This window comes from Xyrauchen texanus, chromosome 6 (genome assembly GCF_025860055.1).
Source record: "Xyrauchen texanus isolate HMW12.3.18 chromosome 6, RBS_HiC_50CHRs, whole genome shotgun sequence".
Taxonomy (NCBI): Eukaryota; Metazoa; Chordata; class Actinopteri; order Cypriniformes; family Catostomidae; genus Xyrauchen; species Xyrauchen texanus.
Genome location: NC_068281.1, coordinates 51,083,973 through 51,372,330, shown reverse-complemented (window position 1 = coordinate 51,372,330; position 288,358 = coordinate 51,083,973). Strand labels below are relative to the sequence as shown.

General features: G+C 42.6%; 7 protein-coding genes and 1 long non-coding RNA gene across 11 annotated transcripts; 4 read left to right on the top strand and 4 right to left on the bottom strand.

Annotated features, from left to right (window-relative positions):
- The first annotated feature begins 50,927 nt into the window (after nt 1-50,927).
- LOC127644849 (gastrula zinc finger protein XlCGF8.2DB-like) lies at nt 50,928-59,439 on the top strand. Its single transcript, XM_052128254.1, has 2 exons — nt 50,928-50,998; nt 57,589-59,439. The coding sequence occupies exons 1-2, from the start codon at nt 50,974-50,976 to the stop codon at nt 58,740-58,742; spliced, it is 1,179 nt and encodes a 392-aa protein (XP_051984214.1). The 5' UTR covers nt 50,928-50,973; the 3' UTR covers nt 58,743-59,439.
- A 14,857-nt stretch (nt 59,440-74,296) lies between these two features.
- On the bottom strand, nt 74,297-168,931 carry LOC127644835 (cadherin-2-like). Its single transcript, XM_052128234.1, has 16 exons — nt 168,786-168,931; nt 167,744-167,843; nt 107,615-107,835; nt 103,439-103,591; nt 102,790-102,945; nt 102,526-102,670; nt 96,545-96,717; nt 95,238-95,375; nt 94,148-94,333; nt 93,028-93,281; nt 92,584-92,726; nt 92,058-92,291; nt 90,978-91,211; nt 89,264-89,403; nt 77,079-77,240; nt 74,297-76,572 (listed from the first exon to the last, which is right to left on the bottom strand). Exons 1-16 carry the CDS (start codon nt 168,822-168,824, stop codon nt 76,366-76,368), a joined length of 2,685 nt encoding a protein of 894 aa, XP_051984194.1. The 5' UTR covers nt 168,825-168,931; the 3' UTR covers nt 74,297-76,365.
- A 21,942-nt stretch (nt 168,932-190,873) lies between these two features.
- znf830 (zinc finger protein 830) lies at nt 190,874-194,107 on the top strand. Its single transcript, XM_052128256.1, has 2 exons — nt 190,874-191,402; nt 192,275-194,107. Exons 1-2 carry the CDS (start codon nt 191,024-191,026, stop codon nt 192,931-192,933), a joined length of 1,038 nt encoding a protein of 345 aa, XP_051984216.1. The 5' UTR covers nt 190,874-191,023; the 3' UTR covers nt 192,934-194,107.
- Nucleotides 194,108-194,249: 142 nt separating this feature from the next.
- Nucleotides 194,250-203,269, bottom strand: LOC127644843 (EF-hand calcium-binding domain-containing protein 14-like). 2 transcript variants are annotated; one of them, XM_052128244.1, is made up of 10 exons: nt 202,657-203,269; nt 202,404-202,537; nt 201,162-201,307; nt 200,437-200,535; nt 200,234-200,341; nt 199,990-200,052; nt 196,656-196,817; nt 196,535-196,568; nt 196,321-196,428; nt 194,250-195,577 (listed from the first exon to the last, which is right to left on the bottom strand). In XM_052128244.1, the coding sequence occupies exons 1-10, from the start codon at nt 202,845-202,847 to the stop codon at nt 195,396-195,398; spliced, it is 1,227 nt and encodes a 408-aa protein (XP_051984204.1). In that variant the 5' UTR covers nt 202,848-203,269; the 3' UTR covers nt 194,250-195,395. The 2 variants fall into 2 exon arrangements, with proteins under 2 accessions (XP_051984204.1, XP_051984205.1); XM_052128245.1 differs by having other exon boundaries at nt 202,404-202,534.
- A 904-nt stretch (nt 203,270-204,173) lies between these two features.
- LOC127644833 (SUN domain-containing ossification factor-like) lies at nt 204,174-237,109 on the bottom strand. 2 transcript variants are annotated; one of them, XM_052128232.1, is made up of 23 exons: nt 236,882-237,109; nt 236,268-236,358; nt 236,039-236,130; nt 234,736-234,837; nt 234,423-234,537; nt 233,729-233,840; nt 233,532-233,650; nt 231,517-231,584; nt 230,480-230,587; nt 230,052-230,157; nt 229,903-229,923; nt 224,608-224,663; nt 224,365-224,444; nt 224,217-224,282; nt 223,019-223,090; nt 222,843-222,903; nt 219,576-220,760; nt 217,912-217,999; nt 217,360-217,464; nt 215,966-216,096; nt 215,567-215,655; nt 208,005-208,060; nt 204,174-205,227 (listed from the first exon to the last, which is right to left on the bottom strand). In XM_052128232.1, exons 1-23 carry the CDS (start codon nt 236,932-236,934, stop codon nt 204,817-204,819), a joined length of 3,387 nt encoding a protein of 1,128 aa, XP_051984192.1. In that variant the 5' UTR covers nt 236,935-237,109; the 3' UTR covers nt 204,174-204,816. The 2 variants fall into 2 exon arrangements, with proteins under 2 accessions (XP_051984192.1, XP_051984193.1); XM_052128233.1 differs by lacking the exon at nt 229,903-229,923.
- A 316-nt stretch (nt 237,110-237,425) lies between these two features.
- On the top strand, nt 237,426-239,454 carry LOC127644863 (uncharacterized). The gene is made up of 4 exons (XM_052128271.1): nt 237,426-237,496; nt 237,798-238,105; nt 238,401-238,571; nt 238,802-239,454. Exons 3-4 carry the CDS (start codon nt 238,484-238,486, stop codon nt 239,446-239,448), a joined length of 735 nt encoding a protein of 244 aa, XP_051984231.1. The 5' UTR covers nt 237,426-237,496; nt 237,798-238,105; nt 238,401-238,483; the 3' UTR covers nt 239,449-239,454.
- A 634-nt stretch (nt 239,455-240,088) lies between these two features.
- LOC127644853 (uncharacterized) lies at nt 240,089-241,555 on the bottom strand. Of its 2 annotated transcripts, none has more exons than XM_052128257.1 (2): nt 241,453-241,555; nt 240,089-241,268 (listed from the first exon to the last, which is right to left on the bottom strand). In XM_052128257.1, exons 1-2 carry the CDS (start codon nt 241,532-241,534, stop codon nt 240,334-240,336), a joined length of 1,017 nt encoding a protein of 338 aa, XP_051984217.1. In that variant the 5' UTR covers nt 241,535-241,555; the 3' UTR covers nt 240,089-240,333. The 2 variants fall into 2 exon arrangements, with proteins under 2 accessions (XP_051984217.1, XP_051984218.1); XM_052128258.1 differs by having other exon boundaries at nt 241,486-241,555.
- A 14,792-nt stretch (nt 241,556-256,347) lies between these two features.
- LOC127644868 (uncharacterized) lies at nt 256,348-256,835 on the top strand. The gene is made up of 3 exons (XR_007970735.1): nt 256,348-256,511; nt 256,597-256,662; nt 256,739-256,835. It is a non-coding gene; the product is annotated as an uncharacterized LOC127644868 (long non-coding RNA).
- Nucleotides 256,836-288,358: the final 31,523 nt, after the last annotated feature.

The following is a 288,358-nucleotide window of genomic DNA, read 5'->3' as shown; positions in this document are numbered from 1 at the left end:
CCAATCGCCACCAAACTCGGTCGGCATGAAGTCAAGACATTGAGGATGCTACATTCGGACGGATTTTTGATATCTCGAACGGTTTGGCCGTGGCGAGGAAATTGATTTAGGACTAAAAAGGACACATGAAGTGTGTTATAACTTAGTTAGTTCTATCTACAGTTACAAAACTCGGCGTGTATATTGTTCTCGTCGAGCTGAACAACTTTCTAATTTACAGTCATTAGCTCCGACCAACAGAAAGTCAGATATTGTGGTTTGAATGTGGATTTCTTGAATTTTTCTCTCTGAGTGACCCTCCCGCTCAGTGTTTTTCTCTCTGTGTCTCTCTGACAGACAGAATGGCCCTGCCAAATTTTTGTGTGTGTGTGTGGGGGGAGGGGGAGGGAGGGGGGTTCTCTGTTGGGTGAGATTTGCTTTTAATTGTTTGATTGTTTTTCAAGGTTTCTGGGACTTTTGGGGCCCTTAACGTGCTCGAAAACTCTTGAAACTTTGCACAAGGGTCAGAACCCGCGGCCATCAGGGCCGGGCTGAAGCTGGTACCCGGGTGTGGCAGGGGGCTCGACAGCGACACCTGGAATGGGATTCGAACACTTGTCCATATATCAAACATGCTTGCATGTAATAATATGAAACTCGGTACACTTCTAGATCTCATCGGGCCGAACAACTTTCGTGCTCTAAGTTTTACGCCAGCCCAACAGGAAGTCGGCTATTATGGGTTGTTTGGAAACACATGCTCTGGATTTATATATATTCCTCATAGAGAATTAATCCAATCGCCACCAAACTCGGTCAGCATGAAGTCAAGACATTGAGGATGCTACATTGCGGACGGATGTTTGATATCTCTAACGTTTTGGCCGTGGCGAGGAAAAGAATTTATGACTAAAAGGACACAAAGTGTGTTATAACTTAGTTCTATCTATAGTTACAAAACTCGCGTGTATATTGTTCTCGCCAAGCTGAACAACTTTCTAATTTACAGTCATTAGCTCCGACCAACAGACAGTCAGATATTTTGGTTTGAATGTGGAACACATAGCAAATGAACTTTGAAGCTCCAAAAAGCACATAAAGGTAGCATTAAAGCAAGGAAGTGTGTTATAACTTCTGCATACATTAACTGATCTCGATGAAACTTCAGCAGTGTGTCACATGGATGTGACTATTGTGAGTCAAAGTTATAGCGCCACCAACTGGCAGAAGGAAGTGTGTCACTTTCAAAAGCTTTGAAATCACCTTCTTATGTCTCAAGTGAACAAACAGACCAACAGAAAGTCAGATATTTTGGTTTGAATGTGGAACACATTGCAAATGAACTTTGAAGCTCAAAAAGCACATAAAGGCAGCATAAAAGCAAGGAAGTGTGTTATAACTTCTGCATACATTAACTGATCTCGATGAAACTTCAGCAGTGCGTAAATTATAATTACATTAATAAACCTGTTCAGAGACCTCCAGATAAATACTGGCCTTCTGGATTAACACGTTTAAGTGCTGCAAAAGATATTGACCTATGACATCAAAAAAATTATTCTACATTTGAATTACCTCATAGATGTGACTATTGTGGTTCACGGTCATAGGCCCTGTCCCAAATGGCACACTTCATATGAATTTTCAGTCTTGTGTACTTATTTCGTGTGTCCATTAACTCCATGAGACCGGGTGTCTCATTTTTCATTTTAGGTATCGGAAGGGTGCTCACGCATACTTTGTGGTTGATATGTGCCCTCCATGCGCACTTTTGCAGAGCCCACGCTGATGCGAAGCTCTACAGCACACGTCTTCTCGACGGTCAAAGCGAGGTTACGTTATTGCCCATCGTGCACAGCAACCCTAAAGGCACGGGGTAGCGGTGCCAGCAGCGACCCTAAAGGCACGGGTGGCGGCGCCACCGCTTGGCCGCCATCGCTGCTTGCAGCTATATTTATTATTATTATTATTATTATTGGGCCCAAGCACAAAGTGCGAGGACCCTATTGTTTTCGTTAGGATTATTAGGGCCCAAGCACAAAGTGCGTAGGACCCTATTGTTTTCAAGTTAGGATTATTATTATTATTATTATTAATATTATTATTATTATTTTTTTACGACTTACGGGCACTTTTGGGGCTCTTAACATGCTCAAAAACTCTTGAAACTTTGCACACGGGTCAGAACCTGCGGTCATTAGGGCCGGGCTGAAGCTGGTACCCGGCGTGGCAGGGGGCTCGACAGCTCCCTGGAACAGGGTCCGAAAACTTGGTCTATAACTCAAACACGCTTGCATGTAATAATATGAAACTGGGTACACATATAGATCTCATCGTTTCATATATCCTTCATACTTTTACTTTTTACCCCAGACCAACAGGAAACCGTCTATTTAGGGTTGTTTGAAAACGCACGCAATGGAATTTGGAATACTCCTCCCAGAGAAGTCCACCAATCGCCACCAAACTCGGTCAGCATGATGTCAAGACATTGAGCATGAAAAATTGCCGGCAGATTTTTGATATCTCTAACGGTTTGGCCGTGGCGAGGAAACGAAATGATGGCTAGAAACGAGAAACAGTCAGAGTGTTATAACTTCTGCATACATTAATTGATCTCGATGAAACTTCAGCGGTGTGTTCGCTGTAAGAGGCCGATCGCATGGATGTGACTATTGTGAGTCAAAGTTATAGCCCCACCAACTGGCAGAAGGAAGTGTGTCACTTTCAAAATGCTTTAAAATCACCCACTTATTGTTACACGATTTACTTCAAACTTTATGTGTATAATGTAAACACCCGGCAGATGTAGACGTGTGAAAGGATTATTGATATCTTAAATACTGTTGTTGTGGCAGCTCTTCAAACTTGAATTTTCTTTTTTGATGCCTGGTGCAGGGGCTCAGTAGCGCCACCTTCAGACAAAAGTGGGGTATTGGTTTCATACTTTGACCTAGAGTCAGATATTTTGGTTTGAATGTGGAACACATTGCAAATGAACTTTGAAGCTCCAAAAAGCACACAAAGGAAGCATAAAAGCAAGGAAGTGTGTTATAACTTTTGCATATATTAACTGATCTCGATGAAACTTCAGCAGTGTGTCACATGGATGTGACTACTGTGAGTCAAAGTTATAGCGCCACCAACTGGCAGAAGGAAGTGTGTCACTTTCAAAATGCTTTGAAATCACCCCTTATGTCTCAATTGAACAAACAGTTGATAAAGAAATCGGGTATCAATATATTGAATTATGAATTATTGCAGTGATCAACTTTAATGTCCGGTTAAGATGAAAATAAACTATTGCTCTGTCTAAGCCATTATCTTTCTGAAACATGTCACAAAAACTTACAAAAACTGATAACACAAACATGATGTTGGAAATATACACTTATCAGAATAGTTATATTAAACTTTAGTCTATTTCAGTTAAAGCCATTTCAGTTATAAAGCTGTCTCATGTAATTTCTCCTTTAATTCTATAATATAACCACTAGGTGGAGTTCTAAGCCTATTTTCTGTATTCTTGTTGTTTTAACGTATGAAGAAGACTTGTACATGTTGTTGAGAACGCAGTAAAGTGTGACGCATATTTCGCTCTGTGAGTTTTATGAGTACTCCGAGTCTTTATTAAAACCAACACATGAAACATATGTCTAAAGAAAGTAGGGATGGGTTGATCGATCCGAACGTATCAAAACGTCCGAGAATGATGATCAAATTTCAAAATGCTTTGAAATCACACTCTTATTTTTATTGTAAACCTGTGATAAAACATATATGCTTGTGTTTTACATTTTTAAGAAAACAAAAAAATGGCAGCAAACAACCACTTTTATAATTATTGTTTTGCGATCTTTGCGATTGATTTTCTTTCTGATTAATTTTCTGATAAATCTACCATTTGTTGTTGAAATGACGTAGTTCCAACGGGAGTGCGAAGTGGAGGGCGGGTCCACCTTCTTCATGTAGCCAATCAGATGAGCTAATCGCTAACTCTCGATTTACTCTTATCTGATTGGTTTAAAAACACGCCAGTCACCAGAACACATCTTTAACATAATTTGGCTCAGACCCGTTCTCGTTGCTGCAATGGTACTTTTAATAATGCACACATGCATGTTAAATAATAAATAAATAAAAGAACAAATGAATAAATAAATGAATAAATAAACCATGATTACTTAAGGTTACAAATACACACACACACACACACTCCATCATTGCAATCTTGACATCGCAGCCTGTTCATTATATCCGCAATAAAATATAATAATAAAATAGTAAACCTAACATATAAAAATTACTCTGTTTAAATTAGGGCTGGGCGATAAAACGATCTCGATATGGCATCGCGATAATATTTATTTAGACTACTGATGATAAACTTTTGACATGTTTACTCGATATGGATAGACCTAACAGCCTATTACAAAGCAGAAATAAACGGACAACAGCCAGTCAGAACGCAGATTTTGGCTTGTGCGTCTAAGTACACGCCCATTTGCTAGCAGAGCACTGTTTGAGCTACCGGCAGTGAAGAAAGTGAGTGTAAAGAAAAAATGAGTGGAAACGACGTAACTCGAACTATCTTCCAAAGCTGAGGAAATTGTTGACAAAAAAGGTAACAAGACGCCAATTATATGGAAGTGGTTTGATATCTGAAAAGCGACGACGCGCAAATAAAGACGGTCTGCGAAATATGCCGTCGGTCGGTGATAACCAAGACGGAAACACAAATAAAACCTTTTCGGTCACCTGAAAAGGTACCATCCCAGCGACCACACCGAGAGTATGAAAATGCGGGCCCATGTTAATGTTACTCCGTCCAAAAGTTTTGCAGACTAGTCTTTCTGGCAAAAACCTATAATAGGGTAATTAGGGTTACATATGACGAGCACTACCTAAAAGGTGTAGCATAGTGACTGGTTTACAATGTTTACATTTTGCACTTTTTACTCAGATTGCTACCTCTAAAACATTTGAGATATTTAAAACCAGTACACAATTAATATTTTATTTATCTGACAGTTAAGTACTTAAATCTGCCAGGGACTTTGTGGTTCACTTGTTTACATTTGTTGTCTTGGTTGTACCTCTGCAAACATTTTGAAATGTTTGCTGCCCTGCCAAAGAAATTTGATGTGATAGTACTGTAGTCACAGCTTTTAGTTTGATATTTTATAATCAGTTACAAGGCAAGCTAACTTGCATTGTTTTGTCAAGACAGATAAAGCATGTTTGCTAAAAGTAAAATGTTAACATTTAGATTTAAAGTTTATCAATATTCTTTTATAACAAAATATATTCTCAACCAATCCATGTTTGCACAGTTAAATGTTTGCATTGTTATTTATTTATGTTAATAAACTATATAGTTCAACTATTGAACCTTCTGGTTTCTTCAGGCATCATTATCAGTATACTTTTCAAACGGGCAGCATTATTAAATTATATATCGTAACAAATATCGATATCGATCAATATGGAAAAAATATCGTGATAATATATTTTGCCATATCGCCCAGCCCTAGTTTAAATAGTCAGTAGTACAATTCAGTATCATTCACAGTAAGCACCGCTCCACTGTGATGTTTCCAAGCATATTTTTGCGCATGTAAAGCGGATGATTTTCTACGCCGGTATTGGAGCGTGAGTAAAGTACAAAGCCTATAATAAAGAATAGTTTAGCATCCAAATACATCGCAAATGTAAAAACATTTTGATTGTAAAGAGAGCGTTTTTTTATTCGTGTTCTGTTCTGAATATCATTCAATTTCAAGGATTTGTTGTGGAATGTTTTGAGAGTATCATCAAATAAGAATAATTCTCTCGTTTTAGTGATTCCCTAGTTATTTTTTTTATAATTCTAATCCGGTAAGGCAAGTAATATTCTCTGTGTCTTTATATAAATAAACCAAAACAAAAAAGTTTGAGCACCGCTGCTTTATGGCACGCTTTGGATTGTGGTCAGCACAGAAAACAGCGCATCGATTCTTAAATGGTTTGAAAGTTATATTGAAATGCTTACAAAGGAATGGATAAGAGGAATCGACATTTTTATTTAAAAACAAGTCATCTGAAACCTGACATCAAGTAAGGTGAGGAACAACGAATTTCACACACTTGGAAAATGCTTTTATTTGAATGAGTGAATGTGGCTCTTAAAAGAGCCATTGTTGCTGCCCTTAAAAGGACATTTGTTGCTTCATCTTCTGAGTTCCACCTGCAGAGCTTCTCGGAGGTTGCTCGGCAGAAGCTGGTTTCCCTCTGGTCTCAGGTGGACTCCGCCTCTGCACAGATGGAACAAGCCGATGTTTCTGTGGTGAATGCAGCGATCTGCCTCTCTGCCAAGAAGCCAGACATGGCGCCGTTGATCCACCGCCGCTTCGCTCAATGCCATAGCCAGTCCTGCCAGTCTGTCCTCTCCAATTTAGACGGGGTAAAATGCCAGAAAACACCAGCCTGGTTCTGGGAAACATTTGTAAGACTTCGGTCAGGTCACTCTTTATTTCCCGAAGAAAATCGAGGCGGTTGCGCCCACCCGACACAAACTGTTCCCTCCCAGGTGAATAATGAGAATATCTGGAGCTGTAGCTTTGGCCCTGAGAGAGCGCAGAGCTGGAAACAGCTGCTCCCAGAGTCTGCCTCCTCTGCCGCCCCAGGTGATCTCACACTGAAGACCGAGGTTTCCGGCCCAGGCGCTGCTCACAGAAGCGAGTATGCAGTGTGCGGATGATGGAACTGCCGACGCATCCAAACACGTGAAGCCATCTCAAAGACGGAGTGAGGGAATGTGATTTACAACCGGTATTTATGAGTGTTGCACGCTTGGTTCCTAAAGGTGTTACAGGCCCCACCCATTTCCAGATTCAATAATCGGCTCGTTCTTACATAGTAGAGCACGCTCAGCACATGCGCAGTCTTCAAAAACGGTGCTTTATTTATTTATGTACCGTACAAAAACGGTACATAAATAACATTTGTATGTGTTCTAAACAAAAGACACAGGTTGTACTGAATGTCAGCTTGTTTATTTGGCTCAAGATAAGGATTTATTAAGTCCACATGTCATGCAAACAAGAAATGCTTCTAACTAGGTCGAGAGCTGTCGTTGCGAATGTTCGTTGGAGCTCTACAGCACACATCTTCTTCTCGACAGTCAAAGCGAGGTTACGTTATTGCCCATCGTGCACAGCAACCCTAAAGGCACGGGGGTGGCGGTGCCACCGGCTTGGGCCCGTCATCGCTGCTCGCAGCTTTAATTCTTATTATTAGTGGTGCTTGCAAAGCATCACTATTGTAATCTCACATACTTATTATACTTTTTATTAGTGGTGCTTGCAAAGCATCACTATTGTAATCTCACATACTTATTATACTTTTTATTTTTATTTTTATTATATCTCTTAACAAAACTTCGGCACCTAACTCGTCCCAAGCACCGCTTGGCGTAGACCCACCGAATGAGGTATCAAATCGAACGGCCTATTGAGGACACGTGTGCTATGACTTTTATAAGCTATCGGGGTACGGTATTTGCCCCAGGGGCAAAAAAGCGGCCGAAAAATCCCATAGACTTAACATTGAGACAAACTTTGACGCGTCACAGCTCCAAGCTGAGGATTTCGTAGAAACGTGTGATTTGCCACATTTGAAGAGGCTGGCAGGCTCTGTAAGAGCATACCTCAATATGGGGTAAAAGTTGCACCCCTGGGGGGCAGGAGCTGCCCAAAAATGCCCCAATTGACTTATAATGGTGTAGGACGGCCCATGAAATGAAAAGGCATAGGGATTTGTATTGAACATAGCTCTGGATCACAGTGTCATAGAGACGAGGGGTGGGCTCATTTTACTCAGACAACCAATCAGTCTCTCTGGATCATTGTGAAGCTATCAAGCCACGCCCTAGCAACCATTAAGAGCACCTTAGCAACAAGTCCCATAGACTTCTATTGAAAAAGATCAAAGGGATATCTCCGGATAGAAGTGTCATAGAAACACAAGGGTGGTCTCGCTTGACTCGGGACAGCAAACAGCCAATCATGCATCACTTCAACACTTCCTAGCCCCTCCCTAGCAACCATTGTCGAGCACCTTAACAACCAAAATCCATAGAGGGATATCTTCCATTCTGAATGTCACAGAGGCATGGGAGTTGGTTTATATCATTCATACTGACAAGCAGCCTTTGGAGATTCATGATTGGCAGCTGCCAAGCCACTCCCTAGCAACTACACAGAGTACCCTAGCAACCGCTTAGCAGTAACTATATCTCTGCACCAGAAAATCAGAGAGACTTCTGGGTTGATTTATTTCAATCAGGATGGCAAGGAGACTTGATAAGTATCACTATGTTAACTGCCTAGCAACCAGATGGGGTTACCCTAGCAACCAAGTAACAAATCACATATCTCTGCATCAGAAAAACGTAGAGACTTCCGGGTTGACTTATTTCAATCAGGATGGCAAGGACACTTCATTAGTATCACTATGGTAACTGCCTAGCAACCAGATGGGCTTACCCTAGCAACCGAGTAACAAATCACATATCTCTGCATCACAAAAACATAGAGACTTCCGGGTTGACTTACTTCAATCAGGATGGCAAGGAGACTTCATTAGTATCACTATGGTAACTGCCTAGCAACCAGATGGGCTTACCCTAGCAACCGAGTAACAAATCACATATCTCTGCATCAGAAAAACGTAGAGACTTCCGGGTTGACTTATTTCAATAAGGATGGCAAGGACACTTGATTAGTATCACTATGGTATCTGCCTAGCAACCAGATGGGGTTACCCTAGCAACCGAGTAAAAAATCACATATCTCTGCATCACAAAAACATAGAGACTTCCGGGTTGACTTATTTCAATCAGGATGGCAAGGAGACTTCATTAGTATCACTATGGTAACTGCCTAGCAACCAGATGGGCTTACCCTAGCAACCGAGTAACAAATCACATATCTCTGCATCAGAAAAACGTAGAGACTTCCGGGTTGACTTATTTCAATAAGGATGGCAAGGACACTTGATTAGTATCACTATGGTATCTGCCTAGCAACCAGATGGGGTTACCCTAGCAACCGAGTAAAAAATCACATATCTCTGCATCACAAAAACATAGAGACTTCCGGGTTGATTTATTTTAATCAGGATGGCCAGGAGACTTGATTAGTATCACTATGGTAACTGCCTAGCAACCAGATGGAGTTACCCTAGCAACCGAGCAACATATCACATATCTCTGCACCAGAACACACTACAGACTTCCGGGTTGACTTATTTCACTCAGGATGGAAAGGAGCCATGTATTGTATTACCTTGGTAACTGCATAGCAACCACACGGGCTTACCCTAGCAACCGAGTAACAAATCACATATTTCTGCACCAGAAAATCGTACAGACTTCTGGGTTGATTTATTTATGACCATAATTTTTGTTCTTTTCCAGTTACAACATGCTGTTTGATCTAGTTTTGCCACGGCAAGCACCACTCACATTTTCTTCAGGAAATGTACCTATCTAGTTTTTATTTTTATTATATCTCTTAACAAAACTTCGGCACCTAACTCGTCCCAAGCACCGCTTGACGTAGACCCACGAATGAGGTATCAAATCGAACGGCCTATTGAGGACACGTGTGCTATGACTTTTATAAGCGTATCGGGTACGGTATTTGCCCCAGGGGCAAAAAAGCGGCCGAAAAATCCCATAGACTTAACATTGAGACAAACTTTGACGCGTCACAGCTCCAAGCGTAGGATTTCAGTAGAAACGTGTCATTTGCCACATTTGAAGAGGCTGGCAGGCTCTGTAAGAGCATACCTCAATATGGGGTAAAAGTTGCACCCCTGGGGGCAGGAGCTGCCCAAAAATGCCCCAATTGACTTATAATGGTGTACGACGGCCCATGAAATGAAAAGGCATAGGGATTTGTATTGAACATAGCTCTGGATTACAGTGTCATAGAGACGAGGGGTGGGCTCATTTTACTCAGACAACCAATCAGTCTCTCTGGATCATTGTGAAGCTATCAAGCCACGCCCTAGCAACCATTAAGAGCACCTTAGCAACAAGTCCCATAGACTTCTATTGAAAAAGATCAAAGGGATATCTCCGGATAGAAGTGTCATAGAAACACAAGGGTGGTCTCGCTTCACTCGGGACAGCAAACAGCCAATCATGCATCACTTCAACACTTCCTAGCCCCTCCCTAGCAACCATTGTCGAGCACCTTAACAACCAAAATCCATAGAGGGATATCTTCCATTCTGAATGTCACACAGGCATGGGAGTTGGTTTATATCATTCATACTGACAAGCAGCCTTTGGAGATTCATGATTGGCAGCTGCCAAGCCACTCCCTAGCAACTACACAGAGTACCCTAGCAACCGCTTAGCAGTAACTATATCTCTGCACCAGAAAATCAGAGAGACTTCTGGGTTGATTTATTTCAATCAGGATGGCAAGGAGACTTGATAAGTATCACTATGTTAACTGCCTAGCAACCAGATGGGGTTACCCTAGCAACCGAGTAACAAATCACATATCTCTGCATCAGAAAAACGTAGAGACTTCCGGGTTGACTTATTTCAATCAGGATGGCAAGGACACTTCATTAGTATCACTATGGTAACTGCCTAGCAACCAGATGGGCTTACCCTAGCAACCGAAGTAACAAATCACATATCTCTGCATCACAAAAACATAGAGACTTCCGGGTTGACTTACTTCAATCAGGATGGCAAGGAGACTTCATTAGAATCACTATGGTAACTGCCTAGCAACCAGATGGGCTTACCCTAGCAACCGAGTAACAAATCACATATCTCTGCATCAGAAAAACGTAGAGACTTCCGGGTTGACTTATTTCAATAAGGATGGCAAGGACACTTGATTAGTATCACTATGGTATCTGCCTAGCAACCAGATGGGGTTACCCTAGCAACCGAGTAAAAAATCACATATCTCTGCATCACAAAAACATAGAGACTTCCGGGTTGACTTATTTCAATCAGGATGGCAAGGAGACTTCATTAGTATCACTATGGTAACTGCCTAGCAACCAGATGGGCTTACCCTAGCAACCGAGTAACAAATCACATATCTCTGCATCAGAAAAACGTAGAGACTTCCGGGTTGACTTATTTCACTCAGGATGGAAAGGAGCCATGTATTGTATTACCTTGGTAACTGCATAGCAACCACACGGGCTTACCCTAGCAACCGAGTAACAAATCACATATTTCTGCACCAGAACATCGTACACATTTCTGGGTTGGTTTATTTATGACCATAATTTTTGTTATTTTCAAGTTACAACATGCTGTTTGACGAGTTTTGCCACGGCAAGCACCACTCACATTTTCTTCAGGAAATGTACCCATCTAGTTCTTCTTATTATTATCAACCTTGGCTGGGTTTCCCGAACACTAAGCAGGATGTTAGAAGCACTATAGCATTTATTCTCTAAAAGCATGTTTCCCAAAAGCATCGTTACCTAAGTAATTATTAAAAAAAGTTACAAGTTTACTAGTTTAATGAATGCTTTTGAACCGCTCTGAAGTCCATTAAGTGAGGGCAGTGGTGGTTCAGTGGTTGAGGCTCAGGGTTACTGACCAGAAGGTTGGGGGTTCAAGCCCCAGCACCACTAAGATTGCCACTGTTGGGCCCTTGAGCAAGGCACTTAACTCCAGGTTGCTCCGGGGGGGATTGTCCCTGTAATAAGTGCACTGTAAGTCACTTTGGATAAAAGCGTCTGCCAAAATGCATAAATGTTAAATGTTAAAGTGCAACTTTGTGCTGTGAATGTGCCAGAAATATATGTTTATCAAAGAAAAGGGGACATTTAATAAATGTTATTAATATATTTTGATTATTGGAAAGTCCATTGCAAACTATTTCAGAGGATAAAAAAAGTATTGAAAAAACTCACTATGAAATCTTTAAGCAGGCTCCGCAATCTGTGCATGCAACGTGATAGGTCTAAATTTACATGACACTTAATACAGTATAACGTTATATTAGCCTTCTTTGATAAGCATAATTGTAATGGCACTAGAAATACAACGTGTTCTTATTAAACAGATTATTTAAGAAGACATATGTGAGTAATGTGAGATAAATATGCCTTAATAAATAATTAAAATTTGGTTAACAGAGGAGATTGGAGCGAGAGCGTGCAATGAGAGATTCCTTCTCTGCCTCCTCCTCTTTCTTCCTCCAATGGCTTATTCAAATCGGTTTGTCTATAGTCTTTTTACAAGGCAGTAACAAATTGTATGATGACTGCATGTTTGTGAAGACAAACACATGGACATACTGGCCAAAGTGATCAGCACCTTTGGACTGGATAGCTCCTGTAACGGAATGGGCATTTTCCAAATGGCATTTTTGTGCCCTTGAAGTGCACTTCAGGAAGGGGGTGCCACTCGAAGAATCGTTCCAAACGAAAGTAAGATAGTTTATTTGTTCACAAATGGGCCCTTTTACAAGACTTTTAGTGAAGGTACATTCAAATTGTAATGCCATACTCCTTTTAGACAGCCCACATCAAGAGCTTTGTCCTTTTGTAGTGAGTATGGCATAGAGATGATCACTTTCAATTGGAATTCATCCAAAGTTCCCTCTGTGCTGTGCGCTCTATCACGCATCCGTGCTCAAGAGATGCAACCCATAATTTAATGAGCTGGATGCAAAAACAAGAGCAGGAGAATTTGAAAGGTGATCAAATAAATTGCTAAATATTGTTCTGCTTGCCCGACAAGTCATGCATTTGAGTCCTTTATCTAGAGGATAGATAAAGCTTAAAGATGTTGAACTTTGCCACAGTAACACTGAATTCTTGTAGAAACACCATGCCAGGTGTGCCTATAATAGACTATGCATATTTGTTAACCGATAATATAATAACATTATAATGAATATAATGTATAATGAATGTTAATAAAATATTGATTAAAATGGTTGTATTTATTCTTGTAATGTTTACTAAAAAGAAGGATGTAGGAATATGCATATTCTTTGGTGTGTTGGAGTTTCAGAAATGGCTTGAATTTATCTGAACGTGAATATTAATAGTAATATAAGTATAATGTTATTATATCAAATGTGGTATGTATATGGGTTAGATTTTTTGCACTCTCTATATTTTAGCTTTTGTACTTGTAAAACACTAAACAAGAATGTTTGAAGGTGAATTTAATTTGGTCAATGCTAAGGGTCAGTCTCAGTCTTGGCCACACAGCAAGCATGCTGTACATTGCTAGCGCTGTCAGAAAATCCATTCTGATTGGTTGTCAGCTATTATGAGGTGCACTGGTTTTATCACTTTATCAGATAATAAAGTGTTATTTAGAAGTTACTAGGCTGTCACACCTGAGACTTTTGCCTTAGCGGCCACCAGAGGTCGCTAAGAGTGTAGTAACTTTTATGTCTCTAATCCTGGTTCCTGCCCTGATTGTTCCCAGCAGTTTCTCATTTATCTTGTTTACCCCAATGTATTTAATATCCTTTTGTTTGCTTAGTCTTTGTCAGTTGTTGTATCCCGTTACCCCCATGGTTTTGACATTTGTTTTGTTTCTGTGTTTTCCAAGTTCCCCTTCTGTCGCTCTCTCCACATTGTGTCGGAGAAGCGACACTAGGGGTCTCTCTTGAGCGCCGATATCCACCTCTGATCTATGAAAAAAGGCCAATGAGAGTTGGCAGCCAGTATTTGCATGTCCTGCCCCCGGACATACGGGTATTTAAGCGGCGCAAATACGGGAGTTCATTCAGAAAATTTCTTCGGAGCCGATGGTCTGTCTGCAGTTTGCTGCGAGTTACACACCACTATTACGTTCCTGTTTCCTCTGACGATCTGCATGCTGTTGGATTTGACGCCGCACAACAGTGGCTTTCTCCTACTTTGCACGGCATGCATTGTTGCCCCTGAGCGCTTCGACAGCGCAGACACACACACATACTGTGTATTAAAAGAGTTATTTCCCTTAAAAGAGTGAATTTCTCTAAAAGAGCAAAACACAGCGGCGTTGAACGTCCTTTTCAGGACGCCGTCTTTTCAAGATGCCCTTCCGCCCCTGTGTTGTTCCTGGATGCGGTAGAGTGCTCTCCGCTTCAGACGGCCACAGGCGCTGTCTCGTGTGTTTGGGCCACGATCACACCGAGGCGGCGTTTGTGGATGGCTCATGTTCTCACTGCGAGAACATGACCATGACCACGTTGCGGTCGCGGCTTGCTTTCAACAGAGAACAAGCCACCCCAGCTGCACCCCGCATTGCTCCTTCTTCCCACGAGATTGAGGACGATGCGGTTGGCGCTGGGGCGATTTGGGGGCGGCAGCGGGTGCAGTTTCGCCGGGTAGCCCCACGCGAACCTCCCGTTCCCCGACACGCTCGCTGGTCCCCGTCTACGCTCGCGGCGATAGCGGCTCGCCTCATGGCCCGGCTGTCTATCCTCCTGAGCCCGAAGCAGATGAGCTCGCCGCTGCATCGGAGAGTGTGATGTCTGATGCCGAGGACTCCCCTGGACTGCCGCCTTCGGGCCAGCAGGCCCAGGCTGAGGCCGACGCTCAGATGTCTGACATGCTTTCCCGGGCTGCCGTGACCGTGGGGTTGTATTGGAACCCTCCATCCTCCCCACAGCCTTCACGGTTGGATGACTGGTTCCTGGGGGCAGCGCGCCGTTCGCGGCCACGCATCCCCCCGGTCCCGTTTTTCCCGGAGTTGCATGACGAGCTGACGTCTACCTGAAGAGCCCTGCTCTCCGCTCGTCTAGGTGCCACCCGCTCCACTCTCACCACCCTCGACGGCAGAGAGCGCCACGGATACGGGGCGATTCCCCAGGTCGATAGGGTAGTTGCGTACCATCTATGCCCCGGTAGCCCTACCTCCTGGCGTGGCCGCCCCGTACTCCCATCCAAGCCCTGTAGGACAACATCCTCGCTCAATGCGAAGGCCTACAGTGCGGATGGACGCGCTGCCTCCGCCCTGCATGCGATGGCCCTCCTGCAAGTCCACCAGGCCAAAGCACTCAGAAACATGCACGGGGTGGACCTGATCCTGATGTGCTGCAGGAACTGCGCTCAGCGACCGACCTCGCCCTGAGAGCGACGAAGGCCACAGCGCAGGCACTCGGACAGGCGATGGCCACCCTAGTGGTCCAGGAACGCCATCTCTGGCTCAATCTGGTAGAGATGCGTGAGGCCGACAAGAACCGCTTCCTAGACGCACCTGTCTCCCAGATTGGCCTTTTCGGCAACACCGTCGAGGACTTCGCCCAACAGTTCTCCGCGGTGAAGAAGCAGACGGAGGCCATCTCTCACATCATGCCCGCCAGCACACCTGCCGCTACGGGCCCTGCCCCGTCTGCTCGCCGAGGGCGCCCCCCTGTGGCGAAGAAACCAGCTCCTGCTCCGCCCCAACCCAGGCCCAGCTCTCAGCCCCAGCGTCGAGCACCCCGCAGGCGGCGTACGCCCCCTGTCTCACGAACCCCCTCTAGGACCCAGAAGGCTCCCAAGCGTTCCTGAGACAGTCGACCCAGAGCCGAAGACATTAGCTCCGGAGGTGGTAAGACCGCTCCGTCCCCCGGTGGAGGGCCGGGAGGAGAATCCTTTGTTTTTTCATTTGCCACACCCCCTGACGGGGGCTGTGGTACCCACATTCTCAATAAAAGAGCTATTTCCTTTGCCTCTGGGTCACCTGGCCCGCAAATGCCGTTCACACGGCAATCTGCTTTCAGATTATGACAGTCCCGGTACACCGGACGTGGCGATCCCACCTTCCGCCTGCCCACGACTGTCCCGCGGCCGGCCGGTTCAGACAAGTCCAGAGAACGGCAACATCAGACCTCCTCCTCAGTCACGAACCTGCCCCCTGCCGGGCGCGCGGAGCAAGGTAAGTGCTTTTATTTTATTCTCAGCACCTCAGCCTCAGGCCGCAACGAAGCCGCCCGATGCTGCATTACCTGTTCCGCCCTGCTGCGAGGCCCCGCCGGGTACGTCCAAAATACTCATCCCTTTGGTGCCCCAGCGCAGAGCTGGGAAGCGTGGTTTTCGCTTCCCGACGCATCACGCTGGCTGCACCGGACCATTCGACTTGGTTACGCAATTCAGTTTGCCCGGCTCCCGCCCCCCTTCAGGGGCGTCCACTTTTCTGCAGTACACGGCGAGCATGCCAGTTCCCTGTGCACGGAAATCGCAACCCTCTTAGCCAAGGGTGCGGTAGAGCCCGTCCCTCCAACCGAAATGAGGAAGGGTTTCTACAGCCCTTACTTCATTGTACCCAAGAAAGGCGGCGGCTTACGACCAATCCTGGACCTGCAAGTTTTCAATCGGGCCTTGTTAAAACTCCCGTTCAAAATGCTCACGCAGAGAACATCCGCATTCTCAACTACCTCGACGACTGGCTCATCCTAGCACACTCTCGAGAGTTACTATGCACACACAGAGACCAGGTGCTCCGGCACCTCAGCCGCTTGGGGCTTCAGGTCAACTGGGAAAAGAGCAAGCTCACTCCAGTTCAGAGCATCTCTTTTCTCGGGTTGGAGTTAGACTGAGTCTCAATGACAGCACGTCTCACAAGCGAGCGTGCTCAGTCGGTGCTGCACTGCCTCGCTTCCTTCAAGCCAGGCACAGTGGTCCCTCTAAAACTTTTCCAGAGGCTCCTGGGGCATATGGCGTCCTCCGCGGCGGTCGCGCCGCTGGGGTTGATGCATATGAGACCACTCCAGCACTGGCTCCAGACTCGAGTCCTGAGACAAGCATGGCACCACGGCACGCATCGGGTAAGGATCACCCCCGCCTGCCTCAAAACACTCCGACCCTGGACAGACCTCTGCTTTTTACGGGCAGGAGTGCCCCTGCAGCAGGTGTCCCGACGCGTTTTGGTCACAACCGATGCCTCCCGGTCCGGGTGGGGTGCCATGTGCAGCGGGCATGCAGCAGCAGGCCGTTGGAAAGGGGCCCCGCTGCGTTGGCACATCAACTGCCTGGAGTTGCTGACCGTCATTCTTGCTCTCAGGAAGTTCCTCCCGTTAGTTCGGGACAAACACGTCCTTGTGAGATCGGACAGCACCACGGTGGTGGCGTACATAAATCGCCAAGGCGGCGTACGCTCCCGCCACATGTCACAACTCGCCCGCCGTCTCCTCCTATGGAGCCAGCAGCAACTCAAGTCGCTGCGTGCCACTCACATCCCCGGCAAGCTCAACGTCGTAGCGGATGCGCTATCACGACAACGCCTGCCCGGCGGGGAGTGGAGGCTTCACCCCAGTCAGTCCAGCTGATTTGGGAACGGTTTGGCAAGGCCCAGGTAGACCTGTTTGCCTCCCAGGAAACCTCCCACTGCCCGCTCTGGTACGCCCTAACAGAGGCTCCCCTCGGGACAGACGCGCTGGCACACAGCTGCCCTCGGGGCTGCGCAAGTACGCATTTCCCCCAGTGAGCCTTATTGCACCGGTGCTGTGCAAGGTCAGGGAGGACGAGGAGCAAGTCACTTTAGTGGCCCCCTACTGGCCCACTCGGACTTGGTTCTCGGAACTCAGACTTCTCGCGACAGCTCCTCCCTGGCAAATTCCCCTGAGAAAGGACATCCTCTCTCAGGGACGGGGCACGTTCTGGCACCCTCGCCCAGACCTCTGGAACCTCCACGTCTGGTCCCTGGATGGGATGCGGAAGAGCTAGCCGGCTTACTGGCGACCGTTGTGAATACAATCAACCAAGCCAGAGCCCCCCCTACCAGGCACCTTTACGCCCTAAAATGGCGCTCGTTCGCAGATTGGTGTTCTTCCCGAACCGAAGACCCGCAGAGATACGTGATCAAGTCAGTGCTCCTGTTCCTACAGGAGAGGCTGGACAGGAGGCTGTCCCTGTCCACCCTCAACCTGATCCTCAGGTTCCTGAGAGGCGCCCGGAGGTTGAATCCCTCCCGGCTAGGCCTAGTTCCCTCCTGGGATCTCTCGGTAGTCTTGGCAGGACTCCAGAGACCCCCCTTCGAGCCGCTTGAATCAATTGGACTCAGGGCCCTCTCTCTTAAGACGGCCCTGCTGATCGCGCTCGCCTCTATCAAGAGGGTCGGGGACCTGCAAGCGTTCTCTGTCAGCGACACTTGCCTGGAGTTCGGTCCGGCGGATACGTCTGTGATCCTAAGGCCGCAACTGGGCTATGTGCCCAAGGTTCCTACTCAGGTAGTGAACCTGCAAGCGCTGCCCGGGAGGAGGCAGACCCAGCCCTTTCATTGCTATGTCCAGTGCGCGCCCTGCGCATTTACCTGGACCGCACACAGAGCACCAGACGCTCTGAGCAGCTCTTTGTCTGCTTTGGGGGACGGCAGAAAGGGAATGCCGTCTCCAAACAGAGGCTCGCCCACTGGGTTGTCGACGCCATCACACTGGCTTATCACACCCAGGCCGTGCCCCTACCCTTGCGGGTCCGAGCTCACTCAACAAGGGGTGTTGCGTCCTCATGGGCACTGGCCAAGGGCACCTCCCTAGCAGACATCTGTAGAGCCGTGGGTTGGGCAACACCCAACACCTTCGCGAGGTTTTACAACCTCCGTGTTGAGTCGGTTGCGTCTCGTGTTTTCTCAGGTCTGAGCCCGTAGAACTCGGTAACACGTAGACCGACCGGCCGGGTGGATTGCTTGCGCCCAGCGCCCTTTTCCTGACGTCAAGGTAAAGTAGTGCGCCTTCTTCCCAGGGTGCCCCACTCCGAGTCGGGACCCTGGTCGATTCCTCCCCAGCCCTCCAGATCTGCGGTTCAGTGGAGGAACTCGCCGACCCAAGCCACTGCGGGTACCCTGATGGCTACCCTGTACTGGTATAGGTGCTCCGCAGGTAAGGCCTCCTGCTCGGACTCCCCCTGTGTGTAATTCCACGGTTCTGTCCCCTTACGAGCGGACCCCGTGTCTCCCTTAGGCAGTTACAGCTGCCCGGTCGCCGTGCTGTAGCAACTCCCCCTTTCGAGGCTGGATCTACCACCGCACCATACTTTCCACACGAGCCCTAAGACGGCCGTGTGACGTGTCTACCACTTTTCCTCCCCAAGAAAAAGGGCAGGTGTGGTCTCCGCGAGGGTCTGGGTAAGACCCCTTCCCTATATGCGTGTAAGGGCCCCGGCCGTGATTGCTCTATGCGAGAAACATAGAGAGAAAAGAGGCCCAGCCAGGCTGGCCCGTTCCCATGTTGGCAAACATCGCCTTGTTCCCCTTCCAGGGTAATTAGAAGGATTCCGATGTTCTTATGGGGCATTGGGGAAGGGTACGTGCAGCCAGGTACAGACGATGCGCGGCACTGGATGAAATCCCTGCCTGCCTCTGTATCGGCGGTTCACGTACACGGTTTAGCGCATGGCAAGATTGGAATGGGTCCCCTAGTGTCGCTTCTCCGACACAACGTGGAGAGAGCGACAGAAGGGGAACATTTGGTTACGTATGTAACCTCCATTCCCCGAGGGAGGGAACGACACATTGTGTCTTTCCTCCGCCATGTCGCTGAACCGAGCCACTGTTGTGGCCGGACCATTTCCAGCTCCTCAGAAAAATCCTGAATGAACTCCCGTATTTGCGCCGCTTAAATACCCGTATGTCCGGGGGCGGGACATGCAAATACTGGCTGCCAAATCTCATTGGCCTTTTTTCATAGATCAGAGGTGGATATCGGCGCTCAAGAGAGACCCCTAGTGTCGCTTCTCCGACACAACGTGTCGTTCCCTCCCTCGGGGAACGGAGGTTACATACGTAACCAAACGTTTTGTATCTGGACTTGTTTTCATATTAAATTAAAGCTGCACTTAGATCTCTTCTCTTGACTCTTCCTGCATTCATTACAGAACAACTGACCCTGCAGCTATGAATGAGGCTTTGCAGCTGTTGCATCTCAAACAGAGAGATCTAACCATAGAGCAGTATACAGAGTGTTTCTGCAGTCTCACCTAGGATTTAGATTGGGGAGAGCTTTGTTTCAAGGACATCTATCGCCTTGGTCTCAATGAGCCGGTGAAGTCCTGCATACCTAGAGACAGGTGTGAACTCTCTTTAGTAGAATTAATTAACCTTGCTTTAAGGCTCACATTCTCCCCTTACACTGTGGGGTATGGCGGGAATCCTGTGCCGCTACCAATGCCCACGCCTGCCATGGCCAACAAGCCAATGGCCACACCTTCCACAGCCAATGAGCCAACGCTCATGCCTGAAACAGCCAACAAGCCTGTTCTTGAATCCTCGTCCGTCCCAGAGCCAGCAATGCTAGCCTCGTCCATCCCAGAACCAGCGTTTACACCTGCTTCAGCCCTAGTGGAATTTTTTTGGGGTGGGCACCATGGCTCTGCCTTCTGAGTCTCCCACAGCTTTGCTCATGGCAGTCTGGAAGAGGAAGGGAAGCAGGGCTCCTACTCCCCAGGCACTGCCCATACTCACAACCACGAAGGCTGTTCCCCTGTCATTGCCCATGCTCATGACCACTGAGGCCGCTCCCGTCACTGCCAGTGCCCACAACCACAAAGGCCATTTCCCAGTTGCTGCCAGCACACCTGACTACGGCAACTCCACCCTCAAAGTCTTCCATGACTCCTCCCACTCTCCCAGAGGCTCCTCCTCCAGCGGTTATGGTGTAGTAATGAGTCGTGCTTCGTATGCTTGTGTCTGTTGTTCTGTGCGCAAGTTAGACATGAGTCCAGGATTAATTTTACTGCATTTTGTACCCCATTTATGCAATAAGTTTGATTTCACTTTATTTGAGGCCCAATGTTGTCAGATTCAGATGGATTTGCCTCTAACAATTTAATGCCAGTGTCTTTTACCAGTGTTGATTGTATCATGGAAAAAGTCTCTTCAGCTTGATTTAGGTCTGGGATTACCATAACTTCCCTTGCAGCCCACTTTGCTACTTCATCAGCATACTTCGAGTCTGTGTATATATCAATTGATTTAACTTTAGCCAAATGGCATGCTCTGATCAATGCAAACAACTTAGCAGCTTGTGGAGATTTATATGGGAGGGAATAAGCTTCAATAATTATATTCGGGAGTTCCGTTACAGCATAAAACAAACCAGTATACAGAATCATTTGGCTTGGAACAGGACCCATCAATGTAGCAATGGTCCCCCTCCTCCAGGGCGGATGATAAAACATCCAGCCTGCATAATATGACACTTCACAGGAATTCTGTTAATTCCCACAGAGTTTAGAGTGCGCCCCATAATAGAGCCCTCATAGCAATGCGCTGTTAATTAACTTTTAGATTCGCCCGTATTGATGATAAAGGTATGCGGTTTATATATGGTAATTCTTTGCATATAGAACGTCTCTGACAATGTTAGTGAAATGATTTGATATCCGTCTGGGCACTTGATAAAAGGAAATTCAGATGTTGTACCTTCGCTCGTATCTTTCTTTGAATCTGAATCGAATACGTCCGCGGCTGCAGTGAATGAGTTGCCTTTAAATTGTGTTAAATCGGGATACAACAGTGCGCATGGTGTCTTTGGGAGGTTAGGGGTTAAAGCTTTGTTCACGACAATATCATATTTAGACAGCCCACGGGACCTCCAGTCCAGCCTCCTCAGGTGTGTATCCCATCTGAGGGCTTCCACCCTCGTTGTTGTGCCAGACTATCCTGGAATGCCTTGTGGACCGGCATTGTCCCAATATGTGAAAAAACAGGTTTGAGACTCCTCGAACAACCCCTAAAAGTGCCACCAGCCTTGCTAGAACCCAGCACCTTGCACTTGCAGGCCAGCCCACTTGAGGAATTCAACCTTTCTCCAGTCACATGGGACTGGGCACACAGAAGTCAACGAACCAGCATTTCTTCATTGTTCGACTCCCCGAAAACCAGGGAGGGGATCCCATCCCTTTATTCACTGGCCTTCATCCAAAGCCTCTTGAACATTGCTTCATTGTGCTCACCCTCCATTGCTGCCCTGACTACAGCATCTTTAGATTGAAAAAGATGGAAGATCTGCCTAGCGTGGATGGACGGGATTTGAATGGCATATCCCCCAGAAAGTTTACATATCCCCCAGACCACCAAGAGTCCATCACAAATTGACTGTGGAAGATGCAGCCACTTCTTCACCACCACACTGATTTTCCCATCGAGGTCTTTCAGTGCTACACCCCCTTGTAGAAGTAAACCCTTTGCCACATTCCCCACACATTACCGCACATACACGTTGGGGCGGATTCACCACCCTACCGCACTTGGGAATATGACATTTTATGAATCTACTATTCTCTGAGATTTTTCCACATAAGGACCACCTATACCACACAAGCACCTGGCTATACCACATAGTGAAATATTTTGCCAGTCACATCAGGGAACCCATGGATCTGCCATAGAGTTCACATCTCCCGCCACAAAGTGGAAGCTGGATGGTTGGCCGGGTTTGTTACGGCTGCGACAGGAGTGTCAGTTATAGTGGGACTGACTACAAGGGAAGCAGCAGGTTGAACTGCTCTCAGGGATTCTGTGGCAGAACTTCTCGCACATCGGGTATCGTGTCTGACATTGGTCTCGGGTGGCCCCACACCTACAACTGCACCCTCACTTAGGCGAGTAAAGACCACCAAACATTCTCTTAGTCCGTACAAATCATATTTACTTGAATTGACTTGACCTGTTGACCCGGGCGACCTACCAACCGGTATGAGTTTCGAGGAGGACTATTCATGATAAAGAGTGTGAAGATATTACCCCGTCTTGAGGGTTTGGGAAAATTAAGGGAAATGGAAAGGGGATTGATGTGGGAATACAGGAACTGACTACCTATAAGGTAGCTGCCTGTACAGACATTGTTAAAAACTCCACCAGTGAGCATTTCGTGGTCAAAGGAACCTGTCACCTCCTCTGCAACGCGCACCTCGTGCCAAGGGAGAGGACACCCTGCGTGGGCAGCAGGAGAGAGTACCCAACGGCAACTGCAGAGATGATACCCGTGACCTTCAGCGATCGGAGGTGCCGCGGAGAGCAGTGACGGACCAGACGAGTGCGCCATCTGTGTATAGGAGGATGAAGGTTCACAGGGGCGCCTGTGAGCCTCCAGCCGCAGTTGGGGCAACTCGTCCCAAATTAATGTTTATTAATTATTAATTAATAATTAAATTAAATAAGAGAATTTAATTTGTTAAATTCTATCCTCGGGGCACCACTCTTCGACAAGAGAAAAATTATAGTAAGTGACTGATCAAGTCTCATAAAATTCGACCCTGAAGATCAAAATAATCAAAAAGGGAAGAAGCTAGTCAAATTATTGCCATTCGAATTCAACAGCAATCTGGTTACAGTTGGCTTCTAACAACAACAATTTAACAATACTGAAGTAATACAGGAGTTCTTGACGTGGCAGAGGCTGGCTTCAAAACAATATTCAAACAAACATCCAGGAGTACTTGTTATAATATAACAAAATGTATTATAATCAAACAGCAATGAACACTGCCTATTCTAGATGAATATAACACAAAAACATAAAGTGGAAATCCTAACTAAATCGTGGAGCTATATGCTAGTGTATGTGTGTGAGTGTGTCTGTCTGGATTCGGTAACAAAGACACAAAATGGCGAACTAAACTCCACGTGTGGAACTAGTTAAAAATGGAGGACTAGGTCTGAAAGGGCGGAGCCAACGATTATTTGAATGTGTAGGGAAAGAAAGTTGGCTGGATCAGATCCAGCACAACGGAGCTAATACCACGTGTGGTTGATAATGAGCAGACACACAAAGGAACTGAACGAAACTGGTGGGAGAATTTGAAAAACACCAGCCTGATTTGTCCATAAACCGCGGTGCTGCTCGCTCCGTGAATTTCAGTGTGTGAGAGAGAGAGGGAGCGAACAAACAGGGGTTCATGCAATTTAACAGAGGAAACATGCTGGTAACAGCGCGATTAAATCGTCAGATCACTCAATAAAATACAATTTCCCCAAAAATGACGATCTCACAAATGTACAATTGTAATCAAAACAAAAAATCCTGTGTGATTTCAGCAGGGTTGTTCATTGAATTCCTGTTGCGTTGAGCGGTCAGGGGAAAACGATCTGGATTCGGTCCTTTGTCTTACGCTCGTCAGCGAGGAGACATGTCTCTGCGTTGTTTCTCGGGTCTGGTGATCAAGAGAAACGCAGGAGGTAGACAACGCTGATAGAAAACGATTGAGAAGGGAAGCTGGTCGCCTTTTCCGTTTTCTAAATAAATTGACTGTTGTCTCGCAGTGAAATTGAAATGAACCAGTTGTAGTAAGTACACTACATGACTGGAACAAAGCTAAGTTAATCTTACTCTACCGTGGCCAAATGGTGAGGTTTAGAAAAACGTGGTCTCTCTTTGTCCAGGAGGTGAATTCCTTTGTGTGTAGACATGTCTCTTTAAAGCGCAGCAAGGCTGTAAGCAGAGAGAGAGTGAAATCGAATCGGACCGCTAGTTTTGTTAAGAAGATGACGTCATCGGTCATAGGCCACTTTTGACCAATGACGTTTGAGATTGAGTCCATGGGCGGGACTTCCCATTCAGCTGTGAAGCATTCTGGGAAACTGAGATCCCTTTCGGTCATAGAACAAAGGGCCATGCTGTCTCTGCTGCCATTTTTATTGGGGCAAGGCCCTACACCCGCGAGGAGCCATGGCGGGGCCGATTGGAGGACCTCACTAAACCATGCAGGTAATTACCTTGTCAAACTCCTCCAAGGTTATCTCAGAATCAAGATATTTATTTTGCTCAGTTGTCAATTTAGGGAGATCTAATGGTTCCCCAAAGTTGCTAATACCTTCATCAGTAAACGAAGACATAGAACTATAAAGATCAAGATTTCTTTAAAAGCATTAATAATATTAATGGCTGAGGTAAAAAATTCACCACCAACAGATTTTACTGAGGAAATGATACAAAAAGACTCTCTCTGCTTTATATCTCGCTAAATGCTTCCCTGCTTTGTACCAGACTCAAAATATGACTTGCTCTGAATAACCAAAACTCCACCATCCATTACATAATAGTATTATATCTGCATTTCAATCGGGTCAATTCTCGGAGGCTATCAGATGACAATCTGTCACTTTTAATATTCCCTTCCAACTCCATGAGTTATCGTACTTTGGAATTTATGATGAATGAGGCATACTGTATGATCCGACCCCTAAGAACCGCCTTAAGTGCCTCACAAGCCATGCACACAGAAGATACGGAGGACCAGTTGGTCTCCATATAAACATTGATATCAGACTTTAACCCTCTGGGGTCGACGGACGCGCCGGCGTGTCCTGCTGGATATTTTTGTAATTACAGCGGAAACAACTTAAAATACTCTGTAATTTTTGGGTATACAGATAAGTGTAAGACATCATTAGAAACTATAAAGGGTCTACTTTTATTTGTGTACACTCACAATAACAACAAAACCTTGTGCTTTTGTAAAATAAATAAAATAAAAAGGGTGAGCTTTCAGCAGTCTCTGTGTTCACGAGCATATTTCAGAAACGCGTCACATAAATGAACTGAAACTCCGTGAATGCTTATCACACAAACATGAAACATATGTCTAAAGAAAGCTTAAAATGTCTACCTTTAAATAAAACAATTCAAATTTAAAACAAATATTCTCCTATAATGTAATCTGTATGAACCAAAGCGATGTACAATTTCTTCTGGCTCAACTCATTACCTCTAATGTGATCACACCCACCTGCAGAGCGTGCCATTCATACGCTAATGTGCTGAGTCGATCAAAGGAAATGATACACGCCCCCGACAGTGAGGTTGTAAACACAACACAGCTCAACTTTTCCGCGTATTTGTAACCATACACATGTGATCAAACTCCTGGATATTAAGGAAGAGTTCACATTTTCCACATTTGTATTTTGAAGAGAGACTTGATCCAGGCGAGGATACAATTTCAGACGAGTAAGTCATTTAGTTTTCATTAGCTGACATGATATTTTATATAAACATGTACATATTTTACTAGTGGGACTGTTTCCAGACTTTCCAGACAGGATTCAGAGTATTGACATTTGAAATATGTCCTAATAAGCACGTTTTAGTTACATTTAAATGCTGTTTCCTTTCAAAGGTATTTAAATTGTATGCTGTATGATATAAATATGATATGTAATATGATATATAAATAATATGAATGTTTAGATTATATTTTAAATAGTGTTTATGCTGCCTAATTATCATAAAGCTTGTGCTTGCAAATATGTGTTCAGGTTAAATTAGTAAAATACATTTTAAATATGCCCATATTAGAAAATCAGCATATTATAATGATTTCTGAAGGATCATGTGACACTGAAGACTGCAGTAATGATGCTGAAAATTCAGGTTTGATCACAAATTGCATTTTACAATATATTTAAATAGAAAACTGTTCTTTTAAATTGTAATTTTACTGTATTTTGGATCAAATAAATGCAGTCTTGGTGAGCAGAAGAGACTTCTTTTAAACGGTAGTATAGGTCTAAAATTAAGTAAAGTCTTTATGTAAAGAAAATGTATAGTCAGATTACTTCTTTTAACTTAAAACTTGATTTTGATCATTAAGTCTCCTCACATTCATTCTCTTACTGTCACATTCCTCATTGATAGGCCCAGGGGAGGCGTCTTTTGTCTCTTCATGTGTAAATGACCTTAATATTCATGATCGTTCACGCCTCCTCGCATATTACGGACCTGAGAAGACACGGGACGATACTGACTCAACCCTGAGATTGTAAAATTTTGCAACGGTATTAGGTGTTGCCCAACCCGCTGCTCTACATATGTCTGCTAGGGAGGTGCCCCTGGCCAGTGCCCACGAGGATGCAACACTCCTTGTTGAGTGAGGTCGGACCCGCAAGGGCAGGGGCACAGCCTGGGTGTGGTAGGCCAATGAAATGGCATTCACCACCCAGTGGGAGAGCCTCTGTTTGGAGACAGCGTTCCCTTTCCGCTGTCTGCCGAAGCAGACAAAGAGCTGCTCAGAACATCTAAAGCTCTGCGTGTGGTCCATGTAGGTATGCAAAGCACGTACCGGACACAGCAATGAAGGGGCTGGGTCTGCCTCCTCCCAGGACAGCGCTTGCAGTTTCACCACCTGGTCTCTGAATGGCATGGTAGGAACCTTGGGCACATAGCCCGGTCGCGGTCTTAGGATCACATGGGTGTCTGCCGGACCGAACTCCAGGCAGGTGTCACTAACAGAGAACGCTTGCAGGTCCCCGACCCTCTTGTTGGTGGTGAGCATGATCATCAGGACCGTTTTTACAGAGAGGGCCCTGAGTCCAGCTGATTCTAGCGGCTCGAAGGGGGGTCTCTGAAGGCCCGTGAGGACCACTGAGAGATCCCAGGAGGGGAACAGGCTCGGCCGGGAAGGATTTAACCTCCGGGCACCTCTTAGGAACCTGATGATCAGGTCGTGCTTACCCAAAGACTTGCCGGCTACTGCGTCGTGGTGGGCCGCGATAGCAGCTTAATACACCTTCAAGGTGGACGGGGACAGCCCCTCCAACCTCTCCTGCAGGAATAGGAGCACTGACCTAACTGCGCACCTCTGTGGGTCTTCAGCCCGGGAAGAACACCAATTCGTGAACAAGCGCCACTTCAGGGCGTAAAGTTGCCTGGTAGAGGGGGCTCTGGCTTGGCTGATTGTGTCTACGACGGCAGGTGGTAGACCAGCTAGATCTTCCATGTCCCGTCCAGGGGCCAGATGTGGAGGTTCCAGAGGTCTGGACGCGGGTGCCAAAGCTTGCCCCGTCCTTGAGAAAAAAGGTCCTTCCTTAGGGGAATTTGCCATGTTGCGAGGAGTACGAGGTCCGTGAACCAGGCCCGGGTGGGCCAGTAAGGAGTCACAGGGTGACTTGCTCCTCAACCTCCCTGACCTTGTTTCCCGTGACCAGGACGCATCGGGAAACCTGCTGCAGGAGCACTCCTGCCCGTAAAAAGCAGAGAAGCAGTTTTTAAAGAGCATAAGAACTTATTTGATAACAATATCTTTGAACTTATTGATACATCCTCATAGGTATCCCCCATAGTAGTAACTGAAAAGAAATGGGGGGGTATCCATATGTGTGTGGACCTTAGGGATCCCAACCTTAGGCAGATATAATAGACAGCCACCCCTTACCTCATATTGATAAACTGTTTGCCATAATTAGGGGGGCTTCCGGATTTTTCTAAATTGATTTGGCATCTGCCTACCACCAGGTTCCTTTGCATCCAGACAGCCTTTATAACATGAATGATTTTGCAGGTTAACGCGGGTTCCTGATGGCCTGGCATCAGTGGAGCCTGCATTTTAAAAAACTATGGCAATCATATTCCAAAGATTACCAGGTGTTCAAGCTCATTGGATAATCTGATAATATATGGGAATGTACAGACCCACAAGACTAATCTTGAAGCTGTACTACGACACCTTAATGAGGTTGGGCTAAAGCTTAATAAGTAGAAATGTAAATTCAATCAAACTAATTAAGTTTCTGGGATATGAAATTTCTAAAAATGAACTGTTTCCAGACACAGATTATGTAGATGCTGTATTGTATGCTCCCGCTCCACAGGACACAGCCGCATAACGTTCCTTTCTTGGCCTTACCTCCCGATATGGTAAATTCATTCCAGGCAATGCTCCCATTTCAGAGCCTTTGCAGGAAGTACTCAGACAGTCCACGGAATCAAAATTACAATGGACTGATCAGGTGGCATTAAAAGAATGAGAGGTGAAAAGCCTTGCTCTTGCCCTTTTTAACCCTCATTTGCCTACGTATGTTGCCACAGATGCTTTGGACTACGGTCTAGGTGCAATACTACCACAAGCACACTCTGACGGTAATTAATGGGTGGTGGCGTTTGCATCACATATGCTCTCCCCAGCCGAGAGGAAGTACGCAATGGTTGAAAAAGAAGCACTGGCTTGTGAATGGGGAGGAAATTTCTTTGAGGAAAGCACTTTGTACTCCGTACTGACCACCAAGCACTCACCATGCTCCTGACATCATGTGGCATGAGAATAGACAGATGGTCATCGCGCCTCCTTTGCTAATCTTATGAGGTATAGTATCACTATGGAAAGCAAAATTTTCTACAAATCTGACATGATTAATATGGTTTCAAACTTACCGGCTGTGTTCATAACTGAGTTTACATGCACTTCAGAAACCTGCCCTCAAATGGTTTAGATATGTGCTCAGATACAGAGAGGTTGGCCTAAAATAAGGAGTGAATTGGACTCTATACTGGCTGCTTGTTGTAATGTAAGGCAAGAACTGGCTTTCGAAAAGTCATTGGTGATGTGTTGTGACTACTGAATAGTTGTCCATATATCTCTTTGCCACAAGGTTGTGCAGTTAGCTCATGAAATCCATCAAGGGCTGGCTCGAACTAACAGAGACTTTTTGAGCTTTACTGGTGGCCTCAAATGGATGATTTGGTGGAAACAGTCATAAAGGCCCATATTAATTGCCAGCTCAACGAAAATCCCGCTAAACCTGCCCCAGCACCTCTCATCCCAGTAGAACGACCTAGAAGGCCTTGGGACAAGGTAGCCATTTATGCAGTTTGACCTTTTTCTCTCCAGAAAAAGAGAGAATTCACTAATACCCAAATCGCCCCCAGTGCTTGCTGCGCTGGCCTCATACCCATAGGTGGAAGGAGCAAGGGAGAGAACTGCTGGGGTGGCATGCTTTCTTACGTAAGCGTGCCGCGACCACAACTTTGCCTTGCTCATTGCCTCGCAAATGACGCATCCACTAAAGATGTCTTGGCGTGGGCTTTGCCAAGGCACGAAAGATAGCGATCATGGCCGTCAGAAGGCGAGAGGTATCGACCGCAACCAAGAATAACACACAACCAGAAAGGCATTTTTAAAATGACGTTCTGATGTGTGCCGCTCTTTTAGGAATATATTCTCTTTTGTTAGGGAAAATGCTCTTTCAGAATATACTCTTTTAGATCTGCTGGATCTCTGCAGTGCACCCATGCAGAGAGGGGAGAAAGCCGCTGTAATACGGCGTAAGGATCCAGCAGAGATGAGGGATGGAAATCGCTTGCTCAGCTTGAACCATCGTACGTTCGGCTCCAAAGAGAAAATCTAATGAACGGAATGCACGTCCCCTTCTTTTATACCTGTATGTCCATGGGAGCAGCATGCAAATACCACTCGCCAATTCCCACTGGCCTTTTATCAAAGATCAGAGGTGTCTCGGGCTCTCAAGAGTGACCCCTAGTGTCACTATATCAGCACAATGTCGAGTGTGTGACAGATAGGGAACCAACGTTCATAAAATCGCTCATAGAAAATGCTCTTAACAGCTAAGACCAATAGTTATTGGGATACGAGGCCCAGAACTCTATGAATGTGTGTGTCTTTGGAGAAGCGCTTTTATTGCACTAGTGAACAGTAGAGCTCACTGCGCACACATATAAAATCAGACAGGTACCAGCGGCTTTTCTATCATCTGTTAAAATATAATCCGTTTTAAATGTTTGTGTGGCGAGCCACTTGATTTTTAACAAAGAGCCACTTGTGCCTTGCGATCCATAGGTTCCCGACCCCTGTTATAATGGCTAATAAATGATTGTTTATAAGTGCAGGGCTGCTTTGTGTACAGGCATTACCAGGATAACAGCTATATTTCTGCTGCATAAGCGCCACCTATTGTCAGAGAGTGAATTTACATTTTCATTCAGCCTGTCTGCCGTTTTTTTTAGATCAATACACGCATACACACATGCGCGCGTTATACATTTTAACCAGTTAATTCTAAAAATCAAAACAATTCAGATAATAAGGTATCTAGAAGTATTCACAGTATTTATAAGTGTCCATGATAAAAATACTGTGCATGTTCATTAACGCAATTTACTAATATTATATTATATAACACATTACTGTTATACAATTCATATAAAAAATTAATGTAAGGATATATGTATATAAGAGAATTCGCACCAGCCCAGGAACCCACACCCGAACCATGTCAAACAAAGGGCTATTAGTCCTGGTCTCTGCTGAGAATGAAGACACTGAAACAGAGAGTGTCTGGGGTGTGAGGGATCTGACATGATTTTTACAGCCCTGTACTTTATTCTCGAAGAACAGAGATCTGAGATAGAAGAAAGTCAGCAGCCAATAATTCAGTTATAGTACTATAAAATTGGGTCAGAAGTTCGTGTCCCATTTCAAGTCTTCTTGGATGACTGCCAAGAAACTTAAATGACTCAACTCTTAACAGTGGAACCATGTAGAGGACTTCTTACTCAAATCAGTGATCTGGATCATGGTGGCCTGTACAGATAGTATAAGATTAGGTTAAGTAAGATAAGGTTAGATTGTGATTCATTGTGTGCAGGCCTAAAGCTTGAGCTAAAGGTGGTAATTCTGTTATAATGGGGAATAAGTAATAACAAGTGAGAGATCAGAAGAGAGAGAGAGAGAGAGAGAGATCAGCCACCCTAAAAATGAGCTCCTGAACAATTAAGAAAGATTAAACCAAAAATGTGAGACAGAGAGTAAACTTATAACAAGAAACAAGAAAAAACAATAGAATAACATTTGAAGATATATTTTTACTTAGAAAATATATATATTTATACTACAAAGAAGATAAAAACCTCAGGATTAGCATCTGGCTACTGGAACATCACTACATGAGCTACCTGCATTTTCCCTCCAAAACCTGAAAGGACTAATTAAATTGACTACAGCTAAAAAATCATCCTACAACAGAGATCTCCAAATGAAAAACAGACAGGTGAGCTTTAATTGGCATACAACAGCAACAAAACTGTACATTTGAACTATATCTATCAAAATATCCCACCGTTGCAAGCTAAGGCTAAAGCTAAAATAAACGGCAGTTTGGCAGTTCTGGCACAGTTGGAGTGATCACCATGATGACTAAAGGCCAGTCAGAGTGCAGGGAGGTGATCTACCCTGAGAAGTGTAAATGTGTGCAGGCAAGGAAAAAGCACAAAGAGAAAACACTGAAAGAAAATCCTGATACTCTTTATGCAGACTAAATTCAACTGAATGGTGATAATATGGTGAAATAATTTCATTTTTTACACTGCACTGATTACTGCATGGAAATCAGCCATCTGTGATAAATTGAAGCATGTTTTTAAAGAAGGAATTGGCAGAGGTGGGAGATTAACTGTATGTGAAGATGAAATGCTGGACACAGACAACCCCATTCTCACCATTACTTACTGCACTAAAGGCACTATTCTTCTGCAAGGCAAATGAGGAAATCTTTCATATGCTGAAAGCCAGAGTAGATAAGGAGAGAGACAAGACCCCTGCAAACTGCTCCGACTCTGAGGAGCAGAGTGAAGAAAACCCCCCACCATCACCGTCTGAGCGTCAGCTGAGAGACAGTCTGGCCCTGCTGGAACTGGACTTTATTGAGTTCAAAGAACACATTCAAAACAGACCATCAGACACACACAGGGCCGTTTCAAGATATTTGGGGGCCCTAGGCAAAAGAGTGAAGTGAGGTCCCAAGTCCTCCCTCAGGAAGAATTTTAAAATTCAGATGGGATTTCTTGTATTCTGGTGCATTTTAAGAGTCATGAATTACTCTGTAGTACGCTACACAAAGTGGCCACTAGAGTGTAGTAAAGGACACAGTGTCTTCAATGAGGCATTGTTGATGGGAATGACACAATTTGATTAATGTTTATTTTTGGCAACAAGGTTAAAAAAAAGTATAATTATTCATATTATTATTATCATTCTTAAGAACTGTCTTCTCTTTTTGCAGAGCAGTGTTTTAATCAGTGTTTAATCTATACAATTTAAGTTGAATTAAAAGAAAGGTATTAAAATGGTGTATAACAGAAACTATTTTGACAACTTTGTACAACAAGGATTTTTTTGTAAAACCATCCAAAATTAAGAGGTTTAGCAATGCTTGCGGACTTTAGCTCGCACAAAAGCAGTGACCAAATCTTCCATGTTCAATGACCTCCTTATGTTGCGCTCTATTGATATAAGTGCCAGTCCTCTCAGTCTTTCTTGGCTCATGGATGATCTGAGGTAGGACTTTATCAGTTTCAAAGCTGAAAAGCTTCGCTCTCCAGAAGCTACAGTGACAGGAAGTGTCAGAAGGAGACATAGTGCTATGCTGAGATTGCTGTACAAATCCAGCATGTCCTCACTGTAAATGTAATTCAGCATGTCTTGTGGGCATGTAGAGACATGATCAGGAAAGGTATGGATGGCTGATCTGACCTCCAAAACTAAATCCTCTGCCTCTATGTCATGAAGCATCTTCTCTAAGGTTTTGCATTTCACTTGCAGTTTATTCTCTTTTAGAGCTTGCCTCATGTTGTCTTTGGAAAATAGAAAACTGTACAGTGCATACACATCTTCCATTTTTGAGAAGCGGTCGTTGAGACTTCTAAGTGCAGAGTCTACTAAAGGGAGAAAGAATTCCCTTCTGAATGCCTCTTCTGGACTGTGTATAGTTTCTTCAGTTCTTCAAACTGTAGAGTCACAGTCAAAATGCTTTGGTGTTCTTTTCTGTCTTTGCAGGAAGTATTTTTTCAATCTTCAGTTCCTCTGCAATGTCCATTGCATCTGACTGACAGCAAGACAACCCACTTTCTCTAAACTGCATAAGATAACCTCTCACACCTTCTGTTTCTCTTCTGAGTGTTTCCAGAGAAACATTTGGACTCTGCAGAAGTTTACTCATGTGGTTTATCTGGTACAAAATATTGTACCAGATAATGGTGCATAAAAGGAAACGCCATGTGTTAATTTCACTGTGCAAACTTTTGGCAGTGGACAATGTTTCAGCATCCCTCTTTTCAACAGCAAAAGTCTGAAGTGCAGACAGTGCTTCCAAAACCTCAGGTAGGTGGTAACGCAACACTTTAACACTGTCTATTCGAGCTTCCCACCTGGTTGTTGACAACATTTTTAAAGTCAACTGCGTGACATGTTGCTTGAGAACAGCCCACCGTTGCACTGAAGAGCTGAACAGATTGTAGAGTCGTTGGAGCAAACCAAAAAAGGACATAGACATAACAGATGACTTTGCTGCATCTGAAACAACAAGATTTAGTGTGTGACTGCTGCAGGGCACACACAGAGCTTTGCTGTTCATTTGCAAAATTCTGGCCTGCACACCTTGTTTGTGGCCCATCATATTGCTACCATTGTCATATGATTGGCCACGACAGTCAGAAATGTTGAGCCCATGTTGCTGAAGGAAGCCTACTAGAGTCTCTGTTAGCCCTCTTCCGGTTGTGTCCTTAACATCAAAAAAGCCAACAAAATGCTCCGATATAGCTGCTCCAACAGATGTTTCACAGTTTACTATTCTAAGCACCAATGACAGCTGTTCCTTGTGTGACAGGTCTGGTGTGCAGTCCATTATAACAGAGTAGTACTTGGCCAGTTTAACTCTTCGCATTATTTCCTCAATGATTTTCTCTCCTACCAAATTTATAATCTCATTTTGAATAGTTGGACTTAGATAGTGTACTTTCATCTCTTTGTTTTTAATTCTTTTCAAATGTTCATTGAGCACAGAATCAAACTGACCCATGAGTTCAACCAGTGACAGAAAATTCCCATTGCGATCATCAAATGATACATTAGATGTACCCCTGAGAGCTTGGTTCTCTTACGAGAGGTTCTCTCGTATTGCGTAAGCTAGCTTACGCTATGGGAAAGATTAATCTTTTCTGAGATATTGAAGCCAAAAAATTATCCTTAATTTTGTATCCATTGTCAACGCAGTGCGGCAGCTGCAGACCTTGAGCGGGCTAGCTAGCGAGCTCATTGGTTGCTCTGCGGCAACTGCTGCAGCCTATAGACGAGCTTGGGCGAACTCGCATCCAATGAGAGGCGTCCACGCGCTCACTGCATCAAAGCCCGCCAAAAAGGGCGTGACTAGAGTGCATATAAGCGTAGTTCGTAGGCTGGAACCCTGATTTTCATCTCTTCAGCGAAGCTCTTCGCATCACTGAACCGGAAGCCGTGTCGCCATTCGAGGGGCATCAAGCAAGCGTGGACAGCGCTCCAAGAAGCCGGCCGTCTTCGCCACCTTCAGCCATCCTGCGAGCTACGCCATCCAGCGACGTATCCTTTTTAAAAGCAAGCTAGTTCTTAAAGAACTTCACAAAAGAGTATGAGCGTCTTTTTTAAGATGCCTCGCTCCACTTGCGCCTCATGCCGCGCTCCTCTCAGCACCGGAGACCGCCACATCATCTGCGCTCTCTGCCTGGGACTGGGGCATGCAGAGCTTGCCCTCGCCGAAGGCGGATGCAATCTCTGCGAGGAGTTGCCGATGTCGACCCTGCGGGCTCGACTCGAAGCGCTCAGGACCGAAGCCGCCGTGCCGCCTTCCATTCAGCCGCGCAGAAAAAAGCGCCACTCTCAAAGGCTGCCGGAAACAGTGGTAGAAGCGATTGCCTCGCCGGAGCCCATGCTGCGGCTGCTCTGCTGCCATCTCGGACGAAGAAGCGGAGGATAAGGGCTGTTCCATCATGGCTTCGGACAGCGAGGAGTAGTCAGGCTCACACGCCTCCTCCTCGGCCCAGGAATCCAGAAGGACCCGCGCCGGAGTCGAAGGGGAACTAACACGCCTCCTCACACAGGCCGTCGACCGCCTCGGCTCGAGTGGTCACCGCCCCTTGAGCAGGCACCCAACAGACTTGACGGCTGCTTTCTACAGAGCCGCCGCCACGCAGCACCCGCTACCCGGGCCGCTCCCTTCCTGCCGGAACGCCACGCCGAGCTTTCCAAATCATGGAACGCGCCTTTCTCGGCCAGGGTCCGATCCCACGTCTCCACCTCTCTTGCTTCGGTGGACGGCGCCACTGAGAAGGGCTACGCTTCCATCCCTCCGGTTGAGGATGCGGTAGCAGCACACCTTTGCCCGCCCTCCGCGAGATGGCGTCTAAACCAGTGCTCCCGTCTAAGTCCTGCAGAACAACTTCCGCCTGTGTTGGCTGCGCCTATTCCGCCGCCGGCCAAGCTGCATCTGCTCTGCACTCTATGGCCGTCCTACAGATCCTCCAAGCGGACCTTCTGCGGGAGTGGGATGAGGAAAGCAGGCATCCAGAGGCGGTTGCAGACATACGGAGTGCTACGGACCTCGCCCTCCACGCTACCAAAGCTGCAGCCCAAGCTATAGGGAAGTGCATGGCCGCTGACTGTGACCGAGAGACATCTGTGGCTAACGCTAGCCGACATGGGAGAAGCAGAGCGCTCTACGTTCCTCAACGCACCGCTCTCTCCATCGGGTCTCTTCGGCTCCGCGGTGAGTGGTATCATTGACCGTTTTTCAGAGGTCCAAAAAGCCACACAAGCCATGAATCTCGTCATGCTCGTCGCGCTAGCTCCTCTGCAGGCCGCCCACGTGAGCCTCCTGCACGAGCCTCTTCACAGCACCCAGCTCAACAAAGCCAGACTTCTCAGCGTCGACAGGGCGGCCGCCCTTGATCGCGCTCAGACAGCCGCCGCAGACCGCCGCCCCCCCGCGGGCCTTGGACTAGAATTGCGCTGAAACCTGAACAACCGAGGTCCTCCTAGCTTTGTTGACAAAACGACGGATCAGTCCCGCTGCGGACGGACCACCGTCAAAGCTTCGCCCCCTGTCAGTCCCCTTCCTTCAGGCTACTACAGTGGTAGATTCAGCAGCCAACAAGCCGGTGTCAATGCCCGCTTGCCTGCGCTCAAACGCCGTTTTCACGGCGACCCAAATAAATCTGGTAAAGAGCAAGCATGCCATATGTGTAGAAAATGTGCCCACAACCCAGTGTTCACCTCTACACACAAGCATTACACATCCCGTGTCCATACCAGAGAGCAAACATGTCTTATGTGTAGAAAATGTGCCCACAATCCAGTGTTCACCCCTACACACAAGCATTACACATCCCGTGGCCCTATCACGGCACACTCACATAAAGCGGTTACGAACCGCTCGAGTGTTAGTGTTAATAAATGCACCCACGAATCCGTGCGCGCGCCCATTCTCTGGCCGCTCTGTCACACGACCAGCCTTATGTGTAGAAAATGTGCCCACAATCCAGTGTTCACCTCTACACACAAGCATTACACGTTCCGTGTCCCCATCAGAGCACACTCAAAAGCGGTTACGAACCACTCGAGTGTTAGAGTCAATAAATGCGCTCACGAATACGTGCGCGTGCCTATTCTCTGCCCGCTCTGTCACACGGCCAGCAAACACTTCTCTGTATGTAAGTCCCGTGCCCATGACTATGTTTGCGTATCACTTAACAGACGTGACTCTTTCCCCATTCACCTCAATCGGGAAGTCACTCACAGAACAGCCTGTCCATGCTGTCTGCGAGCAGTCCAGCATAAGCACAGTAAGCGCGCTCACACATTCTGTTCAGCGCGCTGTGTGCGGCAATCAGAGCGATTTGGCCATTCACCCTCTAACATTACGCTTCAAAGCATGGGAAGATATTCCAGGGATATCCGAATGGGTGTTAAGCACAATAAAACAGGGCTATTTGCTACAGTTCGATCGCCGTCCTCCTTGCTTCAGAGCGTGCTCGAAACTACTGTGAACACGGAAGCAGCGTGCATGCTTCGCTCAGAAATAGCAAACCTTCTGTGCAAAAGGGCCATAGAGAGAGTGCCGCCTCCCTGAGCGTAGTCGGGGTTTTACAGCCGTTATTTTCTTGTCCCCAAGAAAGACGGCGGCCTCAGACCAATATTAGATCTCAGGGTTTTGAACAAAGCGCTTGCAAAAAGACCGTTCAAAATGCTTACAACCAGCAAACTCCTCGCGCATGATGCGCCAGGGGACTGGTTTATTTCTCTCGATCTGAAAGATGCATACTTTCAGATTCAGATAAATCCCCGTCACAGGCCATTCTTGAGATTCGCCTCGACGGCCAGGTTTATCAATACACCGTCCTTCCGTTCGGCCTGTCCTTAGCACCCTGTACTTTCACGAAGTGCATGGACGCTGGCGCCGCACCCCTGCGGAGTCAGGGTTTGCGAATTCTGAACTATTTGGACGATTGGCTGATTTTGGCACAATCACATACGGAGCTTCTGTCTCACAGGACAGTTCTCCTCAGTCATCTGAACAGTTTGGGCCTTGCAGTCAATTGGACCAAGAGCTCACTACAGCCCAGTCAGACAATTTCCTTCCTTGGGATAGAACTAGACTCAGTGGCAATGACGGCTCGCTTATCTACACAGCGCGCGCGTTCAGATGAACAGCCTCACTCCTCTGAAGAAATTTCAGAGAGTGCTAGGCTACATGGCCTCAGCCGCAGCAGTACTTCAACTGGGTTTACTGCGCATGCGCCCGCTTCAGCATTGGCTAAACACCCGCGCGTCTCGCCGGGCTTGGGCCACAGGCCGCCAGCCAATCAGAGTGACTCAGACCTGTATTTCAGCTCTGCAGCCTTGGACAGTGGCCGAGTGGTATCAGCGGGGAGTGATGATGGGAGCTGTATCTCGCCGAAAAGTCATCTCGACAGACGCGTCCAACACGGGTTGGGGCGCGGTCTGCGAGGGCTCTCCGGTTTTTGGCCTATGGTCAGTTCAGGAAAAGCTCCTTCACATAAATTGTCTGGAAATGATAGCGGTCGAGTACGCCGCGTGCGCTTCCTCCCGATCATTCAGGGTCACCACGCCCTGGTCCGCTCGGACAACAGGTCTGTGGTATCCTATCTAAACCATCAGGGCGGTGTCAGATCCAGGAACCTCTTCCATCTGACGAAACGCATACTGAGTTGATCCCAGCGCCACCTGCGCTCGCTGAGGGCGACGCGACGTGCCAGGCCACCTGAACGATGGCCCAGACAGACTGTCCAGAGACAATATTCCCCAGGGGAATGGTCCCTGCACGCTCAAACAGTCCAGACGTTATGGCGCATATTCGGCAGAGCAGAGATAGACCTCTTTAGCGTCAGAAGAGAACTCTCACTGCCCAATATTTTTCTCGAAAGCGAGGACGCCGCTGGCCCAGGACTGGCCCAACCGCCCGCTTTACGCCTTCCCTCCCGTCTCGCTATTGCCACAGGTAATGCAGAGGATCAGGGAAACGCGCCACTCGGTGCTCCTCATAGCCCCGCGCTGGGAGAATCAAACATGGTTCCCGGAGCTTACGCAGCTGTCACTGACAGCGCCGTGGCCCATCCCAGTGAGAGCAGATCTCCTCTCGCAAGCTCGCGGAACGATCTGGCATCCCCACCAGAGCGCTGGGCGCTACACGCGTGGTTGATCAACGACTACCCGTCGCTTTGCCAGAAAGAGTAATAAACACCATCATACATGCTAAAGCCCCCTCCACGAGAAGACTCTATGCGTCAAAATGGTCTGTGTTTTCAAAATGGTGCACCGACAGAGACCTGGACCCACGGACATGTGGGGTGTCGCCGCTGCTCGTGTTTTTACAAGAGCTGCTGGATAAGGGCAGATCCCCATCCACGCTCAAAGTGTACATGGAGGCCGTCGTGGCGTTCGCTGAACCCCTGCACGGCCAGTCACAGGGTAAAAACGAGCTGGTCATCCACTTCCTCAGGGGAGCTAGAAGGATGAACCCTCCGCGCCCCCCATCGGTTCCTATCTGGGACCTTTCTATAGTTCTCGAAGCTATGAAAGCCCCCCCTTTCGAACCGCTTCAATCCGTGGATGTGAAACACCTCTCACTTAAAACCGTTTTTCTAACTGCCCTATCATCAGTTAAACGGGTGGGAGACCTTCACGCGCTATCTGTCAGCGCTGCGTGTCTTGAGTTTGGACCAAGTGACTCCAAGGTCATTTTAAAGCCTAGACACGGCTACGTCCCCAAGGTGGTCGGTACTCCTTTCAAAGCACAGATCATTTCCTTGTCGCCGCTACCAGCATCTGATAGCGAACGTGACGCCAATCTCCTTTGCCCAGTCAGAGCACTGAGATTGTATACTGCGCGCTCCGCATCTTTCAGAAGCTCCGAGCAGCTTTTCGTTTCGTTCGGAGGGCGCACCAAAGGTCTCGCTGCCTCGAAACAGACACTGTCCAGATGGATAGTGGACGCTATTGCTGCCGCGTATGCGTCAAAAGACCTACCATGCCCGCTAGGCATTAAGGCTCACTCCACTAGAGGCATGGCCTTCTCGTGGGCATGGTCCAGAGGGATTTCCATTCACGACATATGTGTGGCAGCGGGCTGGGCTTCCCCCTCCACCTTTGTCAGATTTTACAATCTGGAAGTACCCGCTCTGCAGGCTAAACTGCTAGCGGTTTAATACGCTACAGCTCCCCTGGTGAGCTGCATTAATGGGACACAGTCCACACAGACCGGCACCGCCGCTCTGTCTATGTGCTTATGTACTACACACACACTGGCCCGCACTCTTGCCGGCCAAATATTGCAGATATTTGCAGTGGATGCTTGGCGCGCACGGCGTTGACAAAGGGTTCCCGTAGCGTAAGCTAGCTTACGCAATACGAGAGAACCTCTCGTAGGAGAACGAATCGGTTACTAACGTAACCTCGGTTCTCTCTAGATGAGGGAACGAGTATTGCGTAACCGGCCGTGCTCGCGCCATGAGCGATTTTTCGCTTCATTCAATGAAAACCAGGGTTCTAGCCTACGAACTACGCTTATATGCACTCTAGTCACGCCCTTTTTGGTGGGCTTTGATGCAGTGAGCGCGCGGACGCCTCTCATTGGATGCGAGTTCGCCCAAGCTCGTCTATAGGCTGCAGCAGTTGCCGCAGAGCAACCAATGAGCTCGCTAGCTAGCCCGCTCAAGGTCTGCAGCTGCCGCACTGCGTTGACAATGGATGCAAAATTAAGGATAATTTTTTGGCTTCAATATCTCAGAAAAGATGAATCTTTCCCGTAGCGTAAGCTAGCTTATGCAATAATCGTTCCCTCATCTAGAGAGAACCGAGGTTACGTTAGTAACCGATTCGTTTTGTTCAGCCAGGTGACAGATAATGGCTATGACTCTGTGTATAACTGCTTTCCAGTGTTCAATTTCAAGTTGCATGAGATTTTGGTAGGTTTGGTCGATGGCAGTTTGAGTTAGCAAACTTTTTTGTAGATCATGCCACTTTTTCATTGACTCTGTGTGTGCTTTTGTGTATTCATGTTCTTTAAGGTGATGTGCAAGGTTCTTCCATGCACAATAACCATGGGTGCTTAGAGCGTTGTCTCTTTTACTAAACAGTACACAGGAAAAACAAAATACAGCAGCATCAGTGCTCACAGAATACAGAAGCCATGACCTCTGGATTTTTTCCCCATTTTTCATCGTTATCTTAAAGTTGTCTTTTGTGAACCTTCTCGGTGGAACTTCAGCGTTTTTAGGAAAATCAAAGTCCACAATTTGAACTGGTCCATTTCTAACAATTTGACAACGAGTTTCATCATTTATTACGTCTGGCCACAACCCAGGATCAACACTGAGGGTTGCAGTAAGTGCAGCCTCTTCAGATTCAGGAGGAGTAGAGGTATCTTTTGCTGGAGAAGTAGAGGAGCTTTCTTTGGCTGGAGTGGTGGAGGTGGCGGTAGTAAGAAGTAGTGGGGCGCAGTCAGTCTCAAACTGAGATGATGATTGACTGCTCCTGGCTGGGTCTCGAGAGTTGACATCTGAAGTTCCATCACAGCCTAAAAGATATAGTTAAATACAGATTTTTAATAGTAATAATAATAATTTATTATTATGACTGTGTTATTATTATTATTATTATACTAACTTTAATATAAGTAATTAAAAATATTATTTTAGATGTAACACATACCTTCAGCTTGTGAAGAGGTGGCATTATCAATTGGCACAGACAGAAATTTAAGCAAAGCACCTAATAAAGCAAAAAAAAAAAAAAAAAACATTTGGTGAATAGCCATACGTTTATTGTTATTCTCATAGCATATCATGAAAGTGAAGTGTGGAGGATTCGATATTTACTTTACAGGAAAAGAACTTCACGACAGTAACGTCATACGCAAAACTACCTGTTGCGTACGGTACAAAGTGTTGAGATGTGTTGATGGAGAAGAATAGAAGGACAAACGCGAAGGAAAAAGGGCATTTTTCTCCAGATGGAATAGAAACATCACCAACGGAAATTGATAGCCTGTGTACACCTAAAATGTAACCGGACTTGATGGATTATTTTGTTTCTGCATGGGAGTCATAGGACCAGCTAATTTTGTTTGGAATTGACAACGTTTTTACCGTGACCGCAGCCGCGGGCAGACAGCCGTCAAGAGTAAGTGACAACACTTCTCTAGCTTTTGCCTTTATACATGGCAAAAAATATCATGCAATCGTAATCTGGGCTCGTGCATCAAGAGGATTTAGCTCAAAGGAAGTTTTCAAACGCTGTAGCTACAACAGTGAAGGGCGAGAAGTTGTCTAGTTTGTATTTTATGCTTAAATTCTGCAAACAGAACAAAGTTGTGTATAGTTGAACTTTTTCACCCTCTAACAACGCTCACATCTACCGTTGTGTTTGGTCACTGATGTCAAGGTTTGTTTGCAGAGATGTGAAAAACACGTCAGACAGTTGTATTTGGAGATAATAATGGTTTACTTACCGTTGTGTCTTTGGCGTTTTTCCTCTTCTTCTTTCTTTCTCTGTCTTTTGGAAAATCCTGAAGGGTATGAGCGCTTCATCATGATAACATTTTAAATTTAAATGCCCACATAGCGCTGAGTGTGGGAACGACAGTTTCTCTTCCACTGACAGCTAGTGGGGGACCTGATAGGGGGTGCGCGACGGTGGATGTCACTTCAACATTACAGTGATTAGGGCACTCATAGTGTTTGTCGTTGCATAGGGGGAATCCCTCTCATTCACGGAGCACAGTACTGAGTGATAGCGCTGTCTCACTGTGGTGGTTTGTTTACAGTGGTTGATTGACGAGGGCAGATACACAACCTAAACGACTGTGTGGCCATCGGGGGCCCCCTTCAGCTGGGGGCCCTAGGCAACTGCCTGCCTTGCCTACCCCATTGCGACGGCTCTGCCTGTAACCCCCAAAAACCACACATACACTGACACACAGTCTGTCTGCATCAAACACACAGACACCAGTGAAAACACACAAACTCCCACACACACACACACACACACACACACAAACTCACACTCATAAACACAAACTCACACGCAAACTCTCTCACACACACACACAGCAAATTAAATGAAAGAAAAAAAAGGAAAAAAAAAGAACAATTACTAACAATAATTCACTAATGTAAATTGTTTGCCATGTATGTGTTTATATATGCAATATATTGTACATGTTTTCTCTCTGTCTTACCAAATAGGTTTATCTTTATTAATATCAATGCGTTCATTACTAATAAGTTGTTGGAACATTCAGGGTCTTCATTCTTCCACATTTGGCTTTAAAAGCGCAGACCCAGAATTTGTTTAAAATATCAAAGATGTGGACATTATTGTTCTCACTGAGACCTGGTGTCGACAAGATGTGCTTACCCACTGTCCCTCAGGCTACTATGAAATAATTGTGCCCTCAGTTAAATTAAGTACAGTCCATCGCGGTCGAGACTCGGGAGGTATTTTGGTGTGGTACAGGGAGGATCTGGCCAAACACATCTCTATCATTACACTAGGAAAATTCCACTGTTGGATAAAATTAAACAATGAAATTGGCATTGGTACCACAGACACATATCTCTGTGCCATCTACAATCCTCCAGCAGAATCCCCTTACCATGATGAGGAATATCTGAACAACATCCACACAGAGATCAGCCGTTTCCAGGCCCAGGGAAACGTGCTGATGTGTGGAGACTTTAACGCAAGAACTGGAACTGAACTGGATAATATTGACCCAAAGGGCAATAAACATGTGTTTGGCCAGAGCCCCCTGAGCCTCACGAAAAACCTCCCAGCACGGAACAATCTCGACCATACTGTAAATAAAAACGGTACAGAATTAGTGCACCTCTGCCGAGCCTCAGGCCTGTACATACTTAATGGCAGGATCAGAGGGGACTCATTAGGGAGGTTCACATGTTATTCAGGTCTTGGAGCTAGTGTAGTTGACTATGCCATCACTGACATGGACCCCTCCTCCTTCAGTGCATTCACTGTCAGACAGCAAACTCCATTCTCAGATCATAACCAAACTAATATATATATTAAAAGACACCATACAGCAAAACACAGAAGAATGGAGAACTGTCAAATGTATCCAGTCCAGCAGAGATACAGATGGACTCCAGACAGCAAGGACAAATATATTCAGGCCCTCAATTCTGAAGAACTGAAAAACCTAATCACTACATTTATGCACAAACTATTTGGAATGAACAAGGATGGTGTAAATTTGGCTACAAATGAAATCATTTAAAAAAGCAGCCTGTAAAACTGAGTTGAAAAAGAAAGGCAAAAAACATCCTAAAAAAACAACCAAAACAGAAAAGTGGTTTGACACAGACTGCAAAACATTAAGAAAACAACTCAGAAAATGATCAAATCAGAAACATAATGAACCAAACAATACAGACATAAGAATTGACTACTGTTCCAAATTACAACAATACAAACAAACAATTCGAGTAAAAAAGCATCACCATCTCACCAAAAGCTTACATGAAATTGAACAATCAATAAATCAAAATCAGTTCTGGGATTTGTGGAATAATTTGAGCACAACAAAACAACAAGATTTGCCAATCCAAAATGGAAAAATCTGGAAAAAACATTTTGAAAACTTATATAAAGAAATCCCACCAAAACAACTGAATGAGAATTATAATCAGGTCAAACAAAGACTACAAATATATGAAAACACAATAAAAAATAACCAGAATCCACTGGACTTTCCAATCACACATGATGAATTAATCCAAAAACTGAAAAACCAAAAATGCAAAAAATCTTGTGGTGCTGACAACATCTTCGGTGAAATGCTGAAACACAGCACACCTGACCTGCAGACGGCCATGCTCAAATTATTCAACCTTGTACTTCGTTCGGGCTGTTTCCCTGACATCTGGAGCCAAGGACTTATTACCCCAATTCACAAGAGTGGGGACAAACTGGACCCGAATAATTTCAGAGGCATTTGTGTGAGCAGTAATCTGGGGAAGTTATTTAGTAGTATTTTAAACAATAGAACTGTAGACTTCCTTAACGAACACAATGTCCTGAGCAAGAGTCAGCTTGGCTTCCTTCCAAAATATAGAACTACGGACCACATTTACACCCTACACACCCTAATCTTATTGACAACAATGTGCAATAAGAATTGGCAACAAACATACAGAGTTCTTCACCCAGAAGAGAGGAGTGCGGCAGGGCTGTAGTCTGAGTCCAATGCTGTTCAACATCTACATTAATGAATTAGCGGTCAATCAGTCAATCAATTTTATTTATATATAGCACACTTAAAACAACCAAAGTTGACCAAGGTGCTTCACAGGTTAAATACAACAACATGACACTGCTCACACAATAAAAGTACAACAATAAAACATATATAATATACAGTATACGATATATAGTGATATTAAAATTAAAATTACCACGAAAAATAACAGACTTAACTCAAAGGAAATGCCAAAGAAAATAGATGTGTTTGTTGGAACTGTCTTGCAGAGTGAGTCCAGGGGCTGTAGACTAAGACATCAAGTTTTTGCTCTATGCAGATGACCCGGTGCTGCTGTCACCCACCCCACAGGGACTACAGCAACATCTGGACCTACTGGAGAACTACTGCCAGAACTGGGCCCTGGCAGTAAACCTGAAGAAGACAAACATTATGGTCTTTCAGAAAAAGCCCAGATGTCAGGAACACAGACACCCGTTCTCTCTAGGCAGCACCGCACTAGAGCACACTATGCAGTATACTTACCTTGGGCTGATCATCACTGCATCAGGGAGCTTCAGTAAGGCGGTGAATGCACTTAAAGCTAAAGCTAGAAGAGCTCTATACGCTATTAAGAAAAAGTTCTATAAAACTGAATTACCAATTCCAATCTGGTGTAAGATCTTTGATAGTGTTGTACAGCCCATAGCGCTGTATGGAAGTGAGGTATGGAGTCCACTCAGTGATCAGAACTACACTAGATGGGACAAACATCCAACAAAAGCCCTACACACAGAATTCTGCAAAATGATTCTGAAATTGCAAAGGAAAACACCCAATAATGCATGCAGGGCAGAATTAGGACGATTCCCATTGATCATTAACATACAAAAAAAGATCTCTACATTTTTGGATGCATTTAAAATCAAGTCCCACAGAGTCGCTTCATTATAAAGCGCTACAAACCCAAGAACTGAACCCTGAAAACAGTCCCGTCAGTCAGCTGGTTCTGAGACTCACTAACCCGGTTAACAGTACTAACAGTAACCAGCCTCAGACCAGCACTGCTTTACAACCAAACATCAGAATAAATCACATCATCAAACAATCTCAAATCACCTATCTGGATAAAAATATATACTTCACCTAGGGCCACAATAACAACAAATGGGATTACATCACAAAATTTCACACTTCATAGAGGGACCAGACAAGGATGCCCACTTTCTCCCTCTTTATTTGCCCTATTTATTGAACCACTTGCAGCAGCAATATGACAAAATGATAATATCAAAGGAATACAAAACGTTAATACACAACATAAGATCTGTCTTTATGCAGATGATTTGTTGTTATGTTTACAAAACCCTTATAAGTCATTGAAAGAAACCTTTAAAATGATCAATATTTTCTCAAAACTTTCTGATTATAAAATAAACTGGAATAAATCAACAATATTACCACTTTCAGAGGGTGCCTGGGATTCCACAGCTCATGATTCTTCTCTTCCACTCCACACTGGCAACATTACATACTTGGGTATCAACATTTCCTCCAGACTGTCAGAGTTGTTTAATCTCGACTATACCCCACTTTTAAAAAAAATTGGAGATGATTTAAAACGCTGGACTAACCTACCACTATCACTTATCGGTCGCATTGCTACAGTTAAAATGAAAACTTTACCACAAGTCAACTATCTGTTCTCAATGCTTCCAACAACACCCACCGATAAATGGTTCAAATCACTGGATTCATTAACCTCTCACTTCTATTGGAAAAATAAAACACCTAAAATTTAACTGGAAAAATGACAAAAGACAAAATCACATGGCGGCCTAGAATGTCCAAATTTTCAATATTACTGTAGCACTGTTCAAGGATGGGACAGACACAAACGTCAACTTAAGGGGTAAGTTTATTTTTCTCTCTTTTGTTTGACAACGTGCAAGGGTTCGCTTTCTGGGTCGGGTTCTCCCTCTCGTGCTCTGTCACTCCTGCCCTTTTTATGCCGCTCTCCTCATGTTACTGAAATTAGAGACAGGTGTTAGTCATCATTTAGCTCAGGTGTGAGCGCCCTTACCGCTTTTCTCTCCCGGACGGGCGCTTGACCACGCCCCCGCTGCCACAATTACTTTTTAGCAAACCAGCTACAATATTTATATAAATGGATTCATAAAAATAATCATAATAATTCATGGATGGAATTAGAACAAAACCATTGCAAAGATACTTCAGTTTCAGACCTTGCCTTTCTACCAAAATCAATTAAGAAAATGCTCTATTTTAATAATATTACAATTGCATCAACTCTGACAGCCTGGTGGAAAGTAAACAAAATTAATAATTCACCACTAACATCATGTAGATACACCCCCATTTGGTTCAACCCTGATTTTCAATTATGCAATAAACCGATCAATTTTCCATCTTGGAAACAAAAAGGAATCACTCATCTCCATCACTTATTTGAAAACAACCAATTCGTATCATTTAAAATATTAGTCCAGAGGTACGGTCTTGGGGGAGAACAGTTTCTACAATATCAACAAATTAAATCCATAGTTAAATCAAAGATTAACATAATTAATAACCCACTTCATCCCTCTCAGTTAATGGAAGATTTAATGAAAATCACTAATACCAACAAACTAATATCCAAACTACATAAACTTATATTAAATAATGATACGACAATTATAATACCCATGAATAAATGGGAAAAAGACTTAGCCTTCTCCCCCAACACCGACCTCTGGAAGGAAATCTGTAACAACACATTCTCGATGACTAATAATACTAACCTCCAGCTCATACAGTTCAAGATTATTCACAGGATTCACATCACCGAAAGAAAGATGTTTATAATGGGCTTGAGGTACACAGACATTTGTTCACAGTGCACACTGGGCAGCACAGATGACTATTTTCATGCCCTATGGACCTGTCAATCAGTTCACTCATTTTGGATATCAGTGACCACAAAACTCTCCGTTATCATGGGTTGTGGAATCCCTCCATCTCCGTCACTCTGTTTACTTAATAACTGCATGGAAGTTGATAATCTCCCAATCAAATACAAAAACCCCCTCCTCATCTCTCTAACTATCGCCAAGAAAGTAATTTTTCAAAACTGGAAGTCCAAAAACTGTATACATATCAATCACTGGACTAATCTTCTAATAGAGTACATCACATTAGAAAAAATAACATACACTAACAAGAATATTATATCTACATTTCTTGATATCTGGAAACCATTCCTAACTCATCTTCATATAAATCAATAACCTGGAACCGGACCAACGCATTCTCCCAACCGCACTACTGATGATATTACAGTAATATCATTACTGTACAGTACTACAATTATTCAGTATAGATGCCCTTTATATATATATGTATATGTATCTATTTGTATGTATGTGTGTGTATGTATATTTGTATATGTGTGTAGATGTATGTATGTGTGTGTATGTATATGTAGGTATGTGTGTATGAATACATGCATGTATGTGTATGTGTGTGCATATGTATGTATGTATACATGTATATGTATAATGTTCGATAAGCTGTACTTTTATTTTATTTAAAATCTGCATACTACTGCTATTTTTTTATTTTTTTTTTATTTTATTTTATTTATTTATTTATTTATTTTTTTTTTATCAAAGATGGTGGTAGTAGGGATGATGATATTGATACTATTATTATTATTATTATTATTATTATAGAATGATTAGTCTTCCCTTCCTCTCTCTTTCTATATAAATGGCAATTCAGAAAATATTAAGTATAAATATGTATACAATTTTGTTAAAAATATAAATGGTCTGGGTCGGGCGTCTGTTCTAGGTGCTGTTGGTGGGTGCAACTGGCATATCCTGTTGGCATAATCATTACAGAATCAGTGATTGGACTGACTGGCCCTTCCCTTTCACTGCCTCTGGCCAGATCCCTCCCTCGTGTTAAAGAATCATTGATTTGATACCTGGGTTGGATGTGGTGTCTCTGGCTGGGGAGCTATCCAGTGCACACCTTGCTCAAAGCCATGGAAGGGAAAAAAGAAAAAGGGGGAAAGGAAAGGGGGGAAAGGAGAAGAAGAAAAAACAAAGAGAAAAGGAGAAGGAAGGAAAGAAAAGAGGAAGAAAAGAAGAAGAAAAAAAAAAAAAAAAAAGGGAAGGGGGTAAGAGGGCCAACCACCCATAACATTTGGTTACGTCAGGTCACAAACAGACTAAGGGAGCTTGGTTTGGAGGTGCCTGTTATGGTGCTCCGGCGTACTTTCTTTCTTTTTTTTTTTTTTAAAGAGGACACCTCAATGGAGCATAGAAGCTTAACTACGGGGGTTGGGTGTCGCTGGCGGCGGTGAGGGGGAATCGGAATATTGAATAGAGGAGAGGTGTCGGTATCTGTGTGGAGCTCACTGGCAGTTGTGGATCAGCCCCCTGACCTAGAGTTTAGAGCAGGTACGGTGACATTATTGACTGACCTAAATGTATTGTTATTAGTACTATTGTCACTATTATTATTATAGATTGCTAGAGCTAATGCTCCTATTATTGTCATGAATTATCATTATAAATATTATCATTGATACTATCACCACTAATATTAATATATTGCTGTTGTTGTTGTGATTGTTGGAGTGATTAATACCCTCACTAAAAATATACTGATACTACCAGACTGCCCCTCATCTGGATCTCTCATCTGTCTACATACACCACTTTATCGATGACTGTGTTGGGCTGTTTTGTATTTCGTTGTTTTTGTTTTTGTGCTTTTTCTCTCTTCTGTATTGTATATGTATCTCACTCCCTTGTATGTGTTACTCTTTTGTTAATTTGCAATTAAAAAAAAATAAATAAATAAAAAAAATCACCTATCTGGAACATTGGGATCAAGAAACTAAAACACAAAGCAAATTACAATTCTACGTTTTAACGTGTCACAGCCTGAGACACAGTGGGTGAATCTGTGTTATGTGTTTTACCCCCGTGTGTCACCCCAATGTTCACCACAGTGACCCTCAGTTTATGTGTGTATATTCATTTATGTGTCAGTATATGTCAGTTCTCTTCAGTTATTTAAACACTGTGGTCTTCACCAGTTCTGATCTTGTTTTTGTATTTATTTTTATAATTCATTTTTATATTTGTTAAATTGTTTGACTAAATTGAATTATACATGTAGTTCTTTCTTTATACAGCCTCTGCTTTGGCAGTACTGTATTATTTGCATGCATGCCAATAAAGCTACTTTGAATGGAATTGAATTGAGAATTAAGAATCAGGTTTAACGCTTAATGAATGTTACCTTTGTATGTTTTTTTTTCATGATTCTTCATTCCTTTAGAGAACAAGGGGTTGTGAGGGTTTTAATGTTTGCTATAGTGCCAGTCACTGGAGGGCACTGGTGTAAAGGACAGAAGCTGGAGAGAGGAGGAGAGAAGAAGAATACAGAAGTGTGTTGAAAAGTAATATTCTGCGTCCTTCATTGGGTTTATTTCTCTTACCAGACACAACTGACTATAATGATTGTTCTCCCTTCAAATTGTGCCCTTCGGAGGGTGATTTATGCTGTTTGGCACGCAGGGTTGGATTGGCTGGTTCGTGTCGTTTGCACTCTAAACAGTAGGTGGCGCCCGTGCTGCTCTATTTGCCAGTATCTCGAAGGAGAAGAAGAAAAGCCTTTTGTTGTGGTCTTGTCAACTTAACGCGATGGATGAAGAAAACTTGCCTATCGGTAACAAATGTTTGACATTTTTCAATATTTCATGCCGTTTGTAAAGAATGAAAGCATTTTACAGGATGTCTGAGTAACACGCTGGTCTGATCCGGATTATTCATGTCCAATTCATACAAGCAATAAACACAGGCAGAACTGAAGCGTGTCTAAATACATTTTAGAAATGTTATTTTAATACATTATTTATCAAAGCTCATATGAATCACGTCACTGCAGGTTTTCACGTGTGCTATTGATATTAGTCACTGGCTTAAATTCATCAAGACATTTTATGTTTTTGAAATAACTTGATTTTAGCATTACATTTATAAAAAAGATCAGTCAAAAACATTAGTATGGATGAAATATTATTTGGTGAAATAACATTTGAATATTTTTATTTTGAAATTCAGATTCCGCTTATGATGTCAAAGCTCCATTTGTAGCAGACATTGCTAAGAAAACTCTGTCTTGTAATCCTTAAGAAATGATGCTAATGTGGTCATTTGATACTCAAAAACTTAAAATAAAATGCATAGTGTAAATGATTAATAAATTAGCACAAAAGCTTGATGCATCAAATATGATACAAAGAAATATACATTTTGCTTACATTTTAATAAACATTGCCATTTGAAATAAAAAAAAGAGTACTCTGACTTATTTCATTTGTCTGGCTTTTATACCCTACCTGAATGTAAAGACAATTTTATTTTTATTTTTTTAATTATGCGTCAATTAACTTAGTTTCAAGGGATAGTTCACCCAAAAATGAAACCATACTTTACTCACCCTCATGCCATTCCAGATGTGTGTGACTTTATTTCTTCTGCAGAATACAAATGAAGATTTTTAGAAGAACATTTCAGATATGTAGGTCCATACAATGCAAGTGAATGTGACCAGAACTTTGAAGCTCCAAAAAGCAGATCAAGTGAGCATCCATCAGACCCCAGTGGTTAAATCTATTCCTACAGTAGCAATCCAGTCGGTGTTGGGTGAGAATATGACTACACGCGTTGTCTGCTTAATGTTATTAAGCATTGTCGGTGTAAGAACGTGCATGTAAACACACTCACGGTCTTCTGAAGCAATCCAATTGGTTTTGGGGGAGAACAGACCAAAATATAACTCCTTTTTCACTGTATATCTTGATAGCAGTCTCATTGGCATTCATGATTTCAAGCTCAATTACTCTTCCAATAGCGCCATCTAGCACTCTGCACACGCGTCAAGCACTAGGAAGTGTAATCGAGCTTGAAATCATGATCGTGCTTGAAGACTGCAATGGCAACATGTACAGTGATAAAGGAGTTATATTTTGGACTCTTCTCACCCAAATCCAACTGGATAACTTCAGAGGACAGTGTATTTATACGCACGTTCTTGCACGATAATGCATAATAAGCAGACAACATTCCTTTATTGGTGTAAGCCCTAAACAATGTAAAAATAAACCGATTGACATGCAGGGCTCAACGCTACTGGTCTGGTTGGGCCAGTGCTTCAGATTTTTCACTGGCCCCAACACAAAAATGACAAATAGCTGTTTTTACCATCATGGCTTTAAAAAATATGTCCGCACCGCCGAAGATAAATATTTGTTACATATCTTATGTTTTTAATACGATGTCCCCCAGAGGCCTGGGTAGCTCAGCGAGTAAAGACGCTGACTCTCACCCCTGGAGTCACGAGTTTGAATCCAGGGCGTGCTGAGTGACTCCATTCAGGTCTCCGTTTGCTAGGGAGGGTAGAGTCACATGGGGTAACCTCCTCGTGGTCACTATAATATGGTTCTCGTTCTCAGTGGGGCGTGGATGCCACGGAGAATAGCATGAGGCCTCCACACACACTATGTCTCCATTGTAACACGCTCAACAAACCACGTGATAAGATGCGCGGATTGACTGTCTCAGACGCGGAGGCAACTGAGATTCGTCCTCCACCACCCGGGTTGTCACTATGCCACCACGAGGACTTGGACCGTATTGGGAATTGGGCATTCCAAATTGGGGAGAAAAGGGGGTGAAAATTTAATCACATTTATAATTTGCAAGATATGATTTACGCCTTACGTAATCCCATATATGGTGCAAGAACTCTATGCTAGTCTCTAGTTACTGTTCATCGCTGTTGGAGCTTGTGACTGTTAGATGCAGACCTTTTTATCTACCACGGGAATTCACCACTGTTTGCATAACCGGAGTTTACATTCCCCCCAGCGCTAACACTAAGGAAGCGCTCTGTGAACTGTATGGGGCTATGAGCGAACTGCAGAACGCTCACCCCGACGGACTGTTTATTGTCGCCGGAGATTTCAACCATGCAAATCTCAAGACAGTGCTCCTAAATTCCATCAGTATGTGGACTTTGCAACGAGAGGGCGAACACGCTTGATCTTGTTTACACAAACATCCCAGGCGTGCACGGGCGGAGCCCGCCCCCACCTCGGCTACTCAGACCACATCTCTGTTATGTTAATTCCAGCATACAGACCGCTCGTCAGACGCACAAAACCGCTTCAGAAGCAGGTGAAAACCTGGCCAGCAGGAGCCATCTCTGCTCTTCAGGACTGTTTTGAGTGTACTGACTGGCACATGTTCAGGGAGGCTGCAATATATGGCGATTCTACCAACTTGGAGGAATACACAGCATCAGTGACCAGCTACATCAGCAAGTGCATTGATGATGTCACTTTCTCAAGACCATCACCACACGCTCCAACCAGAAGCCGTGGATGACTGCGGAGGTGCGCACGCTGCTGAGGTCCGGAGACTCCGCCTTCAGAGCAGGCGATAAGGCAGCCCTAAGAACAGCTAGGGCCAAACTGTCACGGGCAATCAGAGAGGCAAAGCGCGCACACGCCCAGAGAGTCCACAGTCACTTCCAGGACAGCGGTGACACGCGGCGCATGTGGCAGGGCATCCAGGCCATCACCAACTACAGGACAACATCAGTTGCCTGTGACAAAGATGCCTCCCTTCCAGATGCGCTGAACGACTTCTACGCCTTGTTTGAAGTGCAGAATTGACGTGATGGCGAGGAAGTCCACCCCTCCTCCCAACGACCAGGTGCTCTGTCTTACCACGGCAGATGTGAGGAAAACTCTACGTAGAGTCAACCCACGGAAGGCTGCTGGACCAGACAACATTCCTGGCAGAGTGCTCAGAGGATGTGCAGACCAGCTAGCAGATGTTCTTACCGACATCTTCAACATCTCTCTGAGCAGCGCCGTTGTTCCAACGTGCTTCAAGGCCACCACCATCATCCCCATGCCAAAGAAGTCTTCAGTGTCCTGCCTCAACGACTACCGTCCCGTCGCACTTACACCCATCATCATGAAGTGCTTCGAGAGGCTCGTCATGAGGCAGATTAAGACCCAGCTGCCCCCTCACTAGACCCACTGCAGTTTGCGTATCGTTCAAACCGTTCAGCGGACGATGCCATCACCACAACCCTCCATCTGGCCCTCACCCACCTAGACAATAAGGACTCATACGTTCGAATGCTGTTCATAGATTTCAGCTCAGCATTCAACACAATCATTCCCCAGCACCTGATTGGAAAGCTGAACCTGCTGGGCCTGGACACCTCCCTCTGCAACTGGATCCTGGACTTCCTGACTGGGAGACCTCAGTCAGTCCGGATCGGGAACAGCATCTCCACCACCACCACACTGAGCACTGGGGCCCCCAGGGCTGTGTGCTCAGTCCACTGCTGTTCACTCTGCTGACTCACGACTGTGCAGCAATGCACAGCTCGAATCACATCATCAAGTTCGCCGATGACCACGACCGTGGTGGGTCTCATCAGCAAGAACGACGAGTCAGCATACAGAGAGGAGGTGCAGCGGCTGACGAACTGGTGTAGAGCCAACAACCTGTCCCTGAATGTCGACAAAACAAAAGAGATGGTTGTTGACTTTAGGAGAGCACAAGGTGAACACACTCCGCTGAACACCGGCGGCTCCTCTGTGGAGATCGTCAAGAGCACCAAATTTCTTGGTGTTCACCTGGCGGAGAACCTCACCTGGTCCCTCAACACCAGCTCTATCACCAAGAAAGCCCAGCAGCGTCTCTACTTTCTTCGAAGGCTGAGGAAAGCACATCTCCCAACCCCCATCCTCACTACATTCTATAGAGGGACTATTGAGAGCATCCTGAGCAGCTGCATCACTGCCTGGTTTGGGACTTGCACCGTTTCGGACCGCAAAGCCCTGCAGAGGATAGTGAGGACAGCTGAGAAGATCATTGGGGTCTCTCTTCCCTCCATCAAAGTCATTTACAAAAAACACTGTATCCACAAAGCAACCAGCATTGTGGGCGACCCCACACACCCCTCACACAAACTCTTTACCCTCCTCCCGTCTGGCAAGAGGTAGCGAAGCATTCGGGCCCTCACGGCCAGACTGTGTAACAACTTCTTCCCCAAGCCATCAGACTTCTCAATACTCAGAGACTGGTTTGACACACACGTGTCCTGAGTTGCACTTTAATAACTGTCACTTTATAACTGTCTGCTACCTCAATAACTGCTATGTGCATAGAACATTATCTCATAGTATGTTATGTTTACATTTTTAGAAACTGTCATCTTTTTGCACTACTGAGTACTGGTCGGCGCTGCACTGTCTATTGTCCTGTTCATTGTCAGTAATTTGTTGTACTGTCCTGTACTTTTTGCACATGTTTGCACGTGCACTTTATATAGGTAGTTTATATAGGTATTTTATTTCGCTGTGTAGTCTCATGTGGTCCTATGTTGGTCCTTTGTTGTTTTTATGTAGCACCATGGTCCTGGAGGAACGTTGTCTCGTTTTGCTGTGTACTGTACTAACTGTATATGGTTGAAACGACAATAAAAACCACTTGACTTGACTTGATATATGTGCTTTACAGATATAAATTCATAAATACATTATATTTTAACTTCAGCAGTCCTGTCATTTACACATGTATTTTTAAGCCAAGGTTTCTGTGGAGGAGATGATGGGTTTTCTGTGACCCATTTAGTGTTTTCACAAGAAGGATTTAGTCACTGAGTTAAAGATTTGATTATTGGCTGAGAGAACAGACTTGCTACTAAATCAGTTGTGATGTGTAATATACAGTAGATATTAGGCCTAATCTGTGAATTAACAAGGTCTATATAATATGAAATCAGACCACCAAAACAAGACCAACACTGACTGATATACAAAGAACAAAAACAAAAATACCTGCACGGTCCAGAAATGAGACACGTAACAGGTGCGCCATGAGGATGATATGAAGTAGACCGTTTTGAATATTCATCTTCACCTGCAGCTGAACAGCTCTGATAATAATAACCATAGTGATCATATTTAATTTCATATCAAACGGATTTATCAAGTCTAATTAATGTTTACATTTAGAAACATAACCTAAATTAAATGTATACTTACATTTTGGATATTGAGCAGCTTGTGATTTCCAGACACTTGTATAACTGGGGTTTAACAGTTCATTACGTCTCATTTAATGCTTCATCTCTAAAGCGAATTAATGAGAGAAAATGTGTTTGTTTTTTTCAGTGTTAATAAAACTAGCGCTCTGTCCATTTATGAGAGCACACGCATGTTAAAACAGTCTACGCTGCACGGACAGAGATGATGATGAGACAGAAGCATGGAGAGACGTGGATTTTCATTCCTGTAGAAAGAAACTGATTTTGTGTTCCAATGTGTGGATTACTCATTTCCACCAAGATGTAAAAACCAAAAATGTGGGGATCGCGCACTGTGAACACGGAATGTGCGGTGATACAAAATTTTTTGCACAAGACGTTAAATCCCATTACGAATTTTATTAAGTGGGTTTTTTCCTTCTATTTTCAACACATTGTTAATAGCTGCTGCTAAGACACTTGGAAAAGAGCAAGGACCGTGCTAGGAGAGTGCGCTGCACGATCTTGTACGCGACTGTCTTGGTGCGTCCAGTATATTATGCATTTGCACATCTTTGCGATATAAATATGCTCGCTCCTCGGTTAGAAGACTTTGTTTGCTCCATGTAATGTTTGTGCTCTCTCACTTGTTGTTTACTTGCACTAATGTTATAAATGCAGCACTGGCCCGATCATGCAAGTGACCAGTTCTAGCAACTGGCCCGAATCTCTCTCACACTGGCCCCGGGCCATCGGGCAGTCCTTATTGTCGAGCCCTGACATTAGTAGAATTTTGCCCATTATGCTGAGTTCATGTGGCATGTAAACACCTTAAGTGGCGTTATCACCGGCTCATCCAGTGTGCGCACGTGTTGAGAACGGGCCTCTTCACAGTCTGACATCAAAATCGGAGAATAACACGATTATTTCAAATGTCACGTAAACGTGGATTTCTTGCCTTGTCAGGTTTTTTAAATAAGCAGATTTCAGAGAGTAATCAGTGTATTGGTGTGCATGCAAACAAACTTATTGATTAAACCACTGGAGTCGTATGGGTTACTTTTATGCTGTCTTCAAGTGCTTTTTGGACCTTCAGAGTTCTGGTCACCATTCACTTGCATTGTAGTGGCCTACAGAGCTGAAATATTCTTCTAAAAATCTTCATTAGTCAGTGAACTATTCCTTTAATGTGTTCATTTCAGATGTGGTGAAGGTGAAAGTGAAAGAGGAAAGTGAAGAACTGAATGAAGAGGAGGAGGAACATCAGTATCACGAACCTCATGATTTCATCGATGGAGAAAACTGCTTTAGTTGCTCACAGAAAACAGGACCTAAAACGCTTTTCATCTGCTCTGAGTGTGGAAAGAGTCTGACACAAAAAGCACACCTTCAGGATCACATGAGAATTCACACGGGAGAGAGACCTTTCAAATGTCCTCAGTGTGGAAAGAGTTTCAGACAAAAATCAAACTTCAGGGATCACATGAAAATTCACACCGGAGAGAAACCGTACTCTTGCCCTCAGTGCGGAAAGTGTTTCGTCCAAAAAGGGCAGCTTATTAATCACATGAGGATTCACTCCGGAGAGAAGCCTTTCACGTGCTCTCAGTGCGGGAAGGGTTTCACGCAAAAAGGACAGCTCAAGAATCACTCAAGAATTCATTCTGGAGAGAGGCCTTACATTTGCCCGCAGTGTGGAAAGAGTTTCACATGCAAAGGAAGTCTGAAGGATCACTTAAGAGTTCACACCGGAGAGAAGGCTTTCACATGCCCGCAGTGTGGAAAGAGCTTCACACGGAATGATATCCTCAAGAATCATTTGAGAATTCATTCTGGGGAGAAGCCTTTCACGTGCCTTCAGTGCGACAAGAGTTTCTCGAAAGCAACGAACCTCAGAGTTCATTTGAAGTGTCACTCTGAAGTAAGGCCATTTAACTGCGACCAGTGTGCAAAACAATTTATTTCAGCATTTCAACTGAGAAGACACGTGAAAATTCATGTCAATAAGAAACCTTACTCGTGCTCTTTTTGTGGGAAGAGTTTTTCCCTGATTGAATATTTGAAAAAGCACCAAAAAATGCATAATGGTGTGAAAGCTCACGTGTGCTCGGAGTGTGGAAAAACCTTTTCTACCACCAGCTTTTTGAAAGAGCACCAAAGAATCCATTCTGGCGAAAAACCTTTCAATTGTGCACATTGCGGAAGCAGTTTTACTCATTCAAGTTCCTTGAAAAGACATGAGAGAACGCATACTGGAGAGAAGCCGTACCACTGCCCTCGATGTGGAAAGAGTTTCATTGCATCAGATTCCCTACAGAAACATAGGAAAAAATGTTGCCAAAAATTGTCACAGTGAGCAAACTATCATCCACAGGTCCAGTGCATAGAAATAAATGGCAGGGCTCCCAACTGTGATTAAGTGATCAAGTTTTGATTATGTTTACTGGTGGATTTGACATTGTCTGTTGCAAATGGAAAGTCAAACACAACAAAATTGGGAACCACACATCACGGACACGCTATCTGCCTGGCATGATCAACTTGATCGTGGGTTTATTTATTTTCGTAACTCACTGGATAGCGTGGCCCAGACCCTTTTCGACCATGCAGCGATGACAACATGAACAGCACTGCAGAAAGTGAAGTCAAATATATATTCTGCCCAGACGTCTCTTATTACAGAGCCCTGTGGAAGTCAAACATCCCCAATGGCTCAATGCTTCAGCTAGCAGAAACCGAATTAAACAGTACCATTCTAAGAAGTATTGACGAGGAAAGCATGACATAATGTAAACTTGACTGCAGTAACTGTATTAACTGCTGTATTTCGTCTGTTCTGTTCTAAGATCCTGCTCTAACGATGATTACATCATATTCCATATAAGGGCTTTCAGCACCACCGCACCTTTGTAAATATGTAGAGAAAGACAAAATTGAAGCAAAAGGCAAAAATATACATATATTTTTTTTTATATGCATGTAAACTCAATAAAATGTCATTTTTTACCTGTTTTTTGCAAGTTTATGACCCTCATTTTTCATTTGTAATACCGTATATCTCAATTCATTGACAGTAATGTCATTTATTTTTCTAACCAAGGGCATTAATATTTATGTGGATATACATGATGTATTATGTAAGAAATAATGTAGAGGATTGCATATTTTATAACCAGCTGACTGCCCCAAGTTGGGGACCGTTTAATCAAATCAAGAATCACTTCGCCCTACCATAACCCTAACATAAAACCCTCAGTAATTGTACTGAAACATGCCAACATTGCCCATTGTTTGTCCTGGTTTACATAAGTAATCCAAATGAGATTTTTTGCTGTCAGAAAATTGTAAACATGCTCAGACATGAAAACAGCCACACGTGACTTATTGACACTGGCTGGCTCCTCATTTTCACCTCACACATCATTTTTTGATTCTTTGATTTATGAATGTTGGTGCACATAATTTACTGACATTAAATCATTGTTTGTCTTATAACTGGATAGTCATTAGTTTAATGAACATGCATGTAGTCTTGCTGGTATTTATCTAACGCTACATGTTAGGTCACTATCAAACAATGTAGATGTAATGTGGTCAGATATCCTCGTGCATGTGTTATGCTGTACACGTGATGAGCGGCCTTTCCCCCGATATCTTTAAATGAGTACGCCATGCTGAAACGATTGCACGGTGCAACTATTACAAATTCAAAAAATGATAGTCTGTAATAAAGCTTAACATCTTACTCTCATTTTAAAACACATTCAAATAAAATGACTCATTTTAATCAATATATCAAATTACCTGGAGTTATTCAGTTTAAATCAGTTAGATAGTCCCGTGCTTTTTTGGTGTCGTGCCAAATTCTGACTTCCTAATATGGTTATGGTTAGGGATAGGTTTGAATCAATCGTGTAGTGGGGAGTAAGAATCTGGCAGAAGTCAGATTTCTGAACAACAACATAAACTGAAGTGCTTTTCTTGTGGATTAATCGCTTTTTTTCAATCGCATCCTATATGACATTAATCAGCTATATGAACTATATAAATATCATAATACCACTTAAATCTGCACAGACAATGAAGCACGTGCTCAGCTGAACTTGAACTAAGTTGTGTGCTAGATGCGTAACTCGCCTTGGGAATAGGCCGGTGCTTTAACAATGTAGCGCAAAATCCTCCCGATACTAAATGGAAAATATATACTGTTATAGTATGAAGAATCGACAACACAGTAACTAAACATATAATACTTCCCCATACTTATTATTTGCTATTGTTTCATGAATTGATTTGGGGTTTACGCGGTCTTATCTTTTGATACGTTAAGTTGATCCATTTCGTGTACATTACCGTCAGTGGGGTGTTTGTCATGCTGATCCTAGCAGCTTCTGTCAACTTTCTCTGCATTAATGTGAGTATAGAGTTGCCAAATACAGATGCAGTGACACAATCAGTGATGTACAGTGCATTCCGAAAGTATTCAGACCCCTTCATTTTTTCACATTTTGTTATGTTGCAGCCTTATGCTAAAATGCTTTAAATGATTATTTTCACATCAATCTACACTCCATACCCCATAATGACAGCAAAAATAAAATGTGATAACTTTACATTGACATAAGTATTCAGATACTCAAAATTGAGCTCAGGTGCGTCCCATTTCTTTGAATCATATTTCAGATGTTTCTACACTTTGATTGGAGTACACCTGTGGCAAATTCAGTTGATTGGACATGATTTGGAAAGGCACACACATGTCTATATAAGGTATTACAGCTGAAAATGCATATCAGAGCAAAAAACAAGTCATGAGGTCAAAGGAACTGCCTGTATAGCTCAGAGACAGGATTGTGTTGAGGCACAGATCTGGGGAAGGCTACAGAAAAACCTTCTGCTGCATTAAAGGTTCCAAAGAGCACAGTGGCCTCCATTATTCTTAAATGGAAGAAGTTTGGAACAACCTGGACTCTTCCTAGAGCTGGCCGCACGGCCAAACTGAGCGATCGGGGGAGAAGGGCCTTGGTAAGAGAGGTGACCAAGAACCCAGTGGCCACTCTAACAGAGCTCCAGAGATCATGTGTGGAGATGGGAGAAACTTGCAGAAGGACAACCATCACTGTAACACTCCACCGATCTGAGCTTTATGGCAGAGTGGCCAGACGGACCACTCTCTCCTCAGTGCAAGACACATAAAAAAATCACCTAAATGACTCTCAGACTGTGATAAACAAGATTCTCTGGTCTGATGAAATGAAGATTGAACTGTTTGGCCTCAGTTCCAAGCGTCATGTCTGGAGGAAACCAGTCACCTGCACAATACCATCTCAACAGTGAAGCATGGTGGTGGTAGCATCATGCTGTGGGGGTGTATTTCAGCGGCAGAGACTGGGGGATTGGTCAGGGTTGAATGAAAAGTTGAATGCAGCAAAATACAGCAATATCCTTAATGAAAACATGGTCCAGAGCGCTCAGGATCTCAGACTGGTAAGAAGGTTCACCTTCCATCAGGACACTAAGCACGCAGACTCTGTGAATGTCCTTGAGTGTCCCAGCCAGATCCCAGACTTAAACCCAATCGAACATCTCTGGAGAGACCTGAAAATGGCGGTCCACCGACAGTCCCCATCCAACCTGACAGAGCGTGAGAGGATCTGCAGAGAAGAATGGCAGAAAATCCCCAAATCCAGGTGAAGCATCATAACCAAAAAGACTCGAGACAGTTGAAGCACCTTTTTTATATATATTTATACATTAGCATAAGTTATCAAAAATCTGTTCGTTTTGGCATATGGAGTGCAGATTGATATGCTAAAATGCTTTAAATTCTTATTTTTTTCACAAGGCTACAAAATGTGACAGAAATGAAGGGGTCTGAATACTTTGAGAAAACTGTAATATACAGTGCATTCAGAATCGCTTTGGCTCAATTCTTGAATGAGAATCATTTTTTTGCAAAACAATAAGTTCGAAAGTTCCAAATTTGAATTTCTTATTTAAGCAAATTGCATATGTTTTGGAACGTGTACTAAAGAGCAAGTACAATTGTCTACAATTTGAACTCTGACTAAATGCACGTCATACTCTTCACAACTTCTAGCCTTCTTTCATCATGTGAGCCATAACATGCTAAATTATCCATTCAGTTTCAAAATCTGTCATACATGCATGTATATTCCATAAATATCTATGATATGGAATGTTTGTGATGTCTGCTTAATCTCTGGCCAGACCAACAAGAGCGACAGGATGTCCACCAAGAAGATGGAACTTGTAGTGCCACGTAATATATATTCTTTTTACAGAACTACCGCAGGTTTTTTCATTGTTGCAGGGGTTTTTTTTTAATGGATGTCATTTTGTGTGAATTTTCTCTTCACTATATATGACTTAACATTGTATGAAATGTGTAAAAATGGACATACAAATGTGAATTTTCAGTTTTCATTGCTACAAAAATAAACTTACTGTATACATACAAATGTGCATATATTTTTTCTGTGTACTACAGTATTGTACAGTATTGACTTTCCCAGTAAACTTTTACCTACTGTTGAAATCTGTATCTCAAAAGCTCCGTGTGATACACAATAACATTCAGCTTGACAAAAGTGACCTTCTTGTAAAGTACAGTAGGAAGCAAGTGTCAACAAAAAAGTCAAACAAAAATGAAATTTGTATATAACAAACATTTCCAGGGTTGACCACCATAGTGAAAAACGTATCGGTTACCTAACGTAACCTCGGTTCTCTCTAGATGAGGGAACGAGTATTGCGTAAGCTAGCTTACGCTACGGGAAAGATTCATCTTTTCTGAGATATTGAAGCCAAAAAATTATCCTTAATTTTTGTATCCATTGTCAACGCAGTGCGGCAGCTGCAGACCTTGAGCGGGCTAGCTAGCGAGCTCATAGGTTGCTCTGCGGCAACTGCTGCAGCCTATAGACGAGCTTGGGCGTAACTCGCGATCCAATGAGAGGCGTCCGCGCTCACTGCAACAAAGCCCGCCAAAATGGGCGTGACTAGAGTGCATATAAGCGTAGTTCGTGAGGCTGGAACCCTGGTTTTCATTGACTGAAGCTGAAAAGTCGCCGTGGCGCTGAAAGCACGTCGGCTACGCAATACTCGTTCCCTCATCTAGAGAGAACCGAGGTTACGTTAGGTAACCGATACGCTCTCTTACGAGAGGTTCTCTCAGTATGTGAAGCTAGCTTACGCTTATGGGAACCCATTGTCAACGCCGTGCGCGCCAAGCATCCACTGTATGAGCCCCAGGGAATTAAGGGGGGACCCGTGGGAGCCCTTATGAGTGGGGAAATAATATTTGGCCGGCAAGAATGCGGGTCATTGATTGTGTAATACATAAGCACATAGTGGGAAGGGAACAACAGAGTGGCGGTGCCGGTCTGTGTGGAATGTGTCCCATCAGTGCAGCTCACCAGGGGAGCTGTAGCGTATTAAACCGCTAGTAGTTTTGCCTGCAGAGCGGGCACTTCCATATTGTAAAATCTGACAAAGGTGGAGGGGAAGTCCATCCCGCTGCCACACATATGTCGTGAATGGAAATCCCGCTGGACCATGCCCACGAGGATGCCATGCCTCTAGTGGAGTGAGCCCTAATGCCCAACGGGCATGGCAGGTCTTTTGACGCGTATGCAGCAGCAATAGCGCCCACTATCCATCTAGATAGTGTCTGTTTCGAGGCGGCGAGATCTTTGGTGCGCCCTCGAACGAAACGAAAAGCTGCTCAGAGCGCCTGAAAGCGGCGGAGCGTGCAGTATACAATCTCAGTGCTCTGACCGGGCAAAGGAGATTGGCGCCGCTCAGCTAACGGAAGCTGGCAGCGCCAATAGGGAAATGACCTGTGCTCTGAAAGGAGTACCGATCACCTTGGGAACATAGCCGTGTCTAGGCTTTAAAATGACCTTGGAGTCACTTGGTCCAAACTCAAGACACGCAGCGCTGACAGACAGCGCGTGAAGGTCTCCCACACGCTTGACTGATGACAGGGCAGTCAGAAAAACGGTTTTGAGTGAAAGGTATTTCAAATCCACGGATTGAAGTGGTTCGAAAGGGGGCTTTCATAGTTTCGAGAACTATAGAAAGATCCCAGATAGGAACCGGTGGGGGCGCGGGGGTTCATCCTTCTAGCTCCCCTGAGGAAGCGGATGACCAGCTCGTTTTTACCCCATGACTGGCCGTGCAGGGGTTCAGCGAACGCCGCAACGGCCGCCACATACACTTTGAGCGTGGATGGGGATCTGACCTTATCCAGCAGCTCTTGTAGAAATACGAGCAGCGACGACACCCCACATGTCCGCGGGTCCAGGTCTCGGTCGGTGCACCATTTTGAGAACACAGACCATTTTGACGCATAGAGTCTTCTCGTGGAAGGGGCTCTAGCGTGTATGATGGTGTTTATTACTCCTTCTGGCAGAGCGATGGGTAGTCGTTGATCACCCACGCATGCAGCGCCCAGCGCTCTGGGTGGGGATGCCAAATTGTGCTGCGAGCTTGAGAGAGGAAATCTGCTCTCACTGGGATGGGCCACGGCGCTGTCAGTGACAGCTGCGTAAGCTCCGGGAACCATGTCTGATTCTCCCAACGCGGGGCTATGAGGAGCACCGAGTGATGCGTTTCCCTGATCCTCTGCATTACCTGTGGCAATAGCGCAGACGGGAGGGAAGGCGTAAAGCGGGCATCTGGGCCAGTCCTGGGCCAGCGCGCCCTCGCTGAGAAAAATATTGGGCAGTGAGAGTTCTCTTTGGACGCTAAAGAGGTCTATCTCCGCTCTGCCGAATAGGTGCCATAACGCCTGGACTGTTTGAGCGTGCAGGGACCATTCCCCTGGGGGAATATTGTCTCTGGACAGTCTGTCCGGGCCGCTGTTCAGGTGGCCTGGCACGCGCGTCGCCCTCAGCGAGCGCAGGTGGCACTGGGACCAACTCAGTATGCGTTTCGGCCAGATGGAAGAGGTTCCTGGATCTGACACCGCCCTGACGGTTTAGGTAGGATACCACAGATCTGTTGTCCGAACGGACCAGGACGTGGTGACCCTGAATGACCGGGAGAAAGCGCACGAGCGCGTACTCGACCGCTATCATTTCCAGACAATTTATGTGAAGGAGCTTTTCCTGAACTGACCATAGGCCGAAAACCGGAGAGCCCTCGCAGACCGCGCCCCAACCTGTGTTGGACGCGTCTGTCGAGATGACTTTTCGGCGAGATACAGCTCCCATTGTCACTCCCCGCTGATACCATTCGGCCACTGTCCAGGGCTGCAGAGCTGAAATACAGGTCTGAGTCACCTTGATGGGCTGGCGGCCTGTGGCCCAAGCCCGGCGAGACGCGCGGGTGTTTAGCCAATGCTGAAGCGGGCGATGTGCAGTAAACCCAGCTGAAGTACTGCTGCGGCTGAGGCCATGTAGCCTAGCACTCTCTGAAATTTCTTCAGAGGTGTGAGGCTGTTCATCTGAAATGACGCGGCTAGTCGCTGCACACGGCGCCGCTGTGTAGATAAGCGAGCCGCCATTGCCACTGAGTCTAGTTCTATTCCAAGGAAGGAAATTGCCTGACTGGGCTGTAGTGAGCTCTTGGTCCAATTGACTGCAAGGCCCAAACTGTTCAGATGACTGAGGAGAACTGTCCTGTGAGACAGAAGCTCCGTATGTGATTGTGCCAAAATCAGCCAATCGTCCAAATAGTTCAGAATTCGCGAAACCCTGACTCCGCAGGGGTGCGAGCGCCACGCCCATGCACTTCGTGGAAAGTACAGGGTGCTAAGAACAGGCTGAACGGAAGGACGGTGTATTGATAAACCTGGCCGTCGAAGGCGAATCTCAAGAATGGCCTGTGACGGGATTTATCTGAATCTGAAAGTATGCATTTTTCAGATCGAGAGAAATAAACCAGTCCCCTGGCGCATACGCGCGAGGAGTTTGCTGGTTGTAAGCATTTTGAACGGTCTTTTGCAAGCGCTTTGTTCAAAACCCTGAGATCTAATATTGGTCTGAGGCCGCCGTCTTTCTTGGGGACAAGAAAATAACGGCTGTAAAACCCCGACTCGCTCAGGGGAGGCGGCACTCTCTCTGTGGCCCTTTTGCACAGAAGGTTTGCTATTTCTGAACGAAGCATGCACGCTGCTTCCGTGTTCAAAGTAGTTTCGAGCCGTGCTCTGAAGCAAGGAGGACGGCGATCGAACTGTAGCAAATAGCCCTGTTTTATTGTGCTTAACACCCATTCGGATATCCCTGAATATCTTCCCACGCTTTGAAGCGTAATGTTAGAGGGTGAATGGCCAAATCGCTCTGATTGCCAGCACACAGCGCGCTGAACAGAATGTGTGAGCCGCTTACTGTGCTTATGCTGGACTGCTCGCAGACAGCATGGACAGGCTGTTCTGTGAGTGACTTCCCGATTGAGGTGAATGGGGAAAGAGTCACGTCTGTTAAGTGATGCGCAAGCATAGCCATGGGCACGGGACTTACATACAGAGAAGTGTTTGCTGGCCGTGTGACAGAGCGGGCAGAGAATGGGCGCGCACACGTATTCGTGAGCGCATTTATTGACTCTAACACTCGAGTGGTTCGTAACCGCTTTTGAGTGTGCTCTAATGGGGACACGGAACGTGTAATGCTTGTGTGTAGAGCTGAACACTAGATTGTGGGCACATTTTCTACACATAAGGCTGGTCGTGTGACAGAGCGGCCAGAGAATGGGCGCGCGCACGGATTCGTGGGTGCGTTTATTAACCCTAACACTCGAGCGGGTCGTAACCGCTTTATGTGAGTGTGCTCTGATAGGGACACGGGACGTGTAATGCTTGTGTGTAGGGGTGAGCACTGAATCGTGAGCACATTTTCTACACAAAGCTTTATTTTGGGTCGCCGTGGAAACGGCGTTTGAGTGCAGGCAAGCGGGTAATATCACCGGCTTGTTGGCTGCTGAATCCACCACTGCAGTAGCCTGAGAGAAGGGGACTGACAGGGGGCATACGGGACTTACATACAGCTGGCCGTGTGACAAAGCGGGCAGAGGAGGGGCGCGCGCACGGGGGTCGTAACCGCTTATGTGAGTGTGCTCTGATAGGGACACGGGATGTGTAATGCTTGTATGTAGGGGTGAGCACTGGATTGTGGGCACAATTTCTACAAATAAGGCATGTTTACTCTTTACAAGATTTCTTTGGGTCGCCGTGAAAACGGCGTTTGAGTGCAGGCAAACGGGTAGTATCACCGGCTTGTTGGCTGCTGAATCCAGCACTGCAGTAGCCTGAGAGAAGGGGACTGACGGGGCGAAGCTTTGACGGTGGTCCGGCCGTGGCGGGACTGAGCCGTCGTTTTCTCAACAACGCTAGGAGGACTTCGGTTGCTCAGGTTTCAGTACAATCTTAGGCCGAGGCCCGCAGGGGGGCGGCTGTCTGAGCGCGATCGAGGGCGGCCGCCCTGTCGACGCTGAGAAGTCTGGCTTGTTGAGCTGGGCGCTGTGAAGAGGCTCGTGCAGGAGGCTGGTCATGTGGGTGGCCTGCAGAGGAGCTAGCGCGACGAGGCAGAAAGAGATTCATGGCTTGGGCTTCGAGAAACGGTCAACAATGCCACTCACCACGGAACCGAAGAGACCGGACAGAGAGAGAGGCGCGTAGTGCGTTCAGCTTCTCCCAAGTCGGCTAGTCAGATCTGAAACAGCCTCTGTCTGTAAGACGGCCATGGAATGCAGAGTAGATGCGGCTTGGCCGGCGGCGGTATAGGCGCGGCCAACACAGGCGGAAGTAGTTCTGCAGGCCTTAGACGGGAGCACCAGCTTAGACCGCCATCTCGCGGAGGGCGGGCAAAGGTGCGGCGTGGAGTCTGTTGGGAGCCTGTTCAGGGGCGGTGACCACTCGAGCCCGAGGCGGTCGACAACCTGTGTGAGGAGGCGCGTTAGTTCCCCTTCGACTCGGCGCGGGTCCTGCTGGATTCCTGGGCCGAGGAGGAGGCGTGTGAGCCTGACCACTCCTCGCTGTCCGAAGCCATGATGGAACAGCCCTTATCCTCCGCTTCTTAGTCCGAGATGGCAGCAGAGCAGCCGCTGGCGGCAACTGCGCGTCCCGAGTGGGCGGGGAGGGTGAAGGCGATGCTCGAGGGAGGGGCTCCGGCGAGGCAATCGCTTCTACCACTGGTTCCGGCAGCCTTTGACAGCGGCGCTTTTACTGCGCGGCTGAATGGAAGGCGCTGGCGGCTTCGGTCCTGAGCGCTCGAGTCGAGCCCGCAGGGTCGACATCGAAGCTCCTCGCAGAGATCGCATCCGCCTTCAGCGAGGGGGAGCTCTGCATGCCCCAGTCCCAGGCAGAGAGCGCAGATGACGTGGCGGTCTCCGGTGCTGAGAGGGGCGCGGCATGAGGCGCAAGTGGAGCGAGGCATCTTTAAAAAGACGCTCGTACTCTTTTGTGAAGTGCTTGCTTTAAAAAGGATACGTCGCCGGATGGCGTAGCTCGCAGGACGGCTGAAGGTGGCGAAGACGGCCGGCTTCTTCGAGCGCTGTCCACGCTTGCTTGATGCCCCTCGAACGGCGACGTGGCTTCCAGTTCAGAGATGCGAAGAGCTTCGCTGAAGAGATGAAAATCAGGGTTCCAGCCTACGAACTACGCTTATATGCACTCTAGTCACGCCCATTTTGGCGGGCTTTGTTGCAGTGAGCGCGCGGACGCCTCTCATTGGATCGCGAGTTCAGCCCAAGCTCGTCTATAGGCTGCAGCAGTTGCCGCAGAGCAACCTATGAGCTCGCTAGCTAGCCCGCTCAAGGTCTGCAGCTGCCGCACTGCGTTGACAATGGCTACAAAAATTAAGGATAATTTTTTGGCTTCAGTATCTCAGAAAAGATTAATCTTTCCCGTAGCGTAAGCTAGCTTACGCAATACGAGAGAACCTCTCGTAAGAGAACATTTTGACCAGTACGGCTCACACGATGACAAAAAAAACTTTTCATATTGGTGCCGTTGGCCAATTTACTGACACAATAACTAGGGGACCTATTCTGCAAAATTCACTTTTACATGATGTTTGTACATAAATGTGAGTCGGCAGTGTGTGTACACAACCACCTTACAATGTTAAAAGTCCACCCGCTCCTCTTTCTTTTATTTTCATGTTAGATCAGGCCACGCCCACGACTGGAGACGGACTTCACCCTATTATCATAGCTCCTCCCCTGAATGATCTACACACCGTCCGCAAATTTTTCCGTGCTGGAGCAGATACAGTGAATGTCACTTTGTGAATGAGTGTCAATATAAAGCAGGATTTTCTAAAAATGTGATTCTCAAGCATGGATCAGAACCAACTGTTTGTGTGCCAGCTTTATATCCTGAAGTATCTCACTTTATATTTTGTTAATGTTTGCAAATCGCCTTTCCGAATGTGCATGTTAGCTGATTCCACGGCTAATGCAGCTAACGTTACTATTGTCTCTGATTGTATTCATGGAGACCAGATATACAGATATATATTCATACATATATGGCTGAACTCCGGTATTTATGCTGTCAGTCATATTGGTTCTGATTTGTTGTTGCTGTAGTATTTAGCTATAAAGGCACAGCCCTCCTCCCGGAAGGGGGCGCGGAGCAGCAGCTCATTTGCATTTAAAGAGACACACATGAAATCAGCGTGTTTTTGATTCCGCCCAAAAAGATGCGTTTATAACATGGTATAATAAATGATCCGTGGGGTATTTTGGGCTGAAACTTCACAGACACATTCTGGGGACACCTGAGACTTATATTACATCTTGTAAAAAGGGCATTATAGTTCTCCTTTAAAGCATGAATTAAATGTTTTGGGTGTTCAGTAGTCATTAAATAGTTGTGACAATTGCACTGTAACAGCAAGTTACAGCAGAGAAAGTAATTGAGGTAACAGTGAACCGATTCAAACATTGGGCATCTCAAGTACAAAAGCTCAACTGAAACAGGTAAACTGTGTTTGTGATGGACTGGTAAATGTGGTGCCCTGTTGTTTTTTAGAGAAACCCCAGATAAAGAAAAGGGTGATAATAGAATGATAAAAAAGGACAGTCTGTGCAGTGTGGTGGGTTTTAAGTGGAGTGCTGACACATCCGAACACTGCCCTAATGTTTATGATATAGACTCCGGTGATTTATGAACTCCTGATTGTGTGTAAGTGTGTGTGTATGTGTGTGCAAGTGTGTGTATGTGTGTGCAAGTGTATGTGTAATTCTGTGTAAGTGTTTTTGTTCCCTTTGAAATTAAAATCTTCCACTACTCTTGGTCAATGTCTTTAGACGTGCAAGAGCAATGGTGATTAGAACTGTGTTAACCAAAAGTCAAAGTGTATTACTACAACATATTTGTCACTTTGTTTCCATGTAAGGACTTGTATAATTAGATTTTCTTTAATGGTATTGATGAGTTCACATGATCACATGACTGACTCTGCATTACTAATACATCCAGAGTCTGCTTTTTCTCCAGGCGATTATCACTGCTTAGCACCCTCAAACGAACATTAGAGCACGCTCAATTGAATATGCCTGCCTATGTTAGGACTGTATATTCCCTTACAAAAAAAATCTAGAGTTGCCGCAAATCGCCTCTCATTAATTTTCAAATGAGGTTAGGCTTTTATGTTCGTAAACACAATCAATTAGGGATGCACAATATATCAGTGGTCGAAATAATTGAATTAGGAAATAAATCAAACAACAATATTGAAACAGAGAAAACCAATGCTCTTCAGGTACATTGCGTTCATTCCTTTTTCATTTCAAAAGCAATAGACAAAAATGAAAAAGCAAGAAATTATCAACTATCTCATGAATATTTGATCTGCACATGTGTGTTCGAAACGCGATTGGTCAACCTGCAACAAATGGCTGCCATGCAAGGTGCTAGACTGGCATTGGGAGAAACTTGGGGTTCAGTGTCTTGCCCAAAGATACTTTGGCATGTGGAGTTGTGTCGAACCACCAACTTTGTGATTAGCAGCCAACCCGCTCTACCACCTGCACCACAGCAGTCTGTCGGATATGGCCGTTATATTTAGTAATTTATAATACAAATAGAAACAAAATTATAACAAGAATAAAAAAAACTATAGTTAGAAATGATTAGCCCTCTGATGTTAATAGTCAATAGTGTATACCTTTTGCTTGATAACAGCCTTTAGTCGTTTGTTGTAGCTCTCAACAAGTTTTAGGCATTTCTCCTGAGGAGTCGCAGCCCGTTCCTCCTTAGCAAATCTCGCAAGCTCCTCCAGATTTGTTGGTCTCCTGGCATGGACTCTAGTCTTCAGTGTGGACCACAGATTTTCTATGGGATTCAAGTCTGGGCTTTGTGCAGGCCAGTCAAGGATGTTCACTTTGCTCGTTTGGAGGTAGTTCTTCACCAGAAGTGAGGTATGCTTTGGGTCGTTATCATTCTGGAAGACAAAATGTCGACTCAAACCAAGTTTTGTTGATTTGCTGAGGTTGTCTTTCACAATCTTCTCATAGTCTTCCTTTTTCATGATTCCTTCGACCCTGATGAGATTCCCAGTTCCAGATGCACTGAAACATCCCCACAGCATTATACTCCCACCGCCATGTTTCACTGTGGGAATGGTGTTCCTTGGGTTGAATGCCTCTCACTTCTTTCTCCAAACATAGGCAACATCTCTATGGCCAAAGAGCTCTAGTTATGTCTCATCTGACCAAAGGACACGTTTCCAGTATGCATCATTTTCTCTAGGTTGTCCTTGGCAAACTTCAGTCTAGCTTGGAGATGTCTCTTCTTCAGAAGTGGAGTTTTACTTGGTCTGCAACCTCGCAGTCCATTCCTGAGCAGGGCTCTAGTGACTGTCTTCGTTGAGACATCAATCCCAGACTTAACAAAATCAATCTGTTCTTGGGTCTTTAGAAACCTCTCTCACCAGTTTTCTTTCCAAGGTTTTTTAAATCATTCACTTCCTGACTCTGCCAGTCTTGTTCTCCACTGTGTGGGTCTCTTCAAACTTCTCACAGCAGTTCTAGACACCTGAAAACGCTTTGATAAACGTGTATATCCTCTTCCTGCTTTGTAAGCATTAACAATACTTTTTCTCAAGTCTAAACAAATTTCTTTTGTCTTTGCAATGATGACAGTTTTATATTACTTCACTAGTTGTTTTGCAAGATACTAATCCTCAGTTTGAAGTGCAATTTAAAGGCTTGGGGGATTAATTAGCCAAGTCATTGGATAACAGTGGTTGGAAACTGTAGCCAAAAATATTTTTTTTAAATAATGATTTTATTCCAGGCAAATTGAAATAAATAAGGCGTTCTCCAGAGGAAAATTATTTATTTAACATATAATATGTTATAAAGTCATTGCTGATTTTCCACTGACAATATGACTATTTTAGACGATATATGCATGGACTCACTAACCATTAGCAATCGGTGTTCAAACAATGAAACATTACTGCCTCCTACTGATCATGTCTGTTATTCACCGCTAATACCATGTGATACCATGTGTGTTTTGTTTTTTAGGTAACCCATTCTCAAAGGCCACATCTGTATTGTGTAAGGAGCAAATCATATTTGACAATTTCAGCTGCTTTTCAGTGAGCAGAAAACAACCGAGCGAGTGCACAGAGTTTAACAACGGCATTAACCAGCTGACACGCTTCACTTTAGGGAAGAGTTGGGAAAGGAGTGGATACAAATGCAGCAGATTCATTCACAAAGAAAACCATTGATGATGAATATGAAACAAACACTTCAATAAGAAAGAAAACTAAACATCACAGCTATAGGCAGGAGAAATAACTCAACTTTTAAACTCACAACTATACAAACAAGACCCGTCAAGAGAAAGGAGAACAAGAGGACTATATATACACATGGGGACTAAAGACATTACAATGAATAGCTGGGAACAACAATCACAGGTGTGTGTGATGAGGATGTCTGGAAGGTGCATGATGGGAAATGTAGTTCAGGGAAAAAACTTCAACATAAGTCTCAAACACAAAAGGATGACGACGATGTGACACCAGTAGACTATTAACTCACTAATGGAGTCTAGTTAATTATAATGTATAGAAATGTGCGAATTTGTGATTATGTTTGTTCATTTGCATTACAACATTTTTATAATAATCTATAACCTGCCTTTTAAAACTGGAGTTCTGAAATATTCGGTTGCACTCGGCGGAGCACACATGAATATTCAACAGTTTCCTCTTTCATGCTAAAGTGCCTGATTGGATTACAATTCATCTAAACCAAGCATCAAAGGAAGTTAAGCTTAACTGTTCATCTTTTCACAACAATTTATAGATTGTGCATGCTCTAATATTTTCATTGCTGCATTAATATTCATGTGTGAATATTAATGCATAACCGAATATTTCAGAACACTGGAGTGAGGGCATCTTCAGTTGCTGGATAAATCCATTGTCTGGCTGAAATAAATATGCAACTGTGAAAGTTTGGAAGAATGTTAATGTTCAGAATTAAAAATGCAGATCTGTATCGTGTTGAACTCTTATACTGATGGGTTTGATTGAGGCAGGACAGATGACAGTGCAGGTTGACCAATCGCGTTTCAGACACACATGTGCAGATCAAATATTCATGAGAAATTAGATCATTTCTTGCTTTTCATAGCTTAATAGTTTTTTTTTTTCATTTCAAAACAAAAAACGCAACGTAAACGGAAGTCTTCATAGGATCTTAAAGACAACATTTGACTTCACATTAGGTGGTCTCGAAATATCTTGTGGCCATAAAACATCATGTTCCTACGAGTGCACATGTTGCAACCCATCTTAATATGACATGATCACAACAGAACCAAGTGTGAGGAATCTGTCCTTGACCTTGAACCGGACACTAGATGCCTACAAACGTTATATATTCTTTATTCAATTGAAAAATGAGATTGTGTGTGGAACAGCTCCAAAATGATTTTTTATTTGATTTTTACTTGGTCAGAAACAATATAATTCATTGAAATTGAAATTGCAGTCCACAAATCGATGATCAACACAACAGCGCTTCTTTATGAACAAGACTTCGGCCTGTTACATTCTATAAATAAAACCAAGAAATAATTTCTTCAATGTTAAAATATGGAACATTGCAAAGAGTTGGAAGACGTACTGTTCTTAGAAATTCCTGAATGTTTTATTCTCAAAGACACACAGAGTTTTAGTCATGAACAAGCAAAACCAGTTTGGATTTATGAGTAATTTCAGTTATGTTGAAGTGAATGCAGCTATGTTTTATGAACAGAATATTTCATAAAGAAGGCTCATTATATGTACGGCGAAGCAAAAACTCACTGTAAAAAAATACAAATCAATAATGACAATAAAGAATTTAAAGGTCAATTATGTTTAGATGAACAAAAATGCACTTACGGTAATATCATAATAAAGAATCGTTTTTCAAACAGTGAATAAACTCAAAAAACATAAAGCATAATGATGAACACATCCTTATTTCTTAAATTCACTCCATAAGTGAGTTTAATGAAACTGAAAAAGGCACATTAAAGAGTGTGGAGCGTGTATGAGTGGTCTGTTTCACACCTGCTGTGTCTGCGGGACAGGAGCGCCGCCGCTGTGACATGCACAATCTTACACTAATAGAAGCTCATGTAAATGCCTCTTTCATAAAGTGTGGAAGCAGAAGCGATTGGCACGTGTAGATATTTACCCAGTTTTGTTCTGCATGTCAACATGTTTATTTAATGTGTGCATGATGCAGAATGGAAACGCTTAACTGCGGCGGAGTTTCTCCCCAGGTTTAATGACAGCTGCAGACACAATGACGCATTCAGAGAAAAATACATTAAAATCAATTAAAGTGAAACGAATTTCACGTTAAAACAGGAACAAATTATTATCTCAACTCATTTCTTCCTGTATTTGAATTATTCCTATTATTAATTCATTTGATAAAATGGTTTAATGAGGATTATATACACAGTGTTAATCTTGTCAATGTTTGCTGACAAAAGATTTATTCATTTTCTTTTCAGCAGTTTTCAAACAGTTTTAATTAAAACATACTTAAATACAAATTACAGATATTAACAATGTACTAACACTGCTTTTATTTCTATGAAAAATCTAGAAAGAATTGCTTGAAATAGTACGCTGTGTATTTTAATGAACTTTACTAACAGTGTTAATGACCTCAAACACATCCTGTATGTGACGTGAACAGCATGAACAGGTGAACTTGAACTGAGTGACCCGCAGGTCAGAATGTGGATCTTGTGTTGGGGATACATCGTTTGCTTCTAAACGGGAGGAATTCATACTTCAAATATTCATTATATGCGTTTATTCATGTTTCTCGAGTTGTTTAATCTCACATATTAAACATATTCATCTTTAGTATTTTACATACATGTTTGTAATTAGTTTATAAATTCTTCAAAATCTTTGAATATTTGGTCAAAGTTTAGTCTGTTACAGCTTGTGCATATTTTTGTCTTTTCGTTCTTTATCATTACCTAAAAAAGATTCGTTTTGACCACTAAAATGAATAAATATGACATGATGAAATACTGATTGATTTAAAAGACAAAAAGAAGTGAACACTGGATTAGAATGATTCCTTCTGTGAACTGTAAATCGCACTCTTATGGTGTAAATTGTATCTTATTGAGATATTGGCATGTTCTCACATTTAAAGAAATGTACTTGAACTCCAGAGACACAGCAGCATGTGATTCATCTGTTAATACGCATGGAGAAATGAACGAGCGCCGTTCACGTCCCACAGATGCAGATTGTGTGAAACAGGCCTGAGCTTTGATGTTCCTCTCAGAGCGTTCCTCAAGCGTTTGCATTAACGGTTACTTTAAGCCTTGAGTTAAACATGAACATTAAACCACGGGTTCTTGTGTTTGCTTGTACTGATTCTGACAAACCCATATCTGACACAGTCTTCATCCGTTGAATAGAGGGATAAGCTACATGTTGTTGCTGTCTTTGCACTCATCCGTGTCACTCATCCGTGCCACCATACATGTCAGCGAGTTTCCTGAAGCGTGGACCCCAGTCGTTGAGGTAATCATAGTCCTGGTCACCATCGCTGCTGGAAGAGTTGATGGAGCTGAGCGATCCTGCAGTCGATCCGTTGCCCTCATAGTCAAATACTAACAGTGAGTCATACGGTGGAGCGGTAGGGTCATTATCAGCTGCCCTCAAACCCTGCAAAGACAACCAGTGTTAACTGTTACCAACCACATAACCTAACCATCCCTTAAAACATCTCATTATACAACTCATCAACCTCCTGTCTTATCTCAAACACCCGCCTAGTTTTTGTGACCCATTCACCCTGTTTCCACCTGTATTGAGTGCTTGTGATCGAATCACCCGAAACAAATGTGGAAATGGGGACCATGAGTACTATGAAACTGGCATCTTCTCCTGTTATTGTTGTCAGCTGATTTAGAGACAAGCAGCTATGATGTGCTATACTAGAAGTATGACTAGGCAGAAGTAATAGAAGTAAGAGTTCACATGTACTCAAGACCACCTTTGCGAGTGGAGCAGAGTCTGGTTAGATGGTGCACAGCCATATTTGTCAAGTGGACTTGGTTGCACACCAAAAGCACAAGTGTAAAATCACCCTAACGCAACTCTCACAAATGTATTGTTACAACTTTGATTTGATGAATGTTTTGTCGGATGATGGTGTAGCATCACTCCACCTCACTGATGAAATCTCCGATATCTCCCGGATGTGGTGCGGTGGATCTGATGGGGTACTGGTGCTCGGGATGCAGCGGTCTCTCATCTAACCTGCGCACACCGATGGGCTTCATGCCGTCGGTCTCAATGTCTGGCTGCTGTAACTGACTCAGGTCATAATCCTGACCGCAAACACAAGAGAAGACAGATGGTGAAGTCAGCAACACGAGTAAATCTACACACAAACGTGTGCAATGTTTGGATGACAAAATGATTTCAATTAAGCACAAATGAGAAGAATTCACTAAGGATGAATTGTCTGCTGACAGCACTGTTTATTTATACACACTGTCTGCATAGTTTCACTGAAGGAATTATGCAGATCAGCCAGATGCTCAAATGCCATTCTTTCACTTCCCATCTCGAACTGCAATGATAATAAAGTTCATGTTCTTGGTCAACTTTTTGGTATAAAATAAAGTCAAATATACAACAAATAGTACCACATTGCTTGTTTTATTTTTATTTATTTTTTTAAAAGCTTGATTATGTCCAGTAGTGTTTAATACAGCAAAACTGATGTTCTTATTCTGTAAAAGAAGGGCTGCTTACTTTACTGTTCATGGTCATTTTTGACAGATGGAGTTTTTTTTTTTTTATAAATTCAAAAATGTCTTCTTTCCTGAAGTAAAAACAATAAAATGATGCACTTCTTTTGGGATTTTGTGTTTTTTTTTTATTAGATCATATTTACATTTCGTGTTATGAATGTTCATTGTGGCAATAATAGCCAGTAGATGGCGTAGTGTTCAACACAAACACCTACAGTGTAGTATTTCTCAATTTGATCACAAGTTATGCATTTAGATATGTAGTTAGACATTATCAAACTACTATTTGACAAATGTAAGGTATGGCGGAGGATCAGTGGCCTTAACAGATTCACGAACAAACAAGAACTTACTGTTAAAAACTCCCCTAATTACTGAAATAGCGCCAACCAGTCTCCACAAGCACAATAAATGTATTGACAAAGAGACAATGAACTATTGACAGAGAACCGCATGTGACATCCGCATGCTCACCACGTGCTTATCGTGTGGACAGGAAGGGGGAAACTTTGAACGCAACAATGTGTGTGTGTGTGTTTTTCAGTTAAACACAGAACTGCATATTGCTAATGAAATACGTGTAATCCCTGTATGTTGTGTATTTCTGAGGTATATCAAACTCGTTAGAACTGTTTCGTTGTGTGTTTTAAACTCTGAGGCCTCATATTTAATAGCCTCAGAGTGTATATTCCCTTTTTTAAGTGTACTAAACACACGTTTCTTGGTATCAAATTAAACCTTACGATTTGTCCGAGCTGAATTCGAATATAAGATCTCTGTAGAATGATATTACGCGATGTTTTACTATCTTTTGAGTCATTCAGCCCAAAATCTCTTACTGTCATAAACATGCAAATGAGCCTTGACAAAGGAACTCTCTCATGCCCAGAGTAAGTGAGACTTTTACGACCTCCAAAGGAATGTTTAGAGAAGTGCTGACCCTCACTTCATTCTCTTACTGAGAAAGAGAAATGAACCCTGTTAATCCTATATATATATTCTATATATCCATGTGATAAATTCATTGACATGTATCTAATGTTCCATCTCATAATTTTCCTAAATGTTGTTTGATCTGTGTTTTCTTTCAAACTCTAATGGGTTAATGTTTCAGACTTTGCATACTATGGTTAACCGAAATCATATGTGTGGCATATTTGGTCTCTATAACTTGGTATTTTGAAGATCGAAATGACTGTGTACATGATATGTCGATAACAACAACATATTAGTATTACAAGTATATTTCCTAGTTTCTTTCTTACTCATGCAATGAGAAATGTGAGAACAAAGAGCAATAAACCAAATTCCCGCCTGGAACCCAAACCCTTCTCATTGGTCGAGCCAATGAGAGGTGGGACATGTTTTCTAAGGTTATAAATGCTCTTAGCTCTTATCTCTCTCTTAGCCCTCTCTTAGCTCTCTTATGCTCCTCTTGCTTCCTGCCTCTCTTGCCCTCTGAGCCTTGTGCTCTCTCACTCTCTTGCTGAATGATGCCCCAAGGACTCCCAAGCATGCGCCGGGCTACGGCCTTGTCCTTCCATTCACCAAAGATCAATCTGACCCCCACTGGTTCTCTCTCTCATCAAGACAACATCATCAAAGATCAACTGGAGCCTCAACAATTGCATCAGGACAGTTTAATTCAAATGGGACATGCAAGTATCAAACTTAGTCTCATTATTTGATACATTAAGTATCCTCACCCCTTTCTAAAAAGGGCGCGTCAGAACTAATATGATGGTTTGCTCAGGCTGTTGATCTGCTGAATTTCAAACAATGCTATAACTTCTTGCCTTCCTGTATTCTGCTTCAACCCTCTTTCCCTTGGTAAACTGTATGAATGTATGTATATGTATGTTAGAGTAGTTTAAATGTTTAGTCTAGTTAATAAAGTCTTGTTCATGTCACGTAAAGTTGTCTGTGTCTCAGGCTCATATCTAAAGTCACTAATCATAGATTTTGACTACTTGCTCTTAATACGTAGTAAGAAAGACATTTCCCATGCCCCGGAAATGTACCTTTCTATTAATTAATTAATTAATAACCAATATTGAGTGTTCACGGATGAACCGAGCATTTGGTTGTAATGTTAATGTAGCTACCTCAAGTTAACCCGATTAACTGATCCAAATATTCATGATCGATTATAACAAGTTATGATTGATTATTAATATTTCATAGAGCTGATTCGCTACATAAAGTTTAGCATTTTTTAGCATCTTTGTTTTGCTTCCTGTAAATATCTAACATTTAAGGATCTATAAAACATATTTAACCTTGTGCGACCCTGCGTTCACATGTGTGGATGTTGTATTTTGGGTTCGCTATACACAACGCATAATTTATCTGAATTTAAATCAACTGAATATTGTTGACAACATTCTACACTGTCATTTAAGGGTTACAATTCTGGCGCACTGAGTCACGTGACACAACAGCATGATGTTGATTTCTGTGAAACACTCCTACAGGTGCAGCACCAACAAAACTGTCTCATCGGGTAAAAAGTTTTTTGACTGAAAAATGTTTGGATGAATATCTCTAGTTTCATTTGATGTGTTGCTTTAAAATGTCTGTACATTTTTCTGCCATCAGTGCGCTGATAAACATGATGTCCACATACGTGGAAATTAGGACCACGTTCCCTCAAAAGTTGAAAAAACATGTTTGTTATTTTGAATAATTTTCCCTTCATTTTCATATAAATTTGGTTATATTTTATTTTGGTATCACTGTACAATACGGTTCTATTCATTCCTAGATGATTACTGTGTATTATCACATTGAACTTGTAAGACTGACTCCAAACTGTCTGCATCTCATCCGGGAAAGACAAAGAACTCTGCGAGAACCAACGTCATAAAACTTCTACACAGATGAGCATCTTGTAATGACTCAGACGAAGGCAGATGGGGAGTGAGGATCTACAAGTGGGTTTATTTAACAAAGGTGAGAATAAACAGAGAGGAACAAAGGAAATAACCACGATGGGTGAACCGAAACTAAAACACGAAAACATTCAAGGGCACACGAAGTGGGAAAACACGGCAGGATGAACTCGGCAAGACAGGCATGAGAGCAAACATCAGGACATGGGCAAAACAGTCAGAACATCACAACAGTCAGGACCTCAAAACAACGAACGACAAGGGAATGGAGGAACAGCGGGGTTTAAATACACAGACACATGATGATAACAGATGACAATCAGGTGCGAACAATGACACAGTGATGAAGGACGGGAATCCTGGTGACGGCGACACGGAAAATACGGGGCAGACAACCAGGGATCGTAACACATCTCCACCTCAATGCATCCTACTGAGCAAGCACCATAAAACACAAATCTCACATCTCACCTCTATCTCACCTCAGGCCAATTTAGGCCTTTTCACTAAAAATTCACTCATCTGTTCTCTGTGCCCCCCCCCCAAAGCAGACACATAGACACACAAAATGTATATGTGAAAATGTAACAAAGAAAACCGTGAAAACAAATAATGTGACTAATGACAAAGGCATGTTTGGTATCATTTAAAATGTCTCAGTGCGACTGGTGTAATGGTCTCTTTCCCATGTTGATAAATCTGTTGGTAGCAAAGTTATAAAGTCTTTGCCAAATGCTGTATAATTCTGGAGGTCTGTCCCCATCCCTGCCTGTATGTTAATGAGGTATGTCCCCAGGACTTCCAAACCTAACCACTCCCAAAATTCCCTTTGTTCATGGTTTGGGTATTTAAGGAAATGTGACACATTGCTCATGGTTCTCTGTAGTCAGATGATCCCACACAGTTATGCGTGTAGTTTTCTATCAGGTAATGGTAATTGCAATTTGAATTGAAAGGTCTCTCTGTAGCCAGACAAAGTGTGTAGCTTTTCTCTACCAGGTAATTGCAATTCTAATTTCTTATGTTTGGTAAATGTTTGAATGGAATGCAACTTTAATTATTTTATTCATATACTATTACCTGGTAAAATAAATTGTTACCTTTTTAATTCATTCTGAAGGACTGTTTTTAGTATATTTCTTATTAACTACAAATCTATGGTCAGAGTTGGCTTAATTAAGCTACTTCAAAAGAACACGAATAGTTAAGTAAAAGCCTAAACAGCAAACAGAGAACCTATAACAGGACTTAGCCAAGTAGAATTAAATGGAAAAACGTATCGGTTACCTAACGTAACCTCGGTTCTCTCTTTTATGAGGGAACGAGTATTGCGTAAGCTAGCTTACGCTATGGGAAAGATTCATCTTTTCTGAGATATTGAAGCCAAAAAATTATCCTTAATTTTTGTATCCATTGTCAACGCAGTGCGGCAGCTGCAGACCTTGAGCGCGCTAGCTAGCGAGCTCATAGGTTGCTCTGCGGCAACTGCTGCAGCCTATAGACGAGCTTGGGCGAACTCGCATCCAATGAGAGGCGTCCGCGCGCTCACTGCATCAAAGCCCGCCAAAATGGGCGTGACTAGAGTGCATATAAGCGTAGTTCGTAGGCTGGAACCTGGTTTTCATTGACTGAAGCGAAAAGTCGCTCGTGGCGCGAGCACGGCCGGCTACGCAATACTCGTTCCCTCATCTAGAGAAAACCGAGGTTACGTTAGGTAACCGATACGTTCTCTTACGAGAGGTTCACTTCCATATTGTAAAATCTGACAAAGGTGGAGGGGGAAGTCCATCCCGCTGCCACACATATGTCGTGAATGGAAATCCCGCTGGACCATGCCCACGAGGATGCCATGCCTCTAGTGGAGTGAGCCCTAATGCCCTACGGGCATGGCAGGTCTTTTGACGCGTATGCAGCAGCAATAGCGTCCACTATCCATCTAGATAGTGTCTGTTTCGAGGCGGCGAAACCTTTGGTGCGCCCTCTGAACGAAACGAAAAGCTGCTCAGAGCGTCTGAAAGCGGCGGAGCGCGCAGTATACAATCTCAGTGCTCTGACTGGGCAAAGGAGATTGGCGTCGCTTTCGCTATCGGGTGCTGGCAGCGCCGATAGGGAAATGACCTGTGCTCTGAAAGGAGTACCGATCACCTTGGGAACATAGCCGTGTCTAGGCTTTAAAATGACCTTGGAGTCACTTGGTCCAAACTCAAGACACGCAGCGCTGACAGACAGCGCGTGAAGGTCTCCCACACGTTTGACTGATGACAGGGCAGTCAGAAAACGGTTTTGAGTGAAAGGTATTTCAAATCCACGGATTGAAGTGGTTCGAAAGGGGGGGCTTTCATAGTTTCGAGAACTATAGAAAGATCCCAGATAGGAACCGATGGGGGGCGTGGGGGGTTCATCCTTCTAGCTCCCCTGAGGAAGCGGATGACCAGCTCGTTTTTACCCCATGACTGGCCGTGCAGGGGTTCAGCGAACGCCGCCATGGCCGCCACATACACTTTGAGCATGGATGGGGATCTGCCCTTATCCAGCAGCTCTTGTAGAAATACGAGCAGCGACGACACCCCATATGTCCGCGGGTCCAGGTCTCTGTCGGTGCACCATTTTGAGAACACAGACCATTTTGATGCATAGAGTCTTCTCGTGGAAGGGGCTCTAGCGTGTATGATGGTGTTTATTACTCCTTCTGGCAGAGCGACGGGTAGTCGTTGATCACTCACGCATGCAGCGCCCAGCGCTCTGGGTGGGGATGCCAGATTGTGCCGCGAGCTTGAGAAAGGAGATCTGCTCTCACTGGGATGGGCCACGGCGCTGTCAGTGACAGCTGCGTAAGCTCCGGGAACCATGTCTGATTCTCCCAACGCGGGGCTATGAGGAGCACCGAGTGACGCGTTTCCCTGATCCTCTGCATTACCTGTGGCAATAGTGAGACGGGAGGGAAGGCGTAAAGCGGGCGTCTGGGCCAGTCCTGGGCCAGCGCGTCCTCGCTTTTCGAGAAAAATATTGGGCAGTGAGAGTTCTCTTTGGACGCAAAGAGGTCTATCTCTGCTCTGCCGAATAGGTGCCATAATGTCTGGACTGTTTGAGCGTGCAGGGACCATTCCCCTGGGGGAATATTGTCTCTGGACAGTCTGTCCGGGACATCGTTCAGGTGGCCTGGCACGTGCGTCGCCCTCAGCGAGCGCCGGTGGCACTGGGACAACTCAGTATGCGTTTCGTCAGATGGAAGAGGTTCCTGGATCTGACACCGCCCTGACGGTTTAGGTAGGATACCACAGATCTGTTGTCCGAACGGCCAGGACGTGGTGACCCTGAATGACCGGGAGAAAGCGCACGAGCGCGTACTCGACCGCTATCATTTCCAGACAATTTATGTGAAGGCGCTTTTCCTGAACTGACCATAGCCGAAAACCGGAGAGCCCTCGCAGACCGCGCCCCAACCCGTGTTGGACGCGTCTGTCGAGATGACTTTTCAGTGAGATACAGCTCCCATTGTCACTCCCCGCTGATACCATTTGGCCACTGTCCAGGGCTGCAGAGCTGAAATACAGGTCTGAGTCACCTTGATGGGCTGGCGGCCTGTGGCCCAAGCCCGGCGAGACGCGCCGGTGTTTAGTCAATGCTGAAGCGGGCGCATGTGCAGTAAACCCAGCTGAAGTACTGCTGCGGCTGAGGCCATGTAGCCTAGCACTCTCTGAAATTTCTTCAGAGGTGTGAGGCTGTTCATCTGAAATGACACGGCTAGTCGCTGCACACGGCGCGCGCGCTGTGTAGATAAGCGAGCCGTCATTGCCACTGAGTCTAGTTCTATTCCAAGGAAGGAAATTGCCTGACTGGGCTGTAGTGAGCTCTTGGTCCAATTGACTGCAAGGCCCAAACTGTTCAGATGACTGAGGAGAACTGTCCTGTGAGACAGAAGCTCCGTATGTGATTGTGCCAAAATCAGCCAATCGTCCAAATAGTTCAGAATTCGCAAACCCTGACTCCGCAGGGGTGCGAGCGCCGCGTCCATGCACTTCGTGAAAGTACGGGGTGCTAAGGACAAGCCAAATGGAAGGATGGTGTATTAATAAACCTGGCCGTCGAAGGCGAATCTCAAGAATGGCCTGTGACGGGGATTTATCTGAATCTGAAAGTATGCATTTTTCAGATCGAGAGAAATAAACCAGTCCCCCGGCGCACATGCGCGAGGAGTTTGCTGGTTGTAAGCATTTTGAACGGTCTTTTTGCAAGCGCTTTGTTCAAAACCCTGAGATCTAATATTGGTCTGAGGCCGCCGTCTTTCTTGGGGACAAGAAAATAATGGCTGTAAAACCCCGACTCGCTCAGGGGAGGCGGCACTCTCTCTATGGTCCTTTTGCACAGAAGGTTTGCTATTTCTGAACGAAGCATGCACGCTGCTTCCGTGTTCACAGTAGTTTCGAGCCGCGCTCTGAAGCAAGGAGGACGGTGATCGAACTGTAGCAAATAGCCCTGTTTTATTGTGCTTAACACCCATTCGGATATCCCTGGAATATCTTCCCACGCTGTGAAGCGTAATGTTAGAGGGTGAATGGCCAAATCGCTCTGATTGCCGCACACAGCACGCTGAACAGAATGTGTGAGCGCGCTTACTGTGCTTATGCTGGACTGCTCGCAGACAGCATGGACAGGCTGTTCTGTGAGTGACTTCCCGATTGAGGTGAATGGGGAAAGAGTCACGTCTGTTAAGTGATGCGCAAGCATAGCCACGGGCACGGGACTTACATACAGAGAAGTGTTTGCTGGCCGAGTGACAGAGCGGGCAGAGAATGGGTGCGCGCACGTATTCGTGAGCGCATTTATTGACTCTAACACTCGAGTGGTTCGTAACCACTTTTGAGTGTGCTCTGATGGGGACACGGAACGTGTAATGCTTGTGTGTAGAGGTGAACACTGGATTGTGGGCACATTTTCTACACATAAGGCTGGTCGTGTGACAGATTAACCCTAACACTCGAGCGGGTCGTAACCGCTTTATGTGAGTGTGCTCTGATAGGGACACGGGACGTGTAATGCTTGTGTGTAGGGGTGAACACTGGATTGTGGGCACATTTTCTACACATAAGGCTTTATTTTGGGTCGCCGTGGAAACGGCGTTTGAGTGCAGGCAAGCGGGTAATATCACCGGCTTGTTGGCTGCTGAATCCACCACTGCAGTAGCCTGAGAGAAGGGGACTGACAGGGGGCGAAGCTTTGACGGTGGTCCGGCCGTGGTGGGACTGAGCCGTCGTTTTCTCAACAACGCTAGGAGGACTTCGGTTGCTCAGGTTTCAGTACAATCTTAGGCCGAGGCCTGCAGGGGGGTGGCGGTCTGCGGCGGCTGTCTGAGCGTGATCGAGGGCGGCCGCCCTGTCGACGCTGAGAAGTCTGGCTTGTTGAGCTGGGCGCTGTGAAGAGGCTCATGCAGGAGGCTGGTCACGTGGGCGGCCTGCAGAGGAGCTAGCGCGACGAGGCAGAAAGAGATTCATGGCTTGGGCTTCAAGAAACGGTCAACAATGCCACTCACCGCGGAACCGAAGAGACCGGACAGAGAGAGCGGCGCGTAGTGCGTTCAGCTTCTCCCATGTCGGCTATACAGATCTGAAACAGCCTGTCTGTAAGACGGCCATGGAATGCAGAGCAGATGCGGCTTGGCCGGCGGCGGTATAGGCGCGGCCAACACAGGCAGAAGTAGTTCTGCAGGCCTTAGACGGGAGCACCAGCTTAGACCGCCATCTCGCGGAGGGCGGGCAAAGGTGCGGCGTGGAGTCTGTTGGGAGCCTGCTCAGGGGGTGGTGACCACTCGAGCCCGAGGCGGTCGACGGCCTGTGTGAGGAGGCGCGTTAATTCCCCTTTGACTCCGGCGCGGGTCCTGCTGGATTCCTGGGCCGAGGAGGAGGCGTGTGAGCCTGACCACTCCTTGCTGTCCGAAGCCATAATGGAACAGCCCTTATCCTCCGCTTCTTCGTCCGAGATGGCAGCAGAGCAGCCGCTCGGCGGCAACTGCGCGTCCCGGGTGGGCGGGGAGGGTGAAGGCGATGCTCGAGGGAGGGGCTCCGGCGAGGCAATCGCTTCTACCACTGGTTCCGGCAGCCTTTGAGAGTGGCGCTTTTTTTCTGCGCGGCTGAATGGAAGGCGGCGCAGCGGCTTCGGTCCTGAGCGCTTCGAGTCGAGCCCGCAGGGTCGACATCGGAAGCTCCTCGCAGAGATCGCATTCGCCTTCAGTGAGGGCGAGCTCTGCATGCCCCAGTCCCAGGCAGAGAGCGCAGATGACGTGGCGGTCTCCGGTGCTGAGAGGGGCACGGCATGAGGCGCAAGTGGAGCGAGGCATCTTTAAAAAGACGCTCGTACTCTTTTGTGAAGTTCGTAAGAACTAGCTTGCTTTAAAAAGGATACGTTGCCGGATGGCGTAGCTCGCAGGACGGCTGAAGGTGGCGAAGACGGTCGGTTTCTTCGAGCGCTGTCCACGCTTGCTTGATGCCCCTCGAACGGCGACGCAGCTTCCAGTTCAGAGATGCGAAGAGCTTCGCTGAAGAGATGAAAATCAGGGTTCCAGCCTACGAACTACGCTTATATGCACTCTAGTTCCGCCCATTTTGGCGGGTTTTGATGCAGTGAGCGCGCGGACGCCTCTCATTGGATGCGAGTTCGCCCAAGCTCGTCTATAGGCTGCAGCAGTTGCCGCAGAGCAACCTATGAGCTCGCTAGCTAGCCCGCTCAAGGTCTGCAGCTGCCGCACTGCGTTGACAATGGATACAAAAATTAAGGATAATTTTTTGGCTTCAATATCTCAGAAAAGATGAATCTTTCCCGTAGCGTAAGCTAGCTTACGCAATACGAGAGAACCTCTCGTAAGAGAACTAAGAGTGGGACTGAGAATCTGTAAAACAGAACTTAATTGGCTGGGACTAAACGATGAGTCGAGAATCTATGATAGAACTTGGCCAAATAAGACTAAACGGGTAAAACCAAGAATCTATAAGGACTTAGTCTAAAACGTACTAATATCTGAAACTTATGAGTTTGTATTTAAAGGACCTCCACCCGGACGGCACAGGACCCAAATAACATTGAAATAACAAATGCAGTCTAGAAAAGAGAATTACTAACATAATCAGATACAAAACTTAAATTCAGAGCATAGATACATCAACAAGGTTTTTCATAATTGGAGTCAGATGAAATAAAGAAAATAATAAATGATAAGATTAATAAAACATGGAACTCAAATATAATAATTCAAGTATTATTTAATGCGCACGATAAGACAGAACACCTTCAGACACGCTATTGTAAACCATTGGGCCAATAAGTGGACCCCCTTACAAACTGTTCTGAGACCAGTGCAGACAGACAGCACACTGGAGGTTAAGTCATTCACTAAATAGGGAGCAAGGGAGCATCCTATAGCTCTCTATGCAGTTAAGTGCGTTCACTCCTACAATCTGATGAAAAGTTCAGTTTCAGGCTGCAGATGATGTTTGGATCACTCAACATGTTTGACACATGGGACAATGATCATCAGTACATACAGTACATACACCATTTATAATGCTACATTTTGGCAGAAGTTGGATGTTGCTGGTCATTACTTTGAATAAGAATTGTTAATTTAGCTATAAAGAAAATGAGATATAATGTCTATAATGTCTCAAAACTTTCTATAGCTTGATATTATTTACATTTTCACAACTTGGTTCCGCTGACCACACATGAGGACATCAATTCTTAGGAAAACGATTTGCTCTAGAATGTATTATTATTATTATTTTGCTGGTTTATTAGCTGCTTCTATTTAAAAAGGGAAATGGAAAATGCACACAGCACTCCAAAAATACACGAGAGGAAAAATTGCATAATGTTAGCAGCAATAATAATAATAAAGGTTAGAGTTGGGGTTAGGCTAATATACATTTAAATATATATTCTCTAAAAACAAATCTTAATATCTTCTACAATTGGGTTTCTCTGGTAAATTGATCTCATTTAAATAGGAAAACATTTTTAGCAGCAGCATCCATCTTATGGACACGTGTGACATTTACGATCAATGTTATATTCTATTTTCCAAATTTCTCACACAGTTCAATCATGAACTCTCTGAAAGATTTAGCATGTTAATGTGGGTATGACATATTGATAGGATATTGGTCTTAGAGGACTAGAAATGCTACAGAGCAAGTATGGTCACTTGCTACATTTAGAACATGCACCGACACACTGAATTAAGCGTGTAGACATGCTGCTGCTGCACAATTAGACAAACAAGATATGCTGCATTAAGCAGGTTTGACATGATGCTGCACAATTAGACATCAATACAATCCCCCAATATCACTGATCTAGACAGGTGTAGGTGGGGAGGAGGAGGGTTTCAGAGAAAACTCTCGCAGCGTGCTGCAGTGAAACCTACTATCCATCACGTGACTGGATGGCAATATGTATACAGGAAGTATATGCTGATGAGGTAAAAACAGGTGTTGCGAGCTCCTTATATGGTTATTTCAGGGAGGAGACGGGGTGGGGAATAAATCTTCTCCTGACTGGGATTTATAAAGTGAACTTTGTGCAGGTTCAGGCATACATAAGGTTTTATAAATCTGAAAACGTTTAGGATGAAATCTACACTGAGTTTTATACATGAGGCCCCTGGTCTTCCTCCCCTAGTCCTTTATCATATTTGAGGATGTGTGTGTGTACCTGGTCTTCCTCTCCTCCTCCCTCTTCATCATATGTCAGTATATTGTCTCTCACATCTTCTTCTGGGTCAATCAGCAGCTGCTTTACCAATCGCTCTCTCTCTCTCCTCTTCATCCACACCACAAACAACAGCACCAGAACTACAAACAGAGAGAGAGAGAGAGAGAGAGAGAGAGAGAGAGAGAGAGAGAGAGAGAGAGAGAGAGAGAGAGAGAGATGTTACACTGGGTCAAACCAGAAGATTGTATAAAGTGAGAAGTGGACACACTGTTTGAAAAGTCAAAGAGAAGTTGGAGAAAAATGGAGATATAACTAGAACAAACATAGAAAAGTATGATTTAATTCCTCAGAAGCTCTGACACATTAACACAGACAGTGATGGCTTGATTGATCTGTAGATCTCACGTGCAGGTGATATTTCACCCCAAATCAAGAAAACAAAAAACTGTATTTTTGCATGATCCATTAATATGTTTTGCATTGTGACATCATTTCCCCCCACAAATTCTCAGTACCATAACATTTCTTTTCATCCTGTTGCTCTTAAAGATGATTTCCATGAGACTCATTACTGTAATCAATCAAAACACTGCTAACAATTTTACTTTAAAATCACCATGAATTTAGGATAACCCAACAAACAATATGATGTTATTAATTCTACCAAACTTCTTGTAAAAATGGCATCTTTGTAATTATTATTTTTATTCATTTAAACTCAAGACTAATAATAAGCTAAATACTAAATCATAGAACGTTCTATAGGAAATGGCTGTCCCAAACCCTAACCCATACATTTTCAGTTGTTTTTACTTAAAAGATAACTAAAATAAAAGTGGTCATTAAATGCAATTGTTTTATAATGGAATTATCTTCCTTGAGGTCCACTAATAATTTCAAGTTTTTAACACTAAAACAGTCATAGTTTGAAATTAAATAATCATTTTGCACTCTGTTTTTTGTGCTCTCTCTGAAAAGCTGGGGTTTGGCCACAGCACCTCCTCCTTTAAACTTCAGTGGCCTCTGTTCTGATTGGCTAACACTGTACAGCCCCTCGAATATACAGACATATTTGAAACTCAATCGGAAGACTTTATACAGCTTAATTTCAATGCAACAAATTGCATTCGAATATATAATACTGTTCACACAGCACATCAGGGTAGTGTGCACCATGTAGGGCACTTAGTGTTGAGTGTTGGGATGTATAGTTCACACTAAGTGCTTAGTAACTACTAGTTAGTTTGTAACGAAGTCAGTGCTTAATTTGGTTGCACCACCTGTTCTTAAGGTAATACTTATTGATATTAACTGATATGTTAGCTTTTATACTTAATGAGTTGATTTCATAATATCAAGCCAACCGATAAAGGCCCATCTGGTGTGTGTGTAAAGAATAGCCATTACACTACTATGTGTTCAACAGGAAACAACAGTTTTCACAGGTACAGTATCTTTTTATTATATATATAGTATATACAGATTTATTTATTTATTTTTTGGAGCTTCAAAATTTTGGTCACCATTCACTTTCATTGTATGGACCAACAGAACAGAAATATTCTTCTAAAAATCTTCATTTGTGCTCTGCATGACACTGCATGAGGATGAGTAAATGATGAGAGAAGTTTCATTTTGTCCCTTTAACCCTTTCTTGTGACTTTGGGGTGAATACTGTATGACCTGAGCATATTCTTGACAGGTTTGGACTTACTGAGGAGGGTGATGACACAGAGCAGGAGTGTAACGATCAGTCCCGTGCCGAGTCCAGCGGCCATGATGCGCTCGTGATCCGTGCAGTCGCCGTTATCATCGCACACGCACACCTTCACTCGCAGGTATGAAGTGTTCCGCAATGGCATATCTCCGGAGTCTGTGATTGTTATCGGGATCTCGTACAGTCCACTCTCTAAGAACTCAATTCTGAGAGCAAGCTGTGCATAATCACCTGGGAAATGAATTTAGAGAGTGTTAAAACAGAACGCTCCATGGCAAGTGAATATATGTCAATCACATTGTTACCTCTGTTTTATATGGTGTTGTCTGGGATTTTGGCCAAAAATGAGTTCAACACATACACACTTACACCAAGGTCACATTAATGTTCTTTTGTGGTTATTTTTGTATTTTTCAAAATACTGGACCTAAAATTCAAAAAAAGTCAAAAGTTCTACCTAGAAAACTGCTTTTAAAATTGCATGCATTCTCAGGGCCAGCAGAGAACGACAAATAAATACATATTTTTCATCCTTTCATTCTCAATCACCTTTTTGCCTGTGTATTTTTTATATAAAAATATTAATAATTTATAAAACATTATAATCTCTTTTGATAATCGTACACCTGAAGCACAAATGCTAGCGCTAGCACGTGTCCTAGCAACCAAACTGATAGACAATCTCTAATGAGAGTCAAACCCCTGCTAGCTAACGGGAGCGCTGCAGTTCTGAATATCAGGAAATGGAATGTATTTATGCTCGGAGATATCAAGTAGGAATATCCCACATCCAACTTGTGGGATATTCATGGGATCCCTGTTGTGATCCCTGTTGGGTTGTATTTTGCTTACTTGACACAGATTTTAGCTATGCAGCTATCATACATGGCTTTGTGGAGTTTCTTGAAGTGCTGATACAGGTTAGTAGTGTTGCCCTGTGAGGTAGTATTACCCAGGCAGGTTTTGCACAATACTTGACGCTGTGCAGCGTCTTCTTTATTAAAGCCAAAATAGTCCCTCACAACTGACATACTGTTCCTCTTTGACACTAAAGTTTCAACAGTGTCAGGTTCTCACCACTGAGCTGTCTGATGGTCCAGTTCTTCCTCACATCAGCAGGTTGTGAGGGCAGGTCAAAGGTGAAAGGTCCAGTGTTCGGGTGGATGTCTGCATCCAGAGCTGTGATGTTGATTCCATTGTTCTCTGGTTTCTCGCACATCTCGACCACTGCTGGAAACACCTGAGGAGCGTTATCATTCACATCCAAGAGGTCAATCTGAAGAGTACCAGTGCCACTGGCCGGTGGAATCCCTGCACACAGAAACACACTTAGTGGCTACTTTTCTTAATTATTCTGTCCAAGTCATACATAAATCAAATTTTAGTTTTGTAATGAAATAAATTAATGTGTTGGCAGAATTATATTTTTATCTACAAAACTCATTTCAAACATTTAATCATACGCCTTCAGATCAAAAGATCTTTAAGATCATGAGAAATATTTCAGTCAAGTGACCCCAAACTTTTGACCGGTGCTGTAGAAATATATATATATACACTGTATGAACAAAACTAATTCACATTTCTACAGCAGCAAACAAACCGTTGTCCGTGGCGAGGAATGTGGCTGTGTAGATGTTATTTTGAACATATGGAGACTCTCTGTCCAAAACAGCGATGGTTGTGATTTGTCCATTTATGGGATGAATTCGGAGCCAGTTTGCCGGATCAGACAGTTTGCTGTATCTAATGACAGAGTTTACATGGTAAAATGACATAAATGAAATTATTATTATTACATGCATTATAAATGGCATATATTCTTGTAGAAATGCACTATACTGGAATGGGCATTCACAGAGATTTTTTCCCAGAAAATAGAGGTTTTCTTTCTTTTCTGATTTATTATTATTATGTTTTAAATATTGGATGAGCTCATCACAATGCATAGGGGTCAAGCCAAACCCATTTGAAGGGGGTGTTCACATACTGTGCCATCCCATGTAGTGTTATTTGTGTTGTGAGTGACACTTCCTTGAATTTGTACCGGAGGTTCTGCTGCATTAAGCGGTCTGGATCTTGAGCTGTGAAGGTGCTGATGACTGACTCGCTCTTCACGCCCTCCTGCTGCTTCACCAGTTTCGGGTTGGGCTTAAAATAAGGGCTCTCATTGACATCACTGACACGGATGGAGACGGTGGCGGTGGACTGACGGGGCAGATGAATGCCTCTGTCCAGAGGAAGCTCGTTCAGCGCCACCACGGTCAGCACAAATGCTTGGCTCACCTCGTAGTCAATGGGCTTCATGAGATCGACAAACAGAGAGGAGAGAGAGAATTCAGTTCAATTCATCTACATAGAAACAAATCAGAAATTCAATTGTGGTGAAATTCTGAACATACTGTATATACAGTATAATAACAATGCTGTTGTCCCTGGCAACTGATCTCCTACTGTACATAGTGAAAGGGTGGATTTACCCCATCTCTTCAGCCTATTGATGAGGTGAATACATTTACTAGCAATTGCTATAATCAAGCGGTAATCAAAGCGTTTTAGTCATGTGCATTATGTTACATTTATGAATGTTCCAGGTCATTCGTGTATTTGACCTCTGAGGAGTGACCTAACCCTAACCCCAGTTAACAGTGCTTTATCATTTAGTCCGGCTCCCGGAGAACATACATGCATCTGGATAAGACCATGCGACTGTGTCACAACCTTGAGAGAAGATCTGTGTAATGATGTCATCGGCGGGATTGTTTGTAGTTTTGAGAATCATGTGACTGATGCCAGTTTATCTGAAGTGAAGACTCACCTCTGACCCATCTCTGCTTGACATCTCGACTTATTGTTTTCAAAATATCATCTTTTGAATGATAGTAGTTAAACAGAACATCATGTTTGTAAGATTTCTAGAATCATCTGTACTGTTCACTGTACTCATAAGAGATAACTGATTGAGGTTATTTCCTCTTTCTGTTGATTGGCTTTGGAAATGTGGAGAAGTTTGTCTTCAGTAAACTCTCTCTCTCTCTCTAGTGATGGAACTTTGACTCCTGTGCATCGTTGTTCATACTGGTCTCTCTCTTGAGTATAACTGTATTTCCTTACAATAGTCATATCACTCCACAACTGTCACACGATGAAATAATGATGTGTTTTACCTTGACAACAGTCACCAGGCCTTTATTAGAAACTGGATCAGTGGGTACATAAAAATGAGCCGCTGGGTTGCCGCCCGTTATCTTGAACACGGTCTTCCACGCTGCTGTGTTTGGCTGATCTTTGTCCGTCACTGTCAAGTTGGCCACAATAACGTTCACCTGGTTCTCTGGTACAGTGCCATAGAACTGCACAATACATAAATCATGCACTGTATGTGACGGTAACATGTTTATAGTTACAGCATTGAATGTATTTGGTGTACAGTATGCATTTACTAGGGGTGTCACGGTTCTCGGTAAAAAAACAAACTATACGGTTCGCATTCGCTCCACGGTTCATCTCTAGTTCAATAACACATAAAGCACCGAATAGACATGCGTAGTTGTAACGTGTATGGCTCTGAAGATGGACACAATCCACCTGTGTTTCATGTGGGTCAACTTCCTACAGAGAGAAGCTGTCCTATTAACTGTTAGTATGTTAAATCAGTTGATGACATCACAGTTCTGCACACGTTAGTTGGCAGAATGGCAAGTGTAGGAAACAAGCCGCAAGAGAGAAGCCCCTGTGTCATTTAAGTGTCCTGTCTGGGAACGTTTTATTTATGCAGTCGATTACATCAGCGATGGTCAAAAAACCTTTACAAAACATGCATTGTTTGCAGACACGGAAATACATCGATATTTGATTAGATATTTATGCTGACATCACCTTTTACACCAATTACCAATTAGCCATAGTTTTACAACAGTAATACTGTAGTGTCCATATAGTAACCATGATTTTACTACAGTATTGTAACATGACAGTAACCATGTTCATTTTGTGGTTACTATGATTTTACTACAAATTCATTGTTTAAACTATGGTTACTGTAGTAAAATCATGGTGATTTGTAGTGAGGGCAAATCTCTTGATGTTACCAAAATAATATTTTTACTTTGGATTTGGCTGTAATATTTCTTTCTCCCCTGAACATAAATACTGAACCATACCGAAACCGTGACTATAAAACCATGATACAAACCGAACCATGAGAAACTACTACACCCCTAGTATTTACTATCATAAGTGTTTGGTAGATCTTACAGTGTTAGAGGTAAACTCTGGAGGATTGTCATTGACGTCTGTGACTGTAATAACAGCAGTACCCGTGTTAGAGAGACCGTATGCGGGGTTTCCTTCCATGTCAGTGGCTTGAATAATCAGCTTGTACTGTGGTACTTTCTGCAAAGAGAAACATTCAATTCAGATCAGATCATAGTTCTTCAATTCTTTCAAGCATTTCTTTGAAACACTTAGCCACAAACAATGTAATTACACTATTAATGGGTTCAAGGAAAATCATATTTCAGAACAGTGTGTTTTACAGAACAAAAAGTACCAAGAAAGAACATGAACCCTCATGTCTCATGGTCTGAAGTTTAAACCGTCACACTTCAGGTAACACAAAAGTGCTTTTCAATACCATTCAATAATGCGCTGGAGCTGCGCGTGCATATTATATATTTACTTATTAAACACAGCCTTGTGTGATTCACAGAGCTATTGCGCATCTTCAAGTGGCTTTTAATAAATGCACGATTCATATGAACTAATTCAATGGTGTTTTATGGTTCTTTTATGTCATTTTTAGAGCTTGACAGGAACAAACATGACTAACAAACAGAATCAGATTTGGATCGGGCTCTTCGGACTGATACCAATCCATCTGAAAACGTCAGTATTGGAGCTGATAACAATCCAGGTATCAGATCGGTGCATCCCTAGTTAGGACCCATATAGATTGCAGGGTGAACACCCCCTGCTGGAATGACAAACACCTCTTTTAGCAGCAACCTTACTTTCCCCCAGGAGGTCTCCCATCCAGGTACTGACCAGACTCAAACACAAGAGAATATATACATAAAAGTCCGTTGGTCTGTACCCCAGTTCAAGCATTTTCTGTTGTTAATTCATAAAACTGTTGAATTCCAGGAAAAGTGGGGAGAAGGCTTTGAAGCAATATTGAAGTTGTTGATCTCAGTAGATGAGTAAAGTTCTAATGTCCAGTCGAGATGTCTTCAGATACAACAAGTAATAAACAAATTATATAGAACAAGAAAGTTCCTCAACAAATTCCTCGTAGATGAGCAAACAATCACAGCCACTGCTAACACACTTCCTGACTAGTCTTACTTCCTTAAGAAGAGAACTCCTTCCTGTCCCTAGCACAAACTCAAAGCCGGGAATACAATTGCACTTTCAATAAAATACATGAAATAGTTTACTGGCGCTGTTACAGTACATACTAAGTACATTGTAGCAAAGGTACATAGTAGTTTAAGAGACCTCGTGTAACATGGGTGTTCTTAACTTTCCTCTGCTGTAGATAATGTGGTATTGATGTACTGTACCTCTCTGTCCAGCCCAGCAGCCACAGTGATGATGCTTCCTGTCATGTTGTTAATAGTGAACATGTTTGCGCTCGGGATGACGGGATTCTGGGACACGATCTTGTAGCGCAGCTGACCATTAAGTGTTTTGGGATCGTCGTTGTCCACTGCTGTTACTGTCATAACTGACGTGCCTTTGGAAATCAAAGACACACAGATCATAAAAATCACAGACTTACACTCAAGCAACATTCAAGCGCAGTTTCATTCATTTCAACAACGCAAACGCACCCAAAAATGACTGCTGAGAGCAATTTGCACACACCGTCCGACTCGGCTATCCGATTCAGTTCCCGATAGAGCCTGTCCCACCAGCCAAGATGAAGAAGGGGTTCTGGGCATCTGCATCCTCAACTATCTTGACAACTGGCCGATCCTCACCCTCGAGGCTTGTTGTATGCATACAGGGACCTGGTGCTCAGGCACCTTAGGGGCTTCAGGTCAACTGAGAAAAGACCAAGCTCTCCCCGGTACAGAGCATCTCTTTTCTCAGGTTGGAGTTTCTCAGTCTCTATGATGGTCGGTGAACCATCTAAAGTTGTTCAGGCGGAGAACCGCGGTCCCACTGAATCAATTTCAGAGGCTCCTGGGAAAATGGCTTCCTCGGCGGTGGTCACGCCGCTCAGGTTGATGCATATGATACCACTTCAGCACTGGCTTCAGACTCGAGTCCCAAGATGGGCATGGTGCCACGGCACACATTGTGTGGTCATCACGCCGATATGCCGCTGCTTCTATGCTCTTAAGAGGAATCTATGCTGTACTCAGTTACTCTTCTGCATAAAGCTGCTATGCTTTACTCTCTAGTAGAGAGTATTACTTTTAGTATTATATTGTATAATGATATAATGATATTGCCTCATTTAGTGGCATTTGCAAGTTATGATAAGCCACAGATCTATACTACACTTTGGGTTTTAAATATATGGTTCAAAATGTAAATACTGTTAAACTAGTCACTTCACAATGAGCCTGCTCTTTATCTCCCAGAAGCGTAGTCAAGGGGGGCGTAAGGTCAAAGCCGGGAAATCAGTATATAACAAACGGGCAAATCCAAAGAAGCGTAATACAGGGAAGCGTAAGGTCGAAGCCGGGAGATCAGAATAGAACAAAGACAAACATGAGAGTAGTAGAAACAGGGGAAAGCTAGCGAAACACTAGAGCTGGCAAAGCGAAGGGGTAACTAAACAATAACCAACAAGTGTGGGGAGAAAGGGCAGAGTAAATATAGAGGAAGTGAACCGTGCAGGTGAAACTAATATTCTGGTGATTGGAAGCGAGCGTGAGAGCTAGAGGGGGCGGGGTGAACTTGAGGATCTGAGTTCGTTACAGTACTCCCCCCTCTGCTACGGACAGCTCCGGATGGCCGCGCACGGTTGAGAGGAGCGCGACCTCTGGGAAGTGGTGCGGGACGATCGGGATGTAATCCAGCTTGAGGGCTTGGTCCAAGACATCCCTCGACCGTACCCACGACTGTTCCTCAGGTCCGTAGCCCTCCCAGTCTACCAGATACTGCAACTCGCCACCCCGACGTCGGGAGTCTAACAAGGCCCGGACCGTGTAGGCGTCGGGGTGGCGAGTGGTGGAGGGGGTGTCTGGGCCTAGTCTGTCGCTGAAGGCTCACCAGAAGCGAGAAGTGAATTGGGTCCCTCGATCTGACGTAATCTCCTCGGGGATGCCGAAGTTCCGGAAGACGTGGTTGATCATAAGGTTGGCCAGTTGGGTAGCATTGGGTAGTCCCGGTAGGAAAATCAAGCAGCACATCTTGGAAAACCTGTCTATCACCACAAGGATCTCCGTCCGACCGTCGGAGGGAGATAGGTCGGTGATGAAGTCCATAGCGATGTGGGACCATGGCCAATCAAGGATGTCGTCCTTGAGTGAAGGCCACCAAAATTTCCTGGCGCACGGGGGAGCTGTTGCGTTGGACTGATCATTGTCTGTCCCACTGTATCTCCCTTCCTGTCTTCTCAAACTCTGTGGAGAGCCCCGAGGGGAAATCTCCGGTCTCCATTCCCCCGGAGTATTCCTCTTACGCTTATGTTTTCGAGAAAACCCAGGTTAATCTTCCCCCACATCGTAGTGTCGACTGCGCCATCGATCTCCTTCCAGGGGTCCCGCTCCCAAAGAGCAGAGCATACCCATTAACACTGCCTGAAACCAAGGCGATGGAGGACTACATCGAAAAGGCGCTTACTCTCGGCATAATACGACCGTCCACCTCTCCAGCAGCGTCGGGCTTCTTCATCCTAGACAAGAAGGATGGTGGGCTTCGCCCCTGCATCGATTACCGTGCCTTGAATAAAGCTACAGTGAAGTTCGCCTACCCCTTGCCTCTCATCCAGCCGGCCCTCGAGCAAGTCAGTAAGGCCAAGGTCTTCACAAACATGACCTCAGGAGCGCATACAACCTCGTACGCATTTGTAAGGGGGACGAGTGGAAGACTGCGTTCATTACCACCAGGGGGCACTACGAATATCTGGTGATGCCATACGGCCTCGCTAACTCCCCCTCGGTGTTTCAGTCGTTTATGAACGAGATCTTCCGAGACATGCTGGACCAATTCCTCGTCATCTACATAGACGATCTTTTAATTTACTCCTCCACACTCTCGGAACACACCAACCACGTCTCGAGGGTGTTACAGAGACTGAGAGAGCATGACCTGTTCGTTAAAGCGGAGAAGTGCGCCTTTCACTGTTCCTCTGTCTCCTTTCTGGGTTAAGTCCTGTCTGCAGGAACCATGGAGATGGAGACCCACAAGGTTGCCGCAGTCCTGTCCTGGCCGGAACCTAGGACGCTGAAGGAGCTCCAACGGTTTCTAGGTTTTGCCAACTACTACAGGCGCTTCATCCGAGACTTCGGTAAGATCGCCGCACCCCTCACTTCTCTGACACGAGGTAACACGAAGTCCCTCACATGGAGCGCACCTGCTCAGCAAGCCTTCCAAGCTCTTAAGGATGCCTTTACCACTTCCCCTGTTCTCCAACAACCCGATCCCACACTCCCGTTCGTGGTAGAGGTGGACGCCTCTGAGGTGGGGGTGGGAGCTGTACTCTCACAACCACACGGGACTCCCGCTAAGCTATACCCTTGTGCCTTTTACTCCCACAAACTGTCCTCCCCCGAACAAAACTACAACGTCGGGAATAGAGAGTTGCTGGCTATTAAGCTAGCCCTCGAGGAATGGCGTCACTGGTTGGAGGGCTCTAAGTTCCCGTTCGTGGTCTTCACCGACCACAAGAACCTAGAGTACCTTTGCTCGGCCAAGAGGTTGAACCCCAGACAAGCCAGGTGGGCCTTGTTCTTCACCCGTTTCAACTTCTCGGTCACTTTTCGCCCAGGCTCCCAAAACGTCAAGTCTGACGCCCTCTCTCGTCTCTTCAGCTATGGCTCTGAACTCCCGGGGCCGGAGACGATTCTCCCTACATCGTGTGTCGTAGCACCCGTTAGGTGGGAATTGACGGAGGCCATCCTACAGGCTCAAGGTAACGAGCCCGCGCCTCCTCAAACCCCCCCCAACAAGATGTACGTACCCACCATTATTCGCCCTCAGCTCATGCAGTGGGTCCACACCTCCCTTTGTTCCGGCCACCCGGGTATCACCCGTTCCACTGAGCTTCTCGCAAGGAAATTTTGGTGGCCTTCACTCAAGGACGACGTCCATGACTATGTCCTCTCCTGTCCAGTCTGTGCCCAGTCCAAAACTCCTCGTCTCCTTCCCGCTGGGCTCCTCCAACAGTTGCCTATACCCGATCGGCCATGGTCCCACATCGCTATGGACTTCATCACCGACCTACCTCCCTCCGAGGGTCGGACGGAGATCCTTGTGGTGATAGACAGGTTTCCCAAGATGTGCCGCTTGATTCCCCTACCGGGACTACCCAACGCTACCCAACTGGCCGACCTTATGATCAACCACGTCTTCCGGAACTTCGGCATCCCCGAGGAGATTACGTCAGATCAAGGGACCCAATTCACTTCTCGCTTCTGGCGAGCCTTCAGCGACAGACTAGGCATCCAACTTAACTTCTCCTCGGGATACCACCCCCAAACCAATGGCCAGACTGAGTGCCTTAATCAGGAGATAGGTAAATACCTGAGGGCCTACTGTGCCCAGAACCAGGGTACCTGGCACACCTACCTCCCTTGGACCGAATACGGTCAAAACAGCCTGGTCAGCTCTTCGACTCGTCTCACCCCTTTCCAATGCGTCCTGGGCTATCAGCCACCCCTTTTTCCTTGGGAGGCCAATCCCAGTGACGTCCCGGCGGTGGATGCCTGGGCCCAGAAGTGTACCCAGGTCTGGAGAGCCACCCATGACCGTCTACAACGTTCCACCCAGACCCAGAAATCGAAGGCAGACCGCCGGCGCCGACCTACCCCTATGTTCCATCCGGGCCAGCGGGTGTGGTTGTCGATCCGAGACATCCGTCTTCGTCTACCCTCCAAGAAGCTAAGCCCTAAGTACGTCGGCCCTTTTAAAATTATTCAGAGTTAACCCTGTCACATATAAATTGCTTTTGCCACCTCGCTACAAAATTTGTCCCATGTTTCATGTGTCCCTCCTCAAGCCCGTGTTTTACAGCCCCATGTTTCCGCCCACGGCATCCCAGACACCCCCTCCACCACTCGATGTCGGAGGTCAGCCCGCCTACACTGTCCGGGCCTTGTTAGATTCCCGACATCGGGGTGGCGAGTTGCAGTATCTGGTAGACTGGGAGGGCTACGGACCTGAGGAACAATCGTGGGTACAGTCGAGGGATGTCTTGGGCCAAGCCCTCAAGCTGGATTACCATCGCCAGCATCCCGATCGTCCCGCACCACTTCCCAGAGGTCGCGCTCGGTTCCGTCCGGAGCCGTCCGTAGCAGAGGGGGGAGTACTGTAAGGAACTCAGATCCTCAAGTTCACTCCGCCCCCTCTAGCTCTCACGCTCGCTCCCAATCACCAGAATATTAGTTTCACCTGCACGGTTCACTTCCTCTATATATACTCTGCCCTGTCTCCCCACACTTGTTGGTTATTGTTTAGTTACCCCTTCACTTTGCCAGATCTAGTGTTTCGCTAGCTTTCCCCTGTTTCTACTACTCTCGTGTTTGTCTTTGTTCTATTCTGATCTCCCGGCTTCGACCTTACGCTTCCCTGTATTACGCTCCTTTGGATTTGCCCGTTTGTTATATACTGATTTCCCGGCTTCGACCTTACGCCCCCCTTGACTACGCTTCTCTGGTTTTGCCCCTTTGTACTTTTGCCTTTCTGCCATTAAAACAGTTTTTACCCGACATTGTGACTGTCTCTTCTTGTGCGTGCTACAACTCCATCCTTCAAGTTGAGCTGACTGCATTTTACATGTAGTTGATTCACTCTTTTGGCGGTCAGAGAGCTCTCATTATGTTTGTGACATTATGAGCTACCATGTTCTCACCTTCAGAGGTGGGTGTGCTCCAGCTATTAAGAGGCCGAAACCCACCAGTCCAGATGCAGCTCCTGTCTGAGTAATTTTCCAGTCACTGTTGCGGCAGTGCAGTTATGCTTACCTATTTCTGGTGCATCGAGGTTAAGAGCCCTTCCTTTTGTTTTAGCAATGCTTGTTACTAATTTATGTAATTTAGGATTTCCATTTTATTGTTTTCACTCATTTGGGGGGGGGGACTTCACAGAACACTAAAAGTTAATAATAAGCTTTGGTACAGTTTAATGTGTAGTATCTGCAGATATTCCATTTGATCCATTTGTGGTAGATATGCATGCCAGATCTCTAAAGACAGCAGGAATTAATAATGTTTGGGGAAACACCCATGCATGAAGGGTTAAAGGACATTTTTGTGTACTTTTGTACCATAAACAATTGATGTACTACGTTGGGTCACCACTTCAGTTGCGTCTTGAAGTGTAACCAGTTAAAAAACACTGCTGGTGAAAGTTTTAATGACACCTGTACCTGGTTTGGAGCCTTCGGGAATGCTTCCGTTCCATATCTGATGGACGAACTCTGGTCGGTTGTCATTCATGTCAATAACGTTAATCATGATGTCAATGGGGTTTTCAACCTGATTACCATTCAGGTCCACAGCATGTGCTCTTAACTGATGTCATAAGACACAGAAGAAACAAATAAAATACCACGTCTACAAACATGTCGTCATTTCTAGATAAACAACATCAAGTCTAGGGACACTCAGCATGTGTGATGTGCTGAACTCACATTGAAGTTGGGTAAGTGCTCGCGGTCGAGTGGCTTCAGAACAGACAGTTGTCCAGAGATGGGGTCAATGGAGAACACACCAGTGGGTGGCTGGTCAGCGCCGGGTCCCGTCACGCTGTAGCGTAAACTCACCGTCTCATCATTATCTGAGCGAATCTACAGGACAGCACAGATATTGATATCAAAACTTGAACTTACAGTCAATATCAATCTGTATTCACAACCCATTTCACTTCCTGTCATAGACATAACCTTTACTGTACTAATTACATTAATGACATTAAATTACACTGTTAACTTATAAGAAGGTAATAGACAGGCTGCATTCCCTAAAACACAAGAAGTTACAACACTATTTGTTAACATTAATTAAGTGGAAAGTCAGCCATAAAGGAAAGTGGAGCAAGTTACTTCATTTTGATGAAAAACTGAATGAATGAATGAATGAATAAATCCCGCACAATAAGACCAGGAACGAGTATTAAGAAACATAATTCCACATATATCCTAAAAATCACAGCAGATTCTCTATCCTGCATTAATATGCTTGAGAATACTGTGTGTTTACACAGTGTGCAGTGTGAGTACATATGGATTGTATGTTATATAGTTAAGTGATGGGGAGTATGTGTTTATGTGTTGTTCTTACCCGGACCAGGTTCATTGGGAAAGGCCCTCTAGAGTTTTCTGCCACATTAATAGGAGGAATGACCCAATCTCTCTTCATGCGTTTGAGTGACATGTCTATGTGATGGGAGGGAAATGTTATCTCTGGTAAATCTCTCTTGGGCATGTGTTGCTCCTGTGGATATGGATACAGGTGAAGAGACAGGTTAAATGTGTATAACACTGAAGAGATGCACAGCAACTCAGTAATACACAGCAGAAGTCCACCTCTGCAGTCGCACAGAGAAATACAGCTGGCTTGTTTTGCATCTCTTGCAATCGGCATTGGACGCATTTAGGCTAGATTTGGTAATGTCAAACTTTTTTGAATTTGCTAATAAAAACAAAGAGTAGTGATTTGTAAATTATATTTACCCTTTGATAAATTGAAAACACTACAACTGCACATTATATGTTTTACCTTGTGAAGTTCATAGTTTTTAAAATATAATGTAAAGTAATTTCAAATCAGATGATTGCAACACACTCCAAAAAGGTTGAGACAGGGGCAATTTAAGACTAATAACAATATGATGAGTTGAAATAACAAGGCGATGTGAATTAGCAGATGTTAAACAGGTGAGGCAATCATGTCAGTATATAAGGAGCCTCCAAAAAAAGCCTAGTCCTTCAAGAGCAAGGATCATTCGAGACTTCTCAAGATCTCAACAGATCCTTCAGCAAATAATCCAGCAGACAAAGACAAAGGATTTTGCACATTTCACCCTCTACAGTGCATAATAAAGTTACATTTTTATTTTATTTTCTCCCCTTTTCTCCCAATTTGGAATGCCCAATTCCCACTACTTAGTAGGTCCTCGTGGTGGCGCAGGACAAGTCTCAGTTGTCGCCGCTTCTGAGACCGTGAATCCACGCATTTTATCACGTGGCTCGCTGTGCATGACACCGTGGAGACCCACAGCACGTGGAGACTCATGCTACTCTCCGCGATCCACACACAACTTACCACACGCCCCATTGAGAACGAGAACCACTAATCTGACCACAAGGAGGTTACCCCATGTGACTCTACCCTCCCTTAAACTGGGCCAATTTTGGTTGCTTAGCAGTCCTGGCTGGAGTCACTCAGCATGCCCTGGATTCGAACTCGCGACTCCAGGTGTGATAGTCAGCGTCAAAACTCGCTGAGCTACCCAGGCCAGCAGTGCAGAATATAGTTTAAAGGTTCCAAGAATCTGGTCAAATCTCTGTGTGCAAAGGGCAAGATGAAAACCACTTCTGAATGCACGTGATCTCTGATCCCTCAAACTTCACTGTCTTAATAAAACGTCATTCTGTATAGAATACGTCAGACTATATCTGTAATGGATATCATGAACGTGGGCTTGGGATTACTTTAGTAAACCTTTGCTAGTCAACTCTGCATCCACAGATACAAGTTAATACTTTACTATGCAAAGGAGAAGCCATACATCAACACTGTCCAGAAGCACTGCCAACTTCTCTGAGCTCTGCCTCAACTGAGATGGAAAGTAGAACAGTGAAATGTTGTTTTTTGGTCCGACAAGTCCACATTTCAAATAGTTTTTGAAAAACACAACCATCATGTTCTCCGGGCCAAAGAAGAAAAGGACCATCCAAGCTGTTATCAGCATCAGGTCCAAAAGCCAGTGTCTGTCACTGTATGGGGGTGTGTCAGTGCCCATGGAATGGGTAACTCACACATCTGTGAGGGCACTATTAATGCAGAGATATATTCACATATTGGAGCAGCATATACTGTCATCCATCACTGTCTTTTCCAGGGGCGTCCCAGCATTTTCCAGCAGGAAAACTTCAAACCACACACTGCCCATAAGTAGAGAGTGCGGGTGGTAGATTTGCCTTCCTGCAGTCCTGATCTGTCTCCAATTGAGAATGTGGGGTGCATTATGAAGCGCACAATATGGAAACAAAGACTCTGTACAATTGTGCAGCTGAAGACCTGAAATATGGATGAATGGGGGGAAAATCCACTTTCTAAACTTAAACTTGTGTCTTCAGTGCCCAAATGCTTAATAAGTCAAGTCAAGTCAAGTGGTTTTTATTGTCGTTTCAACCATATACAGTTAGTACAGTACACAGTAAAACGAGACAACGTTCCTCCAGGACCATGGTGCTACATAAAAACAACAAAGGACCAACATAGGACCACATGAGACTACACAACGAAATAAAATACCTATATAAAATACCTATATATACCTATATAAAGTGCACGTGCAAACATGTGCAAAAAGTACAGGACAGTACAACAAATTACTGACAATGAACAGGACAATAGACAGTGCAGCGCCGACCAGTACTCAGTAGTGCAAAAAGATGACAGTTTCTAAAAATGTAAACATAACATACTATGAGATAATGTTCTATGCACATAGCAGTTATTGAGGTAGCAGACAGTTATAAAGTGACAGTAATTAAAGTGCAACTCAGGACACGTGTGTGTCAAACCAGTCTCTGAGTATTGAGGAGTCTGATGGCTTGGGGAAGAAGCTGTTACACAGTCTGGCCGTGAGGGCCCGAATGCTTCGGTACCTCTTGCCAGGCGGGAGGAGGGTAAAGAGTTTGTGTGAGGGGTGTGTGGGGTCGTCCACAATGCTGGTTGCTTTATGGATACAGTGTTTTTTGTAAATGTCTTTGATGGAGGGAAGAGAGACCCCAATGATCTTCTCAGCTGTCCTCACTATCCTCTGCAGGGCTTTGCGGTCCGAAGCGGTGCAAGTCCCAAACCAGGCAGTGATGCAGCTGCTCAGGATGCTCTCAATAGTCCCTCTATAGAATGTAGTGAGGATGGGGGTTGGGAGATGTGCTTTCCTCAGCCTTCGAAGAAAGTAGAGATGCTGCTGGGCTTTCTTGGTGATAGAGCTGGTGTTGAGGGACCAGGTGAGGTTCTCCGCCAGGTGAACACCAAGGAATTTGGTGCTCTTGACGATCTCCACAGAGGAGCCGTCGATGTTCAGCGGAGTGTGTTCACCTTGTGCTCTCCTAAAGTCAACAACCATCTCTTTTGTTTTGTCGACATTCAGGGACAGGTTGTTGGCTCTACACCAGTTCGTCAGCCGCTGCACCTCCTCTCTGTATGCTGACTCGTCGTTCTTGCTGATGAGACCCACCACGGTCGTGTCATCGGCGAACTTGATGATATGATTCGAGCTGTGCATTGCTGCACAGTCGTGAGTCAGCAGAGTGAACAGCAGTGGACTGAGCACACAGCCCTGGGGGGCCCCAGTGCTCAGTGTGGTGGTGGAGATGCTGTTCCCGATCCGGACTGACTGAGGTCTCCCAGTCAGGAAGTCCAGGATCCAGTTGCAGAGGGAGGTGTCCAGGCCCAGCAGGTTCAGCTTTCCAATCAGGTGCTGGGGAATGATTGTGTTGAATGCTGAGCTGAAATCTATGAACAGCATTCGAGCGTATGAGTCCTTATTGTCTAGGTGGGTGAGGGCCAGATGGAGGGTTGTGGTGATGGCATCGTCCGTTGAGCGGTTTGAACGATACGCAAACTGCAGTGGGTCTAGTGAGGGGGGCAGCTGGGTCTTAATCTGCCTCATGACGAGTCTCTCGAAGCACTTCATGATGATGGGTGTAAGTGCGACTGGACGGTAGTCGTTGAGGCAGGACACTGAAGACTTCTTTGGCATGGGGATGATGGTGGTGGCCTTGAAGCACGTTGGAACAACGGCGCTGCTCAGAGAGATGTTGAAGATGTCGGTAAGAACATCTGCTAGCTGGTCTGCACATCCTCTGAGCACTCTGCCTGGAATGTTGTCTGGTCCAGCAGCCTTCCGTGGGTTGACAGAAGAAAGTGTTTCACAGTGGTGAACACTCGACTGTTCCAACTTTTTTGGAGCATGTTCAAATAATCTTATTTTAAATTACTGTACATTAAAATATATATATATATATATATATATATATATATATATATATATATATATATATATATATATATATTACATTCACAAGGTAAAAAATTAAATAATGTTTAGTTGTAGTGCTTTCAATTTAGCAAAGGGTGAAAATAATTTACAAATCTCTCCTTTTTGTTTTTATTAGCATTTTTCATACTGTTCCAGCTTTTTCGGAATTGGAGTTCCTGCAATAGCATACATGTAAGCATGTCAAAAGACTTATCACGTGTACGTATTATGTGTTGTACCTGTGATGTTTGGGCTCCAGAGGGCATTAGAGTGACTTGTGTGTGCCACTGCTGGTGTGTCACTTCATCTTGGGCTTTAATGAGCAGAGGCGAGGTCCAGGAGCGAGACAGGTGCAGCGGTCGAAGTGCGTAAACGACTCCATCAAGTGATATCCTGAAGTCGTCAGGCTGACTGCATTCAAACTGTACATGAACACCTTGGCCACAGTCCATAAACTTCACTACAACACAAACAAACATATACAGTATAATCAGTTCTTTAGAGAAGGGCTTTTAAAACTTTTTGACAACAAAGATCCCCAAGTAATGATGAGGGATATGTGAATAATGACTGGAATGCCCCTTGAAGTCTGCCATCCAACTTGTGAAGTCAGGGTAGATCGATCAACCCCCAACCCCTGCGAGAAGAATTTGATGTAATTTCCAAGACACCAGTGATCAGCAAGCATAATGCAGAGCTGGGCTTCATTGCATGAAATGAATGAACTTGCAATATACAATGAATGTTAGGAAGAATGCTTTGCGTCTCAATCAATGCCTACATTTTCACTTGTTTTGCTCTTTAAATAGCTATTATATTTGACATGTGTACAGTACATGTGACGTGATTGAGGGGAAAGCATTTAGGTTGGAAGTCAGAAATTTAAACTCGAGAATTCCCACCTACGACTTGGTAGAATGGGATTATCTTTTTAAGATTTTGGAAACATACGGGTCCGGGAATACTTTTATTGGCTGGATTAAGTTTTCTTCTAAAAAAATCTTCATTTGTGTTCTGCAGAAGAAAGTCATACACATCTGGGATGGAATGAGGGTGAACAAATGATGAGAGAATTATTAGTATTCTATTCCTTTAAAGGAATGTTCCAGGTTCAATTCAAGTTTAGCTCAATCGACAGTATTTGTGACCTAATGTTGATTACCACAAAATGTACTTCAATTTGTCCTTCCTTTTCCTTAAAAAAAGGCAAGAATCGAGGTTCCAGTGAGGCACTTACAATGGAAGTCAAAGAGGTCAATCCAAAAACGTTAAAATACTCACTGTTTCAAAAGCATAGTCACATAATGGATATGTGTGTATACATTATTTTTTTTTTAGTGTGATACAATTACTAACCGCATCTGTGTAAAGTTATTGCCAATTTTACATTTTCATTACCATGCCAATCAGGGCCGTTTCAGACCATTCTGACGCCCTAGGCGAGATCTTTACTGGCGCCCCCATCGGGGGGAGGGGTTGGGGTGGGGTATGGCAGAGCCTTGTCTTTGGCACCCTCCCAGCAGGTGGCACCCTAGTCGACCGCCTAGTTTACCTATGTCTAGAAACAGTCCTGAGGACAATGTAATGTCAACAAACCCTAAAAAGTAAAAATGGCTATTTAAACAACTTTACAGCTCAAATAATTCACAAGTTTTAACCGAATAATGAATGCAAGTGCTTTCATTAAATTATAAGCTTTACATTCCCCATGTTTTATGGATATAAAACAACTTGAGTTATTATTTTAGAATATTCCTCATCTTTATTGAAAACAAGCTGTATGATCAAGCAGTCCTATACTTCAACGTTCAATTCAAAAGTAGTGTTTGTCCTTCCAAATACTGATGATGGCAATAATTGTTGTCTTAAATAAGTAATCACTAAATTGTATTTCTCATAAAACATTTGTGTTTGTAATACTTTCAACATACAACACTGAATGTCTATTGCAACATGAATACGTGATATAATTCAACATTATCTGGTATGTGTGACGACTAACACTGGTGTTTGTGTAATGTGTTAGGAATGCTCACAGAAGAGCTGATACAGCAGTGACAGCACACAGTCAGCAAAGACACGCCACTATAATGCCCCACATTACACACATCATCACACCCATTCAACACACACTTCCCATCACTCATGCTCCAGAGACAGATCACTACTAACATGGATAGCCACCAATCAAAGTTAGTTTTGACTTTAGGGGCGGGCTTATCTGAATGAAATCACAGCACGATGATAAAGCAACATGGAACAAAACTAAAGTTCTGCTCGTGAATATCTAGTTTACTTGCTACTAAGTGCCTCTAACAAAACTCTGATTATCTTTCAAAGATTTGATTTGCAAACTAGGATAAATCCAGTTATCATTTCATCCTTAAAGGTGCTCACTGAACAAGATGTTGTAAAAAAATAGTCAGCCAAACAGATTAGAGCTTATCGGATGAAGAAAGTACCTTCCTGTTTTGCCAAACCTAAATCTGGGGGTCACTGGAGGGTCAAATAAAGAGTTTAAGAGTTCTGATGTGGACAACCAGCCAAATTCAGGTTTTGGGCCAACTGGGGAAAATGCTATTTTGTAGCCTAATATACAGTATGCAACAAATAATAAATGTGGTTTTATAAATATTTAAAGGCAATATCACATTTGCTATTGTGCTGGTTTACAGCTGTGATTGGCCATTGACTTAAAGCTGCATGCAATCACAGCTGTACTGATCTTCTGCACAACACTTTAGACACTATATGAATATTTTTAATAGTCTAGTTTTGCGCTCTCAACAAAAATAGTACAAAAGACTCGTGTAATAAACACAGACAAGAAGAGTGAAACTCAGTACTCTGTCACGAATGACTCAAAAGAATCAGACGTTTGATTCAGTGAGTGATTCACTTAAACCGACTCAAATCAATTCATCTGATTTAGTTTGATTTCAAATTATAAATAAAGATTTAAAGCAGGGATTCACCGATCCAATACCTGGAATGTTATCGGCTCCGATATTGGAGCTTTTAGACGGATCGGGAATCAGTCCGACGAGCCGGATCCAAATCTGATTCTGTTTGTCAGTCATGTTCGTTCCTGTCAAGCTCCAAAAATGTGAATCACAAAAGGCTGTGTTTAATAAGTAAATATATAATATGAATGGTTATTGAATGGTGCTGCTCTGTTTACATCCTTCACACGGTGCGCAATATTTGAGCACTACTCACGAACAACATCTCAGATGTAGATGCTCAATAGTTCAGTTCACTTATAATATGCATTTAGAATGGTGCTGGAGGGGCATTTAACAGAATTTAATAAGAAGTGAATTAAACTACTGTGAACTTGCCCACAAACAGACACATACTGGAGGCTTTAGAATGTCAAAATAAAAGCCAGAGGGTTTTACAGTGAAAGGTGCACGATTGAGATATATTACTATTATAATATATTATTATCATTAGTTTACAAATGATAATAATATTTAAGTTGAATGAGTTCCAAAAAATAACAGTGTGAATGAAAAGTGAGCTGATATCTGTCAACTAAATTAACAAAAAAAGAGATCTGAATCCTTTAATGTCCAGATACAAGCTGAAAACATTTTGCATCTTCTTTTCTACTGAAGAATTGAAGACTGGAATTACTGTTAATTTTGCTGCAGTATTATCCAGTATACTAGTTAATAATAAAGTGTTTCTTAATAATCTATACATTTACGTATATTGAAATAATGTGTAGTTACAGGTTTGTTTCTCTTTACATATTAAAGAGTACTCCCAATTATTAACACAATAATGTAAAGATATTCTAAACTGATTATGCAAAGAAACAACACCGGTGTCGGATCGGGATTGGTATCGGCCGATACTGAGATTTCCAATATTGGAATCGGAAGAGAAAAATGGTATTGGTGCATCCCTAATTTAAAGTAAAATAGGATTGCACACAGTGTGATTGCAGCTCAACTTGGACCATCATGCATTTATAAACCAGCTTAAGACCATAACGGTGCATGATGAACGTTCTCCATTCTTTTCTTTTTACATATAAAAAGCACTAGTTACATGACAGTTACAGGCACTTATTTCAAATCATATGAATAGGCACTACATGGGAGAATCAAACATCCACCACTCTTTTGTCATGATGATTCAGATAGATTGCTAATTATTGCTTTGTTCTGTGACGTGTTTTAAGTGTACTGCATCTATAGCCAACATTTGACCAATTTTGCGAGTTGAATTGTAATGATAAATTATTTCATATTGCTGCGCTGCTGAGCATGAACCACTAGAGGGCAGGTCTCTATCTGCAGGGGTTTATGAATATACACACAAATTGTTTGATATACAATGAGTACTTTCTTGATAAACATGATCATTTTTAGATATTGTCTAGATAGACTTGGTTTAGCCAATCTATCTGGAATTTTGTGTTCAGCCATATGCTTGAGGAAAGACTCTGAGCACTTTCCGTGTCCAACTTCAACTAGTTTGATAGAAAGGCTTTGCAATGACAAAAATCGGCGGCAAGAAATTCCTGTTCAATAGAAAACCAGGGAGGGGCTCTCGCAGGTGGAATCAACCAATGAGCCAAATGTCTGAGACTGAATGCATAATAATAAAACAACACCTTGGGGAGGCCTAGTCCACCTTTATCAATCGGCCTAAGTAACTTACTGAAATGTAATCTGGGATGTTTACCATTCCAAATGAAGGACTTCGCTATGCTATCAAATTGCTTAAAATAAGAGTGGGGGACATCTATGGGGAGAGAGTGTTGCAGGTATCTGAATTCTGGAATACAATAAATTTTAAAAACTTGAACCTTCCCAATCATCGATCAATGTAATGAAGCCCGCCAGTCCAAATCACTCAAACCTTTTTATTAAAGGGTCAAAAAATTAACACCAAATCATACACATTTGCTGGGAATAAAATGCCCAAATACCTAATCCCCTGTTTAGGCTACTGGAAGGCACCCGGCTGGAAGCCCGATACTGGGCAGTACGCTGTCAGAGCCAAAGCTTCAGATTTGGAAAAGGAATGAATAATTCTGTGGAGGCAAGGCATAGATCTAGTAGGGTTGGAGAGGAATAATAAAAAAGAATCTGCATAAAGCAAAAGCTTATGTGCCACACCTCCCACCACCACCCCTGGAAAATCATCTTCCCTTCTTATCGCAGCTGCTAATGATTCCAGGGCAAGACAGAACAATAATGGGGAAAGAGGGCAACCCTGACGTGTGCCCCTATCCAGAGTAAAATCATCTGAAATTAATCCATTTGTTTGTAACGCCGCTACCGGGTATCTATAGAGTAAGTTAATCCAACCAAAATATTTATTCCCGAACCCATACATTTCTAAAATCTTAAAAAGATAATCCCATTCTACCATAACAAACGCATTTTCGACGCCAAGTGAGATGGCAGCGACAGGAGACGGATCATTCGCTACTAACCACATGATATTGATGAAACGTCTAATGTTATCAGAAGAACTGTGGCCCCAAATAGACCCCACCTGATCTATATGTATAAGAGGTGTTATAAAATGTTTGTGAGTTTTTGTAAAATTTCTAGATGGATCAGAGATATTGGACAGTAGCTCTTACACTCGCTTGGATCTTTGTCCTTTTTAAGTGTGGTAAAAAAAACATTCTCTCTGTTTTATATATCTAGCCAGAAGTTTTCCTGCATTGTCCCCCGATTCAAAATATGACCGTCTTGCCCTAAATAGACAAAACTCCACCTTCCCAGACATAATAGTGTTATATCTGTATTTCAATTGGGTCAGTCCTCTGAGGCCATCAGATGACATTTGGCGCTTCAGCTCTGCCTCTGCACTTTTAATATTCCCTTCCAACTCCATGAGTTCTTGTGCTTTGGATTGTTTGATGAATGAGGCAGACTGTATGATCCGACCCTAAGAACCGCCTTAAGTGCCTCCCAAGTCACGCCCACAGAGAATAATGAGGACCAGTTGGTCCCCATGTAGACATTGATTTCAGCCTTTAACATTTGTTGGAAATCAGGATTTTGCAAACGGGATATATTAAGGTGCCAACTATAGGATTTCCTTTTCTCCATATCTGGCAAAACCTCTAAACTCACCAGGGTGTCTGAGACTAAGATGTTTCCAATTGAGCAATCAACAACAGATGAAATGAGGGACTTTCTATATACAGTATATATATAAATCTATTCTAGAGTAAATCTTATGGACTGATGAAAAAAATGTATAGTCCCTACCAGATTGGTTCAAAAGTCCCCAAATATCTGTACGACCAAGATTTTTACACATTCTGTGAAGCGTCAATGTTGATTCAGGGGGCTTACACACTTTAGCTTCGCTACTATTATATCATGAGGGTTGCCAGTGGCATGCAACATCCCTTCAAGGTCTATAAAAAAGCCCTGATCATCAACGTTAGCTGCGTAAATATCAGCCAAAATCAGACTTGCCCCTGAATTTCTGCTCAAACAATAATGACTCTTCTTAATTTATCTTTACTCTGTTTGAGACATTTGAATTGTAGATGTTTACTTATCAATGTAATAACTCCCCTGCTCTTGCTTGAGCCAGCACTAAAGAAAATATGTCCACCCCATATCTTTCCAAATTTTTCAGCTTCCTGCGGGGAAAGATGCATTTTTTGAAGAAACACTATCATATTTCTTATGCTTAAGAAGAGAAATAACCTTCCTTCTTTTTATGGGGTGCCCCAGCCCATTCACATTCCACGTGGAGAGATACAATCCACTCATATTAACATTTGACGTATTAGAAAAAATTGATTGTGTGTCAAAAATAAAATTATAAAGACCACATTCCAACAGTAGTTCAACAGTCAAAACCCAAAGTTTCTCCCCAAACCAAACAAACAGAAAAAAGAAAAGAGTGCGCATTAACTGGCATCCAGCCAACTGGGTGAGACAGAGATACACAACAACAAATAATATATAAAACTAACTCCAGCCAATTGACGGAATAAACAACAAAAACGTGTAGATTCATCCACATAACTGTCCCGAAGGTGTATTATTCCACAAAACAAACTCCAGCCACTAGGTGGAACCAGCATTAAAAAAAAATGCTCAGGGAGACCCTGCCCTCTCCATCTGCTCCAACACAACAGTCTCTAGTGTGTTTGTGTGAGTGCTCGTGTATGGAGGGTGGGGTTCTGGAAAGAGAGGTGGGGCTAGTCTGGTGGAAGTTTCAGAATGATTAAAATCACTTACAGCACCTTCAAATGTTAAGCAAAGAGAGAGTACACAATTTGATTAGATGTCAAAGAACCCATCAGCTGACACGATGTGAGCCGATTGGCTTGATATATCACATGTGAGCAAGCTGATTGGCTAACAGATAACATGTTCAAAGAACCTTTTACCTTCATCTTCTTGAACTTAGTCATTATGTGATACAACAGAGATCCTGCAGTACTTCATTTGATGGTTACTTTAATTCTATTTATTATTATTCAAAAACCTTATACTGTATGTCCACTACATGTAAACACAGTTTAGTTCACCAGCATTTTAAAGCCCCTAATGAAAATTTTTGCAGCAAATCATGCCTAGATGTCTTTAAGCACTCAGTGAGCAAACCAAAGGTGACTGTGGCAAGGTGGGGACTCCATAAAATGTAGTTAGTGGAGAGAAAAACCTTGAGAGGAACCAGACTCAGCTGGGGGTGTCCATCATCCTCAAGCTTAACAATGAATGTACATATGCCAATGTAATTTAGCTATATTGTTTATAGTGTATGTAGAATGTGTAATACAGGTCTTGTGTTCAATTGAAATGTCAAAGGTGCAATATGTAAAAAAAATTATTTGCAAATGTGTGAACAGCTTGTAACGCAACTTAAATAAATGAGCCCTTCCTGGACTTTATAGGTTCCCTATTAAAGCCTGTAGACTGATGCGAAGGGAGCGTGTCGCATTTGCCTTGAAAATCCAAAGGATGTGACGTTTATGCGTGCTCCCGAGAGCCTCAGTGATTCTCTTCCGCTATTCAACAGCGACAACAAACTGCAACACTAGGTAACGATATCTTAGAGATGAAATCCAGCAAACGTCCGGCTCCCAGCACAACACTGACTCCAACACAAACTCTGAGTAAGACAAAAAAAATATAGATATATACTGAATCCCGTCTGGCTAAGCGGGAACATGATCAAGCAAAAACAAAAGTGAACGTCGGCAGGGCATTTGATTGCTGGAGAGAATCAAAGATGACGCTGAATAAGAATTCTTCTTATTGGACAGCTAAACTTACATAACTGCAAAGCATGTGAAATATAAGTGCCATAAGGACTGATCTGTGTCATTTTAGCTAACTTGATCTTCCCTGCTAACGCTAACATATTGCAAGCTACCTTGCTTTGTAACTTTCAAATAATTTTAATGATCTTCTCTTTATGTTAAAAGTCAGGTTAATGTCAATGATAATCTGTAATTATTCAGCAAGGTGATCTACAATAACACATGAAATGAATGCTAGACAATGTTCAAGATAATGCAAAAAGCTCCATTCATTAGTGTAACATAACTTAGTTATACAGAAAATATATACATTTTATTATTATAAAATAATAGCGCATCGATATATCAAAATGAATCACATCAATACTGAATTGTGTCAACATATTTATGATGTACATTCTATTTTATTAACAGCTGCTGTCAACATCCACCACATTTAGCTAACAGCTATTGATAAAGCGGGCTAGCGAGCTAACGGCGACATAGACTATTGTATAAATGCAGTCAATGTATCATGCAAAGAAAAGTGATTTTGTACTTCAAACTACAGTCTGGCATAGCCAGACCGATATCCACACTTTGTTCCAGCACTGGAGACTCAAATATAATATACAGTCTCAAAGTTTGAAGTAAAACAATCATAACTGTGTCATTTTAATTATGCTACCTCATCTGTCAGCATGATGTCGGAGAATCACGTTCAGTCTCTTTGTTTTGGTGGACGCTCGTGTCACTATGGAGTGTGCGTGCGATCACGAGCAACAGGCAGCTGTCTGCAGTTCACTTAACGGCCACAGGTGTCACAAATAACAAGCGTGTCTGAATCTTACATACTGCACCTTTAAATGTGTCCAGTGAAATTATTAGTTGTTGTTTTTTCTGGCTTATGTGGAAACATAACTGAAGGACAGGGTGAGGACATGCAGGTAGCCCATTTCAAATGAGCTGGGAAGGATGTTTCATATAATGCACAGTGTACACATTTAAAAGTATGCTTTGAAATTTTCTATGAATCTGTACATTAATTTGAACTGTTACTATGCACTGTGTAATGTATTGTAATGAAAAATCTTTTGATTGTAAATGATTGGGGTCTCACAGTCCTGAAGTTAATATAATAGCATAAGGAGAAATTGCACTTAAATGTTTCCCCCAATGTTTAGGGAAAGATAACTGTTGTACAAGCACAAACACATATAGATGGATGGATGTGCTTTTAGTTCAATGCAATTACTTATTTAAAACATAAAAGAATAGTTAATTCAATGACTGTGTTCACCTATACTGAGTTTCTTCTGTTCAGGCCTCTTTAAATCTAACCCTGTCTAAAGTTCTTTGCTCAGTCCTGATGTTCTCTCAGGTGTTGAACACTGCTAGTGTGAGCTGTCTGCTTAAAACTCTGAAGCTTTTTTCTCCTTTATTCACTTCCTTGGATTTGTATTTCTGAGCTCTGTCTACTCTCTCTGAGGTTTTGTTTTTGCCCTTATGTTTTTTGACTGAACACGGATGATCTATTTGGACCTCTTACAGACAGTCTTTCTGTTTCTTATCTTTTTGAATTGTCAGATTTTTGACAACTCTAACTGTAAAGATACTGTGGAACAATGTGTATAGGGAAAAGCAGAATTTATGCATAATATTCTTGGACATAAACTGACATCTATCGCCGAGGATGCAGTATCATTCAAATGGAATAGTTTCCCCTTGCCATGATGACTATAATTTAGAAATTTGGACAAACCTTTTAAAGGTCCCAATAAGGAGATGTCCTGGAAAAAGGATGTATTGTCACCCCATAACCAACAGTGAAATTACCCAATGAAAACAACTAACCCTAACTTTAGAAATGTTTTTATAATTGTTTTTTAAACATCAGTAGGAAAAAGATAGAATTATGAAAGCTAAAATAAATGTGTTATGACAGACTGCAAAAAAACGTGTTTGTGTCTGATTCTCCGACCCGCTGATGCGAACAACTGTTTCAAATATCGGTCATTTGCTGCAAAGTCTTGCCAATTTGAGTCACCTCTTGACTCTCTTATCATCATTTAGAGAAGCCAGGCTTCCAATCGGGAAAGCTAAATGTCCTTTAAACAGTCAAATCCTTTGCATCATTTTTTATGCAAGTAGCACTCATTAAACTCACATTGGCTCCCAGAGAAACATGGTGTCTGGGCAGGAACCAATAAACATGGATCTTTACCTTCCTAAAATCTGGTACAGACATCTGCCATAGACTTCCATTTAAAAACAGCTTCATTAGCACTTAATGGGCCAGGCCGTGCACCCACAGACTTCTATGGACATGTTAATGTAAAGAAACATGTATGATGGACTTTTGGGTCCTTTTTGAACCTTTAAAGTGAGGCTCTATCCACTGCCATTGCAAAATGATCAAACAGGAAGTCGCCATGTTGTTTCAGAGTGTTTCGGTACCCTAGGATCAGCCACATTATGCCGACTCACCAACAAGCAGCATCTCCTATCAGAAAGGTTTGCATCACTCCAGCTTGTTTACCAGTGTGTAGACCAGGGTTTGGATCCTGCATTGATACAAGGAATTAACAATCAGTGATGAGCGCAATTCCGAGGTTGCATATTTCTCTCTAACATTACATTTTTATTCCAATGATGGTTAGGTTTAGGTTTGTTTTGTAAGGTTAAGTTTATAAAATATGCATTCCGCTTCAAGAGCAATATGCAGGTTGGACACCCCTATATAGCATAGTGTATGTTGATGATAAAACAACTAGATTTTCTGAACTGGAGTAATATATATTTAGCCATTAACGATATTTTGAGATAAATTGTGATAAAATAACTTCCGTGTCTATAAAGCACTAACCGGAAGTGACGATGGCCGAGGGAGTCTGGTCAAGCTCAAGCTCAGGTTACAATGGATGCGAATGAAGAAACCGAGTTCTCCGGTGTGGACGAACATGCCTATGATGGCCCACAGGCATATAATTATGAGCCTCCTAGGCAAGATAGAAGCCAGGGGGAGATCAGGGGGAGGAACAATGGGCAGAGGAGAGAAGTAGAGTTGTAGTGTCAAGAAAACCATTGGCGAATAGGGCAAGTGACTTGGTGAGTTAATGTAAGTTAGCACCGTGGCTAACGCTGGTTCATCTACTGTAGGGCTAGTACCTTGGTGTTATGCAATACATTTCTACATATTGAGTAATACATTTGGACCTTGCAATTTACTGGAGAGTATAACGTTAGCCTACGGGGATACAAAATCAGACGGGAGGGCGGCGGGAGAAACGGGAGAGTTGGGCTAGCTTCCTGCCAATAGCTATAGCATTGTGCAAACTACTAAATTCATTTCAGAAGGCAGACAATTACATTACGACAACCTGTCCTAAAGCTCAGTCTCTCTCCCTCTTTCTGTATTATTATACTAAATAAATATTAAATATTTAATATTATAAAAAATATATTGTATAAATATATTATACTATTATTATTACGAAATTACACAAATTAAGAGTTAAAATAATTAAAAGTAAGACTTACTCTGCTGGTTCTCTGGTATACACCATGCTAGGCATATCCTAGAGAAAATATGGCATAGAGTAAGATAACAAAGCTTCAGTGTGCTAAAGTGTTTGTAAAGTGCTCACATACTAGTGAAGGTATGTGATAGTGTTTGCTTTGGCCAGAAGTGAGTCAGTACCTCCCTCCCCTGTCAAGATCCATCTGTGATATCACAGTGAACAGATAAAACTCAGTGATATATAACACATGCTCACTTATCTAGCATTTCATGCAGCTCAGATGATGAGCGAGTCCAACACATTGGAGTAACAAGGTGATATGTCTCTTATTGGAACTCTTGCAGATGCTGTAATTGTGTAAATAACCATGTGTAAAGGCAAATCATAATGTAGAGTTGCAATGCAATTAGCAAAGACAACCCCCCCTGAAGGAAAATGCTCCATATCAAGAAGAGTTTTTGAGAGGTGCATAACAATATGAATCTTTAGACATGTTGTGCTCTTTAGTTCTTCTTTAGTTCTCATTTTCCAGTTGAGTGTAGTAGTGACTTCATGAAATTCTTTGAAATATACAACATAAATCAAATTGGAAGCAGTGAAAAAAAGGGTGCTTTTGTTCTGCAGATGACACTTTATAGGCCGGCAAATCACCTCTTTCCCATGGCATCGGCTGGGCAACAGCGCAGGCTTTCTGCCCCTGGATGAGGCAGGCTAAAGAAGTTAGTCCAACAATTACGACTTGGGTCGATCAATATAGGGACAATGACTGGGTGAAGCAGAGAACTATCTGATGCCCTAAAACAAATCAAATAGTATGATGAAGTTTGGGTTGTCGATGTGTAAAAGGAAAGTGGGTAGAGTGTAGTGCACATTATGCTTTTGCTAGCTAGCAAACTTTCACAACTGATGTCTAAAGTTACTGAGGTAACCCTTGCCATTAATTAGTGTAAAGAGAAGTATTAATGAGATGCTTTAGTAGAACTCTCTACTTTTGTTTGTGTCTACGCCAGTGGCCATATCACCCTGTAGCTGGAAACGCCGCAGGTGCTGAACCACGTCACGAGGTATGGGCAAGCTGTTGCGTGGCTCACAGTGAGCACTCAGCCACGTTGTGACCTTCCAGCGAGTTAGGTAAGGCATATCCCTAGTCCCGTTAAGGGGGGAGGAGGCCTTTCCTGATTTGCTGTTAAGCAATTTCCCGCCGAGCACTGTGTAGAATAGTGCTGGGGAGTGCTCTTCCCTCTCCAGGAGGGAGGACACTATGGAGACCACATCCTACCGGAGGGAGGTTCACATGTGGAGAATACCTCACATGGACTTACCAACGTGGAAGTTCACAAATGGTATGATACCACAGGAGGACCCTATCTACAGAGAGGGTATGCAGCACCGAGGCTGAGGCAGAGAAAGCTCTGGCGAGGGGAAACACAGGGTTCACCTACAGGGAAAACTAATCATAAGAGATTGCCAAGAGAATCATTGCCTATGGAGCACTGAGCCAGAGTATACTGGCTCACCTGAAAAGGGGCATACCACGAGTACCATATGACCTTTCAGCCTTGTGCCGTAACTCCTCCGCCAAGTTTGTCACCGAACAGTGCTTAAGAATTAAAGAGGCATTCGAGGTTCACCGGATATGGGGAACTGTTGTGGACAAAAGGCGCATATTATCAAGGGGAAAGCTGCAATGCAAGCGGTACACCCAACTAGCCGCATAACACATGAGTCGAAACCAGCTCTATACGCAAGTTGTAAAAACTCACAAAGGTATTGGGTGTAGCCCAACCCGCAGCTCTGCATATGTCTACTAGAGCGGCCTCAAGGCCAGTGCTGAAGCTGTCACATATACATAAACCCGAGAGGGAGAACCGCTGCCGAGGATGCCATATGCCCCAGGAGCCTCTGAAATTGTTTCACTGGCACTACTACTTTTTGCCTGAAGGTCTACAGGCAGGTCAGCGCTGACTGAGCATGTTCGGTCGTAAGACGTGCCTTGAGTGAGACCGAGACCAACTCCAGACTCGGCGATGGAATACTCACCACGAGATGGCCAGACCGGTCAAAAGTAGTCGTCTCATCCCTGAGCTGCCCATATCAGGACTGCCTCGAAGCCCATCTGGGATTCTTGGGGGCTGACTGATGGGCAGGTGGAGCTGACTTCCCACAAGAGGATCTCTTTCTCTGAAGCCGGCATACGGGCTCCGATGGAACAGGAGCCGGGCCGGCACCGCAGGAGAGCGGCTCTGGCGAGAAGCAGATGGGGTGCAGGACTTTGGAGGCCTGAAGGCTGCCGAGTTGCACTGCGGCAGGATGTGTTTAATCACCTCGGTCTGCTTCCACACCGTTGAGAACTGATGGACAAAATCCTCGAATGTGTCGCCAAAAAGCCCCCCTTGGGAGATGGGCGCACTGAGAAAGCGGACTTTCTCAGCGTCGTGCATATCCGCAAGGTTGAGCCACAGGTGCCACTCTTCGACCACAAGAGTGGATATCGTCCGGCCCAGGGCACAAGTCATGACCTTTGTCGCACGTAAGGCAAGGTTAGTCGCTGTACGCAGTTCCTGCATCAGCCTGGGGTCGGTCCTACCCACGTACAGATCTTTCAGTGCCTTGGCCTGGGGGATCTGCAGGATGGCCATGGCATGCAGGGCGGAAGCGGCCTGATCCACGGCCTTGTAAGCCTTCATCATTAAAGAGGAAGAGAACTTAAAGGCCTTGGAAGGGAGCCTTGGTTAGTCAAGCCAGGAGGCTGCGCCCTGCGGGCATAAATGTGCCGCTACAACGCGCTCTACCTGGGGAAGCTCAACATATCCCTTAGCCGCTCCGCAGTCAAGGGTAGTCAGAGTGGATGAGCCCACTAAGCGTGTAAGGGCAGAAAAAAGTGCCTTCCATGACTTTGTTAGCTCCTCGTGCTCCAATCATCCAGCTGGGAACAAATCCCAATGTTTGTAGCCACCCGGGCAAGCACGTCTGCTGTCCCATCATCCGCCTCATCCTGTGCTCTACCGCCCATGGGAGGGTGCTCAGAAGATTCATCCGCTTCCGATAGCAGAAGCCCACGCTCTGTTGCTGTGACCGAAAGCTCATACTTGTCTCGAGCCACAAACGACACATTAAACTAAGGTGGGCCACCTGCATCACTCGACAGCTCTTCCAGATAGAACGGGAGATCCGTGGTGGCTGAGCCGGATGAAAAACTCCCATGTTCACATCCAGATCGCCCACGGTGCTTGCCAACCCAGCCGGCTGAGCATCAGCCCAGGACTGACCAAGTTGGGGATCAGCTGCAGTAGCTCCTTGCTTCATGAAGAAGGAAGTGAGCTGCGACCGCAACGTTCAAATTCTTGCAATGAGAACATGACCCTTCCACAAAAGCTGCCTCGGCGTGCTGGCGCCCAAAGCACTCCAGACAGATTTCATGGCTGTCCAGAGGGGAGAGATAACGCCCACATCCAGTGCAAACACGGAAGGACATCTTTAAAAAGACGCCAGCCATTTACGTGAGCTCTTTTAGAAAGAAAAATATAATCTTTTGAATATACTCTTTTAGCATCCGTAGACTCAGCCGCCGTAGCACCCAAGGGAAGCACAACAATCGACCGTGCAAGGGTGACCGCTGATATGCGCCGTAAAATCCAGCAGCATAAGCAAGAGGTGAGAGGACAAACACACACACATTATTTCCGCATTACAGCGGAAATAACTTAAAATAAGTGTAAGACATCATTAAAAACTAAAAAGGGTCTACTTTTATTTGTGTACACTCACAATATCAACAAAACCTTGTGCTTTTGTAAAATAAATAAAATAAAAAGGGTGAGCTATCAGACGTCTCTGTGTTCACGAGCATATTTCAGGAACGCGTCACAAAAATGAACTGAAACTCAGCGAATACTTATCACACAAACATGAAACATGTCTAAAGAAAGCTTAAAATGTCTACCTTTAAATAAAACAATTCAAATTTTAAAAAAATATTCTCCTGCAATGTAATCTGTATGAAACAAAGCGATGTACAGTTTCTCCTGGCTCAACTCATTATCTCTAATGTGCTCACACCCACCAGCAGAGTGCGCCATTCATACGCTAATGTGCTGAGACGATCAAGGGAAATGGTAAACGCCCCCGTCGGTGAGGTTTAATGTAAACACAACACAACTCAAGTTTTCTGTGTGTTTGTAACGATACACATTTGAGGAATCTCCTGGATATTAAGGAAGAGTTAACATTTTCCTCAGAAGAAGAGCGGGACTCCGATGAACATTTGTATTTTGAAGAGAGACTTGATCCAGACGAGGATAAAATTTCGGACGAGTAAGTCAATTAGTTTTCATTAGTTGACATGCTCTTTTATATAAACATGTACATATTTTACTAGTGGGACTGTTTCCAGACTTGCCAGCCAGGATTCAGAGTATTGACATCTGAAATATGTCCTAATAAGCAAGTTTTAGTTACATTTAAATGCTGTTTTAGCTAAAGCAGGTATTTAAATTGTATGCTGTATGATATAAATATGATATGTAATATGATATAAAAATAATATGAATGTTTAGATTATATTTTAACTAGTGTTTATGCTGCCTCATTATCATCAATAAAGCTTGAGCTTGCAAATATGTGTTCAGGTTAAATTAGTAAAATGCACTTTAAATATGCCCATATTAGAAAATCAGCATATTATAATGATTTCTGAAGGATCATGTGACACTGAAGACTGCAGTAATGATGCTGAAAATTCAGCTTTGATCACAAATTGCATTTTACAATATATTCAAATAGAAAACTGTTCTTTTAAATTGTAAAATGAGTTCACACAATGTTTTTACTGTATTTTGGATCAAATAAATGCAGTCTTGGTGAGCAGAAGAGACTTCTTTTAAATGGTATTATAAAATTCTAAAATTAGTCTAAAGTCTAAAATTAAGTAAAGTCTTTATGTAAAGAAAATGTATAGTCAGATTACTTCTTTTAACTTAAAACTTGATTTTGATCATTAAGTCTCCTCCCATTCATTCTCTTTCTGTCACATTCCTCATTGATAGGCCCAGGGGAGGTGTCTTTGTCTCTTCAGGTGTGAATTACATCAATATTCATGATAGTTCACGCCTCCTCACATATGACCTTTCTAACACTAAAAGTGTCTTACAAATGTTAAATTACTATATTGTTTTGTATGAATGAGTGATCAGGATGGTTTTCACATCATTTTGTAGCAAAAACTCTAGGCTACAAGATCCAGTTCTCAAAAGTCTTGTGGACAAATGTTTAGTATGTGTTATATGGCTTTTTTCAATGAATTTAGTTTTTTTTTTTTTTAAACCATGCATAAAATTTTATTTTCTCAAAAATGCAAACATGTACACACATGTTGCTCACATATTATTGTAGCCCAGTTTGTGCTGAATACAGTGTTATCAGACTTTAGCCATTAATATGTTTTTAAGCAACTGAAAAAAGCACAAATGTCAAGGCATGTCAAAACTTCTCCAGGGCCCAAAACATCCTCATACCCCAGAGGATTAACTGCTTAATTGGTGCCGATATTTCCTTTTTTATTTTTTTTCAATATTATTCCTCCACGTCTCTCTATGGTTGGATCTGGAGGACTCTACATTTAACACACTGGAGAATATAAAGGCAATAAAAAGCTTAAATTGGTAAAAACTTCAGAGTGTAGTAACAGAGCCTTGTCTCCATAATTTCAAATGAAGAGTCTTGAAATATGTAAGTGTATTTTGGACTTGTTCATAGTCCTGCTCCAAATCTGAATTTGTTTTGGAAGGGGTGCTTTCTTTCCTCAGCGGAACACAAACCAAGATGTTATGATGGAGATTTGATGTGAATATATCTGTACAATGCAAGTCAATGGGGTCCAACAATTCCAAGCACCAAAAAGGACATAAAGGTATCATAAAGGTACACGCTTCAAAAGACATGGCTTAAACCATTGGAATTATATGGATTACCTTTATGGTTCCTTTATGTCCTTTTTGGTGTTTGAAAGTGTCCACCCCATGGACTTGCATTATATAGATATACTGTATAAACACATCATAGCATCAAACAAATCTTTGTGTGTGTTCCGCAGAAGACAGTCATATGGGGTTGCGAGTGCATAAGGGAGAGTAAATGATGAGAGAATATTCATTTTTGGATTAACAATCCTTTAATATGCTTGAATTAGTTTTCTGGATGGATATAAATTGTGCCTACTTATGATTTTCTTTATATTATGACACTTTTCAGAGAGGTATTGTCTGAACGCTGTAAGCCTGTCACAACTGCCGACATCTTGCAAATGTTTACTGTGGCTGGATAATACGATTCTTGTTTGCTGGTGATTTAAGAGACTGCTGTGTGCAATCTGGCTCAATCCCAGCATTCCTGATGCTGCTGTAAAACCAAATGGATTGTCACTGAGCTGCGCAGTGCAATCGAGAACATCACTGCATCACTTCTGTTCAGTAAAACACCACACACACAGTTAAGACTGTGCAGTCAGTGCTGATTACAAGCTGCTGAGCAAGAACACAGACTCACAGAGCTGTCTTTCTTCCAGGTCACATTTTAATAGCAAGTGTAAAAGCGGCCTCTGACTTTCAACATAATGTTGGGTCCACTTCACAGCTAATTCTAGCCAAGAACTGCACATTTAGACCGTAAGAAAATCTAAATCTGAAATTCACAACACCACAATAATAGACAGCAAAAAACAAAAACTAAGACCTCATCCATAAGGGTTCTTTAACACCAAATGTGTTTTTGCGTCTGTCAGCACAGTTATTGTTTATTGTTTTTAGATGTGCACTAGACGGACGTCTTTGACCATTGCAGTACGTCTCACAGTTTTTTCAGCTTCTTGTGCAGGAGCACTGTGTTTTTTACATGCTGTGTCAAAGAACTTTAACCTTTTAAAACACGTCTAAGATACCTCTGTCCTGTTATATTTATTGCATCGAACTTTAAGTGTAGGAACTTTATTGGTCTTAACAGCCCAATCATCGTCAAAATTCAAATATGAATTTTAAATGAGAAGAATATTTAAATAATTTTAATTTGACAGCCTTATGTTGTACAGTCTGTAATTAAATGTTAATTAATGTTGGATGTTGATTGATTAATGCAGTGTTCCAGCTGTGTTAATATATACTAACAGCACTGGCATGAATTACCTATTCACCATATCATGATCATTAGTTTACATGTCAGGGAACATTTCTTCTAGTGGAAGGAAACAAGATGCAATGACTGGGGCAAACATTTCTTTCTAACAACCGCTTTTGGAAGAAAAAATTAATTTGGGTGTACTATTCCTTAAACTATTTTACAAATGTCAGTTTTTTGTTGTTGTTTGTTTGTTTTAATACAGGAGATTCATCCTTTGTTGAATGAATGCAGATACAATTTAGTATATGACAAAATATGCAGTTAATATTTTGATAGTTGATTTCAGGTCTTCATTGTCTTCCAGCTGCTGTGAAATGTCACACAGGTTCTTAAAAACATTGTGCAATGAGTGAGGAGATTAACAGATCACAAGTCTCACCCGTGTGCCAAAGAAAGCCTGCTGTGCTAAAATCTTCCCCGTGACCCGCTTCATTCTCCTTTCCTTTCCTTTGTCTCTTTCTTCATCACACACAGTTCTATAACCCAGTTTTTAACCTTTCAAATGAACAAAATGTCTGGGGGGGTGAATTAAAAATAACAGGAAGAAGTGATCGCAAGGATAAGCCAGAAAAATGCAGTGAGTTTTCATTTTTCCAATAGCACATCAGCAGCTCAGCGGGAGTCACATTCTTCCCTTAATCTGCTGAATTTGGCTGCATACGGATACTGCTGCTCTTTTACAAATCACAAATTCACTCACACATAAGTCTGATGTATCGGTTTCAATCAATTATCAATATTCACACAAGTATTATCGACATTGTCTTGCATTAGATATAGTATTGCTTGAATGTTTTGATTCATATATAATAAAGCAAGTCACTCATGGACTTGTCCAGTACTGGGTGTTCTTTGGCGTGAACGGTGTATGTATGTATGTATGTGTGTATATATATATATATATATAAAAAAATGGGTTAAAAGTTGTGCGTATTTCACGACGTGCATTAGCCATTGATCTAATACAGCGTTTCTCAACGGGGGCGAAACCGCACCCTAGGGGGCGTTTGGACAGTGTTGGGGGGCGGTGTGAACGAGGCAGCAGAGAGGGGGGCGCTCAGGCACAAATAGGGGGCGTTACTCAACAGGCGGCCTGCGCAAAAATCTTTTCAGCTCTTCTCCTTAGCCTATGTCTTCGTCTTGCTCGGATTACTGCTGCCACTTCACCAGGAGGATATGCCAGGAGAGCCGCTTCCTAAGTTACACATGCTTTTAAGAGGCGGAGAATTTTCAGCGCAAAATAGAGGCGCTTTCACGGCTTTTTCTGTACATAACGCGGAATACATAATTAGGCGCATAATTAGGCGCAGTTTACGCTTCCCCTCCCATCTATTTATGTGACACGCCCACTTTCCCCTTGTCCATCCCATGAATGCATATGCATGACAGGAAAAGCGCATTTTGCCATTTTCAATTGCGACAGGCAATCTGCGCTTTCATCTCGGTGCGTCCCGTTCGTACATACCTCGCCATGGTTTTATGTGCACTTTGCGAAACAAATACGCCTGAAGTGGGCGCAAAAGCGTTAGTACATCTGGCCCTGAGAATTTTAATTGTAATGATCGGGTGCGGATATCTAATCGGAGAAAATCATTGGTGATGGTGAGTTTGTTTTTAACAGCTGATTCGGGTGACGTTAGAGCTGATCCGCGCATCTCTACTCTGCAATGTGTAATTGGCCGATGGGAATAATAAAGTCATAATAATATAAATATTGATTATATATTAGATGTCTTTTTGCAGTTATTCACCTAGTATAATAATAGTAACTTAAGTTCTCTCCCTCGTGTCCCGCAAAATCAGGTCTGCTGACTTGCAACAGAGCAATAGCCAGGTGGTCACCCTACGTTACTCACTGTTATTCATCACAACGTTTAAGCCTCTGACAACACATACAATGTTCATTTGAATGTAAAATAAAATTATGTCTGTGCAAATTAATGAATTCATATTTAAATGTTGGTAATAACCCACTTGGCTAGTTACCGGCAAATGATCTCCATAGCAACGCCTAAAAACAAATGCCGCAGCCGGCAGCTGTCAGAGTGGTAGAAAGAATGTGTCCAATCAAAATGTACACAAGTTTTGCGGTTTTTAATGTGTCCAATCAAAATGCACACAAGCACAATTACATAGGCTAAAACAATTTTGATATCAAAACATATTTAAACATCATGTCGGAAAACAAGAAGAAGTGCAGACAGTATAGTGTTGAGTACATTAAGTATGGCTTTATTCCCTCACCAACGAACATCCAGCTCCCGATGTGCCTGCTTTGCCAGCAGGTTTTCTCTAACGAGGCAATGAAACCGTCCCGTCTAAAGGAGCACCTAACTAAAATTCACCCCGATAAGGCATCCAAGGATGCTGCGTATTTCCAGAACCTCAAGGAGCAACTTTCAAAACAGTCCATCTCCAAGATGTTCGCTAGGAAGGTAAACCAGACAGAGAGTGGGTTACTGGCCTCCTATAACATCTCTCTCTTGATAGCGAAGTCGGGGTTGCCATTTACAGTGGGGGAGAAGCTGGTTATCCCAGCGATTAAAGAGGCCATCTCCACCATCATGGAGAGAGACCCATCGCCAGTGATGCAGGCCATCCCGCTCAGCAATGACAGTGTGGCACGGAGAATAAAGGAGATGGCGCTGGATACAGAGCAGCAGTTGTGTGCCACACTGCGTGAAAATCCATTCAGTATCCAGCTGGACGAAACCACGACAATAGATAATAATGTTCTGCTGATGGCGTATGTGCGTTATATGTCTGAGAGAGATGTGGCCAAGGACGTTTTGTTTGCCAAATATCTCTTCACTGACACACGAGGGGAGACGATCTTCAGGGCTCTGAGTGACTACCTGCTGGATAACTCTATTCCGATCGCCAACATCCTCGCCTGTGCCACAGATGGAGCTCCCGCTATGGTTGGCAGGTACCGTGGCTTCGCAACTTTGTTAAAGGAGCGTGTGCCGCAGGTGTTAACAGTGCACTGCATGTTGCACCGTCACAATTTAGTGGCCAAAAAATATAAGTCCTTCTCTCCACCAGTCTCTGAACATCACTGTCAGGGCCATAAACAAAATTAAGGCCCATGCTCTGAACGACCGGATCTTCAGGCAGCTGTGCGAGGAGAACGATGAAGCGTTTCAGCGCTTGCTGCTCCACACCGAGGTACGCTGGCTATCCAAGGGCAACTGTCTGGCTAGGCTGTGTGAGTTGTTCACAAGTGTCCTGGAGTTTCTTGCCGGTGACAACGCAGCTCTAAGTGACACGCTGTGGTCCTGTCGCGGTGACATCTTTTACCTGGCAGATTTCTTCGGGAAGATGAATGAAGTGTCACTCAAGCTCCAGGAAGATGCCGTGACACTGGTCCATTCAAAGGCCACCATCTGCAGTTTCCTCGCCAAGCTGGAGCTGTACAAACAAAATTTGAGCAGGCGCCAATTTAATAATTTCCCTCAGCTGGCCAAGGTAGCCTATTATTATTATTATTAGTAATATTATTATTAGGTATATTTTAATATACAAAGGCAGCCTAAAAATAATCTCAGTAACGTTAACTGCCTTTCTGTACTTACATTCAGGTGGTTGATGAGCTGACCGACAACCACCTGCTGCGTTACACCGATCACTTGAGAGTAGTGAAGGCGGACATGGAGATCCGTTTCAGGGACCTCGACCAATTAGATGTCCCTGAGTGGGAGATGGAGCCATTTCAAGTGGATGTGTCCAGGAGTGAGGACGAAATTCAAGAAACTCTCATCGACCTCCAAAATGATGAGGAGGCCAAGTCAACCTTTCGGACCTGTGGCTGGCGTGTCATGTGGGCCACGCATGGTCAGCGTTTCCCTCTTTTGTGGAAGAGGATTCGTCTTCTGCTCCTTGCTTTTCCGACGTCATACCTTGTTGAGCAGGGGTTCAGTCAAGCTTTGCACATGCAGACGAAGTACCGCAGCCGTCTCAATTTGGTTACCTCAGGCGCACTCCGTCTCAAGCTGACATCATTGTGTCCTGATGTTAAAAAGTTGGCTGCCAGTCACCAAACTCAGGGCTCACACTAATGACCGTAATTAATAAAAAAAAAGTGGCTGTTTGACGTCGTTTTTTCTTCGGTTCAGTTCAGGTGGCCGAGCTGTTGTCGTCTTTGTTCGTCATTTGAAATCAAATGACCGTTTGTAGGCTATTCAAATTTGAAGCCTAGTATATATTGCCTAATTGAGTGCGCGAATGACCGCTGCTTTTTCATTGGCCATTTAGGTTAGTTACGTTATTGTTCACATGATTGGTTCATCTTAAAAAAATTTGTGTGTGAGCCTGAATTTGTTTGAATTTCTAAATACATTTGCAATACCTTTCAAACAATCCATGTGTTTTTGCATTTTTTTCCAAACACAATATTACTCAACTTGAGGCTTTTACATGTAGTTTAAATACAATAAGAAACTTTTTTTTACCAAAAACTCAGGCTTCAGGTATCGGTGTTGCAATTGTTTGGCTGTAATAGTATTTCTGAAGTGTTTTTTTTTTTTTTTTTTAGATTTAAAGAACACTCAATGTTGCAATTGTTTGGCTGTAATAGTATTTCTGAAGTGTTTATTTTTTTTTTTTTTACATTTAAAGAACACTCAAATGTGAAAACATCCATAGCAACATGTAACCCAACATTTTGGAAATCCACTTCCCACAACACCACCGAAGTGATTTCTATAGCTACTTTGCTGAGTTATCTTGTCTAGCGAGAGGACATTTTCCGCTGCGCGCCTGAGGTGAAATTAAACAATTCATATTAGGCCAGACACAGTGAGTTGTTTCCTATTCCAGTTGCTGCCGGCACACTGAACGAGTCTGTTTGTTTGTAGCTTGCTAGCCTGCTTAGCAATGCTTATTCCTCTACGCTCATCATTTTATCACATGCTTTGTTTTTGTCCCATCATTTTTACTGTTTCAACTGCGTGTATATTACCGCGTGCACCATTTCTTTGATTGTTTTACGCTTGTCTGAGTGTATTCATTTTCTGATCCTGTGTTTTACATGGATTATTGCATCAATTTAAACATCTGCTGATCAGAAACCAACACAACTACAGCAAATAACTGCACATTGATCTCAAACACTCACTGCTCAAGAACAACCATAACAACAACAAATAATTGTGATAACTCATGGCATCCACTCATGTTATTGCTTCCTGCATTGCATGCAACGTGTTTACTATAGCTTCTTCCATCAGCAGTGAGGGATTTACATGTGATAAATGTAAGGAATTAGTCAGGCTGACAGAGAAGGTTAATTAGTAAAAGACTCGCATTCGAACGCTAGTGGAGTTCAGTGAGAAAGAGAAGTATATATATACTGTTTTGGATGTGGGCAGTACAGAGAGCAACACACACACACTTTGGTTCCGGTTGTTGAGCCCCTGCAGCAGGGCATTTGGGTGGTGTCTCGACAGCATACTCGCCCAGCAAAGCAACACCACTCTCCCATTCCTGTTAGGATTTCCAATAGATTCTCCCCACTCATTGATGCACCCACTGAGAATCATTTTAAAAGAGCCTTGGTCATAGGTGATTCATAGGTGTAAGGAACGTGGAAATAGAGACTCCAGCCACCAATGTTAAATGTATGGCTGGATGTCTGGATTTCAGAAATAGGTGAAAGTCCCATAAATCTATCAGGAAGTTTTACGATCAGACATTATTTAGTTAAATAATAATAATAATAATAACAAATGTACATTTATATAGCGCCTTACCAGCGGTAGCACAGTTTAAAGAAATAGAAAAAAAAGATGGCACGTTTCAATTTATTGGTTTTATGTAAGGAGAAATATATTCCTAATAGATGAATATTCTATGGAACATTTAAACCTTTATGGAGCATTCAACATTTTTCTGAATAAAGTAAGTTTATTTCCTTAATCGCTGATGTGGACATAAATGTGGTCAACTTTAAAAGATGGATAGATGAGGGCTTGGGTATCTCAGCAAGATGTTGACTTCACACCTGGAGTCACTAGTTCAAATCCAGGGCGTGCTGAGTAACATCGGTCAGGCTTCCTAAGCAACCAATTGGCCCAGTTGCTAGGGTGGGTAGTCACATTGGCTTAACCTTCTCATGGTTACTATAATGTGGTTCTTGCTCTTTGTGGGGCGTGTGGCGAGTTGTGCATGGATGCACAGATTGAAGGTCTCAGACATGGAGGCAACTGAGATTCATCCTCTGCCACCCGGATTGAGGCGAGTCACTACACAATCATGAGGACTTGGGAATTGGGCATTCAAATTTGGGGATAAAAGGGGGGAAAAGAAAAAAAAAGATGGATAGACCAGCTATCCATAATCCAAAACATGTATGTCAGATCCAATAGCAACTAAGCTCTTAAAAGAGGTATTCCCAGTAATATCAGAACCTCTTCTTAATATAATTAACTCCTCACTCGCCTTAGGACATGTCCCAAGAAACTTTAAAATGGCAGTAATCAAACTGATTATTAAGAAGCCACAACTTGATTCAGAAGAATTAGCTAATTATAGACCAATTTCAAATCTCCTGTTTATGTCAAAAATAATAGAAAATGTAGTGTCCTCCAAACTATGTTAAAATCTACAGACAAATGGTATATATATGAACAATTTCTGTCAGGATTTAGGCCCCTTCGAAGTACAGAGACTGCACTTATCAGAGTTCCAAATTACTTGCTCTTATCATCTGCTTGTGGCTGCATTTCTCTTCTATTGCTTTTAGATCTTAGTGCTGCCTTCGACACCATAGATCATGACATTCTGTTGAATAGGCTGGGGAATTATGTTGGCATTAGTGGACTTGCATTAGTTTGGTTTAGGCCCTATTTATCAGGCCGCTACCACTTTGTCTGTGTAAATGAGGAATTGTTAAATCAAACAAATGTTATGTAAGGAGTGCCACAGGTATCATTATTAGGGCCTCTGCTTTTCTCCTTATATATGCTTCCCTTGGAAGACACTATCAAGAATAGTGGAATACATTTCCACTGTTATGCCGACGATACCCAACTTTATATTTCTTCGGAACCCGACAAAATTTCACATTTTTACAAATTAAATTTACATTTATGTATTTGCCAGACGCTTTTATACAAAGCGACTTACAGTGCACTTATTACAGGGGCAATCCCCCCGGAGCAACCTGGAGTTAAGTGCCTTGCTCAAAGACACAATGGTGGTGGCTGTGGGGATCGAACCAACAACCTTCTGTTAACCAGTTCAGTGCATCAGCCCACTATGCCACACCACTCCACAAATTAGCAGAGTGTAAGAATGAAATCAAAGACTGGATGGCCAGAAATTTCCTTATACTCAATTCCAACACAGTTGAAGTCAGAGGTTTAGGGACACTTAAGTTGTTGTCATAAAACATAACCACTCCACAGATTTCATATTAGCAAACTATAGTTTTGGCAAGTCCTTTGCATGACACAAGTAATTTTTTCAACAATTGTTTACAGACAGATTGTTTCCCTTTAATTGACTATATCACAATTCTATAATTCTATACTGGGTCAGAACTTTACATATACTAAGTTAACTGTGCCTTTAAGCAGCTTGCAAATTGCAGAAAATGATGTCAAGCCTTTGTGAATTAGCCAGTTAGCTTCTGATAGGCTAATTGGAGTCGATTGGAGGTGTACCTTGTGGATGCATTTTAAAACCTACCTTCAAACTCAGTGCCTTTTTGCTTGACATTATGGGAAAATCAAAACAAATCAGTCAAGACCTCAGAAAAAAAAAACTGTGGACCTCCAGAAGTCTGGTTCATCCTTGGAAGCAATTTTAAAACTTCTGAAGGTACCACGTTCATCTGTACAAACAATATTACACAAGTATAAACACCATGGGACCACGCAGCCATCGTACCACTCAGGAAGGAGACACATTTGGTCTCCTAGAGTTGAACATAGTTTGGTGTGAAAAGTGCAAATCAATCCCAGAACAACAGCTAAAGACCTTGCGAAGATGCTGGAGGAAACAGGTAAGACAAGTATTTATATCCACAGTAAAACGAGTCCTATATCGACATAACCTAAAAAGCTGCTCAGCAAGGGAGAAGCCCCAAAACAGCCATAAAAACCAGACTAGTTTGCAAGTGCAAACTTCTCAGAGGAAGTTAAAGCTCTCTCGCAAATGGGTCTTCCAAATGGACAATGACCACAAGCATACCTCCAAAGTTGTGGCAAAATGGCAACAAAGTAAAGGTATTGCAGTGGCCATCAAAAAGCCCTGACCTCAATCCGAAAGAAAATTTGCATGCAGAACTGAAAGGAATATCTGGTTCAGTTCAGGCTAAAAAGGTTCTCACTCTTTGTTTCGGTCTTCCATTTTTCTTTTTTTTTTGCAAGAATCGTATTATCTATGAGTGCTGCGAATGACCACAGATATCTTAGCTTAGGAGGTGTTATATATATATATATATATATATATATATATATATATATATATATATATGACATATACATTATTTATTCACACAAATGTATTTTCCCCGATAACTAAATACCAGTCCGGCAGAGAATGTACGAATGAAGTAGGTTCTTTGCCAGAAAGATGTTGATAACTATTGTAAAACCATGTTTCAAAAAATGTAAAGACTCACTCACGTGGCTGAAACTGAGGGGTTTGACTATGGTGCTGGTATGCGAAAGACTTATTTACTTGGGCGACTTGTCCTAGGCGTTGATGAGTGGTCTCCCATACCTGTTTGCTATGTTGGAACCAATGATCCACTTCAGGGGAGTTGGATGGGTCATCTTTCCAGGGCAGTAGGACAGGTTGATATCCTAGGATGTATTGAAAAGGGGTGAGTTGTGTGGCTGAATGACGAAGGGAATTTTGTGTGTACTCCAGCTCATGGTAAGAACTTTGCCCAATCTCCTGGACTTGTGCAACAAAAGGAACGGAGAACTTATCTGTTGGTTGTCACATTCTTGCTGGCCATTAGCTTGAAGATGATATCCAGATGTCAGACTTATGATGACCCCATCTTCTCCTTGAAGCTAATTTAGACATGAGAGGTGAAGTGTGGACCTCGATCGCTGACTATGTCTTCAGGTATTCTGAAGTAACGGATTGTGATTTTGCCCTGAGACTCAGATAGGTCTGTAAGAAAGTCAACGGATATATGAGACCAAGGACGTGGAGTTGAGGGCAATGGTAAGAGTTTACCTACAGGCAGGATTCTGGGCACTTTGGTTTGGGCACAATTGGAAAAGGATGAAACCACTCGATGTATGTCAGCTACCATAATGAGCCACCAGTCCTTTCCTCACAGTAGATTGCAAGGTCTGTGCCCAAGTTATGACCTTGACCCTCTGACTGGGTGGAACAAATAACTTAATGGGCGGACATGAGGTAGGTATCCGATTACGGGGAACTCTATATATTTCTTGATCCAACTCCAAATCGATGGCGCCCACTACACAATTCCTTACTTGTGGCTTGGGGTTCAGAGACATGCATGTGAGACAAGGCATCGGCCTTACCATTCTTGGAGCCTGGAAGGTAGGACAGTGTAAACTGGAACCGTGCAAAGAAAAGAGACCATCTAATTTGACGTGGGTTCATACGCTTGGCAGTTCGGAAGTATTCAAGGTTCTTGTGATCAGTGTAAACAGTGAATAGATGCTCAGCTCCTTCTAGCAAATATCGCCACACCTATAGAGGTAATAGTTCTCAATTACCAATGTCATAGCTCCATTCTGTTGAAGATATTTTCCTGGAGAAGAAAGCAACTGGGTGAAGTTTGGGTTTATCTCTGAATCTCTGAGAGAGAACAGAACCTACGATGAAGGGTTTAGATGGGTCAGGATGCTTGAGGATGGGTGTTGTGGTGAAAGCAACTTTTAATAGACTCAGAGCTTGATCAGCAGCGGGGTTCCAAGTTTGGTGCTTAGATTTCCCTTGAAGTAGAAATGTGAGGGGGTTGGCGATGAACCTAAAACCACGACTGAAGTATCAATAAAAATGACCAAAGCCTGGGAATCTTTGGAGATCTTTGACTGTTTGAGGAGTAGGCCATTCGGTTACTGCCATGATCTTGATGGATCCATGGAGATCCCATCCGGACTAATGACATAGCCCAACTTTACATCCTTTAATGTAAAGTTGGTGCTTCAAGAGGCATTGAAGGACTTGGTGAACGTGAGACTCGAGAGATGGTAAATATATCAAAATGTCATCGATGTAGGCTATTACAAATTCTCCCATCATGTCCCTTAGTACATCATTTATGAGACATTGGAAGACAGAGGGGGCGTAGGCAATTCCATAGGGCATCAAGTTGTACTCTTAGTGACACGTGGTGGTGCTGAAAGTGGTCTTCCGCTTGTCACCTTGTCGAATGCGGACCAGGTTATAAGCATTGCGGAGATCTAGCTTGGTGAACCATTGGGCAGAACGCAATTCCTCTAAGACAGAAGGTACTAGGGGCAGGGGATAGCAGTATTGTCATGGTTCCAATAGTAAACTTGGGTAGTTGAAGGCAATGGACATGACAATTTGAGGACCAATGGGCGAGTTGTCGATATGACCAAGAGAGCTGCGGATTATGTACTCAACTCAACTCAACTCAATTTTATTTATAAAGCACTTTCAAAAACCACACTGGGTACCAAAGTGCTGTACATGGAGTAATAAAAAATAAATCAAATCACATTAATACAGCTTAAGAATGCAAAAAAACATTTAAAACCTATAAAACAAGAAAAGGTTAAAATCTACCTAGTACAAATTATAATGCAATTAATTAAAAGCTAGGGAAAATAAATACGTTTTTAAGGCACCCTGGAAAGAGAATAGAGCCGGAGATGATTTTATGACCAATGGAAGCTCATTCCAAAGTCTAGGGGCTGCCACCGCAAAAGCTCTATCACCTTTAGTTTTTAGGCGAGATCGAGGAACTGACAGACACAGCTGATCACTAGAGCGGATAGACCTTGAAGATTGATTCAAACTTATTAAGGCAGAGATGTACTCAGGTGCAAGACCATGAAGAGCCTTAAACACATACATCAACACTTTGTACTTGATTCTGTATTGGATCGGTAACCAATGTAGTGAAATCAAAACTGGGGTGATATGGTCTCTTTTCCTGGTTCCAGTTAAAAGCCTAGCAGCTGAATTTTGGACCAGCTGCAGGCGAGAGAGAGAGGCCTGACTCACACCCAGATACAAAGCATTACAATAGTCCAATCGAGAGGACACAAAGGCATGCACAACCTTCTCCAAATCATCAAAAGAAAGGATGGGCTTCAACCTTGCCATAGTTCTAAGATGGAAAAAACTATTTTTAACCACAGCATTTATTTGTCGATCAAACCTGAGCTCAGAGTCGAATATAACACCCAGGTTTTTTACATAGGGAAGTTTTGTCCCTGGAAGCAGTGACAAATTTCTTTCTAAATTTAAGTCACATCCCCTTTGACCAAAAACAATAAACTCTGACTTATCCTCATTTAATTGAAGAAAGTTGTTTGCCAGCCAACACTTCACATCGGCCATGCATTTATGCAGAGACTCAAAAGAGTGGTGATTCCCATGTTTAATAGGAAAGTAAATTTGAGAGTCATCAGCATACAGATGATAGTGTATGCCATGCCTCTCAAAGATCTTTTCCTAACGGAAGCATGTAGAGGGAGAATAAAATGTAGTTCCAACCAAGGATAACCCAGAATAACAGGATGGTTCGGAGAGGAGGTGACTAATAAGGAGATGTATTCATAATGAAGAGCACTGACCTGAAGCATGAGGGGCTTAGTGCAAAGAGTTATGACACCATCTCCAATAGGTCCACCATTAATGGCCTGAATAATTCAGGGTTGTAACAATGACTCCGTAGGTATATTTAATTTCTTCACAGTCTCATGATCGATGAAGTTATCAGCAGCTCCTGAGTTGATCATCGCTGTTAACACAGAAAACCCTTCAGAGTAGCGTAGATTAACAGGTATCGTAAAAGTTGACAGTAACTTGAAAAGGGCTTGAGCGAGCATTGGGACTGCTGTCCATGGTTTTTCCAGAGGAAGCGTGAAGAGCACACTTATCAATGAGATTATCTGGTTTACCCTAATAAAAACAACAATGTTCCCTGCGTCTTCTTTCTCTTTCCACTTCATTTAATCATGCATGTCTGATTTGCATGGGTTCTATGATTTCGTTAGGAGGTAGCAGTGTTTTCTTGACAACAGTCAAAGGACGATTAAACAGCAGAAGATCAAAATTAATGGATAAATCAATGATTGGGTCAAGGAAAGTTGTTCATCTCTGCATGCCAGCTCTGTTAAGATCTCTGGGTTTAAACCTCAATGAAATATGGACTTAAGTGCAGTGTCATTAAAACCGCTTCCAGCAGCGATTGTTCTGAACTCCAAGGCATAATCAGACACACAGTGATTTCCTTTATTGAGTTCTAAGTGTTTCTCCCCCTTTCAGTGATCAAACACACATTTTCAGTGAAGTGCTGATATGAGGAAATAGATTCTCCTCCTTTTTCCCATATGGCAGATGCCCACAATAAAGCTTTCCCAGTGAGTAGGTTCATAAAATGTGCAATCTTGCTAAGCTCAGGCATTCCTTCTTGACTGGAGATATACAAGGAGCATTGTAATAAAAAGTCTTTGCAATGAGAAACGTCACCTGAAATGTGTTGGGCATTGGCATCGATGGGTTAATAGCAATGATCTGTGTGGGTGGAGGTAATGCAGAGATAGTTTGTGTGATGAGATCAACCTTGGCATTGAGATCAGTGAGGTATTGTTGTTTTTCAATTAACTGTCCATGATGAGTGAAGGCTTGTTTGCACTCCATGTTGCCTGCTGCATCCATGAAAATCGGTGAAGTATTTTGTCAGGAAATATCACCAGCAGAGTAGGATGCAAGTGCAGTAAGGCAGTTATAATGAAGATTAGGCAACAATTCAATACAGATGTCAGGCAAAATCCAATAGAGAGTACAGGCAGAAGGTCAGGCGATTGGCAAACAGAGGTAAACAGGCTAGAGGCAAACTTGTGGTCAATAAAAAGGCAAAAGTATAAAAATTAGAGATTCAGGCAGAATTACGTAAGCTTGGTAAAGTCAAACACTAGGGAGTAGAGTGCATACTTCACAATGACCAAACATGACAGAGTCTCTTATAAAGGGTGCAGTGCTAGCTGTAGTGATGATGTGCAGGTGTGGCTGGTCAGAACTCAGGTGATTGGGATCAAGGTGGTGCATGGAAATTTGAGTCTGGGGTGGACATGTTTGGATGCTGATGTGACTGCTGGGAATCAGAGTTCATAACAATAACATGAGAGTAAAGTCATTTAAATTAGTAAATGCAATAAGAATAGCATTTCTCATTTCTAAATAATTCTGTAAAAAAAAAAGTACAAAAAAATTACTGGAACTGTTCAGGATCCGGAATCGTTAAGAGGAATCTGAACTGGAATCGTAAAATTCCTTACATTAATTTTCGTTCCTCATGATGCCATCTATTTTGTGAAGTGCACCAGTTCCTCCTACAGCAAAGCACCCCCACAACATGATGCTGCCATCCCCATGCTTCACTGTTAGGATGTGTTCTTTGGCTTGCAAGCCTCATCCTTTTTCCTCCAAACATAACTATGATCATTGTGACCAAACAGTTACATTTTTGTTTCATCAGACCAGAGGAAATTTCTCCAAAAATTAAGATCTTTGTCCCCATGTGCACTTGCAAACTGTAGTCTGGATTTTTGGTGGTTTTGGAGCATTGGATTCTTCCTTGCTGAGCAGCCTTTCAGGTTATGTCAATATAGGACTCGTTTTACTGTGGATATAGATACTTGTCTACCTGTTTCCTCCAGCATCTTCACAAGGTCCTTTTCTGGGATTGATTTGCACTTTTCACACCAAGATTCATCTCTAGGAGACAGAATGTGTCTCCTTCCTGAGCAGAATAATGGTTGCGTTGTCCCATGGTGTTTATACTTGCGTACTATTGTCGTAGAGATGAACACAGTACCTTCAGGCATTTGGAAATTGCACCCAGGGATGAACCAGACTTGTGGAGGTCCACAGTTTTTTTTTTCTGAGGTCTTGGCTGATTTCTTTTGATTTTCCCAATGTGTCAAGCAAAGAGGCACTGAGTATGAAGATAGGCCTTAAAATACATCCACAGGTACACCTCCAATTCAGTACAACTCCAATAAGAAGCTAATTGTCTAAAGGCTTGACATAATTTTGTGGTATATTCCAAGCTGCTTAAAGGCACAGTTAACTTCGTGTATGTAAATGTGTGACCCACTGGAATTGTGAGATAGTCAATTAAAAGTCAAACAATCTGTCTGTAAACAATAGTTGGAAAAATTACTTGTGTCATGCAAGTCAAGTTATTTTTATTCATATAGCACATTTAACAACACATACCGGTTCAACGCAGCTTTACAGGAAATCACGCATTAACAAAAAAAAAAAAAGAAACTGTAATATCTATAAAGTCTTAGAGTGATCACTGTGTAGTTTTATTAAATATGATTGTAAATTGTGTATAAAAATTTTATAATTAAATAATAATTGTATTTTCAACCCCTGTGAGCAAGCCAAAGGTGACTATGACAAGGAACACAAAACTCCATAAGATTTTGGATAGGAGAAAAATCATCTTGGGAGAAACCAGACTCACTGTGGGGGCCAGTTCCCCTCTGACTAAACAACATGAATATAATGCCAATATTAGTTATTTGTGTGGAGTGCAAGTCATGGTTTAAAATTTGTAAATTAAGTGTTAAGGTTCAGTGTTTTAAAAATATATATATTTTTTATGAACTTTAAGATTAATGACTAATGTCTTTGAAGTGCATCCTGGATTAACTGCAGAAGTTCACATAAGCTTAGTTTCCATCCACTTTTCAGGGTATTTTGTTATTGACAAAGTGAAAATGCATAAAGTTTTTGCGAAATTTGCTGTCTTCTGCCTGTTTCAATTCAAATGGCCTTTTATCAATAAAAATGGTGTGTGTGAAGACGTCATGCCTAAAAAAAACACTTTGTTGCATACATTTTGGTTTAGCGCAAAATAAATCTGCCATTAAGCCAATTCCATACAGAAATGTATGTTTATCGCTAATTCACCTCTCAGATGTCCCTAATTATATTCCTCTGAAGTTTTAAAATGGGGAGAATACTGAGACAATTCATTGAAATTAGTCAGCTTACTGTCATTTTAATTAACAAATAAATGCAATCATAAGAGGAGGAATTGCAATCAAAAAGGAGCAGTTGTCCTTCTGATAGGACTGTAATATTGCTCCTGATGTTGTGCCCATCACAGGGTGTTCTGACCCGAAAGCGGATCATCACGGCCCTGTTTAAGCTGGCAACCTGCAGCAAGTAGTGGGGGTAACTTTCAGTATAAGCATAAGGAGCATCCATCGATGTGTATATAATGTGTGCACAACTATTAAAGAAACATTGATGCGGTGTTATATCAGGGTTTATATATATGATACATTCCTGATATTCAATATTCAATCTTCTAATCAAAAGCATCATAACTGCATTATGTACCGCATATTTCTCCAGCAACTTTTAACCACCAACTGAACTTGATTATCATCTCAAATTAATTTTAGCGTCATAATGCAATTTACATTTTCTGAAGAAGCTCAGCAAGTGTGATCTGAGGTAAAGAGGTAAAGATTTCAAATCTTTAAATGTTTTAAAATGTTCAAAAGCTCGTTTTCATTGTACAAATAGTTCTGATAGTTTATAGTCTTGAAAAATGTCTAGAACATTCTGAGAACATCTTTCAGACAACTTTATTCATCTACAGCACAGGGTAAGTTTAATTTAAGTTTGTGTAAAAAAAGGCATATATAGGTTTAAAAAAAATATTTTTTTTTTTGTTTGGTAATTATTATTTTTTTATTTAATGCTTCTTTAATGCTAATTTATTCGTTTGGTAATTTATTTTATTTAATACAGGGAATTGTGCCAGTAAGAAAAGTAAGCTAAACAATAATTAAATATAATTGGGTTATAATTTAGTGTTCCAAAAAAGCACTGCGTGACTGCCGTCTATTATTTTGAATGGTGTGGAAAAGCAACTTTAATAAATAAACGGATGACTACAATGATTCAGTTAATCGCAAAGAGTGGCCATTCATTTGTTCTTCGTGCACTTGTCGATGTGTATTATATGAGATATTAGTGTTGGCACTCCTGGAAGTGTCTTGTTTGCAGCATCAGATCTACATGACGTTAAGATCAATCCATTCAAAAAATCTGTACAAAACAATTGGCTTTCAGTGCTGTATACTGTCGTCATGATTATCACAGGCTAACGATTGAGGTAAACTCTGTCATGTGACACTACAGTTTTGCGTTAATGACAATTTTCTTGACAAAAAGTGTTTCCAAAACAGTTTTCAAAACATTTGAGGTATAGACATAGAGTTTATGCACTAGAGTTTAACGGAAAAATTTTATGTCGTCACTTGTGACATTTTTGTGTTCATTTGCGTTTCCATCAGCTTGATTTTGATGTGCTAAAACATTTTTCGCAAAAAACTATCGGATGGAAACGTAGTTATAGATGCATTGTTCTTTGTTAGGTGGCTGATGAAAGCTTTTGTTGGCAATTCATTGATAGTCTATGTAGTCCATCACTAGACAAATGTGATGCAGGCAGAGATCAAGGAGGTGCATCATAGTTCAACCGGCGGATCATTTCGGTGAGGTCCATTCTAAATCCAATGTACAAAGTAGATGTCCTAAACAAATTTTCAAAACTATATTTGCTAATATTAAACTGTGGAGTGGTTAAAAAATTAGTTTTAATGATTTCAACCTAAGTGTATGTAAACTTCTAACAAAACATCAGATCTTTAAATAAAAACAAAAAAGATGTTGTGTGTATTTGTCAGTACAATCAGTAGTGTAGAGCAGAATGCATGGATGAAGATGCACAAAATAAACAACTAAGAAAAAGGACAACAAGAGCAGCCCCCTTTGCAGCAGTCTCAAGGTCTTTTTAAAGGGCCTAGAAGTACATTGTCCAGGTGTGTGCGATGAAGAAATTTAAAAGAATCAAATCACAAGGACACTTGGAGCATAGACAGCAACATGTCAAATGTAACAAAAATACTGCATTGCGTGTGTGGATGACCACCAAAGAGCACTAATTATTATTAAGAAACTAAGTATTATGAGTAAAACCAATCAAGAACAAGTCTGGCTCATATTTCATCCCAAAATCACAATAATTCTTTTTTTTGTATAAGAAAATGATGGACATTTTTGCCCTGATTTCAAGCATATTTTCCTCAATTTCAAAGTATTTTGTAAAGTACAATTGTAAGGAAGTATCATGTGAGTGAGGTGAATCCATCAGTGAGTGGAATAAATGAGGGGTGTATTCCTGTCCAGGGCAACAAACCACTTTAAAAGCAAAAAGCAGAAAACTGTCCATATGATTATTTCATCAGAGTCAAATACTTCCACCCCCAACTTTTGACTCATAACATCAGTGTCAAAACAGATAGAAGGTCTGAAAAACTCAGTGTTGAACTGGATTCAGGCAGTACGGCGATGAAACCTGACACTGAGCGGCCGTGCCAAGTGAACCCACACCCTCGACCTCCAACAACAGCACAGTTCTGATGGAAAACCAGAGCAGAATGTGTTGCTCTTGTCTCTAAACAATGCATGTGATGAATATGAGGCTGATCTGCGGTGCATTCGGCCTCTATAATGAGCAAAACAAGAGCCGGACAGAGGACTAGGCCTCAATAAAAGACCTATTGAATGTTGCTCAGTCAACTGACAGCTTGTATTACAAACAAGACCCCCTTTGTAGTGAAAAATACAGCCATCCGCACCTCTTAACCCATGAAAAAAAAAAAGCACAAACATGAAATAAAGCGTATCAGAAATAAATGCTCCAGGCAGTGTCTTTTCGGTGTAATAATGAAGACTTGACTTTGCATTGCTGATATACAGTATTCTCTCAATCTAGAACCAGATGCCTTTTCAACTCAAGTCAAACACTACTGCTGTAAAGCAGGTCAATATCACTAATAATACCTTCTCTCATTTGTCGTAGCGAGGTCATGAAAAGTGGCATTAATGTGAGGCTCAAAAGTCATGAACCCAAAATGAGTGTGAAAAGCAAAAAAAAATGTATCATATATATATGAAAAAAAAGACACCACCCAGATAAAATGAAGTCCTCTCCACCAACAACACAAACATCCACTCAAGTGTATATAACACAACTAACAGAAGGCATTATCACATTTCACACTGAACAAAGATAAAGATATACAGAGGACAAGTACTTCCTTCTGAATGAAAAAAGCTCATTAAACAGAACTGTGAGGCACTTTACTCAATGCAGCATGCCAATGTCACACATCATTTATTGAACATAAGAGCACAATCAACTAATGATTATTTTGATAATCGACTAATCTGATGATTATCAGAATGATTATTAGACTATTTGGGTGATTATTGCAATGATTCATCAATGATTAAAAGGTTGTATTAAACGTGCTTCCTAACAATAAAGAGGACAAAATCATCTTTAAATACAGCTGCAAGTAGCGATACCGGGGTCAAGCCAATCATTAGCACCGTGAGCAGCAAAAGAATCTTTGTGACATATTTTTGGTTAGAGTCTGACGAACAGTGTATGAGGAGTTAGAAAAAGTACACTTTCAATCATAAAAAAAACATTTATTTTAAAAATAGCTAGTTCTTAGAACTTTTGTCCAGTAAGTGGCTCTGTTCTGAAACTGCTGAGGTACTATCTGGGCATGACGGTTATCATGCAGGAAATTGTTCAAGAGTTATAGGCCAAAATAAATCTGTTTTGCTATATCCTGACCAGTAGGAGTCAGTGCACCAAAATGCTGTAGGTATCCTCAGGGGCTAATGATGATGACACGTACCAAGTTTCGTCCCGATCCCTCAAAGCATAGCGGAGATACAGCCTCAAGTTCAATTTTGCACGTTCTTAGTCAAATTCGAAAATGGTATGGTTTATTAAAAATCTGTTAATACATTTTGTCTTGAGTGCCTGTAAATCAGGGGTCGGGAACCTTTTTTTCACTTAGGAGCCAATTTAAAAATTTTTGGTTGATAAATTTTTTCGAAAGAGCCATACCACAAACTAATAATTTACTATTTCAAATGTTTATATTGCCATAGACTGCTCAAAAACAAACAAATATGCAAATATTATTAGGTAACATGTTGTAATATGAAATGGAGTACACACGTTTGTGCAGGTCTCCATAAAATGACTTCATTTCACAATTGTTCATGAAAAATGTAACTTCCCCTTTGGGCTGGGCGATATGTACAAAATATTTTAATGATAATTGCATTTAAAATATCGCGACATCCGAATATATGGTGAATATTTTTGCTTGATTGATTTTGCTTTAAAAATTAAATACATTTATTGAAACATGAAAAACGTAAACAAGACATTTCTAAATTCAAATTGCACTTTAAATGAAACAAAGAAAAACAATTAAAAAGTGATTAAAGAATCTTCTATATAACCACCTCCCCAAATCCAAACATTTACCGTTTCCAACGGCTCCATTTGCCATCACGCACATATCAGAATGTGGCAACAGGTGCAAATTAAGAACTAAAGACAATTAAAAATGTAAAGATAATTATAATAATAAGCCTAAAAGTTCCCTTGTGTTCCCAAAAAATGCAGCAAATGTGTGTTCTTATCGAATGTGTTTGTGTTGAGTTTGTTAATACAGTTTAGAACTACATATTAAGTTCAAGGTGAATGTGTCTTGTATGATTGAATCATTTTCGTCTTTGTTTCTTTAATACAGAGATACCTGTATATATTACTGAACCTGCAGAGTCACGTTCACAATGTGTCAGTACCTCACGAGATGATCGGAGATCATGTGCAGCATTCTCATAGATTACATTATTCTTGCAAACAGTTTTCAGTGGAATGAAAAGGAGAGAGAACTCTTTACATGTGCTTGTTTCACGAGACAGTGTCCCGCTGCACGTCTCTGAACAAACAGCGAATCAGACACAAACATTGATGGCTTTTCTTTTGTCTGTTCTTAAAAATATAATAAAATGTGTTTCTTCAAGCACGCATCTTTTTGACTAACAGCATTTTTTGTCATGTGTCACTCCGAGACGTCACCCGCCTGTTACAGGTAGAGAAGCAAAATTACACGTGCATGAAATGCATTTGGAGAGGAGCTTGCGAACTGGATTGTGTCTCGTCGGATTTTGCGGGTGGTGGGTGATATATCACAGCTGTAAACTGTAATAGATGTGGACTTTTATTCTGTTACACGGAATTGACCAATCAGTGAAAAGGGGCGTTTCATGCCTACTCACATGTACAAATCAAATATTCAAGCTGTTTATCCCGTTTCTAACCATTAACCAAAAATCAAGCCGAATTCTTAAACGTGCCGTTTTCTCATTATTTCTTTTCATATTGAAAATCAAACTATCAAAAAGTACACGGGCCTTGTCCGATGCCTTTTCTGCCACCTTTTGATTGACAGGAAATAATCAGCCCTGTGATCATCGGCTGTTTGAAACAATCTGCTGATGTCCGATTGTGCAGATAATTACTTTTATTGTCTTTTATATACCGATACATTTATGTATCTCTAACACTTTTACAGTGATTGCGTTACAATTACAATCCTTTTAACAAAAACATTAAGTACAAGCGGCCCCTCAAAATAATAACATGTATATAGATTGTTACATATGTGAATACACATTAATAATGTCAAATAAAGCATGATCAGATGAATTTATCTGTACCGCTCACCAATTAAACAAAACAGAAATATTTGCCCCTATTTCCACAGATGTTATAGTAAGACTATGAACTAACAAAGAGTAGTCAGTTAAATCATGTGAATGTCATAATGCATAATGTGAAGTTTGTCAATACATGAAGAGATCTTATAGTAACTTCATATGAAAAATACCCCCAGTATGAGGTCTCCTAATGTACTGAGAAGACCTCTAAACATTCTTTATTCTACATGTTCTTCAATCTCCTCAAGTGCCAGGTATTTGTCTTCCTCTCCGCTCACGGCCACTTACTGAAAGCGCTCCATTATCAGCTCTGTGAGATTAATAACCACCTCTCTGTGATAAATAATTGGGAAGATTAGATAACCCGTTATTTCTGAAACTAACCAGTCAGCCGTTACATTCTCCAGTGACACATGGACAAATGAGCAGAGATATCTTCAGAGCAACTCTGCAGTTAAACAGTCGCAATGAGCACATAAACCTGGAATGCGACTACAAAAAACTGCTGCAGAAATAACTTCATGTCCTTTATTTACGGATAGAACTGGACTGCAGACAGGACCACACGTGCCCAGCAATATTCCCACAATGCAAGCGTTACAGCTAACTAATAAACCTGCAAAAGCAACATGTGACTCATTAACAACAGTGAGAACTATAACGAAATATAGGAAACTATAGTTTCTTATTCAACAAGTCACTTGGTCCACTAGTAATCCGCTAGCTAATTATTGATACCACTAATTTTGTTTTCACTAGTAGCGATGTTAATTTCAGATATCTGTATTGTGATTGTAAGAGAGCCTCTCACAATATTTTTAATTACTCTTCAGTTTAATGATATCTGAAAATAACATTAACATTAACAGTAATGAAAACCAAATTTCAATCCAGATATCATAAATTTGCATTTTACTAGATTTAATTCAATTGTTGATTGTCATCCAGTCACATGGTTTCTCTTACTATTGCTACGCTGATGACACGCAACTCTACTTGTCTTTCCAGCCCAACGACACCACAGTGACCACTCGAATCGCTGCCTGTCTGGCAGACATCTCAGCCTGGATGAAGGAACACCACCTTCAACTCAACCCAGCCAAGACCGAACTCCTTGTCTTTCCAGCCAACCCGGCTGTTGAACACAACATCACCGTGCAGCTGGGTCCAACTACAGTTGCGCCTTCCAAAACGGTCAGAAATCTAGGGGTAACCATTGATGATGAGCTAAATTTCACAGACCACATCTCAAAGTCTGCAAGATCATGTAGATTTACACTCTACAATATCAGGAAGATAAGACCCTTCCTCTCTGTACATGCCACACAACTGCTTGTTCAGTCACTTGTCATAACTAGACTGGACTACTGTAACGCTCTCATTGCAGGCCTTCCTGCATGTGCTATTAGACCTCTCCAAATGATCCAGAATGCAGCAGCACGTCTGGTCTTTAATGAACCTAAGAGAGCACATGTTACACCACTTTTTGTCTCTCTCCAATGGCTGCCGGTTCATGGACGTATTAAATTCAAGGCCCTGATGCTGGCATACAAAACAGTCACTGGGTCTGCTCCAGCATACCTAAAAACATTTATGCAGAGCTACGTTCGGCTAAGGAACGTCGCCTTGTCGTACCAAAACAAAGAGGCACCAAAACACTTTCCCGGACTTTCAGTTTCATCATACCACGGTGGTGGAATGACCTTCCCAACTCAATCCGGGAAGCCAACTCACTCTCTATCTTCAAAAAACGGCTAAAAACACATCTTTTCCAAAAACACTTAACCGGTCACAAAAAAAAAAAAATAAATAAAAAATATATATATATATATATATATATATATATATATATATATATATATATATATATTATTTACATTTCTTGTTGCACTTAAATCTGTTTTGTATACTATTCTGATGATATTGAAACTTTGTAATATGGCACTTTTTGTACCACTGTCTCCCTGTCACGATTGAGCAGCAAGGCAGACGAGGAGATGCGGATCTAAACGCAGTTACACTTTATTAAATAAACAAGCAAGAAAAAACACAAAGGGCAAGGACAAGTTCAGGTGGTCAGGGAGCTGGCCACCGGGCAAGGACAGGTTTGGGGAACCTGGGAGGAGGCCACTGGACAGGGACTGGGTCAGGGGGCCTGGGCAGAGGCCACAGGACAAGGACTGGGTCAGGGGGCCTGGGCAGAGGCCACAAGACAGGGACTGGGTCGGGGGGCCTGGGCAGAGGCCACAGGACAGGGACCGGGTCAGGAGGCCTGGGAGGAGGCCACAGGACAAGGACTGGGTCAGGAAACCTGGGAGGAGGCCACTGGACAGGGACTGGGTCAGGGGGCCTGGGCGGAGGCCACAGGACAGGGACCGGGTCAAAAGGCCTGGGAGGAGGCCACAGGACAGGGACCGGGTCAGGAGGCCTGGGAGGAGGCCACAGGACAGGGACCGGGTCAGGAGGCCTGGGAGGAGGCCACAGGACAGGGACCGGGTCAGGAGACCTGGGGGAAGGCCACAGGACGGGAACAGGGTCAGGAGGCCTGGGAGGAGGCCACAGGACAGGGACCGGGTCAGGAGGCCTGGGGGAAGGCCACAGGACGGGAACAGGGTCAGGAGGCCTGAGAGGAGGCCACAGGACAAGGACTGGGTCAGGAAACCTGGGAGGAGGCCACTGGACAGGGACTGGGTCAGGAGGCCTGGGCGGAGGCCACAGGACAGGGACCGGGTCAGGAGGCCTTGGAGGAGGCCACAGGACAGGGACTGGGTCAGGAGGCCTGGGAGGAGGCCACAGGACAGGGACCGGGTCAGGAGGCCTGGGCGGAGGCCACAGGACAGGGACCGGGTCAGGAGGCCTGGGAGGAGGCCACAGGACAGGGACCGGGTCAGGAGGCCTGGGAGGAGGCCACAGGACAGGGACCGGGTCAGGAGGCCTGGGAGGAGGCCACAGGACAGGGACCGGGTCAGGAGACCTGGGGGAAGTCCACAGGACGGGAACAGGGTCAGGAGGCCTGGGAGGAGGCCACAGGACAGGGACCGGGTCAGGAGACCTGGGAGGAGGCCAGAGGACTGGAACAGGGTCAGGTGGCCTGGGAGGCGGCCACAGGACAGGGACTGGGTCAGGAGGCCTGGGAGGAGGCCACAGGACAGGAACAGGGTCAGAAGGTCTGGGAGGAGGCCACAGGTCAGGGACAGGGTCAGGACCCCTGGGAGGAGGCCCTAAAGGCGGTGACCTGGAAGGCTCTGGCGGCGGAGCCGTAGGAGGCTCTGGAGGCAGAGCCACAGGACGGGAACAGGGTCAGAAGGTCTGGGAGGAGGCCACAGGTCAGGGACAGGGTCAGGACCCCTGGGAGGAGGCCCTAAAGGCGGTGACCTGGAAGGCTCTGGCGGCGGAGCCGTAGGAGGCTCTGGAGGCAGAGCCACAGGAGGCTCGGGAGGCGGAGCCGTAGGAGGCTCTGAGGGCGGAGCCATAGGAGGCTCTGGAGGTGGAGCCGTAGGAGGCTTTGGAGGCGGAGCCGAGGGAGGCTCAGCTGAGGGAGACTCTGGAGGCGGAGCTGAGGGAGGCTCTGGAGGCTCAGAGGCCTCAGGGGGTGGAGCCGTGGGAGGCTCAGGAGGCAGAGCCGAGGGAGGAGGAACCATGGAAAGCTCGGGAGGCTCAGGGGGCAGAGCCGTGGGAGGCTCAGGAGGCAGAGCAGAGGGAGGCTCGAGAGGCGGAGCCCTGGGAATCTCGGGAGGAGGAGCCCTGGCAGACTCGAGAGACTTGAGAGGCGGAGCCCTAGGAGGCTTGGGAGGAGGAGCGCTGGGTGGCTCGAGAGGCTTGAGAGGCGGAGCCCTGGAAGGCTCGAGAGGCTTGAGAGGCGGAGCCCTGGGAGGCTCAAGAGACTTGAGGGGTGGAGCCATGGGAGGCTCAAGAGACTTGAGGGGTGGAGCCCTGGGAGGCTCGAGAGGCTTGAGAGGCAGAGCACTGGGAGGTTCGAGAGGAGTCCTGGGAGGCTCGGGAGACTTGAGAGGCGGAGCCCTGGGAGGCTCGGGAGACTTGAGAGGCGGAGCCCTGGAAGGCTCAAGAGGAGCCCTGGAAGACTCGAGAGGCGGAGCCCTGGGAGGCTTGAGAGGCGGAGCCCTGGGAGGCTCGAGAGGCGGAGCTCTGGAAAGCTCGGAAGGCGGAGCTCTAGGAAGCTCGGGAGGCGGAGCTCTGGAAAGCTCGGGAGGCGGAGCTCTGGAAAGCTCGGGAGGCTCGGAAGGCGGAGCTCTAGGAAGCTCGGGAGGCGGAGCTCTGGAAAGCTCAGGAAGCTCAGAAGGCGGAGCTCTGGAAAGCTCAGGAAGCTCAGAAGGCGGAGCTCTGGAAAGCTCGGGAGGCGGAGCTCTGGAAAGCTCGGAGGCGGAGCTCTGGGAAGCTCGGGAGGCTCGAGGGGCGCAGGCTCTAGGACGGGCATGACCATTGGCGCTGGCTTTTGGTCAGTCCAGGCTATTGGCATTAGCCCAGGAACAGTCGAGGCTACAGGCGCTGGCTCAGGGACGGTCGAGGCTACAGGCGCTGGCTCAGGGACGGTCGAGGCTACAGGCGCTGGCTCAGGGACGGTCGAGGCTACAGGCGCTGGCTCAGGGACGGTCGAGGCTACAGGCGCTGACTCAGGGACGGTCAAGGCTACAGGCGCTGGCTCAGGGACGGTCGAGGCTACAGGCGCTGGCTCAGGGACGGTCGGGGCTACAGCCGCTGGCTCAAGGACGACCAAGGCGACAGGCACTGGCTCACTGACCTCTGAGGTGACAGGCACTGGCACACTGACTGTGGTATGCGCTGGCTCACTGACTTCTGAGGCGACAGGTACTGGCTCACTGACCTCTGAGGCGACAGGTACTGGCTCACTGACCTCTGAGGTGACAGGTACTGGCTCACTGACCTCTGAGGCGACAGGTACTGGCTCACTGACCTCTGAGGCGACAGGCTCTGGCTGGGTGACTGTGGTATGCGCTGGCTTGGGTTCGCTGACCGTGGCTGACGAGGGCTCTGGCTCGCAGACCGGGGCAGGCGAGGGTTCTGGCTCGCTGATCGTAGCTGACGAGGGCTCTGGCTCGCAGACCGGGGCAGGCGAGGGCTCTGGCTCGCTGACCGTAGCTGACGAGGGCTCTGGCTCGCAGACCGGGCAGGCGAGGGCTCTGGCTCGCTGACCGTGAGCTGACGAGGGCTCTGGCTCGCAGACCGGGCAGGCGTGGGCTCTGGCTCGCTGACCGTGGCAGGCGGAGACTGGGGAGCAGAAGCCTTTCCTCTTCTCCTCCTCCGGGCGGACGAGCTGGCAACGCTGGCTCGCTGGCCGTGGTAGGCGTGAAGGGACGAACCACGGGCTGAAGGGAGAGTTACCACTGTGGGAGGAGTGGCAGGGTTCTCCTCGATGACGCCCACAGTAAACGGTGAACCGCAGGCCAGCAGAGTCTCCTCCACGAACGCGTGGAGCGCCCAGCCGCTGCGTTGCCTGTGGCAACCGCTCCTTGAGCGCACTGTTCAGGCTCGCCCGGAAAAACCCCACCAGATCGGAGTCAGGGAATTCGGTGGCACTCGCAATCGCGAGGAAATCGCGGATGTGGTCCTCCACCGGACGATTTCCCTGACTAAGGCTGAGCAGCTGACAGCTCGCTTTTCGAACCGCTGGATCCATGTTTGGTCGTTCGTTCGTTCGTTGAATGTTGTTGTTAGCCTGGTATGTGTTCCCTGCCCGTGTTTTCTAGTTTTATGTTTTATTTCCCCATTGAGGGTTTTTCCTTTGTTCCCGTGTTTTGTGTTTTGCCTGTTTGTTTACTTAATAAAGTTGAACTGCGATTGGATCCGCATCTCCTCGTCTGCTTCGCTGCCTCCATTCATAACACTCCCTAAGATGATTCGCTGATGTTTTTCATCTTTTGTAAGTCGCTTTGGATAAAATAATGAATAAATGTAAATGTAAATGTTGATATCAGAATATTTATACTAGTAACTATGTAATTATTGATATTATAAATGATCCTTTCAACCAGTGAAAAGTACTTTGCTTATATGTTAAAATTACAGTACAGATCATTGTGAAATTCTACTAATGAATATGCAGTTACTAGTTGAAATAAGGCAAGCCCTTTCAACATTTAATCATGTGCAGGATATAGGTTATAGATATCTATGATTCAAGCTTCACTAGTTTAAATTCCAGTTACATAAATCAGCTATGCACTACTTTCTAATAAAAATTTATAATTTTCAATAGCAATAATTACATTGTTACAAGTGCAAATGTCCATTCCTGATATCGAAAATTTTATTACAACTGGTAAAAATGCTCATTTTAAATATTTGTGAATTTTAACACGTTAGATTTGATATTTCAAATATCTGTAAATGGATCTCAAATATCATTAAATTAAAGAGTGAATGCTTTACATCACATCACATTACAGATATCGTTTAGGTTACTGTCGTAACCCCCGTTCCCTGATGGAGGAAACGACACATTGTGTCAGTGAAGTGACAGTAGGGGTCTCTCTTGAGAGCCTCAGTTGCCTCTGAGCTTAGAGAAAAGGCCAATGAGAATTGGCAAACAGAATTTGCATGTCCCTCCCCAGGACATATGTGTATAAAAGGAGGGAATTGTGCATCTGTTTAGTCAGGTTTTGCACTGAGGAGCCGAGAATAAGGTACGTCCGTTACAGTGGTTGGTACGGTGTTGTGACAAGAGGGACACAACTTCTCGTTCCCTCCATCATGGAACGGGAGTTACGACGGTAACCTAGACGTTCCCCTTCGGTCACTCACTTGATGTTGTGTCAGTGAAGTGACACTAGGGTCCCTTTCCAATAACACCACAACACTGAACCATGTTACGTGAACTGCAAATGAGGGTGCAAGCAAGCTGTTGCGTGCCAGAGGAGTAGCCCGCACCAGGCTGCACGTAACCTTCCCCAACGCCCCATTAAAACGGGTACACGGCATCCCTCTTCTCTTGAAGGGAACAAATGACGTGCCAAGCATGGGAGCAGGCCATGCCAGCCGCGCCTTTTCTCTCTCTATGTTTACCATAGGACTGTTAGAAGTGGCTGGGACCATCTAACGCTATAACACGCATCGGGAAAGGTGTTCTTTTCCGATCCTATTCTTTCAGGGGAAAAAGACCCCGCGGAGACCACATCCTGCCCAGGGTGGGGAGGTCACATGTGGCAAATACGTTACATGGGCTTATAAACCACACATGGAAGTGGAGCGGTGGTAGATCCTACCTGGTGAGGGAGAAGCTCTACAAACACAGCGACCAGGGGTAGAGGGAGCTGCCCAAGGGAGACACAGGTCCGCCAACAGGGGGACCGTACCATGGAAAATACAACACGGGGTAATCGTGATGACCGATACCTGTGGAGCACCTATTCCAGAACAGAGAAATTAGTACCCGTAGTGGGTTTGGTAGGAAATTCATCCACCAACTCACCTGGTGGTAAAAGTGCACGGGTTCACCTTGGAAGAGGGGAAAGGCATTATCCGCAAGCGGTACCTCCAGTCAGCTGTCCTGTATTTCAGAGTTCTACATGCTTGGACCTGAAGAAACACGGGCCAGGACCGACTCAACCCTTGGAGGTTATTGATCTCGCAAAAGTATTGGGGTGTTGCCCAGCCCGCTGCTCTGCCAATGTATGCTAGAGAGGCACCATTGGCCAGGGCCCACAAGAATGTCACGCTCCTCATAGAGCATGCTCGAACCCGCAAGGGGGCGGGGGCGTGCACGGCCTGGGTCTAAGAGGCCGGGTGAGGGCGTTGATGACCTTGTGGACAAGCTTTTGTTGGGGGGCAGCGTCCCTTTCCACTGCTCAGAATCATCTAGAGCTCCGTGTGTGGTCCAAATAGAAGCACACACTGGACACAGCAACGATAAGGCTGGGTCTGCCTCCTCCTGCTTGTAGGTTCACTGCCTGGCCCTGAAGTGGGGCCGTAGGAACCTTGGGCACGTAGCCCGGTCGTGGTCTTAGGATGATGTGAGCGTCTGCCGGACCAGGCTCCAGGCAAGTGTCGCTGACAGATGGCACTTGCAGGTCCCTGACCCTCTTAATAGAAGCAAGTGGTATAAGGAGGGCCATCTTCAGAGGAGGGCACATATCTCAACTGACTCTAGCGGCTCGAAGGCGGTTCTCCGAGGGCCCACAGAGAGAACCCATGAGGGGAACAGGCATGGCCTGGGAGGATTCAGCCTCCAGGTACCTCTTAAGGGACCTGATGACCAGGTCGTACTACCCCAAGGGCTTAGCGTCCACTGCTTCATGGTGGGCTGGTATAGTGGATACAACACCTTCAAGGTGGAGGGGGACAGCCACCCTTCCAACCTCCTGGGCAGAAATGAGAGCACTGCCCAACTGCGCACTTCTGTGGGTCTTCTGATCGGGAATCACAATTCCTGACATTTAATCACAGAAAACATTCTCTGTCTTAGGTCAATTAGGATCACTACTTTCTTTTAAGAATGTGAAATGTCAGTCATAAGATGCCTAGCGAGGGTTGGGCGTGTGAATGGCGAGCTCTGTGCACTTTGCTAGTTTTTAGTACTTCTTATGTCATAAATCAGTGAGATTCGATACACACTGATTCTTAACTGTTTTATGTAGAAAATATGTAAAATAATTCAAAATCCTTGGGCTATTAAAAGTCTCTTACATGCTCAAGCTGATACCTCAGACAGGGCTGACGACCAGGGACTCAATTTGGATGGTGCATGTCTGCAATGCTGCCGAAGATCATCTCAGACTTGTAGTTGAAATTCACTGAGTTGTTTACAAGATTGTCTGATGTTGAGCAACTGATCGATTATCTGGAGTCATCGTAGAGGGAATTAGCTGCTAACCCGCAAGCGACCAAGACAGACTTGCAGCGTGTTTGGGAAAAACTGGAGGATTTGGAGAATCGTAATCAACGTAACCACGTCCGAAATGTTGGAATTCCTGAGCATGAGGAAGGCAGAGATGTGGTGAAATTCCTAGACGAGCTCTTGCCGAGTCTGCTCGACATAACGGGCCATAAGCTGGAAATCGAGCAAGCTCACATAGTTCTGGCACGCAGATCCACGGTTGGAGACAGGCCCGATCAATTCTGGACAAATTTCAGAGATCATCTGATCCATCCATTCTTGGAAAAACCAAAATATTTTCTTGTTCCCAGACTTTACGAATATGACAAGAGAGAAATAAGATTGATTCAAGGAATGCAAGAATCTCTTTCATCAACGGAAGATCTCGTTTGCTCTTATGTTTCCGGCTATTTTCCGAATAGTTGCTAAGGATAGCCATAGAGAATTTATATGCCCACAGCAAGCATTGTCCTTCATAAAAACATTGGAGGGAGTAAGGCATTTGGTGATTTTTCATGTTGCTGTTTAGTAGGCCTAGCTCATTGAACATACATTTGACATCCTGAGAAAGCGTAAAAAGTTTGTTTTGTGTAATATACTTTCTCCAGGACAGCTGGTGTATAAATATGCACATTTTTGGTGATTATGCCTCCTGTGGCGTGGAGTTTGTTTTGTGGAACATCTCTTGCAGGACATTTGAGTGATTGGGTCTTTGGGCCGCCTTATTGAACATTCGTTTGACTGTATAGGGAAACTGAACTTTAAAAAAAAAAAATGTATGCTGGTTCCGCTAGTGGCTGGAGCTTGTTCTGTGGTGTAACACACCTTCGGGACAGTTATGTGGATTAATCTACATGTTTTTTCTGTTTATTCCGCTTATTGCCTGGAGTTTGTTTTACGGACAATTTGCTGTGTAATTCTGTCTCACAAAATCTGTAAAGAAACACCGGACTTGAGGAACAAAGCTATTGCGGAGACTCTCGTAGGAGTACATGGATTGTTTGAGTTTAGAAGGATGGACGCAAGTTGGCGCTGATGTTCAAGGGGTTAATGCACACTTAAGACTTTTTTTTGTTTGTTTGGTTCAGGGGAGGTTTGGGGTTTGATTGTTACAATAATGTTGGAATATGGTCTTTACAATATTGTTTTTGACACACAATCTATTTTTTCAAATATGTCAAATGTTAATCTGAGTGGATTATCTCTCACCACCTGGAATGTGAATGGGTTGGGGCACCACATAAAAAGAAGGTTATTTATTTTCTTTAATGTAAGACATATGATATGGTGTTTCTTAGGAAACGCATCTTTCCCCACATGAAGCTGAAACATTTTGGAAGATATGGGGTGGACATGTTTTCTTTAGTGCTAGCTCAAGTAAGAGAAGGGGAGTTATCACATTGATAAGTAAACATCTACAATTCAAATGTCTCAAAACAGATTAAAGATAAATTAGGAAGAGTCATTATTGTTTTAGCAGATATTCAGGGGCAAAGGTTAATTTAGACTATTGCACCTAACACTGATGACCAGGGCTTTTTTAAAGATCTTGAAGGAATGTAGCAAGCCAATGGCTCCTCTCATAATATAATATTGGGAAGAGACTTTAATCTTTTGATGACTCAGTCCTTGATCATAGTGAAGCTAAAGTGTGCAAGCCCCCTAGACAACATTGACGCTTCTCAGGATGTGTAAAAATCTTGGCCTTATAGATATTTGGAGACTTCTGAACCCATCTTGTAGGGACTATACATTTTTTTCATTAGTCCATAAGATTTATTCTAGAATAGATCGTTTTTTTTTATCCAAGTCCCTCTGTTGTTGATTGCTCAATTGGAAACATCTTAGTCTCAGATCATGCCCTGGTGAGTGTAGATGTGTTGCCACATACAGAGAAAAATAAATCATATAGGTGGTGCTTTGATGTATCCCTTTTGCAAAATCCAAAATTTCAACAAATATTAAAGGCTGAAATTAATATTTATATGGAGACCAACTGGTCCTCAGTATCTTCTGTGGGTGTGGCTTGGGAGGCACTTAAGGCCGGATCATACAGTATGCATCATTCACCAAAAAAAGAGCAGAATGTCGTCAGATGGCCTCAGAGAATTGACCCGATAGAAATACAGATATAATACTATTTTGTCACAGAAGTTTTGGCTATTCAGGCCAAGACAGTCCTACTTTGAGTGGGGGGACAAAGCAGGGAAGATTTGACTAGATATATAAAGCAGAGACAGTTTTTATACCATTCCCACAGTGAAATCTGCTGGTGGGTATATATTTGTATAAAAATGCTTTTAAAGAATTTGATCTTGATCTTTATAGTTCCACGTCTTCGTCTACTGAAGAAGACATTAGGAACATTGTGGAACCGTTAAAACTCCCTAAACTGAAGACTGAGCAAAAAAATTATCTTGATTCTGAGATAAACTTGGAATAGCTTGGCAATGTAATTAATGCCTTGCCTACAGGTAAGGCTCTGGGGACAGATGGTTTTGTCGCTGAATTTTTCAGATCTTATTCTACAGAATTGGCTCCACTTTTGTTAGAAGTTCATACGGAATCATTAAAGAATGGAAAGATTCCGCCAACCATGACACAAGCCCGGATCAGTCTGATCCTTAAATAGGACAAAGATCCAAGCAGTGTAAGAGTTACCATCCAATTTCACTGATCCAGCTAGACATCATTAGTAAGGCTAATGTAAAGTTATGACATCTCTTATACATATAGATCAGGTGGGGTTTATTCAGGGCTGCAGCTCTTCTGATAACATTAGGCGTTTCATCAATATTATGTGGTCAGTGGAGAATGATCAGACTCCGGTCGCGGCCATCTCACTTGATGCTGAAAAGGCATTTGTTATGGTAGAATGGGATTATCTTTTTAAGATTTTGGGAATATCTGGGTTACTCTGGATACGGGTACCTGGAAGGGTTGCCCTCTTTCCCCATTATTGTTCTGTCTTGCCCTGGAACCATTAGCAGCTGCGATATGAAGGGAAGATTATTTTCCAGGGGTGGTGGTGGGAGGTATGACGCATAAGATTTTGCTTTACATTTGTATTATTCGTCTCTGATCCATTAGATCTATGCCTTGCCTCCATAGAATGATTAATTCCTTTTCTAAATTCTTGGGATACGGAGTCAATTGGTCTAAATCCGAAGCTTTGGCTATGAAAGTGCATTGCCCAGTAATTGCTTTCCAGCCAGGCACCTTCCAGTGGCCTAAACGGGGCATTAAGTATTTGGACATTTTATTCCCAGCAAATTTGTCTGATTTAGTTAAGAGTTAATTTTGACCCCTTAATAAAAATGTTTTGAGTGATGTGTGCAGGTGGGCTTCATTACATTAATCTATGATTGGGAAGGGTAATATTATTAAAATGTATTTAATTCCATAATTCAAATACCTGCTACAATCTCTTGCTGTAGATCTCCCCTCTCTTATTTCAAGCAATTTGATAGCATAGTAAACGTCCCAGATTACATTTCAATAATTTACATAGGCCGATTGACAAAGATGGGCTAGGCCTACCCAAGATACTGTTATGCATTCGGTCTCAGACATTTGGCTCATTGGTTGATTCCACCTGAAAGAGCCCCTCCCTGGTTTTATATTGAGCAGGAAAAACTTGCCCCTATTTTGCCATTGCAAAGCCATTCTAACTAATCAGAGAAGTTAAGTTACACCCCATTATCTTGCATTTTCACTCAGTGGACTAAAGTGTCCAGAGTGTTTAATCCTGATATTTATTTAAATGTTGCCTCTACCATATGGCTGAACCCTAAATTATGTATTAATAAGTCCTCTGTCTGCTGGTCAGAGTGGATTGTGAGGGAGGTTACTACACTCGGTGAATTGTATGAGAGTGGAGTGTTGAGATCTTTTGAAAATTTGGTTCAACATTTTGGAATTCCCAGATCTCAGTTTTATAGGTATTTACAGTTGAGCCACCTCCTCTGTATTGTTTTTGGGAGTAGCACACACACACCCCTAAAGTGGCAGATACTCTGGGAGAAGTGATTGATGCCTTTTCCAAAATCAGTAGTGTATTACTCCCTGCTAATTCAGAGTCTGGGGGACGGAGCTTCAACTTCTCTCAAGAGGTTATGGGTTTAAATTTGGTATTGGAGGAAGTGTGAGCTAGGATTCTAGAAAATGTCAAGTTTGCATCTAGAGATGTAAGGGGTTTGCCTTATGCTATTCAATATTTTACATAGATTTTATTGGACAACTTCTATATTGTATAGGCTTGGTCTTAAAGACACACCAACCTACTGACAATGCCAATAAGAAGTTGGAGACACAACCTGTCATGATCTCAGATTCCCAGCAGTCACAGCAGCATCCAGACTAAAATTTCCATGCACCACCTTAATCCCTATCACCTGAGTTCTGATCAGCCTCACCTGTACATCATCACTACACCCTTTATAAGAGACTATGTCACATTCAGTCATTGCGAAGAATACGCTCTATTCCTGAGTGTTAGACGTTACCACGCTTATATAATTCTGTCTGATTCTCTGTTGTGATACTTTTGCCTGTTTATTGACCATGAGTTTGCCTCTAGCCTGTTTACCTCTGTTCGCCTGACCTTCTGCCTGTACTCTCTATTGGAATTTGCCTGACGATTCTATAGAATTGTTGCCTAATCTTCTTTATAACTGCCCTACTGCACTTGCATCCTACGCTCATGGTGATGTTTCCTGACACAACCAATGACTTTTGGGGGTGTGTTAAGATTCAATATTTTTGGTTGAAGGTTCAAAGTTGTTTGTGTGACTTTTTTTGGCACTGAAATTTTACTTTGTATTTTGTATCCAGACTTTGTATTTTGGGCAATGGGATGATCATAAATTTGGGGGACAAACATAAAAAAATGGGTTCTGACCAGTATTATGACTGGTAGACAAATTATTTTAAGGGGTTCGAAGTCAGATGGAGCGCCATAATTTCCAATGTGGTGTGCGGAGATGGGGAGGGTGGCAGCTTTCCAGGAGGTGACAAGTAGAAGGCTGGGGTTTAGGGACTTGTTTGTCAGAAAATGGGGTAATTATTCAGCAGTTTTGAGGGACTTTTGATGAAGGGATGGGGAGAGAGAAGTCTAGTATAAATTATTATGTTTATTATATATTTAATTGTGTGTGTGTGTGTGTGTGTGTGTGTGTGTGTGTGTGTGTGTGTGTGTGTGTGTGTGTTTAGGGTGGGGTTGGTGATTCGGGTGGGTTATTAGTGGGGGTTAAATGTTGATTCGGAGTGTATATTTTGGGTTTTTCTCTATTGTGTTAATAAAAAAAATTACAAAAAAGAATGAGAAATGTCATAATAATAGAGATTTATTTCAGCTTTTATTTCTTTCATCACATTCCCAGTGGATCAGATGTTTGCATACACTTTGTTAGTATTTAGTAGTGTAACGGTAGACAGCAGGTAAGTAGGTCGAGCATGACAGGTTACAGTGGTGCCGTGACCCAGATAGGAGTGAGGTTTAGGGGGGCGAGTATGACGGTAGCCAGCTGGTAGGTAGCTGTGCAGTGAGTAAACCTCACTCCCCTGGTCTCTAGAGGCACACTAGCGAATAAGCTAGAGGCTGTAGCTTTTAGCCTCCTTGTTAGCGCTCCTGCCACCCACACCCGAGATCCCGATTTGAATACCGTTTGGAGTGGGTCAAGCAGGACCAGTTACAGTGGTGCCATGATGGGTGTGAGGTTTAGGGTGGTGAGTGTACTGGTAGCCAGCTGTGCAGTGTGTAAACCTCACTCCCCTGGCCTCTAGAGGCACACTAGCAACTAACGCTTCCCACACTGTAGACACTGGTTTGAATCCCGTTTGAAGCAGGACCGGTTAGGATGTTGTTCTTTGGCTTGCAAGCCTCAGCCTTTATTCTCCAAACATAACAATAGTTTTTATGGCCAAACAGTTTAGTTTTCATCAGACTAGAGGACATTTCTCCAAAAAGTAAGATCTTTGTCCCCATGTGCACTTACAAACTGTAGTCTGGCTTTTTTATGTTGGTTTTGGAACAGTGGCTTCTTCCTTGCTAAGCAGCCTTCCAGGTTTTGTCAATATAGAACTTGTTTTACAGTGGATATAGATGCTTGTCTACCTGTTTCCTCCAGCATCTTCACAAGGTCCTTTACTGTTGTGCTGGGATTGATTTGCACTTTTTGCACCAAACTACATAATCTCTAGGAGATCAAATGCATCTCCTTCCTGAGCAGTATTACAGTACTATTGTTTGAACAGATGAAAGTGGTACCTGCAGGCCATTGGAAATTGCTACCAAGGATGAACCAGACTTGTGGAGGGCCACAATTTCTTTCTGAGGTCTTGGCTGACTTATTTTGATTTTCCCATGATGTCAAACAAAGAGGCACTGAGTTTGAAGGTAGACCTTAAAATACATGCACAGAAGCTAATTGGCTTATTGCCTAAAGGCTTGACATAATTTTCTGGACTTTTCCAAGCTGCTTAAAGGCACAGTAACTTAGTGTATTTGAACTTCTGAATTGTGATATAGTCAATTAGAAGTGAAACAATCTGTCTGTAAATAATTTTTGGAAAAATTCTAATATAGATGTCCTAAACGACTTGCCAAAACTTTAATTTGATAATATGAAATCTGTGAATTGGTTAAAAAATGTGTTTTAATGACTTCAACCTAAATGTATGTAAACTTCAACTGTGTTGTAAACTTCAACACAGTTGAAAATGTATGTAAACTTCAACACAGTTGAAACTTCTGACTTCAACTGTGTCTCTATTTTTTTTTTTTTTACAGAGAACATTCAGTATAATTTAACATTGATTTAGCATTTTTTTTATAAAAGTATTAAATTCCCATAAAACCATTTATTCACAACAAATTGACATTTTCAGCAAATATTGCTCATTGAAAAAAATTATATTTTACTTATAAAGTAAAACTTATTTGAAGCTACATTTGCAACACAAGATGTTGAGTTTATGCTGTACTTATAATAAAGAAGAAACTAAAATAATTTTGAGTGTCAAAATTAATCTGGAGTTTAGTAAACTCAAAAGTAAAATACATTTTTGCTGCTAATTCTGTTTACTTCATTCAAATGAAAGCAAACCAAATTCACTATCGCCATGCCATCCTTCTCGTCACAAAGGGGAGCCAGAGGTGCCAGTTTGAGAGAGAGAGATGCATGTGGCTACGTTGCATGCGTGTCTGTGTTTGTTTATGTTTATTTTATGTGAAGTTTCTAATTAAACTTTGTTTACTGTTCAGCCGGTTCCTGCCTCCTCCTTGCCCATCTTTATACTGTTACAGTGATGCCATCAGCCAGGGGAGCAGCCGCAGCCATCTGCCTGGGGATGGAGGGGTCGCTGTCAGCCACCTGCAACTGCTGCTGTCCATTGAAGAAGGGGATGAGCTGTTCCATCCAACAGGGGCTGGAGGACTTTCTGCCATCCGGCGGGGGAGGAGGAAGCTGGTGTCCTTCAAAGGGCGGAGGAGCAGTTGAGGACCGGGCAACAGCACGTCCGGGAGCCGGTGAGCAAGTTCTTCACTCTCTCTCTCTCTCTCTATGTCATTGCTCGCCTTTTCCCTCTCCCTACGCCTCCTCTCGTCTCTCCCCAGGTTCACAGGAGATGTGGTGGACCACTGGCTGATAGAATGGCGGAAGGGCAGTGTCTCCCCTCCAGAGATGGGGGTGGAGTTGGTAAGACCAGTGGCGCCCCGGCCTGAATCGGGTGGGGGAGGAGTGTGACAAGGAGGGCGGCATGGCCGGGCCATGATGATGCATGGCTGGCGCTGAATCAGCTGATCAGTGGGAGAGTGAGATAAAGGGGAGTCAGAGGCGCCAGTTTGAGAGAGAGAGATGCACGCTGCTGTGTTGCATGTGTGTTTGTTTATGTATGTTTTATGTTAAGTTTCTTATTAAACTTTATTTACTGTTCAGCCAGTTCCCACCTCCTCCTTGCTCGTCCGTATACATTAACATACACTTACTGTAGAAATGTAAAATGTATGTTTATTTAATTAATGTTTGTTGGGATTTCTACAACTGTAAATAATGTCCGTAATTTAACAGAAAAAGAATGAAAAAATGCAAGAAAAAGGTTAATTGGTTAACAGGTAGTTACTTTAACATATGCAGTAAAAAATTATATTATATTTAATAAGAAAATCAGTTTATTTATTTTTATCCCCTTTTCTCCGAATTTGGAAAGACCAATTCCCACTACTTAGTAGGTCCTCGTGGTGGCATGGTTACTCACCTCAATCCGGGTTGCGATTTGCCTCCGTTCTGAGACTGTCAATCCACGCATCTTATCACGTGAGTCATTGTGCGTGACACCGTGGAGACTCCAAATGTGGAGGCACATGCTACCCTCCACGATCCACGCCTAACTTACCACATGCCCCATTGAGAGCAAGAACCAGTTATCGTGACCATGAGGAGGTTACCCCATGTGACTCTACCCTCCCTAGCAACCGGGCCAATTTGGTTGCTTAGGAGACCTGACTGGAGTCACTCAAACGCACGACTCTAGGGGTGATATCTCGCTGAGATACCAGACCCCCACAGATAAATATTGTTAAAAAAAATGTTTAGCTGTAAAAGTACCATATTATTTATAGAAAAATTATTATGTCTAACATGTACTTTTATTGTTAATATCACAGTGAAACTGGGCATTTCCAGAAGGCCCTGCATGAGCAATCACATTTCATCATTTTTTATGGAAATATATATATATATATATATATCTTCTTATTTTTTATTTCAGTTTTTGTCACAGTATCGTCTCTCTGTCAGTCTGGTTTTGGTCTGACAGGGCCCATGTCTGTCACTGTGTGAGCATGAGACTTCTATTAAGTTCCGTATCGCACACTCTTCTGTCTGTTATTGACGTGGGTGCATCATTCACGTCAATAATCCTTGTCAGTCTTTGCGTCTGTCTCTGATGTCACACCCCGCCTCCTTGATTGCTTGTTATTAGTTTATTAGTCACACCTGCAGATTTCTCTCCCAATTTTAGTCTCCTCATGTGTGCTGTCGAGTCCCCAGATCGTCATGTTTCCTGTGATATTTGTCTGTTGCTCTAATTCCAGTCAGTCCTATTTTCAGCCCAGTTCCCGGTTTTCGTGTCCCTGTTTGGTCTGGTAGGTCCTGGTTCCCCGTTAGGATTCCCGTTTCCACTATGGGGTAGTTTTGTTGTTTTCCCCCTCATGGGATTTTGTGTTTATTTTTTGGTTTTATTGAACTCATTTGGTCCTCACCTCTGTACAACTGCACAAACCTTGACAGTTATGTACAATGGGGTGTTCTATGCTATATTTTATGTCGTTTAATAAAAGGTTATTACATAATGTGTTACTGGGATAGTGGTTTGTGTTTGTGTGAGTAACACTGTGCACTGTCCATGCATGCGTTTAATTTGATTATTGTTCCTGGAAAGGTCGCTCTTGATAAACTTTAATTCATCATGATCATGTGGCCTTTTGTAGTTACAGTGTTTAACAATAATGAATCACAAATAAATAGAATGATTAAAAAAGCAGATCAAGTGAAAAAACAGATTTGTAATTCCATATTCAGTATAATCATATATTGTAATCATAAATGTAGTTTTTAACATGTAATAATATAAACTGTAGTGAACTGTACATTTAAGGTATTTAGCCATGGATTTTTTCCAGCATACTTTGCATGAGACATGATGGGAAGAGTAAATGTTAAAATTAAGAATAATTTGATGCAAGATGAATAAAGTGGGAGATTTGGAAGTATTCCATATACTGTTCTGTTGAGATTTAGAAGAGTTTCTGTAATGGAGTTTTGAGGGTTACACTGTGGCATACAGTCATGCTTGAGCTTAAAACCTCCAGAAACCTCCAGGTCTATGCTCCAACTCACTCTCTGTGATCTATGAACGAGCAGTACATGCTTGTCCCATTACAAAGAGGCTCAAAGTCTATTTCACGATCATTTACTGTTCCACTGTGATGGATCGAGCTGTCAACATCCACGCGATCTGCTGATACCATCTCAACATTCAAGAACCAGCTGAAAACACATCTTTTCCACAAGCACTTAACCAATCCTAACAAAAATACTTCAGTCTCTTTCTCTCGCTTTCAGCCACCTTGAGATCTTGCCAGAACAACACTGTAGATGTTGTTGAACTTTGTATGACAAATTGCTTGCAATATTCCTCATTTGTAAGTCGCTTTGGATAAATGAAATGTAAAGTTTCTAAGTCTTTTTAAAAAGCATAGTGGAGTAAACACTTTAACTCTTAGGGTTAAACAACTGAAATATATTTGTTGGCGAGGCACAGTAATGACAATGAAAACATGTTGTTTTGAATTAATGGTCTACAAATGAACAATCAAAACAAATCATTTCATTTTATAGTTGAAACATGTTATTTCAAATGACTATTTAAGCACTTCATGTCTAAACATGTTAATTCACTTTATGGTCTAAAACTGTCATTTGTTTTATGGTAAACATTTGGCACCCTGTGCTGTCATGCATTTATCGCTATTTTACATCAGTTTTTTACAGTACTGTCATCATTGTTAGTCTGAAACATTCTGAAAATGCTGCTATGAATGAGCTTCAGACCGGTTTCTGAGAGTACTCTAATCAAAAGCAGAGATGACTGTTTGCCCAGTGAATGTGGCTCATAATTCAGTCAAGTGAACAACATTCATTATTATTTTAGCAGTGTTGGATTTAGTGTCTACATTCTCAACACTTGTTACGTGAAGTTTTACAATGCACCTCAGGCATAAACAGAGGAAGTGAAGTATGTTTGGTCATTTCACTGACAAAGTCGATGGATGGAAAATAATATCCATATTGCCAACTTTTACATGCATTACCTACGGAGCAAACATTCACATGACATCATTTTAAAGGGCATCTTTAATAACTGGAACTGGACAGAGTGTAAACGGCATTGCACAACTCATCCAGACTTCATGATTTAACAATAACTCAGAATCAAAACTAAATGCCCAAACAAACACAAAGTTAATATTTGATATTTCTAGGATTTCACATTTTAGAGCAGAGCTTCAAACAAAGATGAAGACCATAAAGGAGAGTTGGGTCATGAATTATGATTTGTTGACTTGTACATTTATTTGTGTTCACATTTGTCATCGGAATAAAAATTCCCTTGTAATTCACTCTTTTACTGTGGATAAGTATGAAAAGCACAAGACATGTAATAAACTACATCATGTACACTGTATGAATTTGGACATTTTGCACACCACAACCCCTTTCAAACAAGCCAGAGATCCCTCAAGCACAGGACACCGAGGTGTTTGAGATGTCAAAACGCCTCAGAAGCTCATTTGCATATAAATAAGAGATGAGATATTCAAAGCAATAAACATAATTTCAATATTTTCTCCAGATTGGTCAAAAATCGAAAGTCTGATCATTTAGACAAGCTATAGTACACAAGCTGCATGATTTGTGGTCTCATTTAGTTCTGTGGCAACAGCAATGTTTAATACTTAGTGTCAGGGGTTTGTTAAAATCCCAAAGTATGAGCAAAAGTGACGCTTGCCTTAAATCACACAACTAATCACTATTTTGTTTTCCCTCACCTGCCAGCAACACACACTCCTGAAGATTTGCACATTTCTTTTTATCCAATAATTAGACCCAAAAACACATTTCTAAAGCGCATTAACACTACTGCTTCATTACAAGCATCACTGCAGCACATGAAACACACAGTCATGTATATTTACCGATGAACACAGGCTGTCCCGGCAGCACATGTTCAGGCATCACTGTGGTGTAAATGTCCTCTGTAAAACCCGGCCTGCACACTGCACTCCCTGTGCCCGTCTGGAAAAACACAAGAATAACTCGTCACACACAAAACTGCACATCACGATATCCACAGAGCAAACACTGGGTGCCAAATGATGATTCTGATCGGCGGTTTTCTGTTTGTAGTCTGGAGACGTGTTGTAAAAACTACCAAAACCAGCGCTTCAGACTGAGAACAACAACCATTAAAGTGTTAATCACGCACTAAACGCATCTGTGGAAGATTATAACTTCATTACCATGATGATGTAATGTTAACAAACCCTAAAACGACTGTAAAAAATGATGATTTAAACAACATCACGGCTCAAATAATTCATGAGTTTAACAGTAATTAATGTAAGTGCTTTTATAAAATTATAAGCGTCACATTTCTGTGTTTACACCCTCCAAAAATGGACCCCATTGACTTCCATTGTAAGTGTCTCACTGGAACACACATTTGTGCTTTGATACAGAAAAGAGGTTTGAGACTAAATGAATATTTGTGCTTATATTATGCCACACATGCTGTCCATTGAGCTGAACCCGGAATATTTCATTTAAGCACATTATTAAGGCCCAAACATCTGGTTCAGAAGTTAGTTGTAAAATAAATAAATATTAACTTCTCCACAGTTCCCAACAAACGTATTATTATTATTGACAGTATAAGTTCTCAGTTACACTAACAATCTCTGGGTTGGGCATTATTAAGTTGGTTACCATGATACAATTAGGGGCCCAAAACTATTTCTGTTTATCTTATGGATGTTAAAGAATCCATTTGAACGCTGAACATTAGATAAATGTGATATTCCTCGCTGTGTTAGTGACGACATAATCTATAAAACTTCATCCTCGATGTGTGACAGTCACTGCACCGACTAAAGGACACATCGCGCTCGAATAAAAGCCGACATGAAGTCATCTGCACCGGAACAGTTCAATAGAAACACACACTGACACACACTGTACCTGCGACGCTGACAGAAGCAACACGAGAACCAGCAGCATTGATGCGCTAATGTGTGCTGATGAAGTCCGTGTTCTCGAAAGGAATATGAAAGAAAGTCTGCCGGCTGTTCGTGTCCACTCGGTTGAGCTTCTGTCTGTCGACTCCTCCGCTGCTGGTAAGTCGAAACTGCCCTCACAGTTAACACACACACACACACACACACACACACACACACACACACGCTCTCTCTCTCTCTGTCACACACACTCTCACTCTCTCTCAATTCAATTCAAAATTGCTTTATTGGCATGACTGTAAACAATACAATATTGCCAAAGCTTGGAATACATAGAATAATTATAAAGACATCAAAATAATACAATATTATAACATAACTTAAATTTAAATGTACAAATTAAATTAATTGTACAAATTAACAGTGTATCAAATAATAATATTTTTTTTTTATAATAATTAGAACAGTTTATGAACATTTCAAAATTCCGTGAACAATGTAGAGTTCAGTGAGTAAATGTTTGCATGTTTCATTTATTCATTTAGTCTCTCTCTCTCACGCACACACACACACACTCTCTCTCTCTTTCTCTCTCTCACACACACACACACAAACACGTACACACACTCTCTCTCTCTCTCTCTCTCTCTCTCTCACACACACACACACACAATTGGAAGAGTGCATCCTTCTACAATAGGAGAACATTAGAAAAGAAACTCCCTTCAAACACACTTTTAACACTCATTATTTTATATAATAACAAATTAGTATATGCATCATGTCTTTTTTGCCTTGTCATTTCCACCACATCTCAAATGTTTATTGGTGGGGTTTTTTGTTGTTTTGTTTGTTTGTTTTTTGGCCTATTATTAATTACCATTACCATTATTAATATGTCAATTTCCATACCTATTGCTAACCTGAATGTGCTTGTTAACTGTTCATACATTACATTTATTAGATGTTCTAGGTACTGAATAGGCATATTTAATAAGTATATTTGTCACCTCAGATTTAAGAATGTACCTTTTGCTGATTTCAGTACAGTGACACTTTAAAGCTTCAAAAAACAAAAACAAAGGTGTCATTAAAATAGACCATGCATCTTTCCATCTTATATACGATGGGGGCAGTGGTGGCTCAGTGGTTGAGGCTCAGGGTTACTGACCAGAAGGTTGGGGGTTTTTTTTATTTTATTTTTTGTATTATTATTATAAGGCATACAATATATTTCAGTGAGAAAAGAGTGAAAAGTTTTAGTGAAAAATTAACTCATGAACGTGTGCAATTACAGCGCCTTAAGGGTGCTTAAAATTGACTCGGCTTATGGGCTCAACTAAGTCAACTATTAAAAATGTGTAATTCCCCAACCCCTAATACAGACAGTAAACAGTGTTTGCATCTTGGGGCAGTGAACATTGAGAAATGAAATTTTCAGATATTAGGGGAAGCCCAGCCTGCAGCTAGACAATTCGTCCAAGGAAACACCCTTCACCCAAGCCCAGGAGGTAGGCATGTTCCTGGTCAAATGGACCTTAACCCCCATGGGACAACACAACAGTCTTCAAAAACTCACCATTTCAAGGCATGTACCTGCTTCATTGAAGTGCTCTGACTTGCAATATGGTGTCGGCTGCAACAACCCATGTGTCAGACGAACACAGTGCAGCGTGCGAGGGACAAGCCGAAGGGCAGGACTTGAACTGGTGTGGAGGAGACAATGCCGTTAAAATGAGGAAGATGCTTTGTGAACTGAAGCACATAGTCGTAAGTAGTTTTGTGGCTTGTGCAACAAGGTTTGAAAACCTTGACCTCATCACCACCACCGAACGCGAACAATAGCAACTCACCAGAGCAAGCCACAAATCTCCACAGATGTGCTGAGATGGAGAAGAGGAACCATACGAAGTTCAAGCCAGCCACAAACATCCTCAAATTCTCCACACTCCATATCCCTTCCCTTGCTAGATATAGGGCGGAAAGGGGACCGTCAGCGGTATCTCTGCCGAACATGACCACCACTCCTGGGAGGAGTTCCAATAGAGTCAGCCACTGATGCAGCGTCAAAGTGTCCAACTGGAAAGGGAACAAAATGGTTTGAAAGAGTGACTCCAAAAATGGAGAACATTTCAACCTCCTTATCCTTCTTCCTTAGCTCTATCTAGTGGCCATTCTATATATGGATCCCTGCCTTACATAAGATCTCTTGAATTTATAATGTTTATTTTATTAAAATAGGAACATTAAAACCTGGATTGCCTACTGGGAAAATAGCTGTTCTCCCAGTCTGATCAGTTGGAATAAATCACAAATCTGTAGACTGAGAATTAGATTAAAATTTTTGCACATCAGTGAAAATGAAATTTCACAAAAGAGTAGTATTCTTTCCATTTTTTTATATCTGAAAGGCAATATTTTACTTAATAAAGCACTATTATCAACTCTCTTTCTCCTAAGTTTGTCTTACAGAAAGACAAGATACCACAAGTTTCCCTAACTTTAAAGACATTTGCTTGATTCAGCTGAACTTTCATGCTGGAAAATTTCACTGTTCTTCATGCTCTTTCTCAGAGCAATTCTCTGGTGTCACTGGCTGTGTTCTACTCTCTTTAATGATCTGTGTTTCTGGCATTATTGAGTTGGCACTCAGCAGTTTTTTATTCTTGGGAGAGATGAGCAGACATATCACCCTGTAGCTCTAGACTGGTTGCCACTGAAGCAAAGCAGGGTTCATCCTGGCCAGTACCTGGAAGACCTCCTGGGGAAAACTCAGGTTACTGCTGGAAGGCCAGCAGGGGGTGCTCACACCCCAGTATAGTGATGGGGACAATATACTGAAAAAAATTAAAAATTAAAAATGGCATCATCCTTCGGATGAGATGTTAAATCAAGGTACAAGTCCTGACTCTCAGTGGTTGTTAAAAATCCTAGCACACTTCTCGTAAAGAGTTGGGGTGTAACCCCAGTGTCCTGGCTAAAATCCCCCATTGACCCTTCTCAATAATGGCCTTTTATTAATCCTCCTCCATGAATTGTCTCTATCACTTTACTCTCTCCTCTCCACCAATAGCTGGTGTGTGGTGAGTGTACTGGTGTATTATGGCTGCCGTTGCATCATCCAGGTGGATGCTGCACACTGCTGGTGGTGGTTGAGGAGAGTCCCCTGTTCATTATGTAAAGTGCATTGAGTGTAGAAAAGAACAATATAAATGTAACTTTCATTCATTCAATCATGATGGAACGCAGTGAGGGAGAAAAGAGTTTTCTGTATGCTGTGGTAAAGCTCAGGACATTTTTATTATTATTTTTTTAGCTCAAACAATACAACATATCATGTTTGTTGCAGAGAGGTATGACCCAAACTCAGAGTAAAAATAAATTGTATTTATTTAAACAATAAAACAAACATAAAAACTCCTAAGAGGGGGAAAACAACAAAAACAACCTCATAGGGGGTTCCAGGAAACAGGAATCCAGGAAACAGGTTGGAACAGAGATACAGGACCGACTGGCAAACAGTGGACTGACAAGAGAAAACAATACATGGTCGACAGGATTAAAAGACGAACTGGTCCTGGACAGCAAACAGGATGAGACTAAAATAGGGAGAGAAATCAACAGGTTAACCAGACAGGGCAGGTGTGACTAATAAACAATAATGAGCAAACAAGGAGGCAGGGTGTGACATCAGACCGTGAAGCATGCGGAAGCTACAGAAACAAAGCCGCATGCTCTCACAAGCAGGCAAAAGATCCGATTGGGATGAGCGCACATCGCCCAGGCAATGAGGCAAACGACAAATGCCAATCGACAAATACGAAGAGAGAAGACACTTGTGTGAGAGTTCGGCCACATGCACACCTGACACCTTACCAACATGACGGCAGCTCGCGATCAAGGCACACAGTGCAAAGTGAGCATAATATGCACCCGTGGACGTGAGAGACAAACACGAAGCCTGACATGGATTATTGATGCGAGTGCATGAAGCCAAGATGATACAAGTATGATGCACCCATGCCTCTCACACAGAGACATAAATGGGCGGATAATGCCACGTGTTGGGGATAATGCCATAGTGCCCTCCAAGCTTGATGAGAAACTCCGGGCTCTGGGCTTAAACAGCTCGCTGTGCAGCTGGATCCTGGACTTCCTGTCAGGCAGACACCAGGTGGTTAGAATGGGCAGCAACATCTCCTCATCACTGACCCTCAACACTGGAGCCACGCAGGGCTTTGTTCTCAGCCCAATCCTGTATTCCCTATACACACATGTCTGTGTGGCAACACATAGCTCCAATGTCATCATTAAGTTTGCTGACGATACGACGGTGGTAGGTCTGATCATTGACAATGATGAAACATCCTACAGAGAGGAGGTGCACACTCTGACACGTTGGTGTCAGGAGCACAACCTTTCCCTCAACGTCAGTAAAACCAAGGAGCTTTTGATAGACTTCGGGAAGAAAGACAGAGAACAGCCCCATCACCATTAATGGAGCACCGGTGGAGAGAGTCAACAGTTTCAAGTTCCTCACATGGTCTGTCCACTCTAAGGCCATCGTGATGAAGGCTCACCAGTGCCTCTTCTTCCTGAGATGGCTGAGGAAGTTTGGAATGAACCACCACATCCTCACACTGTTCTACACCAGCACTGTAGAGAGCATCCTGACTGGCTGCATCACCGCCTGGTACGGCAAAAGCACCGCCCACAACCGCAAAACCCTGCAAAGGGTGGTGCAAACTGCCAGACACATCATCGGAGGTGAGCTTCCCTCCCTCCAGGACATATATAACAGGCGGTGTGTGAAAAAAGCTCGGTGGGTCGTCAGAGACTTTCACCTACTGTTGCGCTTGTGTACATGGTAGTGTGACAATAAAGTGATTTGATTAGTAGCAGCAGTAGTAGTAGTAGTAATAATAATAATAATAATAATAATAACAATAATAATAGTAGTAGCAGCAGCAGCAGTAGTAGTAGTAGTAGTAGTAATAATAATAATAATAATAACAATAATAATAGTAGTAGCAGCAGCAGCAGTAGTAGTAATAATAAATATGGCTGCAAGCAGCGATGATGGGCCCGAGCACCATGGGTCCATTTCGATCCGTTGGCTTTTGGAAAACAATGCAAGGTAGACACATGCTTTTTGGCATTATTCTAAACAATTTTGAAGCAATTTGGGTTAATATAAGATAACTATTTTAAAGACTTTTGGTGAGCCACACTGGTTTGATTAGCCCCAACATACATTTCAGTTTTGATCTAAATCACATATTGCACATAGAAGACATGAGACACTTCTTGTTTCACATTTTTTGCCATTAATTTAATGCCTCGCCATTAATTTAATGCCTCGCTATGGCAACACTGTTTCATATTTCTGTTTGCAATTTAGCTGTGACGAGGCAGGCGAGGATCTATACACAGCTTTATAAAGAAAACAAGACAGCACAGAATAAATCAAAACACAGGGAACCTAGCAAAGAGCATATCAAAACATGCAAGAACTGACAAATAAACTGGGGGATACAAGGGCTTAAATACACAAGGGAAAACAAGGAACACCTGGGGAAACAATCAGGGAATGAGAAACAATCAGGGGAAAACCAATCATAAAATTTAACTACAAAAGGACTACAAAAACTTAACAGTAACTAAACAAGAACTTCAACATAAGAGCACCAAAACAAAAGACAACAGGGAATATGTGACAGAGCCCCCGCTTTAAGGAGCAAAAACAAAAAACTAATCGTTCTTGGAGTGAAGGGGAAAACATGAGGATAAAAGGGCAAACAGGCAGTCCAAGGGGGGCACAAGGGGAGCAGAGGAACAAGGCAAGATCAGGGAGCAGATCAGGTGGAACGCCAGGGTCAGGAGGCCTTGGAGGTGGACAGGGAGTGGATCAGGATGCCTGGGAGGCGGCCAGAGGATGGAGACTGGATCAGGGGGCCTGGGAGGCGGCCACAGGACGGGGACTGGGTCAGGAGGCCCGGGAGGCGGCAACAGGACGGGGACTGGGTCAGGAGGCCCGGGAGGCGGCCACAGGACGGGGACTGGGTCAGGAGGCCTGGGAGGTGGCCACAGGACAGGGACTGGGTCAGGAGGCCTGGGAGGCAGCCACAGGACAGGACCGGGTCAGGAGGCCTGGGAGGCAGCCACAGGACAGGGACCGGGTCAGGAGGCCAGGGAGGAGGCCACAGGACAGGGACTGGCTATAGGAATAGTCTCTTGGTGTGGAGCCGTGGGGGGCAGAGCCGTGGAAGGCGGAGCCATGGAAAAACCTGGTGGCGGAGCCATGGATAGCTCTGGAGATGGAGCCGTGGAAGGCTCAGGGGCGGAGCTGTGGAAGGCGGAGCTGTGGAAGGCGGAGCTGTGGAAGGCAGAGACTGGGGAACAGAAGCCCTTCTTCTCCTCCTCCGGACGGACTAGGCTGGCAACGCTGGCACTGGGACGGATGAGGCTGGCAACGCTGGCTCTGGGACGGACAAGACTTCCAGCTCGTTGGCCGTGGCAGGCGTGGACGTTGGCCGTGGCAGGCGTTGGCTCGTTGGCCGTGGCAGGCGTGGGCATTGGCTCGTTGGCCATGGCAGGCGTGGAGGGATGAGTCATGGAAGGCTGGGGAGCGACCACTGTGGGAGGAGATTTAAAGCCCTCATCCTCTACGCCCACAGTGAAAGGTGAGCCACTAACATGCAGAGCCTCCTCCACGAACTCGGCGAGTGTCCAGTGAGGATCCACTGGAGGCAATAGCTCATTTAGTGCACTACTGAGACCTGCCCATTAGAAAACCACCAAAGAGTAGTTTGGTTAGTGCACTAAATTCACCAGCTCTAGAAACTCATGGACGTGATCCTCAACTGGACAGTCCCCTTGCTTGAAGAGGAGAATTCTGACGGCTGCTAGATCCATATTGGGTCAATTCTTCTGTGACGAGGCAGGCGAGGAATGAGGATCTATACGCAGCTTTATTAAAGAAAACAAGAAAGCACAGAATAAATCAAAACACAGGGAACCTAGAACAGAGCATAACAAAACATGCAAGAACTGACAAATAAACTGGGGGAAACAAAGAACACCTGGGGAAACAATCAGGGAATGAGAAACAATCAGGGGAACCAATCATAAAATGAAACTACAAAGGACTACAAAAACCTAACAGGAACTAAACAAGAACTTCAACATAAGAGCACCAAAACAAAAGACAACAGGGAATGTGAGACATTAGCATCTTCAATGTCTTGGCATAATGTTGTGTAAATGTGGTGACAGTCTCATGAATCCCCTAAAAGTATTTAAAAGAAGTATATAAAAATATTCAAAGAATCCAACATGGTCAACTTCCTGTTGGGTGGAGCTAATAATTATAATTAAGTAAGTTGTCCAGGTTGATGAGAAATATATATGTACCGATTTTGGTGACTGTAGGTGAAAATGGGTTGCTACAGGGGTCTTGCATGCACTTTTTTGAGTTTGAGTGCTTTGTTTGATATTAAAAATGTCATCAATGTTCCATCCATCCATCCATCCATCTTCAACCGCTTATCCGAAGTCGGGTCGCGGGGGCAGCTGCTCCAGCAGGGGGCCCCAAACTTCCCTATCCCGAGCCACATTAACCAGCTCTGACTGGGGGACCCCGAGGCGTTCCCAGGCCAGTGTGGAGATGTAATCTCTCCACCTAGTCCTGGGTCTTCCCCGAGGCCTCCTCCCAGCTGGACGTGCCTGAAACACCTCCCTAGGGACGCGGCCAGGGGGCATCCTTACCAGATGCCCAAACCACCTCAACTGACTCCTTTTGACGGAAAGGAGCAGCGGCTCTACTCCGAGCTCCTCACGGATGACTGAGCTCCTCACCCTATCTCTAAGGGAGAAGCCCGCCACCCTTCTGAGGAAGCCCATTTCGGCCGCTTGTACTCGCGACCTAGTTCTTTCGGTCATGACCAAACCTTCATGACCATAGGTGAGGGTAGGAACAAAAATTGACCGGTAGATCGAGAGCTTTGCCTTTCGGCTCAGCTCTCTTTTCGTGACAACGGTGCGATAGAGTGAATGCAATACCGCCCCCGCTGCCCCGATTCTCCAGCCAACCTCCCGCTCCATTGTCCCCTCACTCATGAACAAGACCCCGAGGTACTTGAACTCCTTCACTTGGGGCAAAACCTCATTCCCTACCTGGAGTACGCACTCCATCGGTTTCCTGCTGAGAACCATGGCCTCAGATTTCGAGGTGCTAATCCTCATCCCAGCTGCTTCACACTCGACTGCCAAGCGATCCAGTGAGAGCTGAAGGTCACGGACCGATGATGACATGAAGACAACATCATCTGCAAAAAGCAGCGATGAGATCCCCAGCCCACCGAACCGCACACCTTCCCCACCCTGACTACGCCTCGATATCCTGCCATGAATATCACAAACAGGATTGGTGACAAAGCACAGCCTTGGCGGAGACCAACCCCCACATGGAATGAACTTGACTTCATGCCGAGGACCCGGACACAGCTCTCGCTTTGGACATACAGGGATTGGATCACCCTAAGAAGGGACCCCCCCACCCTGTACTCCCGCAGCACCTCCCACAGTCTCTCCCGGGGGACCCGGTCATACGCCTTCTCCAGATCCACAAAACACATGTAGACCGGATGGGCATACTCCCAGGCCCCCTCCAGGATCCTTGCAAGAGTAAAGATCTGGTCCGTCGTTCCATGGCCAGGACGAAAACCGCATTGTTCCTCTTCAATCCGAGGTTCGACAATCGGCCGAACCCTCCTCTCCAGCACCTCGGAGTAAACTTTACCGGGGAGGCTGAGAAGTGTGATACCCCTGTAGTTGGCACACACTCTCTGATCCCCTTATTTGAAGAGGGGAACCACCACCCCATTCTGCCACTCCTTAAGCACTGTCCCAGATTTCCACACAATGTTGAAGAGGCGTGTCATCCATGACACCCCCTCCACATCCAAAGCTTTCAGCATTTCTGGTCGGATCTCATCAATCCCTGGGGCTTTGCCACTGCGGAGTTGTTTGACTACCTCAGTGACCTCCCCCAGGGAAATAGAATCTGATCCCCCATCAGCCTCCAGCTCTGCCTCTACCATAGAGGGCGTGTTGGGATTTAGGAGTTCTTCAAAGTGTTCCTTCCACCGCCCAATAACCTCCTCGGTTGAGGTCAACAGCGTCCCATCTTTGCTGTATACAGCTTGGATGGTTCCCCGTTTCCCCCTCCTAAGGTGGTGGACGGTTTTCCAGAAGCACTTTGGTGCGGACCAAAAGTCCTTCTCCATGGCTTCTCCAAACTTTTCCCACACCCACTGCTTTGCCTCCCTCACGGCCGAGGCCGCAGCCCTTTGGGCCTGTCGGTACCTTGCAACTGCCTCCGGAGACCTCCAGGACAACAAATCCCGGAAGGCCTCTTTCTTCAGTCAGACGGCTTCCCTGACCACCAGTGTCCACCACGGTGTTCGAGGGTTACCACCCCTTGCGGCACCTAAAACATTGAGGCCGCAGCTCTCCACTGCGGCTTCGGCAATGGAAGCTTTGAACATTGCCCACTCCGGTTCATGATGTCGTTCGCTCTGACCCAGGGTCTCTCTTCCAGACCGTACCCCTTCCAGTCCACCAGGTATTGGATTCCTGCACCAAGAATGCCTCTTCACCGTCCACGAGCATGAGAGGGGGGCCGGGGTTCACTTCCTCCTCCTCAGACCGCAGACCACCGGCCGTTTCAGCAGAGACACATGAAAGGTAGGGGAAATGCGATAGTTAGCAGGCAGTTGGAGACGAAATGACACAGAGTTAATTTTCTTTATGATTTTGAAGGGACCCACATACCTGCGGCTGAGCTTCTTGCAGGGTAAGCGGAGGCGGAGGTCACGCGTCGAGAGCCACACCCACTGTCCTGGGGCGTAGTTGGGACAGGGACGACGATGCCGGTCCGCTTGTTCCCTTGATCTTCTTATGGCACGTTAGAGGTGGACGTGGGCCTGGTTCCATACTGCCTCGCTACGTTGCACCAGCTGTTCACCGCGGGCACTTCTGAAGGCTCGCCTGACCAGGGGAACAGAGGAGGTTGGAACCCCAGTACGCACTGGAAGGGGGTTAGGTTAGTGGAGGGCTTGAGGATGGAGTTTTGTGCGTACTCGGTCCAGGGAAGGAAACGGCTCCAGTCGGCTTGGTTTGCTTGGCAGTACATGCGTAGGAATTTGATGATTTCCTGGTTCAGTCGCTCCATCTGGCCGTTCAACTGGGGATGATATCCAGAGGTGAGGCTGACACCGACGTTTAGTAGGCGGAAGAAGGCTGCCCAGACCCTGGAGGTGAATTGTAGTAGCGGAAAACTTGGTGGAAGAGGTGCTCCGCGGTTTCGAGAGCTGACGGGAGCTTTGCTAGTGGAATCAGGCGGCACCCCTTTGAGAGCCGGTCAACGATGGTGAGTTAGATCTCCGGTGGCCGGTTGAGGAGGCGCCTTCACCGGCGTTCGTGACAATAATACAACGTCTCGCATCCGCTCACAATTTCTATTGTAAGGAATTAGCTTTAATAAGTGAATTATGATTAATTCACTTATTGGAGTGATATTTTTGTCATGGCTTATTGAAAATAATATCACACATATTTAGGTACAGCTTTGAAGTGAAATCTTTTAGAAACAGAACCAGGGATCAGATTTTAGATCCAGAGAAGACCACGAGGGAAGAGTCAGAGCGAAGTCTGAGAAGTCAGAAGAGCAGGAGAGACAGGCAGTGAGGGAAGACGACAAGAGAAGAGAGCGTGTTCTTCCTGTTTGGAAACATTTGAACTGAAATTGGCCGCATCCCCAAAGGTGTCCTGCGCCAATCAGAAATGACTTTTCAGAGTTACATGGTCAACTGGGCTGTCTTTTGCAACAGTTGATTTATGGTCCTTTGTTTCAGATTCTTTTACAAAATTCCCACTCAAAATAGTGCATATTTAATCATGAACTTGTATATCTTGAGAATGGTACAAGAGACATGATATTCGTTGTCATCAGCTTCCTCCATGTAACCAAGCAAGCCTTTACATATTGTAATATTTTACATGTAGGTAACAAAACATGAAAATCCCTGGTTACAAATCATACTGGTTAATTCCTTGGTTATACAACATGGATAAAACTTTGCAAACATTTGAAATGCCTTCCCAGGACCTCTTCCTCAGTCTCTAACCCACCCCTGCCAGGTGTGCGGAGCAAGGTAAGTGCTTTGAGTCTTTTCTCAGCACCCAAGCCTCGGGACGCTCTTCTGCCTCCCGATGCGCTATTACCTGCTCCCCCCTCCCCGCGAAGCCCGGCCCGATATGTCAAAAGTGATTGTCCCGTTAATGCGCAGAGTTTAAACACATGGCTTTCACTGCCCAACCCGTCGCGCTGGCTGGCAGGCCAGGACCATTCGACTCGAATGGTAAGAAACAGCTTCTTACATGCGTTTGACAGCTAGATTGGTTTGCGGTGGTAGACCTGAAGGACGCGTACTTCCACGTCCTATGGTTCGCGTTCGCCAGCCAGGCGTATCAGTACAAGGTCCTCCCCTTCGGCCTGTCCCTGTCCCCTCGTGTCTTCACGAAGGTCACAGAGGCAGCTAAGGGAAGTGGGCATCTGCATGCTAAGGGAAGTGGGCATCCACATACTAAACTACCTCGATGACTGGCTCTTTCTGGCTCACTCTCGAGTGTTACTATGCGCTCACAGGGCTCCTTATTGGCCCACCCGGACCTGGTTCTCGGATCTTACGCTCTTAGCGGCAGCACCTCCCTGGAAAATTCCCCTGATGAATGACCTTCTTTCTCAGGGATGGGGCACCCTCTGGCACCCGCGCCCAGAGCTCTGGAACCTCCACATCTGGCCCCTGCATGGGACACGGAAGATCTAAGTGATCTACCACCTGCAGTCGTAGACACGATCAACCAAGCCAGAGCTCCATCCACCAGGCAACTTTACGCCCTAAAGTGGCACTTGATCGTGAATTGGTGTTCTTCCCGAGCCGAAGACCCACAGAGATGCGCAGTTCAGTCAGTGCTTTCATTCCAGCAGGAGAGGCTGGAGGGCAGGCTGTCCCCCTCCACCTTGAAGGTGTATGTAGCTGCTATCACGGCCCACCACGACACAGTAGATGGCAAGTCCCTGGATAACCACGATTTCATTATCAGGTTCCTTAGAGGCGACCGGAGACTGAACCCTCCCCGGCCAAGCTTGTTCCCCTCCTGGGATCTCTCAGTGGTCCTCATGGGCCTTCAGAGACCGCCCTTCGAGCCTCTTGATTCAGTTGAGCTCAAGGCCCTCTCCCTGAAGACAATCTCAGGGTTGAGTTGGTCTTGTCCCGTATTTTGTCAGGTCTGAGCCGGTAGAACTCTGTACTGTGGCACAACCGACCGGGTGTACCACTTGCACACAGCGCCCTTCACCAAGTTGATCCAGTGCACCTTCTGTCCCAGGTTAGACACTGTGTCGCTTCCTGGATGTTCTCCTCCCTAGCCTTCTGGCCTGCGAGTTCAGTGGAGCAATTCACGTCCAGACCCACTACAAGCCCCAGGTGCTCTGTACTGGGGAAGGGCTCCACGGGCTTAGTTCCCTCCTCTGGCTACTCCCCATGATGTATTTTCCATGATATGGTCCCCCTGTCGGTGGACCTGCGCCTCCCTTGGGCAGTCCCACTGCCCCGGTCGCCATACTTGTAGAGCTCCCCCTCATTAGGCAGGACCTACCACCACGCCGCTCCCACGTACAGCTTCACAACCCTCTTGGTGTATTTGCCATATGTTACCTCCCCCTAGCTTGGGGAGGATGTGGCCTCTTCAGGGTCTTTTCCCCCTGAAAGAATAGGACCGGGAAAGACTGCCTTCTCCGATGCATTTCATAGCGCTAAGATAGCCCCAGCCACTTCAGACCCTATGCGAGAGACATAGAGAGAGAAAAGGCCACGGCTGCCAGGCTTGCTCCCATGCTAATCATTTAGCTCCTGTTCCCCCATCAGGGGTTCCCGGGAACCTAAGGTCTGTATATGACATCTCTTTTTGGGGGTGTTGGGGAGGGTTACGTGCAGCCGACACAGTTACCTCTAGCACGCAGCAGCCTGCTTGCACCTGTCTCGACAGTCCATGTAACACGGACTAGTGCATGGCATTTTTGAATGGGACCCCATGTGTCACTTCATTCGACACAACGTCGAGTGAATGACAGAAGGGGAACATCACGATTACTGTCGTAACCTCCGTTCCCTGAGGGAGGGAATGAGACGTTGTGTCCCTCCTGCCACAGCACTAGATCTACCACTGTACTTTATGTAACTCGTCATGAGCTGTTGTATGACTGAATTTCTGTCATGTCGGATTAAGATGTGGTTGAGGCTAATGGCTGAGTTTTCCGTCCATAAGCCAGTGCTGTGTCAGTCACTGCTGTGCCTGGTGCCTGTATTCCTGTCGTTGAGTGTGACAGGAGGAGTATGAAATGTCTTTATGGTCGGCCTTGTGTGGATTCTGCTTGAAGTATGCTGTTCTGGTGAGATTTCTGCAGGTGGCTCATCTGGTTTCGGCCCGCAAAGCCCTGCAGAGGATAGTGAGGACAGCTGAGAAGATCATAGGGGTCTCTCTTCCCTCCATCATAGACATTTACAAAAAACACTGCATCTGCAAAGCAACCAGCATTGTGGATTACCCCACACACCCCTTACACAAACTCTCATGGCCAGACTGTGTAACAGCTTCCCCTAAGCCATCAGACTCCTCAATACTCAGAGACTGGACTGACACACACACACACACACACACACACACACACACACACACACACACACACACACACACACCCTGAGTTGCACTTTAATTATTGTCACTTTATACCTGGCTGCTCCCTCAATAACTGCTATGTGCATAGAACACTATCTCATAGTATGTTATGTTTACATTTGGCATTTTTAGAATGTGTCATCTTTTTGCACTACTGTGTACTGGTCGGCATTGCACTGTCTCTCACTGTGCCTATTGTCCTGTTCATTTTTAGTAATTTATTGTACAATACTTTTTGGTAAATGGTCTGCACTTATATAGCACTTTTTTATTAACCTTAGAGGTTACCAAAGCACTTTACACTGTGTCCCAATCACCCATTCACACACACATTCACACACCAATGGCAGCAGAGCTGCCATGCAAGGCGCTAGCCTGCCATTGGGAGCAACTCGGGGTTCAGTGTCTTGCCCATGGACACTTCGGCATGTGGAGCCATGTGGGCCAGGATTCGAACCACCAACCCTGCGATTGGTAGCAGACTAGCTCTACCATCTGAGCCACAGCCGCCCCTTTGCACACGTGTAGTCTCATGTGGTTCCGTGTTTGTCCTATGTTGTTTTATGTAGCGCCATGGTCCTGGAGGAACGTTGTCTCGTTTCACTGTGTACTGTACTAACTGTATATGGTTGAACGACAATAAAAACCACTTGACTTGACTTGGTTTGTGAGCAGGCTTTGTTCTGAGTTCATGTGCAGGCTCAGGTCTGTGTCTTATGGTGTTGCAATGGCTTTTGTCATCGGTTGCCTTTATGTGTTCATCTGGGTTCCCATGTTGTCCTTTCTTTTGGACTGCTTGAGGGATGTGGTCTGTTCAACATGATGGCGGGATGGCAACCGACAGGAGTTTGCCGCAAGTGAGTAACCCTCATGTTGGGCCAGGAAGGGTGCACTCAGAATGAATATATGAACTATAGTCATATAATGTGAATTAACCCCTTCACAAACCTTGTCGGGAAGGGAGTTTATTTATAATGAAAGTGCTTGTGACTTTATGGTAAATTACAATGACCAGATGCAGGTGACTGTGTAAAATGATGGGTCGCCCATACTTTAAGGGAGGGGTATAAGTATATGTTTGGCAAACAAAATAGCAAGCGGTCTAAACAGAGGACTTGTGAAGAGAGAGACATTACATCTAAGTTGAAAAAACCTTGCAAATGTGTTTTAAGACCATCCTGCTGCAAAACATGTCTTCGACCATGTCCATGAGGAGGCCAGGCCTCTAGTTGAGTGCTTTAACACCAATTGGAACATCTGTCGCACTCGGGGAAAGGAGATGATGCTCGCTCCACAGGAGGAGGTGGCGCGTTAGTCTCAATGGTGGTGTATGAATTCCGCCTTTATGGTTTATATACGCCACCACTGTCATTTTGTCTGAGCGAATCAGAACATGAAGTTTGCTATTTCTGACTGAAAAGCCTTCAAGTCTAGGAATAAAGCCGATAGCACTAGGTGGTTAATGTGCCAAACCCGCCTCACACCGGTCCTGGTGCTGGAAGCTGGGCATCCATCGCACACCGCCCCCCAACCTGTGTTGGAAGTGGCAGTAGTCCCCACTTTCTGCTTGACAATCTGCCCCAGTATAACACCTCGCTGGTAAAAGGCAGGAGCTGTCCAAGGTGCTAGATCAGCGGCGAGATATAGTGATGCGCATGCGGTCATGGTGCCAAGTATGTCGAGGGCGCATGGTGCTTGAGCAAGCACTGAAGAGGTCTCATGTGTAAAAGACCTAATGGAATGACCACGGATGCTGCCGCCATAAACCCCAATGCTTTTGGAAACAGCTTTAGTGGAAGTGTTCTCCCTTTCTGAACCAAGACAGACACCTTAGAATGGCCTGAATGCGCTCACCCATGAGGTGTGCGTGCCCACCCATGGAGTCGAGATGGGCTCCCAAAAAGGAGATTTGTTGGCTGGGGGAGAGCTTGCTCTTCACTCAGTTGGCATTGAGGCCCAAGCTGTTTAGACCCTGAAGCAGTAAGTCTCTTTAATGGCATAACAGAGCCTCTGATTGGGCCAGTAACAGCCAAGTGTCAAGGTAGTTCAAAATGCGTACACTGCTCAGTTTCAGAACCTAATCGATGCACATTGTGAACATGCAAGGAGCCAGAGACAGCCCGAAGGGCAGGATCTTTAATTGATATTCCGTTCGAATGCGAATCTCAAAAACATCCTGTGATGTTGTACAATTTTGACATGAAAGTACGTGTCTTTCAGATCTATTTATGCAAACCAATCATGTGGGTGGACGTACGATGACATCCTTTTCCGAGTAATCATTTTGAATGGGCACTTTGCAAGTGTCTTTTTTTGGGACAAGAAAATAGTGCCTATAAAACCCTTTTTGGGTTTGACGATTTGGATAAACCTCTATCATGTTTTTTGTGGGGAGATTGTGTATTTCTGCTTGTAACACTGGCATGTCTTGAAACAAAATGTAAGACAGAACACAGGGTGGCCGGCATGCAGATTTGATCCATATACCCATGCTCGTTCATGTTCCAGGTGTACTTTTTGAACAAAGCGGGAGTGAGCCAGCTGTGAAACGTTACTCTGCTTCAGCATAAAATGTATCATAGCCTGTGATTGTTGCGACGTAATGACAAACTTATCCACAGAGCCGCCAACAAGGCCGGCTGGAGACACTGGAGCATCCAACAGAGCAGCTTTTTCCTTGTCACGCATGTCTGTGAGGGTCAGCCAGATGTGACGATCCAGAACTACCAGGTTGCCAATTGACTTGCCAATGACCTGCACAGTGACTTTTGTGGCATGCAACGCTAAATCCATAGCAGTGCGGAGCTCTTTCAATATCTCTGGATCATAGACTTGCTCAACCGTTTGCTTAAGGAACTTGACTTTAAAGACCTGGAGCACAGACATCGAATGGAGTGCTGAACCAGCTTGGCCTGCTGCCGAGTATCCTCTTCCAGCCAGTGCAGACGTCAGTCAACAGGGCTTGGAAGGATGAATGGGGCGTGATTTCCATGCCCTGCTTCTCACTGGGCAGAGGTGTGCTGCAACAGCCTCCTCCACAGGGGGTAGTTGGACATAATCTTTTTCTTCCCCGTGATCCACATTAGAGAGGATGTAATCGCTGCGCAGACGAGTTTAATAGGGTGAGTGCCATAATTTGAATAGTTCATTATGAATTTCGGGGAAGAACGGGGCAGATCTACGAGACATGGTCGCTTGACGCCATCCAGACTGCAGGAACCATTCATCAAGTAGAGATTGCGTAGGTTTCTCTGGAGGAGACCACTCGATATAGAGCTCTTTGACTGCCCTTGAAAGGACGCAAAGCATCTCCTTATCAGTGGCGCATACACGCTCCTTGCCCTCGCTGGGAGGAGGGGCAGTAGCATCATCCTCTGGCCACTTGCATGGTGAAGCGAGAGACATGACACCATCACCAGCATCAGAACTGCCAAATGAGCCAAGGCCATGCACATAATGCATCAGCATAGATGCGTTGCATGGAGATTGAGGGGCTCGTGGGGCATGTGCTGGAACAAAGTCCTCCTCAAATTCATCCAGCTCTCTGTGTACAGAAGAGGAGGATGGGAGGGCACGGGAGGCTGAATCGTCCCTAAGAATGAGGGCGATTCGTGAGTCTCGTGCCCTCATGGGCGTGGCCCAGACAGAATGCAGCTCTCATGCTGGTCTGACTGGGATGTACCTCTTGCAAAAGGAACACTTACGGAATGACATCTTTAAAAAGACGCAAACGTGTAAGCTACTCATTTTATAGTGCTGCGGGGAATCAGGATGCTGAAGCGGCCCCTTCACCAGCGAAGCGGCAAGGCAGATTGATGTTTGCTGGAGCACTGCAGGTGAGCGGAAAGTATTCTCGTTGCCTTGAAGATCCTGCCCACTGCCTTGTGTAGTCAACAGTGAAGCAGTAGAGGGCTTCTAGATGAGAGATGAATCGCTGTCTTGAAGAACATTCTGAGGAATGGTGTTTGCACACCTGCTTTTATAGCAGACAGCTTCACACCTATAAGGGGGGTGCTCAAACATCATAGCCAAAATTAGAATATTGGCATTATTGTAGAGAGGTTTCAACTAGGTTATGTGGAAGGACACTCCCCATATGCATTAGCATGCAATGTCAAGTGTACGGAGTCGTAAGTGTACTACTTGACTACATTTTACTGCTGCAGCCGCTGACATTTTGAGTGTTTCCGCATGAGGTTGCAGCACAAGTCGGAGTCGGGGGTCTCAGAAAATGTACAAGAGTTTACAAGTTGTAATTATGAGCTCTACAAGGACGTGAGGGCTTTTTACAAGTCGGAATCTCGTAATTATGGTAATTACATGGCGTGAACAGATAAAATATCCACTTGAACTCAAATTAATTCAGGTTTACCATTACCCATCAAGATTAGCCATTTGTAATCTAAAAAAAAATATTTTAAACATGTGTAAACGTGTATAGGAAATGTTCCTCTTTAGAAGTATTTAAATATTTTACTCTGATTGTAACCTCGACTTTTGATTCTTTTTTTTAAATAATTAAGTGTTCGTAGAGGACGGTAAACCAGCTGCCCGCAGCCAAGCTCCTCCTCTGACCTTATCGCTGGAGAATGCAAACAACACTTTAATGTTGCTACAGCGAGGATACGCGCACTTCCGACCCATGATGTGTCCGCAACACAACAGACGCGCAAAGATCTCGATTTTCGTGACATTTGAATCCTCAGGAATTCGCTGATTGGATGAAAGCACTCAGAACTTTTCGAGGGAGATTTTATTATCCCCTCAAATAAAAGGAAAGAATACTATATTATCAATTACATTTTTGCTAAATTTCATATACATAAATGTAAATTAAAACTCAACCTTTATTTTTAGTTCTTGAAAGAGAAATTCTTCATTCACAGAAAGCAATTCAAACTGTTTCTATATGCGAGTCTTTTAATATATTTACATAATGTTTAGCCATAATGCACCCCAATGGCTGCATGCTTCTCTCTCTCTCTCTCTCTCTCTCAATTTCAATTCAATTTCAAATTTGCTTTATTAGCATGACTGTGTAACACAATGTTGCCAAAGCATCAACATATTATATATAACTAATAAAACAAACAAACAAACAAACAAAACATATATGTATAAATCATGTCACATGTAGTATTGTAAATAGATGGATATATAAATATACACACACTGCATAAATAAATACATTGGGTCATTCTAGAGAATTAGCTGTCTCTGGCGTTGTGAATAGCTAGCACATATTTAGCCGCTAGTGCAGCTGTATTATCATCTTCTCCGAGTAAGAAGGACATTTGTTCAGTGTCACTCAGTTCATAGAATGATGGGATCAAGGCTTCAAATTTGGGCAGAAACGTTTCTCTTATATTGTTATATTTCGAGCAAAAGAGCAGAAAGTGTTCCTCATCCTCTATGTGCTGTAGATCACAGTGTCTACAGATCCTCTGCTCTCTCTCTGTCCATGTTTGTCTACGTCTTCCTCTCTCTATCTCTAGGTCATGGTCACTTAATCTGTATTTGGAGAGGATTTGTCTTTCTTTAAAATGTTTAATAAATAGATAACTGGCCAATTTAGTGGTTCTATTGAGGGTCGAGTAACATTGGAGTTTATTCTGGAGGTCAAAATGTGCTTTTAATGATTTATCATGAGTGTCTTTTAGATTTGTGTGGATTTCTTTAATAATAATTTTGGGGCTGTAGCTGTGGTCAATAGGGAGTATAGTCTGATGGACGAGTTGAAGAGCGAGTGTGTTCAGAGGATGAGGTTCTGCTGAGGATTCATTGGCGAGGAGGGCTTTATATTGCACTGACTCTGGATCAGACTGATGGAGGTGATGCCAGAACTGAACAACATCTCTTCTGGATCTCGATGTTCAGCGGGTACTCTATATCTATTATTGCAGTTTGACTGTACATTGACATTGTTTGTTTGAAGTTGAATTAATAATAATGATAATAATAAAAATAAGAAATATATATCATAGTTGATTATTTTACTGGGAAAAGATCATTTATGCAAGAAGAAATATACAACAAACAAAAGAATAACAAACAAAAACAATCTCAGACTTAATAGCACTGACATTGTTTCAACTTTGTTTTATTAAAGCAGAAGAATGAAATAAATAAAGAAATATCCATACCCCCTTCATAATAAACACAATGAGTGAATCAATGTTTTCAATGATTTTGGGTCCCTTGTAATATCTTTATCCATCCCTTACAAAGACTGATCATGGTTTGACTGCATTAAGGATATTTTAACCATTATTAGTTGTGGTAAAACCATATATATAATACATTAAACTAAAGCTATAGTGAGAAAATCATAGTTTTACTATAGTAACATGTGTCACATGTTCTTCTTCTAAACACATAAATGTTTACCACAGTCTAGGACTGGGTGATATGACGATATATATCGTGACGACAATATAAAGTGTCAATCGATAGAGGTTTTGCTATATTGTGTATATCGCGATATGTAAATATCCATGTGCACAGTGTGGGCCTGTCTATCTTTGGGCCTTCACGTGAGACTGAAACAATTGAAGAAACATGGACAGGTTTTTTTTTTCATTGAGCATTTTTATGTGGCCACCCAAACAAATTCAGTGACATTCACCATGTGTTTGGTGCTTTAAAAATGCGAAATATTCTTCTCATCTGACACGCAAATGTTTCACGTGAATGTGGCGTGCACTGTCTCAGGAGCTCCGAAGTGTGTCGAGTCCAGCAGACTGTGTGATATTTGTGCTGCAGAGACAGGTGTAAGCTGTTGAATATAAATAAGAGGAGGGACCATGTCAGTGTTTGCAGCGTTGGAGTAACTATGATTAGAAGTGTGTGCGGCCGTCCTTGATGTTTCTCCAAGCAAGGTACCCACGTCCGGTAACAGGTAAGGAGGCCAGCAGTCCGGATTTAAGGTATTTTAAATTTACGAACTAAGGTTTGACTTGTTGGAGTTTCTATTTGCCGGGGTGCAGGATCAAATTGTTAGTATTAATAGACCAGTGGCCCCCGGTGCTTGTAATTTGGGTGTGTGTGTGATTGAGTATGAGGGTTTGAGGGCAGGTTATTTTCCTCATTTCCATGCTTCAGCTACTGTAGCTAATCGACGGCAGTTATGTATTAAGCTTGATTGGTATCAATTGTATGTACTTTTGATATTTTGATTTGGTGTGTATTTATTGTAAGGGATTTATGAAGGTATGTATTGAATTGCTGTGTATTGGGGGTTCACATGAGTCATTAATTGAATGCATGTGGGACAAAAGGGCTTTGCAACCTTGGCTGAATATGAATCTGTGTGTTGATGTGCTTACAGTTTAGAAGCTTGTATATGTAAACAAGGCTCTTAATATCGCATGTATGTATTATGGTGGTCCTCGACCTGCTGCTCCCTATAGTGTTTTAAATGTAAGATCTTTGTATGAATAAAAGTTTTATATTTTACTGAAACAAGCATGAGGTTTTTCTTGTTTACTGATGCCCAAGTAAAATGAACGGTCCAGAAAAGAACCTGTATATGTGAGTCTTATTCTCTGACTTTTGTCTCGTTACACAGGAGAGATCAGGATCACTCCTGCTACTCAATCACTACTGACTATGCCACAGAACTGGATGACACACACACAGGTCAAGAAATTGAAGAGCTTGTTATTAAAACAGGTGCAACATCTGTGGTTCACACTACAATAATCACTGGTATTACAAGCAATCTGTTTCACCACCTCAAAATGAAGCATGCAAAACAATATTATGAAAGCCAAAAGACTCTGCATTAATTCTGTCATTTATTTATTTAGCAAGAAGTTATATTTATTTGATATTTATTTCCTTCAAGAAGTGTTTATTCTTGTTGGATTTTTGCCCCCGCATTTTTTAAGAAGATCTTAAATTTATAATAATAATAATAATAATGGTCAACAATATTTTAAACTTAAATGTGGCATACTTTTATATTTATAATTTTAGTAAGGTTGATTTTTATTTATTTCTTTGCTTTGACATTGTTTGTCTTGTCAGAGAATGTCGTTTTAATTTATAAAGTTTAAGTGACTGACTGGAGTTCCAAAAATAGGCATTGTATGGTTATATATAAACAAATTTTCCAGAAACCTTTGACTATATCTATATCGTTATCGTGATATAAGATTGTGGTCATAGTCATGGTGAAATCAGTTTATTTTCGTGAGGGTAGTTATTGCAGTACTGAGACACGTCACAACAGTCCCGTGTTTGACTGAGACAGCAGGGGGCGCCCTGCACACCATAACACTACCAAAACGAGCGATTCACACGGAGAACAACAACCATTGAAGTTAAATGAATTTTAGCCTCAACTTGTGCAGTTGCCGGCTGTAAAAACGACTCAAAGTAGTTAATAATATCAACATAACTCACCATCGATTCATCTCATCTCTGTGTTCAACACTCATGACGTCATTATCTCGCGTCAAGATGGCTTCGGTGAAGAAGGGGAAGAAGGTGGTGAATCAGGATGAGTTACGGCGATTAATGAGAGCGAAGAAACTGTCGAGTGAGCGGCAGAAACGCGTTGAATCTCCGTACGCAAAGTACAACTGTGTGGGTCACTTGAGCTGCGTGCTGTGTAACGTTCAGGTGAAGTCTGAGCTGCTGTGGCAAACACATGTGCTGGGCAAACAACACCGAGATAAAGTGAGCGAACTCAAGAACAAATCATCATCATCTTCGTCATCTTCTTCAGTGCTGAAGAGAGAAGCTCCTGCGGACACTTCATCATCATCATCATCATCATCATCGGTCAAGAGAGTAAAGCTGCAGGACGCTGCAGGTGAGACACTGAAGAAGAACATTCAACAGCTTATAAGAAATAAACACGACTAGACATTCAGGAAGGGGTGAAAACAGCCTTTTATGAGAGATATTTTATCATTTCCCCCTCCTTGGTCGTGTTTATAGGAAGCCACTGAGTGGAAAAACTTTTGTTTGGAGGGATATCTCACTGAAAAACACCGCTGTGCTGATATAACCCTATGTACATCCTTTCCTTTTCTGAACACAAAGGGAGAAATTGTGAATAAATGTTAGTGTTCAGTGATGTCATACAATGGCAGTTTATTGTGACCACCTCTTCAAGCTTCAAAAGAATACACAAGTATTTTTATTCAGAAGTATAATAAATTATTCATGAGACTCATGATTATTATGAGCATATGATGAAAACAGAGAACAGAACTTACTAAACTTGTCTGAAGAGTTGTGGTCCAATAAGTAATGCATTTCTATGCCCTGCTTTATTTATTTATTTTGAAACTGCTTAATGTCAACAATGCTCAAGAATTGCAGCTTTTAATGTATCTGGATGGATTCATCACATGAAACTTTTAGCCCTTGATATAAACTCAGAAATGAAAATGATGTTAATAATAGCACAGGTGTATTCAAGTTATTGTTTTGTATGAATTGACTTTGTAAGGCATTTTTGAAGAAGTCAATAGATCAGTGACATGTATCGCACACTCAAGTTTCCAGTTTTGATTTTAGTTTGATAAATCCCATCAGGCTTCATTATAGTTAAGTGATATCAAAGATGCTTATCAATGGAGAGTTTGATTAGTTCACACGAATGATGTTTGCACATGAGCTGCTGCCATTCACATTTTTAATATATAGTGTAAATAACATGTCGTGTCGACTACACAGGTGTCACAGCTAAACTCCAGGAGGGCAAAGCTGCATCTTCACATCACTCTGCAGGTCTGGGGCTCTTGGCTGGACACTACGATGATGAAGATGAAGACATGGACACAAGCAGTAAAACTCCAGCTGAAGACGCCGTTCCTGCTGCCGCCACCGGCACTCTTCCTGCAGACTTCTTCGACAGCAGCGTCCACGCCGTGTCTCACTCAGGTTCAGTGTCCAAAGCCGGCGATGATGGAGAGACTGCGGCGGCGGAGAAGAAGGACAACACAGCCGAAGCTTTACCTGAGGGCTTCTTCGACGATCCCGTACGAGACGCCAAAGTCCGCAACGTAGACACACCCAAAGATCAGCTGGACAAAGAGTGGGAGGAGTTTCAGAAGGAGATGCGGCAGGTGAACAGTGCGTCTGATGCCATCGTCGCAGAAGATGACGAGGAAGGCCGTCTGGAGCGACAGATCGATGAAATCGACGAGCAGATCGAGTGTTTCCGGCGAGTGGAGGTGTTACGAGCCAAACAGGAGGTTGTGAAGAGTACGATGATGAAAGAGAAATGGCAGAGAGATGAGACTCAGCAGTCCGGCAGCGATGAGGAGGACGACGAGGAAGAGCTGATGCACGTGCTGACGCAGGACTGGAGGGCCAAAGGGGCGCTCGCTTAACATGAAAGACAACGTTGCATGTGTTTATCACTTTTGACCCTTAACAATTACTCTCAAAATACCGTTTATTAAATATTGTTCATATCAAATGTTGTTGTATTTTGTGCATCTACAGAGATTTGTGAACTTTTATATGATAATTCAGTTTTTGAGTAATCTCAATGTAGTAGGTAAATCATGTAACCCAAACGCCCACTGATTGGGACATGACCACGATTTTTGGTGTTTTCGTCATTATTTGAAGGTGTGCTTGAAATTGCTTGAGTTTAGTTCTGAAACATTATTTCACAGCACTGGAACTGTAAAAGGATTATAGTAGTAAGAGTATCTTTCGTTTATGACAGTATCATATGTAAGCAATGAAAAGACAATAACCAGTTCAAAAATCAACACCAGAATTTCTATAGATTTTATAGAGTTTTTCCATTTTGGTCATGTATGGAGCCCGGTAGAGGATAATAAGGGGATTTGTTTAGCATTTTCACAAAACATTTGGCATTCCCTTGCAATTATTTTTGGTTCACTTCACCTGCAATAGCATTACCGTCATTTTACTACAGTTACCACTTTACTGAAACATGTTCTAACCACATCTGAAGGAATATTCCGGGTTCAATACAAGTTCAGCTGAATCGACAGCATTTGTGTCAATGTTGATTACCACAAAAATTTATTTCGAATCGTCCCTCCTTTTCTTTAAAAGAAAGCACAAATGTGTGTTCCAGTGAGACACTTCCAATGCAAGTCAATGGGGTTTAATCTGTAAACATTAAAATACTCACTGTTTCACAAGTATAGACACAAGACATAAACTATATGTGTGTTAACATGATTTTACTGTGAGAAAATCACGCACTAAATGCGTCTGTGGAAAGTTATAGACAATTTTACAACATCGTTACCATGACGAAATAAAGTCAACAACCCCTAAAACGACTGTAAAAAATGATTTAAACAACCTCACGGCTCAAATAATTCATGAGTTTAACAGTAATTAATGTAAGTTGTTTTATAAAATTATAAGCGTCACATTTCTGTGTTTACACCCTCCAAAAATGGACCCCATTGACTTCCATTGTAAGTGTCTCACTGGAACACACATTTGTGCTTTGATACAGAAAAGAGGTTTGAGACTAAATGAATATTTGTGCTTATATTATGCCACACATGCTGTCCATTGAGCTGAACTTGTGTTGAACCTGGAATATTCCTTTAATGTGCTTTTTTCTCCTGTTGTTCAGGCATCATTTTGTTTTCTTGCTTCTAACAATTCAGAACACAAGAAAACATGGCATAAAGTTCAGATGGTAAACAGCTTTAAATAAAATGAGCTTTTATTCATGCGAAATTAAAGGGAACATGCAATGCAACAATTCGTTTCATGTTATCAAGCATCTTCCAACAGATTGAAATCAATCATCATTAAAAATGTTAAATTCTACAATATTTACACCTTTTATTCAGTTTTACTGTAACAAAAAGTGTGTGAGACATGAGCTTAAAACGGATGTACAAAAACACTTTCAATCTACAACAGCTTTACTGTGTGCGATCTTCACATCTCACCGAGCCAAGTGTAGGAGAAACATAAATTACAGATAAATATATATACACACATGAACATTCAAGATATTGATCTTTTCTAAACCTTTGCAAGCAATTACCACTCAAATGTACTTTGGATTAAAATCTAAATATCTGCTAAATGACAAGTAGCCAAGTGCATTATATTATCATAGAAATAGCAGATGTTATATCCACTTAAAGCAATTTGGGATTATATTATTGCTAGATCTGATAATGAGTAAATCATCTTCATTTGCCCTCATTTCTCACAAACTTCCCGTCATAGAAATATGTACATATAATGCTACAAAAACATGTCCAGGTCACATTTCACCCTGAAGTCAATATCGAGGCATAAGGAACGAAATACGAAATTATTTTCTGCATTAAGAAAATTAGGCCTAATTTAGGAATGTTTGCATTGTGATGCCAATTTCATGACAGTTGAGCACATTTTCCCTCATAAATGTCAGGATATTTGACTATTTTTTTAATTGAGATTCTAAAGCAACATTTGTATCTGTAAACAATATTTCCACTCTATTACACTGCACACAACAAGGATTTCTTTGTACAATCTACCATGATGTATAAATACAGTAATAAAAACTGGGTTGGAAAAATGTGCTTAAATTGTCACAAAAAAATCTTAATGGTTCTAAAAATATGCTTAATTTTGAGTAATAAATCTAAATGCAGCAAGTTGTTGGTGTGTTGCAAAAAAACCCAAAACGGTCCATTTCGAGCTTCTCCATCCAATTCAGTGGAACAGACACAAAAACACACTTCCAAGAAGAGCTTCAGTGGACTCTGAGGTGAATGACAGTGTGTAAACAGTGAACATTCAAGTTTATAGTGCCATCAGATCAACACCGATGTGATCCAGTGCGCGCTCTTCAATCACTGCTCTGGACTGACCTCAGTGCAGCGTGAAGCTCTTCCGGTGTGAACATGTGGTCTTCATCGGTGTCATAGAGCTGCAGAAGACTGGAGTCTGGAGTATCTGATCCAAAGACTTCACGCAACTCCTCATACGTCACGCCACGCTGCAGACCCCGACGAAGGACCTTCTCTAGATCTGAGACAAAACCATGAGCAGAACCATCACAAAACAATGCATACATGAAGTTGCCCATAGGAGTATGTCAGTTATGTGTCCTTGTGCTGGAAGACAACATATATGCACGATCATCTGCTCAAAGACTAACAGCAGCGTCTCTACAGTCCGTTTGGCCCCTTTTACAGATTGTGCTACAAAAAATTATCATCCGCATGAGTTGTAGATTTTCTGTCAAGAAGTTTATTACGAAAAACTAATTACCAATAACAATTTCCTTCCAGCATCATTTTTAAAGTTGGGGCTAATAGAAATCTTTCTGGTGGCGTTCATGTGCGCTCAACTCGTAAATACGATCATTCTGACATGACTTGAACGCACAATTTCCTGCTAGGTGGAGATTTCATTCTCGTAACCAAAACAATAAAAAAAGCTACAAGCACTGATGTTGTATTTTGTGAACAAATGTTATACTGTTTCGTAGAACTGTTTTTATGGAATTGTAGAGAGCAGCTTTTCGTTGACACAATATTCTAGCTTGGCCCACATGCCTGAACAATTTTTTCCATTCTGCCCACTTGATGATGAGGTCGACAGCCATGACACACTAAACATCACATTCACGCTTAACTGCTGCAAGAAGGCTGGAGACTTGTCAAAGAACCGGCCAATTAGAAACGAAGCATGTGAAGTGATCAGTCACATTTCATATTGATTTTAAGACATATTCATGTGTGATGAAGCGTTATCCAGTAAAAGAGCACCTTCGATAGAGTTGACCCCAGGAAACAGCACAGTCTTCTGAGCGGACAACTGCCCTCGTTTATAACGTTTCTGAGACAGAAATCTGGGCCGGCGAGATGCTGAAGAACCTGAAGATTATATAAAACATTTACCAACAGCTTACAAGATCTCAGGCACATATGTTATCAATGGAACACAAGAAAGCAATTCATTACCCAGCTTCTAGTTACCCACCTGTTTTAACAGACTCTCCAGCAGTCTGCAGTTCCTGCATGAGATGAACAGAAATCAGTCAGCTGAGAAATGACACCACCATTCTTATTAAACTTCTGAACGATTGAGTTGTGAAATATACTTGATGAGGAGCAGCAGCAGAGCTCTGTTCCAGAGAAGACACCCATCTGCTGAGGTTGGACAGCACAAAGTGAATGCTCTGGATCTGCTCACCAGACCAGGACTGATGAAGAACTTGAGTGCTGTTCAATTCATTCAAGCCCTCCTGAAGATCCTGGACTTCCTGTCATATCAGCATGGGACAAATACAACAGTTCAGCAGTTCTCAATCCAGATCCTGGAGGACACAGCACTGATTCATCTCATCAATGGTCACTCTGAGGATTATTTTAACATCTATGTTTTTGGGGCTGGTTTCATCAGGATCATACGATATGCCATGCCCATATTCGGTTTATGTTTCATGACGTGAAAACGTGCCATAAAATGTTTGTCACTTAGGGGCAATCATTGCCGTGTTTTTGCTTATTACTTCATGAAACATGAACAGAACATGGGCAACGGCATATTGTTACTGACAGCAGATGATCCTGATTAAAAACAAAGGAAGTAGTGGTCAACCGATTCATCACAGAGGCCGATAAATTTGGATACTTCTTAATTACAGGCATGCCAAGGTGTGCGGGCACCGAGAATCACCAGCTTGCATGTGAACGAACAATCACAGTTTGTTCTGTTGTTACGTGCCATCAGTAATCGACTGGCATACAACGACGTCTCATTTCAACTGTCAGGGCTCGTACACGTTTTGACTTTTCAATACATTTCCAAAACTCTTTTGCAGCATTTTCAAATGCGTCTACTACGGCTGTTGATTAAATGTGTTAATTCGGTGTGATAAATTCAATTTAAAAATAAAGTGTTAAACAAATTGCACAATTAATCATGTTCCCGGAACATAATAAGGAATTTTCCACCATCGTGGCAATTTAAGCTTGAAGTACCACCTGTTTTCAGCAGGGGGCAGTAAGCAAAACTCCATCTGTGTGGCAAAAGCACAACTGTACAAACCACAGGCTTGCTTGACACTTGAGACAGCACAAGATGAGAAGGCCTTCTTGCATTCAAACAAAGCTGGAAGGAGTGCAATTCCAGATGTAGGGATCTTAGGATGTGATTTTCTACGTTTCAAACCACACTAAATTTGATACAGTGACCTAAAATGCTGTGTTTAAGTATTCTGTCTGATGCACGTTTACATTTACGCATCCTTAGACAAGCCCTTATAATAAACACATCTCTGACAGATTAACTAATTCAATTGCAAAGGATTGATTTGAGATAGGATTATGTTCAATAATATGGAAATAAATATATTGCCTTGTCTCATCAATGCTTTACCTGTCTGCACAATAATGTAATACATTTAATTATCTTAAGTATTTCAATATAACTATTTATAATTATTTGATCATTATATATTGCTATAATTGAATTGTTGTTATTTATGCAATTGTAGTTAAATGCAATTATTTATATGCGATCAATTCAATGAATTATTCGCCACATTGTGCAATTAATTAGATTAACATTATAATCGATTGACAACACTAGTTTCTACTCATTTGTGAAAAATCGAATTCAGCATTGTATATATAAGTCAAAACACACCTTATACAATACCACAGCGATTTTTGTGTTCTGAAGTGTTCATGTGACTGAGCCGTTGAACTAACCACGCCCCCTCATTCCAAACCCCCGCCCTCCAAAGATAATTTTGAGACCAAAACCGAGCAAACGAGTAGCATTGTTTGTTCCTGTGACTGTTAAACTCAACGGTGGCACAATAGTGTCCTCAACTGACAAACATTATGAATTAGGGTTGGGCGATGTCCCCTAAATTGGCAGTTGACGATGTTGACAGTAAAACATCGCGATGGACGATGATATCGTCGGTGGGGGGGGGTACTATTGTACTATTTTCCACTTAAAAACTATAATTTCGTTATTTTACTCACTGATGAGCAAAAGGTCGAGGCAGAAATGACCATGTACCTGCAGGAAATGGCCATTGATGGGGAAGAGGACCCGCTGACTTGGTGGAAAACGAACGACAAAAGGTTTCCGTTCATGGCAAGATTAGCACGGAAATATCTGTGCATATGTGCTACCAGTACTCCATCAGAGCGGGTCTTCAGCACAGCGGGTAGTGTAGTTACTCCAATCCGCAGCTTATTAAAACCAGATAAAGTGAATATGTTGGTATTTCTGGCCAGAAACATCGAAATTTAAACATGGTCTATGGTGAAAGATATTAGACTTCTTTACGCATTTTTCGCCATCCGTTACGGAGCTATTCGATTTTGCAGATTATTTTTTAAACGTTCATTTGTGTAGTTCATATGACCACTTTACAATATTTCAATAACATAATTTATTTTGTAGCCTGTGCTGAAGTTAATTGTGCTGCTAATTATAAGTGAAATGTTAATGCCGAGTTTCGGTCTGAGTGTTGTTCCCGTTTTCTTGTTTTATTTGTTGTTCTTCTATGTTTTAATAAATGTGTGTTATTCATATTCACCTTGTTTCTTTCATTTGATTTGACATTATGGATTTATGGCCAAGGAAAGTTTTCTTTAAAAGTATTAACCAGACAAAAGTTATTTGACGTTCGCTGGTCTGGGTTTATCTTAAACTGCCGCTTCAGTGTATACAAGAGCTCTGTGACAATGAGCAAGATTTTCTGAGACACTACAACTACTAATAATTAATTAATAAAGGCTATTTTCTTGTAGCCTACAACATAATTATTTTAATCTAAATGTACAGTGTAAGACATGTAAAAAAAAGACAAGAAGCTAACAATGTCAAGATCAATATTTGTGTAGCCTGCCTGTCAGGGTATTTTCACAGACTAACACGTCACGTCTCTGGCATAAACTACAGTATTTAAAATAGCCTATATGCATTAGTTATATTCTCAATTTAATTTACAGAGCAATCCCTGCAAAGTTTTTAGGTTAACTATAGAAGAGACTAGGATTAGTGAGTCACACTAGCAAGACTCGCAAAAGGGGGCGTGGCATCACAATGGTGGCTCGACATCGTGATGTTGGTCAGCCATCACGATGGAATCAGAGCCTCAAAGATCCGCTACAAATACAACACTCTGAGAACGAGCACAATGATTGATAGGTGAAAAGCATCAATGTCCACGATCCGCAGACACATTATGTTTGCTGTTATAAAGTCTTCCGTGAGATATCTCAGAACACATATCATATCATTCATATCTTTAAGGGAGAAGGGACATTATTTGCAAACTTTTCTATGAAGAAATCGCTTACAGCACCTTTAATTGATCACATGTAAATATTGATTGTGCTGGTGTTTCCTGAATGAGGCTCATTGTGAGTGTGATCTTCCTGAATTGTGTGGCAGCTCTCAGGTATTACCTGCTTCAGTGTAAAACATGTGTTGATGTTTTCAGGTGTGATGATTGCAGCTTTCCCTCCATTCTTTGGTCCCACATAAGAAATAAAAATGAAAACTAGCTTCAGTGGATGTGTGCAGATAAATCATCATACAGCATTTCTGTTTTCTCAGAATCAAGAGACTTAATTCACTGAAGAAGAACAGCAGGCAAGTTTAAATGTTTCACACATCAGGACAATGAAGGTGGTCAAATATGAAACAAACCGTGCATTCATTTAGTTGATCTCCTTTCCTTCTCTCTTCCACGACAGACTTGATCATAGAGATGTCGTGCTGGACGCTGGTGACGGTGCTGCCGATAGTGGCCACACTCTACAGAGACACACACACACACACGCACACGTCACTGGACACCACGAGACCAGAACGATTCATTCATATCAGTGAGACAGCAGAACAAAGCAAACCTTCTGGAGCTCCTCGACCGCTCTTGGAAGTGCGATGAGATCGGATGCTGATTTTATGTTCGCTTTCAAGAGATTGACAGCGGAGCCGAGCGCACTGAGCTGCGTGAAGAGAGAAACAAGACTTTACTAACATACAGGGCCTGACACCAACTGTTTGACTCACCGGCCAGAGCTAGAGGTGCTGCAAAGTCACTAGCCAAAGTCCCCTGCCTCACAAAATGTTTTGAAGTGAGTCGGCTTGGCTGTTGTTGCATCAAGTTCTGCCTCACCGCCACAACAGCGTCACATGCTTATGTCAAAGATTATTTTTTTTTAAAGTTCCTGCTTTCTTGTAATTGAATCAGAAAGGGTACATTTGCACAAGGAACTGATTTAATTTTGGGCACTTGACCCCCAATTGTGTCAGGCTTGCTTTTGAAGAGAACTAGTCTACGAATGCTCACGGTTGGGCTAGGACATTAGGAGGAAGTATTGCAACATCTAAAGAATTTCACGCATCACCTTTAAGTAAACAATGATTTTGAGAGCTACAGAAGTGTTTGATTTAGAAGAATCAAGAGTCTTAACACTACAGTATCATTGCAAAAGAGGAAACTCTTCATTGTTAATACTCACTGTTTTCTACCATTCAATGATTTTATCATTTATATCCGGATCAAAAGAAACTTTATGAATATAATGATCTAATGTGGCACTGGGAGTCAAGACAGACGTGGTAAACTCACCTTTTGGTTGATTTCTGTTAGATTGGACCATAATTTAGCCAGGCCTTTGTCGCCACTTTCAATGTCATCTAGTTTTCTCTGTTTGTCCTTCAGATCCTCACTGAGTTTCACAATCTCGTGCGACGACAGTTTTTGACTGGTTTCCACTGTTCAACATCGATGAAAACACACAACCACATGACTGGTCAACAAGCTGACAGTTAAATCTTCCATATTTCAGAGACGTCCCCATCTGAAACTTACTTCATCTGTTTTCTGAGATGAAATGGATGAATATTTACAGAGTAATCCATTATATCGTGATTTTCCAGAGCTTTGCAGATATAATTATTGCACTAGCTGAAGAGTCACATCTGTCACTTCTTTTGCTTAATGTTTATATTCAGTGCCAACAGGATAATAATAATAATAATAATAATAATAGTGTACTTCTGTTATGTGATTAAATACCGGTACATTTCACAGACCACTGTTTTGCTGGACAAGAACTAGTTTCATACCATGTGTGACCATTGAAAAGCACAACATTTAACAATTTAGAAGCAGCAGCCTTTATTTTTGTCCCACATTATACAGTTTGCACATATACAGTGAAATTCTTTTTTTTTCTCACATATTCCAGCTAAGCCGGGGTCAGAGCGCAGGGTCAGCCATGAGGAGTCAAGGGCCCAATAATGGCATCTTGAACCCTGACCTTCTGGTCAGTAACCCAGAGCCTTAACTGCTGAGCCACCACTTTACTCATAGAGACACGATGAAAAGATGATAGAAAACATTAAGTGTGTTTTGAACCAAAATGTAAAGGGATATTAGTTCTAAACACAAAAAACTTTCCCCCCATTTTTGAACATGTCATTGGCAAATAATGCAACAAGAGGTGCTGAAGTCGACTGATTGTAGAAATTGATCTGCATATCTCCGTGTACAAATCCAATCATGGCACTGCCACCTTTCTGATGTCATTTTCACCTGTAGTTCTGCTCCAGAATCATTGGTGAAAACTGCCATTTTGGCCCCTTTCTACAAAATAATGGATTACTCTGTTAATATTGGTCCTTGGCATTTAATATTGTGGCTCGCTTCATCATTTCTGTTTCTCTTTCAGCAGTGAAAAGCATGATGAAATCTGAGTTGACACACAATGTTCACCGTTTCTGTACAGCATATGGTCACTGTTTAAATCCACATCGACATAAGGTGACTTGATTGAAACTGATGGTGAGAATATTGTTGTACACTCACTGATGCGGATCTTGTCTTTCATGGAGTCCAGGTCCTCTTTGAGTGCGATCTGCATCCATATGAGTCCGGCGCAGCACACGACACACGCCGCCAGTATGATGAACACACACAGCGGGTAACAGTGCACTGAACTCCTCACAACAACAACAACAACAACAACAACAACTCACAACCTGCAATAGCTATATCCTATAGTTACAACCCCACTGCTCAACTGTATTAGTATGATGTGTAAATAAGGAGTGACACTCACAGTCCGCAGTGTCCGGCTCGGTGTCGGCTGAAGTCCGGCTCCTCTGAACTCGTCTCTGATTCGGACTCGGGCGGCTCGGTTCGCAGTAATCGGTGTCCACACGTTTGTTTGCTCTTCTTCCTACTGCCGTCAGTCAGTCCAATGAGCGCGTTCAGCTGCTTTCTCTTCTTCATCTTCTTCTGAGGGCTCATGTCTTAGGATCGGAACCGATCAGCACTTTAAACTGTCCAAGTCTGTCTACATGAGTCACATACAAACAGCCCGTTGTTCCCGGACGCGTCGCCGTGTGAACTAAATAAAGAAACGCGTTTAATCCAGCTTGTGTACAGTGTCACAATAAACATCCACATAAACGCCGCGTTCAACCGATTAAGCGTCAAAACATACAACTTGTCTCTTTTAATGTGTAATACCAAGATTAATTACAATATATGCACGTTTATAACTCTGCTATTAATAATGTCACTGAGCCGTCACACTCCCGCCTTTATCTAATGTAATCAAACAGATAATGTCTAATATCTACTAATATTATCGATATATAAATCCTGAAAGAGTGTTTAGTGCGGTATGTACGCGACCCGACGAGCTATCAGAAACTCTGGAGGGCGTGTCTTCTTCTTCATTGTGTATGGCGGTTGGCATTCAACGAAAGGCGCATTACCGCCACCTGCTGGTTGGGAATAAATGACGTTAAACCCCGTTCACATGTCGCTCGACTTCTGCTACTGCTGCAGCTGCTCTAACGTTATTGGTTGACTGCACAACTGGCCATAGTAGCGTTTGAAATGCCGTTTACAGATGGTAGGGTTGGTATATTTGTTTAGTACAAATGCACTGTATATCCTGACTGACCGACCTATATTCTTATATTTAACTCTGTCGCTTTCAGATATTGCATTAAAAATGTAAAACATTCATCCCACAAATTTCTTTCCAGAATACCCGTGAACTCAAAAATCATCTTAATTTTCTTTAGGTTAGAAATGTATATCTTTCTTTCATTACTATATTTTGGACAGATCATTATTACATGTTCTACTGTTTCTTCCAGATTACAAAATTCCCATCTCCCTGAATCACGTCCCTATTCTGTGCAATGTACTATTAAGTGCTTCATAAATCTAGAGATTATAGTTTCTTCCCTTTTGTTTCTATCCTTACATTCCTTTGAATGATCTAAACCATCTTCCTGTTCTATCATCCTCCCATTGTTTTTCAATTGTTTTTTAATTGAAATTATCTCAGTCTTACTATATTAACTTTTATGTCTATAACTCTTTTCTTTGTGGTTTCTTTTGCACTACTTTAGTATTACTATTGAGACATTGTTGACCATGGTACTGTTGGACTAATGGGTGTCCTTTTAATTTTAGGTATTTTCCATCCAAAGCTTTTCTTTTTCCCAACATGGTTTTATAGTGACTCTTGCTGGTGGAGTTGTGTTTGTGAGTCATATTTTCCTATCATTTTATTATTTCAAAATTATCATTTTTGTGAAACTCTTAACATATATTTGTGGATCTCATTTTATTTATTTGTTAAGCAACTGCTATTTAAAGCAATACAATACTCAGATATCCATGAACTATCTAATAAATATGTCTTATAAGGTCACACTTGCAGATTTCAACAGAATAAAATGGAAATCTGGTATGACAAGAGCGTTTGAGTGCCTCTACTGGCTGACACAAGACCTGCACTCTCACTTTCTCAAACACAACCGTTTTATACTCTGACAATGCAGAAATGAAAGCATGAGCCAAACCTTACAGAACAATCTGTTTGGCTCATGTCTTGTGTGTAACTGAACTGATTTGAATGGACTAAACTGAAAGAGTGGATAACAATTAATATTTAGGTACTGTGAAAACAAAATTCTATCATCTTATTTGTGTGCTACAAATAAGATGACAGAACTGCAATAATTTGATTATCAATGGTTTGTTTGTGATTGTCTCAAAGGTCAGGGGCATGTAAACAATTCAAATCCAAAACACTATAAGCCTGAAAGTCTTCATCAGAGAAGACAGAACAGTTTTATGCTAAATTCATTCAATTTAAAGGCAGTGCAGTTCAGTAAAGATTTGCTTCCAGTGTCTAGCTGTAGTGCCTCCAAAAAGTGACAGCAGCTCCTACAATTACAGGTGACAGTAAAACTCAAAGAGAGTTCTTTTGTGGGTTTAATGTGGGTCCAAACCCAGCTGGTGGGCCACTGCAGTGTGAAGGCTGATGCAGATGTGCTGCTGTGACTCCAGAAGGCATGTAGCTCTGCTTGTGGTCTTTCTTCTCAGCCCAGTGTTTAGATGCAGGCAGAGCCTCACATATACGAGCACAGGTAGCAAAACCACAGAACAGAGTCTCATCGGACTGTGAGGAACCCTCGGAGCTGCCATCTGACATCAAGTCTCTGGGGACAGGACGAGCTCCTGACTCAATGCTCAAGAGTTTCAAGTCCAAACCTTGAGGGCCAATAGTGCACTGTGGAATCCCATTAGCTACTGAGGGACCAGTGAATGCAGCAGAAGTTAGTGTCTCGGCACTCTTGTTCAACTTCAATTTGTGTTTTTTCTGCAAAAAATAAAATGAAAGAGAGTTTTTTACCCACTGCACCTTACACACAAACACTGGACTAATTGCAAAACATTGGTCTCATTTACCCACCCACATTAAAAGATTCCAATAATTCATGAATAAAATTGTATATGTTTACAATGCTGTGATAAAGAAACATATATACAGTATATCATTTTTTATCCTTTATTTGCAAGGCTGTGATTCAGGCTCTGTTTGCTCCAAGTCCCTGCAGAAAGTGTGAGTTCATTCCACTAGATGGCAGTAAATTCTCGGAAATAGAAATATTCCTCTATCACATTCCATCACAATATACAGATGTGAAATGCAGGTGGCGCTCTAACGCAGCTGAACACTTCCCCACTGTTTCATCAAAGTTCTCTTCCTCTAGTGAACTAGATTTTTAATCTAGGTGTTGTTGGAAGGCTGAGATCCACAACTTTGCAATGATGTATAATATTTCATAATCAGGATTTTTGAGACTAGCGCTGGCCAATAATAATACATAAATATTTATCGGGGAAAAACAATTATGGCGACAAGGTCCTCCCCTTCGACCTCTCCCTGTCTCCTCGCGTCTTCACGAAAGTCGCAAAGGCAGCTCTTACCCCGTTAAGGGAAGTGGGCATCCACATACTCAACTACCTCAATAACTAGCTGATTCTAGCACACTCTCGAAAGTTGCTGTACACGCACAGGGACCTGGTGCTCAGGCACCTCAGCTGGCTAGTGCTTTGGGTCAACTGTGAAAAGAGCAAGCTCTCCCCGGTTCAGAGCATCTCTTTTCTCGTCATGGAGTTAGACTTGGACAAGCGAGCGTGCACAGTCGGAGCTGAACTGCCTGAAGTGATGATGCTCGGGTTGATGCATATGAGACCGTTTCACAGCAGGTGTCCAGACGTGTTGTGGTCACCACAGACGCCTCCAAGTTGGGCTGGGGCACGCGTGCAACGGGCAAGCAGCCGCTGGTTCCTGGACAGGACCATGACTGGGTTGGGACATAAACTGTCTAGAGTTGCTGGCTGTACTGCTCGCCCTGCGGAGGCTATTGCCGTTGATCCGGGGCAGGCATGTGTTGGTCCGGTCAAACAACACAGCGACAGTAGTGTACATAAATCTTCAAGGCGACGTACAATCTCTTCACATGTCGAAACTCACCTGCCATCTCCTCCTTTGGAGTCAACGGTGGCTGAGGTCGCTGCGGGCCCCCGCACATCCCGGGCAGAGCTTTAGGCGCTCTGAGCAGCTCTTTGTCTGCTTCGGTGGACAGCGGAAAGGGAACGCTGTCTTCAAACAGAGGCTTGCCCACTGGATCGTGGATATCATCGCTCTGGCATACCAAGCCCTATTACAATATCCGGGTGGAGCCAGTTTCGTCCCGTGTTTTGTCAGGTACGAACAGGTAGAGTTTGGTAATACGGAGCAACTGGCTGGGTGTATGGAATATGAAGTGCCTCATTGAATATTGGTCTTGTTTTATTGAAGGTGCCACATCAAATCTCTTATGATACATTAAGGTGTACAAAAATGTTTGAAAGATAATTTTTATTAACTCACCTCAGCTCAGACTTCATGGAAACACAAGAAGCTTCCATTCCTACTGCAGTCATCTTGGGTCTTAACACTATTTTAATGCATTGTTTGTTTAAAAATTTTAAATGAGGCAAAACTGCGCTTTTACCGCCAGTCGAGTTCACGAAGCCGTGGACCCTGGATATCCTTCTTCCCTAGCCTTGTGGCTCACGAATTCGGCGGAGTTCACAGCTACACTCACTATGGGTACTAATATGCCCTGTACTGGGATAGGTGTTCCACAGGTGCCGATTACGCAGGTAACCCCCTGTGAGGTATTATCCGCGTCTCGCTTATGAAGAGCCCTCTCTGCCTCCGTTACATGACATCTTTTTGGGGCGTTGGGGAGGTTTCGTGCAGACTGATGCACCTGCTATTACGCACGCAGCAGCTTGCATTTCAGCTGTTGTGGCGTTTTTCTATAGGGTCCCCTAGTGTCACAACATCGACACAACATCAAGTGACAGAAGGGGAACATCTTGGTTACTGTCGTAACCTCCATTCCCTGATGGAGGGAATGAGACGTTATGTCCCTCTTTCCACAAAGCTATACTAGCCGCTGAAATGGCCGGACCTTGTCTCGGCTCGTCAGCACAAAACCTGAATGAGAGTGGGCATTCCTTCTCCTTTTATACCTGTATATCCATGGGAGTGGCATGCAAATTCATCTCGCCAATTCTCATTGTCCTTTTCTCAAAAGAATAGAGGTGTTTGGGGCTCTCAAGAGTGACCCCTAGTGTCACTACATCAACACAATGTCTCAGTAACCAAGATGTTTTTCCCAACTGTGACTATATGATATTGACATCCAGATTTTGACAATTGATGGACTCATACATACACAACTAACTACCAGAGACAATAGTAAGAAGGAAAATTTGGATATTTAATTAAAAATAAATCAGTGAGCCTATCAGCTAGGACATTTCAATGTCGGGAGACCTGGACACACCTCTTAAAAATGTGTCTGTCCCAGGTAAACTGTCTGGTCTGGTCATGCTACTTAAACACAATGAGAAAACAATCCCACCTTATGAATTTAAGACTTGTTGCTCTGATTTAAGACCTTTTTAAGACCCACAGAAACCCCGTTACTGCAAGCTCACAGAAAAGTAGAAAATAGCTAAATTGGAAGAAAACGTCCTAAAGTAAAATCTGATATAGAGTTTGTGGCTTCAAATAGTCACAAACATCCACTGTACCTTTCTAGAAATGGTGGAATGCTCCTGTTTAAGGCAGTTGGTTTCTTCTGCACCAGCTGAAATAAAGAGCAACAATAAGATTGTTACATTTTTGGAAGACAATGTGAGTGGTGTTTGTCTGTGCAAAACTCAGAAAGAAGATACTTGTGTGTTGTGGGGGGTTGCCAGGACATTGCTATGTGGTTGCTAAGGTATCTTTCTCTATGATATTCTGGTCTTTTAGTCCAATGTATTTCTAAAAGCCAGGTGAAATACATTCCATCCACTCATTTACAAAACAAGTAATAGTGTCAGTTATAGCTCATGAATTTAACTTTGGCATCGAATGTCTGCCTATTTCAATAAATGAGATTCGTTGCATCAGAGATAGTGGTTAATTGTACCATCTTGAAAATCTAAATGAAAATACATTGTGAACATTTATTATTTGATGTGTTAGCACAACTGTAAAAAACAACAACAATGCATAAATAAATGTTATGCCGTGTTACAATCCACCTGATGTGTCAGTATTGTACGCTAACATAGACATCCCCTGCATAAGGGTAATAAAATACAACGGTATTTATGTTGTCGTTAGTGTGTGTGATGTGTTTAAAGTTATGTTTGTAACGCTTGAGCAGCAAGGCAGACGAGGAGATGCGGATCTAAATGCAGTTTCACTTTATTAAATAAACAAGCAAGAAAAACACAAAGGAACAACCCTCAATGGGGAAAATAGAACTGAAAACTGAAAACTAAACACGAAGGAACAAGACAGAGAACTCGGGCAGGGAACACAAACCAGGCTAACAACAAACAACGAACGACAAGGAGTGAACAAAAAGCAGGGCTTAAATACACAGTGAGTGATGACTGAATAAGACACAGGTGAGAACAATGAACAAAATGGCAGTGATGATGGCAGGTGGATGCTGGGAAGTGTAGTTCTTAAACAATGACAAGTGAACAAGAAAGCTAACAAAGAGACTAAGGCACTACACAAGGGACAAAAGTGAAAACTAAGGAATGCAAAGGTGACAAAAATGGCAGACAAAGGGCAACAGAGAAACAAGACAAGGTATATGTAACATAGCCCCCCAAGGATCGGATACCAGACGATACAGAAACATAAAACAAAACAAAAAATGTCCATTGACTGGGGGGGAAGCTTGTGGTGGGCAGACAGACCAAGGGGGGGGACCGGGTCAGGAGGTCTGGGGGGAGGCCACAGGAGGGGAACAGGGTCAGGAGGCCTGGGAGGAGGCCACAGGGCAGGGACTGGGTCAGGAGGCCTGGGAGGAGGCCACAGGACAGGGACTGGGTCAGGAGGCCTGGGAGGAGGCCACAGGACAGGGACTGGGTCAGGAGGCCTGGGAAGAGGCCACAGGACGGGAACAGGGTCAGAAGGCCTGGGAGGAGGCCACAGGACAGGGACTGGGTCAGGAGGCCTGGGAGGAGGCCACAGGACAGGGACTGGGTCAGGAGGCCTGGGAGGAGGCCACAGGACAGGGACTGGGTCAGGAGGCCTGGGAGGAGGCCACAGGACAGGGACTAGGTCAGGGGCCCTGGGAGAAGGCCACAGGACAGGGGCCGGGTCAGGAGGCCTGGGAGGTTTCAGAGGCGAAGGCCTGGCAGGCTCTGTAGTCTCTGGGGGTAGAGCCGTAGGAGGCTCGGGAGGCGGAGCCGTAGGAGGCTCGAGAGGCGGAGCCCTAGAAAGCTCTGGAGTCTCTGGGAGCAAAGCCGTAGGAGGCTCGGAAGGCGGAGCTCTGGAAAGCTCAGGAGGCGGAGCCGTAGGAGGCTCAGGAGGCAGAGTCAAACGAGGCGGAGCCGTAGGAGACTTGAGGGGCGGAGCCCTAGAAAGCTCTGGAGTCTCTGGGAGCAAAGCCGTAGGAGGCTCGGAAGGCGGAGCTCTGGAAAGCTCAGGAGGCGGAGCCGTAGGAGGCTCAGGAGGCAGAGTCAAACGAGGCGGAGCCGTAGGAGACTTGAGGGGCGGAGCCCTAGAAAGCTCTGGAGTCTCTGGGCACAGAGCCGTAGGAGGCTTGGGAGGCGGAGCCGTAGGAGGCTCGAGAGGTGGAGCCTTAGAAAGCTCTGGAGTCTCTGGAAGCAGAGCTGTAGGAGGCTCGGGAGGTGGAGCCGTGGAAGGCTCGAAAGGCTTGGGAGGCGGAGCCCAGGAAGACTCGAGTGACTTGAGGGGTGGAGTTCTGGGAGGCTCAAGAGACTTGAGAGGCGGAGCCCTGGAAGGCTCGAGAGGCGGAGTTCTGAAAGGCTCGAGAAGCTTGAGAGGCAGAGCCCTGGGAGGCTCGGGAAGCTCGAGAGGCGGAGCCCTGGAAGGCTCGAGAGGCGGAGCCCTGAAAGGCTCGAGAGGCGGAGCCCTGAAAGGCTTGAGAGGCGGAGCCCTGGAAGGCTCGATGACTTGAGGGGCGGAGCCCTAGCGAGCCCGGGAAGCTCGGAAGGCGGAGCTCTGGAAAGCTCGGAGGGCGGAGCTCTGGGAAGCTCAGGAAGCTCGGAAGGCGGAGCTCTGGAAAGCTCGGGAGGCAGAGCTCTGGAAAGCTCAGGAAGCTCGGAAGGCAGAGCTCTGGAAAGCTCGGAGGGTGGAGCTCTGGGAAGCTCGGGAGGCGGAGCTCTGGGAAGCTCGGGAGGCGGAGCTCTGGAAAGCTCGGGAGGCGGAGCTCTGGAAAGCTCGGGAGGCGGAGCTCTGGAAAGCTCAGGAAGCTCGGAAGGCAGAGCTCTGGAAAGCTCGGGAGGCGGAGCTCTGGAAAGCTCAGGAAGCTCGGAAGGCAGAGCTCTGGAAAGCTCGGAGGGCGGAGCTCTGGAAAGCTTGGGAGGTGGAGCTCTGGAAAGCTCGGGAGGCGGAGCTCTGGAAAGCTCGGGAGGCGGAGCTCTGGAAAGCTCGGGAGGCGGAGCTCTGGAAAGCTTGGGAGGCGGAGCTCTGGAAAGCTCAGGAAGCTCGGAAGGCAGAGCTCTGGAAAGCTCGGGAGGCGGAGCTCTGGAAAGCTCAGGAAGCTCGGAAGGCAGAGCTCTGGAAAGCTCGGGAGGCGGAGCTCTGGAAAGCTCAGGAAGCTCGGAAGGCGGAGCTCTGGAAATCTCGGGAAGCTCGGAAGGCAGAGCTCTGGAAAGCTCGGGAGGCAGAGCTCTGGAAGGCTCAGGAAGCTCGGAAGGTGTTGGGTCTTGGACGGTAGAGGCCACAGGCGCTGGCTCTGGGACGGTAGAGGCTACAGGCGCTGGCTCTGGGACGGCAGCGGCTACAGGCGCTGGCTCTGGGACGGCAGCGGCTACAGGCGCTGGCTCTGGGACGGCAGCGGCTACAGGCGCTGGCTCTGGGACGGCAGCGGCTACAGGCACTGGCTCTGGGACGGCAGAGGCTACAGGCGCTGGCTCTGGGACGGTAGGGGCTACAGGCGCTGGCTCTGAGACGGTAGAGGCTACAGGCGCTGGCTCTGGGACGGTAGAGGCTACAGGCGCTGGCTCTGGGACGGTAGAGGCTACAGGCGCTGGCTCGCTGACCGTGGCAGGCGTGGGATCTGGCTCGAAGACCGGGGCAGGCGTGGGATCTGGCTCGAAGACCGGGGCAGGCGTGGACCGGGAGGCAGAAGCCTGTCTTCTCCTCCTCCTCCGGGCAGACGAAGTTGAGCGCGCCGGCTCTGAAGCGAACGAAGTTGGCAGCATGTAGGTCAGGACGGGCGTGGAGAGACGAATCGTGGCGGAGAGGGGGAGTATCCTTGTGGGAGGAGCAGTAGCATCATCCTCCAGAACTTCCACCGTCAGTGGCGATCCGCTGACTCGCAGGGTCTCCTCCACGAAACTGAAGAGTGTCCAGCCACGCTTCGCCGGCGGCAACAGTTCCCTCAGGGACTTGTTCAAGTTACCCCGGAAGAATGCCACCAGAGCGTAGTCGGGGAAGTCAGAGATGTTTGCCAGCTTCAGAAACTCGTGGACTTGGTCCTCCAAAGGGCGGTCCCCCTGCTGGAGGCTAAGGAGCCGGTAATTCGCCAAATAGGCTGCTAGATCCATGTGTGGTCGTTCGTTCTGTAACGCTTGAGCAGCAAGGCAGACGAGGAGATGCGGATCTAAATGCAGTTTCACTTTATTAAATAAACAAGCAAGAAAAACACAAAGGAACAACCCTCAATGGGGAAAATAGAACTGAAAACTGAAAACTAAACACGAAGGAACAAGACAGAGAACTCGGGCAGGGAACACAAACCAGGTTAACAACAAACAACGAACGACAAGGAGTGAACAAAAAGCAGGGCTTAAATACACAGTGAGTGATGACTGAATAAGACACAGGTGAGAACAATGAACAAAATGGCAGTGATGATGGCAGGTGGATGCTGGGAAGTGTAGTTCTTAAACAATGACAAGTGAACAAGAAAGCTAACAAAGAGACTAAGGAGCTACACAAGGGACAAAAGTGAAAACTAAGGAATGCAAAGGTGACAAAAATGGCAGACAAAGGGCAACAGAGAAACAAGACAAGGTATATGTAACAATGTTTGTGGCCAGGGCCAGTGTGCAGTAGACAATGAACAAATAGTCTCTTTAGAGCAGGGTTCCCACTCTTTTGTAGGTGCCATTATCCAGGACATTTCCAGGAACTTTTATGCTCCCAACAAGTGGAATATTTAAGCGAAAACACAATCCCAGGGCTTAAAGTGAAAAAAATTGCTGAGCCTGAACTTTTTTTTGGGGGGTTGTTTTGCAGAGACGGACTTATCTTCAAATGGAACCATTTATTTTTAAGTATTACGGCTGTATCTTAATGGCATCTTTTTATTAATGAAGGCCAGTATCACTGATATTTTATTTAGTATACTAAATTTTAGGGTTATAAAATAGTCCGCAATGCATAAATTATAAATTAAATTCGATTAATCCTTATTAAAGCTACAAGCGTTCTTTAGTCAAAGAGTAGTTAGTAGTTTTCTCTGTTCCCTTTGTTCTTTGGTTAACTTTACTGACAGACAGAATTAGTGGCTACTGTCACTTTAAGATCTACAGCTGGTGACAGGATCTCACGCGTCTCATTCTCTCATTACACTTTACTTCCATTTAAGATTTTATTTAACTCATTTAAAGTTAATAATGATTGATTCTTGTGAGGATACTCGACAAAACGGACATTTTGGCATAAATGTGTGTGTTATTGTTCGTTCAAGCGCGAAAGAGAATTCGATACTGGTTCGCGACTTTTTGTGCCTCGTGTGTGTGTGTGTGTGTGTGTGTGTGTGTGTGTGTGTGAGGAGGACATTTACTGAAGTGCGTTCTCTTTTGTCTTGTCGCACATTAATGGTTTAAAGCATTTGGTGGACAAACTAATAACTAATAAGAGCTAAAGAATGACAAAGAACGGATGCAGCGTTAACTGTGTTAAATATTTTAAAACATTAAAGCTGGACTGAAAAAAAAAGAAATCGCGATACGTTAACGTTGACAGCACTAAAGGTGCGTACACACTGCAACGTTACTTGTCATACATTGCTGACAGAAAATAAAGCGGTTTAAAGTGGACTCGTTTTCATGGTAGGCCTACACATAATGTTTTTTTAGTAAGCTACACAGAATGTTCTACATTAAATATTTAACTAACAGTCTGAAGTTACCTAGCAGCAGTGTATGTTAATGTTAGCTCAGTCAACGTAAGGCTAACATCAAAAGGTGTAAACAGAAAATATGATTATGCTGACCTGAGCTAATTTACTGAAATCAACCAACTCACATCTCCTTTCTTTTCATCCATGATGACATTAAGTCACCTAATGTTGTTTCTGGAGTTCTGCGCTCCATGCTTTCACCGACGACGCTAACGTGAGGTATGGATCTCAATCACACTGTTGCCAGGACCCGCCCTGCTCTGCTTCTGATAGGCTTGTGACGTTAGTTAGAGCTGCGCTCCTCTCATATGATTGGTAGGTGAAATCAATTGACTCGAAAATATTAAACCGCATTCAAGTTCCCAGTTTCAAATGCAGCCGTGCGGTATGCGCGCTCATAATGGAAGCGGCGCACTCGTTTTTTCCAAGCGCGTCCGCGCCGAAAGTGCGTCCGACTGTAATTTGCAGCCTGATTAATACATTTTGCCTGCGCCAGAGGCCGGACCTGCCCTCAAGCCGGAAATCCGGCCCCCGGCCGGAATACTTTAAGCCCTGCAATCCATTTAAATCAAGTTTTTATTTTGACAGTAGTTTCTCACCTCCAGATGAGCAGTTTGCTGTACAGCTGTGATTTAATTCAGTAAATATATAGTCTGTATGTATTGCGCACTTCAGAGTGCACTCTGTCTCTGTCATCTCACACACACAAGAGTGCACGTGATGATTATAATGAGGTATTTTCAGTGTATGGGTGTCCGTCTCTACACATTAATTTTGAAGTGTGCATCACTTGCATATTATTTATTCAATTAAATCAGAGACTTTTTTAGTTTAATTATCACACTACAACATATTACAATTTGAATTAGATTTATTGTGCTTCAAACATTCATTTTCATCCAAATACGTCATTTTCCATGACATTGTGCTTTAATTGCTAATGCCATTTTTACGACTAGATTCTATGTTTCCCGCAAACTACATGAAGTGACTGCGGTATAAGATGACTCCGATGACTGAATTATTGAAACATAATTTATATCCTGAGGTATTAAGACCGAATCGCCATGCTACCAACCCAGTGCGAAATCATAAAAGAAATAAGTGGTCCGACTGTCATCGTTGTCTTAAGTTTATAACTCACAGGGATGCAAACTATTTACACATTAATAGCTCTTCCGCCCTTTTCTCTCCATGATGAACAATGTAGACTCACATGCTGATGCTGAAGTAAACAAACAACATGCCCCTCCCATTCAGTCGGTTGGTACATGCACCAGGTCATTCAGTTTGTTTATGAACGAGAAGTTTCACGAGTGCCGCTTCTCACTGCGCACACGCTGTAATCTAGTGGTCTGGCTCGGTTGGACCGTGATGCCCATGATTGCCAAGCACATGATTGGCCGATGCCGTAATCAATCAAGAGGGTGTAAGCGCCCTTATCCGTTGATGTTGTTTCACAATGCGCAGCAGCCAGCAGTGACAAAACAATACTAATTTGTGTATTTGACTCCTATTCCGAGTCCCATTCGTTAACGTTTTTTTGTGCATGCATGTATTTTTCCATAACTTTTCCATGACTCGAAAACTGCATTGCAAAATTCCAGCTTTTCTAGGAAATGTGGGAACCCTGTTCATCATTTCTCATATACATCAGCTCCTCAACTCTGACCCAACAAACGTTTATTTTCAGTCACCTTTTCTACAAGCAACAACAATACGCGCAGTTTCCTTCCTGCCAGAAGGAGCTTTGATGCGTTCAGTTCATGTTTACTGAAATGGTATGATTAGTGCGGCACTTAGCGGTTTGGAGCAGCAAGTGTCGCAGCTGAATAGGTAACATCTCTATAAGCAACAGCTAGAGATTAAGATTTGATGCGCGCCAAATTATTATATTTCCCCCCTCAAAGAGTGTTGTGTATATCACAATGGTAAAAATAGCAAATAATAATAATAAAAACTGTCACTGCAAACCCATAATCTCACCTTCTTCTGTTGGAATCTGGAATGATGATTGTGAAAGTGGCTCAGAGGCTCTGCGTCTCAAAACAACACCCTCATAATCAGAAACTTCTCTGAAAAAAACAATTCATCAAAATTCATTAGGTAATAATCAAAGATGATCAATGATTAGGTCAAATAGACAGCATTGAAGATGTTTAAGAAATGTCTTTTCTGGCTCTGTCAGGGTCACTACAGATTCTGGTTGTTGTTCTGTTGGATTATTGTCACCTTTGAGAGTTGTTTTGGCCTCTTTTCAGGCTGCTGTTTGACAAGACATCAATGTAAATATTGAACAATGCTTCAAGTGCGAGTTGTTCTAGAGAGTATTTTTGAGCTGTAATATACTGTATATATGATGAATGGAAGGGTGTGTATCGTCACCTCTGGGCATAGCAGGATGTCTCAGACTCGACTGCAGGACTTTCAGACATCTGACGGTGATTCCTAACCAGCAGCCCCAGAATGACACAGAGCAGCAGACACAACACAATGTAGCTCTGTCTGTCCAAAACCTGTACATCATATAAATACATTATACTAAATCAATACAAATGATTTCAGATGTATTCTAAATATTCTTTCATAATCAGAGGCAAGAGGGTTTTCAATTCTGTGCTAAATGAGCCATTCATTTCCCCAAATAATATGATGATAAACATGATACACTTACATCCAAATCTGTTACAATTACCAGTACATGAACTAATATCTTCCCCATTCATTATTATACTACAGTGTTTCTTCAACTTCTGCCATTTCAACTGTTTTAGTTGTTCAATGAAGGTCTTTTCACCAGGCCTTCATCAATTATTTTTTGTTCGTTTCAAGTATTTTATTTGTGGATTTGATGGTTTAGTCTTGTCACAGACTTTCAGTATTAAACTATCAAAATACAAATGAATACGTTTATGATCATCTAAACAAAAAGTGGACAAAAGTGTGAGTGAAGAGCATCTTTGAGATGAAATATGAGACAAAACAAAGAAAATCAAGGGAAATATCTGTTATTTGGCCGTCATTTCCAGTCAAGCTGTCATTTTGACAAATCAGACAAAAGTGTAAAATATGATTTGATTGTGTATTTAGGACACATAAAATGTTAGTTATGAACTGAGACTTAGCAAGACAAAATAGTCGGCCATTTTATTTGAAAAGTGTTAAAAACGTCATTTCCAGCACAGAATTCTATAAACACAATCAGAATTTGAGATGTGCTGGAAATGAAGTTTCATGACTTGAATTACATAAATCTCCTGTGATGTATGAACACACACTGTTGGACATTGTTAGAAGACAAATGAAATAAACAAGTGGAAGAGTAAAAAATGATATTTGAATATGTACAGTGGGACTCTTTTTTATGAAACATGAGCAGAATTATTTTGTGTGTGTAAATCATTTGTAAACCCGTTCTGACGTAAATCTCAGATTTATGAACGTTTTCTTATTTCAAAAGGTTAGTTGGTAAGAACTAAATTTACACCTGATTCCAACTATGTGTAACTATGCGGAATTTTTTCAGGAAGGTCCATTCTACACACAAATTACTCTGAATCTGTATATTTAGGAAAGTTTCATGAATGAGGCCCATATTATTTACCATAGTATTTACCATATTTGTATCATGTAAAAATAGAAATATGCTAAAACGATAAAAAGCATTAATGTAACAATAATGTTGAGGCTCATTAAAGCATTTTGTAATTGCTTGTGTGATATTTGCTGAAGGTGCAAGCACATCTTAACTCCTGGTGAATCGGGGATGTATACATTACCTCTGTCTGTAGCTGACTCACACTGACAGACAGATTGAGAATGAGATGAGTGATGTTGTCCAGCTGTGTCTGCAGCATGTGAATAGAGTCTGTCTGTTTCTGGTCCTAAAATACATATTATATACATGACATAAACAAGGGTGACAGAGGAAAAAATTAGAGGCCAGGCCAAAAGGCACCAATTAGCAGCCAATTCAGTATATATTGACAAATGTAAGCACTTGTGATGAACCAATGAGGATGAGTAAAATTAACATGAGAATACATTATCTTGATACCATGAAATATCAACAGCATCACCTATAATGCTACTTAAAAATTTGGTCTCAAAGACTGTTTGTGTAAAGATGTTTCACGTATGCTTTAGCAGGTTTCGGTCCAAAAATCATACCATAAGTGAAGCTTCCCATTTGAACCTCAAAGGTAAGAGAGTTTAATGAGAGATAATATACAACACCGTTAAAATAAAGGACTGCACCATGTACTCAAGGTTTAATCATTTGAATTTGGAATAAGAAATGTAAGATCATAAAGCAGTTGTTAACAGCATACCTGTTCCTCAGCCATTCTTGAAGTGTTCTGAAGTTTGATGATTGTTTTGTTAAAGGCCTTCTGCATCTCCTCCACCTGTTTCCTATACCTGGACAGATGAAACGGAAGTAAAACTGAACAAATCAAAGTAACAATTTCACAAAAGGGCTAGGTTCTAGCAGTTCTCACATACCATTCTAGGACATCCCATAGATACTGGTTTCTCATGCAAATCAATTACAAGTGTGTTTACATGTCAAGTCATTTTTATTTGTATAGCGCTTTTCACAACACACATAGTTTCAAAGCAGCTTTATAGAAAATGATGCTGTAACATAAAATTGTGCTATGATGTCTTAAAGTCCTCATTGTGTGGTTTAAATGATTGAAAATCATGCCTTAAAAATCACTGTCTTCAGGCCCCCAGTGAGCAAGCCAAAGGTGACTGTGGCAAGGAGCACTAAACTCCAAAAGATGTTAGTTTATGGAGAAAAATAACCTTGGGAGAAACCAGGCTCACTGTAGGGGCCAGTTTTTTGGTCCAATAATTAGTACCTCTGATTTGAAAGAAAATACATTTAGTATTGAATATCATTTATATACTCTGCTAAATTTGAAAATGGGGAAATTTCATCAGGTCTTGAGGAATCAGAGTATCATCGGCATAACAGTAAAAAATTATTCCACGGTTAATGATAATGTTTCCCAGGGGACCCATATATAAGGAGAAAAGCAGAGGACCTAATACTGAGCTCTGCGGCACACTAAACTTGTGCTTATTTCCTCTTTTACACAAACAAAGTGGTGTCGATCTGATAAATAGGACTTAAACCAAGCTAATGCCTTTCCACAAATGCAAACATAATTCTCAAGCCTACCCAAGAGAACAACTACAACTACATCTAGATCTACATGCACAACAATATGTGGGTAACCATCAAAAGGCAGCTCATTCTCAAAACTCAACAATGCAAGAAAAACATGTTTACATAAGATTTGAAATTGAAGTGTTTTTCTCCCGTTTTGATGTCAAAATGTAAACAGACATGAGCACAATAGGCTGCCAGAACACTGGCGTACAAAGGAGTTTACATGCAGAGTGAAACTGAGGTAATGCGCGTGCAGATCGTTTTTTTGCTTAAACAATTCATGACCCTTCCCTGATAAAAGAACACTGTTCAAAACCTTTTCATGACTTTACATGTTATTCAGATCCAATGTTAGAGTAGCTACTCTAAAACTATAGCTGCCCAGATTACAAGCTCATAACTCAAAGTAGTTATGAAGCTATTCTTTTAAATAAAAGAGTTAGCTATCAAGTTTCTAACCAAAATTAGACAGAAAATATTTTTTTCGATAAATAACAATCAGATGATATTTAATTTGGAAATTAGTTCTTAAATAAACACTATTTTAGATAACTGAATCAAAATATAGTGATAGACAGCAGCAATAGACAAAATATTTCAGTTAATAAAAGAAGGCATACTCCATTTAAGGCTGTGCAGGTCTCAAATGAATCAGTGAATCATTTATGTGAACTAGTTCATTTACATAAACCGTCCGAAAGAACTGACTCACAAAATGAGTTCGACTTCCCAATGCTAAATGAAGGGTAATTTTTTATTTAAAATGGTTTAACCGGTAAATGAATGTTATGTAAACACACTCAATGGTATTCTCACCTTTGACTCAGCTGCTCTAGATATCGTCCACTGAGAGACATGTTCATCTCCAGGACCTTAATGCGATTGTTGAGCCTCATAAAAACAGACTCCTTCTGACTGGAGCCATGGACAGGTACATCTGAGGAGTTTTGCATTTCCGCATAGGTCTCAGAGGATGGTTGTTCAATGTTAGGGTCAATTTCATCCAAGATTTCATTGCTTTTAGGTTCAGTCGACTCTACTGACCCATCTACAGGATGAATAGACTGAGCAGGTGTCAACTGTCCACCTGTGACCATCTTGCTTTTGGATGGTTTGGGCATTGGTGAATCCACAAGAGTAGACAAGGAAGCATGTTGTGACTGATCTACTGTATCTTTAGAAATTCTATGAGTTGAAAGGTCATTGTCAAGGTCGGATTGCTCCGTTGTGACTGATATTTGGTCACCATCTACCTGATTGCTTCTATTGGTAACAGCAGGGCTGGATGTTAATTCAGAGAGGTCGGTGTGAAGAGGATTCTCATTTGCTTCCATTGGATTCTCAAGGCTCTGTTGAGGGTACTTTGAGTTACAGCTCTCAGTGACAGACGAGCATGCCAGTTCAATGGGGTGTGTTGCTTTGAAGGAAAGAGAGTCAGCAGAAACTGATTTGAGCAGATCTGAAGTCAGACTAGGATCAAGATTTGAAGATTCAAGCTCTGATTGGGTTTCTGGAACAAGCAGGATTGCAGGGTGTTCTGAAGGGACTGGATCTTCTGTTATCGGGGTGTGAATGTGATGAGTTTGAGATGGGATTATCATGGTTGAAATAGATGATTTCTCATGTGGTAATGCTGTGAGACTTTGCGAACATGAGTTTGGCTTTTTCTTCCTCTTCGGGATAATCGGCAGAGAGGAGCAACGCTGCAGAAGATATTGTTGAAGTGAGAAAACGTGTGAGCAGGAGCAATTCTGCTCATCTGTTTTTGATTCAAACAGTTCTCCTTCAGATTCGTCCTCGTCAGGCAGCAAAGTGACGATCTGCTCTATTTCAGGGGCAGTTTGGAGAGGAACATCCTCAACAGGAAGTCTTGAGGTGGGATCTTCTGCCAGTGAGGCTGTTGGTGTTAGTACTACCCGGTCAACTGTGGTCTCTTGAGTACTGGTGAATGTTTCTGAAATCTCCTTCATTTGAGGTGGATCAAGCACAGCTGTCAATGACCTGAATGGAAGAAGGTGCAGGGTAAGACAAACTACAGGGATGGAGAAACGAGGAACAGTCTATTGTTGTGGTTCATAAGATATGATACAGCCCGGGGCCAAAATGAACACCTGACAATCTCTAAATAGCTGGCAATATCTTTTGTCTAAACACTAACTACTTATTAAAAATGAAATACTTGTACATTTCTTAGACTAGTAAAATTGAACTAGAGTAAATGCTTGGGTCATTGACAAATAAGGTTATCTGAGGTGATAAGTATGATAAATCTTTTTCAAATCTAGTTTATCATCCCAAGACGTGTCTTGTGTGTGTACTGTGGGTGCTTCTCATTTCCTAAATTGTGCATCCTCGTTTACTCGTTCCTCCGTCTTCCAGCCTATGACCAGGAAACCGATTGAAGTCTGCCATCATTAAGGACGTACCAATTCTCTAAATGCACTGTGAAGAGGCGAGGATCGAGAACAGAGGAAGCTTATCAAGGATGCTTGAGCGAGGAAACACATGTAGCATCCTACACGGAAGAATGTTTGGTCGAAACACCTGATACACGCATAAATTCTCCTCCCACTTCACATCTCACACAACAGTTTTAGTGCATGTTTCACCTTTGCACTTAAAATAAACCATAATTCTCATATGATTTGATTTATTATGAATATATTAATAAATAATAAAGTTTCAATAACATAAAGGCAAGTGCGCCGAGGTACTGCAGCTGCACAGCTGCTCTGAAGTCAAGGACATTTCATTTTACAAACCCGTCTTGCTTCGATTCCTCTGTTCTCATTTCCTTTTATTGCATCCTTTCCTCGTTTCCTAAGAAGGTGGAGTTAGGAAGCGACTTTTATGATTATTTCTTAATTCAAATATTTGACTTAAGAAATAATAATAAAAGTGAATTATGTACTACTTACAGTATGCCAACATTTTATTTTATTTCAGCATTTAATTAGTATTCGTTTTTTTTATGTCTCTGGATGGCTACACCTAGGGCTGCCCCTAATAGTCCACCAAACATTAGTCGATGAGAAGAGTCGAACAGCGTGTCATATATGTGCATAGACGGCTGTCATCTGTTCTTAATAATATAATAAAGTGTCTCTCTTCAAGCGTGTGTCTGTGTGGCTACAGGCAAATGATTTGTAATATTAATTAGATAATAATAATAATAATTTAATTAAATGGGAAAATGAGTCAAATATCATCTTGACATCATCAAAGGCATATCAGATATTGGCGATCACTCTGATCATCACCAATCCCTGAGATCATCGTCTGTCGGCACAATAGTAATGTGCATTTCTCTCTATAAAACAAAATGTTTTGGTTTTTCCGACACATTCAGAATCATTACTACTTTTACTGGCTCGCTTCGTGTGTGCGCTTGTAAAATGTATATTTTAAAGGTTCATTATTACGGTTCAGTATTTCTCTGTAATGTAGAACAGTGTTAGCAATGTTACTTATAACATTCTTTCTCAGCCCTGGAACTCAAACCATTTTCTGATGGCCCCCCAAAATATATATATTTAAGTATTAATTCAATTAATATCATAACCATGTGACAGCTAGTCAACTAATGGCTTAAACTAACGACTACTAGTCGACTAGGAAAATCTTTGGTCAGGGCAGCCTTAGCTAAACCATATAAAAACTTTTAGCTTTAGCCCCAGAAAAAAACCTCAGCTGAACTGAGTAATTAAAAACCAGTTCATCATAGAAGATGTGTGTTTAACTAAATGTTCTGTGTGAATTGCATTTGCAATATATTGAACTTGAATAATTTAATAGATCCGGAGAAAATTTGTGTCACGTTATTGACCCACGTGTCACTACTGGAATAGTGACTATTAGCGGAATAACTAGTAGTGTCTAATCAATAGGTACTAGCATCTAATGATTAAGTACTTGCACAACTGAAAGAGATACTAGTCACTATTGGAATAATTACTAGCACCTAAAAGATAAGTACTAGTTCCTCAAAAAGTACACTTTGGACCCTGGACAGGAGAGGGCTTTGATTGCATCATGCACGCCATAATTTCCCAACAGCAACACAACAAGTGCACAGTTACATACACAGTGGATGAGGTGGTGTGGATCGCTGGAGGAAGAAAAGTCGTTTCTGTCATCATTAAATCTACAATGGAGGTAACAGAAAAACAGAAAACATTTTCATTTATACTGGACAAATAGTCCAGCCTATCATATTAGTTTCAAACATGTTTTCTCCTGAAAGTGATTTTATAACTGACCTCCTGCAACATTATCTGGATTTCCACCAAGCACATTTGCAGCAATGTTGTTTACCATAGTAAGAAGAGCATCTGCAACACAACACTTATATTACGTTGTGTTCATGTGTTTTGCTGAGTAACCCACAGTAAAGAAAGGGTGCATGGATTAAAATAACGGGGATGAAGCAAGTCCCTTTTTATTGGTGTCAAAATCCGTGAGGGCGGAGGAATGCCCGTCGTACAGTCCTCGACACTGCCGTCCACCCGGGGGAGTGCCGCTGCCATCCGCCGGGGGACGGAGTAGCCCGACCTCCCAGACGCGGGGAACGGCCACTGTCCGCGAGGCGGGACTGGACTCCCCGACCGCCTGGAGCGATGGAGCCACTGCCAGGGGCACAGGAGTGCCCTGCCAGCCACCAGAAACATGAAGGGTTCGAGGGAAGACCACCGTCTGCGAGGGGAGGAGGGAATCAACTCCCCGACCTCCTGTAGAGGTAGGGCCGCTGCCAGGGGCGGAGGTGTGTCACCATGGGCCACCAGAAACGCAGAGGGCTGTTCTTTCCGCTGGGGGTTGGAGGTTTGACTCCGGTCTGCCCGGGGACGAGAGGCTGTCATCCGCCTGAGAGGGTATTTTTGTTCTCCCAGGTTGAAGAAGGCAAAAGGCACACCCTGAGAGGAGGGGGGCGTGAGGGGATGGGTGTACGTCATGTTGGGGGCTCCCCGGCCTGAGGCAATGCAGGGAGGGTGGGGCCGGGCTGGAATGACGCACACCCGGACTCCAATCAGCCTGTTGAGGCGATCGAGGGCTAAAGGCGACCGGAGACAACAGTTTGAGAGAGAGAGAGCTACAGGCAGCTGTCCTGCATGTTTGTTTGACATCTGGCTTTGCTTTAAATTCACTATAAAATTATGAGTTATACCTTCAAGCCGGTTCTCACCTCCTCCTTTCCCTTTTAACTCCTTTACATCCAACTACAGTATTAACCCTTTAACCATGATTATATTCACAATATAGCACAATCTCCCATACATTATTGCTTAAATACAGTCTTTGTCACTGTTCACTACATAACTTATAATAATTATAACAAAACTTATAACAAAATAACTTATAATAAAACTGCACATTACAAACAGAAATATTGCTTTTGACATTTCTCTCTAAATGTCCACACTTATTCATATCTAAATAACACACGTTATAATGTGCACTTACCTTTGGCAGATCCAATCAGATTTTTGGAGGATTTCTCATCTAATGGCACAAAATCAGGAGGATGATCTAGACAAAAAACAAGACACCAATAAAAAGTCTGCAACATCGCAGGAAGGTTTTTGCTCTGCGCACACACAGATGAATTTACCATAGTCATGGTCATATTGCTGTCTGTCCACTGGCTCTAAGTTCATCTCATACTCCTCCATCATACTGGTGCCAAAAACCCTTGAGAAACACAACGAGACAGAGAGATAGGGTTACTGAACAAGTCTTACAGACATTACAATGACTGCCAATGAAGCAGACACAAGTCTAGACAGACTTGTTCAGTATTTGTGGAATTATTTCTAGCTGCGGGAAAAACAGTGGCATAAGTTTTATATAATACCTGATCAGACTGAGAGGACAGAAATGTTCAGAGCCAAAATGAGACAACAACTCCACCTGCGGAAAAAATTACAAATGCCTGAATTTAGGAACAAATTAGAGAACGTTCTAAAAGAGAGGAAACAAACACCTGCAAAATTCAATAGTCACTAAGTGTTTATGAATTCTTTGAAATGAGATCATGTTTAAACACATTTCATGTTTCATTAAAAGATTTTGGAGTATCCCCTTTATTTTAATTCACTAACATGTACATACAAACACACTGAACCTGCAACAGATCATATACTGGCCTATATACAGACACTATAATGGCCTTGATCATAGCATGAGGACGACTTAAAACACATCTTTTCCATGAGCACTTAACCAGCCACAAAAAAAACGAAAGAAAGAAAAACATTTCTTGTTGCACTTTAATCTGTTTTTAATGCTATTCTGATGCTAGTGAAACTTTGTAATGCAGCACTTTCTGTACAACTGTCTCCTTATGATGATTCGCTTATGTTTTCCTCTTTTGTAAGTCTGACAAATGATTAAATATAAAATGCAAATGAGGACTCCAGTGCTGTTAAAAGGCAACAGCCGTTTACACAATCTTCAGAGGAAAGTGATCTTAATGTTTATCACAGCAGATCATCAGTTTTTGCTTCAGGACAAAGATTATGCATTGGACCACAAGTGGTGAAAAACACAGATCTGAGTGTTTTTTACAAAAGTAACTGTACACCCTCTTGAAGATTTTTAGTACATACCAACATCGATTTGAACAAAAAACGATATACCACGATACCAATATTTTGCCACTTACCTTATTTTGTAATTACTTTTATTTTTTCTGATCCATTGAACACATGACAGACAGTCACATTGAAAGATACATTTAAAATAAAATATACAGTATATTTAAAGTATTCCCAGCACTTCACTTTTTTCACATTTTATGTTACAGCCTTATTCCAAAATTGATTAAATTCATTATTTTCCTCAATTCTACAAACAATACCCCATAATGACTACGTCAAAGAAGTTTGTTTGAAATCTTTGCAAATTTATAGAAAATAAAAAACAAAACAAAAAAAAAATTAAAAATCACATGTACATAAGTATTCACACCCTTTGCCATGACACTCAAAATTGAGCTCAGGTGCATCCTGTTTCCACTGATCATCCTTGAGATGTTTCTACTTGATTGGAGTCCACCTGTGGTAAATTCAGTTGATTGGACATGATTTGGAAAGGCCTGTCTATATAATGTCCCACAATTAACAGTGCATGTCAGAGCACAAACCAAGCCATGAAGTCCAAGTCTGTAGACCTCCTAGACAGGATTGTAACGAGGCACAGGTCTGGGGAAGGGTACAGAAAGATTTCTGCAGCATTGAAGGTCCCAATGAGCACAGTGGCCTCCATCATCTGTAAATGGAAGAAGTTTGGAAGCAACCAGACTCTTCCTAGAGCTGGCCGCCCGGACAAACTGAGCAATCGGAGGAGAAGGGCCTTAGTCAGGGAGGTGACCAAGAACCCGATGGTCACTCTGACAGAGCTCCAGCGTTTCTCTGTGGAGAGAGGAGAACCTTCCAGAAGAACAACCATCTCTGCAGCACTCCACCAATCAGGCCTGTATGGTAGAGTGGCCAGACGGAAGCCACTCCTCAGTAAAAGACACATGACAGCCCGCCTGGAGTTTGCCAAAAGGCACCTGAAGGATTCTCAGACCATGAGAAACAAAATTCTCTGGTCTGATGAAACAAAGATTGATCTCTTTGGGCTGAATGGCAAGCATCATGTCTGGAGGAAACCAGGCACCGCTCATCACCTGGCCAATACCATCCCTACAGTGAAGCATGATGGTGGCAGCATCATACTGTGGGGATGTTTTTCAGCAGCAGGAACTGGGAGACTAGTCAGGATTGAGGGAAAGATGAATGCGGCAATGTACAGAGACATCCTTGATGAAAACCTGCTCCAGGTTCATCTTCCAACAGGACAACAACCCTAAGAACACAGCCAAGATGACAAAGAAGTGGCTACAGCACAACTATGTGAATGTCCTTGAGTGGCCCAGCCAGAGTCCAGACTTCAACCCGATTGAACATCTCTGGAGAGATCTGAAAATGGCTGTGCACCGACGGTCCCCATCCAACCTGATGGAGCTTGAGAGGTCCTGCAAAGAAGAATGGGAGAAACTGCCCAAAAATCGGTGTGCCAAACTTATAGCATCATACACAAAAATAATTGAGACTGTAATTGGTGCCAAAGGTGCTTCAACAAAGTATTGAGCAAAGGCTGTGAATACTTATGTACATGAGATTTTTTAATTTTTAATACATTTGCAAAGATTTCAATAAACTTTCACGTTGTCATTATGGGGTATTGTTTGTAGAATTTTGAGGAAAATAATGAATTTGATACATTTTGGAATAAGGCTGTAACATAACAAAATGTGTTATGTGCTGTGAATACTGGTTTTAATTTGGTTAGTAATATCTGCCAAATATCAGTGGCCAATACATTAGTGCATCCCTTTACAAAAGAGCAAACAATGGCATTAATGAATATTACAATGAGCTGCACAGGCCCAACATGCAAAAACAACATGACATAGGATTAATAGGAAAATTAATCATTTTGTAAATGCATAATTAGTAGAAGTGTGGTTAACCTGCCAAACACTTGGAACAAACACTGGGCCAAACATTGTATTAGTAATCATTTTACCAAATGACACATGAATCTGGACACTAAGTGGCACCATGGGGCGATTTGCAAAAAATATGTTCATGATATTTTTATTAAAAAACGAATAATATATAAAACTAATAATAAATCACAATATCCAATTATATCGTCAACCCCCCCGGCTGAGGGATCAATGAATATTCTTAAGTGATTTTGCATTGAAAATGTAATAAAAAAAAGAAGAAAAACCAAAGACATTTCTAAATTCAAATTGCACTTTAAACAAAATGAAAAAGCTATTCAAATGTGGTAAAAAAACATCTATAACCACCTTTCCATTTACCATCACGGAAGTATACGTCTATGATGACAGGTGGTAATTATTAACACAAATTAAGATCTAAACACAATTATAAATGTAAACAAAGCAATTACAATGATAATAATCACTGAAATATAAATCATGTTTGGAGGTGAACGTGCTTTTGTATTTGTGGCAGGGCGGAGGGCGGGGCCAGGTTGTGATTCTACACACCCGGTCCCTTATCAGGTTAATCAAGCCTCCGAGAGGGACAAAGGCCGACTGCGGAGGATGGTGCGGGAGAGAGAGATTGTTTACGGACATATCCGTCATATGTGTGTGTTTGTCTTTTGTTTATCATTCAAATATTGTTTATAGCGCCAGGTCGGTTCTCGCCTCCTCCTTTCCATTGAACTGCGAACTCAAAACACCTCCTGAGCTGAGATGTCTGAGGAGCGTCAGACATGCACATAGACTGCTTTTCAGTCATCTGTTCTTAAAAATATAATAAAGTGTTTTTCTTCAAGCGCGTGTCTGTGTGTCTAACAGCATTTCTTGTGTCGTTCTGAATCCGAGATGTCTTACAGTTACCCACCATGCACATTATATTCACTACCTGCAATTAATCGTCTTATGTCAGTGCATGTTAGGGCTGGGTATCGTTCAAAAAATTTGATACTGATACCTTGACTTCGATAGTTCCTAAATTATTTTCGATAAATCCATTTTAACAAGATTACAATCATTTCTCATTACCTCAAAAAAACATTAGTTTTATTTTTTCAGTTTGTTGACTTTTTTTACAGACACAAAGACTCATCTCCTAAGCTTTCTGGTCTCCTCATGCCAGGGTCGGCAGGGGCAGGGGCAGAGGCTATAACAATAATAATGTGAAGAGGAAAAAAAAAAACAAGACAGCTAAACTGTTAATTCAGCCGACCTTAAGGATAAGTACGGTTTAAAAAGATAAATAGTTTAATGTGAGTTAAACTTGATCACTGTCAGTTTTAGAATCGATTTAGCTAGCTATCTATAGCCATACATCCAAACAAAATCTAACGTTACGTAGGTCCCAGTTTATAGGACTATGCCACCGCGCACAAAAACTTAAATTTAACATGTACACAAGCATGTACCACTACAAGTTAGCCAATTTTGTTTGTAGGTTTGTTTGCTAAACGTTAACCTTACCTGTTGGTGTCCCAGTCATAGCGCCGCTGCATTCATCAGTAGTTTTCAAGGAAGCTCTGTGGCAGGACACTGAGAGGATGACTGCACCAGCTCGGTCTTCTTGCAGTCGAAGACGGAGCAACTTTCTGCTCTTAAGTTTATTCCGTGCACTGTCAAGTGCTTCATCAGATTTCTTGTGTTGCCGGTCTTGGCAGCAATTATCTTGTCGCAATTGGCTTCGAAATATTGAAATGTAGCCACACTTTTGATCTTTTCCACATATTTTCCATCTATGAGTATTGGGACGCATACACACTACAACCTCAAGTGTGAGCCGCGTCTCTGGGCGTAACGGCGTAAACTAGTATTTTTCCTTGATGCCTAAACACAGCCAATCACCAGCACTTTTAGATTTGGGCACATTTAGCATGCTACATGCTTATCACTGACGTTGACGAGATTAACCCCTTAGGTATCGAAATTTGGTACCGAACGACAAGACATTTTTTGATTGTTAAGAGTCAGTTCGGTCGGTGCCTAAAATGTATCCAACTCGATACCCAGCCCTAGTGCGTGTATTTTGAAATGTTGGTAAAGATCATCTGGCTTTTAATGTGTAATTTAGGTTCATTTATCATGGGTCACAAACACTTCGTTAGGCAACTATTCTGTATTTAAGGCTATTCTATTGTTAGGCTATTCACAACACAGTGTGAAATTTTACCCGATATAAAATTTCACACGGTGTTGCCCCTTGAACTAAGTAAAAGTGGTAACACTGTACAGCATGGCAACCTTAATGGGAAGCTTTTCCTTTTTTGTTGAAAAGTTTACCTTTTTGGGATTTTTTGCCTTTGTTAGGTGGTGTTAGTGGAGAGAGAGACAGGAAATTATTGGGAGAAGAAGGGGATCAGGATCGGGACTCGAACTCGGGTCACCCGTGATGCTGCCGCACCATATGTCAGAGCACTTGCTCAAGAGGCAACATCATTTCCCTTTAGAAGTTAATAAGCCTATTTATTTTGCTATCCTAAATATACACATTTAAATGGTTCATTTATCGTACAGCTATGTACAAACAGCAAACCCAGCCAACCACTCTCCCCATTCATCCGAACTCAGCATCAAGAAAAGAAAGCAAACCTTAACGTATTTGGTGAAAATCTGATGCAGAAGAGAGAGAAAAGAGAGAAAGAAATCAAAGAACGACAGATGACTATATGACTTACTGTTGTCCTTCAGGTGCAAAGATTTAACTGACTGTACAGTTAACATTGTTGATTCTTACTTACCTTGATGTATTTAGCAAACAAATGTTCATCCAAAGGAAAACTCTGTACGGTCCGCATGTCATGTGCGTGAAATGTGCCGAGCTTTACCCATTTATTGGTTGGATATCTGAGAATGAACAAAAACACTCAACAAAAACAAGTCTATTTAATTATTCATTTATTTGTTAAAGGAATATTCCGGGTTCATTATAAGTTAACAACTTACTTCCATTGTAAATGTCTCACTGTAACCTACATTTTTGCTTTTAATAAGAAAAGAAGGGATGAGTCGTAATTCATTTTTGTGGTAATCAACATTATGACACAAATGCTGTCGATTGAGCTGAACTTGAACCCAGAATATTCCTTTAAACTACTGTTCATTTTGTCAGCATTTTTTAAATTTAGTCTAGGCCCTTTCTACTTTGAAAGTGTCCAAACCTGCTAACCTGTCACTGATGGACACCAGGAAGTCTTTTGGGTTGGAGGAGAAGATCTCGAAGTTGGCGATATCCAGCTGCTTGACTTGAATGGGCTGACACAACTCAATGATGAACCTGGGAGAACAGAAGGACAGAAAGTTCCTTGAGTACATATACAGCATGTGGATATTTGAGGTTCCTTGATAGGGTTAAAGTCAGTGAAAGTTTTTGTTTCACTGTGTCACTCATTATAGACACTTACAAGCAGAGGATGCAACCAACTGCTGTTTAACAGATAGCTCAATTAAGATTGTACACAGCTGTACAAAAAAAGGCAGAAACAAGCATAAAGCCATAAGCGGCAATTATTGCGATCGAAGCACATGCAGCAACATTTAACAGAATAGATCCTGTAGATGCTTTGGACACCTGGGGAATAGATCCTGTAGATGTTCTTTTGGTGTAAAATTTGAACTGCTTTAATCACATTTGCCCAATTAGGTTTTTCTTTAATTATAGCTACAGCTAGCATCGCAATTGGGTGAAATTTGGTATGTGCCCCCAGAATGTTCTGTTGTTCATGTGTACCAAGTTGTATTATGTTCTGATAGTGCACTCATAAGATACAGACACATTTGTCATTATGGGCCACACCCAACAGCATATTGGCTCATATCTTCTGAACAATAAAATGTAATAAAATCTCATTTGATAACTTTTTTCTAGTAGCATCGCAAGATGATACATACCAAATGTCATGCATATCAGACAAACAGCCAAAAACAAGTTCAGACAGGTAGGTTTTAAAAAAAATATCAAAAGGTAGAAACATTTTCTGGCGGAGATGGAAATCCACACGACCAATTGATTTGGAGGCAATCTTAAGTGCTTGGACTCTTAACAACGTAATAACAACAGTACATTATAACAGAGGTAATTATCACAGTTAACCAATATTAACTTTTATTCATTGGCCTTTGTCCAAAAATTCTCTGAGTTTATCTAGATACTAACCTACTGTTGCTTTAATGATCAGTAAGAAAAAACATTAAATACACACGCACCATATCTTGTTATTGCAGGGATTCAGCATGTACATGTCCATGTTCTCCATGAGGATAGCTGAAGTACTCTGAAGGAAGATATAGAGGAAATCTTTAGCAGACGCTCCACTTGTTTTACTGAACTACTGTACAGTGTTCAGTAAGTGTACATTCATGTCTGAAGTGCTGAAACTTACAATACTTCATATGATTATTTTACTTGAAAATATCACAGAGAACAACATTTCAGTGTAGGATCAGTAATTCAGTAACATTTTCACACAGCAAAAATTGGCCAAAATTTTTATTTTTTCTGTAGTGACATTATTTTCAGGACACTTTTTCAATTTCAATTCTTTTCACATTTTACCACCAATTCTCATTACGATACCACATCTCCCATGATGATTCTCATTACCGTTGTTTTAGGAGTCATTATTTAAATATACAGTATACACTCACCTAAAGGATTATTAGGAACACCATACTAATACTGTGTTTGACCCCCTTTCGCCTTCAGAACTGCCTTAATTCTACGTGGCATTGATTCAACAAGGTGCTGAAAAGCATTCTTTACAAATGTTGGCCCATATTGATAGGATATCATCTTGCAGTTGATGGAGATTTGTGGGATGCACATCCAGGGCACGCAGCTCCGTTCCACCACATCCCAAAGATGCTCTATTGGGTTGAGATCTGGTGACTGTGGGGGCCATTTTAGTACAGTGAACTCATTGTCATGTTCAAGAAACCAATTTGAAATGATTCGAGCTTTGTGACATGGTGCATTATCCTGCTGGAAGTAGCCATCAGAGGATGGGTACATGGTGGCCATAAAGGGATGGACATGATCAGAAACAATGCTCAGGTAGGCCGTGGCATTTAAACGATGCCCAATTGGCACTAAGGGGCCTAAAGTGTGCCAAGAAAACATCCCCCACACCATTACACCACCACCACCAGCCTGCACAGTGGTAACAAGGCATGATGGATCCACGTTCTCATTCTGTTTACGCCAAATTCTGACTCTACCATCTGAATGTCTCAACAGAAATCGAGACTCATCAGACCAGGCAGCATTTTTCCAGTCTTCAACTGTCCAATTTTGGTGAGCTCTTGCAAATTGTAGCCTCTTTTTCCTATTTGTAGTGGAGATGAGTGGTACCCGGTGGGGTCTTCTGCTGTTGTAGCCCATCCGCCTCAAGGTTGTGCGTGTTGTGGCTTCACAAATGCTTTGCTGCATACCTCGGTTGTAACGAGTGGTTATGTCAGGCAAAGTTGCTCTTCTATCAGCTTGAATCAGTCGGCCCATTCTCCTCTGACCTCTAGCATCAACAAGGCATTTTCAGCCCACAGGACTGCCGCATACTGGATGTTTTTCCTTTTCACACCATTCTTTGTAAACCCTAGAAATGGTTGTGCGTGAAAATCCCAATAAATGAGCAGATTGTGAAATACTCAGACCGGCCCGTCTGGCACCAACAACCATGCCACGCTCAGAATTGCTTAAATCACCTTTCTTGCCCATTCTGACATTCAGTTTGGAGTTCAGGAGATTGTCTTGACCAGGACCACACCCCTAAATGCATTGAAGCAACTGCCATGTGATTGGTTGATTAGATAATTGCATTAATGAGAAATTGAACAGGTGTTCCTAATAATCCTTTAGGTGAGTGTATATATATATATATATATATATATATATATATATATATATTTATTTGTTAATTTTTTGGCAGTTTCACAAGAAGCACCCAAATGTGGGTTAAATCAAACACAAAACTGACAAATGTTGATTAATTCCAATCCGAGTCTTCACACTGAAGGCACACTGTAAAAAATCAGACACGTATCCAATTTACTTGTATTGTATGTATTTGAAAATGTCGGATTCATTGTGATTTTTGCTGTGTGCAATGTGACTGTTCAAAAAACATATGAAGAAAATCAGACTTGGGTTTCATTCATCTGTGCTGTGAACTATGAGAACTGGATAATGATGGTAATAAATGATCTTGACTTAGGTGTTGAAGCACCTTTGACTCGGGGTTGGAGGACAGTATCTTTGCTCCACACTCCACTGAGGCGTAGTTGGTGAACGTCTGCTGAAGCTTCTTCCCAGCAGCATGAAGACCATTAGAAACATGAGTGTGACCTGATGCACACAAACAGGTGTTATTGAGAGTCTCATGAAGAACATGACCTGTGTTCATAGCTGGACACAACCACTCACTCTTTTCATTCTCCACCTCCATCATGAGTTTCGTCCATTCATCAAATGTGGGAATTTCTTCCTGGTCTTTGCAGTAAACAGAGGGATCACTTTCTGGGGTGACGTTGGCGCCCTTTTACAAGTAAACATTAAGATGTCAAATAACCAAAAGAATTCCAAAACAGATCAACCTTCAAATTCACTGAGAGAGTGTCAGTTCCACATATACTGTTCATATTGGCACTCGTGTTAACAAGTCATTGTGAAAATGCACTTTGTTCAAAGTGAGCTAAAAAAGCCCCAAAAGTGCTGTTAGTGGGAATTAAAACAACCAGCTTCCAGAAGATAATTGGAGATTTGGACATCTTTGGATTTTTATCAGGATCGGTGGATCAGGACAAACTCAGGGTTGAACAGACATGATGATATTTCACACATTACGATCATTGTGATCAACTCAACACACTTATGGAGAAGTTCAGAGGTAAGTCAAACATTGTGTGTGGGTTAATCATTTCAGCAGTAAAGACACATATGGCATGTCTGATGGTAGTTTTCCTTTTTATTTGGCACATATGTCAGGCTTTAGACGTGTGTTAATTGTTTGAGGAATATTGTAATATTTCCTGCAGTTATGACGATGCGTGCAGTATATCTGTGCTATCATACAGCTATTAGTCTTTGCTTGTACAGGAAACATTGGGAGTGTTCTCACCTGTTCTTTCAGGCTGTGGGAGATGTTCGTTCCTTTCGCTGTCGGCTCTTCATGGGTCATCTTCGTGCTTTTCTCTGCCTCACGCACACTGATATTCTCTTGGACTGCAGAAAAACTATCAGGGCAGAAAGACAAAGACCATTAATACTTCATATATGAGACACAGAACTGTCCTGTATCAGCCATCACAGTCTGTCTCATCTTATTTTATTTAAGACTGTCGATCTTACTTTATCAAGTAAAGCATCACTTTTGTATCGGTTTGAAAGTGCTGTTTCAAAGACATTCACAGGTATCTGATACTTGACTTCACCTGCTGAGATGAGGGTCATATTGCAGGTTTTCTGAAGAGTCACATTCAGCTGCATCAGTGATGATGGTTTCAGCCAAGCAGGAGTCGATGGCTGCACGATCACTGAAACAAACATCACACAACACGTACACCAACTCATTGAATGTTCAGAAACATCAAAACCAAGCCTTTTGATTGACCTCAAGCAGACCTTATGCATTTGTTGTACTTAACTTTGCATATCTGAAAATCATGCATTACAGGATACTATTGTTCATTTCCATCCAGCTCTACTTCACAATGTTCTGCATGAATATAAGACTTCTTGCAGGGAGTCATGTGACACTATGCAAAGGTTGGTCGCTTAGGCGAGCTCTGCTTAAACTTTGCTACAATTATCCTTTTAAGCAATATTAACTGGTGACAACTGTAATAGCTTTGTTTGCTAACTGTGCTGGGAGGGCAGGATGTCGAAATTTTAAATCGTCGGCCTGTGGGGACATTAAAAAGCACTTGCGTTCCCACGCACTGGATGCCTCGCAGGATCAGGATGGCGGAGGTCCAGTTGATGGTGGCAGCGAGCTTCATGAAGTATGTCAGGAGATCTCAAACATTTAGGCAGCACTGACGAAACTCTCGACCATCTTGGACCTCGCAGAAATACGTAGAGTGATCACATCTATCGAGGCGAAACTTTCCACCCTGATCACAAGAATTGACGATGTTGAAATATGGGTTGAGTTTTTGGAATCAGCCGAAAGAGAGCTGCAGGCTAACCCGCCTGCTATCAAGGCTGATGTGGAACGCGAGAGGATATGGAAAATCGGAGCTGGCATAATAATGTTCATTTTGTTGGAATCTCTGCGGGAAAGGAAGGTCAAGTTTATGGACGGGCTCATTCTGAATTTGATAAACACAGCGGGCCGCTTGCTCGAAATTGAGCATGCCCACAGAGTTTTTGATAAGCTTCCCTTAGCAGGTGACAGACCCTGATCTATCCGGGTAAGATTCTTGCAGTCAGCTGACAGAGACTTTATTCTACAAGCAGCGAAGAATAAAGGCAAGTTGTGCTGGGAGGATCACAACATCATGGTTTTTCCAGACATTGCTAGTGTGACACAAGCGAAGAGGGACAGATTCAAAGAGTGTAAAAAATTACTGCACCAACAGAAGATAAGCTTTGCACTGCTTTTTCCTGCCAAGCTGTGAATTGACGCCAAGGGTGGTCGTAAGACATTTACATGCCCACAACAAGCTATGGCCTTCATTTAAGATCACAGAGCATCACTTCCACTGATGTCAGGTGTATATGAATCTGACTGACCTGCAGGAATCAGATTGATGTGTTTCAGACACCTGGACCTCAGCGAGCTGTGAGGAAGTGGACGAAGAATCCACATCACTGAGGGAGATGTTCTGCTCAACAACAACAACAAAGAGAAATGCAATAACTGCAGAGAGATGAGAGATGTTCACACTGATCCAACAAAACATATCTAAATGCAGAGCTGTGGCTCAGTAAAACAGTTTTAGGAGTGAATTTCTCATGAAACCTCTAGATTTGCTTTTGTCTTCGTGGGATCCTCATGATGTTCCTGTGTGTGCGCTCCAGACGTCTGCTCTGAACAATGATGAACAGGGAACCTGCTCAGAGAAAAACACTGACATCAACAGAAAGAATGAAACAAGTCTGTATGTGGACCAGTACATCACTTATGCTGGATTTCTGTGAAGATATCAGCATTCAAACACAGTTTGTGAGTCACTTCAGAGATAAGATTCTTCAGAGATGTTCGTGGGAGTCAAAGTCTAAAACTGACACATAGTATGGTACTTTAATAAATACTGTGGCACTGATTGATTAATATATTCATAAATATAATGCTCTTCGTTAGTGTAATAGTATAGCATATAGACATGTTATAACACAATCGCATATCGACGTGTTATTTATTCACTTGCTGTTTGTTTAATTATGACGCGTTCTAATCAACATGCTGTTTGTTGACAATAACTCACGCGTAAACAAACACATCTACTGCTACTGTCTGATACAGATTCTCACATTACCATTTGAAGCGATCAATATATAATCCGCCACAGAGAAAAGTACATTTAAATCATAGTTTTTCAGATTAGAGATCAATATGAAATCCGAGTGACGCACCAGTAACAGAGTCCAAACAATGAGCAGAGCAGCAATAACTCGAGCTTCATCATCCACCGGCAGTCGAAAGAAACATTATTCCGTCTTAATCTGAACGGGTTTGACACGCATAAACTGTTAGGAACGATAAACTATCGCGATGCCAAGAGTGTGTTGTTTGTTCACTGGCGTTTGTGGGAGACTTTCTAATGACGGACATTATCGTCGCTCGAGGTCGCTGCTGTTCACGGAAACACAACGACCGTCTCTGCCAACGATGTTTGTGTTACTGTAGCACGTTAGAAAGAAAAATCTATTGAATCTATCATTTCAAAATATTAATCTCTGAGAGTAAAATAGAAATATAGCTAATGTTATATTACTTTTATATGATTGTTTTTAAATTCTTGTTTAGTAATCATAAACGGCTGTGATTGGTCCATCCTGATCATCGCTGAGAAAAATAAGAGATATCACGTGAAAGCGATCTGGACAACAATAGGCCCTTTTCACAATGACGTCAGATAACTTCCGCTTTTCCGCAAAGCAGGGTAAACGTACTTCCGTTTTAACTTACGCGCGCTGGTTAAAGTTACTTCAGGAAAACACAGAAGGTGATCACCGACAATACGAAAGGTAAAATTAAAATAATAATAATATTTACGTATGTAGCGTTATTGGTTCTTATATTTAGATTATTTTGATGACGTTAATGATAATTTCCAGTAACTTATTGCATTCTTTAACGTGTGACTGTCGTGGAGGAGAAAGTAGAACGTTAGCTAGCACCAAGATAACTGTTAAATCACGGTTAGCCCGTGTATTGCCACAAGTTTACTAACAAGTGTTACATTTTTATCAAAGCTAAATGTCAAACCATTTCCATATGCTGATGTGATTTATCATTCATTTTATTCCTATGTCCATTTTTCAACAGTTTCCCATCCAATAAGCATGGCACAGTCATCTTGTAGATGCTATTGCAGTGTTCCTTGTTGTTCAAACAACAAACATAAATTTCCTTATTTAAGTTTCCACGATTTTCCAGTGGACGCTGAAATACGTGCTCGTTGGGTTAGGGCAATCAAAAGAGATGAGGGACCGAGTTTTAAAATCCTCGTGGGAGCACTTACGTGTGTAGTCAGCACTTTACCCCAGAGGATATATGTACATCAACCAGTGGACGAACCAGGATTAAGAAAGGAGCAACGCCATCTAGATTCCCCTGGAATGACTGGGGTAAAGGTAGGACACTATTAAGCCTAGTAGTACATTAAAATAACAATAAATCATAATTTATTACATTATTTACAGTTTACATATAATTGTGCTTGTATGAAATAAACGAAGAAAATATTATTTCATTTTAAATTGTATACAGCTTATTAGCCCATATAAATAATAAAGCATCCTGTTGCCGTTAAAGTTGCCATTTGTTAGTATTGCATTTGTGGTAGTATTATACATATTTTTTGAGTCCTGAGAAATGATTACTAAATATTCATAATGACATGTATGTGTATCTATTTCACATCTCTAGGAAGAGCCTCACAAGCTCGACAGCCAGTTTACCAGAGAGCAAGGAAGCATTTTAGGGCTGCAGTCCTAGATGAATCTCAGGAGATGCCTGTCCCAGGAGACATCACAGAGGAGGCACTGCCTGCGGGTGGAGTAGCAAAAGATCATGACTATGCCTACCATCCTTCTCCTGGTAATCTTAGTTATTGTAGTCTCTTTATTTCATAAGAGCAAATAATTACTGTCACGCTCACTAACAAATAACATCCAATAATGAAGACGGTGTAAAAACTAGTAGATGACTTAAAGGATTACTTCACCCAAAAATAAGATAAACACAAAAGATAAACACAATTTTCATTTTTGGGTGAACTATCCCTTTAATGATAAACATTAAGGTGTATGCTTTTTCTTGCTTTTAAGGTAAACTGGATGCTGCTGCATGGAGAATTCAAGAGTTGGAGTTTCAGGTTGTGTCACTAGAACTGGAAATCCAGCAGCTGACAGTTAAGCAGCAGCAGCCTCTGATTTTCAAGTTCTGTGTCACAGATGAGGACTTTCGTTACTACACTAGGTTCAGCTCAAAGGAGGTCTTCACTGTGTTTTGGGAGTCAGTTTACCCTTCTGCTTCAAGGCTTTTGTACTGGTCCAAGGCACAGCAAACAGCACAAGAGACACCTAGCCCTCAGCGAAAACTTCCGCTCATTGATGAACTGTTCATGTTTCTCTGTCGTGTTGCAGCTGGTTTTCAGGAGAAAACCTTATCAATCATCTTCGAGGTCAGCTTGTCTACTGTCAGTCGCATCATCTTAACATGGACAAGCTACCTTTACCAGGTTCTTGGCTCGCTACCATTGTGGATGACGAGAGAGCAAGTGCAGGCCACAATGCCTGACAAGTTCAAGCTCTACTGCCCTCAGGTGAGAGTGATAATAGACTGCACCGAGATCCGTTGTGAAACAGCATCTTCTCTCTTACTACAGTCGGAAACGTTTTCCAACTATAAAAACCACACCACCTTTAAAGGTCTAATTGGCATTGCCCCATGTGGGGTTATCACATTTGTTTGAAATTGTACACAGGCTCCATCTCTGATATAGAAATAACACGGCAATCACAGATCTTACAGTTACTTCAACCAGAAGATGGAGTAATGGCTGACAAGGGGTTCCAGATTGAGAAGATGCTGTCACAGGTGGGGGCAACGCTCATCATCCCTCCACTGAAAAAATCAAATCAGCTCAGCACAGAGGACACATTGAAGACCCAGGCTATTGCCCGCTTGAGAATTTTAGTTGAGAGGGCGATACGCAGGGTGAAGGACTACCACATTTGGGATGGGCTTGTTCCTCTTTCTATGGTAGGTTCAGTCAATCAGTTGTGGCCATCTGTTGCCTACTCTCAAACTATCAGGGACCTCTTGATATCAAAGGGGACAAACCCGTCTGAAGTGTTTCCTTTCTTGGGTGAGATTAATTCTTAATTAATTCTTCTACTTTTAGGTGTTTGACACTGTGTAGATATACTGTAAATACAAGTGATTTGTAATATATCTTTAAATTTCTATGCTTTGTATGAACATAGGGGTTACAATATTTTCATGGTTATTAATAAACTATGTTGTGAAGCATTCTGTAAAAAGTTTATCCAGAGTAAAATGAATTTACATCTTAACCAATAAAGAGAGAATATCTTTAAAACCTGCATTTTTTTTTTATTTACATATTTGGTAATAGCATTTATGTGAGATGAAGGAAACTAATACAAAACTTTCATAGCAGCTCAAAGCTACAAACAAGGTTGAAAACTGGTTGAAGAGCGACCACTGCTCGATAAGTCAAAGGATATTTACATACAATGCAACACTGACTTAAGTTGTAAATTGAAAAAGTATTTACAACAGGAATTACATGCATCAGATGTTCATAGAAATATTTACATTTGAAAATTCTGCCTTAACGTAATAATACATCCATGTAGATGTTGTGATAAAAATAATCCAGCTTCTGTCGCACTGATTTGATGATCTCCTCATCCCTAAATATTCTTTCAACTGTGAAGTCAGTGTGGGTATCTGTTATAAAATCACAGCACTGTAGTCCGCTTATGGCCAGCTGGCCTTGAACCTGATAGTAATATTTGTGGCTTTTCTTAAGGCAAGCCTGGCCTGGAACTGTGATCAGGTGTTTAACTTGAGCAACATCTTCAACATCACAACTCTTAACCTCTGCCAACCCAAATGGTGATGTTTCTCTGGGGTTGAAAACTTTGGCATCAGGGCTGGCTGCAAGGTGAAGTGCATCAGGGTGGATGAGGACCCCACACTGCGTCACAGTGACATCACAGAAATCAGAATATTGCCATAGTATGTCAGGCTCCAGGTCCAGCCCTCTTTTCATAGCTGCTGTCTGAGGAGTTCCTCTCAGAATGCGAGCAGCTAAGGATTTTGCAGTTGACTCTCCACGGACATGACATATCTCACCAAATCTGCTGGCTGTAAGTCGGGGTTTGCGTACCTGGGTCCACAGCTGGCATTCTGACTGCAGTCGTGTTTCTGCCTCAATAGCAGCAGAGATCTCCCTTGACACTTTAAGGCTCTCTAAGTGGCATTGTTGCTTGTAGTTAGGCTCAAATTGTATGTGAAATTTAAAATTGTGACCTTCAATGGGCAACTGAGGAAATCCAGGGGCACCAGGGTGTTTAATAATGTCTCTACTTATCTCAGGAGGGCACTGGTAAGAGAGCAAAGACCCAAATGGCACCGGGCCAAATTTAGAGTCCACAAAATTAAGGGCCTCAAGCCCGTGGAGCAATTTGCAAATGCCTGGTTGTGGGCGTTTGTCTTGCAGTTTCTCAACACTGGCAAGGATGTGAGGATCTGGAAGAGGACCTGACAAAAAAGTGAGATGTATATTTTAATAAACATGAAAATGTTTTGAGCTGCCCCAAACCCTATATATTAAGAGATGTTCATAATTTACAGAAGATATCAACTGGAAGTTTAAAGGGAAAATATACTAATCATTGTTCTGTTATACATTAAAATATATAGACAGGTGTTAATTCAGACTTGCCACCATATGCTCTGTCCAGTGTACATTTCACACCAGTTCGGGCATGATCCTTGGACTTCGGTACTGGTTTACACACTACCATGTCATTTGTTGCCTCAGGAGCAATTCCCTGTAATATATTGATGATAAATTATTAATTGACATAGTCATTACAAAATTATAGTCCAACATCATTAAATGTAATAAATGTTAACGTATTACATGTGTCCTAGGCGGTGCCAGGTCTGCAGTGAGCTGGTGCATGACAGTGGCAATGGCACTGTCTTGAAGCCCTTGGTACAGTAGTGAGCACTTTGAAACAATAATGCCACAATGTGGTTGCACAGTGCTTTCCCAGCAGAGCAGGTACATGACATGCATTTCAGTACCACAGGAACCTCTTTAGCATGAAATGTAACCTGATAAGAGAAACATGAAAATAAGTCTTTCCTGCACAACAATTTTACATTTCATTGGAGTAATTGAACAAACTTAAGGTTTTAAAGTAAGTCCATGAACTTTGAACACCTACTTTATATTAACATCACACAGCATATTTCTCAGTCTTATTGTCCTCAAACAACCCTCTTCTGTTTTTTAAATGTAAGGTTGTCATCTAGATTTTGGTGCACCACACTCATTGACATCAGGCTGAGAAATATAGTATATTTTTCAATATTCTAGTATGTTTCTTATATATCAAAATACTTATATGAGTTTCCTGGCCTTTGTGTGACCCAGGAGAGAGCATATGAGGTTACTAAAATTGTTGTTGCTGCAGAGGCCACAAAGAGCACCCAGCTGTAACAAAATAATGAGACTAAGGACCTTGAAGATAGACTAAAGCCAAGTTTCTACCAGTAAAAAGATATCAAAAGGCTCTGTGAGATAATGGTGGCAAATAGTATCCATTACAAAAATAACAAAGGGGCACAGAAATGAGGTAATGCCAGATAACAAACTGTATAGAAGATGAGGTTTTGGACTAAGACAGTCAGAACAGACAGCTGGCCGGTCTCATGTTTGTTGGTGTTCAATAAACTACAACTTTGGCATCTGGAACTCAAGACTCCGAGAGTTTTCTTACAACTTAGAGAGATTCATCGTGATATTCCACGACATATCTTTGGCGCCCAACTCGTGGGGCTGGCATTGAGGTCAAGGGGGTAGAGGTCGCTGGTGGGACGGCTTGCACGAATCGCACAGAAACACCGGCGCCAGAAACTGAGGTAAGCATCTTTGCTTAAGGTGTTTTTGTGTGATCTGTGGTAGCGAGTCCCGGTAAGTGGCTTCCCTAAGACTTTTGCCGGTCCGGACATAGAATAATTCGAACTAATTAGCTAAAATAGAGACGAGTTCCAGATTTCAAAAACTTGGGGTGGGATTATTAAGGAATGTTATTTAAAGAGTCGAGAAGCGACTGAAGGTTATTTAAAAAGTCGAGAAGCGACTGAAGGTTATTTAAAAAGTCGAGAAGCGACTGAAGGTTATTTAAAAAGTCGAGAAGCGACTAAAATATATTTAAAGAGTCGAGAAGCGACTAAAGAGAGTTGAGAAGCGGCTCTGGGCCTGGAGGTGAGTCGAGAAGCGACGACGCGTGAAAATTCCCGGTTAGGTGCATTTATTCAAGGTTTGGCCAAGAAGTGGCAGAGAAAATCCTGTACAGGTGAAAATCCTAACTCGGGTGGTTGAAATTCGCGTAAAATTCCTCCAGGTGTTAGATTAAGTTATTTTATTGCAGTGTTTGACGGAACCCGGACTGTGCAGAAAACAGGGGATTGTTGAACTATGTGCATGTTTGAGATAATGAATAATGTGCATGACTAACTATGTTGTTGGTGCATGTGTGCTTACGGTACTAAATGCGCTGTTTTTGTGTTTATTCAAATGCATGATTGCAGTGTTGATGATGTATTGTGTGCAGAGGCAGAATAATACAGAGAATCAGGTGCACAAAGGAAATGCTAAATGAGAGCAAAATTGGAAAATGAATTGAAACAGTGAACTGAATAAAACAATTGTTGAAAAAGTATAAAGACGCAAAATGGCACCGGCTTCTCTGATATCTCCCTGCCTTGCTCTCGCTCACTGGTCAGCTGAACGGACAGCTGGCCGGTCTCATGTTTGTTGGTGTTCAATAAATTACAACTTTGGCATCTGGAACTCAAGGCTCCGAGAGTTTTCTTACAACTTAGAGAGATTCATCGTGATATTCCACGACAGAAACACACTGAACCACAATGGAACTTTGTGGGATAACGTTACTGCAAAGTGTCTGCAACCGCAGCAGAACATGAAAATCAGAAAAACCTGAAGGTGATGAGCCTCCTCATTTTTCCTCATAGACCTGTGACAACGCCCTCTCACTGTCACCTCATCGACAACTACACTCGAAACTATTCCAATGCAATGTTTTGGTGAAAGGGCACAACATTAACCATGAATGCGTTACTGACTTTTATCTAACAATACACAATCTGTAGCTAACATCAGTAATAAACATGATTGCAACAAGAGTTTACAGGTCTGTATTACAGTAAATTAATTAAGAATATGGACTTTCACTGCAGGAGAGAAAGCTAACAACTATCGTTATCCTAACTCCTCCGCTAACGTAATTTGGGCGGGACAATACAAAATGCTTACCTTCATACGCAAACAGGTACTACTCAATGAAGAATTTGTATCCTTTGTCAAGTTTGGAACGTATTGTAAGTGAAAATTTGTCTGCAAGTCGCTGTACATCGTCTAGATGTATTTTTGGCAGGTGTCGAAGGGACTGGGTAAACTCCATAGCGTTCCACTCTGCTGGCGGAAGTAAACATACACTGCTTTGAGTCAGAACGGAAGTTGCGTGACGTCATGTGAAAAGGGCCTATTTACGCTGTAATAATGACACTGACAAACTTTAAAGAGTATTGCCAAATGTAAACTGTTTTAAAAATGAATTTCGTATGTTTTTATCCTCCTTGAACCTTGTAAAACATTCTAAACAAACTGTAGAAGCTATTTGTTATGCTGCTGAAAAGTTTTTGATCCTGTAACACATTATTTATTTGAGAACAATGCCTTATTTTTGTTTATTTATTTTTATTTATTTATTTTTTCATTGTCAATCTGCATTGTGTTGATGCCTTGCCTGTTTTTGTTGTTGTTGTCTACACGAGTTTGTAATAAACATTTAAAAAAAAAAAAAAAACTTTAAAGAGTAACGAGTTAAAATATGAGAATTATTATTCTACACTGATCGCACATAACCACTCGAGACAACTTCCAGACAGAACCATTCATCTAATAGGGAACCTACAAGCTAAGCCTAAACTAACGTAGCGGGCGCTTCCACAGACATTCTATGTCCGGTGCTACCGAAGAGACAAGAGGTCGTTCTTTTTCAATGAATGTATACGGAGGAGATGATTCACTGTGCTGAATAAACTCCTTTTGTGAGGAAACAGACCACCTGTCCGCTACTCTTCAACGCGTTTTACACTAAACCTACTTTTTGGAATTAACTGTGTGAGGAGTTTACTACGATAAATTGCTCTTTTATAAGAGATGTCGCTGACGATTTTGCGACAGATAGATATAACTTTACGGCTCTCCTTATTCATTTGTATGGTATCCGCAAACGGTGACTTACTGTCGTAACACGCTAGATGAATCTTCCGCTCTCTCATATTGTAGTCGCAGAGTTGTTTTCTAAATATAAAAGAATCTCTGGTCCGGGTCAATAAACCCCGCCCATTTTAGACTATTCATTCGTGCCTTTCCGTTCTTTTCCATTTTATAGCCATTATTGTATTTATACATGCAATTTTGGTAAAGCAGATATGAACACAGGGAAAAAAGGTGACAAGAAAATAAATAAATAATAGCAGTAAGACCACAGCTAAGGAATTGAAGAGTGCTGTTAAAACGACCTACACATATATATATACACTGGCGGCAAAAAGTTTTAAATAATGTACAGATTTTGCTCTTATGGGAAGAAATTGGTACTTTAATTAACCAAAGCGGCATTCAATTAATCACAATGTATAGTCAGGACATTAATAACATGAAAAATTACTATTACAATTAGAATTTTGTAAACTACTTCAAAGACTTCTCATGAAAAAATCCTCCACATGCAGCACATACAGCTTTGCAGATCCTTTTCATTCTAGCTGTCAGTTTGCCCAGATTCTGAGGTAACATTTCACCCCACACTTCCTGTAGCACTTGCCATAGATGTGTCTGTCTTGTCGGGAACTTCTCACACATCTTACAGTCTAGCTGATCCCACAATAGCTCAATGGGGTTAAGATCCATAACACTCTTTTCCAATATTACAATGTTGTCCAATGTATGTGTTTATTTGCCCACTCTAAACTTTTCTTTTTGTTTTTTTATTTTATTTTTAAAAAGTGGCTTTTCTTTGCTATTCTTCCCATAAGGCCTGCACCCCTGAGTCTTCTCTTTACTGTTGTACATGAAACTGGTGTTGAGCGGGTAGAATTCAATGAAGCTGTCAGCTGAGGACATGTGAGGCGTCTATTTCTCAAACTAGAGACTCTGATGTACTTATCCTCTTGTTTAGTTGTACATCTAGCCTTCTGCATCTCTTTCTGTCCTTGTTAAAGCCAGTTGTCCTTTATCTTTGAAGACTGTAGTTACACCTTTGTATGAAATCTGCACGTTTTTTGACAATTTCAAGCATTGTATATTGATCTTAAGACATGCCAGTCTATTGCATACTCAAAAACAAACACAAAGACAATGTTCAGCTTCATTTAATGAATCATATAGCATTCAGCAGTGTTTTATATAATGGCAAGTGATTTTCTAGTACCAAATGATCAATTTATCATGATTACTCAAAGATAAGGTGTTGGACTGATGGCTGCTGTCTAGCAGCCATCAGTCCAAAAAAATGACTTTTTTCAAATAGTGATGGTGCTATTTTTTACATCAGTAATGTCCTGACTATACTTTGTGATCAGCTGAAGGCCACTTTGGTTAAATAAAGTACCAATTTCTTTCAGAAACTGCCAAATCTGTACATTATATATATAAATCTGATGAAAATGAATGAAAGAGACAACCAGTCTTCCAAACATTCTAAAAAAGCATGCTGAGGTATTCAAGGAGGAACATGGCAGCATGAAAGACATTACCATGAAGCTCGCCATTGAGCCAGACAGTAGACCAAAATTCTTGAAAGCTTGCCCTATTTCATATGCCGTTAAACCAAAAGTTAAAGTTCAACTTAACCATCTGGTAGAAACAGGAGTCCTGAAACAAGTATGTTAGCGAATGGACCACACCAATTGTCCCTGTTATGAAGAAAGACGGATCAGTCAGAATCTGTGGTGACTTCAAGGTTGCTGTCAACCCAACTGTGGAACAGTAACCCCTGCCTTTAATAGATCTATACATAGGATTAGCAGGTGGCCAGAAATTTAGCTAAATAGACTTATTTCAGGCTTACTTACAGATGTATTTTCACTCATAAGGATCTTTACAGACATCAGAGACTCTTGTTTGGCATTACATTGAATCAGCCCTGTTCCAACAAGCCATGGATCAGATCCCGAGTGGACTGAATAGAGTGCACTGTTATCTCGATGATCTACTGATCACTGGAAAAGATGATGAGGATCATCTCAGAAATCTGATTGCTACTATTCAGAGACTGAAAGAATATGTCCTTTGCATTATGAAGATAAATGTGAGTTCTTTTTCCCTGCCGTTGAATACCTTGGTTACATGGCAGTGCTGGTCTACACAGTGCTCTTGACTGTGCTGGTCTACACAAGGCACCAACAATGGTCAAAGCTATTATAAACGCACCATCTCCAAAGAATGAGCGAACTGAGATCTGTCTTAGGATTGCTGACATGCTACTCAAAGTTTATGCCTAAACTCGAGAGCAGACTACGACCTCTGCATCAACTGTTGAATACATTCAAACTATGGAAATGTTCAGACACGTGTGAGAAGGTGTTCAAGAATGTGAAGATCAAATAAACACAATAGGGTTCCTCCGATAACAACATTTTGGCTTCGGTACGATACCAGCCCTGGTACATCGATATTGATACTAAATTGATACTATTATCAACAAATAAAAATCCTCAGAATTTTTGAAGAAATTACACAAAAAATTACTTGATTATAAGAACTGCATAAAGTCTTACAGATACAAATTATGCATTCCATGTTACATGTTTTAATTAAATGTTATAATCAAATTGTGTTTAATCAAATTGATACATACAGTTTTAATCAAATTAAAATGTAATTTTTTTTTTTACATAAAATTGCAATATTATATTGAATAAAAAAGAATTTGTGAGGTATGATGGTGCAAGGTTATTCAGTGATTTGTAAATTAATATTTCAAATAATTTTGAAGTTAATCCTAAAGTGAATGGGCAACCAATGCATAATACCGGGGTAATAGTTTCATGTTTCTTGACACATTTAATGAGTCTGGCAGCTATGGTTTGAACCATTTGCAAACATGCTAAAGCTGTGGAGTTAATTCCGTAGTACAAGGAATTGCAGTAGTCGAGTCTAGATAAGATAAATGCGTGTATTACTCTAACAAAGTCACAGGAAGATTGTACAAACTGCTGTTCACAGAGTAATTGAATGGTTACAGGATGTCCGGTTAGAACATTATGTCTCACACCAGGGTGTACTTGTGGATGATTTATTGTGCAAATTCCATGTGTGGTTCTGTAAACATAAAACAATATACAAAATATAAATAAACATAAATGTACAAATCACAGATCTATAAACAGTACTAGATCTATAAAGCAGTACTTGAATACTGGTTATAAGTATAAGCAGCATGGTAAAAGGCATTAGAGAACTAGTCATAAACCAAATAATATATATACAAATTATTATGCTACCACACTTCATGCCTAGCGTACATAGTGCTGTAGTATGGAATGGTGGTGGTGTAGTGGTCTAAAGCACATAACTGGTAAACTGGTAATCAGAAGGTCACTGGTTTGAGCCCCCACTGCCACCACCATTGTGTCCTTGAGCAAGGCACTTAACTCCAGGTTGCTCCGGGGGGATTGTCCCTGTAATAAGTGCACTGTAAGTCGCTTTGGATAAAAGTGTCTGCCAAATGCATAAATGTAAAATGTAGTGCTAACATGCATGCGTCTAAATCGCCAGATAAACATGCCTCTACATATAACATTAAATAATGTACAGATAAATAACACGGGAGGATCATATGACATTTAGGCAATTGGATAATGTGCAAACATAATTGTCAATGTAAACATTTCGACGGAATGACACTATAGCGATCTTTAATCTCTCTCATAAACGTATTATGCAACAAAATATTCAAATGTTCTTACAATTAGTTGCATGCACACATATAATCCACAAATTACCTAGATGGCAACACTCCTGAATAATTGAACTATTATGCACTATAAACAAGCACATCTACACATCCTCTCTCCAAAACATCTTGTTTTTCAACTACCTGTAAAGTTTTGGAACAGTCCAAATCACGAACAGAGGTGGGGGAGTTTGGAAGAGTCCACTTCCGAAGGGTAACCTTTTTACAGCCGCCCCCAAATTCACAATGTGAATTTGAACAATAAAAAAGGCCTTACTATGTGGTGAGTTATCGGTATGTCACTCATGCAGAGGAGGTAGGCTGATGATTTTGGTCACTGGCCTTAGGTAATTTTTGTCCTTCACTTTGATGTCAACTGATCTGATCCTGTTATCCTTCCCCAGGTAAACTTGAAAAATCCTTCCAACAGGCCAAAGGGCACAAGGTAGCTGCTGGTCCACAATCATAACAGTTTCATCTATTCGTATATTGTCCTTCTCTGACATCCATTTCTGTCTGGTTTGGGGATTAGGAAGGTAGTTACGGATGAATTGTCTCCAAAATGGATCAGCTAGCCGCTAACTATGCCTCCATCTCCGTCTGCTTAGAAGTTCGGGATCCTGGTATGTCATTTGTGGAAGTGAGACATCTTGCTGCCCCATCAACAGGATGCTGGGTGTAACTGGATCTGGAGATGTGTACCCAATGGGCTTGGCATTAAGTATTCTCTCAATTTCAATAAGAACAGTTTGCAATACGGGGTGGATTGAGTGGATTGAACGTAAACCTAATCTGCTGGCTTGCAAGTTGAGCCTGGAGCTCAGGCTGAAGTTCTGAAAAGACATCACGAAGTTCTTTATCCCCACCTTTGAAATTTGTTTCTTGATCTGATAGGATTTCAAAGGGTTTCCCTCACCAAGCAATGAAGCAACGAAGGGCCATCAGGTATGAATCACTGTCTATTCTTGCGAGGAGATCTATATGCACTGCGCGGGCGGTCATACATTTGAAAATGATCCCCCATCTTTTCTAATTTCTGCGTCCCACCTTTATGAGGTGTGTCATCCGGTCTGCCGAGAAGGTGATTGGCTGCAATCTGCTGCCACTCCAGGACCTGTACAACTCCAGGACCCTGAAGCGTGCTGGAAAGATTGTGGCTGATCTCTCCCACCCTGGCCACAATCTCTTTGAATCACTCCCCTCCGGCAGAAGGCTGAGGTCCATCAGGACAAAAACCTCACGCCACAAGAACAGTTTCTTCCCATCTGCCATTTGCCTTATCAACAATGCCCGGTACCCACCCTGACACTCTCCACACTCCACCTCTGGCTCTACATTTCACTGCACTACTCTGCTCTCTTTTATTTTATACTTACTTTTAATTGATACTGCAGGAAATATTTATATTTATATTTATATTTATATTGCTTTATTTTTATTCTTGTTCATTTACACATTAGAGACTGTGTAAACGCACCTACAACACCACAACAAATTCCTTGTATGCGTAAAAAACGTACTTGGCAATAAAGCTTTTCTGATTCTGATTCTGATTCTGATGAGATAAGGGCCGAAACAATCTATTCCAGTTGAATAGAAACCTGGCTGGTGAATTCTCAACCTGGTGGGTGGGAGGTCTGCCATTCTTGGGGGATGCGGTTTGGCCCGCCATTTTTGGAACTCAGTGCATTGGCGTTGATGATTTCTGACTGCTGCTGATCCTTTTAATACCCAGTATTTCCTCCTGAGCTCTGCAAACACCCTCTCTGGAAATGACACCTCTTCAGGAAATGACTCGGCTTGGATCCGACTGAGGGCCGTGAGCTCGGCTTCTTTATAATCCTCTGCAGTTGCAATGTAGGGAGAGCTCCCGTTGTATGGTAATATAAGGGCCTTAAGGTAGTCTGTGAAGGTGTGAAATTGTTAAGGATCTGGTAGTGAAAGAGAAGAGGTTAACAGTCCACAATACAGTAGGTTGACTTTTTTAGCTCACTGACTTGATTTATGTGAGCTAATGGTGGCATCTCTGGCCAGCTGTCTGGAGTTTGTCTGAGGAATGCTGGGCCTTGGATCCATCTGCTCTCTCTGTTGAGATCAGAGGGAGACTTTCCTCTTTTAATGGTATCTGCAGGGTTGTAGCCTGACTGTACATAATGCCAGGTGTCAGATTCAGTTAAGTCCTGTATCTCTGCCACTCTGGTCCCCACAAACACCTTAAAGTGGCAGGACTCTGATAAAAGCCAGGTCAGTACTGTAGTGGAGTCAGATCACAGAGTGACACTAATGAGTGGTAATGTTAGCTCTGCCTTCAGGACCTTAGCAAGCTGTGCCCCCATGAGTGCTGCACATAGCTCAAAACGAGGAATGCTCTGTTGTTTCTTGGGAGCAACACGGGACCTAGCTGTTAAAAAGGCCACCTCCACTTTACCTTGAGGGTTTTCGGTTCTGAAGTAAGCCACATATCCATAAGCCTACTCTGAGGCATCACAAAAGATGTGAAACTGCCTAATGCTAGTAGAGCATTCCAGTTCTTTGCTGCAATAACTCTTGGGCAAAGTGATGTGCTGCAGGTCTTTCAACTCGCTCTCCCAGTGTTTCCAAGAGTCTAGTAAGTCTTCTGGCAGACGTTTGTCATCCCACAACCTCTGTACTAACACCTTAGCTTGAGTGGTGAGTCTGGTTTGCGTCATTTATATGCAAGGGTGTCTAATTGACCATTCCAATGCAGGCCAAAAGTTGATTCCCGGGCCTCTTGGTGACCTTCACAGAGCCAAAACATTTGAGGTTTTTTTTTATGTACAAAATCTATGTAGCCTATTCTATCGATATGATGTCATATTGCATTTGTAATTCTAAAATGACTTATCATGTCAGGTGCACATTTTAACACAAAATTCACAACATTCAAAATACAATCCCCACATCTCAACATTTAAGTGCTTGTAAAAAGTGCAGTGTATCTGTCTGAATGTGACATTGTCTAATTCGCCTAGTTTCCATTTTCACTTATTGTGCAAAGAAATAGATCAGCTTCTTTTAGCTCGTTATTGAAAACATGGGAAAACATTTTTATATGGGAATTTCTAACTTGCGCTGACTGACAGGATAACAAAGTGTGTGAGCGCCAAGCACACAACATTATTGCTTTGGTAATCAGAAACATTTCAGTGGATTTGCTGAAAGACTAGAATGAAAGTATCTTCAAATCAATGTGCAACGCAACAAAATTGCTTCTCTTCTTTGCAAATGGTACCAGAGACAATACCGAGAAGGACTATGAGTATATTTAATTTAAGAAAAAATCAGAAAGCCTACCAGCTGTAATGGGGACATTAGTACATTGTATTTTTTAGAGAATTAAACCATGATGTCTGGTTAACTGGGACGTCTAGTCTCCTACTTAAATGCAACGAGAAAAGAATCTCTCATGCAACATTTAATGCCATGACATATGAATTTAAGACTTGTTCCTCTGATTTAAGGCCTTAAAAAGGTCTTAAATCAGAGGAACAAGTCTTAAATTCATATGTCATGGCATTAAATGTTGCATGAGAGATTCTTTTCTCGTCATGGCATATAATTTGTGGAAGGGCGAATTAAGACTTTTTAAGACCTGCAGAAATCCTGCAATTGACAAAGGAGGTTTATGCCTCCACAAAATTTTGTCTTTTAATCTTAGACACCTGGCCAACTGGTCTCTTCCACCCGAGAGAGACCTTCACTGGTACAACATTGAACAAAGTTCATTGCCCCAATCTCACCATTGTAAAGTCTTTCAATTAATTTGCCAAGAGAAGTAAAAATGAATCCTATTATTCCACATTTACATTCAGTATGGACAAAGGTTTCTTGTATGTTCAATTCTGATATGTACCTAAATGTTACCTGGAGATCATTTGAAAATAATTTCACAGCAATTTGGGATTTCTAGGTCTCCATTTGTCAGGTATTTACAGTTGCTCCATCTATTTTGTACTATTTTTGGTGGCAGACACCCTCTGTATGGTACTCACAGCATTTGGGAAGGAGCATGAAACGTCAGTGTATTATTCCTTGTTGATTCAGAGTCTTGGTGATGGGTCCTTAAAGCTCTTTAGAGGTTATGGGAAAGAGATTTTAACTTGGAATTGGAGAATGGTCTCCCTCTATGTTGTTTAGGCTTTAAAAGGCACACTTACTGTATCTGCTGTTGATGTCAGTTGGAGAATGGAGACATAGCCCAAGCTCTGTGGTTCAAGATCTCAGATCTCTAAGATTCAAGAATTCTGGGTCCAGAGTTTTATCAGTGAGGCTCTAGATACTCAAATTGGATTCTGCCCTAGACTATGTATATTGATTGATGAGGAGGTTATTAAAGTAGGTGACAAATATGCAACAATCTGGGTCCCAACTAGTGTAATGACTAGCAGACAGATAATTCTTAGAGGATGGAAGTCAATTGGCGCTCCCTAATTTCAAGAATGGTTCACTAAATTGGGCAGGGTGGCGGCATTTGAAAGGATGTCATTTAAACTGTTTGGCAGATTGGACACGTATGACAAGAAATGGAACAGCTGTTTGTTCTTTCTGGAAGACTCTCAGTGAGGACCATGTGGAGAGGTCAAACATTTTGGTTGTAATTGTGGATTCTGTTCTATTTTTTATTTTTTTTCCCCCAATTTGGAATGCCCAGTTCCCAATGCACTCTTAAGTTCTTGTGGCAGCATTGTGACTCACCTCAATCCGGGTGGCGGGAACGAATCTCAGCTGCCTCTGCATCTGAGACCGTCAACCCGCGCCTCTTATTACATGGCTTGTTGAGCGCGTTACCGCAGAGATATAGCATGTGTGAAGGCTTCACACCATCAACTGCGGCATCCACGCACACCATGCGCTTGCGAACTCTAGGGATGGTAGTCAGCGTCTTTACCACTGAGAGATACTCTGAACCTGGGAGAGCATGCTATAAAGGGAGGGATAAACAAAAAGAAGACCTCCTCCAGACTGTCACATGTTGTACATTGTACATTGTACATAGAAAAACCTTTTACTCTTGGAACCCTCTTGTGGTGATGAGAAGGAAACGCTTCAAATTTTTCCCAAAGGATAAAAATAATAATTAACTTAAAATTATGACTTATTCACATTCATCTAATAATATGCAATCAACAAAAACATACAACCTAATAAATACCTGCAAACTATTTTAGATTCCTTGATCCTAAAGTAAATGAAAAGGCAGCACCAACAAATAAAGCAAATAAAGTCTTTAAAACTACTGTCATTTCTTTTTTCTTTCTTTTGTTCTAATTTTATCCCCTTTTCTCCCCAATTTGGCATGCCCAATTCCCACTAATAACTATGGCCTTGTGGTGGCGTGGTTACTCAATCCGGGTGGCAGAGGACAAAAGTAGTATGTATTATGTACGTTGTGACAAAAAATGATTTATGGCCCTGATTTATGGTTTAATTGCTGTACATTTGACCTTTCCCTCCGCCCCCTCCCCTCCCTCCGGCAGTTGTACATGCTGTGATATGGCGTGTCTGTTCTGATACCCCCATCGGTGTATTTAAAAGAGTAGAAAGATTATTAATCTTTAATGGAAAACTGAGATGACAAAAAAAGTAGTATTACGTTTAAAATGTGTTTAAATGATGTCTTTATTGGGGTTTAATGCTTGGTGAAAAACTGTTTTGTTTTTTAAACTTTTGACAAAGAGAAGAAAATGTGTTTTTAAACATTACGTTGTCTAACACATCTCTAGCAATGTCACTTTAAAGATGCTGAACAAAAACATAAAATGTATTTAAAAATTGTATTTCAACAAAAAGCATTTTAAATAGCATAAATTGTAAAATGCAGCACAAAATCTACTGTTTAAAATCCTTTCATGAACTCATTCAGCGATAAGTGATGTAAGTAAGACGATGTTTAACATTAACCTAGCAAACAGGATACATTTTCTAAAAACATAATATATATTTTTAACTATATAAGACAGAAATCTTACACGACTCCGTTTAAAGTCCTTTCACGATCTCGTCCAAAATGACAATGGCGTAAGATCAGTTGACAAGCCCCTCTGCGGGGGTGGGGCTTAACTCCTCCAAATCTTAGGAAGTGTTTTAAAGTATTATTTAAAGGTTTAAATGTATTTAACGAAAACTTTGACATTTTGTTTTAAAAAAACATATCAAGTTGGCAAATACAACAAAGGCACTCTAAAATGATAAAAACTTTAACAACATTCACTAGAAAATACAGTATTTTGGTAAACAGGTTTATTTTATATATAATTCTGACGAAATATCTTTAATACAAAAGTTTGTTACATTTTTTTATTTTTTTATTTTTTAACCATGAGATTCTAAAACAGTGGATATTGAATGATATTAGTTTATTTTACATGAAACAGACGATACTGGCAGAGCAAACTCATTTAGACGGACACTTTAAAATAACGAATAAATGATTAACAAGTGTTATTTACTTTTACCAGAGACTAAAACGTATTTTAAACCAAATAGTATGAGTTTTCATTGAAATAGTATGCATTATAAATTGTAACTTTAACACGTGTTGTATTGCATTTTTTCCAATCAAAATTATTTCAGGAGTGCATCCAAATTGATAACGCTGTTTTTGATCCAGCCTTTAAGGCGCTGAGCAGCGGGGTCTCGCTTTCATGCGGCGGGGTAATTCATTTTATGATTCAGACATAAAGGCGACTGAAATGACTGGGGGTTAATAAAATTTGTATTTTGACCAGACCTTAGGGTTGTTAATTGGATCTGTGTTCATGGGGATGAATACGCGCCAAGATTTCGAAGTGTCAATTTAAAGCTTTGATCTCTGGATATTTCACAACTGGGGTTTGGTATAGTCTATCCACAGTCCTTTTAAATGATTCAGCCACAGATTAAACTATCAAACGTCCCAATGTTGCATTATTCAGTTCTAAAAGAGATTTTAACTAAACATATTAATATTGTAAATTAATGGGTCCTTTCTTCACGTGCAACCGCCTACTAGAAACAAGCTAATAGGCCTACACTCAATAATATTATAATTAAAAACAGCCGCTGAGTTAAATCACTAGACAGAAAGATGTGCGGTCGTTTAAATGTATGAAAACAAAATGAGATCAATTGTTGTCTAAGAAAAGTGTATTTTTCTGTTGAGAATTATATAAAAGAGACATTAATAAAACTTTTTTTATATATACGTCATTTTGAACTTTTGAAAGTTTTAAACTTTTATATACGTCAATTTGAGTTTGTCGCGATGCTTCATGAACCCAGATTTAAACAGAAGATGGCTCCAGATAGCTGTGGTGTGATTGTGAAACTTTGTGACAAAAAATTATATATGACCTATGCTTTATGACTTAATTGCAGTACCTTTGAACTTTTAATCCTGTCCCCTACCTCCACTCCTCTCCCCAACCCCTCCCTCCGGCAGTGAGTGAGTGAAGGTCTTCTTATGGGGGAGAACTCAGCCTATTTAAACAGACTTTAAGTGTGTGTGGTCATCATTTACAGCTGAACCAGACGGACGCATCTGTAGAACACGGGTGATTGCACTTTAAAATGGCGTTTATTTTCAGAAGTATGTGATTTTTTAAATATTGATGTTTTACATTTTGGTACCTTGATTTTTAACAGGCGTTTAAATCATTTTTATTTGTACGTAATTCAGCCCCTATCAACGATTATGAAAACCTGGATCGCATCGATCAACTGCGTAAGTTTACATAAAGACAATTTTTATGTATTTATATATTAGAATTGCTTAGTACTGATGTGAATATTTTCTATTTATTTTTCAGTGACTGAACCGTTAATTAATGAAACAACGGGTCAGAGCAAATCTGTCAACAGATGTGTACTGCAAGGTATGTATACATTATTTGTGTTCTATTTTGATTATGCAATATTGATAAAACAAAAATGTATTTTCGGTGTTTGTAGATATTTCAAACGTCGACTTGTCAACGCTTGTCTCACAACCGGGGTTTGCTACACCCAAACCGAAGACATCACTGTCACTCAGTTCACGGAGACGCAACAAACCCTTTAGTCCAATTCCGAGGATTTCACGAAGCCCTCGATTACATGTTGTACCCCCAGCTGGAAACGGTGCAAGACACTATTTTGGAGAAAAAAAACATGGGTCTTCATCAGGAGAAAGGAGAAGCGATCAAACAACGTCACGTCAAATACCTTCTGTGTTAAACGAATCAGTTGGTGAGTACGATTCACACTAACATCATTAAAAATGGTAACCCCTTGCTAATACACAAATTCTCATTCTTTATATAGATTTGTACGCTACCAGTTTGCAAATTGACGAAGACCCCACAGCAATCTTCGATAATGATGCGTTCGTGAGGGAGTGGGATGCTCTTAACCAACCCATACTTCCAGACAACACCGATATTGCTGTCTCATCACACAGCGGGGCTGTGGTGCCAGATGAGGAGCTGCTGCTAAGCGATGCGGAGGATGTGATTTCGTTTATTGATGCTGTATCGGATTGTACGGAGGGCGATCGCGAATAATCAGGAGTGTGTGGAAGAGACAGTTATCGAGCGGATTAAAATCTACCATCAAATCAACAGAACTTTTCCCATGATTTGTTGATGGAATTGCGTGAACAGAATCGATTGGCGGATCGAGAAGCTGGACATTATTTCAGAGAATGTCAAACGTCTTTGTGACTGCTTCCACATGGTGATGACAAACTCAGAAGAACAAGGAAGTCTACGGCTTATTCTCGATCGAGTTGGTGCCAATCGCGAGATGTTGAATAAAATTGAAAAGATTCTCCAGGACGAATTCCGAGAAAGCCAGCTCATGGTAAATATATTGACTAACATCAATAACGCTGTCATAGAACATATAAAATAACTAATTGTATTTATGATTGATTTGTGTTAAAAGGGTGTTGTTGTTTTGTATTATTTAGGTGACCTGTGCTTTTTTTGTAGTTGGTGTATGTGTATAATCAGTGGAAAATAAAACTGAATTGAAAAAAGTTTTCAATATGACGAGTAAAATAACACATTCAGACGATGAATTGCTTAATTGTCAACCAGACTTTGAACAAAATCCTTCTGCAAGAACTAGATACGATCATTTGTCAAATATTGAACAGCTACAAAGCATAATCGATCAACAGATAGATGTTTTAGGTCCTGCCTATTTGGATTTAAATGCTAGATTAGAGGGTATTCTTCAAACACAGAGAAGATGTCTAAATTATTCTAATGGTAATAAAGAATGTGAGATGTTAAATCAGTCACTAGAACCATCATCACACAGTTCATCCTCATTAATATCAGGCCCCTCGGCTCTAAAGTGCATAAGCGATTAGAAGACATGATCCAAAAATATAATGACAAACTGGGGTCTCACGACCTAACCTTTGTGAAAGATTAGAAGCAATGATAAAAAAGCACGAGGATGCTAATAATGAGGATGAGCTGATTGTTGATGCAGTACAGACTGGTGGTGTAAGCAATATTTCATCAGACACGAATGAACCCCATGTAGGTTTAAGTCAGAATAATATTGAAACATTGGTTAGAAACGGAGGTGTTGTAAATGATTTCACAATTGTACCAAGACCGCGTTTCAATGGCATAGAGATACACAGGGCTCTAAATTTAAGGGATTTAATATCTACAGACCTTGCTGAATACAGTACATCTGTGCACAATGCATTGTCAGAGATGGTGTCATTTTCCAGACAGATGGGCGGTGAATCCAGTTTTATTAATATTTCACTGAGAGGCCCCAGTCTGAAATCTGATGTAAACTGTGTATTATCACCTAGCAATGGCTATAACGAATGCATTTTTGTTGAACAATTTGAAAAAATTATGCAGAGCAATGCGAAAGTGATGGCCGACAGTTTGCAGTTACACGCATCCATAGCCAGAAGTAGGAACGGTGGTGCTCGTAGGAAGCTAGTTGATATAGCACATGATGACGTGATTAGAAGAAAAAGAATGCATTTATTCTGTCCTGTCAATACGTCAAACAACCTGTGTTTTTCATTATGTCTAGCATATTTTCTCGACCCTCAGATTTCCCATGACAACTTAGAAAGACGGGGTGAATCCATTCAGAGTGCTGGCGGTTTCACACCTCGGGATAAAATAGGTCTAGGAGACATTGCAAAATTTGAGCGTGCATTAGACATAAAAATTGTTGTCTTTTACAGGTCAACCGATGGAAAGTTGGAAAAATATAAAACTTCAGATGAGCCACACACCAAAACAGCATATCTTTACATTCATGATTCTCATTATTACATGATAAAGAATCTGAAAGCCTTTATAGGGTCTGCATATGTGTGTGATTTCTGTTACACAGGTTATACTGAGCAGACAGAATCATGATTGTAAATATGTGTGCTCTGTTTGCAACGATAGTGAGTGCTACAAACAGCCTAAAAGCATAATACACTGTCAAGACTGTTTGCGTTATTGCAGATCTAGATACTGTTTTAATGCTCATAAACTAGTACCCCCTACGGACGATGATTGTGGTAGATCTCCTTGCGATACTACAAAATATTGTCAGTAAATGCAATAAGCGTTACCATACAGCCAAAACCCCAAACCTCATAACTGTCCAAATGATAAATGTCTACATTGCGGGGATGATGTAAGCCACGAAGGCCTACACCAGTGCTTAATACAGCCTACCATACCCAAGGAATATACAGATCGTTACATTTTCTATGATTTTGAAACACGATGTGATAATGGTAAACATATAGCAAATTATGTGTGTGCCATGACTTTTGATGGTGAGACATTTGAATTTGGAGATGAGGGATGTGTGAGAAAACTCGTTTGGAGGTTTAGACAGCCGAGGTACAAAAATTACACTTGGATTGCACACAATGCAAGCGGGTTTGACAACTTTTTAATTCTGGAGTATTTTTGCAATGCAGGACTCCAACTTAACATAGTAATGCAGGGCTGTAGAACCATTTTCATGTATGATGAGACTTTTAGGCAACGTTTTATCGATTCTTACTCATTCCTCCACATGGCTCTGTCTAAGATGCCATCTGCGTTAAATTTGGAAAATGAAGAAAAAGGCTTCTTTCCTCACTATTTCAACAGACAGGAAAATCAGACTTATATAGGTCCATACCCTGCTAAAAACTACTACGGGTACAACTCCATGACAGATAGTGCCAGGACAAAATTTGATCAGTGAGTACGAAACAGTCGATGGTGAAGTCTTTGATTTCAAAAAAGAGATTGGCATCTACTGCATGAATGGCGTCGTTTTATTACGTGAAGCATGCATTAAATTTAGAGATGAATTCCTACGATGCACGCAGGTAGATCCTTTCAGCTACGTGACTCTTGCTAGTTGCTGTATGGGTGCTTTCAAGGCGCAATTTCTCTCTAGAAATACACTGGCTCTGACACATAATAATGCATACGTCAATCAGTATAAGACATTCTCTAACATCTCTATTGAATGGCTTGAGTATGTGAAAAAAACACGTGGCGTAGACATTCACCACGTGCTAAATCACGGTGAAGTGAAATTTGGAGAGTACTTTGTTGATGGATATTACGAAAAAGATGGTGTACTGAAAAGCTCTAGAATTTGCGGATGTTTTCACCGCAAGTGTCGTTACAGATCTGACTATGTAAACCCCTGTCAAAAGTGCCTTTTGGAGTGCTCAGGATGCAGTTTAATGACAAGATTGATGTTTTGCAGAACACATACTGTTTAGACGTTGAGGTGATGCATGAGTGTGTATGGAAGAATCTTAAGCAAACTGACCCTCATGTAATTGCGTTTATGACCACTTATTCGGCACCTGAGAGACTGAAACCACGTGATGCACTCTTTGGGGGGCGTACAAATGCTTACAAGTTGTACCACAAAACTTCAGAAAATGAAAAGATCAGATATGTTGATTTCACGAGTCTTTATCCTTACTGTCAGGCTCGAAAAAGCTACCCTGTTGGACATCCTGAAATAATTTTCAAGGATTTTGAACCCCTTGAAAATTATTACGGACTTATTAAGGCAACAATGCTACCCCCCCGAAAATTGCTTCATCCTGTGCTTCCTTACAGGTGTGCAGGAAACTTATGTTTCCTCTATGCAGAACATGCGTTGAGAAACAAATCAATGTTACATCTTGTACGCATACAGATGAGGAGAGGTCTATCTCAGGCTGCTGGGTGAGCATTGAATTGTTGAAGGCGATTGAGAAGGGGTATCTTGTAATGGAGGTCTCAGAGGTGTGGCACTTTGCAGAGAAATCTGAAACACTGTTTTCCGATTATGTAAAGACCTTTCTGAAATTTAAACAGGAGGCCTCAGACTATCCCTCTCACGTAGTCACCGATTCAGACAAAAAGCCTATATCGATGATTACTTTAAAAAGAAGGGATTAACCTCGATCCTGCAAAGATCTTTCACAACCCTGCTCAGAGATCTATCAACAAATTGTTGCTGAATAGTCTGTGGGGGCGTTTTTCAATGAGAGAAAATCTACCCACTTCTAAACTTTTGAAAGACCCAGAAGAATTTGCTCACATCATATTTGGCTGTCAGTATGGCGTTAAATATTTCACATTACGTGTCTGATGAAATTGCGCTGGTGCAGTACAATCATGACGATGGAGCCATGTACAACACACGGGATGTGAATATATTTCTGGGGGCCTTTACAACAGCACATGCACGGTTAGAATTGTATAGCCTTATGGATAAATTGGGTGACAGATTGTTGTATAGCGACACAGACAGCGTTATCTTTATCTCTAGAGGCGGTGATTGGGAACCTCCTCTGGGTCCTTATTTAGGAGATCTGACTGGCGAAATCGGCAATGATGATCACATCACAGAATTTTTGTTCAGGAGGGCCTAAAACATACTGGATATCGCACTGCAAAAGGTAAAGTGTGTATGAAAGCAAAGGGTATAACTTTGAATGCTGAAAATTCTATGGCGATTAGATTAGACAATTTGATCGGTCTTGTTGAAAGTTATGTAAAATCGCATGACACCAAACACGTCCTAGCCTACACAGACAACATCAGTGAGGAATAAAAAGAACTTCACTTTGCAAAACAAGTCAGTTGTTAAAAAGTTTCAAGTGGTGTATAATAAGAGGCTGCTTTTCCCTGATTATACAACTCTACCATATGGCTACTGATAATTTTTTAAATCACACGCAGTGTCGCGGGAGGTTGATGGTTTTGATTTTAGACTTCAACATCCTTTTTCATGTGTAATAAGTAGACCTTCAAATTCTGGAAAGTCTTATTTTGTAAAAATGTTGTTGGAAAATGCTGTAAATATGATTTCTAAAAGATTGAAAACATTGTGTACATTTATGATTGCTGGCAACCTATGTATGATGAACTGTATAAATTGTATAACATTAAATTTGTGGAAGGAATACCGCAATCTCTGAATGATGATGTTTTATTACCTATCAATAAAACAAATCTGTTAATAATTGACGACATGATGAAGGAGGCAAGTGGAAACTCTGAAGTGGAAAAGTTATTCACTCAATACGTTCACCATAGAAACCTCAACGCTATTTATATTGTGCAGAATTTATTTTTCAAAGGTAAATCCAGCAGAACCATCAGTTTGAATACAAATTATTTAATATTGTTTAAGAATCCTCGTGATAACAATCAGATAAATGTGTTGGGAAAACAAATGTACCCGGAAATACAAAATATTTTATGGAATGCTATCAAGATGCTACCAACCAGCCTTTTGGATACCTCATGATAGACTATAAAGCAAAAACCCCTGAATGTTTTCAGATCTCAGAGCGGGGTTGCTTTCAAACCAGCCAGTAGTTTACATTCAAAAAGAAAACCGTGATTTTGGTAAAATGTCTGCTAGACTATCTAGAAACCTCCCCTGTTAAAAATGCTATTTAAAGCGACCCCCATGCAAAAGCGTCTTATTATGCAATCAGCATCTGGCGAGCTCATTTTAACATTGTGTGAGATTGCATTTAATGTACTCTATGGCACAATCCCACTAACGAACCAGCAACACAAGCGGTTGAAGAGGAGAAAGACTGAAATTAAATACATAGCCAATAAAAACATTGGTGTGTCCACAAAAACGCATGCTCAACCAGAAAGGAGGATTTCTTCTTCCGCTTTTGAGCATAGCAGTCCCCTTTATTACAAGTCTGATAACGGCTAAACAAGGTTGAAGATGGAGTATGCTGAGAAGCTGTTTTAGTGTCTCAAAACCAAATAGATAAACTGAAGATGTCCAATACCGAGAGTCTATTCAACAAACCGTGGAAGGCGATCTGGATGTTGCTATAAGAAATATTTTGAATAAAGACAATTTGGATACTCATGAGAAGGCTAAGCTTTACACCTCGGCTTTACAAAGATTTTTAACGGTAGTTAAACAGGGTGATCGAGATAGTAACACATTAACGCTTGCATTAACATCCCCAATGAGTCTCGCAAAGAACAATCTGTTAACCCTGTTGAAGATATTATAGCAGATGTATTGAAAAATGTCCCATTGAGATGTGTGAAAAATGCAAGATACATCATGGATAAAATGTCTAAAGCCAAAGAAATGGCATCTTGGAGCGATTCGGGGAGTTTGTATTTAAAGGCATTACTATACAGGGATCACACGTGATGGATCTTGTAAAGAGTATTACGGCTCCGCATAATATTAGGGATGACCGTGAGACCTCATGGATGGACTGAGTTTTTGCAGGCAATTGCTACTTTAAACATCCCTATTCAACAGTGCCAAACCATAAGGTTAGGCGTGTAATAAGTTCATTTAAAACCAAACCGTCTACATCAGCCCTCTACCTCTACGGGTCAAAGAATGTATTTAAGTACGCCTTCTTCTAAGGATTCAGATGTATCACCGTTTAAATCACCGTCTCTTGATCAAAAGCGTATGGCTGTCATTTTGATATTGTATAATTGTATATTCATTTTTGTACAAATTAATCATATGGTACTCAATAAAGCTATGACATTGGTACATTTGACATTGTGCTCTTTTTATTTATTTGAAGCAAACATTTACAAATCATGTGTTTAACATAAACGTTTCACCCATTTGCACACATTGCATACACTTAAATGTAGTACTATTACAATGAGTTATCCTTAGTTTTTTCACAAAATGCGATACATATTCAACATTTTTAATTAAATCATCGCTATAAAGCATCATAACATCATCATAAGCACGACCTCGAATCATATGATATAGAAAGAAAATACAATGATGACCGCATGTGTCAGACATAAAATGCTGAACTTGTTTAGCTGAATATTGAATGCGTGTTGAATTCGTTTTTAGAAAGGCAGTGATTGATACAGGAAAAGCGAATAAAATCAGGACTATTACCGAAACTGTCAAAGAAAAATGCTGAACCATCCTTATTTATGTAAATTGCTAACCAGTGTTCACGGGGAGATGTGCAGGGTCTGTGTTGATTATGGCTGACGTAGGTAATGTTCTTAAGGGGTCCTTCGGTAAATGATCCACGGTAGTACTCCAAGAAAATGCGTGTTTTGTGTGATTCTGTCTATAGCCGCTGTAAGTTGTATGGTATTCATGTTTTCAATTAATAGTAGTCAACAAGTACCTGTCTTCGGTTAGAAACTTCAATGATGTTGTCAAAAACAGCATAAACAATCAGATTAATGGTTCTTGAGGCGGTTGTCTGAAACGTACTTCTAGTCTGATATTCCCAGACTTAACAAGCGAGATGTGTTGACCACATTCTTACGTCTGGAGTGAGGTTGAAACCATAAAGTGTATAACCCTGCAGAAAATCTTCTCTGTCGATTACCAACGCTTGGTTTTTAGATGTCTTCCAGATGAAAGTGCAAGCTGGTAAAATTCTCGCATAGCGAGTGCCTGCTCCAAAGTCAGGTTGTAATGGTTTGGCGAGGTGTTGCTGACCATCCACATAAACAGCTAGAAACTCCAGATCGTAATGCTTAAATGCAAAAGGGTTTTTATCGTATGCCCCTGTAAAAGCATCATTATCGACCATACCCAATATGATGGATTTGGGTAATGTACCTAAAAACAGGTTTTCCTGGTTTGATACACGACCTCCAGCTGGTATGGAGAAATTTTTCAGGCAGACCCTGTCAATGGGGTATTTGGCAGTTGTTGAGAGTAGTGCTTGAGCATGCCCCAGTCTCACTCCTGGTGATACAGATACTTTTTAACAAACAGAGAAGCTGTCAAAATACGCAGTTTGTATGCTATAGCATCACTCCTCATTAGACAAAATTCATCTTTGCCTCTTGTCAGACAGATTTTAATGTCCACCCCATTAAGCATTAGTTTTTCTTGAAAGAAAATATCACTGTGTATTGGTGATAAAAGCTCAACTACTGCACTTTCGTTGCTAAAGGCAGCCCTCTTTGTCAGACCAATGTTAGCCCCTGCGGATCAGCCTGCATCCATATGTCCGGCAGAATCTTTGTAAAATAAACCTGCTGAGAAAACACTTTCCAATGTATCTTTACCATAGTTTAAAAGGCATTCTATAATACATCGATAGGGGTAAGTGTTTGTACTCTGTGGAATTAACTTATCACCAAGCGATACATCAACCTATGAAAAATGTGTGTTTCCTGGATAATTGACCAGTCCAACAGGAGTCCCATCTCTGATATTTGAACCGTCCGGATTTGTGATTTTAACACGCATGTAAAGCAGTGTATTATTTAAATCTATATAATCTTCACCATTCCCGCTATGAAAAATTCCAATGGAGCTGTCCGATATCGCAGATAGAGGAGGGATTTCAATGTATGTGTTTTTTTCAATAGCCGTCTGCGTCATCGGTACTGTAAACAGATCCAGTTCGGATTTAATACACTCTTCGGACATGGTGTGTAGTAGTGCCATGGTTTAGAATATAGTTTTAACAGATGAAAAATGCTTCACAGCTCTCTTTCGTTTTCGTTGCCTAACTGCGGTTTTCTTAGGGGTTTCCTGGTTTTCTTTACCGCCTGACCACTCCTCCCCTCCTCATTCCAGGTGGTTTAGACCTCCGTTTACGTAACATAACCATTAACCCGAACCGTCTTGAGATTTATCATTATTATTAAAGGAATGTGTCATAGCTCTGGTAACAAGCGTCGCTGGCTATGTTTTTAGCAGCGTTTTTAAGGTGTGATTTGGCTATGCTGAAACCTCTTTTAACAACGGAAGAGCCATTGAAACAAACCCCTGAAAAGGCCTCCGAGCCCCGCCCCATACATGACCCCTCCCCCAGAAAACCCCGGCATTCCACCGCCTGCTTGAGTTTTATAATAGTTTACATAATGAGTGGGGTCCATTTGGTACGGATTATAATACGCCATTTTTAAAGGATCGGTTGTTTCACATGCCTGAAGTGTAGTTTAACGACGACTTTGCCGTAAGAAAATGGCACTTCCCTGTTTCTGTCGTCTTTGAGCTCAATACAAATCTCTCCAATAGAATGTTTATTCACTGACACGTAGTGTACTCTGTCATATGCAACACTGACTATTTCACGATCCGATCCGGTTATATGTACACATCTCAAAAGCGGGGCATGTGCATCACCCACAGATTGATATTCGATAATATCTGTGTACATGTACATGGTGTAAAACCCTCCATTTATGTCTGCTTGGTGTGGCACGTACACTAGCGTAAAACCGGGTTCGATGCTTTCATTTCCAGTATAATCATTTACAGCTACCAATGGTTTCTTCGGTATTACACCCAAAATAATGGCTAGTTTACCGTGGAATGTTAAGGAACTTCCTGGTGCCGCCATCATGAACACTTTGTTTTTCACATGATCGTAGCCAAGACGTGCATGCCGAGGTAGCATAGCATTTAGCTCCTTAATTACAAACAAAACTTCGTCATAATAACCACTTTTCAGCTTTATCTTCACAAGATGACTGATTCCGTCGATAAGATGACTGATTCCTCTCTGAATTGGACTTTCGCATCATCATCAGTAATAGTGTACCATGATCTAGGGTATTCAATTTCAGCCACACCCACCTCCCAACGACCTTTTAAGTTTATAGGTTTGGCTAATCTTGTTCTGTAATTTGAAATTCGGTTTTCGGGGTAAAGATCTAATGAAGCATTGCATGGCAATGTAACATAAAACCCTGCTTCATCCATGACCGTTTACTGCAGAAATGAAGTCAGGTAACAAATGTTTTATTTTTATATACTTTAAGAGGTTTGTAGATCTACAACAGCTTTTTCATTAACCCAGCTGTCAAACTTGGAGGCCACCCTACCCATCGTCACGAGCACCATGGATCTTTTACCGTGCTTCTTCTTGTCTAATATCTTTTCTACTTTAAAAGCTTTGTCCTTATCCACAATAATTTTTTGTAACTCCTCTTCATAAAATGATCCATCGATAACATCGCCATCGTAATCAGATAGTTTGTAGACTGGTGGTTGTCGTGGTATACATTCGGTTATAGTGAAGAACTCATCTGTGTAGTTTTGTTCATAACCCTTGGTAAAAGGACCCCTCATCTTTGATATTCTAACCACGTCGCCGATTTTGAATTTAAATACAGGCATCTTCTTACACACATTACCATACAAATTGTCATAGACGACCGGTTCATTTTCTTTGTTGTCATCTACAGGCCTCATTTTAATACTTCTGTGATAACTACTGTTGTATCCATGAATAATGTCTTGTAAAACATTGATGTAGCGTTTAGAGTTTATAGCTGTTAAATAACGCCACATCCGTCCTTTTAACGTTCTATTAAAGCGTTCAATAGCGCTTGCTTTCAATTCACTCCCGTGCTGAAATGGTAAATGTTGTGTTTTTTAGTTAGTTGTTGGAAATGCTTGTTAAAAAATTCCTTCCCTTGTCAGTCTGAATTTTCTGAGGGATTCTACCCTCTTGTAGTATTGAATTAAATGCATTGGTCACCGCCAATCCAGTCTTGTTCTTTATACAAGCGTACCCATGCATATTTGCTAAACACGTCTATACATGTGAGAAGAAATTTAGTATTGTCATTTTCCGTAGAATATATTGACATATCTACCAGGTCCATTTGAAACTGTGTATCAATACCATAAACAACGACCCTATTCCTTTTAAAATGATGTCGCAGTGGTCTGTGGAGTGTATAAGCATCTTGACTGGCTAACCAGTCTGAAACTTCTTTATCACTTAGCAAATCACCACTTTCCTCTAATACACCACGTTTTAATCTACTCACACCCCCTAAAGAGCCAGGGTTTGATGGTGTGTAGTACACCTTATGCAATTGCTCGGTCATGTTAACAGATCAGTCACCACCTAAATAATGAAACAGTGATTCTATAAAAGTATCCTTTTATTTTAAAATCAGGGGTAATCATACAATACATGCTTAAATAGTCAAATAGAAACACCAACATCAACCAATGTCTAGATATTGTAGGAAATTAACGCATGTATCAGTATTTTTGTCAATCAGGTAATTAACCAGAGTATCAACATTTTCAAAGACATGACTATCACTTTCTTGACAATAACATCACACATGTATCTGTCACAAATGTACATAAGCATATTATATCAGATATTTTACAGACATTATCGCATTCAAACAATGAATTTAGAATGTTTTTAAGCAACAAACAGGGAGAATCATTCTGGTAGGCATAGACTTGTATCATTTCAGTCCAATTGTTTGATAGACCTCTGACTATGTCCATGTGTTTTTTTAGACAAATCAGCCGTTTGTTAATATAAGGTTCATTTACAAGCTTGTTTTGTCCAGAACGTTCGATCATTAATGATCTTATACAGCATATTGGTTATTTCACATTGAAGTCGATGTCTCAGAATAAATGTAATCAGGCCAGTAGCTCCGCAGCAGTTCCCCATTGTTAGCATCAAACTTTGGACCCAGCCGAACAGCCTTTCCAACCGTCCACAGCGTCGTAGACAGCCTGTTCACAGGTATCATTCACCAGCTTCTCACGGATTTCACGTACTCTCTGTAGAATGTTCGGCTCCTCTCTTAGTTCACACAACACGCCTTTGACAACTCCATGGATTCTCTGAGGATCGCGGTGTCAATCCAAATGGTTTTAAAGCCTGGCCGATGACTTGGTTTAACACAGGTTTAAACAGTTTACTGGAAATTTCATCAAAATGAGTGTAAAAGAAATACTTGTCAGGATCAAACAAGCACGTGTGCTGGATCTGACTGGGGTGATCCACTTCACAACCGTAGCACAACTCTTTTAACTTTAAATCGAGGAGATGATCCAGAATGACCACTATGACTGCTTTTATGAAATTGAACCCCTTCACACCAATAATGCCATCCGTGTTGTCCTCCCCCTTAAGAGCCGCTGCATCCGGAAGTGGGCATCCTGATCTGTGGGATGAAATGAACGTTAGATTGCTGTAGCCAAGCTCCATGCAAAACTTGTCAAGCCAATGGCCGATGTCAGAAGACCCTACAACAGGGTCATCTCTTGCTGAAGTATCTGGGTCATTGGGTGATCGCGACGAGCCCAGGAAGATATGTAGTAAAGTCTTGAGACATGTTGGTTTGAATGTTGGTTTGAAATCGCGGTCAGTCACCGCCAGCCTTTAAGGTCTGTAGAAGGTGGGCGGTGTTACACGGTCACTCCCACGCTTTTCGGTGTCAAACAGGCTGACCTTAATTACATTGTATTGGTCATTTGCATCACACCATTTAAACAGTTTGTCTATCTTTGAAAAAACATCATTCAGTATAGGAATATCTTTCCACTGAAACAAAAACTTCATTTGGAAACATTCATTGTGCTCTGTCTCTGGGAAAGGACACCCTCTGTCACTGAGACCCTGTTTGTCCTCAGCTGGTAAGTATGTAGACATGGTCAGCCACCCTCTTGATAGTGTGGTTACCAAACACACGGTCTCTTGGAAATGATTCTGGAGATGCTCCATTATTCAGATCCCTCCAAACACCATTGTAAAATACATCCCAGTCCTTTTCCGTGAAATACAAACAATGGTCTTCATCCATTGCATCACCCTTGTTGAATAACTTAACAGTACAAGATGTTCTGTCAAAGTCGTACACACACAACTGTGTGTTGTTTAGATGAAATTCATATTTCAGATCTTCTAACGGCTCATGGAGAGACCTGGTCATGCCTGGACCATGACATCTCCTCAGAGCCCAATATATCTTAGTAAGTCTTTTTACATCATTTAACATAATTTTTTTAGGAGTGCTGGGAGCAGCCATTGCACAAGTGGAAATCACAAAATACTTGCTGAATAGTTGCAATGAACAAACCTAACCCTTTTTAAATACACCGATGGGGGTATCAGAACAGACACGCCATATCACAGCATGTAGCCTACAACTGCCGGAGGGAGGGAGGGGGGCGGAGGGAAAGGTCAAACGTACAGCAATTAAACCATAAATCAGGGCCATAAATCATTTTTTGTCACAACGTACATAATACATACTACTGACAAATCTCAGTTGCCTCAACTTCTGAGACAGTCAATCCGCGCATTTTATCATGTGGAGGCACATGCTATTCTCTGCGATCCACGTACAACTTACCATGTGCCCCATTGTGAGCGAGAACCACTATTCATGACCACGAGGAGGTTGTCCCATGTGAATCTACCCTCCCTAGCAACTGGACCAATTTGGTTGCATAGGAGACCTGGCTGGAGTCACTCAGCACACCCTGAATTCGAACTTGTGACTTCAGGGGTGGTAGTCAGTGTCAATACTCGCTGAGCTGAGCCAGGCCCCCACTACTGTCATTTCTAAAGGTTTTGCTATATTCTCAACACTTGCAAATACTTAAATAGACAACAGTCATATTTTAAGAAACATTTTGCTGATGAAATCCTGGTGTGGCAGGAATTCCGTTATTGAACACAATTTCATTCCAAACATGGACTGCTGGCTTCAGCAGAAGCATATACCATCGATTAACAACCTCAGAGCTCACTGTCTATAAATGTTTATGAGTTATCATTAAAAATGAATTTAACTGGGGGCCTGGGTAGCTCAGTGGTAAAGACGCTGGCTACCACCCCTGGAGTTTGCGAGTTCAAATTCCAGGGCATGCTGAGTGACTCCAGCCAGGTCTCCTAAGAAACCAAATTGGCATGGTCACTAGGGAGGGTAGAGTCACACAGGGTAACCTCCTCACGATCTCCATAATGATGTTCACTCTCAGTGGGTCACCTGGTGAGTTGTGCGTAGATGCCGTGGTGGATGGTGTGAAGTCTCCACATGTGCTATGTCACCGTGGTAACGCACTCAACGAGCCACATTATAAGATGCACAGATGCGGAGGCAGCTGAGTTTCATCCACTGCCACCCGGATTGAGGTGAGTCGCTATGCCACCATGAGGACTTAGAGGGGATTGGGGATTCAGAGAACCCCCTCCCCCCTCTTGAATTTGACTATGGAAAAAATAAATGTTTTTACTTCCAGAACAAGACTACTGGGTCTCATTGACATACCTTACATAGATATTCACATACTGTAGCCCCTTTATGAGGGCTTTACTAACTAGTTCAGTTGACTGATAACAATGTCATCACACCCTCAATAGACTATTATACTCTTATAAACATAAGAACATAATTAAGGGAGTCTCAAAGCAACACCTTCTGGGAATGCAAGATAAAGAAACTGTGAAAAGTTGGAGAGTAATGGAGGCAAATGAAAGTAGGAGAGTAAACATAAATAAATTATGGTAGAGAATGAAGGGGAGGTGCTGAAGAGAAGAGCATGTTGAAGTCATTAGAAGATGCTGTGGATGAAGAACACAGTTGTTTCACTTTTGTGTTGGCAGGACACACGATTGATGAATTGTAGTATCAGGTCAAACCTCTGAGACAGGAATCAATTATTCACAAAAAAACAAATTTCTTTGGCTGAACTTGATTCAGACATGGGCACGAGTTCCATGTGTTTAAAATTAGTTTTCTTAAACTAAAATTATCATATTACCACTCAACTTAAATACTTGAAGTAGAGGAAAACTTATTGAATTGAGCATGCCTAACTAAATTAGGTTAAAGAACACAAATACATTTCTTTAAACTATCTAGTACAGTAATGCCAATATGCTAAAAGCATGCTAATGGGAAACACAATGATATGATTAGAATAGCAATTGCTCAATAAGTAAAGTAATATATAGTAGAGCATTCTCAACATGTACCTGTCCTTGATGGTAACCATCAAAACTCATGCAACATAACAGAAACTCTAAATCTCAATAAAACATTGAACACTACAAGTCTCCCACTTTACATTCATCTTGCACAAACACATTATATAACACTTAATTTGAACATTTACTCTCCCTATCAAGTGCCCAGTCTCAGCTAACAAAATAAAAAATGTCCATGTTGCATCAAAACAAATAGATTAAGAAAAACCTGAAAGTGTTGAAACAACTCAGTTAATTTAAGTTAATTTGGTTACATGCATTTTTGGAGTAAAGATTCGTTAAAACTGACACTCACTTTTTTAGTGTAGATTTGGATGCAATATAAAAAAAACAAAAGTGAAGAGACAATATTGGGTGAATCTCATGAAGAATATATATATATATATATATATATATATATATATATATATATATATATATATATTCTTCATGAGATTCACCCAATATTGTAAAACCCCTATTGTCTCTTCACTTTTCGCTCACAACACTAGGGGTCTCTCCAGAGGCTCGCACATCTCTGAACTTGAGAAAAGGCCAATGAGAAATTGCCAGACAGAATTGTCCCAGGCAGGAGCCGACCGGTTGTGTGATCAGCGAGCTGCATTCACAAGACTGTTCACTTCATCTCTTGAAAGAGCGTATGCTGTTGGATCTACGGCAGAGAATATTCCTTATAAGAATTTATTTCTCTAAAAGAGCAATACACGTTGAACGTCCTTTTCAGGACGCGTCTTTATAAAGATGCCCTTCCGCCCCTTTGTATTTCCTGAATGCGGTTGAGTTCTCTCCGCTCCTGATGGTCACAGGCGCTACCTCTTGTGTCTGGGCCGTGATCACACCAAGGCAGCGTTTGTGGATGGTTTGTGTTCATGCCTTAGCATGGCAACGTTGCGGTCACGGCATTCCTTCCTAAAAAGGAACGCCACTCCAGCCGCCAAACTCGTCGCTCCTTCTTACCACGGGATTGAGAACTACATGGCGGGCTCGGTTTCGCCGGGTACATCACCACGAACCATCCGCCCCCGAACACACTCGTTCACTGGCACGCCCAGTCAGAGGCTGACACCCAGATGGCCGACATGCTTGCCTGGGCTGCCGTCAGTGTGGGGCTATACTGGAATCCTCTGTCCTTGTAGTATATTTTTATCAAGTTAATCAGGAATAATCAATGAAAACATTGTTGATTTATACCACAGTTATGTCTGAGGGGCAAACATGCAGTTTACTGTATGTAAAGGCCTGTGACGTGATGAATATGTGCTCACATATGTTTGACTATTTGACTGTGTGTGCAGAAACATAAATAGCATTACTTAGGGGGGAGAATTGATCTCTTCCAAAGGACATTCTGTTACTTCTTAATATGGTCAAGACCAGAGTCAATGAAGAGCATGATAGATAATGCATGTAAGCCCCACCTTGTTTGAGGAGATGTATTTAAGTAAAACCAAACCAGAGATGCTTTAGTTGTTGTTGGTACTGTGGTTTCACCGTAGGCAACTCGGCTTTATTGTGTGATAATAAAGTCTATTCTTCTGAAATCAAAACCCCAAAGATGCTGAGTGATTTTTCACAAAATTGGCATGAAAGACTACAACAATTGGCGCCCGAACAGCGACAGAAGAGAGCAGAGTCGTTACATCGCGGGCTGGCTGGGAAAGCAAACACAAACACGGTGGCCACCATTAAGAGTTAAGCATATTTTGCTTATAAGCGTTTGTGTTACTTGCCAGTTTGCCTGTGGTGGTAAGAACGCTCAGAAAGCTCTTCTAAACCAAAAAGGACAAAAAGAATAAAGGGTTTTGATTACAGAAGACATAATTGCATGCAATGATCTGTTTTTATTTACTGGTAAGGGTGTAGGTGCAATAGCAGTAAATAACGGCGGATAAAGTTTAAGAAGTAATAACGTATTATAATGAAGGACACGAAGGATATGAAGGATAATAATTAGAGGACTGCATAGGCAAAGAAATATTTATTTATTTACTTTGCGGATACCGCTCTGTAGGAAATTTATAGTAGCCTACGAAGCTACAGGATAATAATTAGAGGACTGCATAGGCAAAGAAATATTTATTTATTTACTTTGCGGATACCGCTCTGTAGGAAATTTATAGAAGCCTACGAAGCTACAGGATAATAATTAGAGGACTGCATAGGCAAAGAAATATTTATTTATTTACTTTGCGGATACCGCTCTGTAGGAAATTTATAGTAGCCTACTGAAGCTACAGGATAATAATTAGAGGACTGCATAGGCAAAGAAATATTTATTTATTTACTTTATGGATACCGCTCTGTAGGAATTAATTAATAAATATAAATAAGCAAAGAAAATAGGACTAATAATTGCGCAATTTAGTTTTTTGCAGCTCGGTGTTTATAAAGGCCTTGTGTCTGTAATAAGTGTAAAATGTATGTGCGTGTAAGAATAATTGTGGTTCAAGAGTGTTCAGACTGAACGTATACGAGAGAGTATGACTGAATAAAAATATAAGTCCGGTAGAGGAATCGGAATGTGTGATAGTCGTTGACCATAAAAGGAACACTGTGTGGATGTAATATGAGCCCAATAAATAAATAAGAGACAAAGCGAATGGAGTAAAGTTGTTCAATAATGAAAATGTGTCATTTATATGTTGAATGAATGTTGGAAATGAAAGCTGTCTCATTAAAACTGTGGAAGGAAATTTCCGTTGATAACATATAGAAAACTAAAAATGTTCCAAAATATCAGCCTGTCTGCATAAATGGTAAGGTGTATATATGCAATTTACAGCAGGGAAAATATATTTGGGCTATTTTCAACCTTCCATCAATATATGGAGGCAGAAGAGAGCTGATAATTACAGGCAGAGAAGGCACCTAATAAATATTCTAAATATTGCAAAGTGGAGATAAAACCAATGATAAAGATATATAGATAGAAAGATACATTTAATAGAGTATAAACAAACAACAAGAAAATGAATAAAAACAGTGAGATAATATAGATGTAAACGAAATTAAGAAAAAAGAAATCAAAAAGTTAACTCACAACTGGCTGGAAAACATTTAGTCTTGGGTGTTCTTAGTCTAGCAGCTGTTGATTGGAATGGGCTAGAGCATAACTCCTAAACTAGACTGTAGCATTGAAATGTATTTGACTTCATACAGAGAATCTATACATTCAAGAGATATTGTTGGGTGTGTGAACAAGATAGAGAGACTTAGCTTTGCTGCATAGACAGAAAGTTAACTCTTAGCTTCTGAGGTTTTTTTTAGACTAGCAGCTGAAAAATATGCCAGACCTCTGAACTAGTCAGTCACAGAAGACAAGTGAACTTCATATAGAGAATTTGTGAAGTCAAAAGAGATATCTGTGCTTAAAGTTTAACCTTTAAAGCACAGGAACAAGTAACAATAAAAAAAATTGAAATTGAAATAAAAATTAAACAACTGTAAAGTAATTAAAATCAGTTTGAAAAATCAAAAAATAGCTAGGAGAAAAATAAAATAATAAATAATAAGAATTAGAATTAAAGCTTTGGGTCCAGTGTATTACATTAAACTGAAGTCAACTAAGAAATTGGAATTTAAACAAAGGTTGTATATAAGATAAGTGTTGTTATATTACATAAGGTAAAACTCCAGGGGAAAGAGTAAAATCTAGAAGTCCACTGTGTAAAATCTCAAAGAAATGATAATAATAAAGTGACTTGAATGAACTTTGTGTATTAAAAAGTAAAGGTGAAAGAAATTGGGAAAATTGTTTCAAAATATTGCCGTTGAAGATTAGTGTATAAGGAAATACATTTAAAAACCAAGAGATTCATTTATTCTCTAAGTGTATTGATTTATCTAAATTAAGGGTGCTAAAATAATTTCTAATTTTTATATGCCATGTAAAAATGAAGAAAGAACCAGTGGAGAAATAAAAACTAAGATCTAGATGAAGACTGATCCTAAAGGTAAATTGACAAACATATAGGAAATGTATTCAAAATGGGGTATAATAATTCAGATATTAGAAGATAAGGAAAATGATTTAGAAAGACATTTAGATTAAACGGTTACAAAATAAATAAATAAAAAGATAAGAGTAAAAACTAAGAACAGGAAAAGTAAAAAGAATAAAGTAAGAAATATGTCCAGAAAGTTTAAAATTCACTGAGAAATATGAGGCAGGCCAGAAAAGCTGAGGCATGCAGAGGAGGGTAAAATGACAGGTTCCTTTTTAAAAATACCTCCCTATGTGACCCCAAAGGTCAGCTCCCAAAGGTCAGCTCCAAATACTTTTGATTAATGTGAATGGCCCAAGGCAATGGCAACTACCCTGAATGGACAGAAAGACCAACTTGGGAGGAAATTGATTCCTTCAATGAATATATAAGAAGATATGAAGAACCATGCCCTGGGTGTAAGTGCTGGTTAACCTCTCCCCAAAGGGTGATCCTCTACGATGCGCAAAGCATCTGGGTTGAAGACATCTACACTACAAGCAAGAACTCTTAAAATTAGGATGAATATTTTGTTTAATGCAATCTACAAACTGTGACAACCAAAAACAAGACCAAACCAGGAGCACGTACATGCTTAAATATGTTAATTTGTGACTATAGAAAGTCACAGAGGAGGGAATATGTAGTATATTTTTATCAAGTTAATCAGGAATAATCAATGAAAACATTGTTGATTTATACCACAGTTATGTCTGAGGGGCAAACATGCAGTTTACTGTATGTAAAGGCCTGTGACGTGATGAATATGTGCTCACATATGTTTGACTATTTGACTGTGTGTGCAGAAACATAAATAGCATTACTTAGGGTGGAGAATTGATCTCTTCCAAAGGACATTCTGTTACTTCTTAATATGGTCAAGACCAGAGTCAATGAAGAGCATGATAGATAATGCATGTAAGCCCCACCTTGTTTGAGGAGATGTATTTAAGTAAAACCAAACCAGAGATGCTTTAGTTGTTGTTGGTACTGTGGTTTCACCATAGGCAACTCGGCTTTATTGTGTGATAATAAAGTCTATTCTTCTGAAATCGAAACCCCAAAGATGCTGAGTGATTTTTCACAAAATTGGCATGAAAGACTACAACATCCTCCCCACAGCCTTCGCGGCTGGATGATTGGTTCCTCAGGGCTGGGCACCGCTCACAGCCACGCCACGCCCCCGGCACCTTTTACTGCCCGTAACCGACCCCCTCGCTCATCCACTCTCACTACCCTCGATGGTGGAGTGGTCCACGGGTACTCAGAGGTCCCCCAGGTGGACAGAGCGGTTGCGATTCACCTGTGTCCCGAGAATGCCGCCACCTGGCCGGATCGCCCGTTGTTCCCCTTCAAGGCCTGTAGGATGACGTCATCACTGACCTCCAAAGCCTACAGCACCGCTGGACAGGCCGCTTCCGCATTGCACGCCATGGCCCTCCTGCAAGTTCACCAGGCCAAGGCACTTAAAGATCTGCACTTGAGTAGTACTGACCCCGACATGTTGCAGGAACTGTGCTCAGTGACCAACCTCGACCTCAGGGCCACGAAGGTCACAGTGCGGACTAGGGTTGCAGCGGTATATCGGTTTCACGGTATACCACGGTTTGGAAATTAACGGTTATCATACCATGTATATTTGCTAATCTACGGTATTGAGAAAAAAATGCAACCGGACAGAGAAGCTCACATGCGCGTGCGCATCTCTTTTCCTCCTTGTCTGCCTGTCAGACTCGTCAACTTGCGACACACACACACACACACACACACACACACAAATGCAGCGGAGAAAATGTCAGAGAGAAGTGAGCCGAGGGGTACTGATATGAGTGTGTGTGTGAGTTAAAGCAGTGTTTCTCAACTGGTTTATTCGGACTGGGTCGCGGAAGCAGGGAAAGAGCAATGCCATGGTTCTCCCATTGAAGATATTTCGGCGGCCGCCAGAGTGATAGACTATTTAAGACAGCTGAGGCAGATTTAATGATAATCTCGCTAACAGCTAAAGCAGACATGGACAATTTACAGCCTCATTTATCGTAAAAGCATTTTTATTTTTCATTGGATATTTCAGTTAACTTGCATTGGGACCTAACGCCTGTTTCACACATACTTCGTGTGCAGTGCGTATGCGGTACGTATGCGGTGCGTATACGGTACAGGAGCAGCACGCGCTATAGTGCTTTCACATATGTTGCGTTTGCAGTGCGCTACTGATCCGCAGTTTCTGTGTGCCACAAAATCAAAAATGTGTAAGGAATTTGATTTTAAACCCAAACGTTAAATTTGAGATTGTTTAAGGCATTGAAACAGTATGAAAATTCATTTTAATCATTGTGATTCTTTGTTTTACATGTATTTCGAGTTGAAGAAAAGCTATCGCGCTATATCTGTTGCTAAGAAGGAGAACAATGAGATGCATTTGCGTTCACTCTGTCTTTTTTTAGGGTAAAAAATCATATAGGATGGCATTTTGCAACTTTTGGGACTATAATCATTCTTTTTTGTTTTTCTTGACCCTGTAATTTAGTAACTGTAGAACACATTAACTGAAATTATGCGTATATGATGAAATGATTACAGTTTCTTGTCAATCTATGTCTATTTTAATGTGAACAATGCGCTGCCACTTTAATTCAGTGCGGTGCAGCACAGCAAAAATAGACTCGGTGCGTAAACGATCGCTGCACTGCTGTATACGCACCGCAACTGGAACGGATCGACGGACTGCATCCGCGTGCAGTGTAAAAGCTCTAACCTGTTAACATGGGTACGGAAAAAAATACGTACTGCATACGCACCGCATACGCACTGCAAACGGAGTATGTGTGAAACGGGCGTAACTCGTCTCCACAAGCATTTACCATGCTCATGGTTGCCAGATAAGAGACGAAACACCCCCAGTTTAAGATTTATACTTGCGCAAATTGGAAATATTCCGCCTAATGTTATACTTATTTTGTGCAATCTGGCAACCATGCACGCGAGTGCACTATTTCTATCTGGCTTTCCCCTTTGAACAAACTTAGGGATCTGTAGTGCAATATTCTGCTCTAGGAAAAGTGTTATACGGCTACTCTGTGTTCATTCTTGAGGCTGCTTGTGATGTTTGGTGCAACTAATTTTGCAGGTAAACCTTCTCAGTGATAAAAGTAGATCTCTGCATCATTGACACATGGAGGAGTAATCATTGGCATGCGAGCAAAAGCAAGCCAGAGACGAATATGTATGTATTATTTGTGCAATTTAGAAATGTTGAAGTCCCTTTGCACCTGTATGTTAATCTAACTCTTGCAGTATTCATTTATCATAGTCATGTAGTCTGTGTTATTCAGTTGTGTGATGAAAGTCAAACGTTGACATCAACAACAAAAATTGACATGAACAACTAAAATAATGTCACTTGATGCATGTCCTTGTACTGGAAAACCATGAACAAAACTATGCAACATAAAAGCAAATGCAACCCAGGATACATTAAATACAGGTTATGTTTAATCTATGGCAGGTTGACACTTGATATCCAATGTAAAATCTGTCCTGAAGCAAAACCAGTTGAGAAACACTGAGTTAAAGGTGCAGACAGGAGCAGTATATGTTAATTATTAATAATCATTGGACATTACTTTAAAAGCTCACACAGCTGATGTTATTTTTCATTTAGTAGTTAATTTAACATATAAACTAACATGCTTTAGTTATATAACATGTTATAATTACATGCTATTTTTTATCATGTTTATAATTCAATTTATTATTATAATTCTGTTAGCTTTCTTATTTTTTCTATTTATTTTATTTTTTTATTTTTATTGTCATTCAACCATATATAGTTAGTAAAGTACACAATGAATTGAGACAATGTTCCTCCAGGACCATGGTGCTACATAAAACAGCATAGGACAAACACAGATCCACATGAGACTACACAGAATAAATAACATTTCTACATAAAGTGCACGTGCAAATGTGTGCAAAAAGTATGGGACAGTACAATAAATTACTAAAAATGAACAGGACAATAGGCACAGTGAGAGACAGTGCAGCACCAACCAGTACACAGTAGTGCAAAAAGATTTTAGTTTCTAAAATTGCCAAATGTAAACATAACATACTATGAAATAGTGTTCTACGGACATAGCAGTTACTGAGGTAGCAGCCAGGTATAAAAAGTGACAATAATTAAAGTGCAACTCAGGACATGTGTGTGTGTGTGTGTGTGTGTGCGTCAGTCCAGAGTATTGAGAAGTCTGATGGCTTGTGGGAAGAAGCTTTTACACAGTCTGGCCGTGAGGGCCCGAATGCTTCAGTAACTCTTGCCAGATGGCAGGAGGGTGAAGAGTTTGTGTGAGGGGTGTGTGGGGTCATCCACAATGCTGGTTGCTCTGCGGATGCAGTGTTTTTTTGTAAATGTCTTTGATGGAGGGAAGAGAGACCCAGATGATCTTTTCAGCTGTCCTCACTATCCTCTGCAGGGCTTTGCGGTTCGAAAGAGTGCAAGTCCCAAACCATGTAGTGATGCATCTGCTCAGGATGTTCTCAATAGTCCCTCTATAGAATGAGGATGGGGGGTGGGAGATGTGGGTTCCTCAGCCTTTGAAGAAAGTAGAGACGCTGCTGGGCTTTCTTGGCAATAGAGCTGGTGTTGAGGGACCAGGTGAGGTTCTCCGTCAGGTGAACACCAAGGAATTTGGTGCTCTTGACGGTCTCCACAGTGGAGCCGTTGATGTTCAGCAGAGAGTGGTCACTCTGTGCTCTGTTGACTCATCGTTCTTATTGATGAGACCCACCACGGTCATGTCATCGGCAAACTTAATGATGTGGTTCGAGCTGTGCATTGCTGTACAGTTGTGAGTCAGCAGAGTGAACAGCAGTGGACTGAGCACACATCCCTGGGGGGCCCCAGTGCTCAGTGTGGTGGTGGTGGAGATACTGTTCCCGATCCGGACTGACTGAGGTCTCCCAGTCAGGAAGTCCAGGATCCAGTTGCAGAGGGAGGTGTCCAGGCCCAGCAGGTTCAGCTTTTCAATCAGGTGCTAAGGAATGATTCTGTTGAATGCTAAGCTGAAGTCTATGAACAGCATTCGAACGTATGAGTCCTTTTTATCTAGGTGGGTGAGGGCCAGATGGAGGGTGGTAGCGATGGTGTCGTCTGTTGAATGGTTGGGTCGATACGCAAACTGCAGTGGGTCGAGTGAGGGGGCAGCTGGGTCTTAATGTGCCTCATGGCGAGCCTCTCAAAGCACTTCATGATGATGGGTGTGAGTGTGACGGGACGGTCATTGAGGCAGGACACTGAAGACTTCTTTGGCACGGGACGATGGTGGTGGCCTTGAAGCACGTTGGAATGACGGCGCTGCTCAGAGAGATGTTGAAGATTTCGGTAAGAACATCTGCCAGCTGGTCTGCACATCTTCTGAGCACCCTGCCAGAAATGTTGTCTGGTCCAGCAGCCTTCTGTGGGTTGACTCTATATAGAGATTTCCTCACATCAGCCGTGGTAAGACAGAGCACCTGGTCATTGGAAGGAGGGGTGGTCTTCCTCGCCACCATGTCGTTCTGCACCTCAAACCAAGCGTAGTCGTTCAGCGCATCTGGAAGGAAGGCATCTCTGTCACAGGCAACTGATGTTGTCCTGTAGTTGGTGATTGCCTGGATGCTCTGCCACATGCGCTGCATGTCGCCGCTGTGCTGGAAGTGACTGTGGATTCTCTGGGCGTGTGCGCGCTTTGCCTCTCTGATGGCCCGGGACAGTTTGGCCCTTGCTGCTCTTAGGGTAGCCTTGTCGCCTACTCTGAAGGCGGCGTCTCATTTCCTCAGCAGCGCACGCACCTCCGCAGTCATCCACGGGTTCTGGTTGGAACGTGTTGTGATGGTCTTGGAGAAGGTGACATCATCAATGCACTTGCTGATGTAGCTGGTCACTAATGCTGTGTATTCCTCCAAATTGGTAGAGTCGCCATATGTTGCAGCCTCCCTGAACATGTGCCAGTCAGTACACTCAAAACAGTCCTGAAGAGCAGAGATGGCTCCTGCTGGCCAGGTTTTCATCTGCTTCTTGAATGGTTTTGTTCATCTGACGAGCGGTCTGTATGCTGGAATTAGCATAACAGAGATGTGGTCTGAGTAGCCGAGGTGGTTGCAGGGCTCTGACCGGTACGTGCCTGGGATGTTTGTGTAAACAAGATCAAGCGTGTTCGTCCCTCTCGTTGCAAAGTCCACATACTGATGGAATTTTGGGGGCACTGTCTTGAGATTTGCATGGTTGAAACCTCCGGCGAAAATAAACAGTCCATCAGGGTGAGCATTCTGCAGTTCTCTAAAAGCCCCATACAGTTCACCGAGCGCTTCCTTAGCATTAGCGCTGGGGGAAATGTAAACTCCGGTTATAATAACAGTGGTGAAATCCTGTGGTAAATAAAATGTCTGCATCTAACAGTCACAAGCTCCAACAGCGATGAGCAGTAACTAGAGACTAGCATAGAGTTATTGCACCATTCTGTGTTGATGTAAACACACAAGCCACCACTGTGAGTCTTACCGCACAGAACTGCATTTCTGTCGGCATGAAACGAGGCGAGCCCGTCTAGCTGAATGGCGGCGTCCGGAACTCTGCCGCTGAGCTACGTCTCCGTGAAAACAAAGACGCAGCAGTATCTAAGCTCATGCTGCGTAGTCTGCTGGAGTCGGATGTAGTCCAGTTTATTGTCCAGGGAGCAAACATTTGAGAGCAGGATAGACGGTACAGCCGGCCGGGCATGGACCCCCGCCCTCTCGACGCGCTTTCGCTTCCTCACACACCGCTTACGACATCCCCTCCCCTGGTCACCAGCATCAGGTGACGCCGAGGACTGGAGGCCTGGTCTCCGCAGCAATTCGAGTTTGCATAGCTTCACCTGGAGATCATCATGCAGCTTGGTTGTTGCATGAATCTTATATTTTAGCAGTGTCTGGCGATGGTAGACACGAACACCGTTTCTCCGATGTCCCTGTGCCGTAAAAGTCGGGCTAAGTGACAAAAATAGCCGCCGCGCCGCCATCTTGGTTCAAACCAATCGTTTGAAAATGTATATGTTAGCTCTTGAAACGGGTCAAGTTTTTCATCATTTTTAATCACCTCTTTGCCTTCACTGGTTTATAAAAAAATATCATGCAGTGACAAATAAATTTACATGAAGTACATGAGGTCGTAACATATGTGAGGTCATAAAAGCAGCATGCATGATAATTATAAAATATGCAAGTTTATATATATATATATATATATATATATATATAATCGTCTAGGTTTCCTTGTTCTACATTTTAACCTAAAATCTTGACGTTGGTTTAAAAAAGAAAAGTCCAAGGGCATGTTCTGCATAAACTATCCCTAATTGTCATAAAACTCATTGCACAATAAGTTCATATTTTAATAACCCTAAAATAGGCTTTATTTTCTTCATGCAAATTTTACAGTGAAATATAATATGTATAACATATTTTTGACAAGTCTCATGAAATCACTCTATAAAATCAGTATGTGTGCTAAAAAGTTCTCTTTCTCTGCACTTCTCTCATAAATACTTTCTCCACATTGCAGAGGGGCCCATTTCCTGCCTCAGTTTAGCACAGGGAGAGAGAAAGAAAGCAAGAGAGAGAGAGATTAAATGGCAGGCTGGCATTCAACCTAAACATCTGGTTATACTTAACAGCACTGAACGAGAGATACTTAAAAAAAAGTGATTGAAAATTTCACTAGAGCACTAACAGCAAAGGCACAGTAAGTGTGTCGTGGAGGACGAGGGGACAGCGATAAGCAGGAATCAAAGAGTTCATCAAACATCAATCTGGCAGGTCTGGGTTACTGGTGAAATGTAGTGGCTTTGCAAAGACTCGAGACATCCTGCACCTCACTGGACCCTGAGAGTCCATCCCATACACGGCTGCAGATGCCCCACCCCACTGACTTCTACCAGAGATTATTTTCTAGTTCTCCAGATTCCCTGGACTGTCTGAGCGAATGTGCCACGTCAAGACTGGATAGCGCACTCAGCCTGCAGTGATATCGGACTGCAAAATGAGGAAATATTCAACTATGCAGGAAAGTTGGATGCAATAACTTCTTATTGAATGAAACTATTGGACTAATTGCTTCTTCCCGCTCTCGAGTCGCAGACAATGAAGAAGAGGCATCTGCTAGTTTCACACTCCGTCTTCCCAGTGTTCAGACTACCTGTTCATGGTTATGCATGTGAACAGTAGTCTGCACATTGGTTAGACTGGGTGAGGAAATACACTGCATATGAAAACTTTTACATTTGAGTTCTTTCAGGTTTTTCAGTAATGTCTGCAAGTCAGTTTTTTTAAGTATGTTTTATAATCTATTAATTTATTTCTCTTTATCCCTTTATTAAAGATGAATTTCATATAAATGATGATGAACAAGATATTATTAAGCTCAATGTTTACACAAGACAAGTTCCAACACTAAACTTTGAAGGGTCGTCAAGTGGAGCATTATTATCAAAATATTTCACCAGAAATACTTTAAAATAAAGGTAATAAAGAAACCCAACATCAAGCTTTTAGCTTAGTTACAAACTGACATCCAAACGAGGTGCTCAAATGTTCACGCAAGCTCAGGAATGGTGTGGTTTTGAACAAACGTTAACAGAGAAGATTCAAGAATAAAACGTGAGGCCCAAAAGATTCAATCGATTGCATTTTTCATTGATGGTTGCATGGTCTAATGTAAATGATTTAAGCATTCTTGAGACTTAAAGTGACAGTAACTTGAGCAGGTGTTTAAACTAATATTAAGACATTTCTTGGATTAGGAGAAAGTTGCAGTCTCTGCAAAAGTTCTGGAATGTATTTGTTTTAAGAAACCTCAATGTACTTAGTTAGGCATGCTCAATTCAATTAAGTTTCCCTCTACTTCAAGTATTTAAGTTGAGTGGTAACCATGGTAATTTTATTTTAAGAAAACTCATTTTAAACACGTGGAACCGGTGTCCATGGCTGAATCAAGTTTTTTTTTGTGTGAATAATTGATTCCTGGTCTCAGAGGTTTGACCTGATACTGCAATTCATCAATCAAATCTTAGCAAATAGCAATCACTACATCTATACATTTCAACTAATAATCATCTCGTTTAAACCATTTCAATCATTTAAGAATACACACTTTCAGACTTTTTTTTGCATGTGGATGGCATCAGTTCTGCTCATATTTATGGCTATTTGTACTATTTTTGCATGATATCTGTGGTCAGTTTTTGATCAGCATAGAAATTGTGAATGCCTGTACACCTTTTAATTCCAAATATTGCATATTATTAACTAAAGCATCATGAGGATTTTGGTTCTTAATTTTCTTTGTGTTGATGGTAGATGTCACTTTTTACAACTAGAAAGAAATTTGAAATGAGATGGTTTACTGGGTTTTCAAACAATAAAGCCACAAGCAGCAATTATCAGGGTCCAAGCAGTTTGGAAAAGTGGAGAAAATGACCAAAATTTCTAAAATTCAAAAAACAAACAGGGGCGAAGTAATTTCATTATTAAGTACTCTTGTTACTTTGTAGGTATGATGTTTGCAATGTTTTGTGAAAACACAAGGACTTATCCAAATAGATGTTATGATCAAGTTGACAATGGCTATTTGTCTTGAGGGTCTCTAGATGATACACGCACAATCTGGGGTGAATGGGACCAACGGTCTAGGAGGAGTGAAATCTGAGAAATGTTGGTTCTTGAACCTGTAATTATACTACACTGCAATGCCACAATGCAGTAACAACACATCGAGTTATGACCAATGTCTGCCCTGCGAATGATGGGTTTGGCTCAACTCAGCTCTGACATAGAGAAAACGGAGCGCGACTATCTTTTCAGACTCTGAAGCCATTTTTCTCAGTTAGTTTTGCCAAAGATTCTGTGGTCTGGCTTTGTAGGACAGTCTATACAATAGTAGAATATCCAGAATTTAAGTGAGTTAGAGTTCCTGTGGGGCATCCTGCTCAAGCTGTTTTCTGCGTGTTCTTTCATAGTCTGTAGCTGATTTCATGAGAGTAACAGTAATGAGTGTCGCAGCTGTTAGAGGAGTTTCAGCTCTCAGCGAGCGGTATATATTTCAGTCTGATTTCCTTTGTGATTCAAAGACAGCTTAGCAACCAGTACTGTGAAAAATTATCACAGAATTTGGACAGAAGTATTAGTGTATATGCAGCATAACTGCGACACAGTGTTGAACTGAGAGCTCATTGGCTGCTTGTGTTTTGATTAAAAGGTTATACATTATCCAGTCAAGAATGTGTGCGAGCAACTGCTGGTTCCACAAAGATTATGTGTTCAGCTGTGTGTATGTGTGTTTGTGTCTTCAGTAACATGAGAGAATGTTTGTCTTTAACAGATTAAAATGTCATCAATACAGCAGATGAACTCCATTTTCATCATTCCACATCTATATTTGTGAAAACCAATGATGCTGGTGTCGACGGTTGCCAAGGCGTTGTTATGCAGTTGCTAAGGTGTGGTTGCTTACTGCCGCAAGTCAATGACTGGAGTTGAGTCCCTTTTTCAATGTAAGTCAATTGAATATTTTGCTGTCTGATTACTTACAAAATTAATAACACACCTCTCCTTAACAAGCTGCATGATTGGAGGTATTAATAATATAATATAAAAATATACACTAGTCTTTAAAAGTTTGGGGTCACTTGCTTGAAATTTGTCTCATGATCTTAAAAACCTGTGATCTGAAGGCGTATGCTTAAAAGTAAAAAATTTGTTTTGTAGACAAAAATAAACTAAAATATAACAAGACCAGAAACATAAATTCGTTTTGACTTCATGTTGAAAATATTCACAGCTCTAGGTGGTTAATATCCGATTTGTCTTCATGAGTTTCACTCTGAACGGTCACATTAGGTTTGAGAAGTTAGCAAGCAACTCTGCTTATCAAAAATTGGGCACTACTTTGCACTATTTGCCACCCTTGCTGTAAACAACAACAAGTGTTGATATTTGGAAACAGCGCCCACGAAACTGTTATGACTTGCGTGGGACAGGAGGAGGAAAGAGTGGTTAGGATCCAAGTGCAGTTTTATTGGATAAGAACAAAAAATAAACACACTCAGAAACAAAGTAAAAGGTCCACGATGGGAAAAGGAAACTAAAGTACAGGCTGGAACACAGGAAGAGTGCAGAAGTGACTGGGCAACGCACATCCGCGGAGGGTAGGGTAAACCTGAAACGACAGAAGGGTAACCTCGGACGAACAGACAAACTGGCAGGGAACACGAACAGAGAGAGAGTCATAAATGACATAAGCGAAAACATGAAACGTCAACGCACGACAACGGGAAGGGAAAACAGCGGGGTTTAAATAAAGAGACACGGTAATGACAAAATGACAGACAGGTGCGGACAATAACACACAGACAGGGCCGGAAATGACGGGAAGAAGGGAAGTGTAGTTTTCACAGAGACAGTGAAACACGGTCAGACAACATGGAAGACATGACAGGGAGCGTGAACAGTAAAACAGAAAACCTGGGTGGACAACAAGGGAGCGTGACATGGAAAGTGACTAGTGACGGGTGAAACAGAAAACACAGGGCAGACGACACGAAACACGGTGCAGACAACACGAAACACGGTGCAGTTGAGCAAGACCATGACAGAATCCCCCCTCAAAAAGACCGGATTCCAGACGGTCTTAAAATGAACAAAAGAAACAATAAAAAGGAATTAAGAACCCAGGAGAGAGGGGGTAGACTGGGGGGAAAACAGACAGACCAGGGGGAGAACAAGGGGCACAAAGACAGTTCAAGGGGGTGCAAGGGGTGCTGAGACAGGCCAAGGGGGTGATTAGGCAGTCCACGGGAGGCAGGCAGACCAGGGAGGTCGAGAGGGTAGACAAGCAGACCAGGGAAGCCGAGAGGGCAGGCAAGCAGTCTATGGGGGTGTGCGAAGAGGACCGAGTCCGGCGGCCAGGGGGGCGTCAACTGGGCAGGGGCAGGTTCAGGAGGCCTGGAAGGCGGCCACAATGTGGGGATAGGCCTGGGGGGCTCGGGAGCTGGCCACGAGGTGAGCACCAGATTCAGATTAGGAGGTCTGGGAGTGGGCCATGGGGCAGGAGCCGGTATGGGTGGCCCGGGAGATGGTCTCTGGGCAGGAGCCGGTACAGGAGACCTGGGAGGTGGCCGCAGGACTTCGGAGGCGGCGCCGAAGGAGGCGTAGGCAGGGTCGTGGGGGGCTCAGGAGGCGGAGCAGAGGGAGGCGATTGCGTAGAAGGCCCAGGAAGTGGAGCCGAGGCAGGCCCAGGAAGTGGAGCCGAGGGAGGCTCAGGAGGCGGAG

Coding starts and splice junctions, on each gene's coding strand:
- LOC127644849 (XM_052128254.1), top strand. CDS start 50,974: ATGGATGAAGAAAACTTGCCTATCG. Junction 50,999..57,588: donor TGAAGAAAACTTGCCTATCG/GTAACAAATGTT, acceptor TGTTCATTTCAG/ATGTGGTGAAGGTGAAAGTG.
- LOC127644835 (XM_052128234.1), bottom strand. CDS start 168,824: ATGCTGCTGGTTCTCGTGTTGCTTCTGTCAGCGTCGCAG. Junction 102,946..103,438: donor TCCCAATGAACCTGGTCCGG/GTAAGAACAACA, acceptor GCTGTCCTGTAG/ATTCGCTCAGATAATGATGA. Junction 102,671..102,789: donor AGCACTTACCCAACTTCAAT/GTGAGTTCAGCA, acceptor TTATGACATCAG/TTAAGAGCACATGCTGTGGA.
- znf830 (XM_052128256.1), top strand. CDS start 191,024: ATGACGTCATTATCTCGCGTCAAGATGGCTTCGGTGAAGAAGGGGAAG. Junction 191,403..192,274: donor AAAGCTGCAGGACGCTGCAG/GTGAGACACTGA, acceptor TCGACTACACAG/GTGTCACAGCTAAACTCCAG.
- LOC127644843 (XM_052128244.1), bottom strand. CDS start 202,847: ATGAGCCCTCAGAAGAAGATGAAGAAGAGAAAGCAGCTGAACGCGCTC. Junction 202,538..202,656: donor CGAGCCGGACACTGCGGACT/GTGAGTGTCACT, acceptor TGTTGTTGTGAG/GAGTTCAGTGCACTGTTACC. Junction 196,818..199,989: donor CATGTTTTACACTGAAGCAG/GTAATACCTGAG, acceptor CTGATATGACAG/GAAGTCCAGGATCTTCAGGA.
- LOC127644833 (XM_052128232.1), bottom strand. CDS start 236,934: ATGATGAAGCTCGAGTTATTGCTGCTCTGCTCATTGTTTGGACTCTGT. Junction 233,841..234,422: donor CCCACAGCCTGAAAGAACAG/GTGAGAACACTC, acceptor TACTTGTAAAAG/GGCGCCAACGTCACCCCAGA. Junction 218,000..219,575: donor CTAGAGCAGCTGAGTCAAAG/GTGAGAATACCA, acceptor TCATCTGTCCAG/GTATAGGAAACAGGTGGAGG.
- LOC127644863 (XM_052128271.1), top strand. CDS start 238,484: ATGCCTGTCCCAGGAGACATCACAGAGGAGGCACTGCCTGCGGGTGGA. Junction 238,572..238,801: donor TGCCTACCATCCTTCTCCTG/GTAATCTTAGTT, acceptor CTTGCTTTTAAG/GTAAACTGGATGCTGCTGCA.
- LOC127644853 (XM_052128257.1), bottom strand. CDS start 241,534: ATGGTAGTGTGTAAACCAGTACCGAAGTCCAAGGATCATGCCCGAACT. Junction 241,269..241,452: donor ACTGGACAGAGCATATGGTG/GCAAGTCTGAAT, acceptor CTTTTTTGTCAG/GTCCTCTTCCAGATCCTCAC.